The sequence below is a fragment of the Oncorhynchus mykiss genome, chromosome 21 (assembly GCF_013265735.2).
Source record: "Oncorhynchus mykiss isolate Arlee chromosome 21, USDA_OmykA_1.1, whole genome shotgun sequence".
Classification (NCBI taxonomy): domain Eukaryota; kingdom Metazoa; phylum Chordata; class Actinopteri; order Salmoniformes; family Salmonidae; genus Oncorhynchus; species Oncorhynchus mykiss.
In genome coordinates, this window is record NC_048585.1 from 43,029,567 (window position 1) to 43,286,498 (window position 256,932).

General features: G+C 43.4%; 16 protein-coding genes, 1 long non-coding RNA gene, 3 other non-coding genes and 1 pseudogene across 37 annotated transcripts in view; 15 read left to right on the forward strand and 6 right to left on the reverse strand.

The window, feature by feature from the left end:
- LOC110500480 (large neutral amino acids transporter small subunit 2) overlaps positions 1-5,397 on the forward strand; it is a 32,278-nt gene extending 26,881 nt beyond the window's left edge. For all 3 annotated transcript variants that reach the window (XM_036957895.1, XM_036957896.1, XM_036957897.1), the window contains 3 exons: positions 1,265-1,414; positions 3,541-3,718; positions 4,512-5,397. In XM_036957895.1, the coding sequence (XP_036813790.1) occupies positions 1,265-1,414; positions 3,541-3,718; positions 4,512-4,666 (483 nt within the window). In that variant the 3' untranslated portion in view covers positions 4,667-5,397. The remainder of the gene's footprint in view (positions 1-1,264; positions 1,415-3,540; positions 3,719-4,511) is intronic.
- A 4,985-nt stretch (positions 5,398-10,382) lies between these two features.
- LOC110500482 (NEDD8) lies at positions 10,383-11,988 on the reverse strand. Its single transcript, XM_021577871.2, has 4 exons — positions 11,763-11,988; positions 11,486-11,533; positions 11,238-11,320; positions 10,383-10,948 (listed from the first exon to the last, which is right to left on the reverse strand). Exons 1-4 carry the CDS (start codon positions 11,778-11,780, stop codon positions 10,828-10,830), a joined length of 270 nt encoding a protein of 89 aa, XP_021433546.1. The 5' UTR covers positions 11,781-11,988; the 3' UTR covers positions 10,383-10,827.
- Positions 11,989-12,199: 211 nt separating this feature from the next.
- On the forward strand, positions 12,200-25,514 carry gmpr2 (guanosine monophosphate reductase 2). The gene is made up of 10 exons (XM_021577872.2): positions 12,200-12,355; positions 16,980-17,119; positions 17,357-17,476; positions 19,305-19,388; positions 19,539-19,712; positions 19,949-20,030; positions 20,156-20,262; positions 22,642-22,684; positions 22,864-23,023; positions 23,283-25,514. The coding sequence occupies exons 2-10, from the start codon at positions 17,033-17,035 to the stop codon at positions 23,470-23,472; spliced, it is 1,047 nt and encodes a 348-aa protein (XP_021433547.1). The 5' UTR covers positions 12,200-12,355; positions 16,980-17,032; the 3' UTR covers positions 23,473-25,514.
- A 3,431-nt stretch (positions 25,515-28,945) lies between these two features.
- Positions 28,946-32,808, forward strand: LOC110500484 (zinc fingers and homeoboxes protein 1). Of its 5 annotated transcripts, XM_036957900.1 has the most exons (4): positions 28,946-29,588; positions 29,927-30,011; positions 30,105-30,397; positions 30,585-32,808. In XM_036957900.1, the coding sequence occupies exons 2-4, from the start codon at positions 29,936-29,938 to the stop codon at positions 31,887-31,889; spliced, it is 1,674 nt and encodes a 557-aa protein (XP_036813795.1). In that variant the 5' UTR covers positions 28,946-29,588; positions 29,927-29,935; the 3' UTR covers positions 31,890-32,808. The 5 variants fall into 5 exon arrangements, with proteins under 5 accessions (XP_036813795.1, XP_036813794.1, XP_036813793.1 ...); XM_036957899.1 differs by having other exon boundaries at positions 28,946-30,011; XM_036957898.1 differs by having other exon boundaries at positions 29,927-30,397.
- Positions 32,801-41,834, reverse strand: LOC110500486 (cell death activator CIDE-B). Of its 3 annotated transcripts, XM_021577876.2 has the most exons (6): positions 41,589-41,834; positions 41,302-41,454; positions 37,426-37,549; positions 37,044-37,202; positions 33,597-33,787; positions 32,801-33,472 (listed from the first exon to the last, which is right to left on the reverse strand). In XM_021577876.2, the coding sequence occupies exons 2-6, from the start codon at positions 41,325-41,327 to the stop codon at positions 33,337-33,339; spliced, it is 636 nt and encodes a 211-aa protein (XP_021433551.2). In that variant the 5' UTR covers positions 41,328-41,454; positions 41,589-41,834; the 3' UTR covers positions 32,801-33,336. The 3 variants fall into 3 exon arrangements, with proteins under 3 accessions (XP_021433551.2, XP_021433549.2, XP_036813797.1); XM_021577874.2 differs by having other exon boundaries at positions 41,302-41,743; XM_036957902.1 differs by lacking the exon at positions 33,597-33,787 and having other exon boundaries at positions 33,342-33,472; positions 41,302-41,753.
- Positions 41,835-44,718: 2,884 nt separating this feature from the next.
- Positions 44,719-49,577, forward strand: tinf2 (TERF1 (TRF1)-interacting nuclear factor 2). 3 transcript variants are annotated; one of them, XM_021577879.2, is made up of 9 exons: positions 44,719-45,077; positions 45,677-45,879; positions 46,132-46,230; positions 46,397-46,492; positions 46,677-46,911; positions 47,032-47,803; positions 48,109-48,176; positions 48,328-48,413; positions 48,705-48,808. In XM_021577879.2, the coding sequence occupies exons 1-9, from the start codon at positions 45,050-45,052 to the stop codon at positions 48,717-48,719; spliced, it is 1,602 nt and encodes a 533-aa protein (XP_021433554.1). In that variant the 5' UTR covers positions 44,719-45,049; the 3' UTR covers positions 48,720-48,808. The 3 variants fall into 3 exon arrangements, with proteins under 3 accessions (XP_021433554.1, XP_021433552.2, XP_036813798.1); XM_021577877.2 differs by having other exon boundaries at positions 44,720-45,077; positions 48,697-49,577; XM_036957903.1 differs by having other exon boundaries at positions 44,764-44,782; positions 48,697-49,577.
- A 73-nt stretch (positions 49,578-49,650) lies between these two features.
- dhrs4 (dehydrogenase/reductase (SDR family) member 4) lies at positions 49,651-53,304 on the reverse strand. Of its 2 annotated transcripts, XM_021577880.2 has the most exons (9): positions 53,071-53,304; positions 52,183-52,325; positions 51,712-51,889; positions 51,438-51,539; positions 50,997-51,067; positions 50,876-50,927; positions 50,637-50,771; positions 50,429-50,484; positions 49,651-50,130 (listed from the first exon to the last, which is right to left on the reverse strand). In XM_021577880.2, exons 2-9 carry the CDS (start codon positions 52,320-52,322, stop codon positions 50,016-50,018), a joined length of 849 nt encoding a protein of 282 aa, XP_021433555.2. In that variant the 5' UTR covers positions 52,323-52,325; positions 53,071-53,304; the 3' UTR covers positions 49,651-50,015. The 2 variants fall into 2 exon arrangements, with proteins under 2 accessions (XP_021433555.2, XP_021433556.2); XM_021577881.2 differs by lacking the exon at positions 49,651-50,130 and having other exon boundaries at positions 50,441-50,516.
- Positions 53,305-69,170: 15,866 nt separating this feature from the next.
- Positions 69,171-82,915, forward strand: efs (embryonal Fyn-associated substrate). 4 transcript variants are annotated; one of them, XM_021577882.2, is made up of 8 exons: positions 69,171-69,297; positions 69,890-70,266; positions 71,451-72,875; positions 73,680-73,799; positions 74,329-75,321; positions 75,498-75,572; positions 80,231-80,488; positions 80,829-82,915. In XM_021577882.2, the coding sequence occupies exons 2-8, from the start codon at positions 70,255-70,257 to the stop codon at positions 81,009-81,011; spliced, it is 3,066 nt and encodes a 1,021-aa protein (XP_021433557.2). In that variant the 5' UTR covers positions 69,171-69,297; positions 69,890-70,254; the 3' UTR covers positions 81,012-82,915. The 4 variants fall into 4 exon arrangements, with proteins under 4 accessions (XP_021433557.2, XP_021433560.2, XP_036813800.1 ...); XM_021577885.2 differs by having other exon boundaries at positions 80,366-80,488; XM_036957905.1 differs by having other exon boundaries at positions 69,890-70,199.
- Positions 82,916-83,223: 308 nt separating this feature from the next.
- LOC110500490 (apoptotic chromatin condensation inducer in the nucleus) lies at positions 83,224-114,857 on the forward strand. Of its 2 annotated transcripts, none has more exons than XM_021577886.2 (17): positions 83,224-83,422; positions 86,546-86,611; positions 86,893-87,004; positions 89,451-89,524; positions 89,690-92,413; positions 92,912-92,988; positions 97,126-97,249; positions 102,215-102,260; positions 104,640-104,788; positions 104,944-105,087; positions 111,104-111,287; positions 111,428-111,573; positions 111,813-111,920; positions 112,131-112,238; positions 112,575-112,926; positions 113,059-113,147; positions 113,232-114,857. In XM_021577886.2, the coding sequence occupies exons 1-17, from the start codon at positions 83,288-83,290 to the stop codon at positions 113,553-113,555; spliced, it is 4,962 nt and encodes a 1,653-aa protein (XP_021433561.2). In that variant the 5' UTR covers positions 83,224-83,287; the 3' UTR covers positions 113,556-114,857. The 2 variants fall into 2 exon arrangements, with proteins under 2 accessions (XP_021433561.2, XP_036813799.1); XM_036957904.1 differs by having other exon boundaries at positions 92,915-92,988.
- LOC118943017 lies at positions 86,335-86,453 on the forward strand. The gene has a single exon (XR_005038754.1). It is a non-coding gene; the product is annotated as a small nucleolar RNA U6-53/MBII-28 (small nucleolar RNA).
- Positions 89,044-89,162, forward strand: LOC118943016. The gene has a single exon (XR_005038753.1). It is a non-coding gene; the product is annotated as a small nucleolar RNA U6-53/MBII-28 (small nucleolar RNA).
- LOC118943019 lies at positions 92,526-92,627 on the forward strand. Its single transcript, XR_005038755.1, has one exon. It is a non-coding gene; the product is annotated as a small nucleolar RNA U6-53/MBII-28 (small nucleolar RNA).
- Positions 114,858-115,516: 659 nt separating the features above from the next.
- Positions 115,517-127,963, reverse strand: ajuba (ajuba LIM protein). 2 transcript variants are annotated; one of them, XM_021577887.2, is made up of 8 exons: positions 125,122-127,963; positions 123,094-123,195; positions 119,849-119,916; positions 119,599-119,661; positions 119,302-119,432; positions 119,039-119,138; positions 117,897-117,965; positions 115,517-117,576 (listed from the first exon to the last, which is right to left on the reverse strand). In XM_021577887.2, exons 1-8 carry the CDS (start codon positions 126,662-126,664, stop codon positions 117,472-117,474), a joined length of 2,181 nt encoding a protein of 726 aa, XP_021433562.1. In that variant the 5' UTR covers positions 126,665-127,963; the 3' UTR covers positions 115,517-117,471. The 2 variants fall into 2 exon arrangements, with proteins under 2 accessions (XP_021433562.1, XP_021433563.1); XM_021577888.2 differs by having other exon boundaries at positions 119,039-119,090; positions 125,122-127,958.
- A 1,327-nt stretch (positions 127,964-129,290) lies between these two features.
- LOC110500494 lies at positions 129,291-132,127 on the forward strand (annotated as a pseudogene).
- An 11,226-nt stretch (positions 132,128-143,353) lies between these two features.
- On the reverse strand, positions 143,354-168,154 carry mmp14a (matrix metallopeptidase 14a (membrane-inserted)). The gene is made up of 10 exons (XM_036957906.1): positions 167,641-168,154; positions 150,030-150,178; positions 149,625-149,747; positions 149,021-149,328; positions 148,259-148,420; positions 147,835-147,971; positions 146,136-146,274; positions 145,803-145,953; positions 145,506-145,621; positions 143,354-145,027 (listed from the first exon to the last, which is right to left on the reverse strand). Exons 1-10 carry the CDS (start codon positions 167,734-167,736, stop codon positions 144,705-144,707), a joined length of 1,704 nt encoding a protein of 567 aa, XP_036813801.1. The 5' UTR covers positions 167,737-168,154; the 3' UTR covers positions 143,354-144,704.
- Positions 168,155-173,972: 5,818 nt separating this feature from the next.
- LOC110500496 (low-density lipoprotein receptor-related protein 10) lies at positions 173,973-190,116 on the forward strand. The gene is made up of 12 exons (XM_021577891.2): positions 173,973-174,124; positions 180,307-180,552; positions 180,965-180,997; positions 181,349-181,493; positions 181,882-182,072; positions 182,228-182,874; positions 183,117-183,556; positions 186,595-186,892; positions 187,128-187,567; positions 187,653-187,847; positions 187,985-188,114; positions 188,834-190,116. Exons 2-12 carry the CDS (start codon positions 180,504-180,506, stop codon positions 189,443-189,445), a joined length of 3,180 nt encoding a protein of 1,059 aa, XP_021433566.2. The 5' UTR covers positions 173,973-174,124; positions 180,307-180,503; the 3' UTR covers positions 189,446-190,116.
- A 2,656-nt stretch (positions 190,117-192,772) lies between these two features.
- LOC118942803 (leishmanolysin-like peptidase 2) lies at positions 192,773-202,642 on the forward strand. The gene is made up of 14 exons (XM_036956512.1): positions 192,773-193,331; positions 195,508-195,601; positions 195,790-195,841; positions 195,962-196,111; positions 196,304-196,441; positions 198,157-198,238; positions 198,531-198,676; positions 200,531-200,714; positions 200,892-200,961; positions 201,097-201,187; positions 201,341-201,445; positions 201,559-201,690; positions 201,773-201,906; positions 202,075-202,642. Exons 1-14 carry the CDS (start codon positions 192,773-192,775, stop codon positions 202,331-202,333), a joined length of 2,196 nt encoding a protein of 731 aa, XP_036812407.1. The 3' UTR covers positions 202,334-202,642.
- Positions 202,643-205,079: 2,437 nt separating this feature from the next.
- On the forward strand, positions 205,080-215,541 carry LOC110500497. The gene is made up of 6 exons (XM_021577892.2): positions 205,080-205,246; positions 209,179-209,421; positions 212,169-212,237; positions 212,822-212,953; positions 213,556-213,696; positions 213,916-215,541. The coding sequence occupies exons 1-6, from the start codon at positions 205,225-205,227 to the stop codon at positions 214,029-214,031; spliced, it is 723 nt and encodes a 240-aa protein (XP_021433567.1). The 5' UTR covers positions 205,080-205,224; the 3' UTR covers positions 214,032-215,541.
- A 10,543-nt stretch (positions 215,542-226,084) lies between these two features.
- Positions 226,085-237,441, reverse strand: si:ch211-212k18.15 (probable E3 ubiquitin-protein ligase RNF144A-A). The gene is made up of 4 exons (XM_021577893.2): positions 237,144-237,441; positions 236,253-236,353; positions 230,270-230,443; positions 226,085-226,872 (listed from the first exon to the last, which is right to left on the reverse strand). The coding sequence occupies exons 1-4, from the start codon at positions 237,229-237,231 to the stop codon at positions 226,417-226,419; spliced, it is 819 nt and encodes a 272-aa protein (XP_021433568.1). The 5' UTR covers positions 237,232-237,441; the 3' UTR covers positions 226,085-226,416.
- Positions 237,442-237,490: 49 nt separating this feature from the next.
- LOC110500499 lies at positions 237,491-238,576 on the forward strand. The gene is made up of 2 exons (XR_002470116.2): positions 237,491-237,958; positions 238,144-238,576. It is a non-coding gene; the product is annotated as an uncharacterized LOC110500499 (long non-coding RNA).
- A 467-nt stretch (positions 238,577-239,043) lies between these two features.
- Positions 239,044-248,600, forward strand: LOC110500500 (ubiquitin carboxyl-terminal hydrolase 47). 2 transcript variants are annotated; one of them, XM_021577895.2, is made up of 13 exons: positions 239,044-239,151; positions 239,386-239,507; positions 239,600-239,696; positions 241,280-241,398; positions 241,555-241,625; positions 241,731-241,862; positions 242,180-242,275; positions 242,713-242,841; positions 243,059-243,187; positions 247,077-247,102; positions 247,238-247,272; positions 247,370-247,640; positions 247,743-248,600. In XM_021577895.2, the coding sequence occupies exons 2-13, from the start codon at positions 239,405-239,407 to the stop codon at positions 248,167-248,169; spliced, it is 1,635 nt and encodes a 544-aa protein (XP_021433570.2). In that variant the 5' UTR covers positions 239,044-239,151; positions 239,386-239,404; the 3' UTR covers positions 248,170-248,600. The 2 variants fall into 2 exon arrangements, with proteins under 2 accessions (XP_021433570.2, XP_021433569.2); XM_021577894.2 differs by having other exon boundaries at positions 247,370-248,600.
- The last annotated feature ends 8,332 nt before the right edge of the window (positions 248,601-256,932 follow it).

The following is a 256,932-nucleotide window of genomic DNA, read 5'->3' on the forward strand; positions in this document are numbered from 1 at the left end:
GAGTGGCCGTCCTGCAAAGATGACTGCAAGAGCACAGCGCAGAATGCTCAATGAGGTTAAGAAGAATCCTAGAGTGTCAGCTAAAGACTTACAGAAATCTCTGGAAGATGCTAACATCTCTGTTGACGAGTCTACAATATGTGAAACACTAAACAAGAAAGGTGTTCATGGGAGGACACCACGGAAGAAGCCACTGCTGTCCAAAAAACATTGCTACACGTCTGAAGTTCGCAAAAGAGCAGCTGGATGTTCCACAGCGCTACTGGCAAAATATTCTGTGGACAGATGAAACTAAAGTTGTGTAGTTTGGAAGGAACACACAACACTATGTGTGGGGAAAAAAAGGCTCAGCACACCAACATTAAAACCTCATCCCAATTTTAAACTATGGTGGAGGGAGCGTCATGGTTTGGGATGCTTTGCTGACTCAGGGCCTGGACACCTTACAACTGAAAAATTAATTCCCAAATTTATCAAGACATTTTGCAGGAGAATGTAAGGCTACCTGTCCGCCAATTGAAGCTCAACAGATGTTGGGTGATTCAACAGGACAACAACCCAGAAGACAGAAGTAAATCAACAACAGAACGTCTTGAACAGAAGAAGATACGCCTTCTGGAGTGTTCCAGTCAGTCCTGACCTCAACCCGATTGAGATGCTGTGGCATGACCTCAAGAGAGCGGTTCACGCCAAACATCCCAAGAATATTGTGGAACTGAAACGGTTTTGTAAAGAGGAATGGTCCAAAATTCCTCCTGACCGTTGTGCAGGTCTGATCCGCAGCTACAGAAAACGTTTGGTTGAGGTTATTGCTGCAAAAGAAGGGTCAACCTGTTCTTAAATCCAGGGGTTCACATACTTTTTCCAACTTGCACTGTGAATATTTACACAGTGTATTCAATAAAGACATTAACATTTATAATTGTTTGTGTGTTATTAGTTTAAGCAGACTGTGTTTGTCTATTGTTATGACTTAGATGAAGATCAGATAAAATTTTATGACCAATTTTATGACCAATTTATGTAGAAATCCAGGTAATTAAAAGGGTTCACATACTTTTTCTTCCCACTGTATATACAAAAGTATGTGGAAGAGTGTTATAGCAGCAAAGGGAGGAGTAACTCCATATTAATGCCCATGATATTGGAATGAAATGTTCGACGAGCATGTGTCCACATTCTTTTGGTCATGTAGTGTACCTTATATTTTCATATACTGTACCCATATTGACCCATTCTCTCCCTCTCTCCCTCCATCCCCCAGTGTCTGTCCACCCTGTTGATGCTGTGCACCAGTGACATGTACACCCTCATTAACTATGTGGGCTTCATCAACTACCTCTTCTACGGGGTCACTGTTGCCGGGCAGATCGTGCTGCGCATCAAGGCACCCGACATGCACCGACCAATCAGGGTGAATTTCAAAGAAGACATTTTCTTGGCACTGGGTTCTTGAGGCTATACTTACTAAACGTTTCCAACAAATCTTCATTTAGGATACACTTTATATATACTTTTTAATTGGACGTCCCACTTTAAATCTTTGTCATACATCTATATTTATATGATTGTTTAGTACACTAACGTAAACTCATGTAAACTCGTACATCGCCTTGGTCCGTACAATTGCCCTTATTTTAGCTCCCCAAAAACGTAATACTTCCAGATCAACTGTACTGTCAATACCATTGTAAAGCACAATTTCTCCCCTTTCCAACAGAATCAATTACATGACCTAAACGCTGCCCGTTTCTGCATAATTCAAGCAGGCAATGAGCCCCGTCAGGTCTTTTTAAAAATGGCGGTTGGGGAAGAGAAACTAATGCGTGATAGTGAGAAGGAGAGATGTTGTGTGGGAAAATTGCTTTTTTTCACTCGATCTGTCCAACAGCTTTGAGAATGATGATCGCATGCAATGAGGACGCAAAAAAATTACTAGGTATCCCCCCATTACCCCTGTCACTGTCCATTTCTTGTTTTTAAAGGAGGACAGAAGTGCTACACCTGGTGGAGAGAGATTGTAAGACAGAAATAGATGCTTTATGCGTGCTGTACGTTACGACATGACACGTCAAGAGGGTCAGTTTTTTCAACTTTTCTCCAATACTATAGGGCCATTACCATGTCGATCAACGCTTGAATAGAAACCTAGTTCACACCCCCGATTTTGACGTCAACACAGTCGCTACAGTCCCATCAGTTTTCTTTGTCGCCTCGTTTGAATGTTGCGGTTGCAGCACATTTGTACGGAATGGGGTGAGTTTACGTTACTCCTCTTACACCATTTAAGCTAGAAATTACATTCAAACTTTAAAATGTGTAGACTGGTCTGGATTAAGTTGCTTGCATACAACTTTTTGATAATATTTGTACTTTTTAACCTATTACGCTTTTTGTCCTTAAAAAAGTCCTCCACTTGAATGGGATTTCTAAAACCTTCTAAAAATCCCATTGTTATAAACTTCTGTGACTTCAAACATTCTATTCACTGTCAACACTGTAATTTTTGACACAAATCAGCTACATTGACCACTTCCCCCATTGTCTCATGTTAGATAGCGTGACGACCGTCTGCACTGATCTGTCTGATAACTCGCACTCACAGGATAGCTAAAAACAAATTTGGCTGTTCTAACGTTCGAAAATGTTACCAAGGTGACATCGTCCACTGAACCACCTTTCCTAGCTAGGTAGTGTAGTGAAGATGTAGCTAATGCACAAATATGTTTTCAATATATCCGTTCTGCCGTAATAGTGCGCCCAGTTCTACAGCACAGCTGACTGTCCTCTGCGACATTATCATCATTATAACAAATGTTATAAAGTAGCGAAGGCACAGTGCCAGCTGTCAGTCAGATACTGTACGTGCTGATTTCTGATTACAGTCAAATAACTTTGGTGCCGTTCAACTTCATCAACAAGCTGGCAAACAAGCTACCTAAAGGCCATTCAAACAAGCTTCCACTAGGCTGCTAGCTAGAGCAAGTTTGCTCAGATGATGAGTTTGCCGTAGTAGCCAGTGCGTCATAGCCACTGTGATTTTTTTAAATTTAGGAACTAGTGTTAGATCGATGAGCAAAAATCTAGATTTTTTTTTTAGAGACGAGTTCCACGTCCTACAAGACAGATCAGTTGAGGGACGAGTGTCGCATAGGGGTGTCACATTATGACATCCTGGTCTACTTCTCTGCTATTTAAATCTGAAATCAGAACACTTCCTCCACTACCACAAGAATACTTTTAAAGAGCTAAATCATGTCCCACAAGTTTACTTAATGTAAAAGTACCATCTAGTTTGTTTCACAGTGTTTAATTCCCTTTTGAAAGTATGGGCTAATTTTATAGCTAGTGCAAAGATTTTGGTAAATCTGACCGTAGGTATTTGAGGGCCTATTCTCATTGTGTTTTTGCATTATGACTCCACCGATCTCTCTCTCTCTCTCTCTCTCTCTCTCTCTCTCTCTCTCTCTCTCTCTCTTTCTCTCTCTCTCCCTCTCCCTCCCTTACCCTCACCCACTCCCTCTCTCTCTCCCCCTCCAGATCAGTCTGGTATGGCCGGTCATCTACCTATTGTTCTGGGCCTTCCTGCTCATCTTCTCGCTGTACTCTGAGCCCATTGTGTGTGGCCTCGGCATGGCTATCATGCTGACTGGAGTGCCGGTCTACTTCCTGGGTGTCTACTGGGACAACAAGCCTGAATGCTTCAACAGCTTCGTTGGTACGGCAACTTTATTTATTTATTTAACCTCTATTTAACCAGGCAAGTCAATTAAGAATAACTTCGTATTTACAATAAACTGGAACTTCCTTCAGATGAATTCAACTTTATTCAACCTTTAAAATCGTTGTTGTTTTTATTAACTCAACTGTCTCTAGTCACTTGACGTTATGTTACGTATGTTGATTCACAGCGTGTCACTACTAATCTCAGTAGCCACAACCAAATCGGCAATGTTAAGGCTGTTATGATAGACTATGTGTCCGAAATATGTGTTGCCTACTGCTTACTAAAACAACACACTGTGTACTAATCAACCTGCGTATCATTTAGTATGTACAGTGTAGTAATCACACGGAGGTCTCAAAAGACGATTCTCTGCCTCATTAGTGTGCAGAGAATTCTGCTAGATGAAAAGCCAAAATGAGTATGACATCCTGGCATACTAGATTTTCAAAATTCCACTTAGCATAAAACATTCTATTTTCCCAAACCCAAAATTCCTACTATTTAGAGCGCAAGTCTGGGTATTCAGACAAGGCCACAGTTACTAATCTAACTATCTAACCCTGTGTATTTTCCTGTTACATGTGCCAAGGCTCTATTGTACTGTGTTTATGATGTGATACTTATAAACCTCTTTGTCTTTCTCTCTATATCAACTTTGCATTCACTATACATACGTTTGCGGTCTTTTGTCATCCTCTTGTTTCCCTCTATTTCTACTATGGATCCACTGACTAGTTTTGGAGTCTACTCTAGTGTCCTAACCGCTCCTCTTCTCTCTCTTCAGCCAAGATGACCTACCTGGGCCAGAAGTTCTGTGTGGTGGTGTATCCAGGGGAAACGAAGGGAGCAGGGAACGGGGAGGAGGGCGAGGAGCTGAAGGAGTCCCAGGCTCCTCTCTCGCAAGACGATGGGGAGACACAAAAGTCTGCAGACTGCTAAACACACACCTTTAATAGCCCCCCCCCACACACCACCACCGCCCACCAACTCCTCAACACACACACACACACACACACACACACACACACACACACACACACACACACACACACACACAGACACAGAGAAACACACTCTTATTGAGGTAGAGTCAGAGTTTCAGGTATATCATTATGGCAGAGAGAGGAGTTAACACTCATAGACTCGGAAATACTCTTAGTGACACACACGGTTTTTATGTGTTCACCCATCTGATTGTATCTTTGTTTCAATCACCAATGTTGTGCCAAATAGAGGAGAGGAGGAGGAGACCTATATAGACCTATATCCGGTCATCAGTGTGCCACCTTTCAACGCTGCTTATTGCAGAAGACATATCCAACCTGACATCCTCACAGATACACACTCATCTTTTCATCCTCTAATCCTTTCATTTACCCCCTTAACTACTCTTTTTTTCCCATCCTCCTCATCTTCCTCCACACACTCCCTGAACACTCCATGAGTGAGAGAGCGCTGGCCATTTTAAAGTACTCGTACTGTACTGTGGCAGATTCATCATCAGCATTGCTTTTGTGTTTTGTTTCTTTTTTGCCACATTTTGAATAGAATTTGCCTTGTCTTACTGAAAACGCACCAACGCTGTATTCCTTTATCAAAACCATCAAATTCAGATGAATTCTTTGAATGTTCTGTTTCAAATACACTAAATACTGTCTTTGATTCCAAAATGTTTTTTATAATTATTGTAATTGTTTATATCACGTGTCATTGTTATTATATTCGTTTTTTTATGTTCTATATCAATAACTTTTCGGTCTTTTTCTTTTCTTTTTTGCAACAGTGAAGGTATACTTTTAAGAGCCTATGAGGGATCTGGTTCGGTGCCTTAGGTATTGGTATGTACTTGTTATCATTGACAGGTTATTGTATCCAGAGATTTTTAAAGAGATTTTTTTTTTTTTTAATCATGTTGATGAAAAAAACAAAGAAATGGCCATTTTGAATATTCCAGGTTGACTCAGTGTGTTTACTGCATACCTGAGGAAGATTTCATTAAAGGCAGACAATCAACTCTACAAATGAACAGTCTGATGATTTAAAAGACGAGAAGCACAGACTAACAAGCCGACTACAGTTCTTACACCTATAGAGACACGGACACACACACTCGCATGCACACAAACACACACTCATATGTCAACGCCCTGGGAGGAAATTGTCAGAAGTTGAATTGTATGTGTAGCTAAGCTTACTGCAGGGTAAATCAACAGCAGTGGCGTGCTGGTGTTGATGTAAATGTCTATTATTAATGTCTATCAGTAATGAGAAAATTCTGTATTTTTGTAGATGAATACACATCTACACATCTACTCTTCAAAGTAGTTTGATAGTGCTTTATTTGGTGACGTTTGAATTAACATAACTAATCATGTTTTATCCCCAAAAGAATAACTGGATAATATTACATGAATGTAAAGTTACGTTTGTTGTTAAAGTGACATCAGGGATTTAAATACACCCCCTATATGAACGAGAAATATTCTGTTTGTTTGTTGTCAGGTGACTCTGTAATATACAGTATACATACACTACCGGACAAAAGTCTTAGATCACCTACTCATTCAAGGGTTTTTCTTTATTTTCACTATTTTCTACATTGTAGAATAGTGAAGATATCAAAACTATGAAATAACACATATGGAATCATGTAGTAACCAAAAAAGTGTTAAACAAATGAGATTCTTCTAATAGCCTTGATGACATCTTTGCACACGCTTGGCATTCACTCAACCAGCTTCACCTGGAATGCTTTTCCAACAGTCTTGATGGAGTTCCCACATATGCTGAGCACTTGTTGGCTGCTTTTTCTTCACTCTGCGGTCGGACTCATCCCAAACCATCTCAATTTGGTTGAGGTCGGGGGATTGTGGAGGCCAGGTCATCTGATGCAGCACTCCATCACTTTCCTTCTTGGTAAAATAGCCCTTACACAGTCTGGAGGTGTGTTGGGTCATTGTTCTGTTGAAAAACAAATACATAGTGATAGTCCCACTTTGCCTAAACCAGATGGGATGGCGTATCGCTGCAGAATGCTGTGGTGGCCATTCTGGGTAAGTGTGAATTCTAAATAAATCACAGACAGTGTCACCAGCAAAGCACCCCCACACCATAACAACTCCTCCATGCTTTACAGTGGGAATTACACTTGCGGAAATCGTCTGTTCACCCACACCGCATTGCTCGTGTTTCTTGGCCCAACCAAGTCTCTTCTTCTTACTGGTGTCCTTTAGTAGTGGTTTCTTTGCAGCAATTCGACCATGAAGACCTGATTCACACAGTCCTCTGAACAGTTGATGTTGAGATGTGTCTGTTACTTGAACTCTGTGAAGCATTTATTTGGGCTGCAATTTCTGAGGCTGGTAACTCTAATGAACTTATCCTCTGCGGCAGAGGTAACTCTGGGTCTTCCATTCCTGTGGCGGTCCTCATGAGATCCAGTTTCATCATAGCGCTTGATGGTTTTTGAGACTGCACTTGAAGAAACTTTCAAAGTTCCTGAAATATTCCGTAATGATGAACTCTCATTTCTCTTTGCTTATTGGAGCTGTTTTTGCCATAATATAGACTATCCAAATAGTAAAAGTGGTAAAAGTGCCATAATATGGACTTTTACCAAATAGGTCTATCTTCTATATACCCTCCTACCTTGTCACAACACAACTGATTGGCTCAAACACACTAAGAAGGAAAGAAATTCCACAAATAAACTTTTAAGAAGGCACACCTGTTAATCAATCAATCAAATGTATTTATAAAGCCCTTATTACATCAGCCGATGCCACAAAGTGCTGTACAGAAACCCAGCCTAAAACCACAAACAGCAAGCAATGCAAATGTAGAAGCACTGTGGCTAGGAAAAACTCCCTAGAAAGGCTAGAACCTAGGAAGAAACCTAGAGAGGAACCAGGCTATGAGGGGTGGCCTGTCCTCTTCTGGCTGTGCCAGGTGGAGATTATATCAGAACATGGCCAAGATGTTCAAACGTTCATAGATGACTAGCAGGGTCAAATAATAATAATCACAGTGGTTGTATAGGGTGCAACAGGTCAGCACCTCAGGAGTAAATGTCAGTTGGATATTCATAGCCGATAATTCAGAGTTAGAGACAGAAGGTGCGGTAGAGAGAGAGTCAAAAACAGCAGGTCTGGGACAAGGTAGCACGTCCAGTGAACAGGTCAGGGTTTCGTAGCCGCAGGCAGAACAGTTGAAAGTGGAGCACCAGCACGACCAGGTGGACTGGGTATAGCAAGGAGTGATCAGGCTCAGGTCCTCCGAGAGGAGAGAAAAGAGAGAAAGAGAGAGACAGAAAGATGCATTCCAGGTGACTACCTCATAAAGAGAGAATGCCAAGAGTGTGCAAAGCTGTCATCAAGGCAAAGGGAGGCTATTGGCTACATTTTTGGTTACTACATGATTCAATGTGTTATTTCTTAGTTTTGATGTCCTCACTATTATTCTACAATGTAGAAAATAGTAAAAAATAAAGAAAAACCCTTGAATGAGTAGGTGTTCTAAATCTTTTGACCGGTAGTGTATACTATGGATGGTGGTGTGGCCCAGTATACCAACAATGGCCTTGCTATTTGACCTTTGAAACACACACGTACACACACTGTTCTTCTTCAGATTTTATAACCAGCCTTCTCAGTACATTCACACTGCCTTCTCCACACTGCCAAAAACCAATGAACACTCAAGAGTTTACCGGTTTCCATAGAGGGCTGGCTTTATGTTAATGACCACCACCTTTGTCTTAAGACCTCTTACCAGTGAAGTGAAGAAGTCATTCCTTTAGTCTAGATGTCTTAATCTTTCATAAATGTATACACATTCCTCTGAAATCACATTAACGTTATTTCCGATGGTCATTTACTGATCATGCAGATACAAAAATAATGTAATGGATGCAGTTGTATTAATAATGTACAATAATAATACAGATTTGGATCGTAGACACATACTTTTCAGTATTAAGTCATTGAAACCAATATACATCTATACATGCAGTTTATGATAAGTCAACCAGTTTGTATAGAGACAGTTTGCCCTCTGCAGTGCTAGCACAAGTCAAAAGTCATGGTATGGGTTGGTGTCTGTTGTCCTTGTGAAGGTTTAATAATCACAGCGTTTGTTCAGGGTCAAAGGTCGAGTTCCAGGGCGACTACATTGCTGATGTTGCATTGCATCAATCAATGGTTATGTGTCACGTCATCAACTGGGCAGTCAGGCATCAGATTGCTATATTATATAATGTGGTTAGCTGATGTGTTAAACACCTACCCAGGCGTTGTGAGATCTGGCATGCATCTGCAATGTAGTCTGCCTGGAAATTCAACATATACTGTAGCTCAGACAGGGTGTCTGAAAGTTGTGTGATATGGATGGGTTTTGTGCCTATATATCACTAGATGTCACATTAACTATATATTCTACTGTACGTACTGTATGGGAACTCACCACAGGAAAAACATTTTGTTTTTTCAAATGGGTAATGTAACCTCTTTATCGACATGTGCATTATTAATCCACTACCATCAGCTCAGTCGCCTCAGAAACAATAGGGCTTTACTCTTACAACAGAAGGACATTGCGATGCATGTGCACAGGGTTGACGGCTTCATATACAGTCATGGTAACCCAATGTTAAACCCAATGTGTATCATTTGTGTATTACTGAGGAAGAATCCCACAGGTATAGCACTTAAATATCCCCATTTTGCTATTTCCTTCAGTAGAATATTCATATTTTCAACTACTATGCGTTACCAATGAGAAATCGTTGTAGCAACATTGTAGTATCAGACCTACTGTTCTGCTTACGTTGTAGTATCAGACCTTCTGTTCTGCTTGGTCAATATTAGCCTGGTCTTAGATCTGTATATGCAACCATGACTATCACTGTGGTAGCGTACAATGAATGGCTAAAGCATGTAGACTACAGATAGAACCAGGCTACTCAATCACTGCCTCATCTACACTGATGAGCTATTTAATAACACCAAGTAATTGCCTCCCTTGACACAGACCAAACAGAGAACTGCAGGCCTTCAATGGTGGTTCAGGAATATAGAGTAGAAGCCTTGGTGTGTGTAGTACTGCAACATAGAAATAAAATAGGTAGATTCTATTTTTATGTATTGCAAAACACACCTCAGTAAATCATTGCCCACCTTCTTGTCTTTTGCTAGCCTGGTTAAACCACACTATGCCAATCTATGTGTTGATGGAGATGGACGCGCTAAAAGCCATGCAATACATGATGTGAGGTCTCACTACGTTTTTGTTCCAAGCAATATGATTGTGAGCCCCATACTTAATCCTCCTGGCACCATTGGGAGCCAAATAGACAGATAGTTCAAATAAATTAAGCTATTTAAATACTTTTCTGCTGCAAATTATTTTTGAGTCCAACCATCTCCCTTACACATAGAGCCAGGAGATTTTCTTGACCACATGATAACTGTTTAACTTTCTACCAACCTCCTGTCTCTTATGGATTATTTTTGTGAGTTTCAGCATGAATGTACATATAGTAACAAGAGATAAATAAATATATACTGAAGTATATTCATTGTTGATGACTGGCGTGGCATTTGTATTTTTCCTACAGAACGTACCTTTCAGTTCTATAACATTAAACACATCATTAATGACACTGATAACTGATGTTTTTTTTATTGACAAACTAAACCATTACATTAATCTACTTAAAATAATATTAATTTCTCACTTTCATGCACTGTAAACGTAACATCGGCATCATCAGTTTGATGCACTCAAAAGAGGGAGGGACAGGAGCGAGTGCTGACACGGTGATAAGCCCAAAGGACAAAACCTTCTCTTTACAGATATGAAGCAGGGCTCTCATATTTTAATATTAATGACACGAGTGATTGTAACAGGGTAATATGTCTCCAAGAAGGTCTAGGGTGGCCTGTCCCAAGGGGAGAGGGCTGAAGTTGCCCATAATCACTGATCTATGGTCAGTTCAGCATTTATAGCCCATAATGGTTATGGTTTGGATTTGAGGAGGTTTAAGCTGATCCTAGATCTGTGCCTAAGGGCAACATCTACTGGGGCCAAGGCGGGTGTGGTGGTTACAAGGCAAGCAGGAGGCTCGTGGGACAGTGGAGGACCTCCCCTCCTCTTAGCGCAAGGACCAGATGTAGTACGGAGCCTCCCTGGATCTTGTAGTCTGCAGCTGTCTTCTCATCATTCCTGAGGAAAATAAACTGATATTAGGAAGAGAGGGACAATTTCATTCTCATGCACAAACTGTTATTTTTGTGTGTGTTGTTATCTGACCACTGACTAGAGAGAATGTCTGTGGATGTGTACTCTTCCTAGGAAGACGGGTTGCCTCCTACATTAACAATGGTCCAGTGCTGTTGCCCTAGGTCTGGAACTTCCAAGACTAATGCGGCGCAATCACTTGAACACAGAGAATATATAAGCTAAGGTTTCTTTTACACATGATTAATTCCACGATGTTGCCTCTGTGCCTTACATTTGTTTCCCACTGTAGATCAACCTCTGCTGCTGAGGCGGAATCCCCTCTTTCTCCTCCACTCGCTCTTTAATCCTCTCCACCTGACAAGAGACGAGCCAGAGAATACACACACTGAATACATAATATCACTGTATTGTTTCACTGAGGGCTGTGGCATGCGCGCACACACACACACACACACACACACACACACACACACACAGATAAGGAACAATGGGAATAGTGGAAAAAATTCTAGCACATACCTTGTCTGTGGGCTCTATGTCAATCTCAATTTCTTTCCCAGTGAGTGTCTGAGAGACAGACATTGATCAAATAGTTAGTCATGTTAAGAGGATGCCTTCATTACCAGCACACGTCAGTTAGTTACTTATGATCCAAGTTATTCGATTCTTATTTTATGGACCCATGTAGCTAGCTAGCTACTTACTGACTGTGTACACTGAGCAGCAGAATTAAAACCTAAACTAGCCAAATTGCTTTTGTGGCTGCATATACTGTATGTGTCTGACGTTCTCTTACCTTGACTTTAATCAACATTTTGACTTATTTTGTTTTCTAAACACAATTATATTATAACTGAATTGGTATCTGTGTAATATCAGATAAATGTGGTATCCTGCTTAGCTACAACATGAGACATTTCTACACCAATCTTTCTTTGTCGCAAATAATTCAATTGAAGTTCCTGTGTTTCTCAGAAATAGGTCCCACTATTCTCCGTGCTCACAACGAAAGAGTTCCGCGATGTGCTTAGTAAACTACGGTGTTACGTTTTCTCCGTCAAAAAGTTGTATTAGATTAAATATGTTTATTTAAATAGTTTAGTTACTGTTCGAAAAATCCCTAGAGGTAGCCCCATAACTACTGTTAAAAAAAATACATTTTCGTAGACCTTTTTAAAAACGTACGGAAATGAGTCATGGGAATTACGTAAATTAGTCTTTATTTGTAGTCTTTTCTCAACCTCCACTGCACCAAAAATATCACAGATAGCCGAATATTAGAACTACAATAATGGCTTTACAGTAAAGACCCGTCCTCTTAAATGCCTCGCATTTGTAGCGGAAACAGTGCTGGTGAAATAAGATATCTTTCTCACACATTTCATAACGGTAAGAAGTTTATGCCTCATTTCGTAGAGAAGAATATGGTTACTTATATAATTACATCTAACCGTACAGATATAGGGAATTTAACTTAATTTGGCGGTTTTGATTCAATATTAGCTAACCTTGAATTTTGACAGGACCATCGAAATGACAGCAGGATAGCCTGTATTGACTAGATTTTTTTCGAGTAGCTACGTTACATGTCGACACCTGCTCGTCGAAAATCTCATTCCAAAATCATGGGCATTAATATGGAGATGGTCCCCCCTTTGCTGCTATAACAGCCTCCACTCTTCTGGGAAGTCTTTCCACCAGATGTTGGAACACTGCTGCAGGGACATGCTTCCATTCAGCCACAAGAGCATTAGTGAGGTTGGGCGATTAGGCCTGGCTTGCAGTTGGCATTCCAATTCATCCCAAAGGTGTTTCATGGGGTTGAGGTCAGGGCTCTGTGGAGGCCAGTCAAGTTCTTCCACACCGATCTCAACAAACCATTTCTGTATGACCTCGCTTTGTGCACGGGGGCATTGCCATGCGGAAACAGGAAAGGGCCTTCCCCAAACTGTTGCCACAAAGTTGGAAGCACAGAATCATCTAGAATGTCATTGTAAGCTGTAGCGTTAGATGGCGCCGAAGAACATGGCTGACGTTTTACATTCTCCCAACCAATTGTGCAATTTAAAAAAAACAACGTTTTGTGTAACTTATTTCGTAACTTATTGTGTACATAATATTGCTGCTACCGTCTCTTATGACCGAAAATAACTTCTGCAGATCAGAAAAGCCATTACTCACCGCGGACTGGAAGAAACGTTTTCCTTTAACGAGTCTGACGAGAAGGATATCCTGCTTTCACTAGAACAGGCCCAGATCCAAGCCTCTTGGGTGAGGAAAAGACACCGGAAAAGAGGACGCAGATTGGAGATCCTTCTGAGAATCTGGAGGCGAGCGAGCAAACTCCCAATGCCTTCCATTCTCCTTGCTAACGTGCAATAGTTGGAAAATAAAATTCATGACCTACTATTAAGATTATCCTGCCAAAGGGACATTAAAAACTGTAACATCTTATGTTTCACCAAAACGTGGCTGAATGAAGAAACTGCCAATTTAGAGCTGGTGGGATTTTCCATGCACCGGCAGAACAGAGACGGTACCTCTGGTAAGACGAGGAGTGGGGGGTGTGTGTCTTTTTGTCAATAACAGCTGGTGCATGATGTCTAATGTTAAAGAAGTCTTGAGGTATTGCTCGCCTGAGATAGAGTACCTTATGATAAGCTGTCGACCACACTATCTACTAAGAGAGTTCTCATCTGTATTATTCGTAGCCGTCTATTTCCCACCACAAAGCGAAGCTGGCACTTAGACCGCTCTCAACCAACTCTATAAGGCCATAAGCAAAGAAGAAAATGCTCACCCAGAAGCGGCACTCCTAGCCGGGGACTTTACTGCTGGCAAACACAAATCAGTTTTAACAACTTTTTATTTTTACCAGCATGTCACGTGCAATCAGGAAAGAAGAAAAAAAGCACCAGCTGTTCTGGATGACTGTGTGATAACGCTCTCAGTTGCCGATGTGAACAAAACCTTTAAACAGGTCAACATTCACAAAGCCGCTGGGCCAGACGGATTACCAGGACGTGTACTCAAAACATGCGTGGACCAACTGGCAAGTGTCTTCACTGATATTTTCAACCTCTCCCTGACCGAGTCTGAAATACCTACATGTTTCAAGCAGACCACCGTAGTCCCTGTGCCCAAGGAAGTGACGGTAACCTGCCTAAATGATTACTGCCCCGTGGCACTCACGTCGGTAGCCATGAAGTGTTTTGAAAGGCTGGTCATGGCTCACATCAACAGCATCCTCCCAGACACCCTAGACCCACTTCAATTCGCATACCGCCCCAACAGATCCACAGATGACGCAATCTCAATCGCACTCCACTCTGCCCTTTCTCAATTGGACAAAAGGAACACCAATGTGAGAATGCTGTTCATTGACTACAACTCAATGTTCAACACCAAAGTGCCCACGAAGCTCATCACTAAGCTAAGGACTCTGGGACTCAACACCTCCCTCTGCAACTGGATCCTGGACTTCCTGACAGGACTCCCTCTGGTGGTAAGAGTAGGCAACAACACGTCTGCCACGCTAATCCTTAACACTGGGGCCCCACAGGGGTGTGTACTTAGTCCCCTCCTGTATTCCCTGTTCACCCACGACTGCGTGGCCAAACACGACTCCAACACCATCATTAAGTTTGCTGACGACACAATGGTGGTAGGCCTGATCTCCGACAACGATGAGACAGCCTATAGGGAGGAGGTCAGAGAACTGGCAGTGTGGTTTGATTTGATTTGAAGATTTCCCTTCACTGGAACTAAGGGGCCTAGCTCGAACAATGAAAAACAACCCCAGACCATTATTCCTCCTCCACCAAACTTTACAGTTAGCACTGTAGGTGTAGGTGGCGTTCTCCTGGCATCCGTCAAACCCCAGATTCGTCCATCGGACTGCCAGATAGTGGAGCGTGATTCATCACTCCAGAGAACGCGTTTCCACTGCTTCAGAGTCCAATAGTGGCACGCTTTACACCACCCCAGCCGACGCTTGGCACTGTGCATGGTGACCTTAGGCTTGTGTCTAGCTGCTCGGCCATGGAAACCCATTTCATGAAGCTCCCATCTAACAGTTACTGTGCTGACGTTGCTTCCAGAGGCAGTTTGGAACACAGTAGTGAGTGTTGCAACCGAGGACAGGTGATTTTTACGCTCTACGCGCTTCAGCACTCGGCAGTCCCGTTCTGTGAGCTTATGTGGCCTACCACTTTGCGGCCGAGCCGTTGTTGCTCCTAGACGTTTCCACTTCACAAAAACAGCACTTACAGTTGACCGGGGCAGCTTTAGCAGGGCAGAAATTTGACGAACTGACTTGTTTGAAAGGTGGCATCCTATGACGGTGCCACTTTGAAACTTTCTATAGTAATTTGAAACTTTCTATAGTAATTAACTGAAATTCATTAGTCACAAGCGATATCTCAATTGGCCCATTATGGATATTCTGTTCATTTGATAGTGAGGATTATAAAATGACTTTAAACATTTTAAAGGATGTATTGTTTTTCTTGCCCCACTGTCACTAAAATGAACAGACCCTCAATGGGATTTTATGCAAAAATGTGCTTACTCTTCTGTTTTCTGTGACCTATTTGTAAGGCACACATTGTTTATCACATTCTCCCTCGTTTTTCCTTATGTTTGATTGGAATTTGTATCATCATACAAGTGTATGAATTAATACAAATATTGTGCGTGCATTTGTGCGTTAAGTTTGAGTGAGTGCGTGTGTATGGGAGGGTTGTGGAGTGGTAAGTGATTACATGTAAGTTGTGGGAACGTATGTTTTTGGTTTGACATTGTTTCTGGGAGCAAGTCCATACGTTTCCTGACTGGTAAAACTGATTTACTAATTTATTTAAATGCACTGAGAACAGAAGTGAAAATGTAGCCTGTTCTGGGAACGTTTATTTTTAGGTTGCAGCGAGGTTCTGAAAACGTTTTACTATGGTTCCTTGAAATTTTTCCTGGGAGGTTTTATTAACGCTCTGAAAACAAAAATTATAGTTTTTTTTAGGTTTTTGTTTTTCTTAACTGTTACTGAATTCCATGTTTTTCGCTTTTCGGTTTTCGCTTCAGCCTTGTACTTGATTGATGAATTAAGGTCACTAACTAGTAGGGAACTCTCCTCACCTGGTAGTTTAGGTCTTAATTGAAAGGAAAAAACAAAAACCTGCAGACACATGGCTCTCCATGGAATGAGTTTGACACCGCTGATTACTTTAACTACAACCATGAGGAAACCTGTAGGAAATATTATGCTGAAGTGCGGAAATTCCCACCATATATTTTTTTCTTAACATTCTCTAAACTAGCCTATTTGAGAACATACCCAATGTCAAACCAGTTGGAGAACGTTCCTAGAACGTGTTTGAACTTTTAGGAAACGTTCTGTTAAAGCAGCCTAATGAAATACCAAGAAAATAATGTTTCTTGTCAAGTTCGTTAAATGTGCTGAGAATGTTCCAAAGCCAAGCAACTATCCTGCACCATTCCCAGGAAGTTGTGAGAAGGTTGTATGCAAAATAACCATAGGACGACCTTACAGTACACTCACCAAGCTCTAAGAAACACATGGTTCTCATAATGGTAGCTGAGATGTAATCTGACTACCCAATTTTTTAAAAACATTTACTCAGTTACATTACATTACATTACAAAATATTGTAATCAGATTACAGATACTTTTGAAAAACTAGATGATTACTTCTTGGATTATTGTTTTATTCACTTAGGATATCTGACCACAAGTCAGAGACCGCTATGATGACACGCCAGATGTGTTTGATGGATTATTTTTGTCTTCTGCTAATACCTTTTAAGGGGAAAGTAATCCAAAAGTAACTGAAAGTAATTACGGATTTGGGTAATCCAGAAAATACGTTACTGATTCAAATTTAGGACAGGTAACTAGTAACTGTAACGGATTACATTTAGAAAGTAACCAACACAACCTTGTGTTGGTGTGACAGCCTGTTCTATTCTGTTGTTCGTTTTGTCGACCTCATTGCAGACAGAGCAGAAAAAGATACAACGTGTCCATACTACAGATAACCAGCAGTAGAAATGCCTCGCATTGAGAACGACATCAAGTTGGACTTCAAGGATGTACTTCTCCGTCCGAAACGAAGCACACTCAAGTCCCGTAGTGAGGTGCATAACTCATTTGTCCTATGTTGTACTGTTTATGTATTGTTCTGTTGTATTCAAATACCCATTTGTACAAATACAGCGTATCGCTCTTCAATAAAAATGAAGGCTTTTTCTCTAATTATAACACGTCTGTCTGTCCCTCCGTACGTATGTCTGTCTTTGTCTTTTTGCCTGCCTGCTTTTCTGCCTGTCTGCCTGCTTTTCTGCCTGTCTGCCTTTCTGTCTGTCCTTCTCCAGGTGGACCTGATGAGAAGTTACACCTTCAGGAACTCCAAGGGAAGCTACAGAGGAATCCCCATTGTTGCAGCCAACATGGACACTGTCGGCACCTTCGAGATGGCTCTGGCTTTGTCCAAGGTATAGAGATAGAGAAATACATAGTGTGTGTATATACATCATTGGGTATAGATAGCAAAAAGCAATCATCAACCTCCTCCCTCAGTCCAACCTTCTAATACTAAACAACCTCTACTCCCACAAATATCCCCTCCTGGCTCCCATAGAAAGCAAAATACAAATACAGTACAGTGCCTTCGGAAAGTATTCAGACACCTTTTTTCCACATTTTGTTACGTTACAGTCTTGTTGTAAAATGTATTAAATTGTTTTTTCCCCCTCATCAATCCACACACAATACCCCATAATAACAAAGCAAAAACATGTTTTTAGAAATATTTACTAATTTATTAAAAATAAACAACTGAAATATCACATTTACATAAGTGTTCAGGCCCTTTACTCAGTACTTTGTTGAAGCACCTTTGGCAGCGATTACACCATTGAGTATTCTTGGGTATGATGCCACAAGCTTGGCACACCTGTATTTGGGGAGTTTCTCCCATTCTTCTCTGCAGATCCTCTCAATCTCTGTCAAGTTGGATAGGGAGCGTCACTGCACAGCTATTTTCAGGTCTCTCCAGAGATGTTCAATCGGGTTCAAGTCCGGACTCTGGCTGGGCCACTCAAGGACTTTCAGAGACTTGCCCCAAAGCCACTCCTGCATTGTCTTGGCTGTGTGCTTAGGGTCGTTGTAATGTTGGAAGGTGAACCGTCACCCCAGTCTGATGTCTTGAGCACTCTGGAGCAGGTTTTTATCAAGGATCTCTCTGTACTTGCTCAGTTCATATTTTCCTCGATCCTGACTAGTCTCCCAGTCCCTGCCACTGAAGAACATCACTGCAGCATGATGCTGCCACTACCATGCTTCACCATAGGGATGTTGCCAGGTTTCCTCCAGACGTGACGCTTGGCATTCAGGCCAAAGAGTTCAATCTTGGTTTCATCAGACCAGATAATCTTGTTTCTCATAGTCTGAAAGTCTTTAGGTGCCTTTTGGCAAACTCCAAGCGGGCTGTCATGTATGTGCCTTTTACTGAGGAGTGACTTCTGCCTGGCAACTCTACCATAAAGGCCTGATTGGTGGAGTGCTGCAGAGATGGTTGTCCTTCTGGAAGGTTCTCCCATTTCCACAGAGGAACTCTAGAGCTCTGTCAGAGTGACCATTGTGTTCTTGGTCACCTCCCTGACCAAGGCCCTTCTCCCTCGATTGCTCAGTTTGGCCGGGCGGCCAGCTCTAGGAAGAGTCTTGGTGGTTCCAAACTTCTTCCATTTAAGAATGATGGAGGCCACTGTGTTCTTGGGGATCTTCAATGCTGCGTAAATGTTTTGGTACCCTTCCCCAGATCTGTGCCTCGACACAATCCTGTCTCAGAGTTCTACGGACAATTCCCTCGACCACATGGCTTGGTTTTTGCACTGTCAATTGTGGGACCTTCTATAGACAGGTGTGTGCCTTTCCAAATTATGTCCAATCAATTGAACTTACCACAGGTGGACACCAGTCAAGTTGTAGAAACATCTCAAGTATGATCAATGGAAACAGGATGCAGAGTTCAATTTAGAGTTTTATAGCTCTGAATGCTTATGTAAATAAAGTATTTCTGTTCCTTATTTTATATACATTTGCAAACATTTCTAAAAACCTGTTTTCACCTTGTCATTATGTGATATTGTGTGTAGATCAGAGTTTTTTTTTTCATCCATTTTTTGAATAACGCTGTAACGTAACAAAATGTGGAAAAAGTCAAGGGGTCTGAATACTTTCTGAAGTCTCTGTACACATAGGTTTTATAACTTTAAAGGTGTTTGTAAAGTAAGTGTTCTTGTCTCTCTTTCTCCCCCACAGTTCACACTCTTCACTGCCATTCACAAGCACTATTCAGTAGATGACTGGAAGGAGTTTGCAACAAAGAATCCAGAATGTGTACCGGTACGTTGAAACAATATCAGTTGCAATCCAATGTATGACTCCTTGTAATAACTGTATGACAAGACTCCTCTTGTTTTTGAAATGATGTGTTAATTTGGTCTCTCTATCTCTTTCTCTCGCTCTCTGACTCTCTCGCTCCCTCTCTCTTAGAGTATGGCAGTCAGCACAGGGACAGGCGAAGGGGACTTTGACAGGCTGGGTGAGATCACAGCCGCTGTGCCTCAGCTCCAGTACATCTGTGTGGATGTGGCCAATGGCTACTCTGAGCACTTTGTCCACTTTGTTAAAGACGTGCGTCAGAAGTACCCGACACACACCATCATGGTCAGTGACTCCTCTACGCTGTCTTTTCCATTGGGCGAACTCTAGTTAGGCCTTTTGGAGTGTTTTTACAGTGATGACGTGGATGATAGTTGATACGTCTCAAATCACACTATTCCCGAGGGCTCTTGTCGAAGAAGTGCACTCAGGGTGTCAATTGAATCCATATAGGACTAGTCAAAAGTAGTGCACTATATAGTAGTGCACCATTTAAAGTGATTGTGTTGTCTTTGCCACAGGCGGGGAATGTGGTTACCGGGGAGATGGTGGAGGAGCTGATCCTCGCTGGCGCTGACATCATCAAAGTGGGCATCGGACCAGGTGATGTCATAAACTGGGGACTATCACATTGCTGTTTTTTCTGGATCGTCATATTGGATTGAAGCCTTAGTGTGATCATACTGATAAACACTCAACTTTCTGTCTGTATGTATGTCTGTCTGTAGGCTCTGTGTGCACCACCCGTAAGAAAACAGGGGTGGGTTATCCCCAGCTGAGCGCTGTGATAGAGTGTGCAGATGCTGCCCACGGCCTGGGCGGACACATAATCTCTGTAAGCCTCCATTATTATTATACACCTATAGTTATACACTCACATCCTTTTGGCTCAACAGTCTTTATAAAACGTTTATACACCCTGAACATCATTATACACACATACAGTGCATTTGGAAAGTATTCAGACCCCTTCACTTTTTCCACGTTTTGTTACATTACAGCCTTATTCTAAAATATATATTTTTTAAAGTATAATCTCATCAATCTACACACAATACCCCATAATGACGAAGTGAAAACAGGTTTTTAGACATTTTTGCTAATTTATAAAAGATCAAAAACAGAAATACCTTATTCATATAATTATTCAGAACCCTTTGCTATGAGACTCGAAATTCAGTTTAGGTGCGTCCTGTTTACTTTGATCATATTTGAGATGTTTCTACAACTTCATTGGAGTTCACGTGGGGTAAATTAAGTTGATTAGACATGATTTGGAAAGGCACACACCTGTCTATAGAAGGTCCCACAGTTGACAGTGCATGTCAGAGCAAAAACCAAGTCATGAGGTCAAAGGAGTTGTCCGTAGAGGTCCGAGACAGGTTTGTGTCGAGGCACAGATCTGGGGAAGGTTACCAAAAAATGTCTGCATCATTGAAGATCCCCAAGAACACAGTGGCTTCCATCATTCTTAAATGGAAGAAGTTTGGAACCACCAAGACTCTTCCTAGAGCTGGCCGCCCGGCCAAACTGAGCAATCTGGGGAGAAGGACATTGGTCAGGGAGGTGACCAAGAACCAGATGGTCACTTTGACAGAGGTCTAGAGTTCCTCTGTGGAAATGGGAGAACCTTCCAGAAGGACAACCGTCTCTGCAGCACTCCACCAATCAGGCTTTTATGGTAGAGTGGCCAGACAAAAGCCACTTCTCAGTAAAAGGCACATGACAGCCCACTTGGAGTTTGCCAAAAGGCACCTAAAGGACTCTGACTATGAGAAACAAGATTCTCTGTTCTGATGAAACCAAGATTGAACTCTTTGACCTGAATGCCAAGCGTCACGTTTTGAGGAAATCTGGCACCATCCCTATGGTGAAGCATGGTGGTGGCAGAATCATATTGTGGGGATGTTTTTCAGGGGCAGTTACTGAGATACTAGTCAGGATCGAGGGAAAGATGAACAGAGCAAAGAACAGAGAGATCCTTGATGAAAACCTGCTCCAGAGCACTCAGGACCTCAGACTGGGGCAAAGGTTCACCTTCTAACAGGTCTTGGATGTGTGCTTAGGGTTGTTGTCAACGCAAGAGTGGCTTCGGGACAAGTCTCTAAATGTCCTTGAGTGGCCCAGCCAGAGCCCGGACTTGAACCCGATCGAACATCTCTGGAGAGACCTGAAAATAGCTGTGCAGCGACGCTCCCCATCCAACCTGACAGAGCTTGAGAGGATCTGCAGAGAAGAATGGGATAAACTTCCCAAATACAGGTGTGCCAAGTTTGTAACGTCATACCCAAGAAGACTCGAGGCTGTAATCGCTGCCAAAGGTGCTTTAACAAAGTACTGAGTAAAGGGTCTGAATACTTATATAAAGGTGATATTTCAATTTGTTTTTGGAACATATACATTTTTTAAAAAAAATCTAAAGACCTGTTTTTGCTTATGGGCTATTGTGTGTAGATTGATGAGGATTTTTAACAAATCCATTTTAGAATAAGGCTGTAACGTAACAAAATGTGGAAAAGGTCAAGGGGTCTGAATACTTTCTGAATGAACTGTACATTCAAAGTATTGGGACAGTGACATGTCTTTTTGTGTTGATTTGTACTCCAGCACTTTGGATTCTAAAATTATACAATGACTATGGGGTTAAAGTGCAGACTGTCTGCTTTAATTTGAGGGTATTTCCATCCATATCTGGTGATCCGTGTAGAAATTACACAATTTTTTTGAACATAGTCCCTCCATTTTAGGGGACCTAAAGTATTGGGACAGTTTCACTTATAGTGTAGTCAAACGTTTTGTATTTTGTCTCATATTCCAAGCAGAATACATCGAGATTGTGACTCTACAAACTTGTTGGATGCATCTGCTGTTTGTTTTGTTTGTGTTTTCGATTATATTTGTGCCCATTACAAATGAATGGTAAATAATGTATTGTGTCATTTTGGAGTCACTTTTATTGTAAATAAGAATAGAATATGTTTCTATCACATCTACAATGAATGTGGACGCTATGACTCGTCATTATTCACAATTCATTCAGGACTATCCGTAATCACTGTAGCATCCACATTAATGTGCAAGTGTTTAAAACATGATATTCTTATTTATAAACAAGGCGTGTCCCTGTACATACAAAGATTGTTCCGTAGGCAGAGACTTTGTCTGAAAATGTGCACAATCTTATTATTCCCTATTTTCTTTTTCTCTCATAAAGGATGGTGGGTGCACTTGCCCTGGTGACGTTTCCAAGGCTTTTGGTGAGTTTTGTAACGGTCAAATTCGATTTTTCAGCTCACAGAGCACACAGTACTTACTTTAATCAGCCTTCAACCATGTACAGAGACTCTACAACAGAGTACTTACTATGTGTCTGACCCCGGCTGGATTTGCTCTGCATTTTGATTGGCTGTGTGCTGTGGTTGTGTGTGACTCACAGGTGCCGGGGCGGACTTTGTGATGCTGGGCGGGATGCTGGCCGGCCACTCAGAGAGCGGGGGCGAGGTCATCGAGAAGAACGGGAAGAAGTACAAGCTGTTCTACGGCATGAGCTCCGACACGGCCATGAAGAGACACGCCGGGGGTGTGGCCGAGTACAGGTCAGAGATGCTACTGGCAGCAAAGCAGGAAATTAGCCGTTTTTAACTGTGTAGCACACTTTAGGGAAAGAAGAAGTAGTAAGTCAGTATTGGACAAGTAAGCCTTGTCTGAGTCAGAACGGCCCACAGGGGCATGCCAGGAACCTATCTCCTGTTTCTGTAGCATGAGGCAGCTTGATGTACAAGTACACCCCCTTGACAGGAATCTAATCTGGGGAAGAATAAGAGATAGCGAAACCGTTCCTTCTTCTTCCCCCAGGGCATCTGAAGGGAAGACGGTAGAGGTAGTCTACAAGGGTCCCGTGGACGTGACCATACGGGATGTCCTGGGTGGGGTCCGCTCCACCTGTACCTACGTGGGCGCAGGGAAGCTCAAGGAGCTCAGCCGCAGGACCACCTTCATCAGGGTCACCCAGCAGCTCAACACCGTCTTTGGGAATGATAACTAGGCGAGGCCCAGGCTGGTTCACACACACACATACACACATATACACACACCATACCGTTGATAGTAAGAATCAGTCATTTGAGAAACTTAAACCTAGGATAAATGTTTGGTTGCCAAAACCAAAACCTTTTTAGATAATACTATCAAACAATCCCTTATCTAAGAGTCATATTTAAGCAAAAGGCATTAGGGGGTGTGGTATATGGCCAATATACCATGGCCAAGGGCTGTTCTTACACACGACGCAACGCGTAGTGCCTGTATACATCCCTTAGCCGTGGTATATTGGCCATATACCACAAACCCTCAAGGTGCCTTATTGCTATTATAAACTGATTACCAACATAATTAGAGCAGTAAAAATAAACATTTTGTCATACCAATCAGCATTCAGGGCTCGAATCCACCCAGTTCATAATTCAACTTTAAACATACTTGACTTATTCTAAACTGCCATAAATGTACATTTCTTGGTAATAAGTGAACTGAGGGCACTTCAGGACGTATTTCCAGGTTTTTCTTTTGTCATCTTGCTCAATCATTCCCATTCCGCTCTGGGGGCGGTGAGTACAGGCTTCTCTCTATGTCCAATATTATCTACCATGTCCTATCATTTCACATGATCTTGCGCTCTCTCTCTCTCTCTTTACCTATCAATCCCCCATTTTCCTAACACTTCTATGCACATCCCTGTTTTTCAAGACATCTCATCACCATGCTGTTTTGAAAACCATATGCCATAAATGAATATACAGTATTTCACTGTATGAAGTATGTACTATATTGAGATTGCAAGTGTTAACCCTAACCCTAACCCTAAACATCTGCTTTTATTATTTTAGATAGTCAACAAATTCAAGTGTCAAGTGGACGGGCTACATACAGTGAAGAGATTCAGATGTTCATAATAATGACCAATACTGCTGATTTTAAAATATTTTAGATTATTTTATCCTTTTCAAAATAACTTAAATATATATTGCACTTAAAGATTTGCAATGATGTAGTATTCCAGTCGTTTTCCCCATAGCAAGTTAGTTTTTCTGCTATTCTCATGAGGACCAAATATTAAGGCGAGGAGGAAATAGATACTGAATGAAAATACTAACAGGGGTTTCGTGTGCTGTACAGCTACAGCAGCAACCCGGTCAGTCAAATTACACACCGCATGTTGACAGGAAACTGTTGTGGAATACAAAATGTAGGGTTGCAAAATTCCTGTAACTTTCCCCAAATTCCCAGGTTTTCCAGAAGTCCTGAGTGGAACTTGGAAGATTCCCAGAATATGGCAGAAAAAGCAGGAAATCCAGCAAACCCCCCAACCAGGATTTCTGGAGAACTTGGGAATTTTGGGAAAGGAACCGGGATTTTGCAACCCTAATTCAAAGTATTGTAGCGACCTTAACACCTAGCGACCTCGTCAAGAGGTTCGGACTTCTTAGCTTAATGGTTAAGGTGTTGGCTTGACAGTCACTGGACATGGTTCGAGTCCTTGTCAGGGCTCCCTCCTGAATGCGCTACAGTATGTTTTGATGGTAAGGAAGGCAGGACAGCTTTGATTGTTACCTCGATTTACTGTTAATTTCTCACTTTTGTCAATTAGACTAGATAGAATCTCCATGCAATCAGTATTCACATTATTACTTTACTGGATATTCAGTTACTTTGCTAGAATGTTGTCTATGCATTATTATTTTAAGGTGTGCAACTGACTAGTTTTCATTATGTCTGTATATTTACTTTACTTCATAGTGTTTTCCAGGATAATTCCTTTTCATATATTTTGGTATTTGTCAAAAATGTCATGCCGTTTTTAAGCCACATTTGTTGTTGTTTCAGTCTTGTCAGTTCTGACCAGTCGGATAAACACTCCAAACAGCCTACCCGACCGCTCGGGGTCGTCCGCATGGTCATAAAGCACACCATTGCCTGGTTTTGTATCATATTCCAATAATAAAACTGAAAATGCAATTTCAGAATGACATGTCCGCCCCCGTGAAAGTTGCGCCTCTGGTTCTGACCAATAAAGAGCATTCCATATGAGTTGTTTCGCCGTTTGTTTTAGAGCAATGGTCACCATCGACCGGTCCAGCTCCAAGGCATTCCTAGATCACCAAGCATTTAGGTAAAATAAAACAACGATAAAGCGCAGAAACACGCCATCGGGTCTAACGGTCGTCTCGCATCGAACAGCGCAAGATGTGCAAGCTGTCAAATCAAAGGCACTCATTTGATATAAAGTATTTTTTTACGAAAATTAAAACGTCCCAGTTTGTTACTTTGACGAGGTTGGAGTAATAACATGTTCAACTACTTAAGACATTGTCTCGAATCTAGAAATTAACAATTATTTAATTGTATTTATTTCATACAGTTAGTGGTAGGTGCACTTTATTCAGCAGTCCCAGAAAAAGGATGGCAAAGTATTCCCATTTTGAATCATTTAATGTGTCTGAATATACAACCCCGCCTACAATGCAGGCCCAGAGAGCAAATCAAGTGCACCTATAGGACTACAACACTTTAGCTCAGATCACCTATCTGCACAGTTTCCTCAAGCCAGAGACTAAAAATAAGCCTGGAATGCACAGCAAAAATGTATACTGTGCGAGTTTAAAACCCCAACTACAGAGAGACTCAAGGAATACAGCAAAGAGCAGATGTTTTTATGAGTAAGTTCACGTTTAAGTTGTTATTCAGCACTGTCAACATGTTAAGCCATAAAATGCATGTTCTCCCTACTTCCACTCACGCTGCAACCATCACTGCAGCTGCAATGAAGGAGTATAGATGGCGAAGTGTTCCCGATAAGCTTGCGTTTGTTATTACTAGCGGCTTGTCTTTTCTAATGTGAAGGACTGTTTCACTTTCTCTGGTCATAGGGGTAACAACATGAATTTGTGCATGAGGCAGAAATAGGTTTTGACATCAGTTGGAAAACTGTCCCCTTTCCCCAGTGGAGGGAAGGTAGAGCGGAGGGACGGTGAGCGGTGAGAGGCAGCCTCACCACTGCTCCTTCTCTCCCCTCAGACTGACCATCAGATGCAGGCCATCGGTCCAGTATAAAAAAAAAATGTCATTATTATGCTCACTCAGCTGTGCCTCACAAATAATACAACAAATGATCTATTACCAGTGTGATCATACACCTAACATGTTTAAATATGATTTCAAGATGGTCTGAGAAGAACAACATTAGCAGGGCAATGCAAGCATTGCCAATATGCAGTGAATGTATTGGGCCTATAGCCTACTGCACAAACCTCATTGCTACACAACTGTTTAATTGGTTTATGTTGCGTAGGCTTATGTTTTTTTAAAGTTATGTTGTATTTTGATTCAGAAAGTGATCTTGACTCAGAGAGCATTGTTTATTGTTAGTACATTGTTTATTGTTCATTTTAAGAGTACATCTTAACATGACAGAAATATCCACATAATATAGTATACAAAATACAGTACATAAATAAACTGTACTGTTTGATATATTGGCATACTATCAAGAAAATGGCAATGTATTCCCCAGACATGTTTGTAAATTAACCATTTCAAAATATCTGGACAGAAACATCAGCATTTACATTCAATCAACTGAATATTTACGTTATTTATTGTACAATGACGAGGTCAATGAAACGTGATTAAGGGACATGAAAAGATGGAAGTTCAATGGGACAACATTGTGATAGGTGGGTAATTTAACCAGCAGGGGGAGACAAAGTCCTGCCTTGCAAGTTAACCGAAATCTAGCCAGTGTAAGACACAATATTTGTATTTGGTTTCACCTTTATTTATCTAGGAAAGTCAGTTAAGAACAAATTCTTATTTACAATGATGGCCTACCACAAGGCAAAAAGTCTCCTGTCGGGACGGGGGCTGGGATTAAAAATTAAATAAAAATATAGGACAAAACACACAATGCAATGAGAGACACCAGGAACACCACATAAAGAGAGACCTATGACGACAACATAGCATGGCAGCAAAATAGTCGGGATCCAAACTGAATTCAATACATTTAAGATATTTCCTAGACATGCTCACAGAATTCCTCTATATACGGCATACCGATAACCCTCTCACACTTGCACATGGGACCCTGGTGAGACTCACTCATTAGATTTCAGTGGTGGTAAGACTGCTGTTGAAAGTGATAGACCTCTCCACATGGGCATCCCCACTGCTGCTCTCCATACTGTCTGGCAATGGCTGGGTCACCTCCTGAGAACATGTTACTCTGGCGACTGGTGCTTGTTTTAATAAAGTTAGGTCAAAGCCTAAAAGGCTAGGGACGGCTTTGACTGCATGTGCTGGTATGGATGTGGGTACTCAGACCCGCAAGCCACTGAGGGCCCTCATGAAGACTACAGATTTTTTGTGTCCCCCTACCAAGTTGGCATCCCTGATTTAGGGATGGCTGCAAGATCACATAATGATAGTATTCTACATAACATACCCAAATATACTGTAGTAATAGCATAGTATAACATTACTGGAAGACATAAAACACCACCAAATTTCTTAGGAGGTTTTAGGATGATTGTGCACATGGTCACATGCTTCTCTCATGTGGCCAAAACTCAACAGCATCTCAAGAAGAGCTAAATCAGGGATGCCAACTTGGAAAGGGGTGGGGGCCACAAAAAATCTGTAGTCTTCATGAGGGCCCTCAGTGGCTTGCGGGTCTGAGTACCCACATCCATACCAGCACATGCAGTCAAAGCCGGCCCTAGCCTTTTGAGGGCCCTAAGTGAAAACTTGAAGAATTATCATTCACGGTGGACAGTGGGAAATGCGAACGAACTCGAGGTTGGATGACCACCAAAATGTGCGTAAAGTAGTGGTAAAGAACGTGATTCGAATCTTCAGCTCCAATGTATCATTAACACAGCAACAGTCATAGGCCATGTTCGAGAGGCTCAAACCCACAATGCAACATGGGTAAATTGTGACTGACCGATCTTCAAATAATGAGTCGTTTTGATGAAAGGTGCTTTGTAGAGCAGTCGCCTGCAGTCGTTTTGATCCACTTAAATATGGCCAATATTGTCTAAACCCTGTCCATTTCTATAATTTATCTTCTTAAAATTGTATTTAAAACATAATCCTAACCACACTGCTAACCTTATGTATAACACACATATTTTATACCTTTTTGTACCAAATTTAGACTTTGTGGCTGTGGAATTGGTTAGTGCCATCCTGAATTCTTGAGAAGTAGCTACACCATTGAAGTTGACATTTTAAATGGTTAAAGTAAGAGTTAGGTAAGGGTTATTGTTTAAGTCGTTTTTTTAAGTCTCTGTACTTTACTATTTATATTTTTGACAACTTTTACTTTTATTCCACAACATTCCTAAAGAAAATAATGTACTTTCTACTCCATAAATGTTAACTGACATCCAAAAGTACTCGTTACATTTCATATGCTTAGCAGGACAGGAAAATGCTCAAATTCGAGCACTTGTCAAGAGAACATCCCTGGTCATCCATACTGCCTCTGATCTGGCGGACTCACTAAACACAAGTGCTTCGTTTGTAAATTATGTCTGGGTGTTGGAGTGTGCCACTGGCTAGCCATAAATTGAAATAACAAATACATCGTGACGTCTGGTTTGCCTAATATAAGAAATGTTGGATGATTTATACTTTTACTTTTGATACTGAAGTAACGTTATATTTCAGCAATGACATTTAAAACCAAATACTTTTGAACTTTTACTCAACTAGTATTTTACTGTGTGACTTTCGTTTTTACGTGATTCATATTCTATTAAGGTACAGTATCTTTACTTTTACTCGTATGAAGATTGGGTACTTTTTTTTTATCTAGTGGAAACCGAGGGAAAGAGATCCAGGGCATAAATGAATGGAACTCATGTTAGATGTACAACATAGCCAACAGGGGGAGACAAAGTGCGAGTTTACATGTAAAACCTGAATCCATCCATCCTTTGATCAAAAATAATAATCGGTGGCATGTAGCTAGGGTTGACGCTTAAAGTTAGCTAGCTATGTGGTCATGGATACGGTGCCCATGTTATGAGAAACAACAGTGAAGCACAGCAAACTAACGTTAGCTAGCCATACTGCGAGTTCGTTTAATGGTATCTATTGGTAAGTACTGTTAGATACATATTTGTTGTTGGGATGATAACAGTCATGTGTAGCGCTAGTTAGCTAACTATGAATCCCAGTTAGCTATAGTAGCTAGCAAATAGTTAGCTAGCAAGCTAGCATTGTTGGTTAACAGTAGCGCGCTGACGCATGACACGCACACATGCACGGAATACATGATAATGACAAAAACACTTGGATGGAATTGTAGCTAGCTAATTTGTCCAAAGCAGTTCTAACTATAGTAGTAAACTAGCTAGCCAACTTTGTTGTTTAAATTATGAAAATAATATACAAAAAAGGTAGGAGTTTTTAAATGATATATTCATTACCATAAGAGTGCTGTGATGACCAGAACAAAGCGGACAGCAGAGCTGGACAAGCATCCAGATCCAGCTGCTGCTGCTAAGCTCACAGAGAAGAGTGAGTTAGCTCCAGCCCTAACATCAGCTACCCCTATACCACAACCACGGTACCCAGCCTCCATCCCTAACCAAACTCCCTTCCCTCCTGTAGGCCCCGCTGACAGCAGCAAGGGGGGCACAGGGATCATGTCCCCCAAAAGTCAGGGGAGGGCAGGCACAGCATCCCCCTACAATCTGGCTCCGGCTCCCTTCGGCCTCAACCAGAACCACGTGGTGTGTCTGCCTCTGGTCTCCGAGCACCTGAAGCTCCTGTGGGCGTGCTCAGACCAGACCCAGGAACTGGACGGCGTGACTTATCTCATAGAGGCCTTCAACGTGTTCCCATACCCGACCCTGGGGGAGACGGCATCGCTCGCCCAGAGCTGCTCTCTGCATCTGGACCAGGTATAGTCCCCTGTACAGTCCCCAGTCCTCTTGCCCTGATACATGGTTGTCCACTTCTAGTTGACTTCGACATAGCATGGGCAAACTACCAACACATGGTCCTTGCTCAGCTTCTTTCCTTTAGTCATTAGGAGTCAGCAGCACATTTCTTGTGAAAACAACCAATCTTATCCTGTCCTTATCTTAGGTCAGAGTGTGGTTCATGGTCCAGCGGCTCCGCTATGGGATCAGCTGGGATGCAGAAGAGATCTGTATGGCACGGTGCAAGATGTGCGGACCAAACCAGGCGAAGGACAAAAAAGAGAAAGAGGAGAAGGTATTGCCTCCCCTCAGTAAGGAGGATGATGGGAGAAACAGGATCGAACATTCACCTGTCTCCACCTCCAATCAGCTTAGCAGCCTGTCCTTCGAGTCCTCCTCACCCGTTCCTCGAAAAAGCCGTAAACACCACCTTGTTGTTGCACCCAATAACTCCAATCTGCAACACCCTTCTCCTCCACTCCCTCTGTGCTTAGTGGCGCCCCCCACAACCACAGGGCAAACCCTCGAAGCCCCCGACAAACCCCAGAGCCACTGTCAGGATTTTCACTCAGAGCTGTGGCGGAGCTTCAGCCGTAACACAAATCCTCCGAAGGAGGAGCTCCAGCGTCTGCAGGCCCTCACCAGGCTCCACATGAAGTACATCCGCAAGTGGTTCTGCAACCGGCGTTTCTTGCTCCACCACCGCGTCAAGGCCGACCCAGGGTCTGAAGAGAACGGCCAGTCACAGCCCAACGACCTCCTGTCGTCACAGACACAGCTTATTCAGCGTCTGACACAACCACCACCGCCAACTGACAGCAGGGTCAGACCATCACCAGCGAAGAAAAGGGTCTGTCAAGTAGATGATGTCGACTTCCTAAGCAGGAGCCGCAATGGTAACCCTGACCATGGCAACCCAGCTAACAACACCCACCAGATTAGGTCAAACTTGAAGGTGAAGGAAAAAGAGAAAGAACCAGCGGACGTACAGAAGAAGAAGACGGGAGCAGCAGACAAAGAGAAAACGGCCAGAGCTGGAGCTAAGAGATGGACAAAGAACGTCAAGAAGGAACTGAAGGAGGAGCGGAAAGCGGTGGGGATCACCAAATTCATCGATGACGACGGAGAAGAACAAGTTCTCAAAATGGGCCCGTGGCCGAAGAACAAGACAATAGCCCAGCTGGAGCTCCTGAGACACTTCTTCCTCACCTGCCAGTGGCCCACCAAAGGGGACTACACGCAGCTGCAGCAGCAGACAGGCCTCTCGCGGAAGGCTCTCACCCAGTGGTTCGGAGACACCCGCTACTACGTTAAGAAGGGCATGGAACGCTGGATGAGTGGGGAAGAGCACCAGAAGGTCCTGGCGCAGATTAGGGGGAAGCAGATGCAACAGCAGAGGGACTGGTTGATGACTGAGGAAACCGGTCCATCAGGGTCCTCCTCCGGGTCTTTTGCGTACCGTGACTCATAGTGCTAATGGGGAGGCTGGCAGGGAGGAGGATGGAGCTGGGACTTTGAGACCTATGAATGGCGTGAAGCTGGAGTGACCGCTGGGACAGACTTGGGGTACTCAACAGTATAAAAGGGCTTCTTCTCCTTTGTGCTCTCTCCTCTAGGAGCACTGATCCAGCATGGCCTAACAGGTGAAATTTTATTTGTTGAAACTTGAAATCTGAAACTCACCTGTCTGCAGTGATGGAAAAGGAAGCTGAGTTTGAGTCACACCCCTGCTGTAATGCTGGAGAGGCCTGGAGGGTGCTGAAAAGGGCTACATATTAGGAATTGTCACAAATGAGGCAGCATTCTGTTTTTATGTTACAAGTTGTTATGTTTATGATGTTCTAGTCTACTTTAGTTGTAGCACTATTGAAACTGGCACTTCCTGTTCAGTTATTCATTCAAATGGCAATTCATGTTTCAAGCTCCATCACAATTTTATGCTGGGAAGTTTCTATGACATTGCATTGATGTTCCTTGTTTGATATGTTCAGAGTGTAAAGAATTAGGGAAACTACCAGACCTGCGACAACCTATGTCCTTGAGTGCGTCCCAATAATCTCTCCTTCCTCCTGAAGTGTGCACTTGCGCATTCATTTCTCCCCATAAAGTTAAAATCATTGGATTGATGTAGACATGGGCTAGGGGGGAGTCCATTAAGGGAAGTGAACAAGTGCACACTTTATGAGAAGAGAGATTATTGGGACATAGCATAAGGTGTGGCCTTATTGGTAGTAAGAAAGTAGATCATTTATTTTGATTTCACTAACTCCGCTGTAGCCTGCAGTATCAAAATCTCAGAGCTGGTATGTTGAGTCGTATCTGGTTCTTTGTGTGGTGAACAGGTTGCTTCCCTTTTGTGAATAAAAATAACTGTTCTCCTTGTTCTGCAATTGGGTATCTTTTATATTTTGGATCATGAACCTCTACCTTGTTGACAGGTGACCGTCTGAATGCAACAACTGAAAGCATTTATTGAACACAAGATGAGAGTGATTAGAATCTACAAAGAAAGTAAAAAAATGTATGCCTACTCTTTTTTTTAAATTCAATTCCTTACTTTCATGGGAAATTCCCAAGAATTATAGAAATAGATACATCCTATTTTACAACACACCCATTTGAGTAATTGTCTTTCTACACATAGCTTCATCACAACCTTGCATCACACTATCATACACATGGTACAGTATTTAAAATTCAACAGACAAATAGGAACGTTGCGCTGCAGCAATTGGTATTACTACAAGTGCGGTTGTTGTGTTCAGCTTTAATAAACATCGGATCTCTTCTCTTCTTCATTGATCCTAGAGCAATACTTTATAGGGCCATGTCCTAACTTGAGCTCATGTTAAGATTGGACCTGTACATACTCAATTATAGCCTCAAAAGCCTTAATTACAGCCTCAACTGTCTCAGTTTCAGTACTCTGCAACCTCCGCCCTCTGGGGCTGCCAGAACTCTGCTCCCTCGATGAGCCGCTTGATCAGATTAGCTGAGGTGATCAACATGTGACCTGCTGCCTGGAGGAGAGTGGAGGCCACGCGGAGGGCCTCTCTGAGAGAGAAGGGGGAAAGAGAGAGTATTATAAAAATTACCATTGTTACAGACACATTACACCAGGGACAAGACTTCCTCCCATCCCGTTCCACTCTACTCTACTCTACTCTACTCTACTCACCTGAGGACTTTCTTGGGCCCCAGATATTTGAAGTCGGCGCTGATGGAGTACCGGCCTGAGAAGGTACCCTTCACATTCAGGGAGCCAAACACATCCTTGGGGTTCTGCCGGTACAGGTCAAAGGTCACGCGGGCTATATCTTTTCCTGTCCGCGGCTGGTTGGGGTCTTGGGCTTTAGAGAGCGTTGTACCCTGTAGGTTTAGCATAGGATATGGTGTGAGAGGGAGAGAAGCTCCAGGGTGAAGTTTCCCCTAAGTACAGATCTAGGATCAGGTTAGTGGGGGAAATGCAAAGCTGACCCAAGATCAGCACCCTACTTCAGAAGAGACGGTAGCATTGTTGGTTTAGAGCTCACAGCGCCCCTCTGTCTCTATATGTGTAGGCCATCTATCTGATGCTGTCAGGTCAAAAAGAGCATAAAATTGTTGCCGCCCGTAGCATTGAATGCAAGGGATGCCAGCTAGCGTTTGGCCTCCCTTGATATTTAAAAAAAATAAAATAATAGTCAATCAGCGTTGAGCTAAACCGAGTGAACTCAACTGTGAATGGTCCTGGCACACAAAAAAAAAAATGTTTTGGGAAGCCAGTTTGGATTTGGCTTCACTCCAATCACATCGAGCGCAATAAGTCACTGACAAAAACAACTTTAATTGTTGCATCTCGTTGTGTTGTTGTCCTCCAGTGGCTAACTAGCTAAAATTGTCCCTTTCCTTAAATTAGCCATGGATGAAGACAGGGATTTGGACTTGTGGTTTTACTAAATTCTCCGTACTGGCCAATGATTATAATGGCGATTCTGATCCAACCATAAATGTATACAATGGGCCCCTGGCCTGAGAGGATGTAAGTTCAATATGTAGCTAGATGTAGAAGTCTAACGTTAAATAGCTAACATTGCCCATGAAAGGAAGTTAGGTTAGCCAGCAAGCATTTTAGCCAGGTAGCTTAGGAAAACAAAAAATACAAGCGTGTACTGTATGACATAGACCATGTTTTTTCTACTTGCACGAACGCACACACAGATACATACACACAGAAATCAGACCCATGGATAGCCACATATTTCGGTTACGCTGATTGGACTAAATACAGTTGTCACTGTATTAGACTAAGCATGATTCGATGATGTTGAAATTGAAATGGTGGTAACTCTCCACGGTTCTAAATCAATAGATATTTAGTAGTCTGAACATTTTGGAAACATGAACTTGCTTGACCATGCAAGGTCAAACAGTAGGTCACCTAACTGTTTGTTACATGTAATATGCTTTGTGGACTTCACCAGACAGAGGTTGCTCTCCGGTTTTGTGATGAAACAAAAAGGTGTGGTTTAATTTATTCTGCCACTGTGTATTCGTATTGTCTAGGCCTTAGGCCTATATATCACGGTCGCGAGGCATATGAACTAGCAGGTTATAGAACAAACAACGCAATTATCACAACACGTGGGTTGTAATATGGCTTTTTTCTGGCTTGGCTTCCCCAGTGATTTTACCCATGCACTGCTACTGTTTGTTTCACGCTGGGGCCACCCATAGGTAAAATGTATGCACGCATGACTAAGTCGCTTTGGATAAAAGTATCTGCTAAATGGCATATATTATACATTATTAACCAGGAAAAACTCTGGGCCTTTAAGATTTTCCTGATCGGGTCATGTGGGAGAGAAAAACTCAGAACCCTACTTTTCTTTAATCATCTGACAAGGGTGTGCACACATGGGACATATTGTGCTAACAAAACACATTCAAGTTGAGATGCCTATACTACCAGTCAAAAGTTTTAGGACACCTACTCATTCAAGGGTTTTCCTTCATTTTTACGATGTTCTACTTTGTAAAGTAGTAGTGAAGACATCAAAACTACGAAATAACACATATGGAATCATGTAGTAACCAAAAAAAGTTAAACAAATCCAAATATATTTTATATTTGAGATTCTTCAAATAGCCACACTTTGCCTTGACAGCTTTGCACACTTTTGGAATTCTCTCAACCAGCTTCATGAGGTACTCGCCTGGAATGCATTTAAATTAACAGGTGTGCCTTGTTAAAAGTTAATTTGTGGAATTTATTTCCTTCTTAATGCATTGGAGCCAATCAGTTGTGTTGTGACATGGTAGGGGGGGTATACAGAAGATAGTCCTATTTGGTAAAAGTCCAAGTCCATATTATGGCAAGAACAGCTCAAATAAGCAAAGGGGAACGACAGTCCATCATTACTTTAAGACATGAAGGTCAGTCAATAGGGAATATGTCAAGAACTTTTAAAGTTTCTTCAAGTGCAGTCACAAAAACAATCAAGCGCTATAATGAAACTAGATCTCATGAGGACCGCCACAGGAATGGAAGACCCAGAGTTACCTCTGCTGCAGAGGATAAATTCATTTGAGTTACCAGCCTCAGATATTGCAACCCAAATAAATGCTTCAGAGTTCAAGTAACAGATACATCTCAACATCAACTGTTCAAAGGAGACTGTGTGAATCAGGCCTTCATGATCTAATTGCTGCATAGAAACCACTACTAAAGGACACCAATAATAAGAAGAGACTTACTTGGGCCAAGAAACATGGGCAATGGACATTAGACCGGTGGAAAATGGTCCTTTAGTTTGGAGTCCAAATTTGAGATTTTTTGTTCCAACCGCCATGTCTTTGTGGGACACGGTGTGGGTGAACGGATGATCTCCGCATGTGTATTTCCCACCGTGAAGTATGGAGGAGGAGGTGTGATGGTGTGTGGGTGCTTTGCTGGTGACATTGTCTGTGATTTATTTATAATTCAAGGCACACTTAACCAGCATGGCTGCCACAGCATTATGCAGCGATACGCCATCCCATCTGGTTTGGGCTTAGTGGGACTATCATTTGTTTTTCAACAGGACAATGACCCAAAACACACCTCTAGGCTGTGTAAGGACTATTTGACCTAGAAGGAGAGTGATGGAGTGCTGCATCGGATGACGTGACCTCCACAATCCCTCGACCTCTGAATTGAGCTGAATTGAACTGAATTGAGATGAACTGAGATGAATGATGAACTGAGATGAACTGAGATGAATTGAGATGAACTGAATTGAGATGGTTTGGGATGAGTCGGACCGCATAGTATAGGAAAAGCAGCCAACAAGTGCTCAGCATATGTGGGAATTCCTTCAAGACTGTTGAAAAAGCATTCCAGGTGAAGCTGGTTGAGAGAATGCCAAGAGTGTGCAACGCTGTCATCAAGGAAAAGGGTAGCTGTTTGAAGAATCTCAAACATAAAATATATTTTGATTTGTTTAACACGTTTTTTGGTTACTACATGATTCCATGTGTTATTTCATAGTTTTGATGTCTTCACTGTTATTCTACAATGTAGAAAATAGTACAAATAAAGAAAAACCCTTGAATGAGTAGTTGTTCTAAAACTTTTGACCGGTAGTGTAGATCAGGACACCCCTACCGGAGGAGTTTTCCATGTCTGTCCAGGTTCCAGGGCCATGAGGACTGTGTTGTCTGGCAAAGACATCAGTAAGTCTTCAGAGTCCACCACTGTCCCATCCTCCTCACACACCAGCACCACAGCCAGACTGGACAAACACAGCATCTTGGCCTGGCACACCTGGGGTAGCAACAAAGGTAGATATAGTCAGAGGACATACAGTCACAGTGTATTTTGAAGGCACAAATACATTCTTCTCTGGCAAGTGCTTCAGATCCCAGACCTGTCCTTATACAACTACAGTACAGAGCTTTTCCTGTTCAGGTCACATGGTCACTCATGGCCTTATAACAACAGGAAACCCTTTTTTTATTTATTTATTCATCGTGTCCATCTCTCTCACCCTCTCTCTCAGCTCCTCCAGGGTTCCTGCTGTGATGCCCTTCCTGGTGCCCCTGTCATGTGAACACACCCTGAATGGTCTCTGATGGGCAGGGGCCGACGACCACACCCGCCTGGTCACAGACCTGTGGAGGAAGGGGAGTAAGAAGATGTTCACAAGGCCAGACACAGCCAGCTTAATGTAGAATTTGCCTTGCCTGGTCCCAGATCTGTTTAGGCGGTTTTATCAACACCTACGGTCATTGTCACGCAACCAGATCTCGGGGAAGGCTTGAAGTTGCCCTATTCTTGTATCAGATTACCACACACACCAATCCTAACCTGAACCATGAAGGGAATGTACAACCTGACTCTGTATCAGTGGTTAGGGACAACTTCTACCTAGTCCATAGATACAAGTGTATACATTTGTACTGCTCTATGGAAGATTGATTTGGTCTACAAATATTTCACTGAGAGATAGTAAGAGTAATAGAATGGCCGAGCAGCCACACACAAGCCTAAGATCACAATGCCAAGCGTTGGCTGGAGTGGTGTAAAGCTCGACACCATTGTACTTTGGAGCAGTGGAAACGCATTCTCTTCCAGTGATGAACCACGTCGCCATCTGGCAGTCCGACGGACAAATCTGGGTTCGGAGGATGCATGGAGGACGCTACCTGCCTCAATGCATAGTGCCAACTGTAAAGTTTGGTGGAGGAGGAATAATGGTCTTGGGCTGTTTTTCATGGTTCGGGCTAAGCCCCTTAGTTCTAATGAAGGGAAATCTTAACACTACAGCATACAATGGAATTCTAGAAGATTCTGTGCTTCCAATTTTGTGGCAACAGTTTGGGGAAGGCCCTTTCCTGTTTCAGCATGACAATGCCCCGGCACAAAGCAGGTCCATACAAAAATGGTTTGTCGAGATCGGTGTGGAAGTGCACAAAGCCCTGATCTCAACTCCAACGAACACCTTTGGGATGAATTGGAACGCCGACTACAAGCCAGGCCTAATCGCCCAACATCAGGGCCCGACCTCACTAATGCTCGTAGCTGAATGGAAGGAAGTCCCCGTAGCAATTTTCCAACATCTAGTGGAAAGCCTTCCCAGAAGAGTGGAGGCTCTTATAGCAGCAAAGGGGGGACCAACTCCATATTAATGCCCATGATTTCAGAATGAGATGCTCCACAAGCAGGTGTCCACATACTTTTGGTCATGTAGTGTAGCTCTCAAACTCTAGGAGGCATTCTGCCTTCTCTTTACAGGTTTAAGCGATTAGCTTCGCCCACGACTGGCTCGTCGACTGTTTCGAAACCCGTATGTATCGCAAGCGATGATTATTGAATTTTCTAAACTTTAAAACACAGCGTCTGGATTGTTCACACGAGCCAGTCGTGGGCGAAGCTAATCGCTTAAACCTGTAAGGAGAAGGCAGAATGCCTCCTAGAGTTTGAGCTAATCGCGATTATTGCATTTTTTCATCAGCGAGAAAGAACCCTTCAAATAAATAAAATATGCAGTAACTGTAGCAGTTTTGCACAGATCCATACAGCTATGGGTGCCTCCATCCGAAGAAAAAAAATACACTTCTACTACACAAGCGCTGTAACATGGAGATATGGCTGTGAGCACTAACCCTATAAAAAAGGTGTGTAGTAATTTAAACTTTTGGTTTTTTAAAAACACTTCTCGCTGACATGATAGATACTTCCTTATGTCTCCAAAACAGTACCACAAGTGATGTGTGATAATGTTTACAGCAAGCGTTGGGGCATTTAGCTAAACCCGGTCAGAACACACTATCGTCAATAGGCGCTACAGCAGTTAGCGTCTATGAATGTGGTAGTAGAGACAATACAGTGTCTGTGAGACAAAGTGTGGAAATAAGTCCAACTCCAATTAGAAGGCCCCAATTATATAAATGTTCCAGTGGTTTGTTGTCACTGTGCCTTTTTGCCAACTCCCTAGGCCAGGGTTCCCCAACTGGTGGCCTGAAAAATAAAAAAATATATATTTAATTATTTATTTTTTTCGTTGTTGGCCATAAAAACTGTTAAAACACAAGGAAATCAGCTCCAAGTGATTTCAAATTGGGAAATCTGTTCCCAAGTATTGCGTAAGAGAGAGACATACTGTATGTGATTGCATACAAATAACAATAATTAATTGGATTTATATAGCACTTTTCTATCAACTGAGGTACTAAAAAGTATTTACATAGTAGGGGGAAACTCACCTCCTCCTCCATCAATGTGCAGCACCAACCTCAGTGATGCACGGCGACTATTTTTGTACCAGAACTCTCACCACACATCAGCTATCACGTGGAGAGTGATATATGCCCATTAGGAATGAGGGGGATGATTAGGTGGCCATGATGGAATTTGGCCAAGTTGGGAAATTAACCATTAAAACGGGGTGAACAAACCCTACTCTTACAAGAGCTATGGGATTTTGAATGACCACAGACAGTCAGGGCACACCCATTTTAACAACCCATCCGAAAGCCGGCATCCTACGCAGGACAATGTTCCCAAATGTAATCAAGGTTTGAAATGATTATGTTATAGTCAAATATATAACTTTTTGGCTCTTTGGGTTCAATTTGCAGTCTACATTTTGTATTATGTCCTGGCCCCCCAACCACCTGCACCAGAACAAATTGGCCCACGGCTGAATCTGCACTGAACACAAATATAAACGCAACATGTAAACCGTTGGTCCCATGTTGCATGAGCTTAAATAAAATATTCCAGAGATGTTCCATATGCACAAAAATCTTATTTCTCTCTAATTTTGTGCACAAATTTGTTTACATCCCTGTTAGTGAGCATTCCTCCTTTGCCAAGCCATCCACCTGACAGGTGTGGCATATCAAGAAGCTGATTAAACAGCATGATCATTACACAGGTGCAAGGCCACTCTAAAATGTGTGCAGTTTTGTCACAACACAATGCTACAGATGTCTCAAGTTGAGGGAGCGTGCAATTGGCATGCTGACTGTAGGAATGTCCACCAAAGCTGTTGCCAGAGAATTTAATGTTCAGTTCTCTACCATAAGCCACCTTCAATGTTGTTTTAGAGAATTTGACATTACTATCAACTGGTCTCACAACAACAGACTACATGTATGGAGACATGTGGGTGAACGGTTTGCTGATGTCAACGTTGTGAACAGTGCCCCATGATAGAGGTGGGGTTGTGGCATGGGCAGGCATATAAGCAACAATTTGAATACACAGAAATGACGTGACGAGATCCTGAGGCGCATTGTAAGGCCCATTTTTTGTAAGGTATCTTTGACCAACAGATTAATCTGTATTCCCAGTCATGTGAAATCCATAGATTAGGGCCTGACATTTTTCAATTGACTGATTTCCTCATATGAACTTTAACTCCGTAAAATCTTTGACATTTTTGCATGTTGTGTTAATATTTTTGTTCATGGAACGTAAAACGGAACGGTATCTCGAAACACTGCGGCACGTCATTTGCACACACTGTATATAGACTTTCTTTTTTCTATTGTGTTATTGACTACGCTTGTTTATTCCACGTGTAACTCTGTGTCGCACTGATTTGCTTTATCTTGGCCAGGTTGCAGTTGTAAATGATTACTTGTTCTCAACTAGTTTAACTGGTTAAATAAAAAATATTTTTGTTCATTATAGTTGATGATCCCTACCCTGGTCCTTCAACAACCCACACCTAAACAAGTAGCCAACGGTGAGTGATATAGTATTATACAATAGCGTGCTTACCAAATCAGAATCTCAATATAACAATTGATTGAACAAGTGAAAATCCAAAGAGATATTTTCTATCGTAAATACTCTGAGAATGAGCTGTTGCAACCCAAAATGGGGTAAATTAGGAGGAAGCAACTGTACTTACTTTATTAGTGATGAGGTCGTCTCCATATCCCACTTTTTATCTTCCTCTCTCTTTTTATGTTTTTCCTCCTGTTGTTGTGTCAGTGCTGTGGCCTCTCGATTTCTGCGTGTCTGACTCACCAATTTCTTTTGGATGGACTTTGCCGTGAGTGACCTATGACGATGAATCAGATACAGACGCATAGGGCAAAGTTGTCTCTCTGTGTGGGTGCGTGAGAGAGATGATAACATTGACCATATATCATACTGTGCCATGGCATTCAATTCCATATTTGTAAAACGTTTTACCTTTCAGCAGTTTTCTACCCTTTCAGTGAAGTTACGATAATACTAATGAAGAGCATACGTCACTAGTAATGTGAAACGGTGGCGTTCTAAAGCCTTTGGGGCTTCAACAAACTGTGCCGAAAAGCGGAGAAACGGTTCATTACTCGGAGATTAACACAATGCAGATCAGGGACACCTGCTGGTCAGCAATGAAAATCAGCGTTCATATAAACGGTTTTTTTTCTCCATAATATCAATCAAATCTTAGTGCAGCAGTGTTTCGAGATACCGTTCAATGAACAAAAATCCTACCTACATCGTAAGTATGGTATCAACTAGAGATCGGTATTTGAAACCAACTTGGAATCGAAGAAATCACCGGAACCATAGTGAAATCAGTGGGATCCCTTTTTCGGTAGCACACGGTTTGAAAAACGTCTTGATCAAATCAAATTAGATTTTTCACATACACATGGTTAGCAGATGTTAATGCGAGTGTAGCGAAATGCTTGTGCTTCTCGTTCTGACAATGCCGTAATAACCAACAAGTAATCTAACCTAACAATTTCACAACAACTACCTTATACACACAAGTGTAAAGGGATGAAGAATATGTACATAAAAATATATGCATGATTGATGGTACAGAACGGCATAGGCAAGATGCAGTAGAAGGTATCGAGTTGAGTATATACACATGAGATGAGTAATGTAGGGTATGTAAACATATAAAAGTGTCATTTTTTAAAGTGGCTAGTGATACATGTATTACATAAAGATGGCAAGATGCAGTAGATGGTATAGAGTACAGTATATACATATGAGATGAGTCATGTAGGGTATGTAAACATTATATTAAGTGGCATTATTAAAGTGGCTGGAGTTGAGTCAGTATGTTGGCATCAGCCACTCAATGTTAGTGGTGGCTGTTTAACAGTCTGATGGCCTTGAGATAGAAGCTGTTTTTCAGTCTCTCGGTCCCTGCTTTGATGCACCTGTACTGACCTCGCCTTCTGGATGATAGTGGGGTGAACAGGCAGTGGCTCGGGTGGTTGTTGTCCTTGATGATCTTTATGGCCTTTCTGTGACATCGGGTGGTGTAGGTGTCCTGGAGGGCAGGTAGTTTGCCCCCGGTGATGCGTTGTGCAGACCTCACTACCCTCTGGAGAGCCTTACGGTTGTGGGCGGAGCAGTTGCCGTACCAGGCGGTGATACAGCCCGGCAGGATGCTCTCGATTGTGCATCTGTAAAATTTTGTGAGTGCTTTTGGTGACAAGCCGCATTTCTTCAGCCTCCTGAGGTTGAAGAGGCGCTGCTGCGCCTTCTTCACCACGCTGTCTGTGTGGGTGGACCAATTCAGTTTGTCCGTGATGTGTACGCCGAGGAACTTAAAACTTACTACCCTCTCCACTACTGTCCCGTCGATGTGGATAGGGGGGGTGCTCCCTCTGCTGTTTCCTGAAGTCCACAATCATCTCCTTTGTTTTGTTGACGTTGAGTGTGAGGTTATTTTCCTGACACCACACTCCGAGGGCCCTCACCTCCTCCCTGTAGGCCGTCTCGTCGTTGTTGGTAATCAAGCCTACCACTGATCAAACGATTCTTCGGGGTCACTGATTGCGTGATAATGTTACTTTTACCGCTTTCAAAACAACTGTGAACTCGGAAATCTCTGGTTTTCGACCCCAGTGTGTTCAAAACAACTGTGAACTCAGAAAATAAACGAGCTCCCACAGGGGCAATGGATTTGAACTGTTAGTTATCCAACTCGGAAACTCGGGCCTCTTTCTAGAGCTCTGACTTTGCGTCATGATTTGACCTCGTATTTTTCTGAGTTCCCAGTTGTTTTGAACATGGAAAAATACCCAAATGGCGTTCCTTATGTCTGGTTCAAAACAACTGGCAACTCTGAAAAAAATAGGTCAAATATTGACGTCAAAAAATCATCAGGCTGGAAAGTCTGAGCTCAAAAACGAGACTTGAGTTGGATGGCAGAGTGGCGCAGCAGTCTAAGGCACTGCGTCTCAGTGCTAGAGGAGTCACTACAGACACCCTGGTTCGAATCCAGGCTGTATCACAACCGGCCGTGATTGGGAGTCCCATAGGGCGGTGCACAATTGGCCCAGCGTCGTCCGGGTTTGGCCGGTGTAGGCCGTCATTGGAAATATGAATTTGTTCTTAATGACTTGCGTAGTTAAATAAATATTCAAAATAAATATTGATTTTCCCAGTCAGAGCTAATTTCCTCTGAGTTCCCTGTTATTTTGAACGCACTGAAGTTGGAAGTCAGAGATTTCCGTTCAGATGACGTTCCAACACAAAATTCAGTCTGAAGCAACTTCTGAAGCCCAAAAGTAAAAGACAATCATCTCTAGGTAATTGTGTTATATAAAGCTAAGTAAATAAGCATACTAAGCTACCAAGCTGCTAGGACAGACAGAACAGTGTGAAGTCAGAAGTGTGAACACTCTTGAGCCCAACAATAGCAGTAGAGTTTCACAGCCCCCCACCCCCACCCAAACGCAGAGGCTTTAGAAGCCCCAATGGCTTATCCCTGTCCAGAGATCAATACAGTACCCCATGGATATTAAAAATAACCCTGCAAGGAATAACTACAAAAAACTCCTCAAAGACAATCCAGAGACACTATTTGCTGACTGCTACAAAGAGGGGAATGTAAGCAATTTTCACACAAACCATCCCCTGTCATGGCACAGTGCTAATTAGAACTACCCCAATGTAAAGAGAGAAGGTTTTACAGACCCACAAAGAATTTGAAAGAAATTCAAATTTTGATAAACTCCCATATCTATTGGGTGAAATACCACAATGTGCAATCACAGTTAAAGAACAAACACCATTGTAAATACAACCTATATTTATGTTTATTTATTTCCCTTTTGCACTTTAATTATTTGCACATCATTACAACACTGTATACAGACATATGACGTTTGAAATGTCTTTATTATTTTGGAACTTTTGTGAGTGTAATGTTTACTGTTAATTTGTTATTGTTCATTTCACTTTAGTTTATTCTCTATTTCACTTGTTATGGCAATGTAAACATATGTTTACCATGCCAAGAAATCCCCTTCAATTTAAATGGAATTGAGTTCCCAGTTGTTTTGAACGCGGCATTACTACTGCGAGAGCCATCACATTACGTCACATCCTGAAAGGAAAGTGTCCTGGACAAGGCGGGAGAAGACATGGTGATTGAGATATAAAAGAACACAGATTGTTTTTCTTCTTAAAATGTCCAAACTTTCAAAGTCAGTGTAGTAGATACAGAACTTCAAGAGTTGCATATTTTCAGTTTGTATAGCTAGTTAGTCACTGTTATTGTAACCTCGTCGTTAACAATATCCAACAATCTCAGAATAAGCACTTTGTTAGTTAGCTAACGTTGTTAGCATACAACGTTAACTATCCCAGCTAAAGAAATCGAGCTAACTTTGCCTAAATTCGGACTGGACGATATGGCAACTAAGAAGTTAACTGAAATGGGTAATTACCTTTGATTATATTTGGTTTCTAACTGTTTTCTCTTTGCATTGACACTAGTGAACTAGTAGCAGTAGTTAGCAACCATTGACAGTGAAGACACGGCATAACTAACTGCCGTGGCGGGCTAAATTACTTTAATCAGTTCAGAACAATCCAAACCCTGCGGTGGTTGCCATACTAGCTTGTTCAACCATCTCTTATACCAGTAGTAATTAGTCTCGTAAAACAAGACCGCTAGTCAGTGTAAAATCAGTGACATTGACAGTTGCCAGACAGTTTTACAACCCAGTCAATAAATTCTGGTGTCATCAACCATTAACGTTCGCTTGGCTAAGGGCTTGTAGTAAATGGTTACTAACAACTACTTACATTTGTATCATTTTGCCCAATATTGTTTGTATTGATATTTGTGTGGTTACTCTGGTAGGAAGTTGTCAGTAATATGTTGTTTTTGAGTAGAATTGTAATTCCAATAAACAATTGTAACAATGAGTCATTGATATCATATCAAACACATTTTAACTAAAATAAGTTCTGCTCAGTAATCAAGGAATTACTTAAAGAACAGCCAGTCACTCATTCCTCTCTTTCCCCCTCAGACATCTCCCTCCCCTTATCTTCCTTACGCCTCCTAGCCCCTCCTCTCCGGCTGGTCTCTGCCGCCATGTGGAAGGTGATAAAGGAACGCGATGTGATGCATTATGGGACGCTGGAGGAGTTTGTGACGTCAACCTGTGAGACAGTCCCTGGCTTGCTCACATCTAGACACCAGGCCAAGCTGGCTCTGGGGCTGAGAGCACGGGTGGGTGAGACTTTTGGGACAGTTATGTTGTAGTGAAAAAGGGTTGTGTTAATTTGGCACCTGACGGAAGAAAACAAACAAACATTGTGGGACTATCTCAACTTGTCCTATAAGAGACTCAATTTTGTTTTCTTTTACTATGGTGTGTCCTAATGAATACAACCTTGTATGTATACAGTATGTGCTTCCACTGTATGAGCTGTTGTCTATCTCTGTTCAGTCCCTCATTTTCACGGCTCTGGTTGTTTATAGCTGATCTTAGAAGTGTGTCATGGCCTGGACCCACCAGATCCAGCGGTTATCCTTCCCCAGCTGGACAGGATCCATGCCCTCACTCCTTCCTCTGCACTGGTGAGTGACAGTCAAATACGGACCCCTCTAAATCAACAATTCTCTGTACCACAAGTGTGGTATTTGAATGGGCCTTTATCACCTTTTTAACACATTTTCCCCAGTCATTTTGTGAGAAATACAGTATGTTTGCTGTAAGTTATGTTTTTGCATGCCTATGTTGCAGAAGAAGGATGTGAAGATTGAGACCGCAGTCACCAACTTGCATGGCCTGGTGGAAGTCCTCCTGAGAGACCCCACAGAGAGAGCACTGTTCTACATGGTGAAACTGCCTCCTCCCAGATGCAATGTATCAATGTTTAAATGAACAGCTTTTATTGAGAGACCATCAAATTAGGAACTGCCCCCCCCCCCCCTCTTTCTCTCCCCCTATTTTTTTCTCACGCATGTTTGTCCCTTTCTCTCTTTCTCCCCCCCACCTCACTCTTCTCTCGTCTTCCCTTCAGGAGGAGTTTCCTTCAGAGTATGGCCCTCAGTTTGACCAGGAACTGGAGAAACTGTTGTGGGAGTTCCTGCTCAGACTGAACCAACTTCTCCCCGTGCCTAACCTGGCTCAGACGGTGTCCTGGCTCACTGCTGCCCCTCCGGTCCTAGAGGAGTGTGCGAAGGCTGCCTCTCAACCACAGCTCCTGAGGACCCTGCTCCAGCACCAGATCTGCCTGGGTCACCTGGATTTGGCAGGTGGGTCTACATGGGGCGCGTTCCAGGCCGACTACGTTGGCGTCACCAGCAATAGCTCACAACACCTGGTTAGGTGTTTAATGTATCAGCTAACCTCATCAGTCTGTTATCTCCTTTCAGCTTCTCTTCCTCCCTGTATGGGCGACTCCATCCTCTCATCCCTATCTCTCCCTCCCTCTGGAAGAGCTCAGCAAAGCGAACAATCAGGATCTAAGCCTGCCTTTGTTTCCACCCCAAACCCTCAGTCTTTAACCCCATTGACCAATCACAGACAGACACAAAACAGGTCATTGCCCATCACGCCTGTGATAGGTGGGATTTGCAACGAAGACCTGCCAGTCATGGCTTCAGCCAATAACAGGCCAAGAACTTGCAAGGAAGACGTTACTATCCAATCGGATTCAAGAGAAGTGGAGAAGAAAGCCGAGTCAACGGCAAGGACAAAATATACTGAGGTGGAATCTGAAGAGGACGAGGAGGTGATAGTCGTGAGAAGAGGGAGGAAGAGGAGGAGTGAAGAGAAGGATTTGATGAGTGATACAGATGAAGAGACTGAGAGGGACCTTCGAAGGGACTGTTTGGATCAGTTGGGGATTGCAGGCCTCAAGGTTCCGGAAGACCAGCACCTCTGCTCTTACATCACATCCTGTCTGCTTAACCAACCCAGAGTGCTCATCCCCCGACTGACTTCCACAGACATCATTGCACATGTGAGGTCACAACCTCACAGTCCTTCTTGCAGCAACGAGACACCAACAGCAGGTAGATCTCCATGGGGACAGAACAAGAGTCTGACGATAACTGTGCGTCGGCTTCCTTCGACCCAGCAACGGAAGTTGAATGACAGCTCGTTGACCCTAGATGTGGTGCTTCCAGCATTAGCTGACAAAGAGTAAGAGAGTCTGGTGCTGATTAATTAACCAACCAAGACTACTTTTTTATGCTAGCCTGGGTGCCAGATCTGGCTGTGGTTTCTTTAGCCAACTCCGCTGTTGTTCATTGTTATTTCATACATGGAATGACAACAAACAATTGTGGAATTGATTAAAGCACAAACAGATCTGGCAACTAAACTAGTAAAATACTACTAGTACTAATACTTAAAACTAGAGCCATAATCTTTTTACAATATAAATCGTTATCAATACGAACAGAAATGTATGACATTTACTCATTGTTACACCTCCCATTTTTCAGGAACTGTGTGCTTCCTTCAGTTAGCTCTCCCTCCATTGTTCCTCTGCCTCAAATGAGAAGAAGCACAGGTAATCTCCCCACCCCCTAAAAGATAATAAATGTTTGATCATTTCTGTGAGCATGAACTCATTGTACTGTTTATGAATTAGTTTACAGTGCAACGGTAACCTAGTAACACTCTTAGATTTGTTATTTTAAGCCTTGTGTTTTTCCATCTAGAAATACTGACCTCACCAGTAACCAGTGACAATGATGACATCATAGGAGATTCAGAGGATGAAGCGACAAAGAATTTCAAAGGCAGGGTAAGAATTGATCCTGTTGAAGTTACTTTAGAATATCGAGATGCACCTTTAGTTCTCCCCTCATGTTCAGTAGGTTACATCGTAACAAAACATTTTGCATCAGAAGACCACAAAAAAAAGTAAAGGTTCTATTTCTGTTTCAAAATGTTTCCTCCTTACTGAGACCCTACTGTTGCTATCATGTTTGGCATGTCTTTTTAAAATGACCACAAACAAATTTCACATTGTGGGATAATAAAATGGACTACTACCTTGTCTTTCTAATGTGCTCTGTCTCTTCTAGCTGTTTAGGAAGCGCTACTATAGGACCAAGCACGACACCTATGTACCCACCCTCAGGGAGTTCTGGAAGCCCAGCCTGGCCCGACCTGCTGTTTCTCGGCAACGGACACAGATTACACACTCAATAATTCACAGACGTACGGCAAAATCCTTTCACCATCCACAGGGAGCAAAATATGAATTTTGAAACAGGAAGGGTACCATCTGAACTTTTCCAATAGGAACATGTTTCTTACTGCAAAAACATTTTGCTACAGTTTGGCCAACTGAACACAACCATGGTTGTAAAAGTGAATGATTGGCAGTTTTAGGATTCTTTGTATCTGAATCACTTTGCAATAAGCTTTATTTAAAAACCTGTGACTTTTATTTTGAAATCAAGAGGATTAACCTATGTCACCAATACTTACAGCCTGTGTGCTGTCATTGTCAGGAGTTCAGATGTCCCAACACATTTTCTTTTAGGGGTCATACTTATATCTTCAGACGTTGATGGCTGCGATAACTGAGGCAAGAGCTTTCTCATATTGGCTGACAATTTAGGTAATTGTCAAGAGTTCAATGGATTATTTCAGCTCAATATCTTCAGATTCTGATGCCTGGTTGTGATAACAACTTGGAGAAAATATTTTTAACGTATTTTTCAATCAAGTATTGTCAATTCTCTGTAAATGAGTGGGGTTTTAATGTGTACTTTTGTATCTTGTCAGACTTTTCATAACTATTCTAATAACTGTTTAAGCTATAATGTCATTAAAGATTGTCATGAATTAAATGTAAATTAAGCATCTGTCAAGTAGTAAAGTAATACCTTTTAAACATTCAATGTCTTTTTATTACTGTGTAAACTACAAAGTATTAAACTGTTTTGGCTATCTTTTATACACACTTCTCTTGGTTTCACTAATTATCGTGTAGTTCTATTAATGAAGTACAATAATCCAAAACATGAATAGCAGTGTAGTCCTTTTTATTAAGGCAATGTAGGTATAAACTGGCCTGAGTTTGGACGCTGCTTGTGAGCTCAAATGCTTACAATGTGCTGTGACGGAGCTTTAAAAGCTTAACAAATAAACGGCATGTTTTTTACTAACTGACTGCACTGTATAGTGCCCACTGGAAAACATACCCAGAAAGAATGTCAGTGGTGGCGACTGTCCACTTCCCCATCGCTTCCTGGCTTCGTGTCATTTGATTTTGAGAGAAAGAAATGACTGAAATGTATAGTGAATCTTCCTGTTTTACAGTCCATTATATTACAAAAGCATTGTTTCCGTTGAGTGTTGCCAGATTCTATTAACACTTTCCAGTCAATCAGCCTCACAGTCTGCAGCTCATCCCTCCAGTCACAGTTATCGTCTCTCCAGTGATGTAAGACGCATCCTTAGAGCACAGGAAGGCGATTACTCCACCGATCTCCTCTGGCTTTCCAAACCTGGGAGAATATTACAAGAATGGATGTATTTTTTTGTTGTTGTATGAAATAACCTTATGTGACAAGGTGGTAGTTGTACATGCTACGATTATGCATTTCATTTTGTACTTGATGAATAGTGTCATTACTTCATGGTGTACGCCACTAAAATAAATCAATAATCAAACACAGACCATGTCACAACTTCTCCCAATTCAGTCACAATGAGGCACTTGTGGCCACACATCACAAAAACAATAACACTCGAGGGTAAGATTGTACCCTAAATGATACAACCAAGTATGAAGTTGAAGGCAACCTTTTAATGCTAAGCTGCTTCTTGAACTCGTCCACAACGTCTTCGTCCTGCCACAACTGAGAACACAGAATCGTCAAAACTCCCTTCTCTGTATGAATTATAGAGGGAAACAAAGGATAACGGTGTGACAGGAAGGGTAAGGAGGGTAGGTGAAGTGAAAAGGGTACACAGGTAAAGATGACAGAATAGAAAGGGAGGGGGTCCTCACTGCTTGGCTGAAGGGGGTCTTAATGACACCAGGGGCCACACAGTTGACCCGGATGTGGCTCTGGGCCAGTTCAGGGGCCAGGGCTCTGGTTAGTCCCAACAGAGCTGTCTTACTCACGCTGTAAGGGCCCAGTGCCTGGTGGTGGGGAGGTCAAAGAAAGTAAGAATTCTCCATAACAATGCAAATTGATCTAATGATCAAACCAAGAGGAATTTAGAGGTCAAATCAGAAGAACTTACCTGCATAGGCTGGTACCCAGCGACAGAGGACACAAACACAACACTCCCACCCCTGGAAAACAGATAAGTTATAGCTCACAAAACACTTTCCTAACTTTCTATTCCTCGTTCTCTCTCTTACCCCCTCTTCTCCATATGAGGCACCACCAGTTGGGTCATAAGAAAGGCCGACTTTACATTCACATCCAGGATCTGTGTGAAGTGCACAATATAAAAATCAGCTGATATCGCAACACTCTTTTTTTTGGACAAATACCACTTTTCTCATACGCTATCATCCTTCTCAGACTAAGTGAAACTATATCTTCCTAAATGTATGGTTATTTGATGCATTTTGTGTTTGGTTATTCAAATGAGTGTTTCTTAATCCTGGTCCTGGGGACACAAAGGGGCTCACATTTTTGTGTTTGCCTTAGCACTACAAACCTGATTCAAATCATCAACTCCGCAGTAGAGCCACGGCCTTGTCGACGTTTGACTGGCGTCTGCTACTCACCACAACGTGAGCCAGGAACCAGATGAAAAAACACTGACCTAGATAATAGGGATGCCAGGCACACACCTTATCCCAGACTGCTTCTGTCGAGTCCATAATGTTCCCAAAGAAAGGGTTGACTGCAGCGTTCGAAACGAAGATGTCCACACCCCCACACTTTTCCACTGTCTAAACATCAAAACAGAAAATAATAACACTGAAATTCAGTTTAGGCTTATGACTGATGCCTGTGATCATGTATTAAATCGACCTGTGTAAGGCCAAGCCAGAATTATCAATTGATGTTTACTCTGGATGCAACCGTTAGAATGGGACCAAACTGTATGGAGGTTTTCTTTACCATGTCAACAAGTCTAGCTCTGTCTTCACTATTCCCAACGTTGCAAGTCGTCCCGGTCACTTGTATCTTCTCACTCTGCAGTAGTGCCACGGCCTTGTCGACGTTTGACTGCCGTCTGCTACTCACCACGACGTGAGCCCCTCTCTGCCCCAGAGCCTGGGCTGCAGCCAAACCGATTCTGGAAGAGATGCCACAAGTCCCAGTCAGTAGGAGAAATATGCATATTTTGCATGACATACTGTAGGGCCCAGAGTTTTCCTGCCAGGATGACCTAACCAGGGAAATTGCTGGGCCCTATACTGTAGATATACCTTAGTTACCCAATATAGGCTAACTAATTGTCCAGATATAATTTCCAGGTCAGGTCAAGTGGCCCGAAATCACTATTAAGGAACATAGAGCAGGAGAGCAATTCACTATAAACAAATGAAATATAACCCCAGCAAAACGGCTGGTACAGCCATTACTTACCCATCTGTGGAGGCAGTGACTATGGCAACCTTCCCTGCAAGACTGCTTTGAGACCCAGCAAGTCTGCCTCCTGACATCTTTCTTGTCTGACCTGCGACGGGATTGGTCAAAAGGCACCTGCTAACAAGACACCGCAGCATTACCTGGAAATAAATAATATTTCTCAATGCACACACATACAGTAGGCTCACATATTCAGGGTGCAAAAACACAACTGAACGTCTTACTTACAAGCTCCCTTAGTAATAGCAGACTACATTCAACTCCACGATTTACGATGGAGTTGAGCAGTGACTTGTGTAATTGCAGCCTATTCTTTGAGTGCTGAAATCAGGAGTTTTTGATAAAAACACTAGGCACCGCTCAACTCCATCATAAATCCTGGAGTTGAGTTTTAAAACTCTGGGCCCTACCCCTCATAGCCTGGTTCCTCTCTAGGGTTCTTCCTAGGTTCTGACCTTTCTAGGGAGTTTTTCCTAGCCAACGTGCTTCAACACCTGCATTGCTTGCTGTTTGGGGTTTTAGGCTGGGTTTCTGTACAGCACTTTGAGATATCAGCTGATGTTCGAAGGGCTATGTAAATAAATTTGATTTGATTTAATCGGCTACCTTAGTTATTGCATTGCTTTATCCATCATGGAGGAAAAAAATGTGTTTAAACTGAATTTATGTTCTTCCTTATTGTAGTTGTCAAGCAGTCGACGAGCTTGAAGAGATGAAAGTAGGTGAAAGTTGAATTGTGCAAGCACGCGACTACAGTAGCCTATAGTTTGTGCTGAATTCAAAATGCAAAGAGATGACCTTCCCTTCAACAAGAACTACATGAAAAGCCAATAATCAACGTTTGGGTATAATGTTGGTTTATATAAAAAATAAAAAGTAATCTACCTCTGTTGATGAGTACGTTCAGTACAGTGACGAAAACACGAGTTTAAAGACGAGAGATACAGCGTTTCCGGCACTTTTTCAAAATAAAAGTCCTACAGTGGGTGTTCCAACGATGATTTAACTGCATCAATATGTCTCGCGCCTGTACTTTCCTCTGTACGGCAGCATATGGGCCACACCAACGACGATGGATAATTGAAGATGTCTTACTCAGGCAGTTTAGCATTGGGAAAAGGCTAATGTTACGAAAAAGGGAGTTTTCGCCCCCGCCCCTCTGGAAACTTTCGGAAATCTCTTTACTCACCCTCTTCTGAACCATCAACCAATTTGATCGATATGATGATGAATCCTATGTCTCTTCCTCATATTTCTGAACAGCTGCGTTTTAAACGAACGTTCCAATAATATTGTGAAGGCTACAACCTTCTCTGTCTGTTGTAACGGATATTGCCGTAGTAGCACAAGCAATATGCAGTCAACACATTGCATTGGGGACAAAACAATTAGCATTTTGTTTGATGATATAATCCTTATAGTTGCTGTCATATATCCAGACGTTTTCCTCCTGTTTAGCCAATCCTTGTAATGATGATTAAAAAATAACATTAAATCGCTATTGACCAAGTGGCATCATACACCCCAAAAATCTGAGGGGGCACAAAGTATAAAGTATGTGAGGATGGCTTGGGTGTGGTCCAGAGGGGAGGTAGGCCACCAGTCCAGAAGTTGGAGAATGTTGCATTTTTCTAACACTGAAAACAGCTTTTTCCTGCCATATGAAGCCATAATCATTATGCTAAATTCAATGTAAACAATTATATATATACAGTACCAGTCAAAAGTTTGGACACGCCTACACATTCAAGGGGTTTTCTTTATTTGTACTATTTTCTACATTGTAAAATAATAGTGAAGACATCAAAATGATGAAATAACACATATACAATCATGTAGTAACCAAAAAAGGGTTCATCAAAATATATTTTATATTTTAGATTCTTCATAGTAGCCATGCTTTGTCTTGATGACAGCTTTCCACACTCTTGGCATTCTCTCAACCAGCTTCACCTGGAATGCCTTTTCAGCAGTCTTGAAGCAGTTCCCACATATGCTGATTTTCCTTCAATCTGAGGTCCAACTCATCGCAAACCAGCTCAGTCCCACTAAGCGTAAACCAGATGGGATGGCGTATCGATGTTGTGGTACCCATGCTGGTTAAGTGTGCCTTGAATTCAAAATAAACCACTGACACTGTTAGCAGCAAAGTACCCCAACACCATCACACCTCCATGCTTAACGGTGGGACCACACATGCAGAGATCATCTGTTCACCTACCCTGCATACACAAAGACACAGGGTGGCACGGCAATCTGAGGTGCAGTTAACTCTAATTAACTTATCCTCTGCAGCAGAAGTAACTCTGGGTCTTCCTTTCCTGTGGTGGTCCTCATGAGATCTAGTTTCATCATAGCGCTTGATGGTGTTTGTCACTGCACTTGAAGAAACCTTGAAAGTTATTGATTTTTTCCAGATTGCCTAACCTTCATGTCTTAAAGTAATGATGGACTGTCGTTTCTCTTTGCTTATTTGAACTGTTCTTGCCATAATATGGACTTGGTCTTTTACCAAATAGGGCTATATTTTGTTACCACCCCTCCTTTGTCATAACGCAACCGATTGTCTCAAATGCATTAAGAAAATTAATTCCACAAATAAACTTTTAACAAGGCACACCTGTTCCTTTAAATGCATTCCAGGTGACTACCTCATGAAGCTGGTTGATAGAATGCCAAAAGTGTGCAAAGCTGTCATCAAGGTAACGGGTGGCTACTTTGAAGAATCTCAAATATAAAATATATTTTGATTTGTTTAAGACTTTTTTGGTTACTACATGATTCCATATGTGTTATTTCAGAGTGTTGATGTCTTCACTATTATTCTACAATGTAGAAAACAGTAAAAATAAAGAAAAACCCTTGAATGAGTAGGTGTTCTAAAACTTTTGACTGGTACTGTATATATACAGTTGAAGTCAGAAGTTTACATACGCTTATGTTGGAGTCATTATCGTTTTTCAACCACTCCACAAATTTCTTGTTAACAAACTATAGTTTTTGGCAAGTCGGTTAGGAAATCTACTGTGTGCATGACACAAGTCATTTTTCCAATAATTGTTTAGACAGATTATTTCACTTATAATTCACTGTATCACAATTCCAGTGGGTCAGCAGTTGACATACACTAAGTTGACTGTGCCTTTAATGCTATGCTAGTCTATCAATACTCTTACACAAATGCTTGTGTAGCTTTGGCTAAAAAGCATATTTTGAAAATCTGAGATGACAGTGTTGTTAAGCTTGTGTTTCAATATATTTATTTCATTTCATTTGCGATTTTCATGAATAGGAAACGTTGCGTTATGGTAATGCACTTGAGGCTATGATTACGCTCCCGGATACGGGATTGCTCGTCGCTAGAGCTTGGAAAATTCCAGAAAATGATGTCATGGCTTTAGAAGCTTCTGTTAGGCTAATTGACATCATTTGAGTCAATTGAAGGTGTACCTGTGGATGTATTTCAAGGCCTACCTTCAAACTCAGTGCCTCTTTGCTTGACATCATGGGAAAAATGGGATTGATTTACCTTCAAACTCAGTGCCTCTTTGCTTGACATCATGGGAAAATCAAAAGAAATCAGCCAAGACCTCAGAAAACAAATTGTAGACCACACGTCTGGTTCATCCTTGGGAGCAATTTCCAAATGCCTGAAGGTACCACGTTCATCTGTACAAACAATAGTACGCAAGTATAAACACCATGGGACCAAGCAGCCGTCATACCGCTCAGGAAGGAGACGCATTCTGTCTCCTAGAGATGAATGTATTTGGTGTGACAAGTGCAAATCAATCCCAGAACAACAGCAAAGTACTTTATGAAGATGCTGAAGGAAACAGGTACATCCACAGTAAAACGAGTCCTATATCGACATAACCTGAAAGGCCACTCAGCAAAGAAGAAGCAACTGCTCCAAAACCACCATATAAAAGCCAGACTACGGTTAACAACTGCACATGGGGACAAAGATCGTACTTTTTGGAGAAATGTCCTCTGGTCTGATGAAACAAAAAGAGAACTGTTTGGCCATAATGACCATCTTTATGTTTGGAGGGAAAGGGGAGGCTTGCAAGCTGAAGATCACCATCCCAACCGTGAAGCACTGGGGTGGAAGCATTATGTTGTGCTTTGCTACGGCAGGGACTGGTGCACTTCATAAAATAGATGGCATCATGAGGTAGGAAAATTATGTGGATATATTGAAGCAACATCTCAAGACATCTCTCAGGAAGTTAAAGCTTGGTCACAAATGGATCTTCCAAATGGACAATGACCCCAAGCATACTTCCAAACTTGTGGCAAAAGGGCTTAAGGACAACAAAGTCAAGGTATTGGAGTGGCCATCACAAAGCCCTGACCTCAATCCTATAGAAAATGTGTGGGCTGAACTGAAAATGTGTGCGCGAGCAAGGAGGCCTCCAAACCTGACTCAGTTACACCAGCTCTGTCAGGAGGAATGGACCAAAATTCACCCAATGTATTGTGGGAAGCTTGTGGAAGGCTACTCGAAACGTTTGGCCCAAGTTAAACAATTTAAAGGCAATGCTACCAAATACTAATTGAGTGTATGTAAACATCTGACCCACTGGGAATGTGATGAAAGAAATAAAAGCTGAAATAAATCATTCTCTATACAATTATTCTGACATTTCACATTCTTAAAATAAAGTGATCCTAACTGACCTAAAACACTGAATTTTTACTTGGTTTAAATGTTTAAATGAGTTTAAATGTATTTGGCTAAGGTGTATATAAACTTCCGACATCAACTGTATGCGTTGGTGCAGCTGTTATGCTGCGTGTTTTATATATTGTGTATTACAGGTATCGTCCCGTATCGTGTAACAAGGTTTACCCATTCCTGCGTTTGTCTCCAAATCCTTTATTCCAGCATGACAGTGGGTGGTAGATACAGATCTATCCCCAATTGGCCAGCCACCTGTGCAACCACATCTCCTGTGAAATGGGTGTCATTGTCTGCAGAAAGAAATTCTGGAATAACAAATCTAGGAATAATTTCCCTTACCAGACGTTTCACTACTGTTTTGGCATCACAGTGCAAGGTTGGAAATGCTTTGACCCACCTGGTAAAGCGGTCAGTTATTACCAGTATCTCTTTCTGTCTTTCCATAGCTAAATGGGTGAACGGGCCGGCCGGCACTGGAAATTTCCCTGGTTTCAGGGGGGTACCGTAACCAGTGTTGTATTGCATGCATGTAGTACATTTAACATGTGTGTTTTGCAACTTTCAATCAGATTTGGACAACACCAGGTGTCAGATATTAGTCTTACCATCTCCCCCCTTGGCGCGTGACCCACCCCTTGGGCCAGGTGACACACATAGGAGACGAGAGGTAGAGGCAGAACTGGTTTGCCAGAGAGGGATCCACAGATCATCAGGGCCCCTAGAGCAATCTCTAAACTCCCACAAGGGATGATTAAGTGCATCCGCAGCCTGGTGTTGGTCCAGATCAGTGATTTCAGACGTACACGGGGAGGCAAGCAGAACAGCATGAGTATGGCAGCGGGAAGCAGCATTCTTAGCAGCAGCATCAGCAGCAGCTGCATTACCCAAACTAACGCTGCCAGTGTTAGCTGTGTGGGCATGGACCCTAAGAATAGCTAACTCAACTGGAAGTAACATGGCCTCCAGCAGGGCTTCAATCTGTAAACAGTGTTTAATAGGGGTATCAGACAAAGTCCCTACCCTTCCAAACGCCAACACAGGAGAGGCAAACACCAATGGCGTATGCAGAGTCAGAATAAATGTTAATCGTCAAACCACCAAAGTTTATCCGCCTCTACCATCTAAGGCAGGAGACGAAGAGCGATCAGGAGTTTGCCCTGGAGTTTAGAATCATGGCTGCCGGCGCGGGATGGAACAACAGGGCCCTGATCGACCACTACCGGCTGCAGTCTGCTCGAGGACGTCCGTCGGGAGCTGGCCTATAGAGACACCACCCTCCCTTTCGACCAGCTGGTGGACCTGTCCATCCGGCTGGACAACCTGCTGGCTACTCGCGGGCGTCCAGATCGGGGTCTGGTGGTTCCATCCTTCCGCACCCCCTCTCCGATACCAATGGAGCTGGGAGGGTGGTGCACAGGGAGACCGGAGGGGTTTCCTCTCGTGCACCATCTGTGGCCGCAGAGGTCACACTGCTGGTCGGTGCCGGGTTGGTTCCTCTGGGAATCGAGGCAGCAGGCAGGGCGCTCTGGCTTTACCCCAGGTGAGTTGGCACCATTCTCACCCAGAGTCCTCTGTTGCACATATATTTATGTCTGTCACTTTTCCTGAGTTTTCCCTGCATTCCCAGTATAAGGCGCTTGTAGATTCAGGCGCTGGCTGTGAACTTCCTTGATAGAGCGTTAGCTCATAGCTTAGGGACCCCCATTGTTCCTGTGGATGTGCCCTTCCCCGTTCACGCCTTAGATAGTCAACCATTAGGGTCAGGGTTAATTAGGGAGGTCACCGCTCCTTTGGGCATGGTGACGCAGGGGGGTCACACTGAGAAAATTTGTCTCTTCCTTATTGACTCTCCTGCGTTTCCCGTGGTGCTAGGCCTACCCTGGTTAGCTTGTAATAATGCCATTGTTTCTTGGCCACAGAGGACTCTCACGGTGTAGTCGCGAGAGTGCTCAGGTAGGTGTTTAGGGGTTTCCGTTGGTGCTACTACGTGGAGAGTCCAAACCAGGTCTCCACCGTGGGCATTCCCCCTGAATATGCCGATTTGGCTCTCGCCTTCTCTAAAAAGAAGGCGACTCAATTACCACCTCATCGACGGGGCGATTGTGCGATAGATCTCCTGGTAGACGCTGCACTTCCCAGGAGTCACGTGTATCCCCTCTCACAGGCAGAAATGGAGGCTATGGAAACTTATGTCTCCGAATTCCTGCGTCAGGGGTACATTCGGTCCTCCACTTCACCCATCTCCTCAAGTTTATTTTTTGTGAAGGAGGGAGGTCTGCCTCCGTGTATTGACTACCGGGGTTTACCAAACTAGATCTCAGGAGCGCTTACAATCTGGTGCGTATCCGAGAGGAGATGAGTGGAAGGCTTTCAGTACCACCTCTGGGCACTATGAGTACCTCGTCATGCCATACGGGTTGATGAATGCGCCATCAGTCTTCTAAGCTTTTGTAGACAAGATTTTCAGGGACCTGCACGGACAGGGTGTAGTGACATTTTGATATACTCCGCTGCATGCACCGAGCATGTGTCCCTGGTGCGCAAAGTGCTTGGTCGCCTGTTGGAGCATGACCTGTACGTAAAGGCTGAGAAATGCCTGTTCTTCCAACACTGCAGCAATTCTTAGGGTCTTCTTCTTCTTTATTTACCTCGGCTCCCGTGCTGGCCCATCCAGATCCCTCTTTGGGCGTTCATAGTGGAGGTGGACACGTCTGAGGCTGGGATAGGAGCTGTGCTCTCTCAGCACTCGGGTATGCCACCGAAGCTCCACCCTTGTGCCTTCTGTCATGGAAAATTGCAAGATTATGTTATAAAGATTATGTTACAATGCTTGTATTACATTATAATAGTTGTTACATTCGACAGAATATAGTATTGTGTGTGTGTTCCACTGTGGATGGGCCTCTATGAGATAGCACTGACAGAGGAGATTTACGATGTCTTTGGGTAATAAAGCCTAAAGAGCATTCCAGATAACATGAGCTAATGGTTCTGTTCTATGCCGTATCAGAGAGAGACGGTTCGCTTTTGGAGTGAGGGGGCCAGACACTGGTCTTTACAATGAGAACTGTTGACACAGCAGTAACTGTCTGCTATGTTTTATAGATATCTTTCATACAAATCTTAACCTTTGTGAACTGTTCCTAAGATCTGTGATTCGTCATGTAAGTTGAGAGGGGTGAATCTTGGCTATAAAATATCTTTGTACTTTTCTGGTGGTACTTCTCAACGGGTCATTAGAAATAGTGAATTGTTGAAAGTCAAAGGGTGTATTGCAAAGCTCTTATTAAACAAATATGTAGTTTAAGCGTAACTCTGACTGGTGTGTGAAGTTTGTAACTCTCTCCTCATTTGGTAAAGCAGAAAAATGCCACCACACGTCTTCTCGAAGAGGCTCAGCCCAGCAGAGTGAAACTATGACGTGGGGGACCGGGAGTTGTTGGCTGTCGTCAAGGCCCTGAAGGCGTGGAGACATTGGCTTGAGGGGGCTAGACACCCTTTTCTCATTTGGACTGACCACCGCAATCTGGAGTACATCCGGGCGGCGAGGAGACTGAACCCTCGCCAGGCAAGGTGGGCCATGTTTTTCACCCATTTTGTGTTTACCCTTTCTTACAGACCAGGCTCCCAGAACGTTAAGGCAGACGCATTGTCCCGGCTGTATGACACAGCGGAGCGGCCCATGGATCCCACTCCCATACTCCCCGCCTCTGGTTTGGTGGCGTCGGTAGTGTGGGAGCTGGACCCGGACATTGAGCGGGCTTCACGTGCAGAGCCCGCTCCTCCTCAGTGTCCAGCTGGGTGTCTGTACGTTCCGTCTGCTGTCCGCGACCGGCTGATCTATTGGGCCCACACGTCACCCTCCTCTGGTCATCCTGGGATCGGTCGGACGGTGCGCTGTCTTGGTGGGAAGTACTGGTGGCCCACTTTAGCTAAGGACGTGAGGGTTTATGCTTCCTCTTGCTCGGTGTGCGCCCAGTGCAAGGCATCTAGACACCTGCCCAGAGGTAAGTTACAATCCTTACCGGCCGTGGTCGCACCTGTCGGTGGATTTCCTAACCGATCTTCCACCTTCATAGGGTAACACCACGATGCTGGTCGTTGTGGATCGTTTTTCTCAGTCCTGACGTCTCCTCCCTTTGCCCGGTCTCCCTACGGCTCTACAAACTGCGGAGGCCCTGTTTACACACGTCTTACAGTACTACGGGGTGCCTGAGGATATAATATCTGATCGGGGTCCCCAGTTCACGTCAAGGGTCTGGAAGGCGTTCATGGAACGTCTGGGGGTCTCAGTCAGCCTTGCCTCAGGTTTTCACCCCGAGAGTAACGGGCAGGTGGAGAGAGTTAACCACGATATGGGTAGGTTTCTGAGGTCTTATTGCCAGGACCGGCCGGGGGAGTGGGCGGCGTTTTGTGCCCTAGGCAGAGATGACCCAGAACTCGCTCCGCCACTCCTCCACTGACCTTACCCCAATGCACACTGGAAGGGAGAATCAGCCGGTTCTGGCTCCTTGGCATCAGAGTCTGATCGAGGCTCCTGCGGTGTACGACTGGTTCCGGCGCGCGGAAGAAACATGGGACGCCGCCCATGTCCACCTTCAGCCCGCCGTACTGCGCCATAAAGTTGGCGCAGACCGTCACCGCATGAGGCCCCGGTGTTCACACCGGGGGACAGGGTCTGGCTCTCAACCTGAAACCTGCCCCTCCGCCTGCCTTGTTGGAAGCTGGGTCCCGATTACCGCATTTACCCCTCGTTCCATGTATCTCTCCTCAGGCTGGTGGTGACTGGCCCGCTCCAGGAGTCTGAGGTGCGGGAGATTCCTCCACCCCCTCTGGACATCGAGGGGGCCCCGGCATACTCCGTTCATTCCATACTGGATTCGAGACGTCGGGCGAGAGGCCTTCAGTACCTTGTGGACTGGGAGGGGTATGGTCCGGAGGAGAGATGCTGGGTTCCGGTGGAGGACGTGTTGGATCCTTCCATGCTGCGAGATTTCCACCACCTCCATCCGGATCGCCCTGCGCCTCGCCCTCCGGGTCGTCCCCGAGGTCGGTGCCGACGTGCTGCTGGAGCCGCACGTCAGGGGGGTTACTGTCACGACTTCCGCCGAAGTCAGTCCCTCTCCTTGTTCGGGCGGTGTTCGGCGGTCGACATCACTGGCCTTTGAGCCATCACTCATCCATTTTTCATTTTCCATTGGCTTTGTCTTGTCTTCCTTCACACCTGGTTCCAATCCCATCAATTACATGTTGTGTATTTAACCCTCTGTTTCCCCTAATGGCCTTGTCGGAGATTGTTTGATTGTATGTTTGTGTATTATGTGTTGGTGCGCGACGGGTTTTGTACCCACTTTTATTTATTTTGTCATTTTGGTTTTGGAGTTTTGTGAAGCACTGATTAAACAACTCCGTTTATACCAAGTTCGATTCTCCTGCGCCTGACTTCCCTGCCACCAACACGCACCCATTACAGTGTTCCCGTCTGCCATATCTCAAATGTTTTTTTTAAATTATTTTTTAAAATTATGCTCTGTGTAATGTATAGATAAATGAACTGCAAAATATCCCTATATGTGAATATATTTGTCATGCCCTGACCTTAGAGAGCTTTTTATGTCTCTATTTTTGGTTTGGTCAGGGTGTGATTTGGGAGGGCATTCTATGTTCATGTTTCTATGTTTTCTATTTCTTTGTGGTTGGCCAAGTATGGTTCTCAATCAGGGACAGCTGTCTATCGTTGTCTCTGATTGGGAATCGTACTTAGGTAGTTCCCCCCCCCCCTCCTTCTGTGTGGGATCTTGTTCTTCGTTTGTGTGCAGTTAGTTTGCACAAGGAAGGTGTTCGGTCGATGTGTTCTTTATTGTATGGTCTAAAGTTTCACTTCAGTAATAAATATTGTGTGGAACTCAAGGAACGCTGTGCCTTGGTCTCATCCTTCCGACGACAGCCGCTACAATAATCTATCCCTTATGTCGTGTACACGTATTTAGAACAGGGTGATAAAGTAAATGATGATTGAATACCATGTAATGTATGGTTGGTGTAAAATGAATGTCCTCCATGGAGCAACCACGGAACAGTAAAAGGTTCAAGATGATTTATAACTGGTATAACCCCCACTACGATTCTGGTATCCCTGTGATAATGTTCTCCTTACAAAGGGAGAAACTACTACTTCAAAACTAGTTCATTCTAAAATAACACGGGTCAGTAACACACGGGTAGGTCTATTTCCTAACACAGCAAGGGTGTATGCGTTAAGGTTTATACCCCCACAGGCAACTCTTCGAGCATCTGATCCGAATGTGCATTCAGTTAATTTAAATACATGGGCATTATATTGTTTATAACGAACTCCTGGTTTAATGTTCCACCATCCAGTCATAATACACAGAAAATATCATAAACGGAACAATAACAAATTCAGTTAACAAACTCAATTCTATCAACAATCTGCATTTTATACTTGGAATTTATGCCTTAAGTCCTATCACCAAGTCTCATAAACATTTAGCGTATATGTATAACCTACTTCCACCTAGGTGGTCTGTGCTTCCTCCCAAGGGTTGTCTAACAATTTCAAACGTTCAATTATTCCAGAGAAATGTAGGTTCGTATAAATTTAACAGCGAGGCGCCACTTACTTGCCAGAATGACTCATTAACCACAATGTGCTATAGCAAATGACAGACTTTAGATGTAACAGGCGCCTGCTTACCTTGTAATTTTGTAGTGCTTGACGTGGATCAATGGTCAGTCCAGCGAAGTGGTCACTCGCTCCTGGCAGGCTCGCCAAATTGTTGGTCAAGTTCTTCAGATGAGGTCTATATAATTATCAAACATATATATTGGTAGTAGAAAGGAAACACAGACTCTTTGTTTAAGTATTACAATTCTCCTTTAGTAATACAATTTGTAGGCAGAAGTTGGTACATAGTACAGTAAATGATAGTACAGTATATCCCCAGTCCTCCTTGCATGACTTTCCCTGGCAACAACATTTTAATAATTCTAACCTCCCCCTGACAGCAACAATCATCCTGTCAGCAATTAAAAGCTCGGAAGTGGGTTTGACCGAAACTTGACCTTTCATCACAGGTATAGTGTAACGGTTTTCTTCTGGTGAAAGAGAGGCGGACCAAAATGCAGCGTGGTTATTTTTGACCATCTTTAATAAAGATGAAAATACAACAATCTACAAAACAAGAAACGTGAAAAAACCGAAACAGTCCTATCTGGTGCCACAAACACAAAGACAGGAACAATCACCCACAAAACCCAACATAAAACAGGCTACCTAAATATGGTTCCCAATCAGAGACAATGACTAACACCTGCCTCTGATTGAGAACCATATCAGGCCAAACATAGAAATATACAAACCAGACACACAACATAGAATGCCCACCCAGCTCACGTCCTGACCAACACTAAAACAAGGAAAACACACAAGAACGATGGTCAGAACGTGACAGTAACCCCCCCCCAAGGTGCGGACTCTGACCGCACAACCTAAACCTATAGGGGAGGGTCTGGGTGGGCATCTGTCCGCAGTGGCGGCTCTGGCGCTGGACGTGGACCCCACTCCATAATTGTCTTAATCCACCTTCTTAGCGTCCCTTGAGTGGCGACCCTCGCCGCTAACCTTGGCCTAGGAACCCTAACAACGGGCCCCACTGGACTGAGGGGCAGCTCGGGACTGAGGGGCAGCTCGGGACTGAGGGGAAGCTCGGGACTGAGGGGAAGCTCGGGACTGAGGGGAAGCTCAGGCAGGTTGATGGATCTGGCAGATCCTGGCTGGCTGGTGGTTCTGGCAGATCCTGGCTGACTGGCGGTTCTGGCAGATCCTGGCTGACTGGCGGTTCTGGCAGATCCTGGCTGACTGGCGGCATTGGCGGCTCCTGGCTGACTGGCGGCTCCTGGCTGACTGGCGGCTCCTGGCTGACTGGCGGCACTGGCGGCTCCTGGCAGACTGGCGGCACTGGCGGCCCCTTGCAGACTGGCGGCACTGGCGGCCCCTTGCAGACTGGCGGCTCCTTGCAGACTGGCGGCACTGGCGGCGCTGGGCAGACTGGCGGCATTGGCGGCGCTGGGCAGACGGGTGGCTCAGGCGGCCCTGGGCAGACTGGCGACTCTGATGGCGCTGGGCAGACGGGAAGCTCTGGCAACTCTGGGCTGAGGGGCTCTGGCACCTCAGACTCCGGCAGCGCCGGACAGGCGGGAGACTCCGGCGGCGGCGGACAGGCGGGAGACTCCGGCGGCGGCGGACAGGCGGGAGACTCCGGCGGCGGCGGACAGGCGGGAGACTCCGGCTGCGCTGGAGAGGAGGAAGGCTCTGGCAGCGCTGGACAGAGAAGCTCTGGCGCCTCTGGCGCCTCTGGACTGAGGGGCTCTGGCGCCTCTGGACTGAGGGGCTGTGGCGCCTCTGGACTGAGGGGCGGAAACTCTGGTAGCGCCGGACAGGCGGGAGCACCTGTGTTGATGGGACGGAGAGACAGCCTGGTGCGGGGTGCCGGCACTGGTGGTACCGGGCTGGGGACACACACCTCAGGGTGAATGCCTTGCATACTACGCCAAATCAACTGCTCTCTCTCTTCACACTCCCCCAATTCTATTAACACCTCCTCGAGTGTCTCCTCCTCTCCCATCCGTTCACTCTCCTCCATTCTGTCCAATAACGCCTCGACCCTCTCAGACTCAGCCCTCAGCTTCGCCAATAGCTCCGATAACATCCATGGCTCCTTACAGTAAACAGGGGGAGTTGGCTCAGGTCTGGCTCCTGACTCTGCCACACTCTCCCTGTGCCCCCCCCCAAGACATTTTTGGTGCTGCCTCTCGAGCTTCCAGCCGCTCTGCCGTGCTAGCTCCTCATAATGCCGCCTCTCTGCTTTCACTGCCTCCAGCTCGGCTTTGGGGCGACAATATTCCCCTGGCTCTGCCCAGGGTCCTTTCCCGTCAAGGATCTCCTCCCAAGTCCATTTCTCCAAATAGTGCAGCCTCTCCCACTGCTGCTGCTGCTGCCTCTGTTGCTTCTCCTGCTGCTGCTTTTGCTGCTGTTGCTCCTGCTGCACCTGTCGCTTCTCCTGCTGCTGCCTCTGTTTACCATGCCGCTTGGTCCTTGGTTGGTGGGTGATTCTGTAACGGTTTTCTTTAATAAAGATGAAAATACAACAATCTACGAAACAAGAAACGTGAAAAAAAAAAACGAAACAGTCCTATCTGGTGCCACAAACACAAAGACAGGAACAATCACCCACAAAACCCAACACAAAACAGGCTACCTAAATATGGTTCCCAATCAGAGACAATGACTAACACCTGCCTCTGATTGAGAACCATATCAGGCCAAACATAGAAATAGACAAACCAGACACACAACATAGAATGCCCACCCAGCTCACGTCCTGACCAACACTAAAACAAGGAAAACACACAAGAACGATGGTCAGAACGTGACATATAGGTTCATAACAATGTGAAGGAGTCTAAGCATCTTCTGACAGGTGGCTGTTTTCATCAGGCCTGCTGCAGCCTTGTGTTCTCAGAAAACCAGTCGTATTCTCAGAACCTTAGATAGCCACCTTGGGGCTCAGACTCCTTCTGAGCATAGGCGGTTTCCGCCTTCTGATAGTGTCTGGAGGGCACAACACTCAAAACAGGTGTTAACACACACAGAGAGGTATTTACAGTTTATCATACCACAATTTATTAACCCTTTAAAAGGTATGAGGCCTTGTTTTAACCACTTCCGTTCCTGTGATCGTCCTCGAGGCACGTGTCATTGCGCTGCTAGTGCAGGGGGGGGGGGGGTACTGTCACGAATCCCTCCGGAACTTTCATCACGCACACCTGTCCCCTATAATCATCATGCGCGTGTGTTATTTATTCAAGGTACTCCACGCTCTTTTGTTTGGGTTTCAACCCTGTGTTTTTGTTACGTGTTTGATTGGACTTCGTCCCCGTGCACACAGTAATTTGGGTGAAATAAAAACCCATATTACGCATTCCTGCATCTGCATATGCTTAATTGCCTTTAAAATGTTGTAAATTATCCATGGTTCAGTTCTTTGCTTAATTCTAACCTCTACATATTATTATTTTTTTTCACTGTAGCCTGCTTATCTACAGCATGTAAAAACAATGATTTAAAATGGCCCCAGGCATTCTCCTCCTCATTGCATTTCAATACAGCAGACCAGTCCAATTTGCTCAAACAATGAACAAAAATATCTGCACCATAATTCTTCATAGTCCTAATTTTTATTAAGTTATGACAATTAAAAACTGTTTTCTGAACCTTCCTACTACAGAAAAGGATGGAATGACCACTGAGCCCATAGTTTACAACCCTACTACTATTTGATATCCTTGATCTATCCGACACCAACACAAGGTTAATGATGGTTTGGGTCGAAGGACAGACCCTGGTGGGCTCATTAATCAACTGGTAAAAAGCAAACAGATTACAAAAATTCTTAAGATCTTTAAAAGTAGCATGGTCCTATTAGAGCATATCTGTATTAAAATCACCAGTAACAATAACCTCTGATTTACCAAAGTCTGTACAGTTGGAACAAGTCTTCAACCATTCATAAAACTTGTACTGGTCTGGTGGTCTATAACAGGTTCCAACTACAATAGGTTTACATTTTGGTTGCTTGCTTTTCCAAAGTCTACCAACCTTGCCAGCAGGCATGTCAGCTAAGATAGGTAGGCAAGCTAGCTGCTCTAACTTGATTGATAGCCTGAAATGGCATCTTGGTAGTTAGTTATGAGGTTGGGAACCTATCTGGGCTAAACAGGGCAAATCTGAGGGGGTACGGGCACCTGTGCCTCATATGAGCATGATGCCCCTGCTGTTGACTGCTTGTCTGTGTCTTGCTTTTAATATGCTGTGATTGCTACATATAGCTTGCCTAAATGGCTCCCCTTCTGAAAAAATTACATGAAATTGCTAGACAACCTTTTTTGTGTTGTTCCTGTTTATGTTTGCAATAACCTATTGTTACAACAGACAAACTAAGTTTGTTTTAACTGTTTTGTGTACAGGTGGCAGTAGAGTCACATAGTGACTGAACAGCAGCTTGAATGGATGTAGGCTAGTGGATCCTGCACGCACAGAAATCTCAGTATTTTTGCAACAGTAAGCCTGGTTCTAGAAAATCCGGAACTGCAGCCACTATGTTTGAAGAAATGGTCTGTGTAAGTGGGCGTTCCCTGTCTCGTGTGAGCATGCTTTACCGCGTGAGACCAATGGCTCTGGTTTACTTATTGTCCCCTCCCCACTCAATTCAATTTCAATTTCAGGGCTTTATTGGAATGGGAAACATATGTTAACATTGCCAAAGCAAGTGAACTAGATAATAAACAAAAGTGAAATAAACAATACAAATTAACAGTAAACATTACACTCACAAAAGTTCCAAAATCTCCCCACCTGCCCCAACCATAAATATTTTTTTGCAAGCGATGTCTCCCTTCTGGGGCACCCGCTCTGCGGAGCGGGGGAATAGGTAGACCAGTGACCCTGCCCAATCCGAGAAAAAAAAATAGGGAGTGGAGTGTCTCGCTTTCTCTACTGTCTTTGTCATGAAGATACTATGTATGTACTACTATGTATGTACACGCACTCAGGCGCAAAGCAAACAGCATAGCAACTTCTTGCTTTGCCATCTGCTTGCATGCAAACTACTTAGTTGGTTACCACATCTCTCTTTGCCTGGTCAACACCGCACATACTCAACTCTGGGGGCACGTTACCCCCAGAGTCTCCAGAATAAAATGCTAAAGGTGGAGCTATAAACTTCGGTTTCGCTATCCTCAAAATTCTTGCGCGTTTACCGCAAGAGAGTTGTATTGAATGATGTGTATAAACCCTGGATGTCTGACAGGGGGCGCTGTATTGAATCCACCGTGCAGTCATCTTGGTAATCCTCCATTTAAAAAAATAAATATAAATGCACTTATTAATGTCTACATTGGTTTATGACACGTTTATTCTATTACAGAAACCTGAATGCATACTTTTATATTGCATTACGTTAGCTAAACATACAAATAAAACAATGAAAAATATGTTTAAAATATTTTTTTAGAGAGTACTAATGTTACTGCCCCCACTACAAAGACAAAAATACTTAAATACATGTCTTTTTTTTTCTTGAAACATTTCACTGAAATATTGTGGAATTCCATTCATTCCTATGGAGGACTGCCCCGAATGGGAAGTGACAATATGGCCGACTGGGTTTTTCAAAGCCTCTCAATGGCCATTTTACAATCAAGGTTTTGTGTACATTATTGATCGTATCCAATTACGTAGTCCTTCTCAGGAGGGAGAGAGAAAAGAAAAATCTCGTTGGCCACGAATTCCCTCTGCTGAAATAAGGGAATGCTCGATATCTTTATTTTCTGGAGCATTAAGGGTAGGTACGCTAGCTAACGAAACAATAAGTGAGTGTAATTTGATGCCTGGCTGAAGTTTGCTCGCTGCGAATGGATTTCATGCCCCCTTTTGTTTTGCCAGCTACTGTAGCTAGCAGCTAACGTTACTGTAGCAAGCTAGCTAGCCTCCATCGATTTTACATACGTGGATAATGTTGGTGAAATTGTTTGCTAGCAAAATCTTGGAAATGCATTATTTTTGCGGTTTATTTTCATTTGATCAGCGAGAGGGTAAGATGCTTGCTAACTTTAGGGGGCTAGTTTACGTTAGTTAAGAAATAATACGTCATATCTATACCATGGTCTATGCTTTTTACTGGGTGATCCCAATGTCTGGCACTGATACAACCGCTGAGTAGATTACTTTATGTCGTAAATTAAGTTTACTCATCTCCACGATATTATAGTACAGGTATCAAAATTAGAGCTAGGATGTGTGGCCACAATATTGGATACGGTAAGAATACCACTGAAGTTATGAATTGGTTATAGATCAGTGGTAGACATTGACATCAAATATTGTTTACAAAGTTACAAAACATCAATAGCTGATCATCATATTCCCCTGACTAGGATTCTTCTTCAGTGGTTATCAGGAGTGTGATCTAAAGATGACATCACGATCCAGCCCAACTGGCTTTTCTAATTTTCTTGACAGTTACTGTCAACAACACTGAGCCAAGAAGGAGCAGTTCAATCATGCCCTCAACACAGAAGAACCCATTGGGATTTGGCGAGCGAAGAAAGCTGGACATCTCTCAACCTTTGCAGCCTTGAAGGAGGCTGGTGGTGTTGCCCTCGAACACAACTTGGATCCTGTGTTTGGACTCTGCAGCAGTCACCAGTTCACCTCTTGGATATAGATGGAGGACCATGTCTGCTTGTGAGTCTGTTTGACCCAACATACTGACAGGAGCACTGTCTGAGGAAGAGCAAACATGTCCCTCTCAGTGAGTAGAAATTGTGTGTGTGTGTGTGTGTGTGTGTGTGCGTGCACTTTTGTATGAGAGATGGTGATTAAAGCGGGCACAGATGGAAAGGCGCCCAACTGGTGACATGGCACTATACTGCTGTTTCAATCCAGAGTACTGTTTGAATACTTTAAAAAATGCATGATCCTTTTTTCTTTGGGAGAATCATCATGACGTAACTGGATCGGGCATGTTTAAGGACATTTGGCTGAAGTGAACCTTTCGTTTTTCCCATCAAATACTGTCAAATCAGTGATTACATAATTCAGGGAAGGGAATGAATGAAGGATGCGTTTTTAAGTAATTGAACATTGTCCTGGCGTCCATCCACTTGAGCTGGTGTTTGAGTATAGCTCTTATTCATTTGGCGGTGTGCGAACCGTAGCAATGTGTTTTGCAACCTAAAAAAAAATCTAATCGGACAATCAGACACTGTTTCACTTTGTTTGAAAACGTTTCCTTGAGACTGAACATGGCCCGGGGCTCAGCTTGTGTCTCTATAGCCAATCCCCAGGGGGTTAGGGCTTTGAAAAGGAGAACATGATAGGGGATGGCAATTAAACCCCAAACTAGAGACAGATGTTGCCTACCTCCCTCCCTCCCTTCCTTTTCTCATTACCATTTACTCCTCTTGTCTTTTAAATAATTGACCTCCCTCCTCTCACTGTCTCTTTTCTATTCCCCCTATAAGTAAGTAATGTGTGCAGTGACTGAATATGCAGTGATTCAGCACTTATATCAGTATGTATTTATTCATTATGTGACTGTGCTCTGAATGAGTCTCTCTCTCTCACACCACTCGTTTTGTTTTGCTTCTCCCACCCCATCTTTCTCTTCTTTTCACTAAGACTGTTATACAAATAGCTATTCTCATTCTCTTTCTTGGCATCAAGTCAATGCATTTGTCTATGTCCAGTCAGTATGTAGATGTGTGCTTCCCAGTGTGAAGTCAGGCCATCTCTCTGTCTCTGCATGCATTTCTCTGTCTCTGCATGCATTTCTATCTTCAGTGTGTATGTACCCCTATGAATAGGGCCCAGACTTTTTCCAGACCACGTGTTAACTAGGATAGTGATTATTGTTTGTGAATCTCCCTTTATTTCTGAGTAATTCTTGTGTAATAAGTGATTATTTTTTGGTTATATCTTTTTCGCTCTCCTCAGACGGTGCTGGCGAAGGCCCTGTTTGACAATGCAGCAGAGAGCCCTGAGGAGCTGGCCTTCCGGAAGGGAGACATCCTGATGGTTCTAGAACAGGAGCAGGGAGGGGGTCCTGGCTGGTGGCTCTGCTCCCTCCACGGGCGCCAGGGCATCGCCCCCGCCAACCGCCTCCGCCTCCTCCACACCGCCCCCGCCCCAGGGGTCGACTCCAGACCCCCCAGCCGCGCCCCCAGCGAGGACTCTGTGTACCTCTCCCCAGTACCCCTGGCCCGCACGGCAGTCTCCACGGAGGATGTGGATGGGGTCTACCGCACCCCACCTAGCCTGGGGGAGGCCCTGTACCAGAGCCCAGGGGCGGTGCCTGTCGCCTCTAGACCAGGGGTCCTCCGGCAGTCCGAGGTAGGGGGTCGACCCCGCTCCCGCTCCAGCTCCGGCACACGCCCCTGTCCCGATTGGGACGTTGGGGTGACGGGCCGCCCCCGCTCGCCATCTCTCCGGTCCAGAGGCACAGACTCCGCTGGGAGCCTCTACCAGACCCCCTCCACCCCCACAGCTCTCGGGCCCCAGCACCACAGGGGTCTGGCTGGAGACCCTGGACCAGAGAATGTCTACCTGGCCCCCGGCGGGATTCCTCGGGCGGTGGGTCTAGCTCCAGAGGGGCCAGAGGACAACACTTACCTGGTCCCCAGGGAGACTGTAGCGGCGGTAGGCCACTCTGACGGCTGTTACCTGGTCCCCAGAGGGATGGTCCTGCCCAGCAAGGAGGTCTACCAGACCCCCACAGGAGGGTTAGTCGGGGGGACTGTGTCGACCCAGGTTACTCCCATCACTACTAGGGTCCTGGAGGCTCAGAGCTTCACCTTTTCACAGATAAACGGAGGCGGGGGAGCCCCCCTTAAGCCCCTCACCCCTCAATCCAAACTGGCACAGGACACCCCTCGGATGATGTACCAGACCCCCACCCCTGTGGGAGCAGGGATTCTCAGGACTCCACCCGTCCTCGCACAGGGATCCCCCAAACCTCAGCTGAAAGGGGTGACCCCCAAAACCCCAGGGACCCCTGGTGGTCAGGGTGGAGTGCCCTCCACCCCTCCCATCACCAGGGGGAAGCTAGCTCCTGCTGCCCCCCTCAGGGGTTCCCCCTTGCTGGCCAGAACAGGACAGGGACATGGCCGGGTGCCTGGATCCCCAAACTTTGCTCGTAAGCCCCCTCCTCCAGCCCCTCCAGTGAGGGGGGTAACCAGAAAAGACTTGCCCCGGTCCGTAATCCCTGTATCCACCTCTCAGCCTGCCCTCTCCACCCCCCAGTCGACTCCTGTACCCCAGTACCAAGAGAGTAAAGATGGAAGGATGGCGTTGAATGGGCAGAATAAGAAAGGCGAGGAAGGAGAGTGTGCAGATCCTGATGACGACAGCCTCGATGAACAGGTAATAGAGAAAGGGAAGACCTTTCCAAGTTCAATGTCCCTGCTCTCTTTCTTTCCTGCCCCTCTTATTCCATCTCTTTCTCTCCACAGTCTCTTGTCATGATTAGGCCCAGAGTTTTTCCCTGTCAAGTCAGGGAAAACGCCAATCCTAGTTAACCACTAACCACGTTTCCATCCACAGTTTTAGTGCAAGTAAAGTCATACCGTTTAAGAGAAAAAAATCACGACAGCTGTGATGGAAACAGGACGTTTCGGTATTAACTTGATAAATGCCGCCACATGCCGTGGAAACTCCTTTTATTTATGTGCAAAATATTGATATAACAACCATCATATCGAAGTAATATTGGAATGACGATGACATGGTGTGTGGTCCTCCCACTACGACTCGGGAAACCATGCAGTTTATTGGGCTACACATGAAATAAGTGATGAACTTCACAGGGCTGTGAATGTGCACGGTGAGGACCTTGATCCTCATTTCCAATAAATATCGATGTGACATGATGATCAATGCTTGACTGCTGTATGACAAATATAAATATTGTCTCTCTTATCCATAATAATGTCATCATGTAGTTGAAAATGCGATGGAAACACATTGAACATTTGATTTTTATGCGGTACGTGAAACCTGAAGCGGGAAAGTACGTTTTGTGAGGGAAAATGCACATATTTTCTTTGTGGCCAATTGGATGGAAACCTAGCTTATGTGAACTACATGTCTGACATTGTTATACGCTTGTTATAAGCACAAGGTCACAGTCTTATAACATGCGGTCTTGTGGTCTGCCTGGTCTCCTAGGTGTATGATACTCCTCCCATGAGTAGGTGGCAGCGGCCAGCCCCAGCAGCGCTGTGTGACGATGACAGCATCTACAACACACCCCGCTCCCTTCCCCCACACACTGACCTAGAGTCAGAGGTCAGTCAGAATCCATCCTCTACAGTACAGAGACCACCGGTCTCCTCTCTCTCACTCTCTATTTCTCTCTCGACCCCTCTATTTATTTGTCCCTCCCCCCCCCCCCCCCCCCCCCCAAGCTCTCAACTTTCCCTCCCTCGGCTTCTCCCTTTCCGCCTCACTCCTCCCCACCCCTCTCTCTCTTCCCAACCCCCTCTTTCTCTCTCAGCTCTCAACTTTCCTCCACCTGTTCCTTCCTCCCACAGCCCCGCTCTCTCTGTCACACCTGTTTCTCTGTCTGCTGCAATCCAGTCTGTCCGGTCTGAATAGTGCTGCTGCTATTTTCTCCCTGTCACACCCAACTGTTTATACTGCAGTGGGAATGTATAAGCCAGGCTATACAATCTCCTCCTCTTTTCTCCACCCTAGAATATACATCTATAACAAACAGTACTGATGACCAATGACCTTAGAATGACTGATTTCGAAAGGCTTCAAGAACAATGACAGTAATGGTAGAGCTTTTTCTCTCTCTCCTTCCGTCTCTCAGGTCTATGATGTTCCCACCATCATACTTAGCACATCGTCAGAGCCCCAGCAGCAGACTGTCAACGTCCCAACGGCTGTTATTACTGATGAATCGGAGGAGGATGTTTACAGCCTTCCAACCCTTCCTGGCCTACCCCTGGGCCTGGGGGACATGTCCACCATCGCCCACCTAGAGGGGACGGAGAGCGGCCAGGTCTACTCTGTCCCCGGCTCAGGGAAGAGGGCTCCGCTTGGGCTAGGCGAGGGCAGTGACCCGGGGTCCACCACCGAGCCGGACTGTGGCGTCTATGACATGCCCGCTCTCACCCTTGACGTCTTGCCCTCTTCGACGATGTCAACGTCGTCTTCGTCTTCCACACGTCGGCTATCTGTATCCAGTAATGGGTCTGGTGATGTCCAATGGAGGAACTCGCTTTCAGGCCTTGTCCAATCGGTGCTTAGCTCTGCCTCGTGTGCCCCTGTCTCCTCGAGGGATCTGGCAACCTCACTGGCTGAGATCCTGTCCGTCTGGAAGACGAGTCAACCCGACGAGGTCCCTCCCCCTCTCCAACAGGCTTGGGCCCGTCTCTCAGACCTACTTCCTGCTTTGTCTGCCGGTGGCCACGCCCCTCCGTCAGATACTCTTCTCTCTATGGTCCAACGAGCGCTGGAGGACTCCACCATCCTATTTCAGACCCAGGGGCGGCCCCGCCTTCCTTCCCAGGACTCCCTCTCCCGAAGACCCCTACCCGCCCTGCCCGTAGCTGAGGTGAAACCAGTAGGGAGCAGTATGGGACCACGCAAGGGTAGCTGGATCCAGGAGAGACCCTTACCCCCCACCCCCCAGCCGGCGTTCCCTCGGCCCCCCGCACAACCCTCCACTGTGACCATGTCCATCACTGTGGGGCAGAGCGACGGAGAGGAGGGGATGGGGAACGAGTACGCAGGAATAGGTCTGACACCCGCCCCGGCACCACTTCCTCTTGGAGACAGTGTGGGATACGTGAAACTGCAGGTCAGTCTTCAGTCTTGCTGGCACCTGTCTGCATTTTCCATTGCGTTTTACTCATTAAGCAGACACCTTTATTTAATAAGTGCGCTTGCTGGATCCAGTTTTAATAGACAGTATCTGATGTCTGGGCCCATAGCTGTATGTGTAAAAGTGATGTATCTGTCTCTTTTCCTCCCCAGGGAAAGCCAGAGCCTCCCTCAGATGCCCTAACAGAGAATAGGTCAAACCAGACCCTTCACACCACAGAGCCTAGGGTAAAACACACAATCATTCTCACACCACACGTACTGTCCAATTGTCACACAAACGCTCACACAATCTCATTCTCTCACACACACACTCCATTTTAACACCCATCACCACACAACTTGAATTTTCACACCACGTACACGTAAGAATTGCATTGTGTTGTATGATGCAAGAAACCACTTTATAAAATAAATTATTACCATACAGAGAATTAGACAATGTAGACTACCCCTCTGTCTATTGGCTTATTTGCATATTCAAGCCTGGGTTGAAAAGCACTGCCCCTTTTATTTAACACACGCTTTTTTTTTACCTGACTGGCTTTTTGAAATGTAGCCTATACGTTTTGTGCTCTTGTAGGAGGCAGTAACTCCCCAACGCTGACCTATACTTATTTGTAACTAGGCAAATAACTTGCTAACTAGCAAAGAATGTCAACAAATGTGTATACTGCGCTCTGATCTGAAAAGCGTATTCACTCGCCGGTGATTCAAAGACCGCTCTTCAAATCAAATTTGATTGGTCACATGCACATGGTTAGCAGATGTTAATGCAAGTGTAGCGAAATGCTTGTGCTTCTAGTTCCGACCGTGCAGTAATAACAAGTATTCTAACAATTTCACAACGACTACCTTATACACACAAGTGTAAAAGAATGAATAAGAATATGTACATCTAAATATATGCATGAGTGATGGCCGTGCGGCATAGGCAAGATGCAGTAGATGGTGTAGAGTACAGTATACCCTACATGACTCATCTCATATGTTTAAAGTGACGAGTGATACATGTATTACATCCAAATTCTTTATTATTAAAGTGGCTAGAGATTTGAGTCAGTATGTTGGCAGCAGCCACTCTATGTTAGTGGTGGCTGTTTAACAGTCTGATGGCCTTGAGATAGAAGCTGCTTTTCAGTCTCTCGGTCCCAGCTTTGATGCACTTGTACTGACCTCGCCTTCAGGATGATAGCGGGGTGAACAGGCAGTGGCTCGGGTGGTTGTTGTCCTTGATGATCTTTTTGGCCTTCCTGTGACATCGGGGGGTGTAGGTGTCCTGAAGGGCAGGTAGTTTGCCCCCGGTTTATGCGTTGTGCAGACCGCACTACCCTCTGGAGCGCATTGCTGTTGTGGGCGGAGCAGTTGCCATACCAGGCGGTGACACAGCCCGACAGAATACTCTCGATTGTGCATCTGTAAAAGTTTGTGTGTTTTTGGTGACAAGCCACATTTCTTCAGCCTCCTGAGGTTGAAGAGGCGCTGCAGCGCCTTCTTCACCACGCTGTCTGTGTGGGTGGACCATTTCAGTTTGTCCGTGATGTGTACGCCGAGGAACTTAACTTTCCACCTTCTCCACTACTGTCCCGTCGATGTGGATAGGGGGGGTGCTCCCTCTGCTGTTTCCTGAAGTCCACGATCATCTCCTTTGTTTTGTTGATGTTGAGTGTGAGGTTGTTTACCTGACACCACACTCCGAGGGCCCTCTCCTCCTCCCTGTAGGCTGTCTCGTCATTGTTGGTAATCAAGCCTACCACTGTAGTGTCGTCTGCAAACTTGATGATTGAGTTGGAGGCGTGCATGGCCACGCAGTCATGGGTGAACAGAGAGTACAGGAGAGGGCTGAGAATGCACCCTTGTGGGGCCCCAGTGTGGAGATGTTGTTTCCTACCCTCATCACCTGGGGGCGGCCCGTCAGAAAGTCTAGGACCCAGTTGCAGCAGACTGGCATACAGCAGACTGGGATAGGGATTGATTGAATATGTCCGTAAACACACCAGCCAGCTGGTCTGCGCATGCGCAGGGGACCGCGGCTAGGGATGCCGTCTAGGCTGGCAGCCTTGCGATGGTTAACACGTTTAAATGTTTTACTCACGTTGGCTGCGGTGAAAGAGAGCCCGCAGGTTTTGGTAGCGGGCCGTGTCAGTGGCACTGTATTGTCCTCAAAGCGAGCAAAGAAGTGGTTTAGTTTCTCTGGGAGCAAGATGTCAGTGTCCGCGATGGGGCTGGTTTTCTTTTTGTAATCCGTGATTGACTGTAGACCCTGCCATATACGTCTTGTGTCTGAGCCATTGCATTGTGACTCTACTTTGTCTCTATACTGACGCTTAGCTTGTTTTATTGCCTTGCGGAGGGAGTAGCTACACTGTCTGTATTCGGTCATGTTTCCAGTCACCTTGCCATGATTAAAAGCAGTGTTTCGCGCTTTCAGTTTTGTGCGAATGCTGCCCTCAATCCACGGTTTCTGGTTGGGGAAGGTTTTAATAGTCACAGTGGGTACAAAATTCAAAAGGCACTCGCACACTTGAGCAATCTACTTTGCAGGTGCATGGCAACAATTGAACAGGAAACCGCACACTGCTCTTGATAGTATCACTGATATTTAATAAGCTTACGTATCGGCCTCACGGCCTTCGTCAGCTTTTGTGATTTTTTTTTTATATTTGCACCCTTATGTAGACCTAGCCCCACCCACATCCGTTCCACACATCAACTGGGTTTGGAGGCAAAGGAAAAACAAATAAGTGCCACCAAATATTAATATGCATTTCATAAATATTACAAAAGTGTGTATATATAAGACGTATTAAACACGTCTGTAAAATCTCAATGAGGACATAGCAAGTTTTTATTAGTCATTGGGTACATAATCTTAAATAGGCACATAATTCATGTTCAAATTCACAACATAACAAACATAGGCATTACATCATTAAGTCCTTTAGGAAATAATGTCTGGAGGGTGAAAATCCCAAAACCTTCTCTTTTACTTAGAGTATTATTGATATCACCACCCCTGTCTGATATCTTAACTTTCTCAATGCCACAAAATCTAAAGGTGAAAATGTCATGCTTCAGGTCATCGAAATGTACTGCGACTGGATAATCCCTGTCGTTTCTCCTGATTGAACCTTTGTGTTCACTAATTCTCTGTTTGAGAGAACGAGAGGTTTTACCGACATAGCAGAGCCCACATGGACATTTAATAATGTAAATAACATGGGTGGTGGAACACATAATAATGTAATATATTTGGAACCGTTTTCCTGTGTGTGGGTGGCAGAAATATTCACACTTCATCATATTGTTGCACTGTGCGCATCTTCTGCATTTATAGCTACCATTTGGTAAAGTTCGTAAAAGAGCCTGGCTGATTTTCTTTTGTGGCTGGCAGTTGGCATGAAACAATTTATTGCGTAAATTGCGACCTCTCCTATACACAATAAGTGGTGGATTTTTAATAGTCACAGTGGGTACAACCTCACAGATGCACTTGCTAATAAACTCGCTCACCGAATCCGCGTATACATCAATGTTGTTGTCTGAGGCTATCCAGAACATATCCCAGTCCACGTGATCGTAATAATCTTGAAGCTTTGAATCAGATTGGTCGGACCAACGTTGAACAGACCTGAGCACAGGTGTTTCCTGTTTTAGTTTCGGTCTATAGGCTTGGAGCAACAAAATTGAGTCGTGGTCAGATTTGCCGAAGGGAGGGTGAGGGAGGGCTTTGAATACTTTGCGAAAGTTTGTAGCAATGATCCAGAATGCTGCCAGCCCGGGTCGTGCATTCGATATATGCTAATAAAATTTTAGGGAACCTTGTTTTCAGATTAGCTTTGTTAAAATCCCCAGCTACAATAAATGCAGCCGCAGGATATGTGGTTTCCAGTTTATGTAGAGTCAAATGAAGTTATTTCGGGGCCGTCGAGGTGTCTGCTTGGGGGGAATATACACGGCTGTGATTATAATCGAAGAGAATTCTCCTGGTACTTAATGCGGTCGGCATTTGATTGTAAGGAATTCTAGGTCAGGTGAACGAAAGGACTTGAGTTCCTGTATGTTGTTATGATCACACCACGACTCGTTAATCATAAGGCATATACACCCCCGCGCTTCTTCTTACCAGAGAGATGTTTGTTTCTGTTGGCGCGATGCGTGACGAAACCGGGTGGCTGTACCAACTCTGATAAAGTATCCTGAGTAAGCCATGTTTCTTCTTGGCTACCCCCGCCAATAGAATTCTACTCTGTTGAGCTCTGGCTCTGCCTTCAACAAAATCAGACTAAATTTTGCAAAGTTAGATTTGTTTTGGTTTGTTGCATTGAAAAGTGGCTGAATTAATGTTGATTCGATCACAGAAAAAACGTTGATCTATATAATTCCAACTAATGGGGCGAATTCAGTGAAGTTCAATCTCTGCTCAGCCTAGCATTTCTTCTGTGCGGCAGACCTGGAGGAGGTGCGCACGATCACGCATGCGCTCAGTCACTGGACTGTCCTTCAGTCCAGTGAGTCAACATTGATCTACCTAACTGTAGGTTACTTTGACAGTAAACCTGGTCTCTCTCTGCCCCTTTATCCAGTTTCAACCTGCCTGGATCAACTCAACTTGTTTACCTTAACAGTATCTCTCCCTAAATCTCACCGTTTCTCTCCTTCAGCCATTTTTATGCTCACTAAATCTCTAGGCTTAGGTTGCATCCACATGTCATAGGCACACAACAAGAGGTCATCTGTGATTCTAAGAATTTGACATAATTGACAATTGGGGCCCATGACACAATAAATGGCAGTTCCATGAGTGACAATGTTCATTCTTTACCCTTACAATGATGGCTCTATCTCACTCTCTCTTGTCTGTCTTTCTCTTTCTCTCCATCCAGTTGAGCCCCTCCCCTCCTCTGCCCGTCTCCCTCTCTCTGGAGGACTCAGAGTTGCTCTCCTTCTATTCTTCCCAGTCTCTGTCCCACCTCTCCTGTCTGGCCGATTCCATTGACGTGCTCTTCCGCACCGTGCAGGGGAACCAACCTCCCCGCGTCTTCGTTTCCCGGGGGAAGAGTTTGATCGTGACGGCACACAAGCTGGTGTTCATCGGGGACACGCTCTCCCGCCTCCTGACCTCTCCTGACCTCAGGGCAAAGGTCAGCACACATTTCATGACAGGGTTGTTTTCATTAGGGCACACTGTAGCAAAATGTTTTGAAACTGGAAAATGAAAACGAGTTAAGGTAGTCCCTCCCCGTTTCATTCAGTTTTTCTTCAGTTTGGTGCCTAATTTACACGATGTTGCATTTAATTCCAAATGTAGGGTTTGAAATGACATACAAAGATAAAGAACAGCTTGTAACATAATTCATATGAGATTTAGGTCAAGGTTTAAGGCATTAGGGACAAGATTATGGACTTTTAGTTTAGATTAAAATGCATATTGTCCTTTGATGAATCCATAATCAATATATTTTTGTATTTCTCTCTCCGTAGGTCACAACCTCAGGTGGGCATCTGTGTCAGGCCCTGAAGGCTGTCGTTGTGGCAACGAAGGGGGCAGCCCAGAACTACCCATCAGTCGCTGCCACCCAGGAAATGGTGAACTGCGTGGCCGAGCTGTCCCAGCATGCCGCAGGCTTCTCCGGCCTGCTGCAGCGCCTCGCGGAAATATCTTGACATTATTTCTTCAACGTCTCTTCTTATAACGTGTTTACAATACATTTTCTCTCTACTTTGAAATGCCTTAGTTGTTGTTACAATGTGTTATCTTTCCAATTGAACAGTTTGACGTTTTAAGTGAGGTTGAAACATTGAATTTCAGTCCAGAAGAAGAACTGATCTGTGGCTCAAATTCCCACCCAGTTAGATTTTGTGTGTGTTCTTGTATGTGTGTGTTGGTTGGCTTTTGGTTCTTTTAATACCTAGTCACTTCTGTGCTTTTGGTGCCAAGCACACTTTTCATCTTGTGTGTCCTGATTGATGAACATTGTTTTTGTTTGATCCCTGTTCGTGACATTCAGTGTCCCTTGTGGGCCACTGTATTATTGGAGTCAGACTATTTCCGTTCGGTTGCCATTATTTTCTCTTCCATTGAAATAACTGTTTCTTTTCTTTTATCTTTGCATCCTTATTTATTGTAGGCAACCATCCATCCCCCTCCAAAAATATAAATCGAGCCTCACATTCTGCTGTTTGTTAGTGCTATGGAGGAGAGCAGGGATAACTTGATGAAGGTGCAGTTGGTGGGTCTGTATGTAAACGCTGTGGCAGCTTTACTGTGTGTTTCTGCCTGGGCTTGGTGTTGCATTTGAGAGTCAAATGTAATAAAACAACACTTTAAAAAAAAGTACTATAGGATGTAAACTATAGGAGTTTGAAAGATGTCTAAATCAGATCTGGGACCAGATCACTCTTTTACCCCCTGCAGTTTCCTACCTTGCAGTCTGGAAGACAGGGAGTGAAACGAGTGTTTATATATGAGTTAATTATATGAGTGTTTTTAAACAGGATTGAGATATGATAGATGGCACGATTGAAAGAGAACATGAGGGGGGGTACTACTCTTGTGAAAGGGATAATGGTGGAGCAGTAGAGCGCTTAGTCGGTCATGTTTGTTCCCACAGTTAGGCCACCAAGTGGAAAACCTGTATGTAAACTTTTACTTCTCTCCACCTGTCTCGCTTTCCATTCACTCGCTTGTCCCCCCTTTCTCCTTTTCTCTTGATTTCCCACACGCATTTCACCTTTCGTCACACACCCTGGCTTTCCCACACAGCTCTATGTACTAGTTTGGCCATATTCGTTCTTGGGCTACTCCTATCCAATCCTCTCAGATCCTAATAAGTGCATAAGGGGGTAAGAGATAGTGGTTCATTTGGGACTGGGGAGCAGGTTTCTAGGCTTTCGTGTTGTTGAAAGGCACTAATTGCCCCTTCAAACTCAATGCTATCACCCACACCCTCACTGGTACTGCTGTCTCAAAGTCTATGCAGCAGTGGCATGTTGGTGATAGGAGGATAAAATGAACAAAGATGCATCAGTGCCAAGAAAAAGTATGAAGTACTTTCACCAAGCTCTTGTGTTTTGCCTTTGTGCTCTTCCTAGTGGAAGGTAGCAGTATTTCTACAGAATGCCTGCCTGCACAGCGCACACCACATCCATGGCCTGACAGTAGAAAATAATCATCATAATAATAATAATAATTGTATTTATTGATAATTTTGTATTTGCTTTATGATCTGCTTGGCTTTAAGTTGCTTTATTTCTTATATGCACGTATTTAACAGGGATGTTTTCACTTCACACAGTGAATTACATTTTACTACAATAATGGTTCAAAAGAACAAGTGGAGAAGAGCCGTTAGTTTGATTGAGCTATAATATTTTTTTGAGACTTTTTTTTTGTACCAGAATATATTTTTGAAAGTTTTTACACTAAAGTGAATTTGTTGGTATTGGCTCCATGGCTAAAAAAGCCATATGGATCTATCCAGTCTACATTTCATGAAAGTTGAACACTACAATGACGCCTGACTATGTTCCCCTCAAAAATGCACAAATACATTTGTACAATTACATGATTGTTCTGTCTTGCTGTGGATTATTTCTGATGAAAATATGTCTATGTATTTTTAAAAGGGTGTTTTAAGTTCACTTTGTTGTTACATGTTTTTTTTGTCAATATTTTTCTGACATGATATTGTGGACTGTCTGGTTCTGGAAAGGACACTCACATGGATAAGTTAAGTTAAAATAATGTGAAGTCATTTAAAATGTTTTTTTGAAGCGTTAACAAGGCTAGTGCAGTATTGGCTGGTAACTACAGTAGGAAAGCAATCTCTTTCCACCCCCTCCGGAGATTTCCGAACCGTGACGTTAGCGGGGATTCGGAAGACGTAGTGACGCCTGTTGGAGCTCGAGCGAGTCGACAGAGCGAGTGACAGGAAAGCAAAATGGCGGATGAAGATGTTACGCTGAATGGTAAACCTCTACAATCGCTCCGTGTGGCAGACTTGAAAGCCGCTTTGGAGCAACGATGCCTCCCTAAAAGCGGGGCGAAAAATACACTCATTAAGCGACTGAAAGGGGTAAGCTTGGCTCGGGTTTTTGCTTCTATCAACAAGCTGGTCAAGTTCAGCAGGAGGCTATAGAGTGGGGTTATAGGCCGTGTGTCGGTAGTTCGGGGGAATGCATAATATTTGGCACTCATACCCGTGCGGAAAATTTCAAGTCTAGCGAATTATGCATCAGTGTGTTTAACGATGTCGAAGCAAATTTAAAACTATGTCTAGTGTGGTACAACACTCTTCAAAGTTGAGATGTGTTGCACGGCCCGAACTGAAGGCCCAACTGGAGTGTGTGTTTATGCTAGCGAGCTAACTAGCGGTACTAGTCCCTCTACTGTATTTTTGAGCTGCTGTCCTCGGGCCCGCGCTCTGGGAGGAGGGGGCAGGGGGATTGGGTACGCGCCTGCCCATATGCACGGTTTATAGTAGCTCACTAGTTACATAGTTCGCTTAGCAAGACAAACATGTTTAGGAGATAATTAACGTGAAATTGCTTTTCTTTTCCTCTTCAATTTACTATTTGATTAAATTAAATTTTGCTAAACACTACCACAGCTGGAAAATAAATCGCTTTCCTAAACACTAGTGCTGCATATGAATGTGCCCACCATCAGAATGAGCAAATCCTAAATTGCATTATAATTGCCACATAAGTGGCGTAATAACTTAATTGCACACAATGCTCAGCAACCACACAGATATAACGACAGGTTTTTTAATCTGCCATGCAGTTTCCTTTGCTTGTGTTATTACAATGTCATGTGTGTGAAAATGGGCTATTCTTCTCCCGAATTTCAAATTGAATGCAAACTAAAGGTTTGTTGGCACTCTATAAATGCAATGACCCGAGTCGAATTGGATTTACGCATCGCGGTGCAGCTTTGCCCCTCCTATGTAACTGACATCGACCGATCCCTTTCGCTTCTACGTTCCCTATTTATATGGAATAAAAACGGCTTTGTTCATTAGAATATCATATCCATGCAGAGGACAGGACAGAGAGAGAGAATGAGTGTTTTGAGACCCTGCTTCTGACCACGATGATGACGTGCTGGGCATGATTTGCAGCAGCACAGAAACAACTCCAGCTAGAGTTGGTTCATAGGAACTAGAGGTCGACCGATTCTGATTTTTCAACACCGATACCGATTATTGGAGGACAAAAAAAGGGCCGATTTTTTAATTTTTTTATTTGTGATAATGACAATTACAACAATACTGAATGAACACTTATTTTAACTTAATATAATACATAAATAAAATCAATTTAGCCTCAAATAAATAATGAAACATGTTCAATTTTGTATAAATATTGCAAAAACAAAGTGTTGGAGAAGAAATTAAAAGTGCAATATGTGCCATGTAAGAAAGCTAACGTTTAAGTTCCTTGCTCAGAACATGAGAACATATGAAAGCTGGTGGTTCCTTTTTAACATGAGTCTTCAATATTCCCAGGTAAGAAGTTTTAGGTTGTAGTTATTATAGGAATTATAGGACTATTTCTCTCTATACCATTTGTATTTCATATACCTTTGACTATTGGATGTTCTTATAGGCACTTTAGTATTGCCAGTGTAACAGTAAAGCTTCCGTACCTCTCCTCGCTCCTACCTGGGCTCGAACCAGGAACACAACAACAACAGCCATCCTCGAAGCAGCGTTACCCATGCAGAGCAAGGGGAACAACTACTCCAAGTCTCAGAGCGAGTGACGTTTGAAACGCTATTAGCGCGCACCCCGCTAACTAGCTAGCCATTTCACATCACATCGTTACACCAGCCTAATCTCGGGAGTGGATATGCTTGTCATAAACAGCAGAGCTGCTGGCAAAACGCACAAAAGTGCTGTTTGAATGAATACTTATGAGTCTGCTGGTGCCTACCATCGCTCAGACTGCTCTATAACATAATAACACACAAATGCGAGCCTTAGGTCATTAATGTGGTCGAATCCGGAAACTATCATCTCGAAAACAAGACGTTTATTATTTCAGTGAAATACAGAACCGTTCCGTATTTTATCTAACGGGTGGCATCCATCAGTCTAAATATTCCTGTTACATTGCACAACCTTCAATGTTATGTCATAATTACGTAAAATCCTGGCAAATTAGTTCGCAATGAGCCAGGCGGCACAAACTGTTGCATATACCCTGACTCTGCGTGCAATGAACGCAAGAGATGTGACACAATTTCACCTGGTTAATATTGCCTGCTAACCTGGATTTCTTTTAGCTAAATATGCAGGTTTAAAAATATATACTTCTGTGTATTGATTTTAAGAATGGCATTGGTGTTTATGGTTAGGTACACATTGGAGCAATGACAGTCCTTTTTCGCGAATGCGCACTGCATCGATTATATGCAACGCAGGACACGCTAGATAAACTAGTAATATCATCAACCATGTGTAGTTATAATTAGTGATTATTATTGATTAAGTTTAATGCTAGCTAGCAACTTACCTTGGCTTCTTACTGCATTCGCGCAACAGGCGGGCTCCTCGTGAGGCAGGTGGTTAGAGCGTTGGACTAGTTAACCGTAAGGTTGCAACATTGAATCCCTGAGCTGACAAGGTAAAAATCAGTTGTTCTGTCCCTGAACAAGGCAGTTAACCAACCGTTCCAAGGCCGTCATTGAAAATAAGAATGTGTTCCGAACTGACTTGCCTAGTTAAATAAAGATTTAAAAAAATCGGCAAAATTGGCATCCAAAATGACCGATTTCCGATTGTTATGAACTTGAAATCGGCCCTAATTAATCGGCCATTCCGATTAATCGGTCGACCTCAAATAGGAACAACAGGTTGTTGTCCTATCTACGGTGCTACATTTATCTCCCTTATTTGTTGACTGATTTCATGTATGTGCTTGGAATAATTTGGTTAGTTTTGCTACAATGTAAATGTTAAATGTTTATTACTGTATTGCTACTCTCCGATGATGATCTCGCCATGCTAATACTGATGCACCAGACTGACGGTGTGTCTCTCTGGGTGCAAGTGAGTTAGCCTCACCTTCTCATACTGACTGGATCAGTGTGTGCTGAGGAGAATGAAAAAATAGCTCTTACTCACCTGCATTTTTGTGAAAATACAATAGCATTGTGATGTGTGTTTCAACCAGTATTTTGCTCTCTGTTTTAGGCTCTAATGTTGGAGAATCTTCAGAGGACCTCCACTCCCCATATTGGGCTCCAGCCGAACTCCCAGGTAAGAGCCCAAGCAAAACACTACCGATTGGAGAGTCAACACTAGGTGGAAGTTACCTGATTTTAATTTTCAGTCATCTGTGTGTTTGACCAGAGCTTTATTTATTTTTTTACCCTCAAATTGATTAGAACATACAGTATTTCTACCTGTATCGTTACATTTAAGGTTGTGTCTGTCTTATATATTTTTAGATTGGGGTGAGTCCTGTATATATTAAATTACACAGATAGCCTTTCCCTTCCTGTTTTCTAATGTTGTGCCTATATCCCATGTGTGTTTAGATTGGGGAGGAGATGAGCCAAAACAGCTTTATAAAGCAGTACCTGGCTCAGCAGCAGGAGCTCCTCCGCCAGAGGTTGGAGAGAGAGGCCAGGGAGGCAGCCGAGGCCGACGGTAAGACATCCACAACAAGGCTCTAATATCCACACTAGCATACACTACTTAGCATGTAATGCTAGTGTGGAGTGGGCATTGGAACATAATCCCAGTCTATTCCAATATCCACACTAGCATACTACTTAGTGTGAAGCAATGTTTTGAGAATACATTCTAAGTGGTATGCTAGTGTGGACATCTCCTCTCTACCTGAACACTGGATGATGGACCCAATGCTTTGTGCAGTTGGCACATGTATGTCTGGATAGATAGTGGCACAATAGTGTTTGTTAACAATGGTATATACCTGAATGCAGGGCAGTTAGATTAGTGCCCTATACAGTGCCTTGCGAAAGTATTCGGCCCCCTTGAACTTTGCGACCTTTTGCCACATTTCAGGCTTCAAACATAAAGATATAAAACTGTATTTTTTTGTGAAGAATCAACAACAAGTGGGACACAATCATGAAGTGGAACGACATTTATTGGATATTTAAAACTTTTTTAACAAATCAAAAACTGAAAAATTGGGCGTGCAAAACTATTCAGCCCCTTTACTTTCAGTGCAGCAAACTCTCTCCAGAAGTTCAGTGAGGATCTCTGAATGATCCAATGTTGACCTAAATGACTAATGATGATAAATACAATCCACCTGTGTGTAATCAAGTCTCCGTATAAATGCACCTGCACTGTGATAGTCTCAGAGGTCCGTTAAAAGCGCAGAGAGCATCATGAAGAACAAGGAACACACCAGGCAGGTCCGAGATACTGTTGTGAAGAAGTTTAAAGCCGGATTTGGATACAAAAAGATTTCCCAAGCTTTAAACATCCCAAGGAGCACTGTGCAAGCGATAATATTGAAATGGAAGGAGTATCAGACCACTGCAAATCTACCAAGACCTGGCCGTCCCTCTAAACTTTCAGCTCATACAAGGAGAAGACTGATCAGAGATGCAGCCAAGAGGCCCATGATCACTCTGGATGAACTGCAGAGATCTACAGCTGAGGTGGGAGACTCTGTCCATAGGACAACAATCAGTCGTATATTGCACAAATCTGGCCTTTATGGAAGAGTGGCAAGAAGAAAGCCTTTTCTTAAAGATATCCATAAAAAGTGTTGTTTAAAGTTTGCCACAAGCCACCTGGGAGACACACCAAACATGTGGAAGAAGGTGCTCTGGTCAGATTAAACCAAAATTGAACTTTTTGGCAACAATGCAAAACGTTATGTTTGGTGTAAAAGCAACACAGCTGAACACACCATCCCCACTGTCAAACATGGTGGTGGCAGCATCATGGTTTGGGCCTGCTTTTCTTCAGCAGGGACAGGGAAGATGGTTAAAATTGATGGGAAGATGGATGGAGCCAAATACAGGACCATTCTGGAAGAAAACCTGATGGAGTCTGCAAAAGACCTGAGACTGGGACGGAGATTTGTCTTCCAACAAGACAATGATCCAAAACATAAAGCAAAATCTACAATGGAATGGTTCAAAAATAAACATATCCAGGTGTTAGAATGGCCAAGTCAAAGTCCAGACCTGAATCCAATTGAGAATCTGTGGAAAGAACTGAAAACTGCTGTTCACAAATGCTCTCCATCCAACCTCACTGAGCTCGAGCTGTTTTGCAAGGAGGAATGGGAAAAAATGTCAGTCTCTCGATGTGCAAAACTGATAGAGACATACCCCAAGCGACTTACAGCTGTAATCGCAGTAAAAGGTGGCGCTACAAAGTATTAACTTAAGGGGGCTGAATAATTTTGCACGCCCAATTTTTCAGTTTTTGATTTGTTAAAAAAGTTTGAAATATCCAATAAATGTCATTCCACTTCATGATTGTGTCCCACTTGTTGTTGATTCTTCACAAAAAAATACAGTTTTATATCTTTATGTTTGAAGCCTGAAATGTGGCAAAAGGTCGCAAAGTTCAAGGGGGCCGAATACTTTCGCAAGGCACTGTACATCTGCATATGGATGTACCCGAGTGAACTTCTCATCAGCATATATGGATAGTGGGCCCATTTCACCATGTTATGTCACCCAAGTCTTTACTGTCTCCGATGATGATCCCGCCATGCTAATACTGATGTATCAGACTGACAGTGTGTCTATCTGGGTGCAAGTGAGTTAAACTCACCTTCTCATACTGACTGGGTCAGTGTGGGCTGAGGAGAACTACTAGGAATTAACCACAATTCCTACTCTAATATATTTTACTCAAAAGGCTACAAATAACTTCTGTCAGTTTAATGTATTATTGTATACTGTTTATTTTGGTAAGTGAGTGAGCAGTCTTTGTTTACTCCATTCCCAATTGAGTTGTTGTGCAGAGTCTGGAGACGTCCCAGTTTCATCCTTTCTAAATGGCCAAAAAGCTTATTTTGTTGTCCAACAAATGGTGTGCTGCATGGCCTTTTTTGGGTAAACTCTGACCCCTGACCTCTAACCTCTCTGTGAAACAGAAAGCCCAGCGGGCCCTGAGGAGGAGGAGCACACAGAGGAGGGCAACGACAGCGATTCCTATAACCCTGACAAGGTCAGTAGCCTACACACAGACAGTAGCAGAAGACGCTAAAAAGCCAACCACATTTGAACGGTCCTCCAGATATGTATTCTCCTATAAGTTATATTGTTCATATCAGCCTAGCTAACAGTCAAAATTTTCTCTCTCCCTCCCCCAACCTGTCTTCTCCCACCCCAGCATCGCCCCATGCCCTCCCAGCCCCCACTGACCCGGGCTGAGGAAGAGGGTGGAGGAGGGCCAATGATGATGGGGCACCAGGGCCAAGGGATGATGATGGGGCACCAGGGCCAAGGAATGATGATGGGGAAAGGCCAGGGGATGATGGGCCAAGGGATGATGTCTCGCAGACCAGACTTTGGCCCAGGCTCTGTGCCTCAGGAGTCTCCTGACGCCCCCGGAGGTCCTGGATCCTGGATGCAGCAGCGTCCCTCCCTCCAACATGGCCTCCACCACGAGGAGCCCACCACCCCCTCCCCGCCCAGAGCTGTGGCCTCCCTCTCGGTGCGCGTCCTAGGGGACCCTGAGCGCCAGGGCCTGCCCCCATCCATGCCCCCCCGCGCCCAGACCCAGGAGAAGGAAGGCACCGCCCCAGCGGATGACGACCGACCCGCCCACTCTGTGCTCCACCTCAGCCGCTCCGCCCGGGCAGCAGCTGGCAGTAACCGTGTCCAGGAAGACTGTGACGATGATGATGACAGCAGTGAGGAGGATGAAGATGATTGGGGACCTGCGGCGAGGAGAGGTGGCGGAAGAGGGTTAGCCCCTCCCCCCCATCTCCAGCAGCCTTCCCCCAGCGTGCCAGCGGCCCGAGAGAGATCCAGACGCAAGCTCCAGCCTCCGCAACACATCCCCCCTCAGCAGGTAGTACACCAGCCCCCCATGCAGCTCCGCCAGCCCACCCCGCCCCCCTCTCCACCCCCAGAGCTCTCCTTCCCCCTTCCCGACACCCCCAAACAGAGCCCGCCCGACATGGATGAGGATCCAGAAGGGGCTGGGGTGTCCGTCCGCCCCCCTCCAGGTGGTCTCCAGAGGCAGGACTCTGACTCCAGCTCCCGATCCAGCAGCCCAGAGCCCCGAGCCAAGCGCCGACCCGGACCCCTCTCCTTGCTGGCCCGCAAGATGGCGTCCGAGGGAGCTTACGGGAAGAGAGGCGAGGGTGCGCCGGCGGACAGCCAGACAGGTCCTCGAGGGGAGGCTTCCAGACCAGGAGATGGAGTTGGCAGCAGCCCAGGAGCTGGAGCAGGACCGGGGGTTGAGGTGGTCATGATCCCTGGGGCTGCTATCACCCACACAGGAGGCAGCAGCAGCACAGGGCACACGGGATTCGTCACTGTACCTGAGGTCCCTGCACCAGTGGTTATGTTTGGATCAGGAGCCCAGTCCCATCCTCTCCTGTCTGTGACAGCTGTCCCCAGCATAACCCTCACAACCGAGCCCCAGGGTCCATCTGGAGAGACGGCACAGAAGAAGACAGAGAAAGAAACAAAGCAGGCGGAGGAAAAGGAGAGGAAGATGAAGCAGGTGGTGGAGGAGGAGAGTCACCTGCCGCCATGGCAGCGTGGACGTGACTTGACGCTTCCATCTGCGTCTTCACAGTTTGAGTCTGGGGGGTCAGAGGAGCCTCTGATGGACCAGGGAGACACCCAGAAAAAGTCACCCTTCGGCAGGGACAAACCTCTCTCCTCCGCTTCCGGCTCAGCCATGACGACCACCACCTCCCCACCTGCCATCGCCCCCAAGAAGCCCCGCATGTTCTCCGACACCTCCTCCGGCTCCATGACCTCCCCTCCCAAACCTGTGCAGCAGGGGTCAGTGGTGGTGACCACCCCAGGGGAACTCCCTGAACCCCATTGCATATCTGTGAGACCCCAGGTAGTCCTTGTCTCAGGGGCACAGCAGCACACAGACGACACCATGGAGGTCACCGCGCTGAACAAGGCGTCCGTGGAGAAGCCTGGATGGAAAGCTGGAGGAGACGATGAGAAGATGGAGAAGGAGCGTGACAGCCTGGCGCAGAAGGAGCGTGCCAGCCACGCGGAGAAGGAGCGTGCCAGCCTGGCGGAGAAGGAGCGTGCCAGCCTGGCGGAGAAGGAGCGTGCCAGCCAGGCGGAGAAGGAGCGTGCCAGCCAGGCGGAGAAGGAGCGTGCCAGCCAGGCGGAGAAGGAGCGTGCCAGCCAGGCGGAGAAGGAGCGTGCCAGCCAGGCGGAGAAGGAGCGTGCCAGCCAGGCGGAGAAGGAGCGTGCCAGCCAGGCGGAGAAGGAGCGTGCCAGCCAGGCGGAGAAGGAGCGTGCCAGCCAGGCGGAGAAGGAGCGTGCCAGCCAGGCGGAGAAGGAGCGTGCCAGCCAGGCGGAGAAGGAGCGTGCCTGCCAGGCGGAGAAGGAGCGTGCCAGCCAGGCGGAGAAGGAGCGTGCCAGCCAGGCGGAGAAGGAGCGTGCCAGCCAGGCGGAGAAGGAGCGTGCCTGCCAGGCGGAGAAGGAGCGTGCCTGCCAGGCGGAGAAGGAGCGTGCCAGCCTGGCGGAGAAGGAGCGTGCCAGCCTGGCGGAGAAGGAGCGTGCCAGCCTGGCGGAGAAGGAGCGTGCCAGCCTGGCGGAGAAGGGAACTTCTAAACCCGGGGAGACCAGGAGAAGGGGACCTGAAGAGACTGTTGAGGTTGAGCCCATGGGACCTGTTCTACCCCCTTCTTACCCAGGTAAGGGAGAAGATGAGAGGAAGGGGAAGGAAGATGAGAGGGTGTGGAGGAAGGAAGATGAGAGGAAGAAGGAAGCAGAGCGAGGCAGGTGTGGGGAGAGGGCGAGGCACAGGAGGTCATCTCCCTCTAGTGGTGGCGACTCTTCATCCTCGGACTCTGGATCCTCTTCGTCACATTCTTCTGGCTCCACCTCCTCCCAGGACAAAAAAAAGGTTAGTGATTGGCTAATCTGGATGTCAATCGAATCTTTCTCTCTGCAATGACAAGCTACCATCACAATACAGTGCTCGAGCAGTGTACACATTAGTTCTTGCTTATGCTTCTGTCCGATGATGATCCCGCCATGCTAATACTGATGTGCCAGACTGACAGTGTGTCAGTGTGGGTGCAAGTGAGTTAAACTCACCTTCTCATACTGACTGGTTCAGTGTGGGCTGAGGAGAACTAGTGAAAGATGCTTCATGACCTGCATATGCCATGCTTATTTTTGTAATATTATTTTCCACTAACAATTAACATAACCTCTCTTTCCTCATACAATCGTATGCCTTGCTCCTTAACAAATTCCCATCTCGTCTAACTTTTCTTTATTGAATCACATTGACTTGATCTAAAAGTGGCTTCTTTTTTGCCTCCAACATAACACGTTGATATTTTGCTATATATTGCCAATTGTCTGTGATTTTCTCACTCTTTTGTTTGTTTATCAGAAGACTGACACAGGAAAAGGAAGAGGGGATGAAAAGAGAAGACTGTACAAAGGAGGAGAGAAGAAACAATCTGCCAGGTCAGCCATAGTACCATTTTGAGTTGCTCTCACACACACACTCCTTGCTATTCTTTGCACGCACTAACACACACTTCACATAAACAATCCTTGGTGAGGTGCTCACATTTTCCCACCTGCACTTTCGCATGCATTATCAATTGTAGATATTTCTGTATATTCACTCGGGCTCTGGTAAGGGGAAGCTTCTGCAAACCTTTCAAAACCAAGTGACATTGTGCTCACGGTGTTGCTGATATAGGCCTACACAGATTCACAAAATAATACTCTCTCACACCTGTCTGTCACTTAATTATTTTTTTCCAACTGAATACAATCCTGAATGCCAGTTTGTAGGTTTACATGCACAAGAAACATGATTGAGGTGCACACACACTATTACCACCTGCAACAGTCCATATCATATCATCTATTCCCCCCTATGTCTCGTCTCTGCCGCCATTATTTTTTTTGTCTGCAATGTGAATGTGTCTTTGGATGACTTGAACACATGCTGAACACTTCATTCTGGTCATTGAGCCGTGGAGGATTGGACTCCAGGAGTGGATGGACGTCGCAAGGTAGCAATTGAGAGTTTAATGATTTATAATAAAAGCAGGAAGCACCATCAGAAAACATGTGTGGATGTGTGTGTGCGCAGATGTATACTGTATGTGTCTTGTCTCATCAACATGACGTTTGAATGTCTATTAATGACCATGAGTGAAGTATATGTTTCATGGGTTTTAATGTGTTTTCTACTACTCCTTGCCTGGAAACCCGACGTTGAATTGCATTGAATTCTGTGTCTGACAGAAATGAACGTTTGAATCAGGAAAGTTTCCTCGCAAGACTTCTACGTGCCAGAAAGTTGAATACAATTATATTTTATTGTACTTTACCAGTTGGTCCTTTTGGCGGCGGGAATGTGAGAATATATGCACAGGATAGAATAATTACATATTTTTTAAATTGCGTTCAGATTTCTATCACCTGTAGCATGCGCAGAACCATGTAAACACGTCCACGGCAAGTATACATACGTTTCGTGATAGAAATCAGGTGAAATCTGAACGCACTACCAGCGCTTTAACACATTTGTGTAGTTATACTTTCCTGTGGATATAGTCTCACATTCCTACTGCCAAAAGGACCAACGACTACATGGACAATCGGTAAAGCACGTTAAAATATAATTTTATTCAACGTTCTGGCTTGAGGTCATGAAAGGAAACTGAACTGATTCAAGCGATCATTTTTGACCAATGTAGAATTCGATGCAATTCTACTTTAAAGTTGTTACAATATAGCGTTAGCTTCTCCAGCAGCGTTGTAAACAGTCAAATCGCTTACTCACACGACTAGATATTATAGAAAAGGGCAACGGTCAGTGCTTAGCGATATCCTTGGGACGTCCCAACTCTTCACTTAACTCCTACCATTTTACATTTCAACTTCCAATTGGTTAATGTCCAATTATTTATATACAATAGATGGCTGACAGGGGGCGCTGTTTTGAAGCCACCGCTCCATCTTGCCACTCCCCCACCGTTGTAAAAATATTTTGAAATTGCCTACATTTGTTTTTGCCACTAAATCTATTAGACACCTTCATACATCTTTTTTTTTGTCCTGTTACTGTCCCCACTACAACAACAACATACATGTAATTTTGCCCTTGAAACACTGTACAATTCCTATGGAGGACTGCGCCATTATGGCCGACCGGAGTCTTCAAAGCCTCTAATTGACCAATGCATAGCATTCGCAATACAGGGTTTATTTACATCATTGGTAAAGTCAGAGTTGGGACATCCAAGGCAGCGGCAAAGATTGTAGCGGTAGTCGTATTTATTGTCAGGCGCCCAATGCGGCAGTCCCACAGCCGGTGTGGCTTTGGCCATTATCTATTATTGACAAGATGGTCGAGTGACCACTCTAACAATGGAAGTGCTTGTCCTCAAAGATGGATGGCAGGCGAGATCAGGTGGGATCATATTGGCCAATAAGGGCAGATACGCGTGTGAACAAGCGGCACAACTCTGAGTCGTTTTTTGATGTTGTCAAACACTACACTCATTGACCTGTATACACACATTTCCAATTTCGTGGTATTTTCGTGGTCTGGTTTTGGGTGGAGTAAACCCTCTCGCTTCTTCCTCTTTGCCTTGGCTGAGAAGAGAGACGGGTCCTCGCTCTCTCACTCCTCACACTAATTTCCCCTCCCGGCTCGCTATCCAATATGGCCGTCGTGAGTGTATTGCTACTCTGATACCGTCGCAGTGCACAAACCCCGCAGCCGCATAAGGATTTCTCCTCGATTTTAATCCACGCTTTACCGGAGTAATCAATTACGATAGAGCGTTGGCTGTCGGGGGTTCCAGCCCGGCAATATGCTGTCAGAAGGCAACAAAAACGGGTAAGATAGAGAGGGGTTAGGCATTACGTTGCTAGCTGCTAACGTTACCCTTGGTTTCATCGCTAACGCGCTGATAGCTTGTCACTTGTGTCATGTCTCAAATCCTCGTTCAACCTGCCCGTCTGGTGCCTTTTATATTCGGATTATGGCTAAACTGTCGTATCATGCGTTGTCATGGTCAGCTATTGACGTGGTCGTTTGATTATTACATACGAAGTGTGTTACATGCGACGTGCACGTGAGTCTCGCTCTCCACGTCCACGGGGGGTGTGGATCGGATGGCCTCGTGTTGGGGGGGAGGGGATGGGAGATACCGGGGTAACTCCGTGATAACTCATGTTTTAAATCTTGATTACCAAATCTATTACACGGATAAATAAGTAGTATAGTTGCTAGTGGTTTGATTAAAGGCGTAATGGCGAGAATCATGCAGTAGCAGCGTTTCATTTGATTAAACATCGAATGACTTCCTCGTTAGTCTTGACTGTCATAACATGTTTTTCTGGTGTGTACTAAAACTCACCTACACTCACTGTGAATCCATTGGATGTTTAGAGACCATTTTATATATCTCAATGATAGAGAAGCTGCCTGTCTCACCTTATGAATCAGTGTGTGTATCTCAAATCACACGTATCACTGCTATGAATCTATAGATAATATAATGCATGAATCCAGGGGGTATTCCTGATTTGAATTGTCCACTTCATGTCGTTTTTTATGCTCCTTTGTCTTGAGATAGATGGTATCAGACAAAGCCATGTATACATATATGGCTCTTGTGTCAGATTGTTAAGCGAGATGAGTTGTGGTGATGTTAAATGAGCAAGTGTCACCATGGGAGATCATTAATACACAAAACATCTGTTGGCCATCAAGTCGTTTTTGTGTACCCTTATGGTGTGACATACTTTTCCTTTTCCCAACTGGCAAGGCTTACTGTTGATGAGACTGTCTCATATGCGGGTACCACATGTACAATCAATGCTGAATGTGTAGAGCAAGGATTCATGATAAAAATAGGGGCCTCTCTTCGTGAAACACAGGGGCAGTTCCTTACCCCAACACACACACACTCTTAATGATTACTTAAGGGACCAGCTGCTCCTGCACTGCTGCCCCTGGGGCACTGGGGTCGAAGTCTAGTAGACATCTGGCCCCTAGCCCCTTACAGGCCTCAGATTGCAGGTGTATGTTTTTTGAAGGGGTAGGAGACACATGCGTAACAATGACTTTGTTTTGGTGTGGAGGAGGTGGAAGGCTTGAGGATGCAATATTGAAGATTTCCAATCAGTTGGCACTCAGCAATGTTATGACCCTGTAAATAATCACCTCAATGTGTGTTTTGAGGTGTATTTGTGACCCCGGCGCTGGGTGTCAGTTGGCTGCTTGATGGTGTGAGTAAGTTATTTATAGTACACTGTCCCAGATCACTGGCCTTAACCAACCTTTCCCTTCTCTCTCTCGTCCTCCATCTGTCCTCTGTGTGTCTCCGGCTCTCTTCTCCGAGGTAGAGGTAGCCTCTCATCCATCTTCTCTTCTCTGCTTTTTAACAAGGGACACATTTGAGTTACTTCGTACCTGATTGTCTCTTCAATTTTCATGGCTAATGAGAGTTGGTAGGACAAGAGACCACAGATGTAATCTATGTTTAGAATTTATGACATTTTCATTCAGATCTTTGTATGATAATCTTCTCTCTCTGCCCCACACTCTCTCCCTCCCTCTTTCTCCCCCAGGGAGGTAAAGCAGTCTTCCCTGTCAGAGCCATCTGGCCCTATGGAGGTGGAGAGGCCAGACCCAGGCCAGACCCAGCCCACCCCTGTCGGGGACCCACAGAACAGTGAGGGCTGCATGGAGGAGGTAAGGCTGCTGAGAGGGAGGGGTTGGGAACTAGGAGCAGGGGGGAGGGGGGGTCCGTCAGTGGATGTTTCTGGAACTAACCACCCTTGTCCTATGGCTAAAGTCTGGTACCCGTGGGTCCCAAATGGCACCCTATTCCCTATGTAGTGCACTACTTTTGACCAGGGCCCATAGGGCTTTGGTCAAAGGTAGTGCATTCGAGGTAATAGGGTGCCATTTGGGACACAGTTATAGAGAGACACATACGGAAGTATAAGGTTAACAGAGAACGACCATACTAACGCCCTTGTAACTATGGCTTAGAGTTAAAACACTCATAGGTATGGGACTGAATGATCTCACCTCTCCTCGTCCTTTGACGGAGTTCGATACAGCCATTCTTTGCAACATACACTCCCACACAGAGGTGCCATACACACACACATTATTCTGTACTCATTATTTTCATAGAGCAGTTGCCTAAGCGACTGGACTGCAGGCGGTTCATCCCTAATGGGGTGTGAAATTAGATGTTAACTCCACACAGACTGCATGCATGCTCCACATCACGATGTTGTTTGGTCAGTGTGGGTGTCTGTGTCAGTGTGGGGTTGTGAGAGGGTGAGTTAAGTTAATCTACAGTCACATTCCTCCTTATCACACTTAGGACTCACTTTCAGATAAATATACATACATTTTCACTAATCCTATAATGGCCATACACAGTTTAATAATAATTAGAGCCATCAAAGGGAAGCAGAGTTAAATGTATTTGGTTTTCCATTTTGGAATTAGCAAAAACCTTGACTACTTGAGTGCATTGCTGTAAACCAGCAATGCACCTTGGCTAATAGGACCCTCATTTTGATTGATCTATCATGAGATAACTTCAGAGAATTTTCTGCTCTTTTACATATTGCAGATTATAAGCTAATGTGATTTGGTATTCAGCTAAATAAACCCTTTTGAAATGGCTCACCCTCACTGTGTGTGTGTGTGTGCGTGTGTGTGTTTGGGACCATGACCTCAGGGTTTGCATGAGTAATAGCCCCTGACAGAGCATCAAGGCTCTCTCCCTCCTCTCTCTTTACCTCCTTTTTGTCTCACTCTCCCCCTTCTCTTTCCTTCTCTGACTCTGCTTTCTTTCTTTCTCTCCCCAACTCTCTTGCTCTCACTCTTTCTCCCTCTGTTTCTCACTCTACTGATGATCTCTCGCTCTCTTTCCCCCTCGCGCTCTCTCTGGCCTGACTCTGTCCATCTTTATCTCTGTCATTCCCATGATCTCTTTATCTCTCTTGGTGTGACTGCTGTTTTAAAACCCCATTGATTGCTTTGTTACGAAGGTGCCCATGCCTCTTCCATTGTCCCTAATGGTACCTGCGTACTACTGCTACTACTACTCCAACTTCTGCCCCGCTATGCCCAAGCGCCTCGGCTGTACCTGATCTAGGCCCCAGAGTGACAGCTACTACTACACCACATCTGACCGCACTGAGTTAGCCTCAGAGAGAGAACCAGAGAGCCAGAGCCTGCAAGGCCTCCCCTCTAAGCCTCCAGCCAAGACCAGCGCTGAGCCATACAGACAAGCTGAACCACCAAGGCCTTGCCTAACCTTCAGGTCAGTGCTGAGCCAACCACGGAACCAGAGGCTGAGCCTGCAAAGTCCTCCCCGGGACCAAAGCCTCAACTCCAGCCCAACCCTAGGCCAACCACGACCTGAGCCGGACCCACCAATGTCCCGAGCTGAGCCAGCCAAAACCGGCAGAAACACAACAAACCACGAAACCACAACCAGCACAAGAACCCTGGGGAGGGAAGCCTACTCACTGGACTGCCTGGTGGAGAGAAGGGGAGGGGGACGTTGTTTCCTGTTGTCACCTTCCCTTTCTTCCGCCATTTTGTGGAGGAGCTACAGCTACTCTCCACACACGTACCGAGAGAAAGAAAGTGGACTACGGACTCGTTGCAGACAAGATGAGTCCAGAGGTCCTGCTACTTCCTGCTGTTTATCCCCATGTCTTCCTTTCAGTCTGCCCCCTACTGGTTGAGAGGACTGTAAATAGGCAGATGATTTCTGCCTCATTGACTTGAATGAACTGGGACCACCTACACATTTTATAAGGACCAAACCGATAATCGGAAACGACACCGTGGACTTTTTCTGACACCTCTCCTAGCTATGTGTCTTCAATGTAGACACTCAAAGTGGATTATTGAAATGGACTTAACATGTTTTTGGACTACATATTTTCTCATAAAGACATTAACCTCTGAGTGCAAGAACTTATGGAACTGTTTTGTTACTGCGGGCCCTTTTGTTGGCTCTTTCCCCTGTTCTGAATGCTCCTATTGGCTTGACCTGCCAGGCCAGCAGCCAACCTGGGCCTTGATTGGCTGGTCAGCCTTTATCAGACTGCTGGATCTGATTTGAACTTTTCACCTGCATCAAAGATTGGGGCACATTTTTGGGGCAAATCTGGTTACAGTGCACACACAGAATACGTCATCAGGTTGTGTGCTTATAGCCTACATTCTGAATTGACAACTGGGTGTTTGTCCAGACATCTGTAAGAGACTTTCAAAGCTATTTATAGAACATCTCCCCTCACTGAACCTTTTTTATAAAACTACTCGAGGCATTATGGACGTGAACTTCAATCCGTGGTCTCATTGGACTATTGGTTATTACACCATCAGACTTTTCAGCTGCAACTTTGCAAGTCTATACGTCACACAAATTCTGTCATGACATCAGGGGATCCAATTTGTTTATATTGGGACCTCAAACGTTTTGACCCCTTCTAACCATATTTGTTCGCTAAACCAACCATTCAGGAATCCCTTGCCTCACAAGCTAAAGGCAAAATGACTCTTTATCAAGCAAAGCACCAGTCAGTTGAGAAAAGCCTTCTTCCCCCTCTCGTTCGAGAAAAAAAAAAAGTCCAAAGCTAAGATCACTTCCTGCCTGCCGGCTAATCACCATTCAGCACACTCAAATCGAGTCCCGCCCTCACTCCTCTGCCTTCTCTGATTGGACCCTTGTTGCCTAGATACAGTACACACTGCCGTGCGGTTGGGCCATAGCCAAGCCAGTGAGGAATCAGGTGTCGATGGTACCAGGAAATGACTTGTCATTTTTCTCTCTATTTGAGATGTATTTTACTTTTTTAAATAACTTAAGTAATGTCAGATAGTTTCTTCTCAGATCTGTTTGCTCATTTCAAGACAGGAGGATTGACTTCATTTTGCTATGTGTAACTCAATATAAACCTTTTTTTAAACTGTCATGATTATTGCAGTTTCAAATTGATAAAATATCCTAATTTGATATGTAGCCTATCCTAAGTGTCTGCATGCATTTCCTGGCAGAACACCATTCTTTGTTTGAATCATCCACTGAATTGGATCTGCAGTATCAGCCTAGACCTGCTCAGGGGTCTCTGGTCTGACAGACGAGGTCTCCAGCGCCCACCCCTCCACCTCTGTGACATTGAACACTCCGTCACAACCCAAACACTGACTCACAACATTGTATGTAGATGTTTAGGCACCAACACAGGCCCTTGTACATTTTAAGGGCAACAAAATGTAAGGTACATAATGAAAGGGAAAGGGGGACATCTCGACAGTTGTACAACTGAAATGTCTTCAGCATTTAACCCAACCCCTCTGAATCAGAGACTATTTATACTGAACCAAAAATATAAACGCAAAATATGAAGTGTTGGTCCCATGTTTCATGAGCTGAAATAAAAGATTCCAGAAATATTCCATACGCACAAAAACTTTTTTCTATGTTGTGCACAAATTTGTAAAATGCTGACTAACAGGGATGTTAATCATTTGTCAATATAATCCACCTACCTGACACGTGTGGTATATCAAGAAGCTGACTTAAACACCATGATCATTACACAGATGCACATTTTGCTGGGGTCAATTAAATGCCGCTCTAAAAGGTGCAGTTTTGTCACAACCCGATGCCACAGATGTCTCAAATATGTCCAACTGGCCTCACAACCGTAGACCACATGGAACCACGCTTGGGGGGGTGTTGAGGAGTATTTCTGTCTGTAGTAAAGCCCTTTTGTGAGGAAAAACTCGTTCTTATTGGCCGGGCATGGATACCCAGTGGGTGGACCTGGCTCCCGAGTGGGAGGGCCTATGCCTTCCCAGACCCACCCATGACTGCGCCCCTTCCTAGTCATGTGAAATCCATAGTTTAGGGCCTAATTTATTTATTTCAATTGACGGATTTCCTTATATGAACTGTAAATAATCAAAAATCTTAGATACTGTTGCGTTTTATTTTTGTTCAGTATATGATTTATTAAAGATATAGAGTTACAGTATAGTCAGTCTTTCTGCTTACCACACACAAGAAGAGCCAGACATCATTAACAAAGGTATCCTCCTGGTCTGAACATTATCATCCCCGACCCAGATTCCATAAAGATGCATTAATACAGTTAATGTCAGTCTGTCTTATACTCAACCAGGTCTCTACAGTCTAGCAGAGGAAAGCTTGCCGATGCCTTAAATTAGACCCTTTTATATAGCATATTCTATGCACTTGGTTTGTCCTCAGTTGGTACTACACCCACACCTCAGCAACACCGCAGTAGGAGGATTTTATGTGAATTACCACTGTGCCTACACCAACACACACCAGTAGGAGTGTACTTTAGATGTCTAGTGATTAAGTTGCAGTGCTACACTTACACACGGTAGGAACATATTAATTGGTCTTAATCTTCCAGTGTCTTTGAACAAAGGTGGAGGCGAACGTGTCTGGAGTTTCCCTCTGTATCAACCAGGCCCCCCCCCATCTTCTCCTTATGTGGTTTAATAGGAGCCTGTCAGACAGTTCTCTCCCTCTATCCCCCACCTCTCTCTCTCTCTGTGTTTAGTATGTTGTCACAGTATCTGGGTCTCATCTCACCCCACGCCCCTGGGGTATCTGTTACATCCTCTCTCTCTTTCCAGAGCACCACTCCTAAAGCGTTCGCTGCACGCAAGATCTCCTTGACCAGTGAGTATTACCAGTTTGGCTTACTGTTGCCTGTCCTGTACTGGATCCCCTCTAATCTAGACCGTAAAAAATAATCACATCAGTCTAGATACATTCCAGGCCGCGGGTCCCGACAGATCATTGCGACGCGTCAGCATTTTTCATGCTAAGGGCGGTCATAAGACTACTTTTGGACAAACATTTCTTGGAAATGGACGTCTTTCTGCTTCGTGTGCGTTTAAACTAGATCGACCTAAAAGCACATATTTGTTGCATTATTCACTCTCACACACACACACACACACACACACACAAGTTCAGTAGCATACCGCTCCTTCTAGTTGGGCGTGCGGGATCTAGTGCGCCTCATTGAAATAGAGTAAGCTGCCTAGTGACAATGCATGGGCGGAGAATCACGTGGCAGTTATCGTTCCAAGGAAATTAACTTCAATATGATTAGACTAGTTTACTACAGTGTCTGTAAATAAATATTGCAAATCAAATTGGATTTGTCACATGCACCGGATACAACAGGTGTAGTAGACCTTAGTGAAATGCTTACTTACAAGCCCTTAACCAACAGTGCAGATATAAGAAAAATAAGTGTTAAGTGAAAAATGTCTGGGTAGCCATTTGAATAGCTGTTCAGGAGTCTTATGGCTTAGGGGTAGAAGCTGTTAAGAAGCCTTTTGGACCTAGACTTGGCACTCCGGTACCATTTGTTGTGTGGTAGCAGAGAGAACAGTGTATGACTAGGGTGGCTGGAGTCTTTGACAATTTTTAAGGCCTTCCTCTGACACTGCCTGGTATAGAGGTCATGGATGGCAGGAAGCTTGGCCCCAATGTTGCACTGGGCCATATGCCCTACCCTCTAGAGCCTTGTGGTCGGAGGCTGAGCAGTTACCATACCAGGCAGTGATGCAACCAGTCGGAATGCTCTCGATGGTGCATCTGTAGAACTTTTTGAGGATCTGAGGACCCATGCCAAATCTTTTCAGTCTCCTGAGGGGGAATAGCCTTTGTTGTGCCCTCTTCACGACTGTCTTGGTGTGTTTGGACCATGATAGTTTGTTGATGTGGACACCAAGGAACTTGAAGCACTCAACCTGCTCCACTACAGCCTGTTGATGAGAATGGGGGTGTGCTCGGTCCTCCTTTTCCTGTAGTCCACAATCATCTCCTTTGTCTTGATCACGTTGAGGGAGAGGTTGTTGTCCTGGCACCACATGGCCAGGTCTCTGCGCTCATCCCTATAGGCTGTCTCATCGTTGTCAGTGATCAGGCCTACCACTGTTGTGTTGTCGGCAAACTTGATGGTGTTGGAGTCGTGCCTGGCCATGCAGTCATGAGTGAACAGGAAGTACAGGAGGGGACTGAGCACGCACCCCTGAGAGGTCCCCATGTTGAGGATCAGTGTAGCGAATGTGTTGTTACCTACCCTTACCATCTGGTGGCGGCCCGTCAGGAAGTCCAGGATCCAGTTGCAGAGGGAGATGTTTAATACCAGGGTCCTTAGAATGAGGTAGTAAGTAACAAGAAAATTTCCCAGGACATAGACACCTCAGATATTGTCAGAAAGTGTAAATTCTTGCTAATCTAACTGCACTGTCCAAATTACAGTAGCTATTACAATGAAATAATACCATGCTATTGTTTGAGGAGCATGCACAGTTAATGCAACCGCTGTGTCAGATTTCATAAACGCTTTACTGAAAAAGCACATCGTGCTACAATCTGATTACAGCGCTCAGAGACCAAAACAACCCAAACAGATATCTGCCATGTTGTGTAGTCAACAGAAGTCAGAAATAGATTTATAAATATTCACTTACCTTTGATGATCTTCATCAGAATGCACTCCCAGGAATCCCAGTTCCGCAATTAATGTTTATTTTGTTCGATAATGTCCATAATTTATGTCCAAATACATCCCCTTTGTTCACGCGTTTAGCCCAGTAATCCAAACTCACGACGCACGATCACTGGGAGCAGACTAAAATTCAAAAAGTTCCGTTACAGTCCGTAGAAACATGTCAAATGATGTATAGAATCAATCTTTAGGATATACCTCAGACTATCATAATTCTTATGTTTGTAATTCAGTATTCCCTTTTGTAACTTTTTTATTCTTCCTTATTATCCATCCTCATGTTGTGCAGACAATATCCTTACGAACATGCTAAATTACAGTACAACGGTACCAGTACTCCTTTTGTATATATTTTTGTATTTTTATTGTTACTATTTCAAAGTAGTTTTTTTTAAAGCTAATTTGTCTTACATTTTAAATTCTGCTTTGTTGAAAGGGCTCGTAAATAAGCATTTCACTGTAAAACTCTACACCTGTTGTATTCGACGCAGGTGAAAAATATATACTTACCATGTTATTCATCTTCTCAGCAGGCAGTAAGACGTCTCCAGAGGGAGCAGCAGCAGCAGGGGGGGAGGCAGAGTCCGGGACCGCTGCTGGGAGGAAGAGGAGGTGGGGATCCAGCACGGCCGTCAACGCCAAGAAACCATCCATCAGCATCACCACAGACTCACTCAAGGTACTGTACATGGCAGCACACACACATACAGACAGGCACACAATCTGAAGAAGAAAATAACACCCTAAAAATCCCTGTTTCAATTCAGACATAACATGGGTTCAAAGTTGTTATATTCAGACTCATTGTCCTCCTTTCTCCCCTTCTCCTACCAGTCTCTGATCCCAGACATCAAGCCCAGTCAGGATGCTGTGGTGGATCTCCACCCTGATGACATCCAGTTGTCTGGGGACGAGGACACCACCAGGGAGGACCAGGGCCCGGACAAGGGCCTCAAGATCAGACGCACTGTCACACAGGTGGGGAAAGGGGCCTTGGGAGTGGATCAGACCAACTTTAATAGGCTATTGTATAATTCAAAATATTGAACCTTTATTTAACTGGGCAAGTCCGTTAATAAAGAACAAATTCTTATTTACAATGACGGCCTACCGGGGAACAGTTGGTTAACGGCCTTGTTCAGGGGAAAAACAACAGATGTTTACCTTGTCAGTTCAGGGATTCGATCCAGCAACCTTTCGGTTACTGGCCCAACGCTCTAACCACTAGGCTACCTGCCGCATAGGTGTATATCATATGTGTGTACCACACATATGTATACAACATTACTTTGTGGGCCATTCAATGTAATTGCACCACCATAAATTGATCATATCTGGAGTGATATTGGTATATATAGTACATTTTAAAACTAGGTTTCGTTTTTATTTATTCGCACCAAATACAAGTGAAAGACAAAACAGTACAGATTTTTTTTTTAAATGGCGAAAGCGGAGTGCAGGTGAGGATAGAAGCCCAAAAGGGCTGGTATGAAAACCACACCATAAAAAAAGTTTTTAAAAAAGTTTGTTCAATCAGTTAAACAAAGAATATTAATTATAATTGTACATGATATACTCAGGATACAAGAAAAACGTTTGATTATGTGTGAGAATTAGGCTAGATGGAGGGAATTACTGGGTAGTTTGGTGCGTCAGGCTGACCCCCAGTCTTCACTTTAAGTTATTGAGGGATGGTGAGGTTTTGGCAATATGAAGATAAGAATTCCAGAGTATGGTACCTCTGTATCTGATAGAGAATTGACTATGTCAGGTGTGGCAGTGGGGAGGGTGACGGTTATCACAGTGTCTTGAGTTATGTAGATTGATTTCAGAATGAACCTGGAAGATTCCATTGAAGGGTTTAGGTAAAATGTGAGGTATGAGCATTTGTAGATTAAAGTACATCATTGGAGTACATTAATATCGTAAATAGACAAGATCTTGAGTTTCTTAATAACCTCTTGGTGTTAGGGGGCAGTATTTTCATTTTTGGTATAAAAAAAACGTTCCTGTTTTAAACGGGATATTTTGTCAGGAAAAGATGCTAGAATATGCATATAATTGACAGCTTTGGATAGAAAACACTAACGTTTCCAAAACTGTAAAGATATTATCTGTGAGTATAACAGAACTGATGTTGCAGGCGAAAGCCTGAGAAAAAATCCAATCCGGAAGTGCCCCAGGTTTTGAAAGCGCTGCGTTCAAATGACTCCCTATTCAGCTGTGAATGTACCATCAACGAGCTTACACTTTCTACGTATTCCCCAAGGTGTCTACAGCATTGTGACGTAGTTTTACACATTTCTGTTGAAGAACAGCCGTAGGGGGCCACATTGCGTAAGTGGTCACATGGTGGCTCCGAGAGAGATTCTAGCGTAAAATACAGAGGTAGCCATTACTCCAATCGGTCCTAGTGAAAAATGAATGGTCCCGACGGATATATTATCGAATAGATATTAGAAAAACACCTTGAGGATGGATTCTAAACAACGTTTGCCATGTTTCAGTCGATATTATCGAGCTAATTTGGAATATTTTTCCAAATTAGTGGAAACCGCAATTTCCGGGCGATTTCTCAGCCAAACGTGAAGAACAAACGGAGCAATTTTAACTTATATAATACATCAGTAAAAAACAATTTAGCCTCAAATAAATAATGAAACGTGTTCAATTTGGTTTAAATAATGCTAAAACAAAGTGTTGGAGAAGAAAGTAAAAGTGCAATATGTGCCATGTAAAAAAGCTAACGGTTAAGTTCCTTGCTCAGAACATGAGAACATATGAAAGCTAGCTGGTGGTTCCTTTTTAACATGAGACTTCAATATTCCAAGGTAAGAAGTTTTAGTTTGTAGTTAATATAGTATTTATAGGACTATTTCTCTCTACCATTTGTATTTCATATACCTTTGACTATTGGATGTTCTTATAGGCACTTAAGTATTGCCAGTGTAACAGTATAGCTTCCGTCCCTCTCTTCGCCCCTACCTGGGCTCGAACCAGGAACACATCGACAACAGCCACCCTCGAAGCATCGTTACCCATCGCTCCACAAAATCCACGGCCCTTGCAAGGGGAACAACCACTCCAAGTCTCAGAGCGAGTGACGTTTGAAACGCTATTAGCGCGCACCCCGCTAACTAGCTAGCCATTTCACATCGGTTACACCAGCCTAATCTCGGGAGTTGATAGGCTTCAAGTCATAAACAGCTCAATGCTTGAAGCACAGCAAAGAGATGCTGGCAAAACACACAAAAGGGCTGTTTGAATGAGTGCTTATGAGCCTGCTGTTGCCTACCACCACTCAGTCAGACTGCTCTATCAAATATCAAGTCATAGACTTAATTATAACATAACACACACAAATACGAGCTTTTGGTCATTAATATGGTCGAATTTGGAAACTATCATTTCGAAAACAAAACGTTTATTTCAGTGAAATACGGAACCATTCTGTATTTTATGTAACAGGTGGCAACCCTAAGTCTAAATGTTGCTGTGACATTGTTCAACCTTCAATGTTATGTCATAATTACATAAAATTCTGGCAAATTAGTTGCATTTACCCTGACGCTGCATGCAATGAACGCAAGAGAAGTGACACAATTTCACCTGGTTAATATTGCCTGCTAACCTGGATTTCTTTTAGCTAAATATGCAGGTTTAAAAATATATACTTCTGTGTATTGATTTTAAGAAAGGCATTGGTGTTTATGGTTAGGTACAGTAATGCAACGATTGTGCTTTTTTCGCAAATGCGCTTTTGTTAAATCATCCCCCGTTTAGTGAAGTTGGCTGTCTTTGTTAGGAAGAAATAGTCTTCACACAGTTCGCAACAAGCCAGGCGGCCCAAACTGCTGCATATACCCTGACTCTGTTGCAAGAGAAGTGACACAATTTACCTAGTTAAAAGAAATCCATGTTAGCAGGCAATATTAACTAAATATGCAGGTTTAAAAATATATATTTGTGTATTGATTTTAAGAAAGGCATTGATGTTAATGGTTAGGTACACATTGGAGCAACGACGGTCCTTTTTCGTGAATGAGCACTACATCGATTATATGCAGCAACGCAGGACACGCTAGATAACTACTACACATGGTTGATGATATTACTAGTTTAACTAGTGATTATGATTGATTGATTGTTTTTTATAAGATAAGTTTAATGCTAGCTAGCAACTTACCTTGGTTTCTTACTGCATTTGCGTATCAGGCAGGCTCCTCGTGGAGTGCAATGAGAGGCAGGTGGTTAGAGTGTTGGACTACTTAACTGTAAGGTTGCAAGATTGAATCCCCGAGCTGACAAGGTAAAAATCTGTCGTTCTGCCCCTGAACAGTTAACCCACCGGTTCCTAGGCCGTCATTGAAAATAAGAATGTGTTCTTAACTGACTTGCCTAGTTAAATAAAGGTGTAAAAACAAATCTATGAAAACTTGAAATAGGCCCTAATTAATCGGCCATTCCGATTAGTCAGTCGACCTCTACTGCAGACAAATTGAATATGATCTTTTCAAGGTAACTTTTCATCAATTAGACTCCGAGGAATCTAGTGGATGTGACTTGTTCCATTTCATTCCCACAAATTGAGATTCTGGAGAATACAGTAGTTAAATTATATTTTTAAATGTTTTTTAATTTTTTTTAAAAATCTATCTGAAACATTCAGAAAATTTAGCCATATCTGAGTTGGCTTCATTAATTAGTGAATCAAATTGATTGTGTGATAAAATCTACCGTAATTTCCGGACTATAAGCCGCTACTTTTTTCCCACGCGTTGAACCTCGCGGTTTATACAATGACGAGGCTAATTTATGGATTTCCCCCGCTTTTACAAGATTCATGCCGCCAAAAAACTGAGCACCGTCACATAATGTGACGTAAATCGAGCGCGCTCAAACTTCCCATCATTCTGATTACGGTAGTCATTTTGTCACCCTCATCATGGCAAAGACACGGAGAAATGCATATGATGCAGCTTTCAAGTTGAAGGCGATCGATCTGGCTGTTGGAAAAGGAAATAGAGCTGCTGACAGCTTGGAGCATTGTCATAAAATCCACTATCATCAACTGGTTTCGAAAGGCTGGACTGCTGCGTGTTGAAGAGGGCAGCGATCCAACATCGGATGAAGCAATTCTGAGGCTATTCAACTCCGACACCGAAGGAGAGGACTTCAGTGGTTTCAGTGCACAGGAGGAGGAAGATGGTGACCAATGACTTTCTTGGTAGGCTACTGTTTTAATTTTTGTTACAAGCCGTGTTTCGTTAAAGCCTATTTATTTTTGTTACAAGCCGTGTTTCGTTTAAAGGCTGTGTAAAGTTAATTTGTTTCAATGTACCGGTAGGCACCTGCGGCTTATAGACATGTGCGGCTTATTTATGTACAAAATACATATTTTTAAAAAATTCAGTGGGTGCGGTTTATATTCAGGTGCGCTTAATAGTCCAGCAATTACGGTAATTGGTATCATCAGCAAAGAGAATGGTAGAAAGCAGCAAGGTCATTGATATACATTAGGAACAACAAAGGCCTAGTTATCGTATCTTGGCCCTGGTAGATGCACAGCTGTTTGCATAAACAAATTGGTCTCTATCATAAACATAACTATATAACCAAGAGTATAATCATGAAAACTGTAGTAATGCAATTTAGAAAGTAATATTTCCTGATCAACCGTGTCAATGCTTTGGATAAATCTAAAAAGATGCCAAAGCATATATTCATTAAGGGCTGTATAGATCTTATCCACAAGTTGCAAAAGAGCCATATCTTTGGAGTAGTTTTTATGAAAACCATATTGTTGCTCATATAGAAGTGTTAATTAAATGTTTCAACATTTTCCTATATACCAATTCTGAGGATTTTAGAAAAACATAGTAGTACAGATATTGGGGGATAATTTGCAAAAGATCTTGGATCCCCAGATTATATAGAGGGGGATAACTTTAGAAAATGGTCTATCTTTAGGAACAATACCAGTTTGCATAGATTTGGTGAAGATGTACATTAGAGGCTGCTGCTGATATCTTTAAGTTACCAATTACCTCCATTACATCAGGAGGATCAAACTGAAGCAGAGAAGGGAAATGTTCCTTAATGCAATCCACAGGATTTCCATCAGTGGTTTTCCAATTCGGCCTTTTTTTTGTTTGTTCTTCAATTAGTCGTGGCAGCAGTTCCTTTCTTTTGAGGCGTACAGAGAAGTCTTCATTTATGAAGATGTTGGTTTCCTTCAGGCACTTGGCTCTCCTGAGAATCTCCTCGTCTTTGAACCTGAGCATTTTCGCCACTATAGATCTGGGCCGTCCATCAGGGAAGAAAGTGCCATTCCTAATCGCCCTCCATCTCCACGAGTTTAGGGTCCAGTTTGAGTTGATCTTCCAGGAGTTTCTTGCCCTTAACTTCGGTGTCAAGTTTCAGTCTTAACATCCTCAATTCCATCTTTTTTTAAATGGATTTATTTTTTATGTTTTTGCGCCTCTATCGGTTTTCGAGGTAGTCTCCTTTTGGAAGAGTGCTTGTCAAGTGTTTGGAAAATTGCTAAATGGTGACATTCACGCCCTTTAGCTCCTCCACCTCTGACTGCGTAAACTCAACTGTTTAAATTCCATGACATCCTTAAACAAATCATCAACCCTTTTGTTGGTAGAATCCATAAAGAGTTGCAGGACAGACTTTTTTTTTGATCGAGTTCATGGAGTGTAGCGTTTGATACATATTCCTCTTCCACATTGAGCTTTGGGGTGTTTATTTCTGTCTAGCATAAGCCAGTGCTGTTGATACAAGGTATATGCTGGGCAGTAAGCCTAAACACTGGTCGAAGATGCTTGGGAAAGACAGTGGTAGGAGCATTCGCTTACCCACGGAACGAGCATCGGGAACGAGCATCGTGTGAGGACGGAGACCGAGTTTTCTTTTTATCGACAAGCCAACATTTATTCTTACACACTTGAGCTGTATAGTGATTAAGTTGTCACTTCTCCATTCATAGGTGGTCCCAAGTGAAAACCAGGAGAATGGCCAGGGAGAACAAGATGAGGAGGAGGAGGAAGAGGAGGAGAAGAAACAGGAGCATGACAGAGAGAGGACACAGAAAGAGAAGAGGAAGGACAGCTACTCAGAAGACACCATGGAGTCTCAGTCCTCCGCTACGCACGACACCGATGCTAAGAAAGGTAACGCACAACAGTTCTGAAGTGTAACGCTGTCTCCCAAGTCTCTCCGGCTAATATGACACTTCTTTCTAGCCACTTTATCTTCCTGCCCTGTTCCCCTTGTTTTTCCCTTTCTCTTCAAATCAATCTCTCTCCCTCAGTCACTCCCAGTGATACGCTGGTGCGTCGCTCCATCAGCCAGCAGAAGTCAGGTGTGTCTGTCACCATCGACGATCCGGTTCGCACCGCCAAACAGCCATCTCCGCCCAGAGGCAAAGTCTCCAACATCGTCCACGTCTGTAACCTGGTGAGTTCAGAGCATTCTCTTTAACACACTCATTTGAGTGTATAGCATATATAAAAGTAGATCTTGGGATAAGGTTGCTCCTAGTCACTGATCAGTTTAACATTTTCTTCCCTAATGGGTAAGGTTAGGATATATGGTTCCTAGATCTGTGCAAAAGGGCGACTTCTAACTTGAATCAACATCATGAACTGAGTGACCTGTGGCCCTGACTGACCTATGACCTCTCTCCTGTCCATTAGGTGCGACCTTTCACCCTGGGGCAGCTGAAGGAGCTGCTGAACAGGACAGGCTCAGTGGTAGAGGATGGCTTCTGGATCGACAAGATCAAGTCTCATTGCTACGTCACTGTGAGTAACTGTTATTGTCTCGTTCTCTCTCATACCAGTTTGTCTCTCACTATCATTGTCAAGTCGGCCAGATAATTAATTCCCAAATTACTTAATTGGGACTAGAGAAACTGATGGCTTTGAAAGTCCACGCACATCACACTGTTGTTTTTCAAAGAACTGGTCATTGTTCTTTGACCTCTCTCTCGCTCTCTCTCTCTTTCCTCCCAGTACTCCAGCACAGAGGAGGCTGTGGCCACACGAGCTGCGCTCCACGGGGTGAAGTGGCCCCAAAGCAACCCTAAGGTCCTCAGTGTGGACTTCTGTGAGCAGAACGAGGTAATTATGTCCAACCCTTTCACACCCAACAGGGAACAACTGGACTAGTACTAATAAACACTAGGAACATAGGAATATTAGCTCTGATGGACTAATGGGTATCTACATAAACTAACTTGGGGGAAAATAGCTGGCGCTTGGTGTGTAGATCTATGTTCAATCTATGGTGTGTAGATCTATTGTGTAAATTATGATTTAACAAAGCCCTTCCTCTCTTATCCATCCAAGGAACAAGTTTTTACATTTTAAAGTGATAAAACACTGCCTGTCTAAAAATCATTCACCCTCTTTTCCTCTCATTCATCCTTTATTCCCCTCGTTCTCTCCCTTCTCTAGCTGGACTTTCACAGAGGCCTACTGGCCGTGGATCCCAGAGAGGAGCACCGCCCCCAGCCTGGTGTGGGTCCTGGAGGACCCAAAGTCCGACCGGGCGTGCTGCCCCCTCTGATGGACGGGCGCGGGGACCGCGGCGTGGTCGGAGGGGTGCGGGACCAGTGGGCGGAGAGAGAGAGGGAGATGGAACGCCGGGAGAGGACCAGGGCGGAACGTGAGTGGGACCGGGACAAGGTTCGAGACTTCGGAGGCAAACCAGGAGAGGAGAGGGAGAGGGGGAGGAGATCTCGCTCCCTGGATAGAGAGAGAAGGCGGAAGGAGAGGGACGGCAGGGAGAAAAAGGCTGACAAAAAGGGTGAGGAGTTGGGAGTCTCTTGTCCTCCCTATGCATGTTTTAATATCTAAGCTGTTTGTAACCTATAGCTATTATAATGTTAACTCACTATCTTTCTCTCTCCCTCTCCTCCATTTCCATCCATTCCAACAGATGAGCCTCCTGCCAAATTACTAGATGACCTCTTCAATAAGACCAAAGCAGCTCCCTGTATATACTGGCTCCCTCTCACTGAAGAACAGGTAAGACACACACACACACATCATCATGCAACAACTTGAAGGGAGTGTTTTATTGTCATAAATGACTTTTGTTCGCATCCCTAGGCAAACCAGAGGGGAAAAGAACGGGAAGAGCGACAGAAAGAACGAGAGAGGAGGCGGAAAGAACAGCAGGAGGAGGAGGACAAGAAGCGAGAGGAGGAGAGAAAGGAGAGAATTAAAAGCAGAGAGAAGGAGGGAGGAGCTGCGGTAAGCACTGGAAGTGTGAGTGTCCGGGGATCTGAGGGAGAGAGGGAGCGTGGGAGGGAGAGAGAGGGGGAGAAGAGGAGGGACAGTGGTGGATTCAGACCCAGAGGTCCTGATACTAAACCCTCTGCTGGGTTCCGACGCTCCCGTAGCCGTAGCAACCCCCGTGACAAACGCCGTTGAGTGTTCAGTTTGACGGAGTGAGAGAGATGGGGAGGAGGAAAAAAGGATGGATGCAGTCCCTCATTCAACATACAATTGGAACACAGCAGAAAGAGATTTCTAGTCCCCCTCCTTTACATTAAAACCACTTCCATAGTCTTCAGGTTAACAGGCTGTTCCTCTTCTGGCTATCCTGTCCTTTGGGCCAGGGAGACTCCTATTTAGAAAACCCCAAATCCTCACTCAGTAATGCTGTCTGTCTCTCACATGACCATAAAAATCTACATGTATGGACTTTGGTCACATGTTGATAGTTTAGTGAACTGAAAAATGTCTGCCTCCAAAATGGCACCCTATTTCCTATATGATGGCCCCCGTCAAAAGTAGTGTACTATATAGGGAATAGATATGGTGACATTTTCGCTCTCCCTCTTCCTCCTATAGCTGTCTCATCTGTCTCAAGCTTCTCATATGAAGCAGTCCAGAGGCCTATTCTGAGCTCTGGAAATTCTCATGCATTTTAACCAGAAATGGAAATAAAGGGTGGAGGTTTGCCTCGAGGCCGAGTCTTGTTCCACCAATCTCTGCGGGCACACAGTAATAAGACTCTTCCCTGTAATAATCCATTTAAAAATAGCAGCCCAGTTTACCAACCCCCAAATGTGTTCTAGAATCAATTTTAGTATTTCAAAAGTTATTTTTTCTACGACCGGTACCAAGGCCCTTTGTAGGGTCATGTGAAGGTTATTTTTTCTGCTTTGACGTTTTATTATGATGAATCATGTAAATCTCAGCCTTGGATGGTTTTTGTGTGTTCTAGTGTGTGTGTGGTGGTGCTCTGCTCTCCCTCTCTCCACACACTAAGGTTCAAGTTGGTTAATGTGTCATTACACTGAAAGCAGCATATGTTTAAGAAAATTAGGAAACTATCTTTTTGCCTTGTCAGAGGGGTAGGGACATTTTTGTGTTGGGTGGGGGGCTGATTTCATTTGCGCACACTTGGCATGTATACGGTTCTTTTTAGGTTGTTTGGGTAGGGGGAGTCCAAACGCACTGAGAGAATCCGTGTGGCACGATGTGAAACTGTCCCAACATGTGAAACTATCCCTTTCTTGCTCTCTTCCTTCTTATTCACTCAGTGTACCCACGACCCTCCCAGTTCTTTTTGTAAATGAATCAGACATCGGATGAGTTTAACTTAGATTATTACTGTTTTAATATTGTTTTTAATTAGTTTGAAACTGATTCTTATTTGGCTCTTTTTTTTCTCCTGTAAGTGCTGAATGTACAAAGAATTCAAAATAAATGTAAAAGTTTAAATGTTGTCAGCGCATTCTTTAATATAGTATCTCAAGTCACATTTTGTAATGTTGTTCATGTTCAACAATTGCTTATTCGGGAGATTAGTCAATTATATGAATACACTACATGGCCAAAAGTATGTGGACACCTGCTCATCGACCACCTCATTCCAAAATCATGGGCATTAATATGGAGTTTCACAAGAACAGCATTTCAAGTTTTTTTTCTTAATTTCATGGTATCCAATTGGTAGTTAGTTTTGTCTCATCTGCTGCAACTCCTTTATGGACTCGGGAGAAATCAAGGTCGGGACACAACCCAACCAAGCCGAATTGCTTCTTGACACAATGCTCGCTTAACCCGGAAGCCAGCCGCACCAATGTGTTGGAGGAAACACCATACACCTGGCGACGATGTCAGGGTGCACAGCGCCCGGCCCGCCACAGGAGTCGCTAGTGCGCGATGGGACAAGGACATCCCTGCCGGCCAAACCCTCTCCGAACCCGGACGACGCTGGGCCAATTGTGCGCTGCCCCATGGGTCTCCCGGCACGGTAGAGCCTGGAATCTAACTTTTGTGTGTGTATTTTATATATATACACACACGGATGTCCCGAATACTAGGTTTGATTTCCACCTTCTGGCCACAGATTGTAACTGCAATAAAGACTACCTCAAAAGTTAGACACACAAAGGAAAATATTTATTAATTACAACGGATACAGGAATGTTTTATTTTTTTACAAGAAGAAACACTTACAAAATAACCTTACGGGTAAACAAGTCAAATTTTAAGTGCAAATTGTTTGCTAGTGATGGTTAAATACAAAAACAGGTTAACCAGATCGATAAATCCCTTATTCTATAGCACATGGTCGGGTGGTAAAAACAAAACCATAGTTTGGTGTATTCTTCTTAGCCTGGTCCCAGATATGCCAAACGATGCCGTGACAATTACCATAAGAGTTGCAGAGACTGCATAAACTGATCTTGGACCCGGCTATATTCTTCTCCCAGTCTGGTACAGTGATGGTCTGCGGAATGGCAGGACCTGGGTGGTGTTCAGTAGGCACACAACTGAAGAAAATGCTCAACTTGCCCAGAAAGAAATACTTATTTTCATCTTCTGCCAAACGTGTGCACCTTAATGAACTTGCCCCCGGACATACAGGGGTTTGATCTAAACCAGATTGGGGTGTAACGGATTACAAAAACGAATCCATTAAATTACCAGCAAGATTATTACTTCTAGTCTTTTTAAATTCAGAAAGGCTGTTTGCAACAACAAAAAATGACACCTTTTGTTTTCTCATTGACATTTAAATCATAATTGAAAAAAGGTGCAAGTTTAAGTTTGATCCGCCTAATCGAGTCTGACCACAAGTCAGAGGCCACTGTGACGACGTACCAAATGTTTGATGGATCGTGGGAAAAGAGAAGGAAATAGGCTTTGTAGGCTACAGTCCAATGTTGCGACTGCTGTCAGCATTCAAAGATTACTCAACTTTAAGAGATGCTTGGAGGTAAGGACGACAGCAGTGGTTTAGCCTACGGGCGATAAGAATACTTATCTACATTATTGTGAATCACACTGCAGCTCTCTCATTTAGCTATTATCGCCGTACGGATTGAGGTTGTTGTAGATGGCTGTTCAAATGTATGTGTATTTTAACCCAATAATGGTTGAAACTGCCTTTTCAATCAGTTTTTGCAACCAGTGGATAGCCAGTGAAAAATGCTCTCTTGTAACAGTTGCATACTGCGGATCCCAGTTTATGGAATTTAAGTTTGAGGGTGTTCTTAACTTCTAAACTCCTGTGGTATTGTGCTCAATACGGTCAAAAACAAGTTTAATTTAAGACCACGAATAGGGCTTTTATTGCTCAATCTAATTAGTGTTGATAAAAAAATTATCCATAGGCCTAATGGACTCGCGCACTTTTGATAGACAAAGGGTAAATCTGTAGATGCTACCTCAATTTTTGGATTTATAAATGAATGATACCGTATATACCCATTGATTCTTTAAGAATATAAATTATAAATGGCTCATGAGCTTAGTTCAACTATCACATGCCATGATAACCCAAAATACTGTAAACTTGTTTTTTCCCCAATGTTTGTAAACATTATTTACAAACACTATAGCCTCAAAACATTGGTATTTTTTCTTGTATAAAAACATTGGAGAATTGGCTCTGTCTATTAATCTTAGAGTGGTTTCATTTCGCCAGGGCCATCCCTCAGGGTTTTACAAAAACAGAGGCAGGGTGCCACTTGAGAGGAAAGTAATCTAAAAGTAACAAACTAATCAGATTACGTTAGAGTTTGGGTAATCCAAAAGTTGTTACTGACTACAATTTGACAGATAACTAAGATCACATTTAGAAAGTAACCGACCCATCCCTGGATCTAAGACATTGGTGCTATTGTGTCAAACTCTGGACCAAAACGGCAAATAAAATACATCTTATACCAGCGTTTTCATGTGAGCTTGTCTCACACATGAAATTCGAACATCAGAGCAAACCCATATCTTGGTGTGCAATAGAGAGAAAGAAAGAGTTTGTGTGAGAAAGAAAAGGGAATGTTTTATGCATAGAGTTCCTTCCTCAGTTGTGTTGTAAGGGGAAATGTTATGAGGCGCACACCCGGGTCATGTGACATGAATGGCAGAGGAGATGAGAGTCCAGAGGGAAGCACTGGGAGCCCTGCTGATCCGAGAGCTGCTTCCCACATTCCTGAGGAATAAAACCGACATGGAGAGAGAACATTACTTCTGATCTGAGTTCAGGTATAATTCTTCATAAAGTACATACAGTAACAGTACACGACTATGGTCGGTGTTTTTCAACCCTAGTCCCGGTGACTCGCAGGATGTTCTGGGTATTGTTCCAGTACAGTTATCACACCTGATTAAACTATCAAGCCCTAGATTAGTTGAATCAGGTGTGCTATTGCACAGCTGGAACAAAAGCCTGCTCACTCTCAATGAACACGGGTACAGACTGACCACATTACGTAGCAGGTGTTGTTAATATTAGATGAAGGCCGTACTAACCTCACAGTGGTAGCACTCAAAGTGATAATCGTTGTTCATAGACATCACCCGGAGTATCTCCTCGCTGCCCTGTAACAAAACAGCGGTGATGAGATTAGTGCACCACAATCATGACCAAATGTATGTGGACACGTGCTAGTTGAACATCTCATTCCAAAATTATGGGCATTAATATGGAGTTGGTCCCCTGTTTGCCACTAACAGCCTCCACTCTTCTGGGAAGGCTTTCCACTAGATGTTGGAACATTGCTGCAGGGACTTGATTCCATTTAGCCCCGAGCATAAGAGAGGTTGGGCACTGATGTTGGGCGATTAGGCCTGGCTCACAGTCGGTTCGGTGGTGTTGAGGTCAGTTCTGTGCGGGCCAGTCAAGTTCTTCCACACCGATCTCGACAAACCATTTCTGTGGCTCTCACTTAGTGCACACGGTCACTGTCATGCTGAAACAGGAAAGGGCCTTCCCCAAACTGTTGCCACAAAGTTAGATGCACAGGATCATCTACAATGTCATTGTATGCTGTAGCTTTAAGATTTCCCTTCACTGGAACTAAGGGGCCTAACCCGAACCATGAAAAACTGTCCCAGACCATTATTCCTCCTCCACCAGTCTTTACAGTTGGCACTATGCATTGGGGCAGGTAGTGTTTTCCTGGCATCTGCCAAACCCAGATTTGTCCAACGGACTGTCAGATGGTGAAGCGTGATTCTTCACTCCAGAGAACGCGTTTCCACTGCTCCAGAGTCCAATGGCAGCGAGCTTTACACCACTCCAGCCATCGCTTTGGCATTGCGCATGGTGATCTTAGGCTTGTGTGCGGCTGCTCGGCCTTGTGTGGCCTACCGCTTTGCGGCTGAGCCGTTGTTGCTCCTAGACGTTTCCACTTCACAATAACAGCGGTTAAAGTTGCCCGGGGCAGCTCTACTCCCAATGTTTGTCTATGGAGATTGCATGACTGTGTGCTAGATTTTATACACCCGTCAGCAATGGGTGTGGCTGAAATAGCCGAATCCACAAATTTGAAGGGGGCGTCCACATACGTTTGCATAAATAGTGTAGTTGGACATTTGAGTAGCATGCAGTTATGTCTTAACTACATGATACGCAACAAACAAACACATTGAATGAAACAAGAGACACTCACCTCAGCAGGTAAGATGGGTTGTAAGCAGGCAGCACATTTAGGAGCAAACGTTCTGCGGGGCAACAAGAGTTCCAATGGCAGAATAGAACGACATGTAGACCTAGAAATGTAATGTAATGTACTACTAATGTACAAACCTAACAAACTGTCTGATAAACTGAGTATTATCCTCTGACCATAAACAACTTGACAATTGAATTAATGTCGACCCCCATCTGTCTATCAACGCCTCAGTTTGACCTACTGAAGACACCCGGCCTCACCTGTTGTAGTCCGAGACACAGTAGATGTTGCTGAGGTGGTCGACGGTGAAGGGAACTCCGTCCAGGGCTTTGGAACACACCACACAGCGGAAACAACCGGGGTGGTAAGAGTTCCCCATTGCCTGGAGGATCTGATGGACGAAACAGATGGGGGAATGTGAAGAAATTATTTTTGAAAACAAGGTTAGAAAATGTGGTCATGGTCAGAAACATTTTCCTTTTTTATGGTCATGGTCAAAAATACACGGGCTTGAATGTTGAGGAGTCGCTGATGCACACACAAACACACACACACACCTGTTCCAGGATAAGGTGGCCACACACACTGCATTTCTCTGCTGCAGCCTGGAACCCTGAGAACTGACAAGTATGGAGAGAAGAGAGAACACTTGAGATATGATTTTATATCATACCATAGAAAAGTACTATTTAAAACTTTAATGCAATTTGCTGTAATGTCTAGGAGGCCATTGTTTAGAAATGTACTGCACTGATATCCAGGAATGGAACTGAAAGAGAGAGAGAATCTTTGGCCTTGCCCTCTTACCATGTAATCCTCTTTACAGTACACAGAGCCATTGACGTTGTAAAAGTCCTTGTTTCTCAGGGTGCGACCTAACAGAGAGGGAAACATGAATGACCGCAGAGGAACAGAGGGAGGCACGGCTTACCCAGATGTTTTCCTTGCTTTGACTATATACCGTGTCGTCTGTGATATTACCAGTATTTAAAACGGTACTTATTCACATAAAAATACATCCGTGTGTCATTAAGTGCAAACACATTCATGGAGTGGCATGATTGTTCACACTGAGTTTATCATATCACCAAGAAACCCTAGACCCACTCCAATTTGCATACCGCCCCAACAGATCCACAGATGATGCCATCTCTATTGCACTCCACACTGCCCTTTCCCACCAGACAAAAGGAACACCTATGTGAGAATGCTGTTCATTGACTACAGCTCAGCTTTCAACACCATAGTGCCCACGAAGCTCATCACTAACATTAAGCTAAGGACCCTGGGACTAAACACCTCCCTCTGCAACTGGATACTGGACTTCCTGACGGGCTGCCCCCAGGTGTTAAGGGTAGGTAACAACATCTGCCACACTGATCCTCAACATGGGGGCCCCTCAGGGGTGTGTTCTCAGTCCCCTCCTGTACTCCCTGTTCACTCATGACTGCACGGCCAGGCATGACTCCGCAACACCATTAAGTTTGCCAACGACACAACTTAATGGTGTTGCGGAGTCATGCCTGGCCGTGCAGTCATGAGTGAACAGTGATCACTGACAACAATGAGACAGCCTATAGGGAGGTCAGAGACCTGGCCATGTGGTGCCAGGACAACGTGATCAAGACAAAGGAGATGATTGTGGACTACAGGAAAAGGGGGACCGAGCACGTCCCCATTCTCATCAACGGGGCTGTAGTGGAACAGGTTGAGAGCTTCATGGTCCAAACACACCAAGACAGTCGTGAAGAGGGCACGACAAAGCCCATTTCCCCTCAGGAGACAGAAAAGATTTGGCATGGGTCCTCAGATCCTAAAAAAGGTATACAGCTGCTGTACAATCTTTATATGCACACTTCGAGGCAAGCAACACTGAAGCATGCATGAGAGCATCAGCTGTTCCGGACGACTGTGTGATCAAGCTCTCTGTCGCCGATATGATCTTTAAACAGGTCAACATTCACAAGGCCGCAGGGCCAGATGGATTACCAGGACGTGTACTCTGAGCATGCGCTGACCAACTGGCAAGTCTCTTCACTGACATTTTCAACCTCTCCCAGAGAGAGTCTGTAATATCAACATGTTTTAAGCAGACCAATATAGTCCCAGTACCCAAGAACACTAAGGTAACCTGCCTAAATGACTACCTGTAGCACTCACGTCTGTAGCCAAGAAGTGCTTTGAAAGGCTGGTCACGGCTCAACATCATTATCCCAGAAACCCTAGTTCCACTCCAATTTGCATACCACCTCAACATCTCTATTGTACTCCACACTGCCCTCTACCACCTGGACAAAAGGAACACCTACGTGAGAATGCTGTTTATTGAGAGCTTCAAGTTCGTTGGTATCCACATCACCATAAAACTATAATGGTCCAAACACACCAAGACAGTTGTGAAGAGGGCACAACAAAGGCTATTCCCCCTCAGGAGACTGAAAAGATTTGGCATGGGTCCTCGGATCCTCAAAAATGTCTACAGCTGCACCATCGAGAGCATGGTTGCATCACCGCCTGGTATGGCAACTTCTTGGCCTCCGACCGCAAGGCTCTCGAGGGTAGTGTGAACGGCCCAGTACATCACTGGGGCCAAGCTTCCTGCCATCCATGACCTCTATACCAGGAAGGCCTTCAAAATTGTCAAAGACTAGCCACCGTAGTCATAGACTGTTCACTCTGCTCCCGCACGGCAAGCGGTACCGGAGCACCAAGTCTAGGTCTAAGACTCCTGAACAGCTAATCAAATAGCTACCCAGACTATTAGCATTGTCCCTCCGCCCTATTTTACACTGCTGCTACTCTGTTTATTATCTATGCATAGTCACTAACTCTACCTACATATACATATTACCTCAATTACCTCGACTAACCTGTGCCCACGCACATTGACTCTGTACAGGTACCCCCTGTATATAGCCTAGCTACTGTTATTTTACTGCTGCTCTTTAATTTTATTTATATATATATATATTTATATATATATATATATTTATATATATATATATATATATATATTTATATATATATTTATATATATATATATATTTATATATATATATATATATTTATATTTATATATATATATATATATTTATATATATATATATATATATTTATATATATATATATATATATATATATATATATATATATATATATATTTATATATATATATATATATATTTATATATATATATATATATATATATTTATATATATATATATATATATATTTATATATATATATATATATTTATATATATATATATATATAAAATAAGTTAAGTAAAATAATTATATATATAATTATATATATATATGTATGTGTGTGTACATATAAATTATAATATAAAATTATAATATCCCTGCCTCTTGGGATCTAAGAGAATTTTGCCGTTTTAAAGCTAAATAATATAATTATTATTTTACTTAACTTATTTTTCTGAAAACTACATTGTTGGTTAAGGGCTTGTAAGTAAGCAGTTCACTGTAAGGTCTACACTTGTTGTATTTGGCTTGATTTGATGATGCAGTTGGCTTGGAATGCTTCATTTCCGCTGAGTTAAAGGGAAAGTTCACCCAAATTACAAAATGACATTGGTTTCCTTACCCTGTATGCAGTCTATGGACAAGGTACAACAGCAATCCATGCTTTGGTTTAGTTTCCACATGTTATAATTTGAGTATTTGTTGCACCATTCCCATTCAAGTCATGGGACCGATGTTAGCATTTTTCGCTCATCTTTAAGTGACTTTGTTGTGCTTCTCAATCAATTTTTAGATACTTTTGGATGATTAGGACATGATTTGAAAAAAAATCTAATATCAGTCCTATGTCTTGAATGGGAATTGTGCCACAAAAGCTAAAACGTAAGCATGTGGAAACAGGGCCCGGGAAACAAAACCAAAGCATGAATTGCTGTCATGCCTTGTCCGTAGACTGATTACAGGATAAGGAACCAATGTGCAATTTTCGTGAAATATTAGTTTAACCATTCTGGTGTTGTTCAATCAGCCAGTCAACTAGAGGTGTGTGTGTGTGTTCAACTCACCACAGGACACACAGGTGAAGCAGCGTGTGTGATAGAGGCTGTCCAGAGCCTGGCAAGCATTATCCGCTCCATACACACCTTTCCCACACTTCACACATGTACCTGCAACACAATCAACACAATAAATAACCCTTGCTATACGTCACACATGTACCTGCAACACAATACAATGAACAACCATTACTCATCAAGACATGGGCCCACATTCTTTCCTGGTGAAGTCACCTCGTCAAGAAAACGTCTTGGCCTTAGTCAAACATCCCTCGTTACACACACACACTCAGTAAACATTACTGTATCCCGTACATAGGACTAATAAAACTTGAAACCAACAAGATACTTCAAGCCAGACAAGAGTCAACGCTCAAAGTTAGGACTCGTTTTTTTTCTTCTGGTCACCTGCCTAGGGAACAACTCCTGGCCCTTCTTAAAACGCCCTCTTGTTCTGAGCCCCGGTTAGGGCCTCTGTCGTGTTAACAGCTCTGAGCCTAGCTTAGCTGCCACAGTGAGAGGAGGTGGCAGTACAGTTCACATCCCCCGAGGGCTCAGATACGGGAGCAGAAAAACAGGCTATAGCACACCTCCGCTGCGCACGCCGTGCCAGGGTAACACAGCAGCACACGCATGACTCGCGTCCCACACACTGCATATTATAATGGCCTGGAGTCACTCCGAACACACACACCCTGCCACACGACACACACACTGCCAGTCCAAAGCTGTAATCTTCTCTATGACTCATACTAATGGTCAGTGCTGTGTTTATCGCTACCATGTAATTTGTCTGAACATCGCAGCAGAGCTACGCTTTGCAGTTCAGTGTGTATGTATAGCTACGCTTCCTCTGCCCTCTATGGGAGGGGATCTCAAACATTTTGGGGGCCCCTTTTGTGATAGCCAATTCATATTAAAATAGCAAACAAAGAGTTTTACTATGACTTTGGCAGTGGATGGATAATCTCCACCCGGTACAGCCAGAAGAGGACCCACAATGCCTGGTTCCTCTCTAGGTTTCTTCCTAGGTTTTGGCCTTTCTAGGGAGTTTTTCCTAGCCACCGTTCTTCTACACCTGAATTGCTTGCTGTTTGGGGTTTTAGGCTGGGTTTCTGTACAGCACTTTGCGATATCAGCTGATGTACGAAGGGCTATATAAATACATTTGATTTGGATGGCTGGATGTACCAAGTCTCAGGAATGGGAAGGAGCATTTTAAAGGCCTGCCTCTTGGGATCTAAGATAACTTTGCAGTTTTAAAGCTAATTTCCTGCAATTTTACACATTTTTGTAATGGGCAGAGAGAAAACTTTGCAGTTTTTAAGCTTAAATTACAGTGCATTGGAAGTATGGATAATTTGTAGAGTACTGTGGATACCAATATCCCTGCGAGCCTCCCAGGCTCATGTTGCCCAGGTTTAATAATATTACATTGTATTATTGTATTACACTAAACTTATTCCACGGATCCTTGACCAAATGTAGTTTAATCTGTTGTTAGTAACAATCATAAAAAATATTAAATGTATTTATCTGGCCTCGGACCCACTGCAGTACCGCGGACCCCACTTTGAGAACCCCTGCCATATGGTTCAATGTCTGTGCTTAACTCTACCTAAAAAATGTTGTATACCTAGAGTCTCCCAATGTGATTTACTGCTTTACATTATGGCTGAGTGACTGTTGCACAGACAGTCTTTGATGTGTGTATTTTTGCATGTCAACTATGATAATGACTCCTCATCAATTGATCTCTGCATCCCTCTCTTCTCCTTTCTGTCTGATGTGGATAGCCTAGCAGCTCTACTTGTCTGGATAGGCCTCTGCCTTAGCTAGCCCACTGATGGCAAAATGTGTTTCTTTCCCTTTGCTTGTGTGGGAGGTATGTAGGTAGGTAGGACATGCAAGTCCCTACAGGTATCGAGGCACCATCCATCCTTCTCTTTCATCTATCCAATCTGTCTATCCATCCATTCATCTATCCAATCCTTTCATTGAAAAATAAATAAATGATGAAGTGGTTGATGATCTCACCAAAGAACTCCTGGCGATTCTCAGACAACGCCTCCCTCCCCGTTCCTGGCTCCTCCTGGGCTTTGATTGGTCCGGCAGCCGTAGCTGTGTTGACGAGCGTCACCGGCTTGCTGAGGGCCTTGGTATGTTCTTTGAGCATCAGACCACCCAGGTGTAGCCCCTCCCCCTCCAGTGCTGCGTCTCTTAGCAACAGGCGCGTCAGTTCCTCTTGGTAGCGGGTCCCCGGGAGGTCCGAGTAGCGCGCCCGTTCCCTGCCAGCGCCCACGCCAGTCTCCTCCCCTCGTGCTGTTCCTGCTCCCCTCTCATCCCACCACTCGGGCCCAGCCCGGTAACAGGCCGCTGCCGGGCTACCCACCGCAGGCGGGTATGAATGCCGGCTGTCCTGAACCCCTGTTCCTCCAGGTGAGGAGACCCCGTCCAGGTAGTCCTGCCAGCCTCCTGACCCAGAGTGTGCTCCGGCCCTGCCAGAGACTGTGTATCCCTGTCCACTGGTGGAGCCCCCTGCGTGCAGGGAGGAGAACTGCAGCTGCGGTGCCGCGGAGTAGCGGGTGTCATAGCCCAGGCTGATTCCGCTGGTGCGGTTGCTGCTACAGCGGCTGCCCATGGGGCTTCCACCACTGGCAGTACTGGAGGCAAAGCTGGACCTGGGACTGACCAGCACCGACTCTTGGAGACTGAAGGACGAGCAGGGGCTCAGTGTCGGGCCTGGGGGGAAGAAGAAACCTCCACCCACCCCTCCTCCTCCTCCCATCTCAGAGGGCCGGTGTGGGGGGTGAGAGAGCGAGGCCGGCCTGGTGCTCTCCCAGAGTTCCCCTCCGGCGCTCAGCCGCTTGTAGAACAGCGCCTCCTGGAGGGAGAGGCGTTTGTGGCGCTCCGGCTCTGGGACGTAGTGCAGCTCGGCCATTGCGCTACCACGGGGAGCGGAGCCGTAACCCGAGGAGGTGGAGGAGGTGGGGTATGCCGGAGGGGGGCCAGAGGAGTGGGACAGAGGAGGGTGGGAGAGGAGCTGCTGGCGTCGGACCAGCTGCTGGAGCTCCAGAGAGTAGCGGCGCTGGTTCAGAGAGGCCTTGGACCCAGCCGGGTCACAGTCCCCCAGGCCTGACTCACGCCTCATCTGGATGTCAACGCCCTCCCCCAGGTAGCAGGAGGCACGCTGCTGGGGCGACCGCCGCCGAAGGGGGGCGAGAGTCGAGAGGGAGTAGGGTTGATGTTCGCAGTCAGCAGTTTGGGGGGCGATGGAGCTTGTAGAGGGGGAGAGGTGCTGGGTAGCGGAGACTCTCTCTCCCAGTCCATTCCCACCTCTGCCACTGGCCGGTCTGCATGCCTCCGTTGAGGTTGGAGAGGTGAGAGAGAACTGGCCGGGTGTTGATGGTGAGGAGGTTGCAGTGCTCAGGGTTGGTGGTAGGCCACTACTGGTGTTCCCATTGCTGTTATTGTTGGTGTTGTTGACCAACTCGTTTTTCTTTTTAGAACTGGCGAATTTCACACTCCCTGAGTCAGTCAGTTTCAACTTCTCCAATAACTTACTTCCAAGTCGGTCCATTGTAATGTCTAACCTGGTCGTCTAAAACTCTGAATAATCAAATTAAATTAAATGCTGTTAACAAACCACTGTTATATAAGTTAATGTACTCAATAAATACAGTGTGTGAGTTGGAAATACATTAACACTCAAGTATGTCTACAGTACAGTTGAACTACAGTAGTTGAAATGACAGAGACCCTTGCAATCTATATGCTAAACAAATACCCCCCAAATTAGAACAACCAACGGACAGACCTGTGTAGGCTATATGTACATATACAATAAATAAAAAAAAACAGACGTTAAATAAGACGATTAAGACATTTTTGGAGGATCACATGACGATATAATCATGTTTGGATAACAGTGTTGAGAGTCATCGTGTCTTGGCTGTGGAGACTACAGGCAGACAGGTAGAAGGTAACGCATGTGAATCCATCGAGTTAGTAGTGGACTACTTCTATTGTTCTGGCAATGCTGGAGATAAAGACGGATAAAAATGTATTTTTTAGGTCACTCTCGTGAAGCTGAAGTTGTTGTTGTCGGTCTCGTTTGAGACTAGGTAGCCCCACACCTGCATGTCTTCGGTGTGACGAAACGGTCCATTATATTAGGTTAGACTTGGTCACGTAAAGATGAGTTGTTTCTGCTATTCGTTGTTTCCCACGCAACTGGCACCAGTATAAACTTAAATGCTCTTATTTTGGGTCCTTTTAATTAAGAAGCATTCCCCTTTGAACTTGTTTTTTAAAGCCACATGTAGTCCAGTGAAGTTCCGTTCCGCACGATTTTCCACGGCAAAGCTTTTTGGAATAACTCGTCGGGCTAAGTGAGGACCAGTGGAAGGAGGAAAATAAGTCAGTTTCTGTATAAAATGTAGCGTATCCAAACTCTTCCATTCACTTTGAAAGAAACATGATATTGAAAATGCATATAAAAACGCGAGAAAAAAAACGGATCAAACGAAAACATAAAGCATTCGATGTTTCGAGAATGTATTATTGCTCACATTCCGTTTTCAAATAATTTTACGACAAAAAAATATGCGGATAAGTTTGAGAACGGAACCCATGCTGCCTTAAACTCTACTGACCGTTGCCAAACCAATTGTACCGTAAAAGTAGGCAAGCATTAATCCATTCCGCAAATGTGTCACAGCCTACAACAACTTCGTTTCTTTCTTTCCCCCAAATGATTTACCTCCCCCTCTTTTTCCTTTATCAGCCACTGGCTTGTTTTTTTCCTTCAGGCCGGAACACCTTTCTGCCAGCAATCGCGAATGGATAACGTCCCAAAATATTTCGTCGTTCATTCGCAAACTTCCCAGTGGGTGAACAATGCCATTGCAGAGTCCACTAGTTTGGGTGACAGACACATCAAAAGACATCAGATTGTTTTCCCATTTTTTTTTCGGCATTAACCAAATTAAGAGGCTATGCCTTATATTCAGTGGGGGTTTAAATAGGAATTCATGTGGAATTGTGGATAAAAAAAACTTTCAATAGCATAATTTATACTCAATTACAATCATAAATCATCGCATTCAGATTTTTCACATGGGTGGGTTAATGATTTATTACACAATTATGACCTCTCAAATACCTGTTTCAGGTATGTTATTCGCCTCAGGCCTTATCAACCACACACCAATATGTCGTGCCTGGGGCAGAAAGCAATATATTGCTTGTTGTCAAGACCTGACACAGTTGAAATATGACTTTGGTATAGGCCTACGTGACTAGAATATGTGTAATCGGCCATAATGGTCCAAACCTATTTGGGTACTACTTTATTGTGCTCCCATTCTGTGGAATGTGCGGAAGGACATTCGCTAGAGACACGGCGCTATGATTTTTTTCGGCATGTACGTGTTCTCCAAGGACGATACAAAGTAAACAAGTGTCATACATTTCAACGCGATCTGAGTCGTTTTGGTGACATTAACCCATAACATGAATCACATCTTTGTGAAACAATTTTGTGTATATTAGGGCCTACTGTGGGCAGGCTGATTTTGCCTACCCCGAAGCCCCGTCTTTTCTCCCTAGACTCTTTCATCCGCCTTGCAGTAGCTTAAACTGAAACGCACTGGCTTCGGTGTGTGCCTGGTTCCTGCTCCCTTGAGTTGACGAGAGCGTTCATTGTCGGCGAGTGGGGACTTGTCTGTAAAGTTAACAGAAAAATACTTCATGGCTTACTCAGTGTAAAGAGCAGCTGTAGCACGGGAAAATATTATTCACAATTATGACATCAACTTTGGGGGACAAAACATATTATATGATGACAAATTGTGCGTGTAATTATACTTTTTAAATATTGACGTATCATTCAAGTGTAAATGCAATATTATAATTTGGTATTTTAGCATAATAGTAAAATCTAATACAAGTGTGTAATTCTATGATAATAAAATACGACTTCATCTCAACCAATTCAGACCTCACATTTGATTTTGTAAGTGTATGATCATCATCACCACCACCACCACCTGAAGTCCACATAATCATTGTCTAATAGAGCGTGATCAACGTTATTATAATGTAACAAATGTATCATCGCACGTTGCTGCCTGTTACTACTTTCTTTCCAAATCCACCACCTGTTTGCCGTATCTTCAGCACTGCTAGTGGTCAAAACAATCCTCCCATGAAAATCCAACATGGCGGCGCCCCTTAAGACATTGCGTAGTACAGGTGAGGTTATTTACAATTACTTGTCATTTTCATTCAACCGAATGGTAATTTCCTTCTGAAATGTAAATAGTATCCGGCTTCCAGTTTACAAGACTGCGTTTGATCTTTAGATAGATGGCTACCCTAGATTTTTTTTTAAATGGCTAGCTAGCTAGACAACTTTATTGGTCAGTGGTCCTGATTGATTCAGAATGAACTACATGTCTCAGTCAAATTGTATTGTGTAACATATGTTGGTCTTTGATAGCCCTGTCATCAGATATTTCTAACGAATGCATTGTTCTCTTCAATTATGTTTTGTTTGTTTGTACGTGAGCTGCCCAATCAATGTCAGATTCAGAAACACAGGGTAGACAGCCTAGCTAAATGAATTGAATTCCTGGTCTGTTTTCAGCTTAGAGGCATTCCAGTCGTTGTTTTACTACGACTTGTGGGGCACAGGCCGGAATCGAGTGGACGACAGAGTAAGCTCTAAAAGACAGAAACTGTTAAGACAAAATGAAACACCCACAATTGTAGATAATACGGCTGTGTTGACTGTTGGTATACTTTTTTACAATTCCACTTGGTCTTGTCCACAGAAATGGTCTTGCCCGCAGTGGAACAGAGTATGGTCCCCTGACAGATATCCCTGACTGGTTCTTTGCAGGCAAGTTCACGATTGGAGCATTCATTTGAATGTATTGCAGGAACATAGTGTGTGGTTGGTCAATGGAGCTGGTAGATGCTGTGAGTGTCGTTTGTGTGTTTCATTTGAACACGTTATGTTCATGTGGTTTTTGGTGTTATGATTTGTGTGTGTGTGTGTTTTATACACAGATGGCCGGTCGGCACCCCCACTGAAAGGACAGCTGAGGAGAAAGCAGGAGAGAGAGACGTTAGCAGTCAGTACCTTCCCCTATAAGTTTGTATGTAAACTCAGCAAAAAAAAGAAACGCCCTCTCACTGTCAACTGCGTTTATTTTCACCAAACTTAACATGTGTAAATATTTGTATGAACATAAGATTCAATAACTGAGACATAAACTGAACAAGTTCCACGGACATGTGATTAACAGAAATTGAATAATGCGTCCCTGAACAAAGGGGGGTGGGGTCAAAATCAAAAGTAACAGTCAGTATCTGGTGTGGCTACCAGCTGCATTAAGTACTGCAGTGCATCTCCTCCTTATGGAATGCACCACATTTGCCAGTTCTTGCTGTGAGATGTTACCCCATTCTTCCACCAAGGCAGCTGCAAGTTTCCGGACATTTCTGGGGGGAATGGCTCTAGCCGTCACCCTCCGATCCAACAGGTCCCAGACGTGCTCAATGGGATTGAGATCCGGGCTCTTCGCTGGCCATGGCAGAACATTCCTGTCTTGCAAGAAATCACGCACAGAACGAGCAATATGGCTGGTGGCATTGTCATGCTGGAGGGTCATATCTGGATGAGCCTGCAGGAAGGGTACCACATGAGGGAGGAGGACGTCTTCCCTGTAACGCACAGCGTTGAGATTGCCTGCAATGACAACAATCTCAGTCTGATGATGCTGTGACACACTGCCCCAGACCACGATGGACCCTCCACCTCCAAATCGATCCTGCTCCAGAGTACAGGCCCCGGTGTAACGCTCATTCCTTCGACGATAAACGTGAATCTGACCATCACCCCTGGTGAGACAAAACCGCAACTTGTCAGTGAAGAGCACTTTTTGCCAGTCCTGTCTGGTCCAGCGACGGTGGGTTTGTGCCCATAGGTGACGTTGTTGCCGGTGATGTCTGGTGAGGACCTGCCTTACAACAGGCCTACAAGCCCTCAGTCTAGCCTCTCTCAGCCTATTGCGGACAGTCTGAGCACTGATGGAGGGATTGTGCGTTCCTGGTGTAACTTGGGCAGTTGTTGTTGCCATCCTGTACCTGTCCCGCAGGTGTGATGTTCGGATGTACCGATCCTGTGCAGGTGTTGTTATACGTGGTCTGCCACTGCGAGGACGATCAGCTGTCCATCCTGTCTCCCTGTAGCGCTGTATTAGGCGTCTCACAGTACGGACATTGCAATTTATTGCCCTGGCCACATCTGCAGTCCTCATGCCTCCATGCAGCACGCCTAAGGTACATTCACGCTGATGAGCAGGGACCCTAAGCATCTTTCTTTTGGTGTTTTTCAGAGTCAGTAGAAAGGCCTCTTTAGTGTTCTATGTTTTCATAACTGTGACCTTAATTGCCTACTGTCTGTAAGCTAGTGTCTTAACGACCGTTCCACAGGTGCATGTTCATTAATTGTTTATGGTTCATTGAACAAACACAGGAAACAGTATTTAAACCCTTTACAATTAAGATCTATTTGGGTATTTGCGAAATATCTTTCAAAGACAGGGTCCTGAAAAAAGGGACGTTTCTTTTTTTGCTGAGTTTAGTTGTGTCAGCAATATATTGTATGCTCTTGAACATCCTCTCCTTTTGATGCAACTCTACTCCTCCATCTGTTTCTTCTATTTATCCCTTCCCTTCATTTTATTTTCTCTCTCCAGAGACATGTAGTGAATCTCAGCCCTGAGGTGGATAAAGGGATGGAAGTGTGGAGGGAGAAACGGGAGGAAGCTAAAAGGATCGAGGAACGCAATAAATCTATTTTGCTAAAACCCAAAGGGAACCTTTTATTGAAGAAAAATAAATAAGAAATCATATTTTCCATTCTAGCTGACATTACCTATTAACAAAATGGTGGAGTTGGTGTATGGCTTTGTAGTACTTATTTTGCCCTTTTCAATGTTTTTATAAAATAAACTTTAATGTATATCCACAACGTACTGTTTATCTACTTTCTTATTTGTACTTGAACATATGTATGAACAAATATTAGGAACACGGTTGGTAAAGGTTTTAACAGAGTAATATACAGTTGAAGTCGGGAGTTTACATACACGTTAGCCAAATACATTTAAACTCAGTTTTCCACAATTCCTGACATTTAATCCTAGTAAAAAAATCACTGTTTTAGGTCAGTTAGGATCACCACTTTATTTTAAGAATGCGAAATGTCAGAATAATAGAGAGAATGATTTATTTCAGCTTTAATTTCTTTCATCAAATTCCCAGTGGGTCAGAAGTTTACATACACTCAATTAGTATTTGGTAGCTTTGCCTTTAAATTGTTTAACTTGGGTCAAACATTTCGGGTAGCCTTACACAAGCTTCCCAGAATAAGTTGGGTGAATTTTGGCCCATTCCTCCTGACGGAGCTTGTTTAACTGAGTCAGGTTTGTAGGCCTCCTTGCTCACGCACATGCTTTTTCAGTTCTGCCCACATTTTTCCTATAGGGTTGAGGTCAGGGCTTTGTGATGGCCACTCCAATACCTTGACTTTGTTGTCCTTAAGCCATTTTGCCACAACTTTGGAAGTATGCTTGTGGTTATTGTCCATTTGGAAGACCCATTTGCGACCAAGCTTTAACTTCCTGACTGATGTCTTGAGATGTTGCTTCAATATACCCACATGATTTTCCTACCTCATGATACCATCTATTTTGTGAAGTGCACCAGTCCCTAGTACAGCAAAGCACCACAACAACATGATGCTGCCACCCCCGTTCTTCACAGTTGGGATGGTGTTCTTTGGCTTGCAAGCTTCCCCCTTTTTCCTCCAAACATAACAATGATCATTATGGCCAAACAGTTCTATTTTAGTTTCATCAGACCAGAGGACATTTCTCCAAAACGTACGATCTTTGTCCCCATGTGCAGTTGCAAACGATAGTCATGGCATTTTTATGGCGGTTTTGGAGCAGTGGCTTCTTCCTTGCTGAACGGCCTTTCAGGTTATGTTGATATAGGACTCGTTTTACTGTGGATATAGATACTTTTGTACCGTTTTCCTCCAGCATCTTCACAAGGTCCTTTGCTGTTATTCTGGGATTGATTTGCACTTTTCGCACCAAAGTACGGTCAACTCTAGGAGACAGAACGTGTCTCCTTCCTGTGCGGTATGATGGCTGCGTGGTCCCATGCTGTTGCGTACTATTGCGTACTATTGTTTGTACAGATGAACGTGGTACCTCCCAAGGATGAACCAGACTTGTGGAGGTCTACAAAAAAAAATTCTGAGGTCTTGGCTGATTTCTTTTGATTTTCCCATGATGTCAAGCAAAGAGGCACTGAGTTTACATCCACAGGTACACCTCCAATTGACTCAAATGATGTCAATTAGCCTATCAGAAGCTTCTAAAGCCATGACATAATTTTCTGGAATTTTCCAAGCTGTTTAAAGGCACAGTCAACTTAGTGTATGTAAACTTCTGACCCACTGGAATTGTGATACAGTGAATTATAAGTGAAATAATCTGTCTAAACAATTATTGGAAAAATGACTTGTGTCATGCATGAAGTAGATGTCCTAACCGACTTGCCAAAACTATATTGTTAACAAGAAATTTGTGGAGTGGTTGAAAAATGAGTTTTAATGACTCCAACCTAAGTGAATGTAAACTTCTGACTTCAACTGTATTTCACTCCCTCAATGTCATCCTTCCCCCACTAGAATGCAGTATTTCACCAGTTTAGGTCAATAGTCAGGCTTCGTCGCCATTTTGTCTCCAATACTGCTCTAGAAGGAGTGCTGTGTGGTCTGGTGAAGAGTGGGAGGGTTTGTCAAACAGAAAAGTTCAATTGTGTAGCTGTGTGTGTGTGTGTGTGTGTGTGTTTGTTATCTGCACACATATAGGCTATGAGCAGAAGCTCTGCTTAACTAGATGCAATTCTTTAGTGACACCTTTGTGTTATAAGCAAATCTGTTGCAATGTGCTTAAGCTAAATGTATATGTGGTATTACTGCTGCTGGTAACTTTACACTGCCCCCTTGTGACTTCACTGTGTTATGTAAACGTTCCATTGTGTATGTGGGTGTGAATCAGTCTCCTAATGAAGTGCTGTGTAAGGCTGCAATTAAAGAACTTTGCATTCCTGTGTGTTCCAGACACACACACACACACACGTAGACACAGGGGAAAGTGTGCTATGGGACAGAGTGTGTGTCCCACGCTGCTGACTGCCTGTTGTCTGGAAAGATGATTAACTAAGAGACTGTTCCTATAGGAAAGGCAGATTGACCATCTCTGAAGTGATCCCACAGGCATCTCACTGTGTCAGCTACTCTGCTGTGTGTGTGTCAGCCACTCTGTTGCAAAAGTTTCCCATTTAATGTCCGACCAATGCCCCTCTTATACAAGAGACTAGGAACTAGGCTAAGTGATGCGCGGTCAAATGTTTTCTTGCTCTTTCTGTCACAGAAGCTTATGGGCATGTGGGTGTGGGTGTGGGTGTGTGTGTGTGTGTGTGTGTGTGTGTGTTCTAAAGGAATAAAGTATTAGACTGGTGGGCAGTCTAATAGGTTACATTTAAGCACACGTTGTATTTGTAACATCGGCTGTAATTTTAGAGCGACCTTGACTAGCCAACAGTCTGTGTTTCAGAAGGGGAGGTAAGATTACCAAATGTTCAGTGTCTTTCAACCTTTCTCTCTACCTCTCCTCTCTCATTCTTTCCTCTCTCCCATTCTCTCCCTCTCACCTGCCTTCTCCCTTGCTCAGGCTCTCCCTCTCTTGCCCTCTCTTTCTCTCTCTCTCTCTCTCTCTCTCTCTCTCTCTCTCGCTCTCTCTCAGGTCTTCTTGCCGATCTCAGCAAAGTACCACTGTAATTAAGGCATGCTAGCCGCTGAGTTGCAGATTCTTTTCTATGGCGATTAAGCTTTATTTTCCCCTCCTTTCTTTTTCATGGGGCTGGACCAAGGACTGCTCAGCTCCACTTGTGTGATGACTGTTAGGTGTGGCTATTTGTTGTGTCACTGGGTGAACCATAGAATTACAATCAAGCAATTCTAATTCTATGCAATGAACAATGAGCATTCTTAACGGAGGGCATCTAACGTGTAAGAAGAACCAAGTATTTTGAAGCTGAATACAAAGTCTCTCAGACGGATTCTCTCACTTTTCTCTCCCAAGTGAGAATTGTAAAGCATTTGAACAATGGCTTGGAATGAACCTCTTACTTCTCACACCCAATTTCACAGGGTTCCACACATTTCACCCAATTTACCGTCTCCTTTGGAAAAACTGAGAATTATGTGTGAAACAGCCAGGATCTCTCTCTCCTCTCCTCTCCTCTCCTCTCCACTCATCTCTCTCCTCTCTCTTGCTCCCTCTCCTCTTCCCCCGCCCCCTCGTGTTGTTTTGGTTTTTAGAAATGAGAACCAGATGTTGCTTATTGTGCAGAAGTCACTGAGGGGGGAGTGGAGGGGGGACAGTGGGTGAGGTCAGTCTGCTGTAGCAAACAGCAGCACACACAGAGGTAGAGATGCAACAATGGAGAAAGCGAAAAGAAGCAAGAAGGATAAGAAGGTCAGAAGGGCTCTCATCCCTCTGATGTGGTGGGGTAGTGTTTTAGATTCAGCCAAAAGGTTACTTGCAGCCTCTAGGCCCAAAGGCCTGAGACGAAGCAGGGAGATTTCCTGGCAGATGTGACTGGGCCTGGGCAGAGTTTGGGAGGGTGTTTTGTGGAGGAACTGATTCAGCAAGTCCTGCTTAGGGTGTCACATCCTAACCAGTGTCTAACTGCTGTGTTAGGTCTGATTTCATGTAACTCAACATGAGTTCAAACCTCAAGCAATCTCAGTCTTTCAGCGTTGTACTTGTAGGCCAACTTGATAGTGCTGTTTGTTGTCATGAAAAGGCTGGATTTCCATGGAATAAACATACACTCTGGTACTTGACTCAGATTGCAAAGGAATTTTATTGTCGCTCTTTCTTTCTGTAACACAAACTTCTACGGCAGTGTTTGTGTGTGTGTGTGTGTGTGTGTGTGTGTGTGCGTGTATGCTTGTGTTCGTCCAAACTCGTGTCCGTGTGAGTGCGCGTCCATACTTGTGTGTGAGTTGGTGAGTGAGTCCGATAGTTTAGAGTGCGCCTCAATGTAGGTTACCCAAACACACTCAGGTTCAATTTCAAGCTGCTGGCCAGCCCACTACCTGGCTGGCTGGCTAGTTTAGGAGAGCTGAGGCGGAGCCTTGAACATTGTGAGCCTGGATGGCATTCTAGACTGACTGCGCCCAAACACACTCACTAACATGGCTGCCAGCTCTATTTCTCTGTAACACAAGTTTATGTGACCATGTGTGCATGCTTTCGTGCCTGCGCGCGTGTGTGTATGTGTGTACGCATGTGTGTGTGTGTGTGTGATCTCCCATCTCCAGATATTCCTAATTTGTTCTCCCAACTTTCTTAGACCTATTTCTATCTGTCTACGGTCCATCTGTTTATCACACATTCTCCCCCTTCTCCCAGGGTGTGGAGAGTGTCGGAGGGTGTTAGGGGTTTTGTGGAGGAACTGATGGAAATTAGTCTGAGAAGATAAATGGAAATTAGTCTGAGAAGATAAATGGTTGTAATACTGCATGCTGGGAGAGATTATTTGGAGCATGAGACAAATGTATATACCAGGCGACGTGGAGAGGGGACAGAGAACGTGGGCGAGGAAAGGAACAGATGTGGCACAAAAGAGGGAGGGAGGGAGGGAGGGAGGGAGGGAGGGAGGGAGGGAGGGAGGGAGGGAGGGAGGGAGGGAGGGAGGGAGGGAGGGGAAGATGGAGAGACAGAATGGAAAGACTGAAAGAAGATCCACAAATTAGAGAGGGGATGGGGGAGAAGAGAGGAGATAGGGGAATGAGAGAAGAGAGGATGGGGGAATGAGAGAAGAGAGGATGGGGGAATGAGAGAAGAGGGGATGGGGGAATGAGAGAAGAGGGGATGGGGGAATGGGAGGAGAGGATGGGGGAATGGGAAGAGAAGGGATGGGGGAATGGGAGGAGAGGGGATGGGATGGGGGAATGGGAGGAGAGGGGATGGAGGGGAATGGGAGGAGAGGGGATGGAGGGGAATGGGAGGAGAGGGGATGGAGGGGAATGGGAGGAGAGGGATGGGATGGGGGAATGGGAGGAGAGGGGATGGGGAATGGGAGGAGAGGGGATGGGGAATAAGAGGAGAGATGAGTGGATAGGAAAATGGGAGGAGAGGGGATGGAGGGGAATGAGAGGAGAGGGGATGGGGGAATGGGAGGAGAGGGGATGGAGGGGAATGGGAGGAGAGGGATGGGGGAATGGGAGGAGAGGGGACGGAGAATGAGAGGAGAGGTGAGTGGATGGGGAAATGGGAGGAGAAGGAATGGGAGGAGAGGGGATAGAGAGAAGAGGGAATGTGGGAATGGATGGAGAGGAGCGGGGTGGGGAATGGGAGGAGAGGAGATGGGGAATGGGAGTAGAGAGGAGAGGGGATGTGAGGAGAGGAGGTGAGAGGAGAGGAGAGGGGATGTGATGAAGTGGAAGCTCCTTAGAGGAGGAAGGGGAGGACCATCCTCAGTGAAATTTCATAAAAATAAAAATAGTGAAACATTAAAAAAAAGTTATCCTTTTTAGATAAAACTATACTAAATAGGTCTACAGTAGCCTCAGCAGCACTCTGTAGGTGTCACGGTTTTCTTGGTGAGAAGGAGAGTCGGACCAAAATGCAGCGCGTCGATTGCGATTCATGTTTAATGAAAAGAACACACTAAACACAAACACTACAAAAACAATAAACGTAACGAAAACCAAAACAGCCTATACTTGTGTAAACTAACGCATAGACAGGAACAAGGACACTAAGGACAATCACCCACAAAACCCAACACCAAACAGGCTACCTAAATATGGTTCCCAATCAGAGACAATGACGAACACCTGCCTCTGATTGAGAACCATATCAGGCCGAACATAGAACTGGACAAACTAGACATGTAACATAGAATGCCCACTCAGATCACACCCTGACCAACCAAAACATAGAAACATACAAAGCAAACTATGGTCAGGGTGTGACAGTAGGGTAGCACCATGGTGTAGGCGGAGGACAGCTAGCTTCTGTCCTCCTTTGGCTACATTGACTTCAATACAAAACCTAGGAGGCTCATGGTTCTCAACCCCTTCCATATGCTTACAGAGTAATTATGACAACTTCTGGAGAACGTCTTCCAACCTATCAGAGCTCTTGCAGTATGAAATTACATGCTGTCCACCCTATCAAAGGATCAGATAATTAATCTAGTACTGAAAGCATAAGCTACAGCTTGCAAGCAATGCAGTGTGTAAAATGTGGTGAGTAGTTTGTCATGGAAATTCCCACCAGGGACACTCAAATTCAATCTTAAATTAATCATCCTTTATTATCAGCGTGCTGGACTGGTTCCAACAAACTCAATGCACCATAGTACACATGTCAATCAGGAGCTCTGCTGGGGCAGTCCCAGCAGTTGTCTTATATATGGCTATACACAGACAAGTTATATTTGCATGATTTAGCATAATTCATTCATCATTACTGTTTTGTTTCATTCATGTGACCGACCAATTCTGGTTCATAACATGTGACAGACCAATACCTCACGAGGCCTCTTCTCTCTTAGCTGAGTCCTTGAAACTGACATATCTTTCGTTTTCAAAACAAAAGTCTGGGCAAACTGCCAAATTGCAGCTACTGATAGTGAGGATTCATTCAGTAAGACACTTCCATGAAAATAGAAAACAGTTATTAGAAAAGCACAAACATTAAACATTTCCAGCACAAGTTGACTCAAAGAGAGAGAACAGTTTTGAACAAATTAATTTCCTCCAAAATGAAGGAGAAGCAAGAGAGAGAGAGAGCTATGTTTGGTTGTGTTTTTTAAAACTTTCACTTAGCTAGCGAATGTAGCTAGCTAGTTTAGCCTACTCAAACACCCAGCTCAAACAGAGAGGGATGAATTGTTAGCTAGCTGGCTATGGCAATCCAACACTGGGACTCCTCTAAGTCAAGGTAAGCTTTTGGTTTTAGTAATTTATTGCCACTTGTCCCGCCGGTTTAACTGCTAAACTGCTTAAGCAGCTAGCTAGTTTAGCCTACTTGAACAGAGAGGGATGTTAGCTGGCTATAAGAGTACCATAAAACCTAGCAGTCAAACAGGGAAATGTTTCCAAGCATTTTTCCGCCATTCCTTTTTTCAATAGGGGATTTTAGAAACACTTCAAATAATGGAAACACTTCAAATAGTATTTCATGTAGGCTTACCCTGGCGTGACGTTTTCATAATTGTGTAAGTCTCCCTAGGACAAGGTGACTATTATCAATATACTAACCTGTATTTACCCACAAAAAAATGTAATGCTTTTTAGCTGCTAATGTGGCTATCATAAATAACTACAAATACCATGTTGATCTGGACAACACTGTCAAATTAACTATCTAATGTTAGCTAAATGTAGTAATGAATAAATTGGTTATATTTCTTTAAATTGACACTTCTGTGAACTGTCTTGTGCAAGTTTTAAATTGACACAATACCTGTTTAGCAAAGGTTTCGGCTAAAGATGACGTGCAGGAGCTTGTAGGGATTTGTAGTCTTGCATGATGTCTACTTTGATGCTAATTGTAATTTTGAATAGAGCTGAATATATAAATGAATAGATGAATAGATAAAACTTCATGCCAGGGTAAGCCTACACGAAACACAGCCCTTATTTTTAGTGTTTCTAAAATCCCCTATGGGAAAATGTATGGTGCAAAAAATAAATTGGAACCATTTCCCTGTTTGACCCCTAGATTTGATGGGTATCACCTTCATTACTAAAAATTATCTTGATCTGTGCCCTTACGTTGTAAACTTGCATTCATAGGCTAGGTTGTAGCAACCCCATGATGGGTACAGGGAAAATGTGAGTGTAATGTAGTAGCCTAAACCTATCGATGTTACATTGAGCTGGGTGAATAGAATATGAATGACAGTCATCCAATATGCTGTAATACAAATTAGGCAATGCTCATAAAAAACTAAACAACTCTCCCTCATCTTCAAGGCACAACCGTTCACTGATGAGAGGAGATGTGAGGAGAAGAGATGTGTAGAGAGGGGATGTGAGGAGTAGGGATGTGAGAGGGGATGTGAGGAGTAGGGATGTGACAAGAAGAGAAGAGATGAGAGGGGATTTGAGGAGTAGGGATGTGAGGAGATGAGAGGAGAAGGGATGAGAGGAGAGGGGATGTGAGAAGTAGGGATGTGAGGAGAGGAGATGAGAGGAGATATGAGGAGTAGGGATGTGAGGAGAGGAGATGTGAGGAGTAGGGATGTGACAAGAAGAGATGAGAGGGGATGTGAGGAGTAGGGATGTGAGGAGATGAGAGGAGAAGGGATGAGAGGAGAGGGGATGTGAGAAGTAGGGATGTGAGGAGAGGAGATATGAGGAGTAGGGATGTGAGGAGAAGGGATGAGAGGAGAGGGAATATGAGGAGTAGGGAGGTGAGGAGAGGAGATGTGAGGAGTAGGGATGTGAGGAGAGGATATGTGAGAAGAGGGGATGTGAGGAGAGAAGAGATGTGAGGAGTAGGGATGTGAGGAGATGTGAGGAGTAGGGATGTGAGGAGAGGATATGTGAGAAGAGGGGATGTGAGGAGAGGAGTAGGGATGTGAGGAGAGGTAATGAGGGAAGATGAGAGTAGGGATGTGAGGAGAGGAGATGTGAGTAGAGGGGATGTGAGGAGTAGGGATGTGAGGAGAGGAGATGTGAGTAGAGGGGATGTGAGGAGTAGGGATGTGAGGAGAGGAGATGTGAGTAGAGGGGATGTGAGGAGTCGGGATGTGAGGAGCAGTGGCGGTTCTAGACCATTTCAACTGGGGGGGCCAAGCTGGGGCCAGTTGTACTGTTAGAGGGGCCAGTTACATTAGATGTTATTGTTGTCATATCATTTTCTTCACTGCATTGCAGGTATTAGCAGGCAAAAGACCATGTTCATAATCATTCAACTATTTATTATCATTTTCTGTTTAATAACGGATGTAAAAAAAAAGAACAATAGCAAAAATGTGTTATTTAAAAATGATTTAATACTCCACATTTGGAAGGGCCACAAGGGGGTCCAAAATTGTTGTCACAGGGGCACTGGCTCCCCCTGTGAAATGTGAGGAGATGGGATGTGAGAAGAGGAGGTATGAGGAGAGGGGATGTGAGGATTAGGGATGTAAGGAAAGGAGATGTGAGGAGAGGGAATGTGAGGAGTCGGGATGTGAGGAGAAGGGATGTGAGGAGAGATGTGAGGAGAGGAGATGTGAGGAGAGGTAATGAGAGGAGATGTGAGTAGAGGGGATGTGAGGAGGGGATGTGAGGAGAGGGGATTTGAATAGAGGGGATATGAGGAGTAGGGATGTGAGGAGAGGATATGTGAGGAGAGGAGATGAAAGGAGACAAGAGGGGATGTGAGGAAAGGATAGGTAATGAGGGGAGAGGAGATGTGAGGATTAGGGATGTGAGGAGAGGTAATGAGGGGAGATGTGAGGAGAGGGGATGAGAGGAGTAGGGATGTGAGGAGAGGAGATGTGATTAGAGGGGATATGAGGAGTAGGGATGTGAGGAGAGGGGATGTGAGAAGAGGGGATGTGATGAGAGGGAATGTGAGGAGTAGGTATGTAAGGAGAGGAGATATGAGGAGTATGGATGTGAGGAGAGGGGAGAAGAGGGGATGTGATGAGAGGGAATGTGAGGAGTAGGTATGTAAGGAGAGGAGATATGAGGAGTATGGATGTGAGGAGAGGGGATGTGAGGAGAGGGGATGTGAGGAGAAGGGATGTGATGAGTAGGGATGTGAGGAGAGGAGATGTGAGGAGTCGAGATGTGAGGAGTATTGCTTGCTGTTTGGGGTTTTAGGCTGGGTTTCCGTACAGCACTTTGAGATATCAGCTGATGTACGAAGGGCTATATAAAATAAATTTGATTGAATTTGATATGGATGTGAGGAGAGGAGATGTGAGGAGAGGAGAAGGGATGTGAGGAGTAAGGATGTGAGGAGAGGTAATGAAGGGAGATGTGAGGAGGGGATGAGAGGAGTAGGGATGTGAGGAGAGGGGATGTGAGTAGAGGGGATATGAGGAGAGGGGATGTGAGGAGATGAGAGGATATGTGAGGAGAGGGGATGTGAAGAGTAGCGATGTGAGGAGGGGATGTGATGAGAGGAGATGGGATGTGAGGGGTAGGGATGTGAGGAGAGGAGAAGAGATGTGAGGAGAGGTGATGTGAGGAGTAGGGATGTGAGGAGAGGTGAGGAGTAGGGATGTGAGGAGTAGGGGGGGGGGTAAAAATTGGGGTGAGATAGAGGGGGGAGGGTGGGGGACTGGCAGTAAGTTAAGGCAGTTTGTTAAGATTCAGCTTTACTGGACACCTCACTCTTTCTTTCTTTCTTTCTTTCTTTCTTTCTTTCTCTCTCTCTCTCTCTCTTCCGCTTGGTTGGGGCTGGAGGCTCCGATGTTTTAAGAATTCCAGATGTAGTTAACAGAACTCAGTTGGAACACTGCACTCAGAAAAACGTGATCATTCCATCACTTTTTCCATTTCTCATTTCCCTGGGCTCATGGCTCTCTGGCCAAGTCCAGAACAACCTCCCAGCTTCAACTAGGCTCTCCTCTCCTCCACTCCCCCCATGACCCCTGGTGAGCTGTAAACAATAGCTGGTTAACAACAAGTTGGAATGCACAGAACCAGAGAAGCAGCTCTTCATTCTGTTGTTTGCTCAGCATTCCTAGTCCTGTTTGAATAGTGGTGAGGCCAGGCTGCTATTTGTTAGTCAGTCCGAAGGCCATTCTCTTCCACAGTGTGTGTGTGTTTGTGTGTGTTACGATAACAGAAAATCGCTACCAAAAAGTAACGCATGACTCATTTTAGAAAATATTTTTTATTTAATTTTAACTAATGAAATGCAAAAAGGTGAAACAGGCAAAAGAATCTAATTCCCTTTTTTAAAAATTGATATCATTATCATTATAAATATCATTACCGTTATCATTGTTATTACTAAAACAATTCTACTTCATTTTTCAATTTGTGTAATACTTAAAAACATTAAGCATCATCAGAATTGCTTATAAATAGTTTTGTTTGATTGTTCTTATATGCCAACCAAGCAATGGGAAAAGTAGTGTTTCAAAAAAGGAAACACTTTCAAAGTCGCCCAAGTCCACCACTCAAATGTGAAATTTGGGAGCCATTTTGATTATCTTTGTCACGTTATTGTCTCTGTCCAGCAGGACTCGAAATGACAATGTACAAAAACAACAAACATCATTTACTGTACGACTACACCTGGAGAACAACAACAATAATAATAATAACCATAGTCATAATAATAACAACAACATTTATAACAATGATAGTAACAAAAACATAACAAACACGATAATACATTAGTATTTGGAATGGGTGACATGTAATGAAACGTCACTGCCTTTCCATGGAGTAATATTGAAACTGGCTTTATTGTTGAGCCACTGGCTTTATTGTTGAGCCAAAATGGCTACTTTAATTCCATCCAACTTTGACTGCTTACTGAGACCAGGCTCTGTACCAAGGGCCTGTGCGATTTCAGATACATTTGTAAACTGGGTGGGGAAGCTCCTTTTTTTGTTTAGGATACAAACAGTCTTTGACCCTCTATGACAAGACCTTAGCCTTTCTCACTATGACTCAAGGAAGGAGGGGTGTACAATATACAACACCTTCACATCTACCCCTTCATCATCTCATTAGCGGCGAGGGTAGTGCCCATAGCATGCTCCTCGCATTACAACCACAACTATAAGACCATGGTGCTGGCGTGAGCACAGTGAGAGACTGGGGTTAGTGTCTTCTCTCCGTGGTAGGAGAAAAGGAAGAGAGAGCTGTTCGTTTATTTGTGTTCGGCCCTGGGTTTCATCATTAGAGCGAAACCAAAAATGAAAGCGCAAAGTAGCTGTATAAAGGTTTCAAATGTAATTCAGACAGCAGTTCAGCTGGAGTCGTCAAGTAGATGGGATGGAGATTTTAGGAGAGGAAGAATGAGAAGGGATAGAATGGAAGGAGGGACACATGGAGACGTGATAGTAGATTTATTGCAGATGGGGTGTCGATCACACGGAACGTTGATCACGATCATCATCTAATAATTCCCTTCCTCTGTGTTTTGTGTGGGGGCCTGTTCCTAATTTCAAACTCGCAGAGCTGTACATGTAAATAGATAACATACTTTTGTCTTTCCTGATTGACTCTCTCTCCTCCCTCCTCCCTGTCCATCTCCCTCTTTCTCGTCTTCTGGGCTGTATACGAACCAACCAACCAACCAAACCCCATGTCCAACAGCCCTTCCATTACCCCTTCTCTTTAAAAACCCCAACTCCTTTCAGCCTACTTTACTCACCCTCATCCCTACCCTTACCCTCCCAAACCCACTTTTCTTTCAATCTTTCAATTCATTCAGTCGCTCTCTCTCTTTCTGTCCCTCTGCATTCTTCATTCGTTCAGTTGGTCTCTAGACCTTGTCCAGTAGAGATCTCTGGCAGTAGAGGAGACGTCGTGGTGTCCCGTACTTCCTGAAGAACAGCAGGGCTCCCAGAGTGAGGACCACGCAGACCAATAGGAGGAGAGGGATCACCACGGCCACCGCCGTGGCCCCGCCTTCTCCCTCCTCCACCTCGATGATGATCACTTCCTCCTCGCCGTCCCGCTTCTTAGGCTCCTCCCCCGCGCAGCCCATCCATTCGCTGAGCACCGATTTGGGGTAGCCCGACTCCACCCTCATGTGCTGGTTGTTGAACTTCCAGTACTTGTTGGCTTTGTAGAAGTAGGTGTAGGCTGGAGAGAATGTTAGAAGAGAGGAAGGATGAAAGGTCCGATATAAATCTGATTAGAAACTGGGTGGTTCGAGCCCTGAATGCTGATTGGCTGACAGCCGTGGCATATCAAACTGTATACCGTGGGTACGAAATAAACCTCCTGTAACTACATTGGTAACCAGTTCATAATAGCAATAAGGTACCTTGGGGGCTTGTGATTATTGGCCAATATACCACGGCTCTGTCCAGACACTCCGCGTTGCATGGTGCATAAGATAAGCCCTTAGCTGTGCTATATTGGCCATATACCACACCACCGCAGGCCATTATTGCTTAATTATGATTACTTTCAGAAATTACAGTGTGTTGCTGTGGTCTATGATAGCCTCCTCTAATATCACAAAAGAACTGTCATTTTTATCCTTTTCGATTTATATAAATGCTCAATGGCACTCTAAAGAACATCCACTTTAACATGCACGCCTTGACACACTTACATCCTTCTTCGCTCATGATGGCAGCCTTAATGTTGTCGGGGACACCCTGCCATGTGTTGATGGGTTTGGGGTAGTCTCTGTCCACAGTCTGGGACTCTTCATTGAAACGGTAATACCTGACAGACAGAGAGAGGCAGGTTACGGAGAGGGACGGGAGAGAGAAAAACAACCAAAAGAAAGGAAGAAAGAAGAAGAGAGGGACCGGATAGCGGATGAATCTGCTTCTTTTTTTTTCAGATAGAAAGGTACACCGAAAAAAAATAAAGAAAGGAATGAAAGATGAAAGACAAGACTCACTTGGTCCCCCGGAAGTAGTATGTCTGTCCGGTGGGGGTGTAGAAGAGGGCAGCGTCCAGCTTGTCTTTGGGCAGCCCTGTGCCCAGCTCCTTCAGAGTCTTAGGGTAACCCTGCTCCATACTGGACTCTGTGAACACCCAGTACTTGTCACCTGGGGCGAGGGAGAGGGAGGGAAGGAGGAGGGGAGAGAAAATCTATAAGCACACAGATCTGAAAAGGATATACAAACAAAACAATAAACGACTACCAGTAGCTGGAATGGGCTTATCAATGACAATGCAAAACCATCATGCGAAAAACTGAAAAAGACATTGCCAATTGAAGTGAACCTACCCTTGAAAAATACAAATTTGCCATCGTTCCTCTCGTAGGCAGCGTTGATGTTTGGTGGCAGTCCCTTCCAGAAGTGACCGATGGGCATGGGGTAACCCTGGAGCACCTTGTTGTTCCGCACACGCCACAGCCACTTATCCTTCACCGGAAAGACAGAGTGTTTACAGAGTGCAGTACATACACACACACATAGGTTCGGTAGTTGAGTGACTTGATGTGCCATTCAGTCCTTCTCAGTAGGTGTAAGTGCATTTACAGTGTATTCGGAAAGTATTCCGACCCCTTGACTTTTTCCACATTTGGTACGTTACAGCCTTATTCTAAAATGTATCAAATGGATTTTTCCCCCCATCAGTCTACACACAATACCCCATAATGACAAAGTGAACAAAGGTTCTTTGAAATGTTAGCATAAAAACAGAAATACCTTATTTACATAAGTATTCAGACCCTTTGCTATGAGACTCGAAATTGAGCTCAGGTTCATCCTATTTCCATTGGTCATCCTTGAGATGTTTCTACAACTTGATTGGAGTCCACCTGTGGTAAATTCAATTGATTGGACATGATTTGGAAAGGCACACACCTGTCTATATAAGGTCCCACAGTTGACAGTGCATGTCAGAGCAAAAACCAAGCCATGAGGTTGAAGGAATTGTCCATAGAGCTCCAAGAAAGGATTGTGTCGAGACACAGAAATGGGGAATTGTACCAAAACATTTCTGCAGCGTTGAAGGTCCCTAAGACCATAGTGGCCTCCATCACTCTTAAATGGAAGAAGTTTGGAACCACCAAGACACTTCCTAGAGCTGGCCGCCCAGCCAAACAGAGTCAGGGAGATGACCAAGAACCCGATGGTCACTCTGACAGAGCCCCAGAGTTCCTCTGTGGCGATGGGAGAACCTTCCAGAAGGATAAACATCTCTGCAGCACTGAAGAGTGGCCAGACAGAAGCAACTCCTCAGTAAAAGGCACATAACAGCCCCCTTGGAGATTGCCAGAAGGTACCTAAAGACTCTCAGACCATGAGAAACAAGATTCTCTGGTGTCATGAAACCAAGATTGAACTCTTTGGCCTGGATGCCAAGCGTCACGTCTGGAGGAAACCTGGCACCATTCCTACGGTGAAGCATGGTGGTGGCAGCATCATGCTGTGAGATGTTTTTCAGTGGCAGGGACTGGGAGTCTAGTCATGATCCAGGGAAAGATGAACGGCGCAAAGTACAGAGAGATTGTTAATGAAAATCTGCTCCAGAGCGCTCAGGACCTCAGCCTGGGGCAAAGGTTCACCTTCCAACAGGATAACGACCCTAAACACACAGCCAAGACAACGCAGGAGTGGCTTCGGGACAAGTCTCTGAATGTCCTTGAGTGGCCCTGCCAGACGCCAGACTTCAGCAACGCTTCAGCAACGCTCCCCATCCAACCTGACAGAGAGAATCTGCAGAGAAGAATGGGAGAAACTCCCCAAATACAGGTGTGCCAAGCTTGTAGCGTCATACCCAAGAAGACTTGATGCTGTAATCGCTGCCAAAGGCGGTTCAACAAAGTAAAGGGTCTGAATAAAAATACTGAACAAAATATGGAAAAAGTCAAAAGATCTGAATACTTTCCAAATGCACTATATGCCAATATGTGTGTATTTCTGTGCCATGTGTTTCGGTGTGGTTATGTGTTCGTTTATGTGTTCCATATTTACCTTAAAGACAAACATCTCCCCCCTGAGGATGGCGATGGTGTCGAAGTGTCCCTCACAGACATCTGGTCCGTGTCCGGGGTGGTCTGGTTTGGAGGGTCTGGTGGGGCGGGGGGGAGGGGGAGGAGCTCCGGACGACCCTGTGGTCGGACACAATCAAGACAAAATGAGGAAAGACGATAACCAGAGGTGGACTTGAGTGAGAACAGAGTTGACAAAATTAATGTGAAGTCCTTCTTTCTGTGAACTAGACAAGAACTTCCTGCAGTTCCATGTAAGAACCTTTTTCACGGAGGTTTCTACATGGAACCCAAAATAGTTATAGTTGGAACCAAAAAGTATTCTACCTGGAATAAAAAAGGGTTCTCCTATGGGGACAGCTGAAGAACCCTTTCAGAACCCTTTTTCTAAGAGTGTAGGAGTTTACCATAGACTGCCTGGATGCCGCGGCGATCGTCATCAGGCAGCTGGAAGTTCTCTGTGTCCATCCACTGATAGAATGGAGCCATGATGGCAGACGGGTCGTTGGAGTGTTCTAGACCCAGGGCATGACCCAACTCATGGACCGCAACCAGGAACACATCATTACCTACAGAGGTAGAGAGAGAGAGAGAGAGAGAGAGTAGAGCAAGAGGAGGAAGAAGGGAAAAGGTGGGAAGAGGGAAAATACCGTTTGAAAAGAGAGTAAAAGTAGCACGTTTACCAAACAAAGTACAGACGCGCCCTAACAGTACTGTGTAATTCAGATTGACTTAATTCCGACTTCCAGACAACCCAGTGAAAAACACTCAGGTGTCTATTTTCACTCGCTCCCACTCCCTGTACCTCCAGTTTAAGTCTCTACGCTTCTTCTCCCCCCCCTTCACTTCTCATCTCCTCTCTCCCCTGGTCTTGCCCCTCTTCCAGCTCTCACTCCTCTTTCTGATAATCTCTCACCTTCAGTGGAGGTTGGTGGGAGGAGCTATAGGAGGACGGGCTCATGGTGATGGCTGGAATGGGATAAATGGAACGGAGTCAAACGTGGTTTTCATGTGTTTGACACGTTCCATCGGTTCTGTTCCAGCCATTACCATGAGCCCATCCTCCTATAGCTCCTCCCACTAGCCTTCCCTGCTCACCTTCTCCCTCTTCCTCCCCCTCTCCCTCACTTTCCTCTTCCCCTCTCCTCCCCATTTCCCTTGTCTCTTACCCCCTTGGTCGGCGTAGCCGGTAGTCCAGGGCTCGGCGTTGTCAAAGTGCGTGTCACCCCCTATCCCGTTCCCGGGGAAGTACGCGTGGGCCAGGAAGCCGCCCTCGCCATCGAACGGCGTGCTGTCGCCGTGGAAACCCTCAGAGAACGAGAGCATGATGTCAGCGTACTTGTCGACCTTGTCCCTGATGTGGCTGTAAGGGATCTCACGGAAGCGGAGAGGGATGGCTGCCTCCCACACTTTAAACGCCCGGCGGATAGCCTCGTATGTGGCGTGTTCCCCAATCTTAGGGGTGTAGTTCTGTATGCTAGGTGAGGGAAAGGAAGGAAATAGCAGATTTGACGTTTTAAAGAATAAATATATAATAATATCTTCTGAAATGTGTATTGGTTGCGTTTGTGCAACCTTTGCTAGATGCAATCTCAATATGATCCCGTTTTGACTGATTAATATTCCTTTAGAGCTCTAGATCTAACAAGTTACTTGAGATAAATATTTTATTTATACTGTATGTGTAATTCTTATATGTGAAAAGTGAACTTTAAAGACTTAAGAGGAAGTTAGACTCACTGCGTACATATTAGCTGTGCTGTGTAGTCTTACCTGAAAGTGACTTCTTGTTTGTCCCACTTCAGCCCCTGTACGGCGTATCTCTTCCTCCTCAGGTTGCTCTTCAGCTCAGATCCAAACTTGTCTGGTACGCCACAACGCGGCCGCTTCATCGCCCTGGCAACAGCAAGACACACCCGTTTGTTACCTTTACCATGTTACAAACTGTACAATGTCTATATCTGAGTAAATCATTAGAGCATATGAATGGGTTTTGTACCACATCTGGGGTAATGACATCGCTTAAAGTGGGTTAGCTGTTCTGTATACAATTCTGAGGCTACAATTCTCACGGGTACTTTAAAAACAGCCGTCAGCATGAATCTTTATCAATACGTTATGCGCATAACGCTTAAATATTTGCATTCCTTGACTTTGTCCTGGTCACTCAGGACTCACTGTAGGGTGTTGGTGTCCATAGATCCGGTGACGGTGAGGCCGTAGAACTTCTGCATGGCTGTGATGGCCGTATTGATGGACTTGGGGGAGCGGATAGCCTGGGCCCGGACGTCCCCTGGAGGCAGGTAGCCATACTGCTGAAGCCACACCTGGGATAGAAAGAGGAGAGATGGGAGGGTAGAGACAGTTAGACCCGGGACAATTCAATGTCTTTGAAGATAATGGTAGAAAGGGACACACACACACACACACACACACACACACACACACACACACAGACACAGATAAACACACATCTATCTCTCTCTCCTCATCCCTCTCTCTCTTTCTCTCTGGATTTTCCCACCATATTCCATCAGCCAGAAACAACACAGAAACCGACCCAGGATGTCATTGTAAAGAATGTTTTGTGTGTACATGTGTGTCAATATCTGTGGGTGTGCCTGTTTGCCTACTTACAGTGCTTGTCTGAACGAGTGTGTGAGGGTGTGAGGGTGACAGAGAGATATTGAAAAAGATAGAACGAGAGAGATCTGGGTGGGTGGATGGGAGTTTTAGTATCCAGTGTTTGAATAAACCGATGCAAAGCTGACATTGAACCAAAACCGTGTTGTACCCAGGAACACACACTCCCTTCCTTACAACAGCAAACAGACAGAGATTGGCCAGACTGAACACACACACACACACACACACACACACTGAATTATACAAAAAACTATTCTTATTGCAAGAGTTACTGCAATGTAATTCCATTTAAACACATTAAAAACTTGCTCCTTAGCTTATGCTTGGCATTTTAAAAGGAAACTGTGACCTTGTTGTGGGATTGTAAAGAGAAATGACGGAAGAGAATCGAGCCAAATAAATCACAGTAGAACCATAACACTGATGTCATCTCAGACGTGGATCCCCAGAACTTCGTCTTTTCTCTCAGTCAGAACCACGGGGGCTCATAGAAAATAGACATGTGCTTTCTAGACCCTACATGCCTATGTAGAGGGAGAGAGGAGTGACATCTATACTTGTTACGGTGCGTGAATGAGGACCCAAAAGCGAATCAACTTAAACAGAGCTTCTTTAATTACCAAACATAGGTAGGCTCAGATGGACCGGCAGATTCCGACAGGACAGGACAAGGTTACAGCAAACATGACGACAGTCTGGTTCAGGCATGAATGACACAAACAAACAAGAATCCGACAAGGACAGGAGCAGAAACAGAGAGAGATATAGGGACCTAATCAGAGGGAAAAAGGGAACAGGTGGGGAACGGGGTGAATGGGTAGTTAGAGGAGACAAGGGACAGCTGGGGGAAAGCGGGGGAGAAAAGGTAACCTAACACGACCAGCAGAGGGAGACAGGGTGAAGGGAAAGGACAGAGACAAGACAACATGACAGTACATGACAGTACCCCCCCACTCACCGAGCGCCTCCTGGCGCACTCGAGGAGGAAACCTGGCGGCAACGGAGGAAATCATCAATCAGCGCACGGTCCAGCACGTCCCGAGAGGGAACCCAACTCCTCTCCTCAGGACCGTACCCCTCCCAGTCAACTAGGTACTGATGACCACGGCCCCGAGGACGCATGTCCAAGATTTTACGGACCCTGTAGATAGGTGCGCCCTCGACAAGGATGGGGGGGGGGGGGGGGGAAGACGAGCGGGGGCGCGAAGAACGGGCTTAACACAGGAGACATGGAAGACCGGGTGGACGCGACGAAGATATCGCGGAAGAAGAAGTCGCACTGCGACAGGATTAATGACCTGAGAGATACGGAATGGACCAATGAACCGCGGGGTCAACTTGCGAGAAGCCGTCTTAAGGGGAAGGTTCTGAGTGGAGAGCCAAACTCTCTGACCGCGACAATATCTAGGGCTCTTAGTTCTACGCTTATTAGCAGCTCTCACAGTCTGCGCCCTATAACGGCAAAGTGCAGACCTGACCCTCTTCCAGGTGCGCTCGCAACGTTGGACAAAAGCCTGAGCGGAGGGGACGCTGGACTCGGCGAACTGAGATGAGAACAACGGAGGCTGGTACCCGAGGCTACTCTGAAAAGGAGATAGCCCGGTCGCAGACGAAGGAAGCGAGTTGTGGGCGTATTCTGCCCAGGGGAGCTGTTCTGACCAAGACGCAGGGTTGCGAAAAGAAAGACTGCGTAAGATGCGACCAATAGTCTGATTGGCCCGTTCTGCTTGACCGTTAGACTGGGGGTGAAAGCCGGAAGAGAGACTGACGGAAGCCCCAATCAAACGGCAAAACTCCCTCCAAAATTGAGACGTGAATTGCGGACCTCTGTCCGAAACGACGTCTGACGGAAGGCCATCAATTCTGAAAACATTCTCGATGATGATTTGTGCCGTCTCTTTAGCAGAAGGAAGCTTAGCAAGGGGAATGAAATGAGCCGCCTTAGAGAACCTATCGACAACCGTAAGAATAACAGTCTTCCCCGCTGACGAAGGCAGTCCGGTGACAAAATCTAAGGCGATGTGAGACCACGGTCGAGAGGGAATAGGAAGCGGCCTGAGACGGCCGGCAGGAGGAGAGTTACCGGACTTAGTCTGCGCGCAGACCGAACAAGCAGCCACGAAACGACGCGTGTCATGCTCCCGGGTGGGCCACCAGAAACGCTGGCGAATGGAAGCAAGCGTACCCCGAACGCCAGGGTGGCCGGCTAACTTGGCAGAGTGAGCCCACTGAAGAACGGCCAGACGAGTAGGAACGGGAACGAAAAGAAGGTTCCTAGGACAAGCGCGCGGCGACGGAGTTTGAGTGAGTGCTTGCTTTACCTGCCTCTCAATTCCCCAGACAGTCAACCCGACAACACGCCCCTCAGGGAGAATCCCCTCGGGGTCAGTGGAGGCTACTGAAGAACTGAAGAGACGAGACAAAGCATCAGGCTTGGTGTTCTTAGAGCCCGGACGATAAGAAATCACGAACTCGAAACGAGCGAAAAACAGCGCCCAACGCGCCTGACGCGCATTAAGTCGTTTGGCAGAACGGATGTACTCAAGGTTCCTATGGTCAGTCCAAACGACAAAAGGAACGGTCGCCCCCTCCAACCACTGTCGCCATTCGCCTAGGGCTAACCGGATGGCGAGCAGTTCGCGGTTACCCACATCATAGTTACGTTCCGACGGCGACAGGCGATGAGAAAAATACGCGCATGGGTGGACCTTGTCGTCAGAGAGGGAGCGCTGAGAAAGGATGGCTCCCACTCCCACCTCTGACGCGTCAACCTCGACAACGAACTGTCTAGAGACGTCAGGTGTAACAAGGATAGGAGCGGATGTAAAACGATTCTTGAGGAGATCAAAAGCTCCCTGGGCGGAAACGGACCACTTAAAGCACGTCTTGACAGAAGTAAGGGCTGTGAGAGGAGCTGCCACCTGACCGAAATTACGGATGAAACGACGATAGAAGTTCGCGAAGCCGAGAAAGCGCTGCAGCTCGACGCGTGACTTAGGGACGGGCCAATCAATGACAGCTTGGACCTTAGCGGGATCCATCTTAATGCCTTCAGCGGAAATAACAGAACCGAGAAATGTGACGGAGGAGGCATGAAAAGTGCACTTCTCAGCCTTCACAAAAAGACAATTCTCTAAAAGGCGCTGGAGGACACGTCGAACGTGCTGAACATGAATCTGGAGTGACGGTGAAAAAATCAGGATATCGTCAAGGTAAACGAAAACAAAGATGTTCAGCATGTCTCTCAGGACATCATTGACTAATGCCTGAAAGACAGCTGGAGCGTTAGCGAGGCCGAAAGGAAGAACCCGGTATTCAAAGTGCCCTAACGGAGTGTTAAACGCAGTCTTCCACTCGTCCCCCTCCCTGATGCGCACGAGATGGTAAGCGTTACGAAGGTCCAACTTAGTGAAAAACCTGGCTCCCTGCAGGATCTCGAAGGCTGAAGACATAAGAGGAAGCGGATAACGATTCTTCACTGTTATGTCATTCAGCCCTCGATAATCTATGCAGGGGCGCAGAGACCCGTCCTTCTTCTTGACAAAAAAAAACCCCGCTCCGGCGGGAGAGGAGGAGGGGACTATGGTACCGGCGTCAAGAGCTACAGACAAATAATCTTCGAGAGCCTTACGTTCGGGAGCCGACAGAGAGTATAGTCTACCCCGGGGGGGGGTGGTTCCCGGAAGGAGATCAATACTACAATCATACGACCGGTGTGGAGGAAGAGAGGTGGCCCTGGACCGACTGAACACCGTGCGCAGATTGTGATATTCCTCCGGCACCCCTGTCAAATCACCAGGCTCCTCCTGTGAAGAAGAGACAGAGGAAACAGGAGGGATAGCAGACATTAAACATTTCACATGACAAGAGACGTTCCAGGAGAGGATAGAATTACTAGACCAATTAATGGAAGGATTATGACAAACTAGCCAGGGATGGCCCAAAACAACAGGTGTAAAAGGTGAACGAAAAATTAAAAAAGAAATGGTTTCACTATGATTACCAGAAACAGTGAGGGTTAAAGGTAGCGTCTCACGCTGAATCCTGGGGAGAGGACTACCATCCAGGGCGAACAAGGCCGTGGGCTCCTTTAACTGTCTGAGAGGAATGTCATGTTCCCGAGCCCAGGTCTCGTCCATAAAACAGCCCTCCGCCCCAGAGTCTATTAAGGCACTGCAGGAAGCTGACGAACCGGTCCAGCGTAGATGGACCGACAAGGTAGTGCAGGATCTTGAAGGAGAGACAGGAGTAGTAGCGCTCACCAGTAGCCCTCCGCTTACTGACGAGCTCTGGCCTTTTACTGGACATGAAGTGACAAAATGACCAGCGGAACCGCAATAGAGACAGAGGCGGTTGGTGATTCTCCGTTCCCTCTCCTCAGTCGAGATGCGGATACCTCCCAGCTGCATGGACTCAGCACCCGAGCCGGCAGAGGAAGATGGTAGTGATGCGGAGAGGGAGGCGACGGAGAGCGCGAGCTCCTTTCCACGAGCTCGGTGACGAAGATCAACCCGTCGCTCAATGCGAATAGCGAGTTCAATCAAGGAATCCACGCTGGAAGGAACCTCCCGGGAGAGAATCTCATCCTTTACCTCTGCGCGGAAACCCTCCAGAAGACGAGCGAGCAAGGCCGGCTCGTTCCAGCCACTGGAGACAGCAAGAGTGCGAAACTCAATAGAGTAGTCTGTTATGGATCGATTGCCTTGACATAGGGAAGACAGGGCCCTGGAAGCCTCCTCCCCAAAAACAGATCGATCAAAAACCCGTATCATCTCCTCCTTAAAGTCTTGATACTGGTTAGTACACTCAGCCCTTGCCTCCCAGATTGCCGTGCCCCACTCACGAGCCCGTCCAATAAGGAGAGATATGACGTAGGCGACACGAGCAGTGCTCCTGGAGTAAGTGTTGGGCTGGAGAGAAAACACAATATCACACTGGGTGAGGAACGAGCGGCATTCAGTGGGCTCCCCAGAGTAACACGGCGGGTTATTGATTCTGGGCTCCGGAGATTCGAAAGCCCTGGAAGTGGCCGGTGGATCGAGGCGGAGATGGTGAACCTGTTCTGTGAGGTTGGAGACTTGGGTGGCCAGGGTCTCAACGGCATGTCGAGCAGCAGACAATTCCTGCTTGTGTCTGCCTAGCATCGCTCCCTGGATCTCGACGGCTGAGTGGAGAGGATCCGAAGTCGCTGGGTCCATTCTTGGTCGGATTCTTCTGTTACGGTGCGTGAATGAGGACCCAAAAGCGAATCAACTTAAACAGAGCTTCTTTAATTACCAAACATAGGTAGGCTCAAATGGACCGGCAGATTCCGACAGGACAAGGTTACAGCAAACATGACGACAGTCTGGTTCAGGCATGAATGACACAAACAAACAAGAATTCAACTTGGACAGGAGCAGAAACAGAGAGAGATATAGGGACCTAATCAGAGGGAAAAAGGGAACAGGTGGGGAACGGGGTGAATGGGTAGTTAGAGGAGACAAGGGACAGCTGGGGGAAAGCGGGGGAGAAAAGGTAACCTAACACGACCAGCAGAGGGAGACAGGGTGAAGGGAAAGGACAGAGACAAGACAACATGACAGTACATGACAATACTAACAACATCTATGATTCATTTGACATGTTAGTGATTCAGCAGAGGCTCTTATCTTTTCCCCCAGTGGGCATCGAACCCACAACCATGCTCTACTAACTGAGCCACACGGGACCGCATCTGAGTAGTGGTAGTGAGGCTTTTAACCAGGTGAGATCATACTTAACCAGATGAAATATAGCTTAGCGACTATCCTGCGCCACTCCCAGAAAGTTGTAAGAAGGTTGTATGCAAAATAACCATAGGACGACCACGCTCTCACCAAAATGTAAGAAACATATGGTTCTCAGAACGTTATGCGTTAGCTGGGTATGGCGTTTCAGTCAAATGTCTGACCAAGAAGTGCTACACTTTCACATATCTCGCTCTCAAATACAAGAGCAGTCATGCAGAGCTGCTTAAGCCTCTGGCCTTAGTCTAAAGTTACAAACTGACTACATCAGTGCAACAGTCTCTCTATTAGAGAGAGCGAGCGAGAGAAAGAGAGAGAATGAGAGAGAGAGAGATGTCCTCAGACAAACATCAACCTAATGGAGATGATTCATTCTAGTCCGACATAATGTTATCAAACATCATGGACAAGTTTGTTTATGCGTGTGGGTGAGAGACAAGATGAGTGTGCGCGCGCACTTGTGTGTGTGTGCTGCACAGACAGGCAGTCAGTGAGTGTCTCAATCTTTTCCACAAATTCAGTCAGTGGAATTACAGAGAATTCTTCTGTAATCCCAGAAAAAACCCAACCCTCTCTCTAATTTATTCCATCTCTCTCTATCTCCTTTTCTCTTAAAACCCCCAACCATGTGTGTCTATATAATAGTATACATTTTACAGTTAGTTGGGTGAATATAGTCAGCCTTCCTCTTTCCTAGAATGTCTCTCTCTCATGTCGTTTTAGATGAGAGGTCTTTTTTAATATCGAGAAGAGTTGAATTTAAATGAGGGAGGAAAACGAGAGGAGAGTAAGAGAGTAAGAGTGAGGAAATGGCTGGCTTGTACCTGGGCAGAGATATTACCACACAGCCACAGCAGACAGGGTGAAAAACAAGGTTCAATTATAGGCTGCAGAGTGAGGTAAACTCTCCCTTTGCTCATGTCAGTACTGCAACCAGCCCCCTCTTTCAGCAAGACCTACACACTGTTTCAATCCATCTGGTCCCCACCTCCAACAACCTCTCTCCATGTCTGTATATCTAACTCCCTCCAAGCTCCCTCTCTCTCTCCACCCCCCCCCCCCCCCTCTCTCTCTCCATCTCTCTATCTGACTGCTCCTAGTGTGCGCTGTGGCTCCACTGTGGTGACGAGTCTGGCTCTGTGAAAACACTTTCAGCTCAGTCAGGATGAAAAGTTTCCCCCACAACGAGAAGACTCTCTCCTCTCGCTCTCCTTCTCTCAGTCTGCCTCTCTCTCATTTCTCTCTCAGTCTGCCTCGCTCTCCTTCTCTCTCAGTCTGTCTCTCTCTCATTTCTCTCTCAGTCTGCCTCACTCTCCTTCTCTCTCAGTCTGCCTCTCTCTCATTTCTCTCTCAGTCTGCCTCGCTCTCCTTCTCTCTCAGTCTGCCTCTCTCTCATTTCTCTCTCAGTCTGCCTCGCTCTCCTTCTCTCTCAGTCTGTCTCTCTCTCATTTCTCTCCCTCTCTAGCTTGGTCTCCTCTCTCCACCGCTTGTCCCCCACCCTCTGCTCTTCCCCCTCTCTCTTTCTATCTCCCAAAGCCTCACATCCCCTCTGACATCGCCAGCTATCCCATCATGCAACTCTCCTCTGGAACTCCCAGCAGCAGTTCCAGTCAAAGGTTCTATTTAGTAGGGCTTCTACGTCGCTTATTGCCAGCCTTGGGGTAACTACAAACCCATGTGTGTGTGGTCATAGCCTAGGGTCATGTAACTGCGATTTTAGTAAACAGACGCAAGTCCCTATAAGTTACGCAATTTGCAGCGATTCATATATTCTAAGGAAATGTGACCCGCAAAATAAAATAACGAGTAGATTGATGACAAATATAGATCCGGTCCAACAGACACTCATGAAAGTATTAGACACCCGGAGGACAAAGTAGCCTGATAATATACTAGTACCTACTGTATACTACCTACGGTATACTCCCTACTGTATACTACCAATGAAGTGAAACTTTGATGGGGGTGCCCCCCCCCATTTTTTTTTGCAGTTTTTCGCTAATTTCCTGCAATTCTACAAAACGTTCCATAAGGTGGAGGCAAATGTTTGACCATCAGTTATTATATTAAAAATGGCAATGGGCCCAAGCCCAGTTGGTAATTTGACCATGCTTACTGCAAGTTTAGATAGCTGGCCGCTAGACTAACTTACCAATATATACCATAAGTGTCACGTCCTGACCTTAGTTCCTTGTGTATGTCTCTGTTTTAGTTTGGTCAGGGCGTGAGTTGGGGTGGGCATTCTAGGTTTGTATTTCTAGGTTTTGTATTTCTGTGTTTGGCCTGGTATGGTTCCCAATCAGAGGCAGCTGTCGATCGTTGTCACTGATTAAGAACCATACTTAGGCAGCCTGTTTTTCCATTATGGGTTGTGGGTAGTTGTTTTCTGTCTGTGTTTTCCATACAGAACTGTTTCGTTTTTAAAATGTATTTCTCTTGTTCTTTTGTATTCTGTTTTCAGTTTATTAAATATATTATGGACACTTACCACGCTGCGCATTGGTCTGATATTTCATACTCCTCATCAGAGGAGGAAGAAAACCATTACAGAACTACCCACCAAGAAAGGACCAAGCAGCGTGGTAACCAGGAGCAGAGGGTTCTGGACTCCTGGACTTAAGAGGAGATATTGGACGGTAAGGGACCCTGGGCACAGGCTGGGGAATATCGACGCCCCAAGGAAGAACTGGAGGCAGCGAAATCTGAGCGGCGGCGATATGAGGACCTGAGCTAACTCCCTGTGCTTACCGGAAGAAGCGCAGTACTGGTCAGGCACCGTGTTATGCGGTCAAGCGCACGGTGTCGCCAGTATGCGCTCATAGCCCGGTGCGCTATAGACCAGCTCCCCGCAAGTGCCATGCGAGAGTGGGCATCCAGCCAGGGCGTATTGTGCCGGCTCAGCGTGTTTGGTCTCCAGTACGCCATTTCGGCCCAGGGTATCCTGCGCCGGCTCTGCGTGCTGTGTCTCCGGGGCGCTGGGAGGGTGCAGTGCGCCCTATGCCTGCGCTCCGCCCATGCCGGGCGAATGTGGGCATTGAGCCTAAGGGAGAGGTGCAAGTGGTATGCACCAGATCTCCAGTGCTCACCCACAGCCCAGTTCAACCTGTGCCTGCACTGGAGGGTCCGGGCTAAAGTGGTCATCCAGCCTGGAGGAGTGGTGCCAAGGCTGCGCACCAGAGCTCCAGTGCTCCCCCACAGCCCGGTCCATCCGGTGCCTCCTCCACGCACCAGGCCTCCTGTAAGTCTCCCCAGCCTGGTGGGTCCTCACACACCAGGCTGTCTCTCCGTCTCCTCCCTGCAGGTTCTCCCGCCTGTCCGGCGCTGCCAGAGTCTCCCGCCTGTCCGGCGCTGCCAGAGTCTCCCGCCTGTCCGGCGCTGCCAGAGTCTCCCTCCTGTCCGGCGCTGCCAGAGTCTCCCGCCTGTCCGGTGCTGCCAGAGTCTCCCGCTTATTCAAAGGCGCCAATCCAAAGGCGCCACTTTGGAGAGTCTCCCGCTGCTCCAAAGGCGCCACTTAAGTGGGCCAAGACTATGGTGGAGTGGGGTCCACGTCCCGCGCCAGAGCCACCATCGCGGACAGATGCCCACCCAGACCCTCCCCTATTGGTTTTGCGGCCGGAGTCCGCACCTTTGGGGGGGGGTACTGTCACGTCCTGACCTTAGTTTTTTTTCTATGTCTCTATTTTAGTTTGGTCAGGGCGTGAGTTGGGGTGGGCATTCTATGTGTTCGATGTTTTTGTATTTCTGTGTTTGGCCTGGTATGGTTCCCAATCAGAGGCAGCTGTTTATCGTTGTCTCTGATTGAGAACCATACTTCGGCAGCCTGTTTTCCCACTATGATTGGTGGGTAGTTGTTTTCTGTCTTTGTATTAGTTACCAGACGGAACTGTTTCAGTTGTTCTTTTTGTTTACTTTGTATTGTAGTGTTCAGTTCAGTTTAATAAAATGACGAACACTTACCACGCTGCATATTGGTCCGATCCTTCCTACTCCTCCTCAGAAGAGGAGGAAAACCGTTACAATAAGGTGTTTAAGCAAGAAGCAATTCTGCCAAGCGTGAAGATACTGCAGATATTTGGGTTTCAAGCAAACTGAAAAGAGCTGTCTTCAGCCCTCTCAGTCCACATGTCTTTTATAGTGGATCTGGTTTTCTTTAGGCAGCGGAATTAGTGGCATCTTTTCCCGACTCTCTTTTTTAATAGTTCACTGATGCTGAGAGAGAGAGAGAGAGAGAGAGAGAGAAGAAAAAACGTAGAAAAGGAAAATAAAATGTTCATTTGGATTGATGTATGGAACGACAATGAAGGAAAGTGAGAAAGAAATGGGGGATAAAGATGTAAAAAAATAAAAAATAAGAAAAGAGTCAGAAAATAGGGGACAGGAGTATTAAAGTTTAATTTTATATTGAGGGAGACGGAGTTGACTGAGTCAGTTATTCCCCTTCAGACGGTGCCAACGGAAAAAACAGACACCAGAGTTTGGTCGTAAGCGGCTCAGTCTAAGAGACACATTAGCCTCCCTGGCCTCCTAGTGTGGCGTCCCACTTATCTGACCCATTTCAACCCGAACCGGGGCTACACGCTAATGCTAACTAACTAAATTACTTTTACTGTATATACACGCTTAATACAATGTAGAATACCTGAGTTCTAGGCTAAAGGAGCGACCATTTATAACATAATAATACACTTGGCTACTCTTAAGCCTACCCCTCAAGTGGCCAAGTATGGCCGAGTCAACACTGGACGCTAGCTTGCACATGGCTCCAGTCTACACAACTACACTCAACCAAACCGTAGGTGTCCTATGCATATTGTTAAAGCCTATCAGTTTATTAGCCTCAATTTCCTAACCTGGGTTCATATCGGGATGTAACGATTCACCGATACACATCGGTCCCTGATTAAATAGTTTAAGATATGAGTGCATAGGTCCGGGGGCCCCAAACCGATCATGCATTGGTAAGAAAATCCATTCAAACATTACGAATCGGCGGTTTACAATTCTTTCTACCTTCCGAAAATACCTCTCATCTTTAGTGACAACTGCGTCCTCTCCTTCAGAGAGCAGAACTAAGCATGTAATTATGTTGACAGTCATTGATCTACAGGTCACTTTGCATACCAAACCACCCCAGGCAATATCAGTAATCTAGTCAAACTGCTTGATGTGCGCAGTTTGCTACATGCTGATCGGGGGGCTTACATTAGATTTGATTTTGATTGTTCAGGTTCACCATCGGCAATAGTTTTGGTAGTTTTGCTTGAAACAATCAGTATATGTGGTCATTTTTAGACATACAGGGTAAAGTTGATAATTTCATGACGAGGGCAGCCAATCACCTTTGCTACCTGCACAGCATGGTCGAACATCTTCTACCTGCACTGCACGATCAAACTATTTCTACCTGCACTGCATAGTCAAACATCTTCTACCTGCACTGCATAGTCAAACATCTTCTACCTGCACTGCATAGTCAAACATCTTCTACCTGCACTGCATAGTCAAACATCTTCTACCTGCACTGCATAGTCAAACATCCTCTACCTGCACTGCATGGTCCATCAACTTCCAAACAGTCTAAACCTGTGGTTCCCAAACTTTTTATAGTCCTGTACCCCTTCAAACATTCAACCTCCAGCTGCGTACCCCCTCTAGCACCAGGGTCAGCGCACTCTCAAATTATGTTTTTTTGCCATCATTGTAAGCCTGTCACACACACACACTAAACAATACATTTATTAAACATAAGAATGAGTGTGAGTTTTTGTCACAACCCGGCTGGTAATAGGGCACAAATAATAATAATAATCAATCATTTTTCTCTTTATTTAACCATCTTACATATAAAACATTATTTGTTCATCAACAATTGTGAATAATTCATCACAGGTTAATGAGAAGGGTGTGCTTGAAAGGATGCACATAACTCTGCAATGTTGGGTTGTATTGGAGTCTCAGTCTTTTTCTACACACAGTCTGTGCCTGTATTTAGTTTTCATGCTAGTGAGGGCTGAGAACACTCTCACATAGGTACGTGGTTGCAAAGGGCATCAGTGTCTTAACAGCGTGATTTGCTAAGGCAGGATACTCTCAGCGCGGCCCAATCCAGAAATCTGGCAGTGGCTTCTGATTAAATTCAATCTTCACAGAACCGCTTGTTGCAATATCGATGAGGCTCTCTTGTTCAGATATCGGACTGGAGGCAGGGCATGAAAGTGATAACGAATCCAGCTGTTTGTGTCATCTGTTTTGGGAAAGTACCTGCGTAATTGCGCACCCAACTCACTCAGGTGCTTTGCTATATCACATTTGACATTGTTCGTAAGCTTGAGTTAATTTGCACAAAAAACAATACAATGATGGAAAGACCTGTGTGTTGTCCTTGTTAATGCAGACAGAGAAGAGCTCCAACTTCTTAATCATAGCCTCAATTTTGTCCCGCAAATTGAATATAGTTGCGAAGAGTCCCTGTAATCCTAGATTAGGATGATTCAGGTGAGAAAAAACATCACCCAGAATAGGCCAGTCGTGTGAGAAACTCGTCATCATGCATCTGGTCAGACTCGTGAAAATTATGGTCAGTAAAGAAAACTTTAAGCTCGTCTCTCAATTAAAAAAAGCATGTCAATACTTTGCCCCTTGATAACCAGCGCACTTCTGTATGTTACCATTTTCACTGTAGTGTCCAAAACATCTTTCAAGCAGTCAGACTTTCCCTTGGTAGCAAGAGCCTCTCGGTAGATGCTGCAGTGTACCCAAATGGCGTCGGGAGCAACTGCTTTAATGCGCATTGTCTCCCTGTCATGGCTTTTGAGCCATCAGTATAGATACCAACACATCTTGACCACCAAAGTCCATTTGATGTCACAAAGCTGTCCAGTACTTTAAAAATATCCTCTCATGTTGTCCTGGTTTCCAGTGGTTTGCAGAAGAGGATCTCTTCCTTAATTGACCCCCATAAACGTAACAGATATATACCAGGAGCTGTGCCAGGCCTGCCACATCTGTCAACTCATCCAGCTGTAACTCATATAATTCTCTGGCTTGTATGCGAAGCAGTAATTGTTTCAAAACATCTCCTGCCATGTCACTGATGCGTTGTGAAATAGTGTTGTTTGCTGAAAAACTCCTGTGGATTATTTCTCAAATTGCCATGTTTTGTTTCTCAATGTCTGCGCAAGAGTGAAGATTTCATCGAGTTGTGAGATAGTACTTTTGCACATATAACACACAGTGGCTGAGGAAAGGCACTACTCCCAATAAGTGAACCCCAAATCAATGTAGTTCTCATCATATTTGCACCTCTTCGATGGTCCAACGTCCCTGTCTGTTGTTCGGTGCTTTCCTGGGTAAGGGGGCAGTAGCTCTTCGGCTGCATCAAATTTAAAACTGTCAGTGTCCATGCTAGCTGGGCTAAGAGCAAATGTAGAATGACTGATGCTAGCATTGGATGTGCTCGTGGAAGCAGAACAACTTGTCGTCAACAGGTGCAGGTGTAGTACTGCTGGTAGTAGCAGCACTACCAGTAGAGTTGGTATGTGTCTCTATGGACGCAGGCCTTACTTTTTTAACCATTTATCAATTTTCGAGGGAACAGAATGAGCAGCAGCTACGTTTAGCTACATACGGACCGTTAGTGGAATTCCTGCGAGAGAGTAACGGTTAATGTGATTGGATGTTAATTATTTGACTAGGCTACCTGTATTTGACATTGTGTTGTTATTTCAGTGAACACTAGAAGGTTTAATTTTATTTTTAGCAGTGAAAACGAGGCTACTCGGACGAGAAAAAAAACTCACCCAAAATGTATAGCCCCATTGGAAAATATAAATGTTTGAAAATGTGTTTTAAAATGTGAAGAAAAAAATTAAATAATAATAATTTTTTTACATAAAAATAAATTATTTGGCGTACCCCCGACGGCATTGCAAGTACCGCTGGGGGTACGCGTACCACAGTTTGGGAGTACCTGGACTAAACCATTTGATTATAAGACAGGGGTTACACAAAGTTGTGCTATATATTCATTGGCTTTGTCATAGCTATTTTTTAAAGATAAATATTAATATTTTAATATAGCTTTAACACTTTTAACCTGCACAAATTAATTAGTGGGTGATGGGGGGTGGTAGATTCCCAGTTTCCGTTATGGCTCAGCTCAGGTGCCTATACACCACATAGACATAATTTACACACACGCACACACACACACACACCAATACACACCTAAGAGAGGCCCTGCTCATGAGCTCCATCAGCAACAGATTATAATTTATCATGGAAAATGACTGTGTTTATGCATCGAATCGCATCGATTCATACCGAATTGCTTCAAACTAAAACATATTGTTCTTGTATCATATTGGAGCCCGTGTATATAGATACATATCAAATTGTTTTGAAAGGGAAAGTTGCAGATCCCTTAATCATCTGGGCCACGAAGGCTAAATTCTATGTCTACTGTTATACAAATAATGGGTTCTAGGACGAAAACTGCCGGGATAGCACTTGAGGGGAATGGATAAACACACCATCTCTCCATAGACATCCGTCGGTTGGTTTGTTTTCCCTGTGGCAGATAGATTAACTGAATATTTTCCTGCCTGAAAATGTTTAAGTGACAGCGAGCACTTGTAGAACAGCACGCGCCAGCACTTTTCCAACAGGGTGCTTCAACCATACAAAAACAACCCAGACAAACCATAGAAATATAATCAATAGAGCAGACATTCCCATTCAAGTGAATGCTCTGTGATGGATGGATCGGCAACAATATTGAGTATACAGATCATAGAAATAGAACTATTCATATTATTTCTATGCTACCCACACTGTCCATTTTTAAAAATGTATTTAAACTTTATTTAACTAGGCAAGTCAGTTAAGAACAAATTCTTATTTACAATGACTGTCTAGGAACAGTGGGTTAACTACCTTGTTCAGGGGCAGAATTTTTACCTTGTCAGCTCGGAGATTCAATCTAGCAACCTTCCGGTTACTGGGTCAACACTCTAACCACTAGGCTACATGCCGCCCCAAATTACTGTGGTCTGAGCATGTATCCCCGTTCTAGTATTTATATTTCTATGGGCCTAACCCATTTGGGATTGGACCCCTGGCATGACCTCTTCCCTGTGATCCCGAGACACGCTAGTCACCTTGCCTCCAGATGTCTGCTGTTATCGTGTTTGAAAAAAACTTCAAGGACTTCCAGATTCAGACATATGTTGCGGAGATCTGTGAAATGGATCGTCTCATTTTCATTCCTTTCCACTTGCATTGGCTAAGATAAAGTCCAACCAGCAATTTTATAAAAGTGAGACACGGTGTTATTGTAAATAAAAGTGAATAAAATGAAGTAAAAGGAGGTTTTTTTTCTTGGATTTATAGTATGTGCACAAAGTAATGTACATATAGAGAGTAAAGAGGTATTTTGCGATGTATAGCTCTTTTTTGTTACTATCCCATTTCAAAAAGCGCAGCCCGATCTTAAGAGAAGCCTATGACTGTGAATATTTGCTAAGACATTCTCCTCACTCATCACAGCTTTAAGTTAAATTGTAGGCTTAGCCTCCCTGGCCTATCAAGTTGGACTCCGTGGGCAGTGACTTAATACTAAATCACTGAAAGGAATGTCCGAAAATTCTACTCCTACTGAATTCGGTGCTTTCATACCGTAAATCGGATTTTGTCAGCATAAAAATCAACCTCCCATCCTCTCAACTCAACCCTATTCATTACTTAGCCTATTCGTCACTCTCGTGCTCTGTTCTTTTATCCCTCCCACACAACAGACATCGTATTCATCACAGTTTACCGTTACATACAGTGTACTACACACAGGTGATGTAAACCAGAAACCGTTCATTAGTGATAATCCCATCTTCCATCATGGCTGCTATGGGCAGAGTAGGTAGAAGTTGCCCTCGACTGCTGTTCCAGGGTCAGATATTTCCATCTTGCTTATGGCATTCCTTGGGATTTGGGGTTGGGTAATCTGCCGACTCCAGTACGAGCATGGGCAAATTTGATGGGACTTCGGGTGGCATTATGGGTAGGATTTGGAATGGGTAAACGGAGCCTAGATCTGTCATGGACCCAGCATCAACATCTGCAGTCTTATTGTGACACTGTGTATGCTTTATTACCGTCTCAGTGGTGTGTGTGCACTTATTACACTATTATCACAGGGTTATAGATGTTGTATTGATTGGTCCACTAAACTGTGGCCTCGTAAATGGACAGTCTCCCAGGCATTTCTAACTGACAGTGCAACCAGTGGTTGACCATGTCTCGCTGACTGCATAAAGAATAGGGTGCCATTTCAGACGTCCATCATGTCTGGCTGACTCAGACACCAGCTGTTTGTGGTCACTGAGTCAGGACCTGAGTTCCTCCAAGCATCCTGTCTTTCTTAATAAGAACAACCTCTATGGGTAGGCTAGGAGAAATGCATGGAGAAATGCATGAAATGCATGAAAGACTAGGAGAAATGCATGAGCACCATTGGATACCTTTGACTTGGCCATTGGCTATTGCAGTCATGGCTACTGTTGGTTATTCTTGATGGTTTTGGATGTATCCAAAAGCACACTGTGATGGGTAGATAGAGAGATCTGTAATTCCTGAAGAACAGATCTAGAATTACCCCAGGCCAGAGGCATCATGTCACCTAATCATTTTGAAGGGACACCATGACACAATATAGTGTGACAAAATATAGTGTTTGTTTAGGCTACACTTTAGTAGTGTCCCATCAGTTACAATGGGTATGATGCCTCTGTTGCTCCAGACAGTCTTCATGTCCAGTTTGCTAAAAGAGAGAACAGCTTCCTCTCCAGTCTCTAGTCTCTCTCTACCATAACTCAGTACAGATGAAAACCATTACCCCCCCCCCCCCCCCCACCCCCCCCCGCCCACACACCCACACAAACACACCACAGCCCCCAGTTTCTTAGAACAAAGCAGCTGACTTGAATTTTCACAACTCTGTTCTCCCCCAACGCTTTTACCCCTCCTAACTTCTTTCTCTTTTAAACCACAAAATCTGAGTCATGTTATTTTTCTGACTATTATTTGCATTTTCATCTCTTTTTCAGACTCTACTGAAATGTTCACTGGTTTTAACCTTGCCTTTCAATTGCCCTCAACTGAAAGATCATGCCACCCCATCATGAAAGATCAAGAGAAATAAAATAGTGCCAATTATGAAGACTGGTACAGAAAGAAATGTAGACACAGTTGGCAATAACACATAGTAGTTGATATATACCCCCACCCTTCTCGTATAAACCTTAAGCAATGTCTGTCTTATTATACTTTTAAATAGTTTTTAAATAGTTTCTGAGTTTATGCATGTTGTCATAATGATTTACCTCTGCTTTTACTTCGTTTTCCGTTGAAACAACTCCAAAGAACAGTCCGCACGTCAGCGTCAGGAGCTGGATCACCTTCTCAAGCCGGGGTAACATTCCTCTATATGTACGAGTTACCCAAAAAGGAAGAGATATAGAGAACCTCACAACGGGATTGCTTCTATTGGTTTTCCACGTTATCAATTATAATCCGTCGGGATGATCTTTAAAAAACAAAATAATATGCCACTAATCTGCCCTCATGGATACTTTCTTGCCACACTTCAAGTTCTACACAACAAATCCTTTGTGGTAGAAAAAAATAATTAAATACATGTAAAAAATATATATAATCTTACAAATCTGTTCAAAAACTCAAATCCAGATGTTGGTGGGAAAAATCGCTGCAATCTCAGCGCTTCATAGTTCCTCTCTCTTTTGTCCCCCCAAATGATTTTCTTTATTTCCCTCTATTTTGACATCGCTCTCTGACGTGTGGACGTGGTTGTGCTAGCTAGTCAGAACTAGGAAACTCGGAAATGTCCGACTTGCTGATTCGTTGATCGCGGCACGTGTATAACTACAACCAGTTAGCAAATCTGACATTTCCAAGTTTCCTAGTTCCAACTAGTTGTGGAACGCGACAAGAGTCCTTCAACAGATAGACAATAGAGAGAGAGAGAGAGAGACGAACTATTTGCACATAGTTACAACACTGCATAACATGACATTTGAAAGGTCTCTATTCCTTTGGAAATTTTGTGAGTGTAATGTTTACTGTATATTTTTGAATGTTTATTTCAGTTTAATTTTTTAATTTTAATTTTTTACCTTTATTTAACTAGGCAAGTCAGTTAAGAACAAATTCTTATTTACATTGACAGCCTACACGCTGGGCCAATTGTGCGCCGCCCAGGTTGTGATACAGCCTGGATTATGATTTTAGGGTTGTGATACTTGCTTTGGCAATGTAAACATATGTTTCCCATGCCAATAAAGGCCATTGAATTGAATTGAGAGAGAGAGTTCCTCCATCTCCACCCAATCCATCCAATCCACCTTTCCAGAAACAAGTTTCTCACCGTTTCCGCTTGTTATAGAAACCCCTCAGCCCCCAGCTGTGCCCTGGACACCATATGTGAATTGATTTCCCCCCATCTATCTTCAGAGCTCGTACTGTTAGGTGACCTAAACTGGGAAATGATTAACACCCCGGCCGTCCTACAATCTAAGATAGATGCCCTCAATCTCACACAAATGATCAATGAACCTACCAGGTACAACCCAAAATCCGCAAACATGGGCACCCTCATAGATATCATCCTGACCAACCTGCCCTCTAAATACACCTCTGCTGTCTTCAACCAGAAACTCAGCGATCACTGCCTCATTGCCTGCATCCGTAATGGGTCTGCGGTCGAACACCCCTCATCACTGTCAAACGCTCCCTAAAACACTTCAGCGAGCAGGCCTTTCTAATCGACCTGGCCCGGGTATCCTGGAAGGATATTGACCTCATCCCGTCAGTAGAGGATGCTTGGTTATTCTTTTAAAGTGCTTTCTTCACCATCTTAAATACAGTGGGGCAAAAAAGTATTTAGTCAGCCACCAATTGTGCAAGTTCTCCCACTTAAAAAGATGAGAGAGGCCTGTAATTTTCATCATAGGTACACTTCAACTATGACAGACAAAATGAGAAAAAAATCCAGAAAATCACATTGTAGGATTTTTAATGAATTTATTTGCAAATTATGGTGGTAAATAAGTATTTGGTCAATAACAGAAGTTTATCTCAATACTTTGTTATATACCCTTTGTTGGCAATGACAGAGGTCAAACGTTTTCTGTAAGTCTTCACAAGGTTTTCACACACTGTTGCTGGTATTTTGGCCCATTCCTCCATGCAGATCTCCTCTAGAGCAGTGATGTTTTGGGGCTGTTGCTGGGCAACACGGACTTTCAACTCCCTCCAAAGATTTTCTATGGGGTTGAGCTCTGGAGACTGGCTAGGCCACTCCAGGACTTTGAAATGCTTCTTACGAAGCCACCCCTTCGTTGCCCGGGCGGTGTGTTTTGGATCATTGTCATGCTGAAAGACCCAGCCACGTTTCATCTTCAATGCCCTTGCTGATGGAAGGAGGTTTTCACTCAAAATCTCACGATACATGGCCCCATTCATTCTTTCCTTTACACGGATCAGTCGTCCTGGTCCCTTTGCAGAAAAACAGCCCCAAAGCATGATGTTTCCACCCCCATGCTTCACAGTAGGTATGGTGTTCTTTGGATGCAACTCAGCATTCTTTGTCCTCCAAACACGACGAGTTGAGTTTTTACCAAAAAGTTATATTTTGGTTTCATCTGACCATATAACATTCTCCCAATCTTCTTCTGGATCACCCAAATGCTCTCTAGCAAACTTCAGACGGGCCTGGACATGTACTGGCTTAAGCAGGGGGACACGTCTGGCACTGCAGGATTTGAGTCCCTGGCGGCGTAGTGTGTTACTGATGGTAGGCTTTGTTACTTTGGTCCCAGCTCTCTGCAGGTCATTCACTAGGTCCCCCCGTGTGGTTCTGGGATTTTTGCTCACCGTTCTTGTGATCATTTTGACCCCACGGGGTGAGATCTTGCGTGGAGCCCCAGATCGAGGGAGATTATCAGTGGTCTTGTATGTCTTCCATTTCCTAATAATTGCTCCCACAGTTGATTTCTTCAAACCAAGCTGCTTACCTATTGCAGATTCAGTCTTCCCAGCCTGGTGCAGGTCTACAATTTTGTTTCTGGTGTCCTTTGACAGCTCTTTGGTCTTGGCCATAGTGGAGTTTGGAGTGTGACTGTTTGAGGTTGTGGACAGGTTTCTTTTATACTGATAACAAGTTCAAACAGGTGCCATTAATACAGGTAACGAGTGGAGGACAAAGGAGCCCCTTAAAGAAGAAGTTACAGGTCTGTGAGAGCCAGAAAAAAAGCCAGAGATATGCAACTTTTCAGGGAAGTTAGAAACCAATATACACAGGCAGTTAGGAAAGCAAAGGCTAGCTTTTTCAAACATAAATTTGCATCCTGTAGCACAAACTCCAAAAAGTTCTGGGACACTGTAAAGTCCACCTCCTCCCAGCTGCCCACTGCATTGAGGCTAGGAAACACTGTCACCACCGATAAATCCACAATAATTGAACATTTCGATAAGTATTTTTCTATGGCTGGCCATGCTTTCCACCTGGCTACTCCTACCCCGGTCAACAGCCCTGCACCCCTCACAGCAACTTGCCCAAGCCTCCCCATTTTGTTCTGAAAGAGTTGCAAAATCTGGACACCTACAAATCAGCTGGGCTAGACAATCTGGACCCTCTCTTTCTAAAATTTTCCGCTACAATTGTTGCAACCCTATTACTAGCCTGTTCAACCTCTCTTTCGAATCGTCTGAGATCCCCAAAGATTGGAAAGCTGCAGAGGTGATCCCCCTCTTCAAAGGGGGAGACACTCTAGACCCAAACTGTAATAGACCTATATCTATCCTACCCTGCCTTTCTAAGGTCTTCAAAAGCCAAGTTAACAAACAGATCACCGACCATTTCGAATCCCACCGTACCTTCTCCGCTATGCAGTCTGGTTTCCGAGCTGGTCATGGGTGCACCTCAGCGACGCTCAAGGTCCTAAACGATGTCATAACCGCAATCGACAAAAGACAATACTGTGCAGCCGTATTCATCGACCTGGCCAAGGCTTTCGACTCTGTCAATCACCACATTCTTATCGGCAGACTCAACAGCCTTGGTTTCTCAAATGACTGCCTCGCCTAGTTCACCAACTACTTCTCAGACAGAGTTCAGTGTGTCAAATCGGAGGGCCTGTTGTCCGGACCTCTGGCAGTCTCTATGGGAGTGCCACAGGGTTCAATTCTCTGGCCGACTCTTTTCTGTGTATACATCAATGATGTTGCTGTCACGAATATCACCGAAGGTGACTCCCCTTCCCGTTCGGGTGGCGCTCGGCGGTCGTCGTTGCCGGTCTACTAGCTGCCACCGATCCCTTTTTCCCCTTTTCGTTTGGTTTTGTCTAATTGGTTTCACCTGTTCCTTGTTGGGGTTTTGGGGTTGGGGTTATTTAAGTTCGGTTAGCCCGCCTGTGTTTGTGCGGGCTTGTTACTGTTATGTAAAGAGGTGTTCTTTATTATTGTGGGTTTTCCGCTGTCCAGTGAGATACCAGTGTGTACTTGGGTGGAGTGTATTTCACCTGTGTTCAGCGTTACACATTGTACGTTTTCAGTTGAACATTAAAGCGTGTTTTTTCCCGAATCCTCTGCGCCTGACTCCACACCCATTCACTCTTTGAGCGTTACAGTCGCTCTTGCTGCTGGTGATTCTCTGATCCACCTCTATGCAGACGACACCATTGTGTATATTTCTGGCCCTTCTTTGGACACTGTGTTAACTAACATCCGGACGAGCTTCAATGCCATACAACTCTCCTTCCGTGGCCTCCAACTGCTCTTAAATGCAAGTAAAACTAAATGCATGCTCTTCAACCGATCGCTGTCTGCACCTGGCCGCCCGTCCAGCATCACTCCTCTGGACGGTTCTGACCTAGAATATGTGGACAACTACAAATACCTAGGTGTCTGGTTAGACTGTAAACTCTCCTTCCAGACTCACATAAAGCATCTCCAATCCAAAATGAAATCTAGAATCGGCTTCCTATTTCGAAACAAAGCATCCTTCACTCATGCTGCCAAAAATACCCTCGTAAAACTGACTATCCTACTGATCCTTGACTTCGGCGATGTCTCTTACAAAATAGCCTCCAACACTCTACTCAGCAAATTGGATGCAGTCTATTCCAGTGCCATCCGTTTTGTCACCAAAGCCCCATATACTACCCACCACTGCGACCTGTATGCTCTCGTTGGCTGGCCCTCACTTCATATTCGTCGCCAAACCCACCGGCTCCAGGTCATCTATAAGTCTTTGCTAGGTAAAGCCCCGCCTTATCTCAGCTTACTGGTCACCATAGCAGCACCCACCCGTAGCGCGCCCTCCAGCAGGTATATTTCACTGGTCACCCCCAAAGCCAATTCCCCCATTGGCCACCTTTCCTTCCAGTTAGTTCTCTGCTGCCAATGACTAGAACGAATTGCAAAAATCACTGAAGCTGGAGACTCATATCTCCCTCACTAACTTTAAGCATCAGCTGTCAGAGCAGCTCACAGATCATTGCACCTGTACATAGCCCATCTGTAAATAGCCCATCCAACTACCGCATCCTCATATTGTTATTTATTATTTTGCTCCTTTGCACCCAAGTATCTCTACTTGCACATTCATCTTCTGCACATCTATCACTCCAGTGTTTAAATGCTAAATTGTAATTACATCGCCACTGCGGCCTATTTATTGCCTTACCTCCCTAATCTTACCTCATTTGCACACACTGTATATAGATTTGTTTTATATTGTGTTATTGACTATACGTTTGTTTATTCCATGTGTAACTCTGTGTTGTTGTTTGTGTCGCACTGCTTTGCTTTATCTCAGCCAGGTCGCAGTTGTAAATGAGAACTTGTTCTCAACTGGCCTATCTGGTTAAATAAAGGTGAATACATTTTTGGGGGGGAATCTTACAGATGTTTATTTATTTTTATTTTTTATTATGAACGGAAAAAAATACAAAAATAGAAATATACAAACAAGAGTACATAACTTAACAGTATTACATATCGAGATACATTTTCAATTTGTCAAAAAGGTTTTATGGTGTGTATTGCTTTTTTGTTTTTACATTTACTGATAATTTCAAAATAATATTTCAATTATATCTTAAATAATGTGAAGAGGGGTTTGTTCTCCACCTACTTCATTTACATCTTACAGATGTGTGAAGCCTATCTCAGAGAGGTAAAAAACAGCGGTAGACGCTGTGTCCGTATAAATATGAACATTAATTTATCACAATTCATCAAAAACAACACCCCAGGATAGTGTAAATTATCAAAAAGAACTACAAGAACAAGTTAGGCAGACAATTCAGTAGTCATTTGATTTCAATCCACGTTGTCTCAGTCCATTGACGAAATACATAAAATGTGTGTTACCTTGCTGATTACAAAACGTGCTAATGCAAATAATGTTACATTGTATTCTCTGATGCAAGGCCGTCTGCTTTAATACAATTCCACTGTGGTATACCCAATCTGAGGGATCGTCTCACTAGCCTAATCAATTCTGACACCTTGTGGTGAAACATGATAACAAAAATGTATCCTAAACTGTCGATATGAACACCATTGAAACGAATTCGTGAATCGAGAAACAAGTTACATTTGTTGATAAATCTGAGAAAATTATTCGTACACCGGTTTGGCTGTTTAACATTGGAGTTTGTTTGGGGCGTTGTGACAGCCGAAGCCTCAGTCTGAGCTTCTAGCACCACCCCCTCTCCTGTTCCAAGTAAACAATACGGAAGTTGCCCAGAACTCTGCCTATCAACAAGAAAGACGACAGAAAGGGTAAGGTTGCTAACTTCGTTGTTACAGGCATTTATATACACCATTTATCGCCGTTTTTTAATTAATCTGTACATCCGAGTGTTTGTATGTATATATGAATGCTTTTTAATTTTTTTTTATCGCGTGGCACGTTCAGGAAAACATAACGAAAGGAAGAGGGAACTTAGTCAGAGCTATCATTAGCATTAGCCACAACAAGGCGAGAGAGCGAAGCAGGGGTGTATTCATCACGTTCTATAATGTAAGAACCAAACGGAACGAAACGGGGAGGGACCTAACTGAATTTGTCCAATAGAATCGTTCGTTTTCGTTGGAAAACGGTTTCCTTTTAGAGTAAACTGTTTCTGTACAAAACGTTTTGCAACAGAATTGGCGTGATGAATCCCTTCCTCTTCAAGGAAGTTTGCGGGGGCAGGCATTCAGAAGGTCTAGAAGCTATGTACATAATTTCACATAATCTAGAATTAAAATGACACAGAAAAAACGCGATATTAAAAATCACAAGCATTTTTGTGTTTAGGATTAGCTTGCTGGTAAATCATACAGCACAAGGTTAGCTAGATGCGTCATTTAGTTAGCCAACATTACTGGCAAGGCAGGACATGTCTGTGTATAATATTCAAGAGTCACGATCGGTGTCGTTTAAGATGAACATGACGTTATTTATTTATATTACAGAATATTGGGTGACTGTCATTCATATTACATTCACCCAGCTCAATGAAACATCGATAGGTTAAGGATACTAAGTCACATGATACTCAAAATGTACCGTTACCCGTCATGAGGTTGCTACAACCTAGCATATGAATGAAAGTTTACAACGTAGGTGCACAGGTCGAGATAATTGAGTAATCAAGGTGACAGACCATGACACATTAAATATCGATTTACACAATCTTGCCTGTATCTAGATGATCTAGGGCGGCTATATCCAAACAGCGGTACGCCAAATAAAAATATGATTCGCATTTTCAAACAGTCCATTTAGATTTTCCAACGGGGCTATACATTTGGGTGATGTTTTTTAAATATGTTTTTATTTAACCTTTATTTAACTAGGTAAGTCAGTTACGAACAATTTCTTATTTACAATGACGGCCAAACCCGGACGACGCTGGGCCAATTGTGCGCCGTCCCATGGGACTCCCAATCACGGCCGGATGTTATTCAGCCTGATTTCGAATGCAGATGCAGTGCCTTAGACTGCTGCGCCACTCGGGAGCCCTAATACAGGTAGCCTAGTCAAATAATTAACATCCAATCACATTAACCTTTACTCTCTCGCGGGAATTCCACTAATGGTCCGTATGTAGACAAAGGTAGCTGCTGCTCATTCCGTTTGCTCGAAAATTGATAAATGGTTAAAGAAATGTAAAGTAAGAGGCGCAAATATGATGAGAACTACATTGATTTGGGGCTCACTTATATGGGAGTAGTGCCTTTCCTCAGCAACATTATATGTACAAAAGTACTATCTCACAACTCAATGAAACCTTCACTCTTGCACAGACATTTCGAAATGAAACATGCCTATTTGAAAAATAAGCCACAGGTGTTTTTTGAGCGAGAATAAAGATGACTTTCGATTAGTAAGACAGGTATAAAAGCAGATACATTTATAAGAAGGGGCTAGAAGCGTCTTATATGTTGAGCTACCTAGTGGCTAGGACAGGCAAGCCCCATACTATTGTGGAGGACTTAATTCTTCTGAAATGGCTGAGACAATGCTGGGGGAAAAGGCCCAAAAAACTATTAAAACAATTTCTCCATCAAACAACACTGTTTCATGACGCATCAGTGACATGGCAGGAGATGTTTTGAAACTGTTACTGCTTCGCATACAAGCCAGTGAATTATATGCGTTAAAGCTGGATGAGTCAACAGATGTGGCGGGCCTGGCACAGCTCCTGGAATATGTCCGTTATGTTTTTTTTGGGGGATCAATTAAGGAAGACATCCTCTTCTGCAATCCACTGGAAACCAGGACAACATGAGAGGATATTTTTAAAGTACTGGACTGCTTTGTGACATCAAATGGACTTTGGTGGTCAAGATGTGCTGGTATCTGTACTGATGGCGCAAAAGCCACGTCAGGGAGACAACGCGCGTGCAAGCAGTTGCTCCCGACGCCATTTGGGTACACTGCAGCATCCACCGAGAGGCTCTGGCTGCCAAGGGAATGCCTGACTGCTTGAAAGACGTTTTGGAAACTACAGTGAAAATAGTTAACTTTGTTAAAGCAAGGCCCCTGAACTCTCGTGTATTTTCTGCATTATGCAATGATATGGGCAGCGACCATGTAACGCTTTTACAACACTGGTTATCAAGGGGCAAATTATTGACACGTTTTTTAAAATTGAGAGACAAGCTTAAAGTTTTCTTTACTGACCATAATTTTCACTTGTCTGACCGCTTGCAAGATGATGAGTTTCTCACATGACTGGCCTATCTGGTTGATGTTTTTTTCTCGCCTGAATGATCTGAATCTAGGATTTCAGGGACTCTCCGCAACACGTCTTTCCATCATTGTATGTTTTGTTTTGTGTGCAAATGAACTTACGCTTACGTACATTGTCAAATGTGGTATAGTGAAGCAGATGAGTGAGCTGGGTGCTCAATTACGCAGGTACTTTCCCAGAACAGATGAGACAAACAACTGGATTCGTTATCCTTTTCGTGCCCTGCCTCCAGCCCGCTTACCGAAATCTGAACAAGAGAGCCTCATCAAAATTGCAGAGTTATGTGCATCCTTTCAAGCACACCCTTCTCATTAATCTGTGGTGATTTATTCACAATTGTTGATGAACAAATAAGGTTTTATATGTAAGATGGCAAAATAAAGAGCAAAATGATCGATTATTAATGTAATATTATTTGTGCCCTGGTCCTATGAGAGCTCTTTGTCACTTCCCACAAGCCGGGTTGTGACAAAAACTCACATTAATTCTTACAGTTCGTTAACACATCGTATAGTGTGTGTGGCAAAAATACAACATTTAAGTGACCTGACCCTGGTGCTAGAGGGGGTATGCAGCTGGAGGTTGAATGATTGAAGGGGTATGGGACTATACAAAGTTTTTGTACCACTGATCTAGGGTGAAATCATTAGTCCAACAGTTGGAAATTAGTTTCTATTGGGACAAATTCAGGTATGTTTATCACCGTTCCATTTTAAGAAATATTTTAACAGAATCGGCGCAATGAATACACCCCTGATCACATGCAAACACAGTTCACTTTCATAGCAGCCACTTATAAACAACTCGTTGTGTATATATAATTCCTTCTCGCATATATCTATGCGCTCTCCTCTCACCGTTTCACTTCGCTTGTGGACTTCAGTGCACAACACATCAGCTGTCTGTGACAAGGCAAAAAAAACTATCCGAGCTATGTCATGACCGCTAACCGCTACACACAGCCTACATAATTGTCCTGTCATAGTCAACATAGCTACTAGAACTAATGCGTTAGTAAACCCGTTACAATCAAGCAGTACAGTGAGCAGCAAGCAGTTTAGCAGTTACACCGGTGGGTCCCAGTGAAAACAAAAATAATACAAATTAAGGCTTGCCTTGCCTTGGAAGAGTTCCGGCGTTAGATAGCCAGCTAGCTAACATAGCATCCCTCTCTGTTTAAGCCAGGTGTTTGAGTAGGCTAAACTAGCTAGCTGCATTCAAAGCTAACAAAGTGAAAGTAAAAAAATGTATACTACGAAATATACAGTTGAAGTCTGAAGTTTGCATACACCTTAGCCAAATACATTTAAACTCAGTTTTTCACAATTTATGACATTTAATCCCAGTAAAAATCCCCACTCTTAGGTCAGTTAGGATCACCACTTTTTATTTTAAGAATGTGAAATGTCAGAATAATAGTAGAGTGATTTATTTCAGCTTTTATTTCTTTCATCAAATTCCCAGTGGGTCAGAAGTTTACTTACACTCAATTAGTATTTGGTAGCATTGCCTTTAAATTGTTTAACTTGGGTCAAATGTTTTGGGTAGCCTTCCACAAGCTTCCCACAATACGTTGGGTGAATGTTGGCCCATTCCTCCTGACAAAGCTGGTGTAACTGAGTCAAGTTTGTAGGCCTCCTTGCTTGCACACGCTTTTTCAGTTCTGACCACATTTTTTCTATAGGATTGAGGTCAAGGCTTTGTGATGGCCACTCCAATACCTTGACTTTGTTGTCCTTATGCCATTTTGCCACAACTTTGGAAGTATGCTTGGGGTCATTGTCCATTTGGAAGACCCATTTGCAACCAAGCTTTAACTTCCTGACTGATGTCTTGAGACGTTGCTTCAATGTATCCACATAATTTTTCTACTTCATGATGTCATCTATTTTGTGAAGTGCACCAGTCCCTCCTGCAGAAAAGCACCCCCACAAAATGATGCGGTCACCCCCGTGCTTCACGGTTGGGATGGTGTTCTTCAGCTTGCAAGCGACCCTCTTTTTCCTCCAAACATAACGATGGTCATTATGACCAAGCAGTTCTTTTTTAGTTTCATCAGACCAGAGGACATTTCTCCAAATAGTACGTTCTTTGTCCCCATGTGCAGTTGCAACCATAGTCTGGCTTTTTTATGTCGGTTTTGGAGCAGTGGCTTCTTCCTTGCTGAGCGGCCTTTCAGGTTATTTCGATATAGGACTCGTTTTACTGTGGATATGGATACTTTTTTATCTGTTTTCTCCGGCATCTTCACAAGGTCCTTTGCTGTTGTTCTGGGATTGATTTGCACTTTTCACAACAAAGTAGGTTAATCTCTAGGAGACAGAACCCGTCTCCTTCCTGAGTGGTATGACGGCTGCGTGGTCCCATGGTGTTTATATTTCGGTACTATTGTTTGTTCAGATGAACATGGTACCTTCAGGCGTTTGGAAATTGCTCCCAAGGATGAAACAGACGTGTGGAGGTCTACAATTGTTTTTCTGAGGTCTTGGCTGATTTCTTTTGATTTTCTCATGACGTCAAGCAAAGAGGCACAGAGTTTGAAGGTAGGCCTTGAAATACGTCCACAGGTAGACCTCCAATTGACTCATGATGTCAATTAGCCTATCAGAAGCTTCTACGGCCATGACATAATTTTCTGGAATTTTCCAAGCTGTTTAAAGGCAGAGTCAACTTAGTGTATGTTTACTTCTGACCCACTGGACTTGTGATACAGTGAATTATTAGTGAAATATTCTATCTGTAAACAATTGTTTAATTGTAGATGTCCTAACAGACTTGCCAAAGCTATTGTTTGTTAACAAGAAATGTGTGGAGTGGTTGAAAAACAAGTTTTAATGACTCCAACCTAAGTCTATGTAAACTTCTGACTTCCAGCTAGCTCCCTCTCTCTTGCTTCTCCTTAATTTTGGAAAAAAAATAATTTGTTCAAGTATTGTCTTCTCTCTTTGAGTCAACTACTCACCACATTTTATGCATTGCAGTGCTAGCTAGTTGTAGCTAATGCTTTCAGTACTAGTCGTTCTCTGATCCTTTGTTTGGGTGGACAACCTGTTAGTTCTTGCTGCAAGAGCTCTGATAGGTTGGAGGATGTCCTCCATACGTTGGTCATAATTACTGTTTAAGTATATGGAAGGGGTAAGAACCATGAGCCTCCTAGGTTTTGTATTGAAGTCCATGTACCCAGTGGACAGACGCTAGCTGTCCTCCAGCAATACCACGGCGCTACCCTACAGAGTGCTGCTGAGTCTACTGTAGACCTTCATTGCAAAACAGGGTGTTTTAATCAATTATTTGGTGACATATGAATATACTGTATTTAGTATAGTTTTATCTAAAAAGTTTAACGTTTTTATTTTTCTGGAATTCTTTGAGGATGTTCCTGCCCTTGCTCCTCTGAGGAGCCTTCACTGATGTAAACATTGGGTTCTTGATAAAAACAGAAAACCATCACATTGAACACAACACATGCTTTAAGCGAACAACTTCAGATGTCTGGCTGTCATAAGTAAAGGCTTAAGCAAGTTCTGTAGCTATGTTTCTGTCATTTCCTCCTGTTCCTCTAAAAATATACCCTGGTCCCAGATATTTTTGTGCTGTCTTGCTATTTTTTTGGTGTGTCAATGGCCATAGGACTTAGCAAGACAGCACAAACCGATCTGGGACCAGGCTAGTCAAAATAGCTATTTCTGCTGACTAGGGTTGATCTTTTTATTTTCTCAGGTGAAGTCTTCCTGAACGAGACATTAGCGATGATGGGGCCACTCAGCAAGGCGGACTGAGGGGGATCTGGCTAGATGTTATTCCATTCTAGTTTGCTTTCTTTTCACCATTTTTGCTCTTTCATGAGCACCTGCATTTCAGAGGAGCACCATCATTTCAGAGGACCATCATCATTTTAGAGGAGCACCATCATCAGAATGACTGTCTCTTTCAACCTTTGTGTCATCAACATTTTGTTTGTAACTGGTGGGTTTTACTTTGAATGTGACCCATCTATCTGCCTGTTTTGTCTGTCGGTCCATATGTCAGGTGGTTAAGAACAATACTTAAGGCCAGGGCTCTCCAACCCTGTTCCTGGGGAGCTACCGCGCTGTAAGTTTTCGCTCCAACCCTGATCTAGCACCCCTGATTCTAATAATTAGCTGGTTGATACGCTGAATCAGGTTAGTTCACAACTGGGGTTGAAACAAAAACCTACAGGAGTGTAGCTCTCCAGGAACAGGGGTGGCGAGCCATGCGTTAGGCCAACAACTATTGTAAACATTGTATTTTGTAAGCAGTATCTAGTGTGAAATGTACCGTGTGCAAATACTTGTCAGATCTTTACTAATGCCCGATTCAGACCTCTGTAACTCTGCTTTTGCCTGTTGATTCACAGCCTACAGCAGCCTGGAGCTGGTCTCCAGTACTGGTAAGAGCGCTAACCCCCCCCCTCCCTCTCTCTTGCTAATGTCTCTATTCATGTTATCAAAGGGACCCATCTGCCTCTCACCAGTTTTACACAATACTCATAGTTATGTGATCAACATGGGTAGGCGTGGGAGTCTCAACTGTAATTGACAATCAGTGGTGGCACCTCCGGTTCCTTTACATGATTTTGCACTCCAATGTTTCAGGCGGTATATATCAATTAATAGTGTATTACGGCCTGATTTAATCAGACCAGGAATACCGTAGCAAAATGTTTTGAAACTGGAAAACAAATGTGTTCTCAGGCCGCCCCTCCCAGTCTAATATACTGTAGGGTTCTTCTCTCTCCCAGCTCATTGTGGACGATCTCCCCAAGTCCTGGAGGCTGCGAGAGGAGAGATCAGAAGCTTTGTGCACCGCAGCTCGTCCTACCGCCCTCGGCCCTTCTACTGTAGTTGGATTATCAAGGCACATGTAGGAGAGCCTGTTATTCTCAGGTAAAATCTCCCCGCTCGCTGTCTTACCGCTGTCTTAGGGGCTTATTTGGTGGGTCAGGGTGCATCAACGTGTGTCCCCAAAACAACTTCTAGTCTTTAACCCTCTTGGCCCTAGTGTACACCTGAAGGATTTAGGTAGGCGTAAGCAATTGGAGGAAGAGTTTGTACAGCCTGTCAGTGGTGGAGCTACTACCATGTTCTTTAAATATACTTATCCAATACTTTCAGATCTACATGAAGTGCCCAGGGTGTACGGTGTAGGGGTTGTGACCGGACTGGACTTTAGAAATGTCACATTGTGTAAAGGAAAATGGCTTCATTGCCAAATAATGTAGTTTTTGATTGTTTGCTTACTTCTTTATCTATTTTTTTCCCGTCGATCTTTCAGTTTCTCCCAGTTTTCCACACGGTGTAAGAAGGAATGGGTCTCGGTGACGTCATCGACTGGCAAGCCCATTACCCTCTGTGGTTCCGACCTGCCGAAACCCATGGAGTTGATGGGGGGAAACATTACAGTGACGCACCACTTCCTGCCACACTTATTCCCTGTGTCTGCGTTCCGCCTGGGCTATGTCAGAGGTATGGTGCCGTGATGTTAGGCTGTATCACTTGTTAATCATCACCTAGTTGACTCGTTATAACTCTCTTTGAGTACCAGGAAATGTAATATAGCTAATATAAATATCAGCTCTTCTCCCTCTCTCCCCCTTTCCCTGCCACTCCTCTCTCTCTAGACTCCGGGGACTGTACGGGTGTGGACTTTGAGTGTTTGGGCGGGCGCTGCCTGCCCCTGTCGTGGCGTTGTAACGGCCGGGTGGAGTGCCTGGGTGAAGGGGTGGGCCTGGGCGTAGACGAGCAAGACTGTGATGGAGAGATGAAGATCCTGAATCTGGATCTTGAGCATGGCAAAACAGTGGTGGCCACCGCCACACCAGAGTCCTACAGGGCGCGGGAGACCGTAAGAGAGAAGAACAGGGGGAGTAACAGCAGAGGGAGGGATTGGGAAACAGTAGGGAAGGCACCGGGCGAGCTGGAGAAAGAGGAGGAGGAGACAGAGAAGCAAGTAGACGAGAATGGGGACCACACCAAGGAAAAGGAGCCAACCAATCCTATATATGACTTCTGGCAGTTCCAGGCTCACAGAGCCCACCCCAGTGTGACCCGGGCCCCCGTTGAGTGGCCCTGTGGGGGCCTCCTCCAGGCCTTCTATGGGACGTTCACCCCTCCTTCCATCAGGGGCCCCTCTCTGTTCTGTGTGTGGACCCTGGACCCACAGGACTCTAGGCCTCTGAAGCTGGACCTGCGGCTGCTGGAGCTGGGGCCTGGAGACACGGTCACCATCACTGACAGACAGCAGGGCACCGGGGAACTCCTCAAAACTGTGAGTGTGCCTGGGGGTGTGTTTGTGTCTTAAGAATTAGGTAAAGTGGCCCCTTATAAACGGATACGGGGTCAGATATTATTTAATTACTCTCGGATTGGAAGTAGGCTAGTCTTATTGTTGATCTGTGGTGAAAGCCAACTTCTACCTCTAGAGTTTGTTACAAGACTGATCAGTTCAATTACCCAAGTTAATTTACTCATTCTAATCATTTCACCATCTTCCCTTTCCCTTTGTGACAGATCACCAGCGCGTCCAATTACAAGGCCATCCAGGTCGAGTCCCGGACCGGCCTCCTCTCCCTGACCTATCGTACGCTCCCCGGCTCTGAGGGGCTAGGCTTCAACGCCACCTACCGTGTCGGGGGCTACTGCCCCCCCTGGGAAGGTAAATGTGGGGGTGCCGCGGGGGGCTGCTACACCCAGGAACAGAAGTGTGACGGGCACTGGGACTGTCCCAAGACGGGACATGACGAAGCAGGGTGCAGGGGATGTCCCCGGGACCAGTTTGCCTGTGGAGTGGCTGGGCAGAGGGCACTGCTGGCGGGGCATAGCTTCCTAGGGCGTCCGGTGTGTTTCCCTGCCAAGGAGAGGTGTAACTACCAGCTGTACTGTTCTGATGGGAGCGATGAGAGAGACTGTTCTATATGTAAACCTGGGACCTTCCACTGTGACAGTGACAGGTAGAGGAGTGTGTGTGTGTGTGTGTGTGTTTGGGGGGGGGGGGGGGGGTCATTTTTCTGCCAATGAAATCCTTATAATTGAGATTCTTCAAAGCGTCAGATGACATGGCCTTCACAATCACCCGACCTCACCCAAGTTCAGATGGTTTGGGATGAGTTGGACCGCAGAGTGAAGGAAAAGCAGCCAACTAGTGCTCAGCGTATGTGGGAACTCCTTCAAGACTGTTGGAAAAGCATTCCAGGTGAAGCTGGTTGAGAGAATGCAAAGAGTGTACAACGCTGTCATCAAGGCAAAGGGTGGCTACTTTGAAGAATCTCCAATATAAAATAGATTTTGATTTGTTAAAACACTTTTTTGGTTACTACATGATTTTATATATATATATATATATCACACACACACACACACACACACACACACACACACACACACACACACAGTGGGGCAAAAAAGTATTTAGTCAGCCACCAATTGTGCAAGCTCTCCCACTTAAAAAGATGAGGCCTGTAATTTTCATCATAGGTACACTTCAACTATGACAGACAAAATGAGAAAAGAAATCCAGAAAATCACTTTGTAGGATTTTTTATGAATTTATTTGCAAATTATGGTCGAAAGTAAGTATTTGGTCACCTACAAACAAGCAAGATTTCTGGCTCTCACAGACCTGTAACTTCTTCTTTAAGAGGCTCCTCTGTCCTCCACTCATTACCTCAAATCAAATCAAATTGATTTATATAGCCCTTCATACATCAGCTGATATCTCAAAGTGCTGTACAGAAACCCAGCCTAAAACCCCAAACAGCAAGCAATGCAGGTGTAGAAGCACGGTGGCTAGGAAAAACTCCCTAGAAAGGCCGAAACCTAGAGAGGAACCAGGCTATGTGGGGTGGCCAGTCCTCTTCTGGCTGTGCCGGGTGGAGATTATAACAGAACATGGCCAAGATGTTCAAATGTTCATAAATGATCAGCATGGTCAAATAATAATAATCACAGGCAGAACAGTTGAAACTGGAGCAGCAGCATGGCCAGGTGGACTGGGGACAGCAAGGAGTCATCATGTCAGGTAGTCCTGAGGCATGGTCCTAGGGCTCAAGTCCTCCGAAAGAAAGAGAGAATTAGAGAGAGCATACTTAAATTCACACAGGACACCGGATAGGACAGGAGAAGTACTCCAGATATAACAAACTGACCCTAGCCCCTGACACATAAACTACTGCAGCATAAATACTGGATACAGCATAAATACCTGTATTAATGGCACCTGTTTGAACTTGTTATCAGTATAAAAGACACCTGTCCACAACCTCAAACAGTCACACTCCAAACTCCACTATGGCCAAGACCAAAGAGCTGTCAAAGAACACCAGAAACAAAATTGTAGACCTGCACCAGGCTGGGAAGACTGAATCTGCAATAGGTAAGCAGCTTGGTTTGAAGAAATCAACTGTGGGAGCAATTATTAGGAAATGGAAGACATACAAGACCACTGATAATCTCCCTCGATCTGGTGCTCCACGCAAGATCTCACCCCGTGGGGTCAAAATGATCACAAGAACGGTGAGCAAAAATCCCAGAACCACACGGGGGGACCTAGTGAATGACCTGCAGAGAGCTGGGACCAAAGTAACAAAGCCTACCATCAGTAACACACTACGCCGCCAGGGACTCAAATCCTGCAGTGCCAGACGTGTCCCCCTGCTTAAGCCAGTACATGTCCAGGCCCATCTGAAGTTTGCTAGAGAGCATTTGGATGATCCAGAAGAAGATTGGGAGAATGTCATATGGTCAGATGAAACCAAAATATAACTTTTTGGTAAAAACTCAACTCGTCGTGTTTGGAGGACAAAGAATGCTGAGTTGCATCCAAAGAACACCATACCTACTGTGAAGCATGGCGGTGGAAACATCATGCTTTGGGGCTGTTTTTCTGCAAAGGGACCAGGACGACTGATCTGTGTAAAGGAAAGAATGAATGGGGCCATGTATCGTGAGATTTTGAGTGAAAACCTCCTTCCATCAGCAAGGGCATTGAAGATGAAACGTGGCTGGGTCTTTCAGCATGACAATGATCCCAAACACACCGCCCGGGCAACGAAGGAGTGGCTTCGTAAGAAGCATTTCAAGGTCCTGGAGTGGCCTAGCCAGTCTCCAGATCTCCACCCCATAGAAAATCTTTGGAGGGAGTTGAAAGTCCGTGTTGCCCAACAACAGCCCCAAAACATCACTGCTCTAGAGGAGATCTGCATGGAGGAATGGGCCAAAATACCAGCAACCAGCAACCTCTGTCATTGCCAACAAAGGGTATATAACAAAGTATTGAGATAAACTTTTGTTATTGACCAAATACTTATTTTCCACCATAATTTGCAAATAAATAAATTAAAAATCATACAATGTGATTCTCTGGATTTTTTTTCTTCTAATTTTGTCTGTCATAGTTGAAATGTACCTATGATGAAAATTACAGGCCCCTCATCTTTTTAAGTGGGAGAACTTGCACAATTGGTGGCTGACTAAATACTTTTGTGTGTGTGTGTGTGTGTGTGTGTGTATATATATATATATATATATATATATATATATATATATATATATATATATATATATATATATATATATATATATATATATATATATATATATATATACACACAAAATAGATTATCTTTGAGAACTAACAAACATCAAAATATAGACAGTGAAAGAGAAATTGAAAATTCTAAAAGCAAGAATTTAGCAGTGTTGATTTTATTTGGTTTGAGCAAAAATAACACTGCGTTGACCATGGCAAATTTCTCTCAACTCCATGGATAAATGTGTAGAATTGCAGGACGTTGGTCCATTGTCACACCCCCTACCATGCCCACAATCTAAGCCCCCTTTTGATCCCGAAAAAAAAGTGTGTGTATGCACGCATTTAATGTTTGTTAGTGAGCTTTGATACGTGTGTTAGTGTAGTTTCGATGTGACATGCGTTTGGTGTGTTTCGATGTGTGTGTATACGCCACCTGAACTGTTTATGGCTCTGCCCCAGGTGTGTTTTTGAGAGCTGGCGCTGTGACGGCCAGCTGGACTGCAAGGACGGGACAGACGAGCTGAACTGCACCGTGACCATACCTCCCAAGGACGTCACCTGCGGGGGCCTCCTCCAGACCTTCTATGGGACGTTCGCCCCTCCTTCCATCAGGGGCCCCCCTCTGTTCTGTGTGTGGACCCTGGACCCCCAGGACTCTAGGCCTCTGAAGCTGGACCTGCGGCTGCTGGAGCTGGGGCCTGGAGACACGGTCACCATCACTGACAGACAGCAGGGCACCGGGGAACTCCTCAAAACTGTGAGTGTGGGGGGGCGGGGGTGTGTGTAATGGAGTTTGGTAGACGTTGCCCCTAATAAACTGAAACGAAGTCAGATATTTATTTAAAAAAATCAGAGAGTAGGGTGGTCTGATCCTAGATCTGTGGTTAAAGCCAACTTTTCTACCTCTGAAATCACTGGGAAAGTTAATATAATAGTAATAATTTACTCAATCTAATCACTTCACCCTCTCCCTCCCTTTCCCTCTGTGACAGATCACTAATGCGTCCAATTACAAGACCATCCAGGTCGAGTCCAGGACCGGCCTCCTCTCCCTGACCTATCGTACGCTCCCCGGCTCTGAGGGGCTAGGCTTCAACGCCACCTACCGTGTCGGGGGCTACTGCCCCCCCTGGGAAGGTAAATGTGGGGGTGCCGCGGGGGGCTGCTACACCCAGGAACAGAAGTGTGACGGGCACTGGGACTGTCCCGAGACGGGACATGACGAAGCAGGGTGCAGGGGATGTCCCCGGGACCAGTTTGCCTGTGGAGTGTCTGGGCAGAGGGCACTGCTGGCGGGGCATAGCTTCCTAGGGCGTCCGGTGTGTTTCCCTGCCAAGGAGAGGTGTAACTACCAGCTGTACTGTTCTGATGGGAGCGATGAGAGAGACTGTTCTATATGTCAACCTGGGACCTTCCACTGCGACAGTGACAGGTAGAGGATGGTCTGTGAGGGTGCGTGGTGTGTTTTTGATGTGTGTAAGTGTATATGCCATCTTGACCGTTTGTCTCTTCCCCAGGTGTGTGTTTGAGAGCTGGCGCTGTGACGGCCAGGTGGACTGCAAGGACGGGACAGACGAGCTGAACTGTTCCGTGACCCTGCCTCGGAAGGTCATCACCGCGGCAACCGTTGGCAGCTTGGTTTGTGGGCTGTTGCTCGTCATTGCTATGGGCTGCACCTGCAAGCTTTACTCACTGCGCACCCGAGAATACAGGTATCCCTCATGCACCTCACACGTCAGGTTTACTACATGTTGATGCTTCATCACCCACAAATGCCTCCCTTGATCTGTGTCCAAATTGTCTTATTGGACCAGACACCCATATGTTTCTGTCTGTCTTCCTCCTGCAGTATGTTTGCTCCAATCAGCCGCCAAGAGGCGGCGCTGATCCAGCAGCAGGCTCCTCCCTCCTACGGTCAGCTGATTGCCCAGGGCATCATCCCTCCAGTGGAGGACTTCCCCACAGAGAACCCCAACGAGGTGAGAGCCTAGTAACAGGTCTAGGATCAGCTAGCAGTCCCCCAATCCTAACCCTAAGTGACCTTAGATCAGGAACTAACAACAACTTTGTTCCACTGTGCTCTGATTGGAGCACAATTAATTGAAGGCCTCAAATAACAGATTACTTGAGATTTCCTTTTTTTGGTTTCCTTCCTTTACAAGGGGAATCCATCACTAACTTAGTTTATTTGAAATCTCCTCAGTAGGACTGTCGGTCCTCTGACTCCTCATGAGTAGCCTTATCTGACCTACCAGAGGCACTGAGGGTTCAGCTTCACTGGTTGACTCAATTTCCTCAGCCTGCATTATGAAAGTAGCAGCAGGAGCATGGTCTCATAGATTGAGTTAGGAGTGCTGATCTAGGATCGGTTTAGCTTTTTAGATCGTAATGAGTAATATTATACGGACAGGGGGGGGGATCTGATCCTAGAGCTGTCTGATTAGCTGCTGCAGACAGCTGAAGGAGGTCAAGAGGACTAACTAAAACAATGTGCTCTCTGTGTTTCACTGTGTTGTAGCTTCTTTTAATGGTGATCTTACGCAAATCATAAACTTAAATGATAATGTTAAGAAATAAGCTTATTTCTTATAGCACATTTTCAAGTTCAACAAATGAAATCTCAAGGTTTTAATATTTTTCTTGTTCTGTGTCTGCCTCTCTGTCTCTGTGTTTCTCTTTCTCTCTCTCCCCCCATCAGTCTTCCTCTCTTACTCTGAGAGGTATCCTCCAGCTCCTCAGACAGGACACCGCCAACTCTCCACGTCGCCGTCGCCGGCCCCGATTCGTCCGCCGGGCTGTCCGTCGCATGCGGAGGTGGGGCTTAATCCCTAGAACCGCCTCCAGGCCCTCCCAGCCTTCCAGTTCCGCCCCCCAGCAGACAGATCCCACCTCTACTGGTGCAGAGCCCAGTCAATCAACTCCCGCAACTTCCTCATTGGCTGTGGAAGCCGTCAATCTGCCGTTGCCACAGAAACTAGGCTTGCTCCCTCAGACGGTGCAGCACCCACCACCGCCGCCTCCCACCTCCCTTCCTCCACCCCTCGTCTCTATCCCAGCCACCCCCCAGAGCTTCCCTGTGGCTGCCCCTCCCACCCCCAGTAGCCCCTCCCTGGCCTTGCTCTTCCACTCTCTGGCGCGCGGTATCTCTCGCTTCCGCGCCTCGCCGTTCTCCTCCTCCTCCCCCACCAACTCCCTGCCCCTCTCCGCATCCCCCTCTTTCTCCTCTTCGGAGGATGAGGTGCTGCTTATCCCCCTCTCGGAGGACATGACCTCGGAGGATGACGTCCCCCTGCTAACCCTTGATCCCTGACCTTATCCAAACCCCACCGCTATCCCCCTCCCTAAATGTTGTGCACAGTGCTCGCGCACAGGAGCACTGCAAGGCTCTCCCCGTCTCTGTGCTGATGTAGTGCCTTTTGAATTACATTGGGTTGGTTTTGACTGACTGTAGAAATCTAGTATTCAATGCTTTTATGTTATTGAGTGTGGGACCTCCTTGAGAAAGTGTATACGTGTGCCTGCCTCTGCGTGCGTGTAGTCATGAATGTGTGTAGTCTGAAAGTGGTGAACTTTGCACAGAGAATCTTCCTCCCTCATGCTCTAATATATCAGCTACTGTCAAATGAGTGATTTTGTTTTTAACACATGAAAGAGCTTGTCTTTATGAGACTCGTATGTGTGTTTTAGTATTTATGAGGGTGAGTGTAGGGCGGCAGTGTAAGGGTATGGAAGATATTCTAATATTATAAGTTATACCCCCCCCCCCCCCGTTTAAGTGCCTTGTTTAGAAGCTTCCTGCATATGATGAATTTGAATGATTACACACACGTACTGCATGCATACTGTCACAAATACGCTATATATACAAAAGTATGTGGACACCCCTTCAAATTAGTGGGCTCTGCTATTTCAGCCACACCCGTTGCTTACCGGTGTATAAAATCGAGCACACAGCCATGCAGTCTCCAGTAGAATGGTCCTACTGAAGAGCTCAGTGACTTTCAACGTGGCACCGTCATAGGATGCCACCTTTCCAACAAGTCAGTTCTTCAAATGTCTGCCCTGCTGGAGCTGCACCAGTCAACTGTAAGTGCTGTTAATGTGAAGTGGAAACGTCTAGGAGCTTCAGCTGTGAAGTGGTAGGCCAGACCGAGTGCTGAAGCGCGTAGCGCGTGATAATCGATTGCAACACTCACTACCGAGTTCCAAACTGCCTCTGGAAGCTACGTCAGTCAGCACAATAACTATTCTTCGGGAGCTTCATGAAATGGGTTTCCATGGCAGAGCAGCCAAAAGTTGGCTGGACTGGTGTAAAGCTCGCCACCATTGGACTCTGGAGCAGTGGAAACGCGTTCTCTGGAGTGATGAATCACGCTTCACCATCAGGCAGTACGACGGCAGATGCCAGGAGAACGCTGCCTGCCCCAATGCATAGTGTCAACTGTAAAGTTTGGTGGAGGAGGAATAATGATCTGGGACAGCTTTTCATGGTTCAGGCTCTTTAGTTCCAGTGAAGGTAAATCTTAACACTACAGCATTCAATGACAATTCTGTTCTCCCAACTTTGTGGCAACAGTTTGGGTAAGGCCCTTTCCAGTTTCAGCATGACACTGCCCCCGTGCACAAAGGGAGGTCCGTACTGAAATTGTTTGTCTCGATCGGTGTGGAAGAACTTGACTGGCCTGCACAGTCCTGACCTCAACCCCATCGAACACCTTTGAAATGAATTGGAATGCAGACTGCGAGCCAGTCCTAATCGCCTAACATCCGTGCCCGACCTCACTAATGCTCTCGTGGCTGAATGGAAGCAAGTCCCCGCATCTAGTGGAAAGCCGTCCCAGAAGAGTGGAGGCTGTTATAGCAGCGAAGGGGGGGACCAACTCCATGTTAATGCCCATAATTAATAGAATGAGATATTCGACGATCAGGTGTCCACATACTTTTGGTCATGTAGTGTGTGTGTATCTACACAAAAAGGCACACCTACCTTCTCACAGACAGACTGTTTTATATTGCTTTTTATAATTGATCAATTCCATGCAGTTCTGCAAACTGGCAATAATTTTGGGGACCCTCCTGGTTAGTGCATGTATGGCATAACTTGTGTGTGTAATGTATGCACTTAAATGTGATGTATGAATGTTTATAATGTAATTCTCTAGTACATATTGTGTCTAGACTCACAAGACAATCTCTCTCAGTGCCTGAGGTTGGGTTAGACTTGTGCAGTGCAGAACGACGAGGCCCCCCAGGGGCAACAGGCACAACAAACTTGACTTGAAGTCTCACCCCTTTGTGAATCCAACCCACTCTACCACACTTTGACACGATGAACAAATAGCGCATGAAGCGGCGTTTCAGTGTGCCATTTGTATAGCATATTCTTTTGTTTATTTCTCGCTTTTGTCCTCCAGAAATGTACTTTCAATTTTATTTTCTTATTGTTCTGTTTACCTGGTTGTACTGAATGTATTCAATTATACATGGAGTGGTTGGACGATTGCAATCTAATAATAAGATTGTAGAGTGATTTTTTTAAAATAGGGTCTATTTCACTGTACATAGGCAAAGAGATGAACGAATCCACAGAGATTAAACAATTTGCACTTTTATTTGGACTCTTTGTGTGTGTGTGTGTGTGTGAGGTGTGTGTGTGTGAGGTGTGGGTCGAAGAAGGGAAAGTGCAATGTTAGGAAAAGTAAAGAAGTGGTAAGTTTTTAGATGAGGAGGTGGTCTATAAGCCATTGTCCTCTGTCTTCTGGGAATGTATCAAAGACATGTCACATCAGTCTCTCGAGAAGAGCCCCAGGGCGCCATGACGACAAAGTACATTTAAATACCTGGGTGTCAATGGTGGAGAGCTGTTTGGTCACTTGCAACTTGCACCGTTAGGAGAAGAGTGAAGGTGAGTCGGGAGGAAAAGCCATTAAATTTACCGAAGAAGATTGATGAGTATGTTGAGGAATGTCATTTAATTTAGAAAATTCTGCACTCAATTTTTGATGGGGTCGGCGCGAGGCTGGACACGGGGTTCCCAGGTAATTAGAACCGATTCAGTGGGGAGTTAAAATTGTCTAGATGAATTTAAAATAGCAGAGGAGAAAGTGGTCCACTATACAGCACCTTTTGACTAATAGCAAGGGGGAATTGAAAAACTTCGATTTAGGCTTACCCCTTTTCATGAAGTTGTGTAGAAAAGTTATGGAGACTCATTACGCAGTCTGAAACGGGCTCCTCTAGTGAAAAACAGGTCAGACTCTGATTAATTCAAGTGTCATTATCTACATCAGTCAATACTTGTATATTGACTCACCATTTATACATGTTTGAGTGAATACAGTAAATGTTACTAAGGCAACTACAGCATTATTGCGCAATAGTGTCCAAGTGGACTGCTGAAATGCAGTAGTTTACCGAAGATATATTTGGATTTCCTCTCTAAAATCACCTCTAATCCCACATGTTTTTCAAACAACTAATTTAGGATTATCTTGTAGCATGTTAGCTTAGTCCTGCAACTAGCCATTCAAATGACCATTTATATGAACAATGTAGACCTATAATAGAAATCTGTAACATTTAAAAGTAAAAGTCAAAATGTTTCATATAAATGGTCATTTAAATGGCTAGTTGCGGGATGAAGCTCGTAGCTGTTCGATCTACTGCTGATGTCATGTCAGTCCAACAGATCCGTCTCTGTGATCTCTTCCCCGAGATGAGGCTTCTGTGGAGGGGCGGCTCCTGTGGAAGGGCTATGATTATGCCTTCACCCCCCTCCCTCAGCAGGCCGTGGGTTTGGATGGTGGTGGTGGTCATATGGCTCCCTGGTGCTCTGGAGAAGTGTATCTTTGATGAGGTTCAGCAGTCGGTCACAGTGGTCACCACACCCACGGATCCAGACGGACCTCACCCTAAGACGACGGCCAGTAACAATGTTGGGCTTCAGACTCGACTTACTGCTTCAGAGGACACAGCTAATCCTTTTCAAATTCCTTCATTTGCGCTTCAACTTTCTTCATCCCGGAGACACCACAGGAAGCGCACAAGAGAGCTGGCTCCACCCACAAACCATCCACAGCCAATCAGGATCCACACCTGGGTTCCGAGGGATAGCCCTGCCCTGTCTCAGGTGGAAAGCGAGAGACTGGAGCCAGCAGTCAGGGAGGCTGTGGGCATCGTGTCCAACTTGCTGTCAGGTAGGAGAGGAGTGTGTCTGTCTCTGTGTGCTGTGTGTTTGAGTGGATCTGTACTGCACAAAAATATAAACGCAACATGAAACAATTTCTAAGATTTACAGTTCATATAAGGAAATCAGTCAATTGAAATAATTAAATTAGGCCCTAATCTATGGATTTCACATGACTGGGAATACAGATATGCATCTGTTGCTCACAGATAACAACAAAAAGGTAGGGGCGTGGATCAGAAAACCTTTCAGTATCTGGTGTTACCACCATTTGCCTCATGCAGTGTGACACATCTCCTTCACATAGAGTTGACAGGGTCTGTCTGGCCCTGTCCGGACAGGGCCACAGTGTCTCCCGACCGCTCCTGTCTCAGCCTCCAGTATTTATGCTGCAATAGTTTGTGTCGGGGGGCTAGGGTCAGTCTGTTATATCTGGAGTATTTCTCCTGTCTCATCCGGTGTCCTGTGTGAATTTAAGTATGCTCCCTCTAATTCTCTCTCGCTCTCTCTCTCTCGGAGGACCTGAGCCCTGGGACCATGCCTCAGGACTACCTGGCATGATGACTCCTTGCTGTCCCCAGTCCACCTGGTCATGCTACTGCTCCAGTTTCAACTGTTCTGCCTGCGGCTATGGAACCCTGACCTGTTCACTGGAAGTGCTACCTTGTCCTGGACCTGCTGTTTTCGACTCTCTAGAGACAGCAGGAGCGGTAGAGATACTCTCAATGATCGTCTATGAAAAGCCAACTGACATTTACTTCTGAGGTGCTGACCTGTTGTACCCTCTACAACCACTGTGATTATTATTATTTGACCCTGCTGGTCATCTATGAACGTTTGAACATCTTGGCCATGTTCTGTTATAATCTCCACCCGGCACAGTCAGGAGAGGACTGGTCACCCCTCAGAGTCTGGTTCCTCTCTAGGTTTCTTCCTAGGTTTTGGCCTTTCTAGGGAGTTTTTCTTAGCCACCGTGCTTCTACATTGCGTTGCTTGCTGTTTGGGGTTTTAGGCTGGGTTTCTGTACAGCACTTTGTGACATCGGCCGATGTAAAACGGGCTTTATAAATACATTTGATTGATTGATTGATCAGGTTGTTGATTGCGGCCTGTGGAATGTTGTCCCACTTCAATGGCTTTGCAAAGTTGGTGGATATTGGCGGGAACTGGAACACACCGATCCTGAACATGTTCAATGGGTGATATGTCTGGCCAGTATGCAGGCCATGGAAGAACTGGGACATTTTCAGCTTCCAGGAATTGTGTACAGATCCTTGTGACATAGGGCATGCATTATCATGCTGAAACATGAGGTGATGGCGGTGGATGAATGGAACGACAATGGGCCTCAGGATCTCTTCACGGTATCTCTGTGCATTGAAATTGCCATAGATAAAATGCAATTGTGTTTATTGTACATAGCTCATGCCTGCCCCCATAACCCAACTGCCACCATGGGGCCTTCTGTTCACAATGTTGACATCAGCAAACCACTTTCCCACACAATGCCATTCACGTGGTCTGCAGTTGTGAGGCCGGTTGGACGTACTGCCAAATTCTCTAAAACGATATTGGAGGCGGCTCATGGTAGAGGAATGAACATTCAACAGCTCTGGTGGACATTCCTGCTGTCAGCATGCAAATTGCACGCTCCCTCAAAACTTGAGACATTGAGACATCTGTGGCATTAGGTTGTGTGACAAAACTGCACATTTTAGAGTGGCCTTTTATTGTCCCCAGCACAAGTTGCACCTGTGCAATGATCATGCTGTTTTAAACAGCTTCTTGATATGCCACACCTGTCAGGTGCATGGATTATCTTGGTAAAGGAGAAATGCTCACAAGCAAGAATGTAAACAAATTTGTGCGCAAAAGTTTAGAGACGTAAGCTTTTTGTCTGAACGAAAAATGTCTGGTATATTTTATTTCAGCTCATGAAACATGGGACCAACACTTTACGTGTTGCGCTTATATTTTTGTTCAGTGTATCTACTGTGTGTGAATGTTTCTCAGTAGGAACATTATTGTGTGTGGATGTTTGTCAGTAGGAACATTTATTGTGTGAGTCTTTGACTGAGTCTTGGTGACTTTTGTGTCACGTTTGTGTGTAATAACAATGTAATGATGTATTCATGTGTGGATAACTAAGTATTTCACTGATAATTTAATACTTGCTGTCCCGACAGTAAACAGAGTCCCTGGTCATCTGCTGCTCAGCAGAAACATCAACAAGTACTGCAAGTTCATATGGCGGAACGCCAGCGCTGCCAACTATAACAAGTCTGTGTGTTACAACTGTATACCTAGCTATATGTGTGTATTTGTCCATTTCTTTACATAGTAAAATACTGTCTCTGTTTATACAGTATGTTTCTCTTGTCTTATACTTTCTGATACAGTATATTGGATTTTCTACTGTTATTGGTCGGTGAATCATTTCAACCAATCAAAGATTTCCATTTCCGCAGGTGTGGCCGAGCCAATGAGAACTACAGGACGGAGACCTGTCTGGATGTCATTGTGAGTAGCAGCATCTGAACCCTCTCTCATATCACACAGAAAGGGAGATGCTGTGTTATTATTAGTCCTTTGATGGAAATCATGACCTGCCAGTGAGGATGCACCACCATTGATTGACAGATCCCAGATGATCACCTGAGGGGTTGTTCCGTGTACTCAGAGCCTGATGCACCAACCATGACTGTGATAAGGCCTGAGGGGGCGGGACTTCCTGACACTGACTTCCTACTTTACCTCCACGCGCAGAGCACCGACAAGTGTCGAGCGGAGGTGAGGGGTTCCATGTAAATCAACTTAGTTGGTGACTGTCAACATAGCTCTGGTTGTCCTTAGGTACAGATCTAAGATCAGCAGATATCCTTACCAGCATACCCTCACCAATGAAAAGCAATACGATCAGTAATGAACTCAGGTCATAAAATACGTTGACTGTCAATGTATCACTTTTTCCTCTTCGCTATTCATATATCCCAGCCCAGTGTGTTGGCCTATGCAGTGCACTGCCAGACTGACTCCCAGGGTCGACCTCTGGCTGGAGTGGTGGTCATCTGTAGGGACAGACTGACTGGGGAGGGATATAGCCACCAAGGCACTGTGCAGGTAAAATAACTGTAATTGTGTGTGTGTGTGTGTGAGATATGTATATACAGTGCCTTGCGAAAGTATTTGGCCCCCTTGAACTTTGCGACCTTTTGCCACATTTCAGGCTTCAAACATAAAGATATAAAACTGTATTTTTTTGTGAAGAATCAACAACAAGTGGGACACAATCATGAAGTGGAACGACATTTATTGGATATTTCAAACTTTTTTAACAAATCAAAAACTGAAAAATTGGGCGTGCAAAATTATTCAGCCCCCTTAAGTTAATACTTTGTAGCGACACCTTTTGCTGCGATTACAGCTGTAAGTCGCTTGGGGTATGTCTCTATCAGTTTTGCACATCGAGAGACTGAAATTTTTTCCCATTCCTCCTTGCAAAACAGCTCGAGCTCAGTGAGGTTGGATGGAGAGCATTTGTGAACAGCAGTTTTCAGTTCTTTCCACAGATTCTCAATTGGATTCAGGTCTGGACTTTGACTTGGCCATTCTAACACCTGGATATGTTTATTTTTGAACCATTCCATTGTAGATTTTGCTTTATGTTTTGGATCATTGTCTTGTTGGAAGACAAATCTCCGTCCCAGTCTCAGGTCTTTTGCAGACTCCATCCGGTTTTCTTCCAGAATGGTCCTGTATTTGGCTCCATCCATCTTCCCATCAATTTTAACCATCTTCCCTGTCCCTGCTGAAGAAAAGCAGGCCCAAACCATGATGCTGCCACCACCATGTTTGACAGTGGGGATGGTGTGTTCAGAATGATGAGCTGTGTTGCTTTTACGCTAAACCTAACGTTTTGCATTGTTGCCAAAAAGTTCAATTTTGGTTTCATCTGACCAGAGCACCTTCTTCCACATGTTTGGTGTGTCTCCCAGGTGGCTTGTGGCAAACTTTAAACGACACTTTTTATGGATATCTTTAAGAAATGGCTTTCTTCTTGCCACTCTTCCATAAAGGCCAGATTTGTGCAATATACGACTGATTGTTGTCCTATGGACAGAGTCTCCCACCTCAGCTGTAGATCTCTGCAGTTCATCCAGAGTGATCATGGGCCTCTTGGCTGCATCTCTGATCAGTCTTCTCCTTGTATGAGCTGAAAGTTTAGAGGGACGGCAGGTCTTGGTAGATTTGCAGTGGTCTGATACTCCTTCCATTTCAATATTATCGCTTGCACAGTGCTCCTTGGGATGTTTAAAGCTTGGGAAATCTTTTTGTATCCAAATCCGGCTTTAAACTTCTTCACAACAGTATCTCGGACCTGCCTGGTGTGTTCCTTGTTCTTCATGATGCTCTCTGCGCTTTTAACGGACCTCTGAGACTATCACAGTGCAGGTGCATTTATACGGAGACTTGATTACACACAGGTGGATTGTATTTATCATCATTAGTCATTTAGGTCAACATTGGATCATTCAGAGATCCTCACTGAACTTCTGGAGAGAGTTTGCTGCACTGAAAGTAAAGGGGCTGAATAATTTTGCACGCCCAATTTTTCAGTTTTTGATTTGTTAAAAAAGTTTGAAATATCCAATAAATGTCGTTCCACTTCATGATTGTGTCCCACTTGTTGTTGATTCTTCACAAAAAAATACAGTTTTATATTTTTATGTTTGAAGCCTGAAATGTGGCAAAAGTTCGCAAAGTTCAAGGGGGCCGAATACTTTCGCAAGGCACTGTATTTATAAGTAAAATAATTAGCATCTCCTTTTCTCCAGACAGTGATCCATGAGTTGTTCCATGCATTGGGATTCTCCAAAGAACTCTTCAGCACCTGGAGAGACTGCTCCTACTCACAACGTCAGTAACCTTGCTTGTGTTATCATTTGGTATATTACATTTGTATTATAAGGCTATATTCTATTGTGTTACTTTAGAGTGTGTTTTTGTCCAATCCTTTGTTCATGGCTTAACCTGTTAGATTTTTCTCTCTCTGTTGTAAAGGTATCTGTTTTTGTTTTGCTGTGGGTTTGTTGTTGTGTTGTGTGGTTGTTGTGTGATTGAGTTATACTCGGTTGTGTTGTGTGGTTGAGTTATACTCGGTTGTGTTGTGTGGTTATGTGATTCTGTGTTGTCTTATTGTGTTGTGTAGCTGGGATGGGCTGCTCCCCCTGGGGTCAGGTGACTAACACAGATGAGACAGGTCAGGTCAGGATCTACACCCAATCAGTGATCAGAGCCCTGCAGGAACACCTGTTATCTACTGACCCTGACCTTGGAGGACCACTGGAGAACCTGGTACGGACCCTGCCATGAGCCATTAACACACAATATATAGTAGTGCAGAAATATAGGCACTGTAGTCACACTCATGAAATACCGGACTCTCACACTATTCATATTATATACAGTGCCTTGCGAAAGTATTCGCCCCCCTTGAACTTTGCGACCTTTTGCCACATTTCAGGCTTCAAACATAAAGATATAAAACTGTATTTTTTTGTGAAGAATCAACAACAAGTGGGACACAATCATGAAGTGGAACGACATTTATTGGATATTTCAAACTTTTTTAACAAATCAAAAACTGAAAAATTGGGCGTGCAAAATTATTCAGCCCCTTTACTTTCAGTGCAGCAAACTCTCTCCAGAAGTTCAGTGAGGATCTCTGAATGATCCAATGTTGACCTAAATGACTAATGATGATAAATACAATCCACCTGTGTGTAATCAAGTCTCCGTATAAATGCACCTGCACTGTGATAGTCTCAGAGGTCCGTTAAAAGCGCAGAGAGCATCATGAAGAACAAGGAACACACCAGGCAGGTCCGAGATACTGTTGTGAAGAAGTTTAAAGCCGGATTTGGATACAAAAAGATTTCCCAAGCTTTAAACATCCCAAGGAGCACTGTGCAAGCGATAATATTGAAATGGAAGGAGTATCAGACCACTGCAAATCTACCAAGACCTGGCCGTCCCTCTAAACTTTCAGCTCATACAAGGAGAAGACTGATCAGAGATGCAGCCAGAGATCTACAGATGAGGTGGGAGACTCTGTCCATAGGACAACAATCAGTTGTATATTGCACAAATCTGGCCTTTATGGAAGAGTGGCAAGAAGAAAGCCATTTCTTAAAGATATCCATAAAAAGTGTTGTTTAAAGTTTGCCACAAGCCACCTGGGAGACACACCAAACATGTGGAAGAAGGTGCTCTGGTCAGATGAAACCAAAATTTAACTTTTTGGCAACAATGCAAAACGTTATGTTTGGCGTAAAAGCAACACAGCTGAACACACCATCCCCACTGTCAAACATGGTGGTGGCAGCATCATGGTTTGGGCCTGCTTTTCTTCAGCAGGGACAGGGAAGATGGTTAAAATTGATGGGAAGATGGATGGAGCCAAATACAGGACCATTCTGGAAGAAAACCTGATGGAGTCTGCAAAAGACATGAGACTGGGACGGAGATGTGTCTTCCAACAAGACAATGATCCAAAACATAAAGCAAAATCTACAATGGAATGGTTCAAAAATAAACATATCCAGGTGTTAGAATGGCCAAGTCAAAGTCCAGACCTGAATCCAATCGAGAATCTGTGGAAAGAACTGAAAACTGCTGTTCACAAATGCTCTCCATCCAACCTCACAGAGCTCGAGCTGTTTTGCAAGGAGGAATGGGAAAAAATGTCAGTGTCTCGATGTGCAAAACTGATAGAGACATACCCCAAGCGACTTACAGCTGTAATCGCAGCAAAAGGTGGCGCTACAAAGTATTAACTTAAGGGGGCTGAATAATTTGGCACGCCCAATTTTTCAGTTTTTGATTTGTTAAAAAAGTTTGAAATATCCAATAAATGTCGTTCCACTTCATGATTGTGTCCCACTTGTTGTTGATTCTTCACAAAAAAATACAGTTTTATATCTTTATGTTTGAAGCCTGAAATGTGGCAAAAGGTCGCAAAGTTCAAGGGGGCCGAATACTTTCGCAAGGCACTGTATATATTATATTGTGCTTTACCTTTCTCTATCTACCTCGTTACCCATAACTTCTTTCTCACACTTATCTCTCTAAATCTCTCTCTTTCTCTCCCCTGCTCTTTAACACACACTCTGCCCCTCCCTCTCTCTTTCTCCACTCCCCATCTCCCAGGATGTAGGTTCTAGTGGTCTGTCCTCTCACTGGGAGTCCAGGGTGCTACAGGGTTCCATCATGGCTGCAGCCCTGGGGGATCCAGCTGTGGTGCGTGTCGACCCGGTCACCCTGGCCGCCCTACAGGACACGGGCTGGTACTCTGTCAACCACAGCCGAGCACAGGGCCTGGTGTGGGGAAAGGGTGAGGGACCCGCCTGTCCATTGAGACGGATATAACTGAACCAAACAGATAAGGGGGTTTAGAAATAATATCTGTCAAAGAGAAAGAGTGTGAGAGAGGAATATCGTGTGGTATGAGTGATTCTGTGTGTACCTGATTAATGGCGGTAGTGAATTATTGTTTGTGTATCTTTCGTAGGTGAGGGAGCAATGTTTGGATTACTGTCCACCTGCCATGACAACTCCTCCTCATTTTTCTGCACAGGCAGGTAGTGTTATTATTTTATTTGAATATCCCACACTTAACCATACAATAAAAAACAAACCCCATTCTCCAACGTTGTCTAAAGCTGTCCAGGTACTCTACCTCATTCTCTGTTTGACTTGTGTTCTCCATCGCTCAGTGGTTTAGGGTGTCATTATCTTCACCGCCACAAGGGGGAGTGCCAGACTGACGCTCACCTGGATGGGTGCCGCATTTACAAACCTCTAATGGTGGGTCTTCTGCATACTTATTTACTTCAGTTTGACCGTTTCTCTGAACTCTGTTCTCCATGACAAAACAGTATTTCAAACACTCTTCCTCAGCTTCACCTTCTCTCTCTATTTGAACTTCTCCCTCTTTACTTCTCTCTGTGTTTTCCTAAGAGTGAGTGCTGGAAAGAGGAGAATGAGAGAGAGACTGAAACAGAGTGGAGTGGAGAGTTGTACCGTATAGACAGCCGATGCTTCTTCTCTAACCTGAGCAGAGAGGTCAGTGTGTGTGTATTTTATGTGGACTCACACCGCATATATTTGTGAAAAAGTGTATGAAGGTGACACCTACCCATTTATTTTATTTTCTATCCATCTCCTCTCTCTGTCAGAATGTCTCCCTGTCCGTCAGCGACTCTGTGGTGGGGCGTTGTTATAGACACAGGTGTACTGGGCTGAACCGGTATCAGATACAGGTGTCTGGCTCTGACTGGTTGGATTGCCCAGTAGGAAGCACCATTGAGGTAAACTTTTGAGCATACACCGATTTTGCCATTTTGGCCATTAGATTCTACCATGATTTGACATGATTTCTCATTCATTCAGGTGACAGGTTACAGGGGGCTAGTTGCATGTCCCGACAAGAGGTTGTGTTATTACCCTGACATTGGTCTCTCCATCGACAACCAGGACCCCCACTCTCCAGCTGCCTCTACTAAAGGCACAGTGACTACTGAGAAGTGAGTATGGCTGAGTACGAAGTATTTCAGTATCTTTGGTATGGCACAATATGAACTTGCAATGTTGTTATTTTAATCAAGTTTTAAGTGGTCTTTCACTTTCTCAGAGCGCAATACATAATTTATTTATCAGTATAAATAAAGTGTTTATTTTCTTCTCTCCCTCAGCGATCCCCTGTTACATCAGAACACAATCCCTGACCCGAGCCTGACCTTTGACCCTGCCGCTACGTGTGCAGAACCAGGGGTCAGTACAGACACCACGTTGGCTGCAGTCCTGGGGGTCAGTGCTGCTGTCTGTCTCCTGGCTGCCCTGATGGTGGCCTACAGGAGGTACCGCTTTTCCAGAGTCAGGGTGCATGCTGCCCCTGAGGCCCCCAGTGTTCTGCAGTTGCACTCGACCCAAAGTGATTCAAATAACTGCTAATGGAAACTGGGTGTCCATTATAGCACAGTCTTGTGCACGCACTGGTGTAAATGGTTACTTAATCAAGTAGGTGGTGTTTGTTCATTATTTATCAGAGGGGGAAATTGACTATTTGTTAAGTGTTGAACTGTACAAATGAAAAAAGTACAATAGAGTAAAGAGCAATGCGATGCTGAGGTGTTCTAATTGTCCCCTGGATTTGTTGTTCAACATGGATTTAGCTTTAACACTATGTTAACCTGTAATAACAATGAATTATGTGAGCGTTTTCTGTGTCTTATCCCTGTGGTATACATTTTACTCATACAAATTGACATATAAAATGTAAATCTGCACTATTTATTTTTTATACAGATCTGTTGCCATGGTGATGTTCTCTGGAATCCCCCTTAGATAAGTCAGAGCAGGGAAGGTTCCAGGCATAAGGGACATAAGCGGTAAGCGTTCTCTTAGGCCTCCACCCCCCCCCCCCCCCCCCCCCCAAAAAAAAAAATATATATATATTTTTTAAATATTAACTAAATATACACTACAGTTCAAAAGTTTGGGGTCACTTAGAAATGTCCTTGTTTTTGAAAGAAAAGCTCATTTTTTTGTTCATTAAAATAACATCAAATTGATCAGAAATACAGTGTAGACATTGTTAATGTTGAAAATGACTATTGTAGCTGGAAATGGCAGAATATTAATTATCCCATTATCAGAAACCATCACTCCAGTGTGCCAATGGCACATTGTGTTAGCTAATCCAAGTTTGTCATTTTAAAAGGCTAATTGATCATTAGAAAACCCTTTTGTAATTATGTTAGCACAGCTGAAGACTGTTGTTCTGATTAAAGAAGCAATAAAGCTGTCCTTCTTTCGGCTAGTTGAGTATCTGGAGCATCAGCATTTGTGGGTTCGATTACAGACTCAAAATGGCCAGAAACAAAGACCTTTCTTCTGAAACCCGTCAGTCTATTCTTGTCTGAGAATTGAAGGCTATTCCATGCGAGAAATTGCTAAGAAACTGAAGATCTCGTACAACGCTGTGTACTACTCCCTTCACAGAACAGCACAAACGGTCTCTAACCAGAATAGAAAGAGGACCGGGAGGCCCCAGTGCACAACTGAGCAAGAGGACAAGTACATTAGAGTGTCTAGTTTGAGAAACAGATGCCTCACAAGTCCTCAACTGGCAGCTTCATTAAATAGTACCCGCAAAACACCAGTCTCAATGTCAACAATGAAGAGGCAACTCCAGGATGCTGGCCTTCTAGGTAGAGTTGCAAAGAAAAAGCCATATCTCAGACCGGCCAATAAAACCAAATATTAAGATGGGCAAAAGAACACAGACACTGGACAGAGATATGGCGTTTTCTTTGCAACTCTGCCTAGAAGGCCAGCATCATTTCTCAGAACAAGAATAGACTGTCGAGTTTCAGAAGAAAGTTATTTCTGGCCATTTTGAGCTTGTAATCAAACTCAGAAATGCTGATGCTCCAGATCCTCAACTAGTCTAAAGAAGGCCAGTTGTATTGCTTCTTTAATTAGCACAACAGTTTTCAGCTGTGATAAGATAATTGCAAAAGGATTTTCTAATGATAAATTCTCCTTTTAAAATGATAAACTTGGATTAGCTAACACAACATGCCATTGGAACACAGGAGTGATGGTTGCTGATAATGGGTCTCTGTACGCCCATGTAGATATTCCATAAAAATCTGCTGTTTCCAGCTACAATAGTCATTTACAACATTAAAAATGTCTACACTGTATTTCTGATCAATTTGATGTTATTTTAATGGACAAAAAAAAAAATGCTTTTCTTTCAAAAACGAGGACATTTCTAAATGACCCCAAACCTTTGAACGGTAGTGTATATGTATGTATTTTCAGGCGGGGTGAGGGTACTCAACTAACTGTTGACAGTTAGAATAGCAGAATACACAATGTGAAACTTCAACATTTGGTTGTGCTTCAGCAAATTTTCTCTTGTTATGTCAGTCACTGACAGTCACTCAATTAACCAGCTAACAATTTTTTAATTGGTAAGTTAGTCTAGCCACCTATCTAAACTTGTAATAATGGCCAAATACTGACCAGGCACGCAGGGCAAAAGCCCAGGGGCCCCTATTGACTTTGTTAGTCACTCTCAGTCAGATATCATTAACAGGGCATAAGTCATGGCACATGTGTAGAATTGCAAGAATTTTGCTTTAAAATTGAAAAAAATGTCTCTCCCCATGGAAAAATGGGTAGAATTGCAGATAATTAGCTGTAAAACTGAGAAAAAAGCAGTGTCTTGCCCCATGGCATTTAAAACAAATAATTTCATGAAATTTGACATAAAATTGTAAAGACAATTATCCGCCCCATGACAAAATGTGTAGAGTTGCAGGAAATTCACTTTAAACGTACATTTAATCTCTGCCATAAAGAGGGGGGCCACTAAAATGTTTTGCAGACTCAAATGTTTTGCTTGCTTAGGGCCCCCAAAAGGCTAAAACGGGCCCTGAGTCAGAGAATGTCAATTGATAGAAGTTAATCTGCAGTGACTGTGATCTGTCATGCTCAATGATCAAGATAATTCTAATGCTGGACAGTCATGAAACATGACAAGATGCACAGGTGCTAGTCTCTCGGAATCAGTTCAGCAGCACAAAGTATAACAATACACTTTTCAAACACTAGCTAGGAGTAAAATAGTAGAGCATCAACAGCATGCATTTCCTTCATACCATGTGACTTCTCGTAAATGTCAGGTGAAAAGGAAAGTGAAATCTGGCTATGTTGGAAAAACACGTACAAGAGATAGTCGAGGAGCAAATCGGCTTCTCTTATTCATATCCCACAGTCCGTCCTGTGTGTATGAGGCAACGACTGAGAGACAGTGGCGAGAGAGCAACACGATGACAACCCAGCAGCAGGAGGGTGAGAAGCGCTATGACCCCAAAGACACCACGCTCAAGTTCGTCACTAGACACGATCATATTAGTAAAATGTATCTAAGCCTCTCTTGCTCAACCTTAGTTTATGATTTCAAGTAAAATAGGAATCGCTTAATAGGTCATGGAATGTTGTATGCAGATTTGAAAGTATTGATTTGATTGTAGCTTGAATATACAGTAAATTAAATATACAGGTAACTGCCAAAATAATGGAAACACCAACAAAGTGTCTTAATAGGGCGTTGGGCCACCAGGAGCCGCAAGAACAGCTTTAACACGCCTTGGCATAGATTATGCAAGTGTCGAACTCTATTGGAGGGATGCGAACTATGTCCCCCATAAACTGCGCGCGTGCGCGGCCGCGCAGCATCTGCCAGGATTGCCGGCGCAGAAGAAATGTCATGCCGCGCAGAGACGCAAGAGATTGAATGTCACTGAGTTCGCCCCATTAGTTTGCTCTATTTAGATCAACGTTTTTTCCTGTGATCGAATCAACATTATATCAGCCACTTTTCAATGTAAAAAAAAAACAAAAGAAATCTAACTTTGCAAGACTGAGTCTTTGATTTTGTTGTGGGCAAAGCAAGAGCGCAACGGAGTAGAATTCTATTGGCGGGGGTAGTACACGAGCGCTAGTTCAATCACCCGCGAATGAATGCGTTTTTCAGATCAGTTCAGATCAGAGCGCAGTGCCGCGGGTGTCCCCATTTGTTGATATTCTTTTCTAGTAAGCAAGTTTCTTCATCATAAAACACAATACAATGCAATTTATAGTCACCTATTTGGAGTGGCGATTTTAGCATGTAAATCTTGGTGGGGCAAAAAAAAAAAGAAAGTGGGATGCATGTCAGCAAAGCCACTACACAACACAACACTAAACAATACATTCATTGAGGCCTCCCGAGTGGCACAGTGGTCTAAGGCACTGCATCGCATTTGCTAGCTGTGCCACTAGAGATCCTGTTTTGAGTCCAGGCACTGTCGCAGCCAGCGGTGACCGGGAGACCCATGGGGCTGCGCACAATTGGCCCAGCGTTGTCTGGGTTAGGGGAGAGTTTGGCTGGCAGGGATGTCCTTGTTCCATCGCGCTCTAGTGACTCCTGTAGTGAGCCGGGCACATGCATGCTGATACAGTCGCCAGGTGTACAGTGATTCCTCTGACACATTGGTGCGGCTGCCTTCCAGGTTAAGCGGGCATTGTGTCAAGAAGCGGTGCGGCTTGTTTGGGTTGTGTTTCGGAGGACACACGGCTCTCGATCTTCGCCTTTCCTGAGTCTGTACAGGAGTTGCAGCAATGAGACAATACTTTAACTATCAAATGGATACCATGAAATTGGGGAGAAGAAGAGGTAAAACATGTTTTATTAATTGCACTATAACGGTGACAAACTGTATCCACAAACTGTTAGGGCCTACATAAAGTTGTCCCAAAGCAGGCCCAACATCTTACCACTGCTACACCTGGCTATCAGCGGAGCCTTGTCTGGCAGCCAAGCTGTTCATTCAGCCTCATTTACTGCCTTAAAAAACACAGCTGATATGGCTGACTTGCTTAAACAAATGTGGTTTCTAATGACAATTAAGATGTACAAACTATGGCATAAGGGGACGCAAAGCGGATAAGAGGCAATCCGTAATTTTGATAAAGACATTAATGAGCGAGCTAGGATGGATGTCGTCAATATAACTATTTACTCAGCACTTTTGAAATGTACAGCGACAGAATTCAGAACATTGACCATTCTTACAGTGTTCTCCCTGTACACCAAGTCAGAACCGTAGGATAAATAAAGGTGGCATATAAGCAGACAATGAAAGCTCTTACAATATTCAATGATTGCATTTCTTTAAAACAGGTTATAGGCTACATGTGCACCACCAAGTCAGAACAGTAGGCCGAAATTAAGGGGGTTAAGAGGATTAAATAGACCAAATTATTAGGGGGAGGTACATGGGCTACTGACATCTTACTACACAACATACACTACCATTCAAAAGTTTGGGGTCATTTAGAAATGTCCTTGTTTTTGAAAGATAAGCTACTTTTTTTGTCCATTGTAATAACATCAAATTGATCAGAAATACAGTGTAGACATTGTTAATGTTGTAAATGACTATTGTAGCTGGAAACAGCTGGTTTTTAATGGAATATCTACATAGGCGTACAGAGGCCCATTATCAGCAACTACCACTCCAGTGTTCCAATGGCACGTTGTGTTAGCTAATCCAAGTTTATAATTTTAAAAGACTAATTGATCATTAGAAAACCCTTTTGCAATTATGTTAGCACAGATGAAAACTGCTGTTCTGATAAAAGAAGCAATACAACTGGCCTTCTTTAGACGAGTTGAGTATCTGGACCATCAGCATTTGTGGGTTCGATTACAGGCTCAAAATGTCCAGAAACAAAGACCTTTCTTCTGAAACTCGTCAATCTATTTTTGTTCTGAGAAATGAAGGCCATTGCCAAGAAACTGAAGATCTTGTACAACGCTGTGTACTACTCCCTTCACAGAACAGCACAAACGGGCTCTAACCAGAATATAAAGAGGACTGGGAGGCCCCGGTGCACAACTGAGCAAGAGGACAAGTACATTAGAGTGTCTAGTTTGAGAAACAGACGCCTCACAAGTCCTCAACTGGCAGCTTCATTAAATGGTACCCTCAAAACACCAGTCTCAACGTCAACAGTGAAGAGGTGACTCTGGGATGCTGGCTTTCTAGGCAGAGTTGCAAAGAAAAAGCCATATCTCAGACTGGCCAATAAAAATAAAAGATTAAGATGGGCAAAAGAACAGACACTGGACAGAGGACCTCTGCCTTGTTTGAATGTGTCTTTATTAACTCAATTATATATATTTGTTTAAATTGTTTGCAAACTGATATGTGAACACATATTGATGCCAAAATAACATGCAAAATAACATGTTTGTTTTTGTAAAAAATGTGGGGCTCAAAACAGGTTGGGTTCTGCCCTATCTGCCCTGAATGACTGGTCGCCACTGCCTATTTGGCCGATGGTGTTACAGACCAAGTCAAATATAATTAATTAATGTCAAGCTCTTTAAAAAAAAAAAAGTCTCATGCCATGTAGGCTACTGTAGGCTATATCAAAGTAATCCAAAGCTATTTCCAATGTTTTGGGATTTGCCACATTGGGTTTGTTGGTAGGCCTACATTATGCTCAAATAGCCACAATAGCTTATTGGCTAAAACATTAAGGGTACAGCCTCATTGTTCACTGTAAACGCACCGGAAATTACAAAAAATTCCTGAAACATTGACAGTTCCGTTCACGAGACCTAAACTTTGCTCAGTGCCCTAAACAATAATAGGGAACATTGGATGCAACACCATGTTTCCACGAGAAATTCCATCATTTGGTGTTTTGTTGATGGTCTCAGGGGCCCGCTCCAAAATCGCCCATAAGTGTTCAATTAGGTTGAGATCTGGTGACTGAAAGCACGCACGCACGCACGCACACACGCACACACAATTTAAACCACCTATTGTATGCTTCTTTGAGACCTCTCTTTCAAAGTCATGGTAATCAAAATAATGGGCAACTCGGCATTTTTATACCCTAAACATGATGGGATGTTAATTGCTTAAAACTCAGGAACTACACCTTTGTGGAAGCACCTGCTTTCAATATACTTTGTATTCCTCATTTACTCAAGTGCTTCATTTATTTTGGCAGTTACCTACCTGTATGTTGTAAGATGTGTTAGAAGTTTTGGGAAAAATAGGATACAAATTACAATTTTATTCCAAATGCCAATTTGAACCACTTCTGTAGATATGTGCATATATATATATATACCTAAGTACTTATGTATATATATATATATATATATATTACGTTTTTTTATTAGCATTCTTCCATATTGACACAACCTCTATGATATTTACCAGGAGCCCAGTTTATAGATGATCACAGGGCAGAGCTTATTCAGAGGGTCAGTCCGGTAGAGCCCATTGCAGATGTCATGCTCTCACAGGGACTGATCCATCCAGAGGTTAATTCTAACATCCTGGCTGCCAGAACCAGCCAGGACAAAATGAGGGCGCTATACGGAGCCATGTCCACTCAACCCCAGAAGGAGGCACTCTACAGCATCCTGGTGAAGAACTATTCTTGGGTCACTCAGGACATCCGTAAGTATCACAAGCTGTATCGGCTCTGTCAGCTACCACTAAGCCATAAGGTACCGTTATCTCTCTGCATACAGTATGCACACCAGACCTGGTTAGAAAACAGTTGCATTTTGTTGTTTATTTGAAAATACCAACCTTTCAAATACTCAAAGTTGTCGAATATAGAGAATCAACTAAAGACAAGTATTTCCTTTGATAATCAAATACAGGTATCAGAAAATATAATAATATTTGAAAGTATATTGAATACCTCTCAGAAAAAAAACAAATCATATTTTAAGGTATTTAAGTGATTTGAAAACAAAAATAATATTTATTTGGTGGCTGCCAAATGCTGTATTTGATGAAGAACGAAAAACTACAACAATTAGTTGAGTTAGTCTAAATATATGATCATTAGCACATGGTTTGGAGGGCTTTAAGGTATTAATCTATAGAACATTACTTTGTGATTACTCCAATAGCAACGTTGTTGTTACATAGGACTTTAAAAACCTGGGTCCTGTTTAGGAGAATGGAAATGTACAGAATGTTCAAACATACATGTATTGTGTAAATCTAATGTGATCCACTGCCAGATGGATCTGTATTCAAATAGTTTTAAAATTAGTCATTTTTGGGTCACCTCCAAAGTAATTATTTGTTACTTTCCCAAAATAGTTACTTTCCACAAAGCATATTTAAAACTATAGTTATCTCAGGTCTGCTTGACAATGTACGAACCAGTTGAGCTATACAAAAGGAGCCAATTCGATAGCACCATTGGTGACATTTTAAGTTAGCTGTGGAGTGAGTTTACTGCACATTCTTTTCTCCGTCAAAGACGGTGGATAAATGAAGATGTCCCACTCAGGCCGTTTACCATTGAAGAAAGGGGGTGGCTCTCCCATTAACACCAATGCATTATCAGTCTGCTTAGTTCATTCACTTTATATAAAATAGCGAGTGGGATGTCTCGCTTCCTCTTCCGTCCATGTCTCCGTTACACAATAGCTCCTTTATGATCCATGTAGATCAGGGATGGGCAACTGGCAGCCCGTGGGACCGTGGACCAATTTTGCAAATATATATATATATATATATATATATATATATATATATATATATATATATATATATATATATATATATATACTTGTAAAATTGTATATATATATATATACAGTACAGTACTGTACTAGACCAGTCAAAAGTTTGGACACACCTACTCATTCCAGGGTTTTTCTTTATTTTAATATTTTTCTAGATTGTAGAATACTAGTGAAGACATCAAAACTATGAAATAACACACATGGAATCATGTAGTTACCAAAAAAGTGTTAATCAAATCAATATATATTTTATATTTGAGATTCTTCAAAGTAGCCACCCTTTGCCTTGATGACAGCTTTGCTCACTCTTGTCATTCCTGTGGCGGTCCTCATGAGAGCGAGTTTCATCATGGTTGATGGTTTTTGCGATTGCACTTGACGAAACTTTCAAAGTTATTGACATTTTCCAGATTGACTGACCTTCATGTCTTAAAGTAATGATGGACTGTCATTTCTCTTTGCTTATTTGAGCTTCTTCTCGCCATAATATGGACTTGGTCTTTTACCAAATAGGGCTATCTTCTGTCACAACACAGCCGATTGGCTCAAATGCATTAATAAGAAAGAAAGAAATTCCACAAATTAAGTTTTACAAAGGCACACCTATTAATTGAAATGCATTCCAGGTGACTATCTCATGAAGCTGGTTGACATAATGCCAAGAGTGTTCAAAGCTGTCATCAAGGCAAAGGGTGGCTACTTTGAAGAATCTCAAACATAAAATATATTTTGATTTGTTGAACACTTTTTTGGTTACTACATGACTCCATATGTGTTATTTCATAGTTTTGATATCTTCACTATTAAAAATAAAGAAAAACACTTGAATGAGTAGATGTATCCAAACTTTTGACTGGTACTACATATATATATATACTGTTTTTCATTATTTATTTATTTTGGAACTCAGTCAACTTACTGTTGAGCGTTAGAATAATAGAATACAGTAAGTCTGGCGGCCAGCTATCTAAATTTGTATAACTGACTGAGGTGGAGCCCATTGATCATCAGTTATCATATTAAAAACTGCAAACATTTGCCTCCACCGTATTGCAAAATGTGTAGAATTGCAGGAAATTAAGCTGTAAACTGAAAATATTTCTCTCTGCCCCATGGCAAAATGAGTAGAATAGCAGGAAATGAGCTGTAAACTGAAAATGTTTCTCTCTGCCCCATGGCAAAATGAGTAGAATAGCAGGAAATGAGCTATAAACTGAAAATGTTTCTCTCTGCCCCATGGCAAAATGAGTAGAATTGCATGAAATTAATTGGCATGAATCATGCGCACCGATATGAAAATATAGATATATATATTCAGCCCGGTGATTGAATAACTCTAACGAGGTATGTGTCAAGGTATCTGTCGCTAGGTGTAGCCTACGACTCATATTGATAACCAGGTCGCTTAGGGCCCCCCAAAAGGCTAGGCCCGGCCCTGGATAGAGCGAACAGAATCTAATGTACGGTAGGTATCAAGATCTATAAAAATAGAACTGCACATATACAGTAAACATAGAACCACCGGGAAAAACATTACTATTACAATGTATTAAACTGTTTGGTTTCAGATAACATGGAGTAGTCACTGTATGAGTAAGGCAGTCATTTCAAGTGCATTCATTTCTCAAATATCGTGTGTTTTTTCTATTAAAACAGATAGAATGAGGATATTGCCGCTGGGAAAAACTTGTGCTGGGAGGAGTGCATCAGGAAACACAATCCTTGGTGAGACATTTTCCTTCTGAGTCTAACTTCTCTGTTACACACGTAAAACAGAAATTAAAATGGCAAAGTGCAGCCAGAAGATTCATCCAGGGCTAAGTTAGAGTTCATGACAAAAATTTCAAATGAATAAATGAGCAGTAGGTGAGTGTCAAATTATAATTGTCAGTATAATTGTAAGTGTGTAGAAACAGCTTTGTACGGCCTGCCTGTATGCATATATATATATATATATATACACACCCCCAAAATAAACATTTTCTTACAGACATTACCTGCTACGATTATTATTATTATCGATTATTATTATTGTCTTTCATTAAAAAAAACATATTTCAGTAAATAATTATAATATATATATTATAATTATTTCCTGAAATATATATTTATATATAATTATATATAATATATATTTTTTAATGAAAGACATTTAAATTGTGGGATAATAATAATCGTAGCAGGTAATGTCTGTAAGAACATGTTTATTTTGGGGGGTAGAGGCCAGGGGGGGCACGTAAACAGCATTTTAAAACGAGCACCCAAGTTGCTAAGTCTGCTCCTGCATTTATATTTGTCTATTTTTATAGTGGAAGGACTGAGACAGGAGAGAATGGCAATCAGCATGGGCCACACAGAGGAGGAGATTAACAATACCAGAGTGCTGCAGCTGAAACAGAATGTTGTCGAGCGAGTGCCAGATAGACCACCAAGGAAGTCAGGTAAGCAGGTAGAACTATATGCAGAATTGAACACACATACTTACTAGGCAATGTCAAGAAATCAATGATGATAGACTCTATTAAAACTACAATTAGAAATGAAATGTAAAATTGCTTAGCAATATAAAAACAACGGCGAGATACCTGAGGAGTTCAGGTAGGCAGGTGGAACTGTAGAATGCAGAGTACAATACACTGGGCAATATCAAGATATCAATGTATGAAAAAATGAAAGGTGACAAATAACGTGCATTTTCAAGTAGTATAAACAGTACAAAGTCAACATAAGCCTGTTAGCATTCCCATAGACTTAACATGGCGGGTTAGCTACTTAGCATTGTGGAACAACATAAAATATTTAGATCCTGACCTAATTTTATGTTCGTAAAAACATCTCAGCACTATTTCTGTCTTTTGTCATTGATATTCTGTGTCCAACAAGATTGACCTTTCAAGCAACAAGTCTCAAAGAAGAAAAAAAATCTACACGAATTCAATATGTTTATGACCATGACTTGCAAATTATACATAAATGCCTTTGAATGTAATTTAGTCTAAACCTTGATTCGTGCATGAATAAAGTTTGTTTTGATCACATTCAGCAACATTCCACGTTAGAGTGAATGGACTGAGAGGGGAGATAATGGAAATCGACGTGGGCCAATCAGAGGAGGAGATGAACAATACCACAGTGCTGCAGCTGAAACAGAAAATTGCCCAGAGACTACCAGGCTGGGACATAGGTAGGCAGGTTGAACTCTACAGTACAGAATTAGAACAAACATACTGGGCAATGTACATAATGATATTTATGTAATTTGATGGTTTATCACTAGCGAAACAAGGGAACTCCCAACATATTGAGTAACATTGTGATAAACAATTCATCATAACATTTACAGTAATGTGTGTACCACCTTATTAACGACAACTGTACGCTGAACTCTCACCTCTTTATGCAGATACCCTGACGATGAGATACACATGCAAGACTCTGGAAGACTCACGCTTGCTCTCCTGTTACGGAATCCAGGACAAGTCTCTCATTAATCTAGTGCTTGATAAATATAGAGAATAGAGCATCTTCACCAGTCACATCATCCCACTACACTACTCTCCAAAAAATGCTGGGTTGTTTGGTTGATCCTGGGTTGCAGGTGCTGGGTTGGGTTGTTTTCTTTAAAAACTGCTGGGTTATTGATGCTGGGTGCTAAGTCCCATTGTTGGGATACAATAAGGTGGTATACCTCATTATAATATGTAATAATGAATCCAATGTGTAAAATGCAAATAAAATAAAGGACAATTTGAATTTGCGGTATGTAAGCTTAACATGATCAAATGGGATGACGTTTACTCTCACAGTGTGGCCAATACGATCTAGCTGAATGCCACACCCCTAAAATGCGACACTTTTTGAAAATGACCTTACATTCAAAATGACCCAGCTGCTTTGTCAACCCAGCATGAGAGTTAAAAATATCCAACTGATGGTTAAATGAACCCTTGTTTGGGTAATCCAAGACACCCAATTTGTTAGATAAGCCGCGCAACCCAACTGGGTGTGATTTGTCCTTAATTTCTACCCAGCGCTGGGTTTCCAAATAACCCAAATTGTGTTGTTTTTAACACCAATTTAATGGTTCTCAAACTGGTCCGTGCTTAGCCAGCTCGTCGGGCTTCCACACCCTAGCTGGCTCGAGAGGTTTCCTTGCCCTGGTTGGCTCGGAAGGCGCCCATCCCACGTCGGGCTGCCCTGCATTAAGCACTCATGCCACCATCATTTACGTACACCTGCCTTCCCTCGTCTTTAGTAATATTTGATATATCCTTCACTTGGTCTTTACTATGGTCTGCTCTTGATGTTTATCCCTGTGGAGTGTAACAAAACTTTATACTGATGTAAATACTTATGAATCAGGTACCTACTGTTTCAAAGAAGTCACATGATTTAACAGAGGGGGAAATTCAACTTCAGAGCCACTTTCTCTCCTCAGTACAGACAGACTGTGGCTGCTGTCCTGGGGGTCACTGCTGATGTGCGTCTCCTGGCTGCCCTGATGGTCTCCTACAGGGCAAACTTTTTATCCAGATCAAAATGATCCCGTGTTGTCTCAATCCTGTTTCTCCATTCAAATTTGTTCCTCAATCTAAGACAGAAAATATTCTGACCAAATGTCTTGGGATCATACAGTACAACATGAACTTTGTAGCTTAGCGTTAGAAAGTTATAAAATATTTAAGTGTCACTGCAATGATACAATAATTGACAATACAAAATACAGATTTTAAAAACCACATTGTTGACCACTAAAATAGAATTTGAGAGGAAATAGCACATGATGTGATATGTTAGAGATTTGTTTCCATTTTGTCTTAAAACGACATCCAAAAATGAGGGACCACATTTAACACAACACAGGGTCATTTTGATCTGGATTTAAAAACCTGGGCCAATGAGGTACCGCTCATCCAGAGTCAGGGTGCATGCTGCCCCTGAGGACCCCAGTGTTTTGCAGTTGCACTCAAGCCTATGTGATTCAAAATAATACTGATCGAAACTAGGTGTCCATAATGGCATAGCCTTTAATGATTTAATACAGCAGGAAATTGACTGTTCATTAGGTTGAACTGAGAAATGCACATCGGATTTTAGCAAAGCTCAGGTTCGTTCCCTTGATTTGTTTTTCATGAGATTTCATTTTCTCAGCCATTATGATCTGACATGCCTTTTGTAATATTTTACCTTATTAATATTCTTCTCTTGATATTTATTATATTTGACCCTGGAGGATAAGACCTTAACTTTTGCTGCATTCATGACGTGTCGGAATTAGGAAACTCAAACATTTCTGTTTTGAAAACTCCTTGTAGGAAGATGTGTCGCATTCAAGACAACTCGGAACTCGAATACTCTAACATTTCGGACTTGAAAACTCGTTGTAGAAATCTAAGATCCAAGTTTCCCACTTAGAAAATATAAAAATCAACCAATAAGAAGCTCTACGCAAACAACTTAGGCAAATTTGAACTCAGAGGTTCCGAGTTTCCAAGTTGTCTTGAATGTGGCAATAATACATGAGTTGCCCACTTGGGAAGTATCAGAATCAACCAATAGGAAGCTATACGCAAATAACTTACACATTAATTTGAACTTGTCATGAATGCAGCATTAAATAATTATCTAATCAGGTACCTAGTGTTTGCAAGAAGTCACACAATCTAACACAGGCCCGCAGTGACCTGCAGTTACACCTTCCCCATGGGCAAAAATCTGATTTCAACTTTGGAGGGGACAATTACATGACATTTTCTCAAGAGCAATTCCTGAGGGGGACACCAAAAGTAGTGCTGCAACACATAGTCTACTTTGTAATACGTTAAATGTATATTATGGAACCATAATCACTACTACTGGATAATTGATAGGTACAGTAGTTAACTGAAGGGTTGTCCCAACTTGTTCAAATGTTTAAAAATTATAATACTACTACTAATAATAGTTATAGCAGTGTTCCTTATCAGTCCAGTATGTATGCAGGTATTTGTACTTACAACCAGCAATACCAACAAAGGCCAGTAGGTGGCAATGGTACTGTACACTGTATGGGCTCAGTTTTCATAAATACAATGAACATGGTGTGATCTCGTCTAAAATTATCTCCATTGAGAACCATCACAAAGTTGGTCTCCGTATTGAATTGACCTTTTAATTGAACCTTTTCTGATACATTTATATAGTCATTAAATATGTGCCACTGGCCTGAGTCTACTACAACATCTTTACAAGAACAAAAAGCTCAAAATAAGTACAGTTCTAAAAGCAAAATAACTACTTCAATGAAAAACCCAAATAAATCAACCAAAATATCCTTCAGTTAGTGTCTCAACTCTTCAAACAGCAGCTATGAACAAGCATGTCACACAAAGTATGCAATTACATTATGTACATTACAGACAACTACGCCGTTCAATCTCTCTTGGCCCATGCTAGCCTGTAGGCAAGTCTTTAACCTGCAGAGTGCACTGAAACTCCTGTCAGCCTCACATGAAGACACTGGCACCACAAACAAAATTCTGATCAGCACCTCAACTTGGTCAACCAACCCCCGCACCTCCACTGGAAGCCTCCTGAGGACCTCTGCTGCCTCTCCACTGCTGCTACAGGGGTATTTGTTGTGAAAGAGAGGGATCTGCACTGAAAGAGAATCTATGTTCAGCTCTGGGTACTGATCTAGAGACTCATCCAACCCCCCTGTTAGAAGCACTCTTTCCAACTTTTGCAGAATGTTTAGACTGTCCTGGTCAAAACTGTCGCCAAACTGAACCTCCACACCATCCAACACTTAAAAAATGTCTGCCCTATAGTGATCCACTGCTTTGCCAGCAAATCGTCTTGAGTGGGTCTCAATGGATTCAATAGAGTCAATCAATGCTGTTGCTTTCTCATGCAGTGCAAGGTAGCTTTCGTCATTTCTCGTGCCCCTAAGAGATGACCGCACACACTCGACTGCAGCCTGCATACCAGAGACAGTCTGAGTTGTCTTCTGCAGTGAAATGTTTACACATTCAAGCTCTCCAAGAACAGCAGTGGCAAGTGTGAGGCCCAACACAGTCTTGCCTTTGCTGAAGTGCTCGAATAAGCCACTGGCAGTTGAAGCTGTCTTGGATGCAGTTTTTGCCATCTCCTCTAGGCTGCTTAGTACCCGCTCATACTGCCCTAACACAGCTCTAATAGCAGTATTCTGCACAGTCCACCTTGTTGCACATAGGGGTTTCAGGGTGGTCAGATTTGTATCTTTGAACGTGGCAATTGATTCAAACATGCTCTTAAACTTCCCTGACTGGCCATAGAGGACACCTAACTGATGGACCCAGGAAAGGGAATCCCGGATCAGTGGGGAGGCTGAGCAGCCAGCCTGTGTAATCAGATTTACACAGTGTGCTCCACAATGCACATAGAGGGCAAATGGCTGCTGCCTCCTCACAATTGGCTGTGCACCTGTGTATTTTCCTGCCATGTTTGAGGCACCATCGTAACTCTGCCCACATAAGCCAGACTTGGGCAAATTGAACCTCAACAACACATCAGTTGCCACTTTCGCAATGCCCTCTCCTGTTGTCTCCGACACCCTGTTTAGCCCAATAAACTCCTCGTGAGGGACAAGGTCATGGTCAACATAACGCAGACAGACACTCTCCTGTTCCGCACCATAGACATCTTGAGTACAATCAACAATTACTGAAAATTGTACAATCGGAAGAGACCTAATCTCAGCTGCAATGCCTCGAATGACTGTATTGGCCATGATGTTTAGAATTTCATTCTGTGCTTTGGGGCCTGTGTACATTGTGGTACGCTGTTAACCACTTCAGTAAAATGGGATCATCCTCTTCTGCCCTAAGTTTCAAAAGCTGGTACACATTCCGACTGTCATCCTTGTGGCCTCTAAAGGCTTGTCCCTGTCAAAGTACATGCCGCACGGAACTAACCATTTTCATCAAGCAATTCTGTTTCTGTGGTCTTTGCTATAATCTTTGCTATCTGGTTAAATAAAGGTTAAAAACATTTTTAAAAGTTCCCTAGCGACAATTTAGCTTTTCCAACGAGACCATTAAATATATTTAAGACAATGGTAGAAGAGCATGTAGTTCTGTCCAGTTTGGACTTCAGTTTATCGCTAACCTTATCACAGGGACTTTGAAGCACTACAGCTGCAAACGAAGCGGTCTTCTGGTCAGGCTCCGGAGACGGGCACATCGCACACCGCTCCCTAGCATACTACTCGCCAATGTCCAGTCTCTTGACAACAAGGTTGATGAAATCCGAGCAAGGGTAGCCTTCCTGAGAGACATCAGAAACTGTAACGTTCTTTGCTTCAACGGAAACATGGCTCACTCGAGAGACGCTATCGGAGTCGGTGCAGCCAGCTGGTTTCTTCATGCATCGCGCCGACAGAAACAAGCATCTTTCTGATAAGAAGAGGGGTGGGGGGGGGGGGGGGGGGGGGGTATGCCTTATGATTAATGAGACGTGGTGTGATCATAACAACATACAGGAACTCAAGTCCTTCTGTTCACCTGACTTAGAATTCCTCACAATCACATGTCGACCACATTATCTACCAAGAGAGTTCTCTTCGATTATAATCACACCCGTATACATTCCCCCCCAAGCAGACACATCGATGGCCCTGAACAAACTTTATTTGACTCTATGTCACGTCCTGACCTTAGTTCCTTTTTTATGTCTCTGTTTTAGTTTGGTCAGGGCGTGAGTTGGGGTGGGCATTCTATGTTTGTTCTGTGTGTTATAGTTCTATGTGTTTGGCCTGGTATTGTTCCCAATCAGAGGCAGCTGTCTATTGTTGTCTCTGATTGAGAACCATACTTAGGTAGCCTGTTCCCACCTGGTGTTTGTGGGTAGTTATTTTCTGTTTAGTGTATGTTGCACCTGACGGAGCTGTTTCGGTTGTGCCTATTGTTACTTTGTATTTAGTGTTCATTTCTATTTAATAAAATGCCGTACCACGCTGCACCTTGGTCCGATCCTTCCTACTCCTCCTCAGAAGAGGAGGAAAATCGTTACACTCTATGCAAACTGGAAACCACATGTCCTGAGGCTGCATTCATTGTAGCTGGGGATTTTAACAAGGCTTATCTGAAAACAAGACTCCCTGAATTCTATCAGCATATCGATTGTGCAACCAGGGCTGGTAAAACCCTGGATCATTGTTATTCTAACTTCTGCTACGCATATAAGGCCCTCCCCCACCATCCTTTCGGAAGGCTGACCACGACTCCATTTTGTTGCTTCCAGCCTACAGACAGAAACTAAAACAGGAAGCTCCCGGGCTCAGGTCTCTTCAACGCTGGTCCGACCAATCTGATTCCATTCTTCAAGACTGCTTCGATCACGTGGATTGGGATATGTTTCGCATTGCGTCCAACAACAACATTGACGAATACGCTGATTCGGTGAGTGAGTTCATTAGAAAATGCATTGGCGATGTCGTACCCATGGCAACTATTAAAACATTCCCAAACCGTGGATTGATGGAAACATTCGCGCGAACCACTGTTTTTAACCAGGGCAAGGTTATGCCCAGGAATCCACCGGAAAGAGCGGTCACGACAACACAGACAAAAATTCCAAATTATATCCATAATGTCCATAGAAACATGTGAAACGTTTTTTATAATCAATCCTCAGGGTGTTTTTCAAATATCTATTAGATAATATATCAACTGGGACAGTTGGCTTTTCACTAGGACCAGGAGTAACAATGTCCGCCTTTCTCTTTTGCGCACAACTCACTCTGAGAGCCCCCACCTATCCACTTACGCAATGTGGTCGTTCACGCTCATTCTTCAAAATAAAAGCCTGAAACTATGTCTAAAGGCTGTTGACACCTTAGGGAAGCCATAGAAAAAGGAATCTGGTTAATATCCCTTTAAATGGGCAATAGGGATGCATAAGAACAGAGAGATTTCAAAAACAGGGGCACTTCCTGATTGGATTTTCCTTAGGTTTTAGCCTGCAATATCAGTTCTGTTTAACTCACAGACAGAATTTTGACAGTTTTGGAAACTTTAGAGTGTTTTCTATCCCAATCTGTCAATTATATGCATATTCTAGCATATTCTGGTCCTGAGAAATAGGCCGTTTACTTTCCAAACATAAAAATAGTGCCCCCCTAGCTTCAAGAGGTTTTAAAGTGAAGGCTATTTATCCATTGAGCAGTAGCCATTGTTTTTATTCATACTGTTTGTAAGCAATAGCTTCTGCTCTCTTAGGTTCTATTTGATCCTCTTATTATATCAAAACCTCTCAGACTAGAAACTATGATTAGAAACTATGAACAACTATGAAGCCATGTCTGTGTGTGTGAGTAATGATCTATTATTTAATTGGGTAATATTACTCTCTCTCTCTACTACCTCTCTCAGTGTATACCAGCGTAACAAATATTTAACAACGTTTCAATGTTTTGCAACAGTTATGAAAGACCATTTTTAGGAAATGATTAATATAATGTGTTACATAGTGTGCATCTGTGATAACTTGAAGTAATAAATCTCTCTCTCTCTCTCGCTCGCTCTCTCTCTCTCTCTATGAAAAAGACATGACACTGAGTCCTGGGTGTTGAACTTTTGCTCACTCTATAGCCACCCGGGTGATTATCTGACCCTGATGGTCATCTACGAACGTTGAAACATCTTGAATAACAATAAGGTGCACATGTACCCTTAAATATCCACTCAGAGCAGCCCTCTGAGCATGGTTCCTCTCTCGTTAAATGTCCACTCAGAGCATGGTTCCTCTCTCGTTAAATGTCCACTCAGAGCATGGTTCCTCTCTCGTTAAATGTCCACTCAGAGCATGGTTCCTCTCTCATTTTAATCCTAGGTTTATGACTTCTAGGGAGTGTTTCCTAGATGCTGTGCTTCGACGTATGCATTAATGGGTCTTACATTTTTAGACTGGGTATCTGTAAAACACTTTGTGACAACTGCTGATGCAAAAAGGGCTTTTAAGAAGTACATTTGGTTGATTGACAGATTTGTATTATATAAAGAAAAATATATAACAATATTATTATTATTATAATATTTCTTATTATTATTATGTTACAGGTGAGATACCCAGAAATGTCAACGTCTTGTCAAGTACTCAAATCTGTACAGCAGCCCCATATAATCACGTACAGTAGCTCCAACTTACAAGAATGTGTTTACCAGGCAGTGATGAAAACAGTTTATGAGCGCTAATTCAAACAGACAATGATATATCTTTGTTACAATTACAGTTTAAAATGTGTTGTTACAAAATCACTTCTCATTGTGCACATTTCAAGGTTTCACAAACATAAAAAAAACTATTTAGTTAATGTTTCTCAGACTAACACAATGTTGAGTTTCCTATTTACTAAATAACGATCATTAAGACACAACACAAAACGTTGTAATATAATCTGTGTACATGTCATTCTATACTGAAAACAGGTACATTCTGAAAGATGTTGATGTGATAACACATTTTTTATTCATGTCTCAATTTAGGATAAAAGGCTAAATAATGAAAAATAATTGAATTATCAATTGCATAATATGCAATTATCTATTGACTTTTTTATTTGTAAATCATTATTACAACACAAATGAAACCTAGAGTTTGGCTTTTATGGTGAATGAAAAAAAGTTGGATATGTATTAGGTTGTGAAGATCTTAGATTACTTGTAAAAAAACAACTCAACATTGAACTAAATCAAAATATGTATTCGTAGTATGACCTCTGAAGAACATGTCTACAACTCACAAATATTATAAAAAAAATGTGTAAGAAATTGAAAGACAATATATGTACCCCATCTCAATATTCACAAGAGACATATTCTGAACTAATGCTACTTTCACATAACAAAATACAATGTCAGTGTCAGTGTATGCATCCTTAAATGCTGTGGGGACTGTGTTATATTTTGTACATGCCCCCCCCCCCCCATAGATATTCCTTAACATCCTAGATACTAGTACATTAGTAGTACATAACAGTGTACTAGTGTAGTACTACAGTACGAACCTGTCTTGACAGCCTCGTTTGGAACTATAAAGCTTCTTGTTTATTGTCGGAACGAGCCTTCTGGATTTGTGTTGTACCGTATATAAAACATCAGTGACTCTTTGATTCACCAAAGGTTCTTGTTCTCTACAGTTTAACATAAACAGTATTTCCCTCCCCTCTCAAAATATACTTTTGGATTATTAACATTTACATTTAAAAAATTAAAAAGGAATACTAAAATAGCCAATGTATCACCATGTCATATACAGTTGAATTCAGAAGTTTACATACAGCTTAGCCAAATATGTTTAAACTCAGTTTTTCACAATTCCTGACATTTAATTCTAGTAAAAAGTCCCTGTTTTAGGTCAGTTAAGATCATCACTTTATTTTAAGAATGGGAAATGTCAGAATAATAGTAGAGAGAATGACTTATTCCAGATTTAATTTCTTTCATCACATTCCCAGTGGGTCAGAAGTTTACATACACTCAATTAGTATTTGGTAGCATTACCTTTAAATTGTTAAACTTGGGTCAAACGTTTCTGGTAGCCTTCCACAAGCTTCCCACAATAAATTGGGTGAATTTTGGCCTATTTTGCCACAACTTTGGAAGTATGCTTGGGGTTGTTGTTTGTTTGGAAGACCCATTTGCGACCAAGCTTTAACTTCCTGACTGATGTTTTGAGATGTTGCTTCAATATATCCACATAATTTTCCTTCCTCATTATGCCATCTATTATGTGAAGTGCACCAGTCCCTCCTGCAGCAAAGCACCCCCACAACATGATGCTGCCACCCCCATGCTTCACGGATGGGATGGTGTTCTTCAGCTTGCAAGCCTCCCCCTTTTTCCTCCAAACATAACGATGGTCATTATGGCCAAACAGTTCTGTTTTTGTTTCATCAGACCAGAGGACATTTCTCCAAAAAGTACGATCTTTGTCCCCATGTGCAGTTGCAAACCATAGTCTGTCATTTTTATGGCAGTTTTGGAACAGTGGCTTCTATATAGGACTTGTTTTACTGTGGATATAGATACTGTTGTACCTGTTTCCTCCAGCATCTTCACAAGGTCCTTTGCTGTTGTTCTGGGATTGATTTGCACTTTTTGCACCAAAGTAGGTTAATCTCTAGGAGACAGAACACGTCTCCTTCCTGAGCGATATGACGGCTGCGTGGTCCCATGGTGTTTATACTTGCATACTATTGTTTGTACAGATGAACGTGGTACCTTCAGGCGTTTGGAAATTTCTCCCAAGGTTGAACCAGACTTGTGGAGGTCTACAATTTTCTGAGGTCTTGGCTGATTTCTTTTGATTCTCCCATTATGTCAAGCACTGAGTTTGAAGGTAGGCCTTGAAATACATCCACAGATACACCTCCAATTGACTCAAATGATGTCAATTAGCCTATCAGAAGCTTCTAAAGCCGTGACATCATTTTCTGGAGTTTACAAGCAGGTTTAAAGGCACAGTCAACTTAGTGTAGGTAAACTTCAGACCCACTGAAATTGTGCTACAATGAATTATAAGTGAAATAATCTGTCTGTAAACAGTTGTTTCAAAAAATGACTTGTGTCATGCACAAAGTAGATGTCCTAACCGACTAGCCCAAACTATAGTTTGTTATCAAGAAATTTGTGGGGTTGTTGAAAAACAAGTTTTAATGACTCCAACCTAAGTGTATGTAAACTTCCCACTTCAACTGTACATCATATTCCGAGGGGGGTCTAAATTGTTGTTCAAATGTTGCACATAAAAATTTTTAGTACCTAGATATTGTGTTATATGTTAAAATGTCTAATAAACAACTACATTGTATACATTAATAATATTGTTTTGTCAGAAATATATAAATATAATAATAATGAAGTTTACCTGCACCTGTATGCAGACGAAACAGTTGTGTACTCTATCGTCCGCCCTGCTGGTCATGCTCTATCTGAACTACAGCATGCTTCCATTGTCACGTTCTGACCTTAGTTCCTTTGATTTGTCTTTGTTTTAGTATGGTCAGGGCGTGAGTTGGGTGGGTTGTCTATGTTCCGTTTCCTACGTTGTGTTAGCGTTTGGCCTGGTATGGTTAGTTGTCTCTGATTGAGAATCATACTTAGGTAGCCTTTTCCCACTTGTGTTTCGTGGGTGTTTATTTTCCGTGTCAGTGTTTTGTTCCACATGGAACTTTTTTGGTTTTGTTTTTTCACGTTGTCGTTTATTGTTTTGTTCAGTGTTCTGTATTCTTATTAAAAACCAAGATGAACACTTACCACGCTGCGTATTGGTCCGATCGTTGCTACTCCTCCTCCTCCTCAGAAGAAGAGGAAAACCGTTACATCCATTATTTTGCAGAAAACCTTTATTGACCTTAAATTATTATTGAATACGTGTAAAACGAAGTGTATGTTGTTTTCTAGAGTGCACAAAAATATTGTAATGATTGAAGTGTATGTGCGTACCTAGTATGGTGTATCAGTATAGACGTTAAGTTTACTTTTTAAAACATCGTACACCTGGCGATCGTGTCAGCGTGCATTGCGCCCGGCCTGCCACAGGAGTCGCTAGAGCGTGATGGGACAAGAACATCCCTGCAGGCCAAACCCTCCCCTAAACCGGACAACGCTGGGCCAATTGTGGATAACTTCAAGGCACGCTTTGATGACTTCACTGTTGGAAGAGAACTGCTGCTGCTCATCCAGAACCCCTTCTTGGTCACAAATGTGAGATAGTTGTCAGGAGAAGCAAAACAGATCTTCAGATGGGTAGATGTTGCGTCACTGAAATTGTATATAACATGTTTTCTAAGTCGTAGACGACTACGTTTGTTACTATGCTGTACCAAAGCGCCGAAAAAGGAAGATATCCATCCGGACCTTTGCCACCTAGGAAATTTGTGTCACTGGACCCTCTCAATTAGTAGTTGAGTGCCGCTGCACTACACTGTCTGTCCCTGCATGTCTGATAGCCTATCCAGTGCATAGCCTACAGACCTCACTGTCAGACTGTTTTTGATATTTGTCTCAGAAGAGCATACACATTTTAAATATTTGCCCATGCACATGTATGCCCATGAATTTGCCCTTTGATATTGCAATGTCCTTGAATGTGTTCGTAATTCTAATATTTTATTATTGTTGTTGTATTGTCAAGGATTGTTTAGTGGCACAAAATGAACACAGTTATTAATCATTTCTCTTGTCACTGATTTAAAACAAAGCATTTCTCCACTTCTATATCCCTTAGATTTACTGTATGTTGAAAGCTACGTGTTACTGATGCTTAAAAGCTCCTCTTTCATGCATTATGTGTTAACCTAGTCCTTTTACATCTAATGGAATGCTTGATAAGATATCACTTAAGATCTGCACAGGCTCGGGTAAAGATACCTTTTGAGTTGAAGGGTTTTGTTTTACCAGTAAAATGCTATATTATTGGGTAGATGTTTGCTACTGGTATTTTCTTCCTCCTTTTATTATTCTGATCTCAAAACTCTGTGTCCCGAAAGGAAGACATCCGTCTGATTTCCATTATTGTTATGGAGCACAAAAACATGAATATCGAACTGATGAAGTTTGTTACTTTTGTCGGTAGTTTATTACATTACATGATGATCCACATAAGCAACATGATAATAATGATAAGATGATATAGAAATCATAATTAACATAAAGCTCTGAGTCTACACACTATGAAACTCGCTTTGTATAATATCTACGATTATAACATAAGATGGTAAGATAAAACATTAGGCTTCACATGAAGTACTGCACACAAACTCTCATTGTACAATATATGGAGAAGAAATGTGTATGTGGAGCAAGATTTCTACCTACATGTTCTGTTGGAGACAATGTAAGCAGAGTTTACAGTATGCAGGGAATAAGAGGTATCTTATTTTTCAGTTTCTATTCCAGGTGGGTATAGTGGTCTGCCTGGGGGCAACACCAGCAGAGCAGGCTATGAAATATGAGCTGGTCTCCAAGCACTCCTCCGTGAGCTTAAGGCACACAAAGCAGAACTCTTTATTGCACCTTGGACAGAGAATATTCTTACAACCAGTCTTGTCGTGTTCCACCCGTTGGCCACAGGTGGGACAGGCGCGAATGGAGGGGCAGTCGGTGACACCTGCCACCTGAGGGAGAGACGTGGTTTCGCAGTTCTTCAGCAGTTCCAGGTCCTGGTTGATACAGCCATCGTTGTCACAGCGGTCAGAGCGTGGCGCGGGACCTTTCCACTGCTTCAGGCACTGCCAGCAGAACTCATACCTCTGACCTTTGTCTGCAGTGCACACTGTGCAGAGGACACTGAGGTTGGTGAGGTCCTCTCTCTCTACAAAGGTTTCGCAGACAGGGCACTGTTATAAAAGAGGGTAGGGTAAGAGGGGGAGATTAGAAAATCCTATTACTGTCTGCATGCAGAGATTCATGATGATATAGCTGAATAAAACATATGCAATTACTTTTTTTGGATAACACAGTAAAGAATCTCTGACCAAACCTATGTACTGTAGTTAAAACTTCTTATGGCTGAGGGGCAGTATTGAGTAGCTTGGATGAATAAGGTGCCCAAAGTAAACGGCCTGCTCCTCAGTCTCAGTTGCTAATATATGCATAGTATTATTAGTATTGGATAGAAAACACTCTGAAGTTTCTAAAACTGTTTGAATGATGTCTGTGAGTATAACAGAACTCACATGGCAGGCAACAACCTGAGGCGAAATCAAAACAGGAAGTGAGAAATCTGAGGTTGGTATGTACTCAACACAGTTCTCATTGAAATCCACTTGAGATATTAATGAAGTTGCTTCCTAGGGCTTCCACTAGATGTAAACCGTCTATAGAAATTTGAATGAGGCTTCTACTGTGTTGTGGGACTGAATGACAGCAGAATGAATCAGGTGTCTGGCAGTCAGCCATTTTCTGGTCACGCGCATTTCACATGATAGCGACCTGCGTTCCATGAATCCTGAAGACACAAAGGAATACTCTGGTTGGAAGATTAATGATAAAAACATCATAATGATTGATTCAGTACTTAGTTTGAAATGTTTCTTCGACCTGTAATATAACTTTTTGAAGTTTTTGTCCGACGTAACGCTGACCAGAACGAGCGTTTGGATATGTATACCAAACGCGCTAACAAAAGTAGCTAATTGGACATAAATAACGGACATTATCGAACAAATCAAGCATTTATTGTGGACCTGGGATTCATTGGAGTGCATTCTGATGAAGATCATCAAAGGTAATGTCATATTTAGCATGTAATTTATGGTTTATGTTGACTACAACATGGTGGCTATTTTGACTTGATTGTTCTGAGCGCCGTCTCTGATTATTGCATGGTTTGCTTTTTCTGTAAAGTTTTTTTGAAATCTGACGCAGCGGTTGCATTAAGGACAGGTATATCTATAATTCCATGTGTATAACTTGTATTATCATCTCCATTTATGATGAGTATTTCTGTTTAATGATGTGGCTATGCAAAATCACTGGATGTTTTTGGAACTAGTGAATGTAACGCGCCAATGTAAACTCTGATTTTTTTTATTGAAATATGAACTTTATCAAACAAAGCATGCATGTATTGTGTAACATGAAGTCCTATGAGAGTCATCTGATGAAGATCATCAAAGGTTAGTGATTCATTTTATCTCTATTTGTGCTTTTTGTGACTCCTCTCTTTGGCTGGGAAAATGGCTGTGTTTTTCTGTGGCTTGGTGGTGACCTAACATAATCGTTTGTGGTGCTTTCGCCGTAAATCCTATTTGAAATCGGACACTGTGGTGGGATTAACAACAAGAAAACCTTTAAAACGATATAAGATACATTTATGTTTGAGGAACTTTAATTATGAGATTTCTGTTGTTTTGAATTTGGCGCCCTGCACTTTCACTGGCTGTTGTCATATCATCCCGTGAACGGGATTGCAGCCCAAAGAGGTTTTAAGAGGTGATCTGTCCCCACCCACCTGTTCATAGCTCTGTAGTTGTATGTATATTATGCCTTATTATTACTGCCACTCCATTAAAGCCATTAGATGCAGTTTATCACAGCGCACTGCACTTTATTACGGGCAAAAAGTTTAGTACTCATCACTGCATTCTCTACCAGAAAGTTGGTTGGCCCACTGATACATTGGTTGATACATTGCTATATTTTCATTTATAAAGCCCTTTTACAAAATGTCCCAATGTACCTAACATCTTTACTAAACTTTAGACATACGAGTTACCACACCCGGTCTCTGGGATGGTTAATGCTGTAAATTCCTTTGGTCTCAACCTAGTTAGGTAAATCAGCCTTTAGTTTTCTTGCACCTTATTTGTGGAACAATTTTCTAAATGTCCTTACCGCACAAACGTGAGATGTCTGAGTTTGGTGTGGAGCCTGAAGTCAGAGATTGCTGAGTTTTGGAAAATGAAAGGAACATATGTAGATTTCCCTCAACTGCAAGATAAAGAATGGTTGGCTGATTTTGCCTTCTCCGTGGACATCATGGCCCTCATGAATGAACTGAATTCCAAACTACAAGGGAAGGGCCTTTTCACACATCAGATGTACAGCCTTGTCAAAGCCTTCAAGGGAAAATTACTTCTCCTGACACGTCAAGTAGAAGCCAACAATCTCACCCACCTTTCTACACTACTAGTCTGTTCCCTATCAGATGACCAGCGGGAGAAGTATACATCGCTGCTGCATGCTTTGAACGGTGAGTTTCCTCGTCGTTTTTGGGGATTTCAAAGTGTTGGAAAATGACACGCTGTTGGTTTCCTCTCCTTTCACCTTCACTGTGGATAACGCTCCACTGACCTGCAACTTGAGCTTATCGATCTTCAGTCTGGTGCAGTGATTGGAGAACTATTCAAAACAATGTCACTGACGAGGTTCTATGCATCTCTCGATGAACAAAACTTTCCCATGATTAGGAGTCATGCTCAGATGATGTTTGTACTGTTTGGGTCAACCTATGTATGTGAACAGACATTTTCAGTGATGAAATATAATAAGTCAAGGCAAAGATCATCTCTTACTGACTCTCACCTCTCAGCAATCCTGTGCATAGCGAATTCAGAAACTATACCTGACTTCACTGCTCTAGTCAATGCCCATCAAAGACTTCACTCCTCACACTTGAGTTGTTTAAATGTAATGTTGAGCTCTCTCTCTTTCTTGTGTTTTTGCGCATACCCGTTGACAAGAGTTCTGTCCGTGGTGCTGAATGCAAAGTGTACTTTTCACTCAGTGTAGTTCATTGCATGTTTAATAATGAAAATACCTACCAAAATGAGAACATGGATGTGGTTTATTTCTGTGCATGTTAAACAAGTAAAATAAGTGGCATATCTGGATGTGATTTACAGTAGATATATCTGTCAACACAGTCATACACATGATGTATAATCCTGTAATATCATTCTGGCCCGCAATGGCCAAAATATATTGTAATGTGGCCCTCCATGGAGAAGAATTGCCCCGGCCTGTTCTAGGTTCATTCAGAAAGCTGATTGAGGACCTTATTACTGATGAATGTGTTTCTTTCTTTCTGCTTGCATTATGTATTTATATTGCTGTGTGTATTTTCTGTCATTTATGTAATTCAGGGCTCAGCTGTAAAAAGAGACCTTGGTCTCAGTATGACTCCCTGATAAAATATAGGTATAATAAATAAAATAATAATAATAATCTATACAGAAGTTTAAAAAAAGAAGCTTGCAAATAAATCATTTGAACAATGAGACATGCACTCACTGATTTGTATTCACAGTATGTGGCAGCAGCCAAAGCTGCCATGGTCTTCTCAAAGTGCTCCATCTCCTCAGTGGTCAGAACAGCCAGCCTACGTACCTCCTGGTAAGACCACTCAGCACCACACATATCATAGGTGCCCTCCTCAAGTGCAGGGCACAAAAACTTGAACTGACTCTGGGAGGACAAAGAAGAAAGGTTTTCAAGGAAAATGGATGGACATTGGATATCAAAATAGTGCAATATATTTAATATGCATGATGTAATTCATATTAAAATATATAACTTGTTTGATTAATATGGTTAGTTTGGCTCTATGTCCACCTATTTAATATTAATTTATGATAAATGATAGGCCCTATATACCCACTGATTCTTAAAGGGGCAGTGCATGTATTTTTTATTATTAGAATTCCACACTATGAGGTCATAAGGACACTTATGCTACTTATCTAAACAATGGAAGGTGCACAATCCATGGCTACAAAGCTAGCTGGCTAGTTACATTGCCTTGCGAAAGTATTCGGCCCCCTTGAACTTTGCGACCTTTTGCCACATTTCAGGCTTCAAACATAAAGATATAAAACTGTATTTTTTTGTGAAGAATCAACAACAAGTGGGACACAATCATGAAGTGGAACGACATGATTTTTTTAACAAATCAAAAACTGAAAAATTGGGCGTGCAAAATTATTCAGCCCCTTTACTTTCAGTGCAGCAAACTCTCTCCAGAAGTTCAGTGAGGATCTCTGAATGATCCAATGTTGACCTAAATGACTAATGATGATAAATACAATCCACCTGTGTGTAATCAAGTCTCCGTATAAATGCACCTGCACTGTGATAGTCTCAGAGGTCCGTTAAAAGCGCAGAGAGCATCATGAAGAACAAGGAACACACCAGGCAGGTCCGAGATACTGTTGTGAAGAAGTTTAAAGCCGGATTTGGATACAAAAAGATTTCCCAAGCTTTAAACATCCCAAGGAGCACTGTGCAAGCGATAATATTGAAATGGAAGGAGTATCAGACCACTGCAAATCTACCAAGACCTGGCCGTCCCTCTAAACCTTCAGCTCATACAAGGAGAAGACTGATCAGAGATGCAGCCAAGAGGCCCATGATCACTCTGGATGAACTGCAGAGATCTAAAGCTGAGGTGGGAGACTCTGTCCATAGGACAACAATCAGTCGTATATTGCACAAATCTGGCCTTTATGGAAGAGTGGCAAGAAGAAAGCCATTTCTTAAAGATATCCATAAAAAGTGTTGTTTAAAGTTTGCCACAAGCCACCTGGGAGACACACCAAACATGTGGAAGAAAGTGCTCTGGTCAGATGAAACCAAAATTGAACTTTTTGGCAACAATGCAAAACGTTATGCTTGGCGTAAAAGCAACACAGCTCATCACCCTGAACACACCATCCCCACTGTCAAACATGGTGGTGGCAGCATCATGGTTTGGGCCTGCTTTTCTTCAGCAGGGACAGGGAAGATGGTTAAAATTGATGGGAAGATGGATGGAGCCAAATACAGGACCATTCTGGAAGAAAACCTGATGGAGTCTGCAAAAGACCTGAGACTGGGACGGAGATTTGTCTTCCAACAAGACAATGATCCAAAACATAAAGCAAAATCTACAATGGAATGGTTCAAAAATAAACATATCCAGGTGTTAGAATGGCCAAGTCAAAGTCCAGACCTGAATCCAATCGAGAATCTGTGGAAAGAACTGAAAACTGCTGTTCACAAATGCTCTCCATCCAACCTCACTGAGCTCGAGCTGTTTTGCAAGGAGGAATGGGAAAAAATGTTAGTCTCTCGATGTGCAAAACTGATAGAGACATACCCCAAGCGACTTACAGCTGTAATCGCAGCAAAAGGTGACGCTACAAAGTATTAACTTAAGGGGGCTGAATAATTTTGCACGCCCAATTTTTCAGTTTTTGATTTGTTAAAAAAGTTTGAAATATCCAATAAATGTCGTTCCACTTCATGATTGTGTCCCACTTGTTGTTGATTCTTCACAAAAAAATACAGTTTTATATGTTTATGTTTGAAGCCTGAAATGTGGCAAAAGGTCGCAAAGTTCAAGGGGGCCGAATACTTTCGCAAGGCACTGTAGCTGTAGCAACTTTGTAAGCTAGCTTGACGTACTAGAAAGTAATATGAACAAGTTAAGGCAAAAGGTAACTACCCGAAACGTGGTTTATTATGTTCTGAAGCAATTTGGCTATCTTGTCTTGATTGTAGAAAATGAAGATGTTTTATGCAAAGGGGCCCTGACATGGGAAGTTTGAAAGGAGGGAGAGAGACAGCTATAGTATTACTAGAGGCGTTGGTTATGTCATTATTTTCCATACATGGGCCTTATTCCAGAGGAAGATTTGCATGGGGTTCATTTTTCTAAACTGCCCCCTGTAATTGTTTATTTTTACATGTTTTAATTCAAATGAGTCTATGATGGAAACCTGGTGGTTTTTATTCTAGGCGTGAATATATTTTAACATCGTGTCTAGACAATAAAAGGCTACAATGATCACTCATGCTTGGCTGCCAAATGTATAGGTGTCTCCATAGGTCTAATATTTAAATTGAGGAAATGTGATCATAATCATTATTTTACCTATCCATGTCAGACGTCCCACCTAATGAAAAGGCCCCACATCTTGCTGATGTGAACTGCTGGGCAGCGCACTTGCACTTGGCATGCGTTTATGGGTGAGAAAGTGAACTTGCCATTCCAAAAATGAGAATGTTCAACTTCAATTAATTGGCACAAAGCGTGTGTCAGACAAAAGCATTTATGCATTGCACAGGTGGTGGTTGCCTAAATTCACTGTAGTAGGTTTGGCCTAATATATACTGAGTATACAAAACATTAAGGACACATGCTCTTTCCATGACATAGAGTACGTTTACATGCACAGAAGTGGCGGTCGGCTCATTTAAGATGAGGGGGAGACGATAAAATGTTTTATGACTATGGCCTTATTTCTATTACAGCATATTGGAGGACTGTCATTCATAGTCCATTAACCCAGCTCAATGTAACATCGACAGGTTTAGGCTACTACCTGATACTCAAAATGTTCCCTGTACCCATCATGAGGTTGCTACAACCTAGCCAATTGAATGAAAGTTTACAACACAGGTCGAGAGAAATTTGAGGAATCAAGGTGACAGACATTAGCCCTATTCGGACAGGGTAACGTTTAATGGGGGAGCTCAGGTAATGTAATTATGTGCACGAGCACAAATGACCACATTTGTCATTTTAGTCCCATCTGAATCTGCCATGTCAGTCATCCCTGTGTTTTGAGGGATATTACAGAGTTTAACAGGTGCTGCACCCAGTTGGGGTAAGAACATGGGACCAAATTGACGCTTAAAACAAAGCGCTATGCACATAGCCTACAGATGAAAGATCTGTTTTGTTACATATCAACAGTCCTAGTGCCGTACTTCTCTTTAAAAAAATGAAATGGACAATATTGTGCCAATGAATTGATAAATTGCGAAATATGTCAGTTCATTAAATGTCTGCATAGATTACAGTTCATGATTCTTATTGATATGCATTCTTATTTTGACTTTCTCTGAACTGAAGGCCATTAGGTCAACATTAGGCTATCCCCAGACACTTGAAATACCTTCACGCCTAGAAGAGCCTCCAGGCTTCCGTCATAACGGTCAATTTTGAATGAGGGAAAAAAAAATATTACAGGGGCAGTTTAGTAAAACTAATCCCATCCGAATCTTGGTAAAACTGACATACTGTGGTAATTACATAACCGAAGTTTTATAGTAATACTAGTCCGGTGCGAATAGGGCTATTGACATATTCAATATCGCCTTGCACAAGTTTGCCTGCATCTAGCGGATCTAGGGTGTAATCATTAGTCCAAAAGTTGAAAATTATAGTTTCTATTGGACAAACTCAGGTATGTTTATCCCTTTTTCGTTCCGTTTGCTTCCATTTAAGAAACGTTTTTCAACAGAATCGGCAGAATGAATACGTCCCCGATCACAAGCAAACACAGTTCACTTTCATAGTAACCATATACAAACAGCATGATCATTTTGCTCGTTGTATAATTCCTTCTTGCACCTACGCACTCTCCTCCTCTCACCTTTCCCTTGACTTGTGGACTTCAGTGCACAACACATGGGTCTGTGACCAGGCAAAAAAAACTTTCCAAGCTAAACCTTCGTATCATAACCGCTAACCGCTACACACAGCCTACATTGTTGTCACCATATTAGCTAACATCAAGTCAACATAGCTACTAGAACTAACGCGTTAGTTAACATGCTACAACATGCTACAACATGCTCCAGTGACAATAAATTAATTAAACCAAAAGCTTTTGAATGATTAGGACACTTGAACACCTTAATTGGCATTCCAGCGGTGTATTTGATCTGCGCATGTGGTAGTGCCAGCCGAGCAAGCCTCCCACTTTAGTGCGAGTAAAGGGAATTCAGAACAACTGAATGTATGTGGGTTTTAGAAGTAGTTTTCACATACAAACTTTATATGTTCGAACTCAGAATCAAATATGCTTCCCAAAAATAACATGGTAGCTGAGGTAGAACGTTTATTTGATTGCTGATTTTCTGCATTTATCAGTGCCATCAGGCAGCTCGATTTAAGATGTGTCTTTGTAAACAGGATTATTAGGGAAACCGTTATTCTTGCAAAGCATGTAAACGTTGTAATCTAACTATTATATTAATCTGACTATGCACAATAATCGCATTATTGTGTGCATGTAACCATACTCATAGACTGGCCAGGTGAATCCAGGTGAAAGCTATGATCCCTAATTGAGGTCACTTATTAAATCTTCTTTAATCAGTGTAGATGAAGGGGAGGTGACAGGTTAAATAAGGATTTTTAAGCCTTGAGATTGTGTATGTGTGCCAAGACAAAAGATTATAGTGTCTTTGAATAGGGTATGGTAGTGGGTGCCAGGCACACCGGTTTGTGCCAAGAACTGCAATGCCGCTGGGTTTTTCATGCTTAATCGTTTGCCGTATGTATCAAGAATGGTCCACCACCCAAAGGACATCCAACCAACTTTACACAGCTGTGGGAAGCATTGGAGTCAACATGGGCCAACATCCCTGTGGAACACTTTTAACACCTTGGAGAGTTCATGCCTTAAAGAATTGAGGCTGCTCTGAGGGAAAAGGGGGTACAACTCAATATTAGGAAGGTGTTCCTAATGTTTTGTACACTCAGTATATGAGCTTACGTTCAACTGTCATACCCAATGCTGATGCTATGCTTGGGCCATTGAGAGGCTTTGAAGCCACCGGTTGGGCATATTGCCACTCCCAAGTAGGAGCAGTCCTCCATAGGAATTAACGGAATCCTACAGTATTTCAATGAAATGCTGTAGGACAAATGACATGTATTTAAGTGTTTTTTCCCCCAGTAAAATTAGTACCAAAAATATATACTTTAAGGAAAATGTTTTTAGATATTTTTTTCTTTTTTTTGTTAAACTCACATAATATAATTTAAAAGTATGCATTAAGGTGTCTGTAATAAAATAAACGTGTCAAAAACAAATGTAAACAGTAATAAATGCATTTCTGTAGTTTTCTAAATATTTTTTACAATTCAGGCGGAGTATCAAGGTGGCTGCAAGGTGGCTTCAACACAGTGCCCCCTGTCAGTCCAGGGTTTATACACATCATTGGTCATACCCCATCAGAACTCCACATTAACGCTTGTTTTACTCTAATGTTTGTGAACAAAGTAAATGTAAATAAACACTGTACAGCCTCAGAACATGGTTAAAACTATAATTCTGATATCATGGTCAGTCCTTGCATCCATAGCTCTGTTTATGAATTTGGGAAAGGTTTCATTTCTCCAGCCTAACCCCTCAGCTTTTTACCAAAACAGTGCAGGGTGCCTGCTTTGTTATTATTTCAAATGCAGATTTCCCCTTTAAGGAATAGCGAGTAGGCCTACCTGGTCCAGTAGGCTGCGACACCATCCGGTCAGTGACTCCGGGGTTACCGCATGACCACAAGACATCTCTGCCTTCGGAGTCTCGGTGTCGTCATCTAGGGCTGAGAACAAAACGAGGAAATGTAATAATGAGAAGCTCTGGAAAACATGTTCAGTGGTTGAAAAAATACCCAAGTGTCATACTTAAGTAAAAGTAAAGATACCCTAATAGAAAATGACTCGAGTAAAAGTGAAAGTCACTCAGTAAAATACAACTTGAGTAAAAGTCAAAAAGTATTTGGTTTTAAATATACTTAAAGTATCAAAAGTAAATGTAATTGCTCAAATATACTTAAGTATCAAACGTTAAAGTAGAAATAATTTCTAATTCCTTATATTAATTAAGCAAACCAGATGGCACGATTTACTTGTGGCACACGCCAACACTCAGACATAATTTACAAACGAAACAGTTGTGTTTAGTGAGTCCGCCAGATCAAAAACTAGTGAGTCCGCCAGATCAGAGGCAGTAGGGATGACCAGGGATGTTATCTTGATAAGTGCGTGAATTGGACCATTATCCTGTCCTGCATTCAAAATGCAACGAGTAGCTACTTCTGGGTGTCAGGGAAAACGTATGGAGTAAAAAGTACATTATCTTTAAGAATGTAGTGGAGTAAAAGTAAAAGATGTAAAAAAATATATAAATAGTCAAGTAAAGTACAGATACCACAAACTACTTAAGTAGTACTTTAAAGTATTTTTACCTACGCACATTACACCACTGACTATGTTCCTCCAGGAACGAAGAGGACATTGACTAGTTGGGGCTAAGTAATAATGAATACCACATTTTTTCTTATTTTATTTTACCTGGATAATGTTGGTTTATTGATTAAATGGAGTGCTTACGATCTAAATCGTCCTGTCGGTTGACGAACTTGAGCGTGGTGTCTCCGGGGTCATATCGCTTTTCTCCCTCCTGCTGTTGGGTTGTCATCGTGTTGCTCTCTATCTTCACTGTCTTGTACAGTAATCCTACTTCTTCACACTCACCCGGGGGACGATGATATAACCACCGGAGGCAGGTGTGCTCTCCCTTGAATGAATGCTGTGCCTGGACCGCGTTCACGGAATAAAATTTCTCGCCGCGAGTAACTCTAAGCCCTTGTTTATCCCTTGGACTTGTTATTCAACACCAGAAGCGTTCACTTTCAAGTTTCAAGAAGACACGTGATATACTGTAAATGACGTTGACTGCATTCATTTGAGGATGTTCTCATAACATGTGCAGCGTTGTAATGCAGATAAACCTGTATCAGCTGGCGGATCTCAGTCACCACATGTATTGAGTCAAACGTGTTTATTGTTAATTTACTTTGATGGAATTCCCCTGAGATCCCAAGTCACTGTACCTACTCTCAGTTTAATTTCTGTACTCAAAAGTTAGGTTTGTTTATTATTTGTCATGTGCTTCTGAGAAGGAGGAGCATTTTGCCTTCCTTATTCTCTCACATACAAACAGTTACACCAATTGACAGAACAACTCGGACACCTGAGCAGCTCACGCACATTCATAACCATGGGAAAGATCTACCAGGTCATCGTGATTGGATTCAGAGGGGAGAAAATGGTTATAGACGTGAGCAATACGGAAGAACAAATGAACAGTATGACAGTACTGCAACTGAAAAATAAAATTTCTGAAAGACTCCCGGGGAACTCAGGTAGAGAGATATTCATTCCACAGTGGAATCATTAATCATCAATCATTATGAGAGTTTCATTAAATGTAATTCGATTATTAACTAAATTAAGTATTTAATTTAATTTCGGGGGTAATGGTTGAGCAGTGATTAAGGAAATTCTATTAGTTATCAACTGTATTGACTAAAGCATCTGACCTTTTTAGGGGACAATCTGGAGACCCTGCGACTGATTTTCACAAACAAACAGCTGGAGGACTCGTCAGTGCTCTCCTCATATGGGATCCAGAACCAGTCTGTCATTCAGCTAGTGATGAGGGTGCCTGGGGGATGGAGACATTGACGATTGGAGAGAAGAGAGAATCTCTGCCTGCATTTTGATGTCTTTTTAATACTGTAGTCTTGTTATATTAATCTCACTGCCAATCCCATTGCCAAACCACACGAAGGAACTGATGTTGATAAATGTATGGGCTCTTTCTTAAACAAAATATAAACAACATGTGGCCAGAAAGCATTTAGTTTATTCTCTGAACCTGCTACCAGAACTTCTCAATTCATTTTTATTTTATCTGTGACTTCATTGTATGGAAGTCTTCAACAACAACAATATTCAACAATAAATTAATGTTCTCCCAATTCTGGACTCTCTCTCTGACTCATTCATTTGGAAAAATAACAGTTACAGTATCCATATTTAAATATTTTGGTTGACTATTTATTCATTTATTTTCGTAAATGCAGAGAATTAATGCAGAAACATAAAGTTGTCAGTGTGTCCAATTGTGATTAGAAACACTAGGTGGGCCGCCTGAAACCTTACTATAATAATTCAATATACGATTAAAACATTGCATTATCTGATCAACTCATGCATTTAAAGTTATATTCTTCAAGAATCATAGAGCCAAGCCTATATATCTTAAATTAAGTCCAAACATGTATGTATCTATCGAAGATTGCCCCTTTAACGATAGAGTTTCGTTTGATGTGATTGAAAAACAATTCAACGTTTAATTATTTTCTGAGTGTGCCTTCACAAGGACAACTTTGCTAAAAAGGACTATTTAAAAAAGGCGTTCATATTTGTTATATTGTGATACTGACAGGAATAGCCGAAATCGAAAGTGAAGCCGGTTCAACGTCGTTGTTTTTCCTTAGAGGTGACAACTCGAAGGGACGCTTTTCGGCTACAAGAATACACGAATAAATCGGTACATTTGGATTGAATAATATGTATAGTCTAGCCTACATTCGATTTTCTTGTATTGCTCTATTAACTAAACAAACTAGAAACACTTTTGGATAACTCAACTGACAAATATAAATGTTGCATTTGATTTGATAATCCCATTGTATTCTTTCATTAGCCTATCAATGCAAGTGGAAACATTCTGGTGTTGGAAATCTTGAGAGCAATTCATTTTGATAAAATCTTACATTTCCAGGTCATTAAGTGGGTGTTCTATGGCGTTTATTTGGACTGTGAAACCTACTGTAAACAATGGAGCTGAACATTTCAACAAGACACTGCCGAGGCTCGAAAGCATACTTCCCACCCCAGGACCAGGTATGTGATTTACTGTATGTACAGTACAACACAATGCAGCTATATCTGTATCTTATCATTTGTGCACTAATTGACAACTTTATTCCTTTCAGAACACCATGGCCTGTATAATCAAGGGGCAACGTGTTATTTGAACAGTGTGCTGCAGGTCCTCTTCATGACTAAAGAATTCAGAGAGGCTGTTGAAAGGTTTTCCATTCTTACTCTGTGTGCCAAGGATACTGTATCTCCGTGAAAGTATTAGAAATAGATTGAATCTTACCAGAGCCATGTATCTAACTAAATACATGTCTCTGAGTCATCCTATAGAAACATTATCATTACACAGTACACTGAGATTAATACTAAACATCTCATATACTGTATATCTTAACTTCTTATGGCTGGGGGGCAGTATTGAGTAGCTTGGATGAATAAGTTTCCCAAAGTAAATGGCCTGCTCCTCAGTCTCAGTTGCTAATATATGCATATTATTAATATTGGATAGAAAACACTCTAAAGTTTCCAAAACGGTCAAAATATTGTCTGTGAGTATAACATAACTGATATTGCAGGCAAAACCCTGAGGAAAATCAAACCAGGAAGTGGCTTCTATTTTGAAAACTCCATGTTCCATAGCCTGCCTTTGCTCCATTTAAAGTGATATCAACCAGATTCCTTTTCTTATTACTTCCTCAAGGTGTCAACAGTCTTTAGACATAGTTTTGTGCTTTTATTTTGAAAAATGAGCGAGAAAGATAACATTGCGTCATTGTATGGCCGGGTGCCAGCAGCGTTTTGTATGCGCAAGAGAGTTTGGGCAGCCATTACCTTTCCCTCTCCCATTGCAAAAGACAGTTGTGGTTGATATATTAGCGATTATATATTTTTAAAACAACCTGAGGATTGATTATAAAAAACGTTTGACATGTTTATGTGGACATTACGGATACTATTTGCAATTTGTCTGCGTTGTCGTGACCGCTCTTTCCAGGGATTTCTGAACATAACGATCAAAACAAACGGAGGTATTTTGGGTATAAAAATAATCTTTATGGAACAAAAGGAACATTTATTGTGTAACTGGGAGTCTCATGAGTGAAAACATCCAAAGATCATCAAAGGTAAACGATGTGTTCAGAAATCCACAGGAAAGAGCGGTCACGATAACGCAGACAAATTCCAAATAATATCCGTAATGTCCACAGAAACATGTCAAAGGTTTTTTATAATCAATCCTCAGGTTGTTTTTAAAATATATAATCAATAATATATCAACCGCAAATGTCTTTCACAGTAGGAGAGGGAAAAACAATAGCTGTCCAAATTCTGTTGCGTGAGCAAAACTCATGTGACCACTTGACACAATGTTATCGTTCTGGCTCATTTTTCAAAATAAAAGCCTGAAACTATGTCTGAAGACTGTTGACACCTTGAGGAAGCGATAGGAAAAGGAATCTGGTTGATATCCCTTTAATGGAGCAATGGGAGGCTAAGGAACATGGAGTTTTCAAAATAAAAGCCTGGTTTGATTTTTCTCAGGGTTTCGCCTGCAATATCAGTTCTGTTATACTCACATACAATATTTTGACAGTTTTGGAAACTTTAGAGTGTTTTCTATCCCGATCTGTCAATTATATGCATATTCTAGCATCTGGTCCTGAGAAATAGATTGTTTACTTTGGGAACATTATTTTTCCAAACATAAAAATAGTGCCCCCTAGCTTCAAGAGGTTAACAGGATTTCAGCCCTAAGAAGTTAACAAAATCAGTCTTTCTTTTTTTTTTTACAGTAATAGGCCTCCTCAAGAAGAAGACACTGTTGATCTTCAGCTGAAAAAGTTGTTTACAACTTTACGTGAAATTGAAACTAACACAAAGGGCATCTCATCAATACTAGGCATTGATGATGGTGAGTTGAGCTTTCATAGCTGCTAAATAATACATTTAAAAATTCTGCAACTTTGTTAGATGTACAGCTTGTGATGTTATGTAGTATTAAGTATAGTGTTTGTAGTTATTTGTAGTAGAAGACCCTTCATTGTCCCCCCCATCCCTCCCCCCCCAGTATACATGCAATGTGATGCGGCTGAGTATTTTGAGAAGATTTTAGGCATGGTCAATCCTGAAGTGTCAAAGGTAGGCTACTGCATTTACTTACCTCATCTTGGGCAAAACCTGATAGCTAACCATGCAATGTTTATAAGTTATGATATGACAAGACTGACAATAGTTTGTCTCCAGATCTTCAAAGGACAATTGAGGCACATCACTACCTGTTTAGGAAAACATGTGATGAGTGATGGATTTGGTCCATTTTGGACACTGCCCCTCTCAATAGCAGATCCCTCTGACTCTTACAAAACCTACAGTGTGGTAGGAAAAATATATCTTAACCTAAAGCAAAAAAACATTGTTTTATGATGGCAAATATGATCATGACAGGACTAACCAACACTTTAAATGCCATAGCCTACGTTATTGTTATTCAATATTAGCATAATTGTCGTGGGAATGCATTATGTCGTAATTTGGCATGTGTGTAGGCTTACTCTCCTTTTTGTCTCAGTTTTCATGATCATGGTATTGTAGTTAATATTATAAGTTGATATAATATGACATTAAAAATAAATTAATGGAAAGAATATCAAGTTGTTGGAGAAAGATAACACAGAAACACAAAATGTTTTCAGAAAGATGGCTTTAAGGAGTTCTTCAAGTCTACATCTGTCACTGGGGAAAACCAGATGTACTGTGATGAATGTGAAAAGAAATTAGATGCAACCATTGTGAGTAGTGACATTTAGAATACCAAATTAAAGATAATTATATATATATATATGTCCTTCTCATTGAAATCATATCTAAGAAGCGGTAGTTCTGTGCACTATTAATATGCTTCCTGTTCTTAAGTTTAGTTTTCGTGTCTTTTACTTTCTGTTTTGTACACCAACTTCAAACAGAAAATACAATATTTTTGGTAATGGAAAAAATACAGTATTTCACAGCAGTTTAGATGGTACAATTATTCTCTACGCTATACGTGCTTACTTTGAAACATAAACTGAAATTAGGCAACCTATTCGAATTTTAGCAACCAGGAAATGGCGGAGCATTGCTGCTTAGTGCAGCTTTAATTATTGTACCAAAGGCTTCTCAGAAATGGATGTCAAGCTTTTCACTGAAGAAGATATTGTATTACAATGCCTCCCTCTGTCACCTATAGGAATGCAAGATGGAATATCACCCAGAAATTCTTACTCTGCTCCTCAAGCGGTTTGAATTTGACTACTACAGCATGTCATATGTCAAAATCAACTGCTGTGTGGATGTGCCTCACACACTCCAGACAGAGGTAGACTACTTACTAAACCTTTATTCAGCAGGTTCTGTTCTCATACAAGTCTACATTTAGGGCTTTGCAATGTAGCCATACTAAATTAAACGGATAATTCTGTTGTACTGTATATTGCCTTCACTTTATTGCCCATCAGAAAGATAAAATATTTTGTGATGTCTGTTTTTACATCTGTAGTTCAGTTAATGGCATGTCTTTTGATTTATCTGAACAGAAATGTGAATATGAACTCTATGCGATTGTGGACCATTTCGGAAGTCTTGGATGTGGACACTACACTGCTAAGATCAAGTCCTTTGAAGATCATAACTGGTATGAGTTCAATGACTCATACGTTACAAAGGTAGGCAATGTTATTTTATTTATTTAATTGAATACAGCCTATACCATCATTTTTCTAATATCATAAATTGTATTTGCCATTTTATTTGGTTCTGTGAGTGAATCAGTGGCGACCCGTTGTTCAGGGCAGGTGGCATTAATACGTGTCAGATGTCAGTTTGCAAACAATGTAAAAACAAAAAATCGTTGAGTTAATAAAGCCGCATACAAACATGGTCTATTTTTTTCTTTCTTGAGGAAGGCAGCTCCAAAATGTAGGTGTTTCAGCCTAGCTAAGTGATTTCTATGGTGGTGGGGCAGCCAGCGGAAAAATACGGAGCGTAGGGGTTGGTAATGTTCTCTAGCTGTGCCGTGATTGGCTCAGTGTTCTGTCACTCAAGGGGACACCATGTCACTGCAAATTCTACAGGGAGAGCTAGAAAATTCAAGCCCCTTGGGTGCTGCCATAGAGTTATATTAGAACTGCCCATCCAAGAAGGCTCAAGGTCATTGGCCACTGGTAAAAGGACGTCAAATCATGTTTTATCTACCGTAGCTTTGATTAGACTGGTATGTCAACATCATATTTTCAAACTCTTAGCTCGCAAGATTGGCAAGCAGTCATCATTATGAATCATGTTGACAATCTACTGGCACATCCTTTTCAATCCTTGTCATTTGAAGAGAAATTAAGGATAAAACGTCTTTGGACATAAACATTTCACAACAAGTCGGAAATTGCAAATTCAACAATGAATGGTTTGGCATCTCAAAGCAATCCCTATTTTACTTCCCCTGCCTGCTATTCAGTGGGGAGCGTGTGTGGTCCAAGTCTGGGTTCAAGGATTTAAAACATCTGTCGCTCTCAAAACATGAGAATTGTGCATCACATATAGACAATGCTGTTAAACTCGGATTGCTGGGGAAATCAAACATTGTGGCTCAGCTAGACACCGCATATAGATGAGCTATCAACCTTCACAACCAACAACAGGAGAATAGGTACGTGCTTGCCAGAATTATAGCATGCATTAAATTGTGTGGCAGTTGTGAGGCAGCACTGCAGGGCCTGTTTGTACAACTGTTCTGCCTTAGTGGCGTATATGTAGCCTATGGCCTGTTTTAGAGAAATGTCATCATTGAATATTGTAGCAGCTTTCATTGTCTGCCTACGTGCCTCCATTGTAAGAGTTTTAATTGTCTTCTTGTGTGCCCCCGTCATTTTAGCCTACTGTTGGGACTTGGTGTACAGGGAGAATATTGTAAGAACGGCCCATGTTCTGAATTATGTCACTGTCCATTTCAAAAGGTCATATAGCCTACAAATAGGCATATAGGCTACTGTTCAGACTTGGTAGTGCACATGTAGCCTATAGCCTGTTTTAGAGAAATGTCATCATTGAATATTGTAACAGCTTTCATTGTCTGCCTACGTGCCTCCATTGTAAGAGCTTTACTTGTCTTCTTATGTGCCCCCGTTAATTTAGCCTACTATTGGGACTTAGTGTACAGGGAGAATACTGTAAGAACGGCCCATGTTCTGAATTATGTCGCAGTCCATTTCAAAAGTGCTGGAGGAATAGGTGGCATATAGACTACTTCCATCTCAGCTCGCTCATGTCTTAATCGAAATTACAGCTCGCCTCTTAAACACTTATCGTTCTGTCCGCCATAGTTTGTATATCTGCATTGTTATATTGCTTACATTAGGTCTATCTCATTAGTATATTATTCATAATTTTAGGCAATGTTAGAATTATGCATTTAATTGTTTTGCTTACTTTGTGTGTTATAATTAGCTCAGGTGATTTTCTCCACGAGGAGGGGATAGTATATAATGAGGGGATAGTATATAATGTTGTTGGGTCTGTAAGTTACAGACCCAACAACAGTATATTATAGTATCCCCTTCTCGTAACCATGTTTGCCAGTGACAGTCTCTTCCCATTCAAATACTTTTGTTCAACAAAAAGTTCAGTAATAGACCCTTGTAATTCCAATTGATATTGTGAGGGTTGTTTTGTTTGCGCAATGCGCTGTCAGTGCATCTGTATATTGTCTATAAAAGTGGATCCTTGTAGTTGAATTGTCCTTCCTTTTTAGACCACGTAGGCCAAATAAAATACTTCAAATGGTAGGCTAACCGCTGAGTTTGTGTCTCTCTCTCTCTCTCTTTTTCCGTTGTGACTTAAAGAAGAGTAAAGTTAAGGCCTCAACATCTTGCTGAATGTATCTGAACTAACATCTATCTGAACTTCTGTCGCTGTCCATCTTGAAAGTGCTGAATAAATAGGCCTACCTCGTCGCAGCTCGTTTGCTTGCACTTGCTTATACTTACAGCTAAGTGTTGATTATTAAAAGAACAAACATCATGAATTTACTGAACATGAATGTAATAATGTTGGTGTATGGTTCAAAAGTCTAAACTCATGTTGACATTCATTATTATTGAAGGAGAACGCGGTTCTTATCCAGTTACACAAATCCACAAGGAGTCAGTAGAAACCATATTTATTACCTCTTCGGGCTAGAGGGCGGTATTTTATCATCCGGATGAAAAGCGTGCCCAAAGTAAACTGCCTGCTACTCAGGCCCAGAAGCTAGGATATGCATATAATTTGGATAGAAAACACTCTAAAGTTTCTAAAACTGTTAAAATGAAGTATGTGAGTATAACAAAACTTATGTGGCAGGCAAAACCCAGAGGACAAACCATCCAGGATTTTTTTGTTCAGGTGACAGTGTTTTCAATGAGGTTTCTATGTGGATCTAGATTTCTAAGGCACTTGCTTGCAGTTCCTATCGCTTCCACTTGATGTCAACAGTCTTTAGAAATTGGTTGATGTTTTTCCTTTGAGAAATGAAGAAGTAGCCATTTCCTATCTGGGTGGATAGCCAAGTGTACTGTTGTGGTTGGGGCGCATGCCCTGAAAGCTTGCACCATTTTGTTTTTATCCGCTATTGAACGCAGTTTATCCCGTCTTAAATTTGATTGATTATTTACTTTAAAAAATACCTAAAGTTGTATTAGGAAAGTTGTTTAAAATGTTTGGACCAAGATTACAGGTAACTTATTAGACATTTTGTAGTCATGTTGCGCGAGTTGGAACCAGTGTTTTTCTGAATCAAATGCGCCAAATAAATGGACATTTTGGAGATATAACGACGGAATTTACTGAACAAAAGGACCATTTGTGATGTTTATGGGACATATTGGAGTGCCAACAGAAGAAGATCTTCAAAGGTAAGGCATGAATTATACCGTTATTTCTGAGTTCTGTGTCGCGCCTGGCGGGTTGAAATATGATTGTCATGTGTATGTTTGATGGGGTGATGTCCTCAGATAATAGCATGGTTTGCTTTTGCCGTAAAGCCTTTTTGAAATCTGACACCGTGGCTGGATTAACAAGAAGTAAAGCTTTCATTTGGTGTATTGCACTTGTGATTGTATGAAAGTTAAATATTTCAAATATAAAAATAAAAAAAATTGCGCTCTGCAATTTCACTGGCTGTGGTCGAAACGTTCCACTAGCGGAACCCATAGCCGTAACTGGGTTAAGCAAGTCAGCCATAAGCTCCACTGTTGGGACAGCTTGATGTAGACCCTAACAGTTTCTGGTCACCGTTATAGTGCATTTTATGCATTTTTAGAGTTATGCAGTGGCTTCGCTGGCCTGCATCTAAACAAATTGGTTGTTTTGCCCACCAAGATTGACATGATAAAATCACCACTGGAGTGAATCAGACAAGGGTTATCACTTCAAGAACAAATATGATTATAGTTCATATTTGCATATATTTGGTGGGGAATCACCAGAAATGCCATGCTACTCCGTCAGAATCTTATCTAAGGCCATTGGAAATGTATTCTATTTATTTAATTTTGATGCATTGCTGCTCCTCCCTTACAGGTCCAACCAGCTCCACTGATTGACAGGTATGTTGTTTTTCACGTGTGTTTGTGTTTCCAGTTATGTATCCAAAGTTTATCGCCAAATGTATGAACCAGAACATTAACAGGCGTTCCAGTTAGTAATTAAATACGTATGATAACAAATGATTCTCTCTCTAGTTCTTGGAGTGCTTATCTACTGGTGTACAGGAAATGTAAGTTCATTTATGAACTATTTATGAACTGTGCTCTTTTTATCAATTGCCTTGAAACTGTATCACTGATGTCTTTCATTTTCCTTCCCTCGCAAAGCACATGCTTCAGATCGTGAGAACCATGGAACCAACCAAGTTCGCGGTTCACTCCGAGAGGATGGGGTTACAGAGGTTGGAGAGCATGTTCAAAAAAAGACAAGTGGAGATGATCATCACGGGGTTGATGGAAATAAAGGACAGGGACCACATGTTGCGGTCAGAAGAAAGGAAAATGTAGGAAAGGCAGATACAGGAAGAGATGACGATTTGATAGAGAGAAGACAGGAGACAGATGCACACAGGAGAGAGGATGTGGATGGAACAAGACGGTATGATGTGGTTTTGATAACAGAGAAACAGCAGACTCCAGAGATATGTCAGAAATTAGGCAGACTCCGTGTGTTTCATCATGACTATATTTTGCCCATCAGGTGTTCATCATGGAAAGAAGAGGATAATGCTGTGGAGAAAATAGAACAGGATGATGTAGTGAGAAGGGTAGATAAGGACAGAGAGGGTGTCGTGGTAAAGGGAGAAACGCATCTCGGTGAGACAAAGACAAGTCTGACCAAGTACGGAGAGTCTTCCAGCTCTACAAATAGGTGTGAGACCATCCCATCACACCAAGAGTTCAATGAAGTCAGAAGGAAAGAAATGCAAAGAAGAAAGGACGAAAAGGATGCCAATTACAGTCAGTTCCTTGCTAACGTGCAGGACAACAAGCTGAGAGAGGTTCTTGAGAGGCAGAAGAAGAACAAGGCTCACTGTGGTTTCAGGCGCTTCTGGGGTGTCCGTGGCAAGTACACCAAGGCCATCGGTCGCAGTGGTCGCGTCGTTGGTATGTCTAAGAAGAAGTAAACTATGTCCCAACTCCCCATGTGTCAATAAATGCCACAGTTCACACACAAAAACGATGGAAGAAGAATGAAAAGAGAAGTGTAGAAGAGATGGAGCTTTTGAGTAAAGACAAGAAAAGAAGAAAGAGGAACTTCAGGGAAGGAGAGGAGGGAATGGAAAAGAAGTGAGATGGCTAAATTTGAAGTTTCTGTTTTGTCCAATTTGAAAACTGGAAGAGGAATGTATGGAATATGGAATATATTCTGATTTTGGGAACAATTCTGCCTTTAACCCTGTATTATCTTTTTATAAATGTTTAACAACTAACTTTAACTAAAGTCCTGTTATTAGCCTCTTTTATGTTCAACATCGTTCATCACTTTACTCAGATGACTTTCTTGTCCAAGTGTTTACAAAGTACTGTATATTAAAGATGCTTTGTATGTAGAGAATAACTTAGTCCTCATCTTAATTCTTGAAATACTTCACAAGAGGTTTAGAGATCATCCTTGGTCTGACATTTTAAAACGCAAAATATTATTCTTGCATTTTAGTAGACACTTAATTTTTCTCACCCCCTTTTTTGCTCCCAATTTCAATTATGAACTCGTCTCATCGCTGCAACGCCTCAACGGGCTCGGGAGAGGCGAAGTCATGTATCCTCCGAAATATGGCCCACCTAACCGCACTTTTTAACACCCATCAGCTTAACCCGGAGCCAGCCGCACCAATGTGTCTGAGGAAACACCGTTCGACTTGCGACCGGGGCAAAGGAAAGCAACCCCGGCCAAACCCTCCCCTAACCCGAACGACGCTGGGCCAATTGTGCGCTGTCCTATGGAACTCCCGGCCACAGCCGGTTGTGTCACATGAACCCGGGTCTGTAGTAACTCCTCTAGTGCAGCGAAGCAGTGCCTTAGACCACTGCACCACTCAGGAGGCCCTTTAGTAGATACTTTTGTACAGTGCAATTAGGGTTAAGTGCTTGCAACCTTTCGGTAACTGGCCCAACACTAGGCTAACTGCCACCATACATCTTTAAATAAGCATATAGAAACTGTACTTTTGCAGGTTGTCAAATCACAGCCTCACAGCGCAGGTTTAAAGACAGATGATTTTTAGGGATCATTAATATTCTCCCTCGGCAGACAGGTTGCGTCCCACACAATGCTCCGTCATAAACTAGTGCTGTTGCCTAGGTCTGTTTTTTTCGAGACGATAATATTGATAACAACTTTAATACTTTAGTACTGGGTGGAGTACTGCGTACAGAGACCAAGGTACACTGACCTGGGATATCAGCTGAATTCCAGTAAATATCACTATGGCAATGGATGACAAAATGAAAATACAAACAAACAAATGAATCAAAAATATAGTTGTCATTTTGTCTGGCTGTAAAGGTAAAATCTCAAAAGGAAAAGCCATAGAGAAAGATAAAATGTATTAAAGTATCATAAATGGAAATTGCTGACAAGTACCACTTTAAAAGGGGCAATCTGCAGTTCCTACATCAATTTTTGGACATATAAATAAATTATATGTTCCCATTGATTCTTGAAGAATATAACTCATAAATGTCTCATGAGCTTAGTTCAACTGTCGTACCACATCAGAACCATAAAAATATATGCTTGTTTTACTCCAATGTTTGTAAACAGTGTAAAAGTAAACAAAAATTGCATAGCCTCAAAACATGGTTAAAGCTATCGTTTTGATATCATGGTTGATCAGACCTTGCATCCATAGCTCTATCTATGAATTTGAGAGTGGTTACATTTCTCCATCCCCATTACTAAGCTTTTTACCGAAACAGTGGCGGGGACAACACTTTGTTATTGTTTCAACTGCGCATTGCCCCTTTAACTACACATGATACTGATAGTGTACTTGCCGGTGAAAATACAATTCATTATATCTCTAATGAGAAATAATGAATATAGTCGGCTATCTAGGCTACAGCAGCTGCCCGATACATCATTTTATGCTTATGCTTTCTTGTCTTCAACATTCACGATTGGAATTTATCCAATAACCCCAGGCAGAGATAGCACGAGTGGATGATGTTGCCTTTCCTGTTGTTCATGGTCGGGGTGCTGGTCATGCTCTTAACAAGACCTGACATTTTTATACGGAAGGAAGAACTCTTCTTCTAAATAGACTGTTCCAAAGTTAAAATGTGTATGCTAGAATATCGTCTCATCTCCTAGCTTATCAAACGAACTTCACTGGGGCCTCCTACTGGAGATTCCTCAGAAAAGTTATTTTGGTCAACTGCCGGATACATAAAAAACAAACAAATTAAACCTATTTCCACAAAAACTATGATGCTAACACATTAGTATTTTAGGTGACTCAAATTGGGGTCTGATCTGCTGATAATCTCTTTGATCTTTCATTTCCGTCTTGCGCCTCCATCCACAGTTTGTCTCTGTAGACTCCTGGGAGATTGATCGCAACTCTATAAAACTGTCTAAGAGAATGGGTGAAGGTTCATTTGGAATGGTCTATCAAGGCAAGTGCATTCACCCAATTGCTTATACCTATCAAGTTGTTTCATCTACGTAAGTGCCTAGGAAGGAGGGGTTATGGCCCAATAAGTACAGTGGGGCAAAAAAGTATTTAGTCAGCCACCAATTGTGCAAGTTCTCCCACTTAAAAAGATGAGAGAGGCCTGTAATTTTCATCATAGGTACACTTCAACTATGACAGACAAAATGAGAAAGAAAATCCAGAAAATCACCTTGTAGGATTTTGTATGAATTTATTTAGAAATTATGGTGGATAATAAGTATTCTGAAAGGCCCCTGAGTCTGCAACTCAACTAAGCAAAGGGCTACACCAAACAAGTGGCACCATGAAGACCAATGAGCTCTCCAAACAGGTCAGGAACAAAGTTGTGGAGAAGTACAGATCAGGGTTGGCTTAACTTCTTGGTGCACCCATCCCGTTAGCGGGATCATTTTCGTCAACATCCGCTGAATTGCAGAGTGCCAAATTCAAATTAAATTACTAAAAATATTTAATTTTTATGAAATCACAAGTGCAATATAGCAAAACATAGCTTAGCTTGTTGTTAATCCACCTGGCGTGTCAGATAAAAAAATTAAAAAAGCTTTTCCGCGAAAGCAAACCAAGCATTTATGTAAGGACATCTCTCTCAGCAGACAAAACATTACAAACAGCTGGCAGCAAAGTAGATTGGTCACGAAAGTCAGAAAAGCAATAAAATGAATCGCTTACCTTTGGTGATCTTCGGATGTTTGCACTCACGAGACTCCCAGTTACACAATAAATGTTCATTTTGTTCCATAAAGATTATTTTTTATATCCAAAATACCTCCATTTGGTTGGCGCATTATGTTCAGTAATCCACAGGCTCGAGCGGTCACTACGGGGCAGACGATATCAGAATAAAAGGCTGAAACTATGTCTAAAGACTGTTCACACCATGTGGAAGCCATAGGGAAAGGAATCTCGTTGATTTCCCTTTAAATGGAGGGAAGGCATGCAATGGAACAGGGAGCTTTCAAAATAGATGGCACTTCCTCTTTGGATTTTCCTCAGGTTTTCGCCTGCAATATCAGTTCTGTTATACTCACAGATTATATTTTCATAGTTTTGGAAAGTTTATAGTTATTTTCTATCCTAATCTGGCAATTATATGCATATTTTAGTTTCTGGGCCTGAGAAATAGGCAGTTTCATTTGGGTATGTTTTTCATCCAAACATCAAAATACTGCCCCCTACACTCAACAGGTTAATATAAAATATTAGAAACTTTGAACATCCCACGGAGCACTGTTAAATACATAATTAAAAAATTGAAAGAATATGGCACGACAACAAACCTGCCAAGAGAGGGCCACCCACCAAAACTCACAGACCAGGCAAGGAGGACATGAATCAGAGAGGCAACAAAGAGCCCAAAGATAACCCTGAAGGAGTTGCAAAGCTCGACAGCGGAGATTGGAGTATCTGTCCATAGAACCACTTTAAGCGGTACACTTCACAGAGCTGGGCTTTACGGAAGAGTGGGCAGAAAAATGCCATTGCTTAAAGAAAAGAATAAGCAAACAACAAAGCATGTTGGAGACTCCCCAAACATATGGAAGAAGGTACTCTAGTCAGATGAGATTCAAATTAAGCTTTCTGGCATCAAGGAAAAAGCTATGTCTGGCACAAACCCAACACCTCTCATCACCCCAAGAACACCACTCCCCACAGTGAAGCATGGTGGTGGCAGCATCATGCTGTGGGTATGTTTCAGAATTGAAGGAATGATGGTTTGAGCTAAATACAGAGAAATTCTTGAGGGAAACCTGTTTCAGTCTTCCAGAGATTTGAGACTAGGATGGAGGATCTCCTTCCAGCAGGACAATGACACTAAGCATACTCCTAAAGCAACACTTGAGTGGTTTAAGGGGAAACATTTAAATGTCTTGGAATGGCCTAGTCAAAGCCCCGACCTCAATTCAATTGAGAATCTGTGGTATGACTTGAAGGAGCTGGAGCAGTTTTGCCTTGGAAGAATGGGCAAAAATCCTAGTGGCTAGATGTGCCAAGCTTATAGAAACATACCCCAAGAGACTTGCAGCTGTAATTGCTGCAAAAGGTGGATCTACAAAGTATTGACTTTGGGGGTTTGAATAGTTATGTACACTCAAGTATTCAGTGTGTTTGTCTTATTTGTTTGAAATTATTTTGCATCTTCAGTGGTAGGCATGTTATGTAAATAAAATGATACAAACCCCCCAAAAAATCTATTTTAGTTCCAGGTTGTAAGGCAAAAAAAATAGGAAAATTGCCAAGGGGGTAAATACTTCCGTAAACCACTGTACGTTTTCAGACCGTATGCTATGAGACTTGAAATTGAGCTCAGGTGCATCCTGTTTCCATTAATCATCCTTGAGATGTTTCTACAACTTGAGTGGCCAGACGGAAGCCACTCCTCATTAAAAGGCACATCACAGCTCGCTTGGAGTTTGCCAAAGGGTACCTAAAGACTCTCAGACCATAAGAAATAAGATTATCTAGTCTGATGAAATGCCAAGCGACAATTCTGGAGGAAACCGGGCACCATCCCAATGGGGAAGCATGGTGATGGCAGCATAGTGATGTGGGGATGTTTTTCAGCAGTAGGGACTGGGAGATTAGTCAGGATTGAGGCAAAGATGAACAGAGCAAAGTACAGAGAGATCCTTGATGAAAGCCTGCTCCAGAGTGCTCAGGACACCAGACTGGGGCGAAGGTTCACCTTCCAACAGGACAACAGCCCTAAGCACATAGCCAAGACAACGCAGGAGTGGCTTTGGGATAAGTCTCTGAATGTCCTTGAGTGGTCCAGCCAGAGCCGGAACATGAACCCGGTCGAACATCTCTGGAGACACCTGAAAATAGCTGTGCAGCAACTCTCCCCATCCAACCTGACATATCTTGAGAGGATCTGCAGAGAAGAATGGGAGAAACTCCCCAAATACATGTGTGCCAAGCTTGTAGCATCATACCCAGGAAGACTCAAGGCTGTAATCGCTGCCAAATATGCTTCAACAAAATACTGAGATAAGGATCTGAATATTTACGTAAATATGATATTTCAGTTTTATTTTTTACATAAATTTGGGTTTGACTTATATTGGGAGTTGTCACATATACTCCCTATCTGGCAGATTTGATTATTACACACACCGTGTCACCATCGCCACGTGTACCAGCTCTTATTGACACTCACATGGACTCCATCACCTGCCCTATTTACAGTGCCTTGCGAAAGTATTCGGCCCCCTTGAACTTTGCGACCTTTTGCCACATTTCAGGCTTCAAACATAAAGATATAAAACTGTATTTTTTTGTGAAGATTCAACAACAAGTGGGACACAATCATGAAGTGGAACGACATTTATTGGATATTTCAAACTTTTTTAACAAATCAAAAACTGAAAAATTGGGCGTGCAAAATTATTCAGCCCCCTTAAGTTAATACTTTGTAGTGCCACCTTTTGCTGCGATTACAGCTGTAAGTTGCTTGGGGTATGTCTCTATCAGTTTTGCACATCGAGAGACTGACATTTTTTCCCATTCCTCCTTGCAAAACAGCTCGAGCTCAGTGAGGTTGGATGGAGAGCATTTGTGAACAGCAGTTTTCAGTTCTTTCCACAGATTCTCGATTGGATTCAGGTCTGGACTTTGACTTGGCCATTCTAACACCTGGATATGTTTATTTTTGAACCATTCCATTGTAGATTTTGCTTTATGTTTTGGATAATTGTCTTGTTGGAAGACAAATCTCCGTCCCAGTCTCAGGTCTTTTGCAGACTCCATCAGGTTTTCTTCCAGAATGGTCCTGTATTTGGCTCCATCCATCTTCCCATCAATTTTAACCATCTTCCCTGTCCCTGCTGAAGAAAAGCAGGCCCAAACCATGATGCTGCCACCACCATGTTTGACAGTGGGGATGGTGTGTTCAGGGTGATGAGCTGTGTTGCTTTTACGCCAAACATAACGTTTTGCATTGTTGTCAAAAAGTTCAATTTTGGTTTCATCTGACCAGAGCACCTTCTTCCACATGTTTGGTGTGTCTCCCAGGTGGCTTGTGGCAAACTTTAAACAACACTTTTTATGGATATCTTTAAGAAATGGCTTTCTTCTTGCCACTCTTCCATAAAGGCCAGATTTGTGCAATATACGACTGATTGTTGTCCTATGTTGTCCAAAAACAGCCCTATCTGGTGTAACAAACACAAAGACAGGAACAATCACCCACAAAACCCAACACCAAACAGGCTACCTAAATATGGTTCCCAATCAGAGACAATGACTAACACCTGCCTCTGATTGAGAACCATATCAGGCCCCAACACAGAAACAGACAAACAAGACATCCAACATAGAATGCCCACTCAGATCACACCCTGACCAAACAAAACATAGAACATACAAAGCAAACTATGGTCAGGGTGTGACACCATTAATAAGAAGGGGCTAAAAGCATCTTATATGGTGAGCTACCAAGTGGCTAGGACAGGCAAGCCACATACTATTGTGGAGGAATTAATTATTCGTTCTGCTGGGGATATGGCTGGGACAATGCTAGGGGAAAAGAACAAAAAAACTATACAGACAATGTCTTCATCAAACAACACTGTTTCACGACGCATCAGTGACATGGCAGGAGATGTTTTGAAACAATTACTGCTTCGCATACAAGCCAGTGATTCTATGTGTTACAGCTGGATGAGTCAACAGACGTGGCGGGCCTGGCACAGCTCCTGGTATATGTCTGTTTTGTTTATGGGGGTCAATTAAGGAAGACATCGTCTTCTGTAAGCCACTGGAAACCAGGACAACAGGAGAGGATATTTTTTAAGTACTGGACAGCTTTGTGACATCAAATGGACTTTGGTGGTCAAGATGTGTTGGTATCTGTACTGATGGCGCTAAAGCCATGACAGGGAGACATAATGGAATGGTAATACACGTGCAAGCAGTTGCTCCCAATGCCCCTTGGGTACACTGCAGCATTCACCGAGAGGCTCTTGCTGTCAAAGGAATGCCTGACAGCTTGAAATACTTTTTGGACACTACAGTGAAAATGGTTAACTTTGTTAAAGCAAGGCCCCTGAACTCTCGTGTATTTTCTGCACTATGCAATGATATGGGCAGCGACCATGTAATGCTTTTACAACATTTTACAACATAGAAGTGTGCTGGTTATCAAGGGGCAAAGTACTGACATGTTTTTTAGAATTGAGAGATGAGCTTAAAGTTTTCTTTACTGACCATAATTTTCACTTGTCTGGCAGCTTGCACGATGACTAGTTTCTCACACGACTGGCCTATCTGGGTGATGTTCTTTCTCACCTGAATGATCTGAATCCAGGATTACAGGGACTCTCCGATACTATATTCAATGTGTGGGACAAAATTGAGGCTATGATTAAGAAGTTGGAGCTCTTCTCTGTCTGCATTAACAAGGACAACACACAGGTCTTCCATCATTGTATGATTATTTGTGTGCAAATGAACTCAAGTGTACGAACAATGTCAAATGTGTTATAGCGAAGCACCTGAGTGAGTTGGGTGCGCAATTACGCAGGTACTTTCCCGAAACAGATGGCACAAGCGGTTCTGTGAAAACTTTATTTAATCAGAATCCACCTGCCATATAACAGGTGTAACTGGAATGTCCCTGGTTGGCTCATGCTCAGGCTCATGCTCCCTTCCCTATGAGTTGACCTAGTTTAACTTTCCATCCTACCAATTTTGTCCTCTCATTTATCATGTGTTGCAAGTTGTCACACCAATAATACTATTTACAAACACTCTTCAAATCACCCTTGCTCTGATCATATTGAGCCAAAATGGAGATTGATGTGATTCTATAGCAATTGTTGTGCTCATGAATTTGTGAACAACCAAACCTTCATTCCTTTGCATCTCAATATCATTGTACAGTATGTCATCAATATCAATAATTAGTAATTGACCGCGGCAGCTTTCCAATCTTTGGGAATCTCAGACGATATAGTCTCGCTACTGTTATTTTACTGCTGCTCTTTAATTACTTGTTACTTTTATTTCTTATACTTGTCCGTATTTTTTTTAGACTGCATTGTTGGCTAGGGGCTCATAAGTAAGCATTTCACTGTAAAGTCTACACCTGTTGTATTCCGCGCATGTGAATAATACAATTTGATTTGATTTGATTTGACTTCCAACCTGTTTGTTCTTTTGTTGTCCATAATAATGGAACATTGTATGCCAACCTTTTTTAGTCCAATAAAT

What these genes read in the sequence shown, in the direction of transcription:
- mmp14a (XM_036957906.1), bottom strand. Translation starts at nt 167,736, where the DNA reads ATGTTACCCCGGCTTGAGAAGGTGATCCAGCTCCTGACGCTGACGTGC. An exon ending in CGGCTACGCCGACCAAGGGG is followed by an intron (nt 148,421 to 149,020) that starts GTAAGAGACAAG and finishes CTACCTCTGTAG; the next exon opens with GTAATGATGTGTTCCTGGTT. An exon ending in CAAATTTGTATTTTTCAAGG is followed by an intron (nt 145,954 to 146,135) that starts GTAGGTTCACTT and finishes CCCTCGCCCCAG; the next exon opens with GTGACAAGTACTGGGTGTTC.
- LOC110500496 (XM_021577891.2), top strand. Translation starts at nt 180,504, where the DNA reads ATGACTGTCTCTTTCAACCTTTGTGTCATCAACATTTTGTTTGTAACT. An exon ending in GGAGCTGGTCTCCAGTACTG is followed by an intron (nt 180,998 to 181,348) that starts GTAAGAGCGCTA and finishes TCTCTCTCCCAG; the next exon opens with CTCATTGTGGACGATCTCCC. An exon ending in CCGCCTGGGCTATGTCAGAG is followed by an intron (nt 182,073 to 182,227) that starts GTATGGTGCCGT and finishes CTCTCTCTCTAG; the next exon opens with ACTCCGGGGACTGTACGGGT.
- LOC110500486 (XM_021577874.2), bottom strand. Translation starts at nt 41,570, where the DNA reads ATGGAATTGAATGCCATGGCACAGTATGATATATGGTCAATGTTATCA. An exon ending in TGGAGGAGCTGAGAGAGAGG is followed by an intron (nt 37,203 to 37,425) that starts GTGAGAGAGATG and finishes TTGCTACCCCAG; the next exon opens with GTGTGCCAGGCCAAGATGCT. An exon ending in AGACATGGAAAACTCCTCCG is followed by an intron (nt 33,788 to 37,043) that starts GTAGGGGTGTCC and finishes CTAAACCTACAG; the next exon opens with GGTACAACGCTCTCTAAAGC.
- efs (XM_021577882.2), top strand. An exon ending in TTCACACCACAGAGCCTAGG is followed by an intron (nt 75,573 to 80,230) that starts GTAAAACACACA and finishes CTCTCCATCCAG; the next exon opens with TTGAGCCCCTCCCCTCCTCT. An exon ending in CTCCTGACCTCAGGGCAAAG is followed by an intron (nt 80,489 to 80,828) that starts GTCAGCACACAT and finishes CTCTCTCCGTAG; the next exon opens with GTCACAACCTCAGGTGGGCA.
- dhrs4 (XM_021577880.2), bottom strand. Translation starts at nt 52,322, where the DNA reads ATGCTGCGGTGTCTTGTTAGCAGGTGCCTTTTGACCAATCCCGTCGCA. An exon ending in GTCACTGCCTCCACAGATGG is followed by an intron (nt 51,890 to 52,182) that starts GTAAGTAATGGC and finishes CATCTCTTCCAG; the next exon opens with AATCGGTTTGGCTGCAGCCC. An exon ending in CAGAAGCAGTCTGGGATAAG is followed by an intron (nt 51,068 to 51,437) that starts GTGTGTGCCTGG and finishes CACTTCACACAG; the next exon opens with ATCCTGGATGTGAATGTAAA.
- ajuba (XM_021577887.2), bottom strand. Translation starts at nt 126,664, where the DNA reads ATGGACCGACTTGGAAGTAAGTTATTGGAGAAGTTGAAACTGACTGAC. An exon ending in CTTCACCTGTGTGTCCTGTG is followed by an intron (nt 119,917 to 123,093) that starts GTGAGTTGAACA and finishes CCTCTCTGTTAG; the next exon opens with GTCGCACCCTGAGAAACAAG. An exon ending in AACCCATCTTACCTGCTGAG is followed by an intron (nt 117,966 to 119,038) that starts GTGAGTGTCTCT and finishes GTTTTGTTACAG; the next exon opens with GGCAGCGAGGAGATACTCCG.
- LOC110500497 (XM_021577892.2), top strand. Translation starts at nt 205,225, where the DNA reads ATGACAACCCAGCAGCAGGAGG. An exon ending in GACAACCCAGCAGCAGGAGG is followed by an intron (nt 205,247 to 209,178) that starts GTGAGAAGCGCT and finishes GATATTTACCAG; the next exon opens with GAGCCCAGTTTATAGATGAT. An exon ending in ATCAGGAAACACAATCCTTG is followed by an intron (nt 212,238 to 212,821) that starts GTGAGACATTTT and finishes CTATTTTTATAG; the next exon opens with TGGAAGGACTGAGACAGGAG.
- gmpr2 (XM_021577872.2), top strand. Translation starts at nt 17,033, where the DNA reads ATGCCTCGCATTGAGAACGACATCAAGTTGGACTTCAAGGATGTACTT. An exon ending in ACCCGACACACACCATCATG is followed by an intron (nt 19,713 to 19,948) that starts GTCAGTGACTCC and finishes TCTTTGCCACAG; the next exon opens with GCGGGGAATGTGGTTACCGG. An exon ending in TGACGTTTCCAAGGCTTTTG is followed by an intron (nt 22,685 to 22,863) that starts GTGAGTTTTGTA and finishes TGTGACTCACAG; the next exon opens with GTGCCGGGGCGGACTTTGTG.
- LOC110500490 (XM_021577886.2), top strand. Translation starts at nt 83,288, where the DNA reads ATGGCGGATGAAGATGTTACGCTGAATGGTAAACCTCTACAATCGCTC. An exon ending in ACGCAAGATCTCCTTGACCA is followed by an intron (nt 102,261 to 104,639) that starts GTGAGTATTACC and finishes TCATCTTCTCAG; the next exon opens with CAGGCAGTAAGACGTCTCCA. An exon ending in TCACCACAGACTCACTCAAG is followed by an intron (nt 104,789 to 104,943) that starts GTACTGTACATG and finishes TTCTCCTACCAG; the next exon opens with TCTCTGATCCCAGACATCAA.
- LOC118942803 (XM_036956512.1), top strand. Translation starts at nt 192,773, where the DNA reads ATGAAGCTCGTAGCTGTTCGATCTACTGCTGATGTCATGTCAGTCCAA. An exon ending in GAGGACCACTGGAGAACCTG is followed by an intron (nt 198,677 to 200,530) that starts GTACGGACCCTG and finishes CCCATCTCCCAG; the next exon opens with GATGTAGGTTCTAGTGGTCT. An exon ending in CAGTAGGAAGCACCATTGAG is followed by an intron (nt 201,691 to 201,772) that starts GTAAACTTTTGA and finishes TCATTCATTCAG; the next exon opens with GTGACAGGTTACAGGGGGCT.
- tinf2 (XM_021577877.2), top strand. Translation starts at nt 45,050, where the DNA reads ATGGCAACTAAGAAGTTAACTGAAATGG. An exon ending in TCACTCCTTCCTCTGCACTG is followed by an intron (nt 46,231 to 46,396) that starts GTGAGTGACAGT and finishes CCTATGTTGCAG; the next exon opens with AAGAAGGATGTGAAGATTGA. An exon ending in CCAGCATTAGCTGACAAAGA is followed by an intron (nt 47,804 to 48,108) that starts GTAAGAGAGTCT and finishes CCCATTTTTCAG; the next exon opens with GAACTGTGTGCTTCCTTCAG.
- LOC110500484 (XM_021577873.2), top strand. Translation starts at nt 29,936, where the DNA reads ATGACCAGAACAAAGCGGACAGCAGAGCTGGACAAGCATCCAGATCCA. An exon ending in GCTCTCTGCATCTGGACCAG is followed by an intron (nt 30,398 to 30,584) that starts GTATAGTCCCCT and finishes TCCTTATCTTAG; the next exon opens with GTCAGAGTGTGGTTCATGGT.
- LOC110500500 (XM_021577894.2), top strand. Translation starts at nt 239,405, where the DNA reads ATGGCGTTTATTTGGACTGTGAAACCTACTGTAAACAATGGAGCTGAA. An exon ending in CTTACAAAACCTACAGTGTG is followed by an intron (nt 241,863 to 242,179) that starts GTAGGAAAAATA and finishes AAATGTTTTCAG; the next exon opens with AAAGATGGCTTTAAGGAGTT. An exon ending in TCTACTGGTGTACAGGAAAT is followed by an intron (nt 247,273 to 247,369) that starts GTAAGTTCATTT and finishes TCCCTCGCAAAG; the next exon opens with CACATGCTTCAGATCGTGAG.
- LOC110500482 (XM_021577871.2), bottom strand. An exon ending in ACATAGAGCCCACAGACAAG is followed by an intron (nt 11,321 to 11,485) that starts GTATGTGCTAGA and finishes GTCTCTTGTCAG; the next exon opens with GTGGAGAGGATTAAAGAGCG. An exon ending in ATCTACAGTGGGAAACAAAT is followed by an intron (nt 10,949 to 11,237) that starts GTAAGGCACAGA and finishes TATTTTCCTCAG; the next exon opens with GAATGATGAGAAGACAGCTG.
- si:ch211-212k18.15 (XM_021577893.2), bottom strand. Translation starts at nt 237,231, where the DNA reads ATGACAACCCAACAGCAGGAGGGAGAAAAGCGATATGACCCCGGAGAC. An exon ending in GTCGCAGCCTACTGGACCAG is followed by an intron (nt 230,444 to 236,252) that starts GTAGGCCTACTC and finishes TTGTCCTCCCAG; the next exon opens with AGTCAGTTCAAGTTTTTGTG. An exon ending in CATACTGTGAATACAAATCA is followed by an intron (nt 226,873 to 230,269) that starts GTGAGTGCATGT and finishes CTTTTATAACAG; the next exon opens with TGCCCTGTCTGCGAAACCTT.